The 288,358-nt window shown below is 37.7% G+C and overlaps 17 protein-coding genes across 29 annotated transcripts; 14 read left to right on the plus strand and 3 right to left on the minus strand.

Annotated features, from left to right (window-relative positions):
• Positions 1-5,934: 5,934 nt before the first annotated feature.
• rprd2a (regulation of nuclear pre-mRNA domain containing 2a) lies at positions 5,935-27,148 on the minus strand. 2 transcript variants are annotated; one of them, XM_039678311.2, is made up of 10 exons: positions 26,920-27,148; positions 17,592-17,721; positions 15,582-15,715; positions 14,980-15,044; positions 14,724-14,850; positions 14,446-14,621; positions 11,689-12,043; positions 11,000-11,248; positions 10,573-10,776; positions 5,935-8,532 (listed from the first exon to the last, which is right to left on the minus strand). In XM_039678311.2, exons 1-10 carry the CDS (start codon positions 27,110-27,112, stop codon positions 6,851-6,853), a joined length of 3,315 nt encoding a protein of 1,104 aa, XP_039534245.2. In that variant the 5' UTR covers positions 27,113-27,148; the 3' UTR covers positions 5,935-6,850. The 2 variants fall into 2 exon arrangements, with proteins under 2 accessions (XP_039534245.2, XP_039534246.2); XM_039678312.2 differs by having other exon boundaries at positions 6,499-8,532; positions 10,588-10,776.
• Positions 27,149-29,323: 2,175 nt separating this feature from the next.
• Positions 29,324-35,627, minus strand: ciarta (circadian associated repressor of transcription a). The gene is made up of 6 exons (XM_039678934.2): positions 35,413-35,627; positions 32,861-33,204; positions 32,091-32,166; positions 31,523-31,601; positions 31,262-31,421; positions 29,324-30,005 (listed from the first exon to the last, which is right to left on the minus strand). Exons 2-6 carry the CDS (start codon positions 33,200-33,202, stop codon positions 29,532-29,534), a joined length of 1,131 nt encoding a protein of 376 aa, XP_039534868.2. The 5' UTR covers positions 33,203-33,204; positions 35,413-35,627; the 3' UTR covers positions 29,324-29,531.
• Positions 35,628-44,099: 8,472 nt separating this feature from the next.
• Positions 44,100-45,543, minus strand: mrps21 (mitochondrial ribosomal protein S21). The gene is made up of 2 exons (XM_039678346.2): positions 45,385-45,543; positions 44,100-44,498 (listed from the first exon to the last, which is right to left on the minus strand). The coding sequence occupies exons 1-2, from the start codon at positions 45,465-45,467 to the stop codon at positions 44,318-44,320; spliced, it is 264 nt and encodes an 87-aa protein (XP_039534280.2). The 5' UTR covers positions 45,468-45,543; the 3' UTR covers positions 44,100-44,317.
• A 2,977-nt stretch (positions 45,544-48,520) lies between these two features.
• crabp2b (cellular retinoic acid binding protein 2, b) lies at positions 48,521-51,356 on the plus strand. Its single transcript, XM_039678347.2, has 4 exons — positions 48,521-48,888; positions 50,009-50,187; positions 50,546-50,662; positions 50,988-51,356. The coding sequence occupies exons 1-4, from the start codon at positions 48,795-48,797 to the stop codon at positions 51,036-51,038; spliced, it is 441 nt and encodes a 146-aa protein (XP_039534281.1). The 5' UTR covers positions 48,521-48,794; the 3' UTR covers positions 51,039-51,356.
• A 5,474-nt stretch (positions 51,357-56,830) lies between these two features.
• On the plus strand, positions 56,831-69,690 carry scamp3 (secretory carrier membrane protein 3). The gene is made up of 9 exons (XM_039678873.2): positions 56,831-57,290; positions 58,360-58,443; positions 58,680-58,787; positions 60,201-60,327; positions 61,285-61,413; positions 65,786-65,954; positions 66,044-66,145; positions 66,286-66,418; positions 68,126-69,690. Exons 1-9 carry the CDS (start codon positions 57,237-57,239, stop codon positions 68,273-68,275), a joined length of 1,056 nt encoding a protein of 351 aa, XP_039534807.1. The 5' UTR covers positions 56,831-57,236; the 3' UTR covers positions 68,276-69,690.
• Positions 69,691-69,897: 207 nt separating this feature from the next.
• On the plus strand, positions 69,898-79,519 carry rnf115b (ring finger protein 115b). Its single transcript, XM_039678507.2, has 9 exons — positions 69,898-70,002; positions 72,753-72,811; positions 72,954-73,020; positions 73,198-73,430; positions 74,419-74,487; positions 74,748-74,820; positions 75,023-75,116; positions 76,419-76,534; positions 77,236-79,519. Exons 1-9 carry the CDS (start codon positions 69,925-69,927, stop codon positions 77,365-77,367), a joined length of 921 nt encoding a protein of 306 aa, XP_039534441.2. The 5' UTR covers positions 69,898-69,924; the 3' UTR covers positions 77,368-79,519.
• A 1,226-nt stretch (positions 79,520-80,745) lies between these two features.
• Positions 80,746-118,728, plus strand: ash1l (ASH1 like histone lysine methyltransferase). The gene is made up of 27 exons (XM_089122924.1): positions 80,746-80,912; positions 81,775-81,871; positions 86,531-87,320; positions 88,027-92,431; positions 95,382-96,108; positions 98,476-98,649; positions 98,741-98,835; positions 99,157-99,230; positions 99,573-99,618; positions 99,782-99,890; positions 100,011-100,217; positions 102,214-102,360; positions 103,249-103,357; positions 105,182-105,343; positions 105,438-105,508; positions 105,661-105,833; positions 105,954-106,106; positions 106,557-106,611; positions 107,763-107,895; positions 108,774-109,043; positions 109,204-109,290; positions 109,492-109,582; positions 110,052-110,190; positions 112,207-112,379; positions 112,516-112,682; positions 114,606-115,086; positions 116,337-118,728. Exons 3-27 carry the CDS (start codon positions 86,742-86,744, stop codon positions 116,426-116,428), a joined length of 8,919 nt encoding a protein of 2,972 aa, XP_088979050.1. The 5' UTR covers positions 80,746-80,912; positions 81,775-81,871; positions 86,531-86,741; the 3' UTR covers positions 116,429-118,728.
• Positions 118,729-119,805: 1,077 nt separating this feature from the next.
• lrrc71 (leucine rich repeat containing 71) lies at positions 119,806-126,627 on the plus strand. Its single transcript, XM_039678544.2, has 14 exons — positions 119,806-120,144; positions 120,275-120,385; positions 120,496-120,609; positions 120,699-120,774; positions 120,881-120,955; positions 122,216-122,284; positions 122,515-122,674; positions 122,788-122,871; positions 122,956-123,147; positions 123,382-123,457; positions 123,559-123,632; positions 125,209-125,320; positions 125,413-125,501; positions 126,098-126,627. Exons 1-14 carry the CDS (start codon positions 120,060-120,062, stop codon positions 126,233-126,235), a joined length of 1,455 nt encoding a protein of 484 aa, XP_039534478.2. The 5' UTR covers positions 119,806-120,059; the 3' UTR covers positions 126,236-126,627.
• A 372-nt stretch (positions 126,628-126,999) lies between these two features.
• Positions 127,000-140,488, plus strand: setdb1a (SET domain bifurcated histone lysine methyltransferase 1a). 2 transcript variants are annotated; one of them, XM_039678836.2, is made up of 21 exons: positions 127,000-127,174; positions 127,681-127,878; positions 127,950-128,149; positions 128,234-128,259; positions 128,412-129,750; positions 130,469-130,678; positions 130,824-131,028; positions 131,145-131,218; positions 131,322-131,512; positions 131,751-131,907; positions 132,379-132,706; positions 132,785-133,019; positions 134,616-134,980; positions 135,051-135,167; positions 136,281-136,450; positions 136,533-136,760; positions 136,859-136,906; positions 137,570-137,668; positions 137,773-137,975; positions 138,090-138,178; positions 140,285-140,488. In XM_039678836.2, the coding sequence occupies exons 2-21, from the start codon at positions 127,688-127,690 to the stop codon at positions 140,400-140,402; spliced, it is 4,593 nt and encodes a 1,530-aa protein (XP_039534770.2). In that variant the 5' UTR covers positions 127,000-127,174; positions 127,681-127,687; the 3' UTR covers positions 140,403-140,488. The 2 variants fall into 2 exon arrangements, with proteins under 2 accessions (XP_039534770.2, XP_039534771.2); XM_039678837.2 differs by having other exon boundaries at positions 132,382-132,706.
• Positions 140,489-141,092: 604 nt separating this feature from the next.
• Positions 141,093-153,793, plus strand: clk2a (CDC like kinase 2a). Of its 2 annotated transcripts, XM_039678923.2 has the most exons (13): positions 141,093-141,229; positions 142,263-142,456; positions 143,705-143,972; positions 144,828-144,918; positions 145,758-145,824; positions 148,298-148,414; positions 148,569-148,735; positions 148,868-148,962; positions 149,068-149,197; positions 150,691-150,773; positions 152,486-152,565; positions 152,668-152,758; positions 152,888-153,793. In XM_039678923.2, exons 2-13 carry the CDS (start codon positions 142,263-142,265, stop codon positions 153,077-153,079), a joined length of 1,575 nt encoding a protein of 524 aa, XP_039534857.2. In that variant the 5' UTR covers positions 141,093-141,229; the 3' UTR covers positions 153,080-153,793. The 2 variants fall into 2 exon arrangements, with proteins under 2 accessions (XP_039534857.2, XP_039534859.2); XM_039678925.2 differs by lacking the exon at positions 144,828-144,918 and having other exon boundaries at positions 141,136-141,229.
• A 519-nt stretch (positions 153,794-154,312) lies between these two features.
• LOC120483732 (uncharacterized) lies at positions 154,313-158,216 on the plus strand. Its single transcript, XM_039678928.2, has 4 exons — positions 154,313-155,272; positions 155,963-156,326; positions 156,422-156,509; positions 156,594-158,216. Exons 2-4 carry the CDS (start codon positions 156,136-156,138, stop codon positions 156,732-156,734), a joined length of 420 nt encoding a protein of 139 aa, XP_039534862.1. The 5' UTR covers positions 154,313-155,272; positions 155,963-156,135; the 3' UTR covers positions 156,735-158,216.
• A 605-nt stretch (positions 158,217-158,821) lies between these two features.
• hcn3 (hyperpolarization activated cyclic nucleotide-gated potassium channel 3) lies at positions 158,822-173,517 on the plus strand. 2 transcript variants are annotated; one of them, XM_039678921.2, is made up of 8 exons: positions 158,822-159,221; positions 159,424-160,050; positions 167,114-167,546; positions 168,160-168,321; positions 169,670-169,888; positions 169,977-170,123; positions 170,727-170,967; positions 172,484-173,517. In XM_039678921.2, exons 2-8 carry the CDS (start codon positions 159,542-159,544, stop codon positions 172,696-172,698), a joined length of 1,926 nt encoding a protein of 641 aa, XP_039534855.2. In that variant the 5' UTR covers positions 158,822-159,221; positions 159,424-159,541; the 3' UTR covers positions 172,699-173,517. The 2 variants fall into 2 exon arrangements, with proteins under 2 accessions (XP_039534855.2, XP_039534856.2); XM_039678922.2 differs by having other exon boundaries at positions 158,829-159,221; positions 159,506-160,050.
• Positions 173,518-174,722: 1,205 nt separating this feature from the next.
• Positions 174,723-184,036, plus strand: ndufv1 (NADH:ubiquinone oxidoreductase core subunit V1). 2 transcript variants are annotated; one of them, XM_039678838.2, is made up of 11 exons: positions 174,723-174,813; positions 175,754-175,945; positions 176,028-176,110; positions 176,891-177,061; positions 177,191-177,374; positions 178,353-178,542; positions 181,020-181,232; positions 181,327-181,493; positions 183,130-183,211; positions 183,323-183,468; positions 183,548-184,036. In XM_039678838.2, the coding sequence occupies exons 2-11, from the start codon at positions 175,760-175,762 to the stop codon at positions 183,623-183,625; spliced, it is 1,500 nt and encodes a 499-aa protein (XP_039534772.2). In that variant the 5' UTR covers positions 174,723-174,813; positions 175,754-175,759; the 3' UTR covers positions 183,626-184,036. The 2 variants fall into 2 exon arrangements, with proteins under 2 accessions (XP_039534772.2, XP_039534773.2); XM_039678839.2 differs by lacking the exon at positions 174,723-174,813 and adding an exon at positions 174,839-174,864.
• Positions 184,037-185,472: 1,436 nt separating this feature from the next.
• On the plus strand, positions 185,473-220,000 carry kmt2ba (lysine (K)-specific methyltransferase 2Ba). Of its 3 annotated transcripts, none has more exons than XM_089122773.1 (37): positions 185,473-185,830; positions 189,725-189,791; positions 190,908-192,365; positions 192,629-192,816; positions 193,689-193,799; positions 193,880-194,036; positions 195,024-195,234; positions 195,367-195,419; positions 195,741-195,989; positions 199,423-199,520; positions 200,692-201,063; positions 204,230-204,343; positions 204,464-204,610; positions 204,774-204,866; positions 204,993-205,110; positions 205,422-205,535; positions 205,617-205,804; positions 205,930-206,028; positions 206,289-206,399; positions 206,508-206,584; positions 208,825-208,925; positions 209,012-209,094; positions 209,173-209,307; positions 209,386-209,544; positions 209,632-209,749; positions 209,833-209,911; positions 210,202-210,362; positions 210,515-210,658; positions 212,375-214,820; positions 215,111-215,224; positions 215,305-215,423; positions 215,516-215,644; positions 215,749-216,001; positions 216,118-216,225; positions 216,642-216,725; positions 217,995-218,124; positions 218,237-220,000. In XM_089122773.1, the coding sequence occupies exons 1-37, from the start codon at positions 185,540-185,542 to the stop codon at positions 218,510-218,512; spliced, it is 8,955 nt and encodes a 2,984-aa protein (XP_088978899.1). In that variant the 5' UTR covers positions 185,473-185,539; the 3' UTR covers positions 218,513-220,000. The 3 variants fall into 3 exon arrangements, with proteins under 3 accessions (XP_088978899.1, XP_039534273.2, XP_039534274.2); XM_039678339.2 differs by having other exon boundaries at positions 185,474-185,830; positions 200,953-201,063; XM_039678340.2 differs by having other exon boundaries at positions 185,474-185,830; positions 192,632-192,816; positions 200,953-201,063.
• A 1,042-nt stretch (positions 220,001-221,042) lies between these two features.
• Positions 221,043-233,659, plus strand: LOC120483796 (uncharacterized). Of its 3 annotated transcripts, none has more exons than XM_039679026.2 (18): positions 221,043-221,152; positions 221,270-221,332; positions 221,414-221,558; positions 221,658-221,762; positions 223,420-223,494; positions 223,601-223,657; positions 223,795-223,878; positions 227,095-227,187; positions 227,382-227,477; positions 227,556-227,648; positions 227,733-227,819; positions 228,583-228,687; positions 228,947-229,099; positions 229,207-229,314; positions 231,178-231,291; positions 232,335-232,421; positions 232,600-232,695; positions 232,797-233,659. In XM_039679026.2, the coding sequence occupies exons 2-18, from the start codon at positions 221,284-221,286 to the stop codon at positions 232,864-232,866; spliced, it is 1,617 nt and encodes a 538-aa protein (XP_039534960.2). In that variant the 5' UTR covers positions 221,043-221,152; positions 221,270-221,283; the 3' UTR covers positions 232,867-233,659. The 3 variants fall into 3 exon arrangements, with proteins under 3 accessions (XP_039534960.2, XP_039534961.2, XP_039534962.2); XM_039679027.2 differs by having other exon boundaries at positions 221,417-221,558; XM_039679028.2 differs by lacking the exons at positions 221,414-221,558; positions 221,658-221,762 and having other exon boundaries at positions 221,061-221,152.
• Positions 233,660-234,695: 1,036 nt separating this feature from the next.
• LOC120483683 (uncharacterized) lies at positions 234,696-244,487 on the plus strand. Of its 2 annotated transcripts, XM_039678846.2 has the most exons (17): positions 234,696-235,737; positions 235,910-236,057; positions 236,815-236,916; positions 237,092-237,163; positions 237,252-237,308; positions 237,492-237,575; positions 238,937-239,017; positions 239,792-239,887; positions 240,198-240,290; positions 240,416-240,499; positions 240,717-240,821; positions 241,053-241,205; positions 241,464-241,580; positions 243,123-243,215; positions 243,330-243,416; positions 243,535-243,621; positions 243,750-244,487. In XM_039678846.2, the coding sequence occupies exons 1-17, from the start codon at positions 235,689-235,691 to the stop codon at positions 243,832-243,834; spliced, it is 1,593 nt and encodes a 530-aa protein (XP_039534780.2). In that variant the 5' UTR covers positions 234,696-235,688; the 3' UTR covers positions 243,835-244,487. The 2 variants fall into 2 exon arrangements, with proteins under 2 accessions (XP_039534780.2, XP_039534781.2); XM_039678847.2 differs by lacking the exon at positions 234,696-235,737 and having other exon boundaries at positions 235,910-236,038.
• Positions 244,488-249,942: 5,455 nt separating this feature from the next.
• On the plus strand, positions 249,943-282,507 carry LOC120483494 (uncharacterized). Of its 3 annotated transcripts, XR_016147373.1 has the most exons (7): positions 249,943-250,739; positions 266,170-266,258; positions 268,981-269,049; positions 272,353-272,391; positions 279,650-279,738; positions 280,400-280,500; positions 280,670-282,507. XR_016147373.1 is itself a non-coding variant. In XM_089122925.1 (6 exons), exons 3-6 carry the CDS (start codon positions 269,006-269,008, stop codon positions 280,813-280,815), a joined length of 318 nt encoding a protein of 105 aa, XP_088979051.1. In that variant the 5' UTR covers positions 249,943-250,739; positions 266,170-266,258; positions 268,981-269,005; the 3' UTR covers positions 280,816-282,507. The 3 variants fall into 3 exon arrangements, 1 of the variants encoding a protein (XP_088979051.1); XR_016147372.1 differs by having other exon boundaries at positions 280,400-282,507; XM_089122925.1 differs by lacking the exon at positions 280,400-280,500.
• The last annotated feature ends 5,851 nt before the right edge of the window (positions 282,508-288,358 follow it).

The following is a 288,358-nucleotide window of genomic DNA, read 5'->3' on the forward strand; positions in this document are numbered from 1 at the left end:
AACTGTTTGGTTATCAACATTCTTCAAAATATCTTCTTTTTAGTTCAACTGACGAAAGTGTTACACGTTTGAAACAACATAAGGGTGAGTAAATGGGTGTAATGTCCCTTTAAGCCTGTAGTCCCAGACTAAACAGCATGCTTTGAGCGATTTCAACTGAAAGCAACATGCACTGAGGTATTTTAAAAGGTCAGTGCCCTTGTTTTGTCTCAAGATGCACACCAGTAATATTTAGATTTTTACGAAGGCATGTTTATAAAATCTACTTATGTCGTAATTTAAGGCCTATTCTAAGGCCTGTGAAACCAGCCCGATATTTCTTAAATTTATTTGAAAAAAACATGATGCCAAATCATAACAAATTAATATGTTTTGACTGTATTTTTGGAAAGAATTTATGATCTTAAAGAACAGTTCAAGAATTTAGGTTATCGTTTACTGACAAAACTTTCAAAACTCAGAGGAGATCAGCCGGCGAAAAGACAGTCCGGAAACCTCTGGTGTGAAACTATAAAGAATTTTCTTGCCATGAGTGTGTTTTTTTGTTTTTTTTTTTGGCTCTGGTGGCATGTTCATGTGCTAGTTTTGATGAGGATCTTGTTGTAGGGTACAAAATACAACGAGTATATACCAGGACTGATTGGGCTCCCCTCGGCACAGGGCCCAGGACAACATTCAGGGTTGTCTCCCCCTGCTGGTGACCATGTGGAAAGATACTAGTGGTTACACCATATTTCTACATCTGTTCTTTTTGGAATGTAGAAGGACATTAAATATTAAGTCAATTTGTGAACTGTTGTGAATTTAATGCTTATTTTTTATGATTTTAAACACTTTATTATTATAAGCAATGACTTAAGGGGTAAGTTCACCCAAAAACTTAATTCTGTCATTAATTGTTCACATTAATGTTGTTCCAACCCTGTAAATCTTTCGTTCATCTTCGGAACAGAAATTAAGAATTTTTTTTATGAAATCTGAAAGGTGTCTGTACCTTCATTAAATACCAAAAAAGACAAAGCGATTGTAAAACTATTGCATAAATCGAGCAGTTTAGTCAAAATTTTCTGAAGAGACGTGATTTAATTTAGGCTTTTATTCATATTCACATATCAACATTCATCAATTCACACATTAGTTGAATTGAAACTGAAGCTCAAGCATGTTCGCTTGACGTGCGAGAACCAGTGAGGTTCATTCTCGAGTTACACAGCCCGTTTGAGATTCCGCAAGAACCAATGAGGTTCATTCTCGTGTTACGCAGCGAGTTTGAGCTTCCACAAGAACCAATGAGGTTCATTCTCGTGTTACGCAGCGAGTTTGAGCTTCCACAAGAACCAATGAGGTTCATTCTCGTGTTACGCAGCGAGTTTGAGCTTCCACAAGAACCAATGAGGTTCATTCTCGTGTTACGCAGCGAGTTTGAGCTTCCACAAGAACCAATGAGGTTCATTCTCATGTTACACAGCCCGTTTGAGCCTCCGCAAGAACCAATGAGGTTCATTCTCGTGTTACACAGCCCGTTTGAGCTTCCACAAGAACCAATGAGGTTCATTCTCGTGTTACGCAGCGAGTTTGAGCTTCCACAAGAACCAATGAGGTTCATTCTCATGTTACACAGCCCGTTTGAGCTTCCACAAGAACCAATGAGGTTCATTCTCGTGTTGCGCAGCGAGTTTGAGCTTCCACAAGAACCAATGAGGTTCATTCTCATGTTACACAGCCCGTTTGAGCTTCCGCAAGAACCAATGAGGTTCATTCTCGTGTTACGCAGCCCGTTTGAGCTTCCACAAGAACCAATGAGGTTCATTCTCGTGTTACGCAGCGAGTTTGAGCTTCCACAAGAACCAATGAGGTTCATTCTCATGTTACACAGCCCGTTTGAGCCTCCGCAAGAACCAATGAGGTTCATTCTCGTGTTACACAGCCCGTTTGAGCTTCCACAAGAACCAATGAGGTTCATTCTCGTGTTACGCAGCGAGTTTGAGCTTCCACAAGAACCAATGAGGTTCATTCTCATGTTACACAGCCCGTTTGAGCTTCCACAAGAACCAATGAGGTTCATTCTCGTGTTGCGCAGCGAGTTTGAGCTTCCACAAGAACCAATGAGGTTCATTCTCATGTTACACAGCCCGTTTGAGCTTCCGCAAGAACCAATGAGGTTCATTCTCGTGTTACGCAGCCCGTTTGAGCTTCCACAAGAACCAATGAGGTTCATTCTCATGTTACACAGCCTGTTTGAGCTTCCGCAAGAACCAATGAGGTTCATTCTCGTGTTACGCAGCGAGTTTGAGCTTCCACAAGAACCAATGAGGTTCATTCTCGTGTTACGCAGCGCGTTTGAGCTTTCACAAGAACCAATGAGGTTCATTCTCATGTTACACAGCCCGTTTGAGCTTCCACAAGAACCAATGAGGTTCATTCTCGTGTTACGCAGCGAGTTTGAGCTTTCACAAGAACCAATGAGGTTCATTCTCATGTTACACAGCCCGTTTGAGATTCCGCAAGAACCAATGAGGTTCATTCTCGTGTTACACAGCCCGTTTGAGATTCCGCAAGAACCAATGAGGTTCATTCTCGTGTTACACAGCGTGTTTGAGCTTCCGCAAGAACCAATGAGGTTCATTCTCGTGTTACACAGCGCGTTTGAGCTTCCACAAGAACCAATGAGGTTCATTCTCATGTTACACAGCCCGTTTGAGCTTCCACAAGAACCAATGAGGTTCATTCTCGTGTTACGCAGCACGTTTGAGCTTTCACAAGAACCAATGAGGTTCATTCTCATGTTACACAGCCCGTTTGAGATTCCGCAAGAACCAATGAGGTTCATTCTCGTGTTACACAGCCCGTTTGAGATTCCGCAAGAACCAATGAGGATCATTCTCGTGTTACACAGCGTGTTTGAGCTTCCGCAAGAACCAATGAGGTTCATTCTCGTGTTACACAGCGCGTTTGAGCTTCCACAAGAACCAATGAGGTTCATTCTCATGTTACACAGCCCGTTTGAGCTTCCACAAGAACCAATGAGGTTCATTCTCGTGTTACGCAGCACGTTTGAGCTTTCACAAGAACCAATGAGGTTCATTCTCATGTTACACAGCCCGTTTGAGCTTCCACAAGAACCAATGAGGTTCATTCTCGTGTTACGCAGCGAGTTTGAGCTTTCACAAGAACCAATGAGGTTCATTCTCATGTTACACAGCCCGTTTGAGCTTCCACAAGAACCAATGAGGTTCATTCTCGTGTTACGCAGCACGTTTGAGCTTTCACAAGAACCAATGAGGTTCATTCTCATGTTACACAGCCCGTTTGAGCTTCCACAAGAACCAATGAGGTTCATTCTCGTGTTACGCAGCGAGTTTGAGCTTTCACAAGAACCAATGAGGTTCATTCTCATGTTACACAGCCCGTTTGAGATTCCACAAGAACCAATGAGGTTCATTCTCGTGTTACGCAGCACGTTTGAGATTCCGCAAGAACCAATGAGGTTCATTCTCGTGTTACACAGCCCGTTTGAGATTCCGCAAGAACCAATGAGGTTCATTCTCGTGTTACGCAGCACGTTTGAGATTCCGCAAGAACCAATGAGGTTCATTCTCGTGTTACGCAGCACGTTTGAGATTCCGCAAGAACCAATGACGTTCATTCTCGTGTTACGCAGCACATTTGAGCTTCCACAAGAACCAATGAGGTTCATTCTCGTGTTACGCAGCGCGTTTGAGCTTCCACAAGAACCAATGAGGTTCATTCTCGTGTTACGCAGCACGTTTGAGCTTCCACAAGAACCAATGAGGTTCATTCTCGTGTTATGCAGCGAGTTTGAGCTTCAAAAGAACCAATGAGGTTCATTCTCGTGTTACGCAGCACGTTTGAGCTTCCACAAGAACCAATGAGGTTCATTCTCATGTTACACAGCACGTTTGAGCTTCCACAAGAACCAATGAGGTTCATTCTCGTGTTACACAGCCCGTTTGAGCTTCCACAAGAACCAATGAGTTTCATTCTTGTGTTACGCAGCACGTTTGAGCTTCCACAAGAACCAATGAGGTTCATTCTCATGTTACACAGCCCGTTTGAGCCTCCGCAAGAACCAATGAGGTTCATTCTCATGTTACACAGCCCGTTTGAGCTTCCACAAGAACCAATGAGGTTCATTCTCGTGTTACACAGCCCGTTTGAGCTTCCACAAGAACCAATGAGGTTCATTCTCGTGTTACGCAGCACGTTTGAGCTTCAACAAGAACCAATGAGGTTCATTCTCGTGTTACACAGCCCGTTTGAGCTTCCACAAGAACCAATGAGGTTCATTCTCGTGTTACACAGCCCGTTTGAGCTTCCACAAGAACCAATGAGGTTCATTCTCGTGTTACACAGCCCGTTTGAGCTTCCACAAGAACCAATGAGGTTCATTCTCGTGTTACGCAGCACGTTTGAGCTTCCACAAGAACCAATGAGGTTCATTCTCGTGTTACACAGCCCGTTTGAGCTTCCACAAGAACCAATGAGGTTCATTCTCGTGTAACGCAGCACGTTTGAGCTTCCACAAGAAGCAATGAGGTTCATTCTCGTGTCACGCAGCGCATTCAAGCTTCTGTTTATATGTTATATGCTAATGTTTATATGTGAATAAAAGCCTAAATTCAATCTGTTCACCAGATAAAGCGATCATGTCTTTTCAGAAAATTTTGACTAAATTGCTCAATTCATTTGGATTAGTTTTACGATCTCTTTATAAACGTTTTAGTTGCGGTGGTAGTTGCGTAGCTGTCAATAGAGGGTCAACAGAAGTTTAATTTTTGGGTGAAATAATCCTTTAATTATTCCAACTGCACCACTTTAGTTATTTAGCCATTTCCTAACTATTTAACATTTCACAATAAATAAAATCCAATTATTTTGCTTATTTTTCTTTTTGATAAAAGTAAGTTGAAAAATGAAAAACGTGACATATTTAGGCACAGAGAAAAGCCCGTCTTAAAATGTACTGGAATGTTTCACTTTTGTGATGTTTTAAATTTCTGAAACAACGTCGGAATCAACGGAATTAGACGAAATGGCTTTGATCATTGCCCAAACCCTGAAGAACTAGACAAATAACTTTATTACTTTACGCTTTTTTGCGGTTGTATTAACCAAGGGGGAAACAACACAGGAAGTTGTTTCCCTGATTTGATTCACGGAGCTGACTCCATAAACATTCATGTACATGCAATCAGTCACATCTGATCCTCGAGAATAAGTGATATTAAATGTGGAACTATGATGCTTAAGACAAGACTCATTTTAGAGGAAGGAGTTCTTGCGTAAATTGTTTGTCTTATATGCTACATTTATTTCAGAGAAAAACACACTAAAGTGTGACCAGAGTTATCTCTTGATAAAGTCCTTATATCTTTAACTGTGTCTACATATAATTTGACAACTTCAACAGTTAAAAAGTGCAAATATAAGCCTAACCTGAGGTAAAAATTTAAGAAATTAAGAGTTAAATACTCTGCAAACCAGACTAGAGTTTGTGATAGGAGCGTTTTGGATAACTAAGTTGGAAGCAGCCAGGAAACCCAAAGTGGAACTGAAACGAATCGATTATAGAACGCTTTGAGTGAGGTGAATAATTTAGCTTGAAATTAGCTTTTGAATAAAATTTAGCTAAAATGCTATGATAAAAATGAAAAACTCATTTAAACACCAAGTAATTAGGAAATTTACTTTAAATGGGATTAAATGCCTTCGATGTTGGTTCTAGAATTAAATATGGTATAGGACTTGTCACTTCTAGTCAACATGAGTAGCAGCCATTTAGCTACAATATTTTTCTGCATATGTGTTGCTCATTTTATTGATAATTGTTCGCGAAAATGTGAAGAGCAAAGAAATCAGTCACTGAAGCAACTGAGATGAAAAGACTCAAAGAAATCATGGTTGAGACTGCACTTCCCCACAGTGTTTTGTTTTGTTTTGAAACACATCTTTATTTAAATCAGTACAGTAAAAGCCTCTGGGAACTGAGGGAGGCAATGATGATTCTGCCCGACAACTTCTTTTCTTCGGTGTCTTCTGCCACTGTTGGCAAAAACGGCTCGTCTCTGTACACCTCAAGACCTTGCCTCAAAATTGTAAAGATTACCTTTTCTCTACACTGCTGTTTCTCCATGACAGACGATAATGAAGCTTAACTACCTGTTAGGGCTACATTTAATTACAAGTACAAAATAAGATGTGGTGAATCAAAACTACCAGCTTTGCATAACAATATAGCTTGATCATCAGTAGAACCTAACTTCAGAAGTAAAAAAATATTACATATCAATCTTAATTAAATGTTGCTCCAAAAAAAAAAAAAAACGTTGAGGTCTTTCCCAAGGATATTCGCAAGACATTTTTACTAAGGGAAAGGACATTTTGAACTAACTTTTACATTAGATTTTTTTTTTTTGAAGAACTATACAGAAAAACTATCAATATTAAAGAATTAATGAAATTAAATAGAATAACCACCTCTTGTTTTGTCTGCCTTCAGATTCCATCTCATTCCACGCCAGATATTCTTTCCATTTCTCTGCTCCAGTGCTCCTTGACATCTTGCCGCACAACTGCTCACGGTTTACATGTCTTGATCATGGAACAGAACAGATCTTGCTCAAGAGTTTTTGGTGATCTGGTTGCATCCCCCTGGTAACTTGAATAAATTTGCACTTCTCTGTGATCTCGTGAGGGAGTTCAACACCATCCCCTTCGCGTCATTGTCCACAGCAATCTTTGACTTGCTGATAACCCAACAGCACTTGGATTTTACTTGCTCACTGTGACATGCACTACACACTTGAGCATAAGAATCACAATAGACACTTCAGTAATGTGGAGGCAAGTAAGGTCTTTTGGGGGGAAAAAATGGGCCCCTGACTCTCGGAGGTCCGCCAAAGGGTGGGCCGGGTCGCTTGCCTCTTGGAAAGGGCGGCTCATGGTGGACCGGTGGTGGCCGACGAAGGGGCCTTGGAGGTGGATAGTGCCCAGGGTGAGGTGGACGAACGTGGTGTGGCGGTAGAGGCCTGTGCTCCAGGTGGGGACGAACCCTGTGCTCTGGATAGTGAGGTGGCATTTCTTCAGGATAATAATCGGGTGCTGAAATCGGGTGCATGTCGTAACGAGGAGGAGATGGGCTATGTGGCGGATGGTCGTAGTATGGGTCAAAGTACGGATCATCGGGCAAAGCTCGGGAAGGACTTGGGGCTTCATGGTAACCCCTTCCTGGAGGAGGAGAACCAATGCGGTGATGGGGTATGCTTGGAGGATTCTGCAGTGGTACTCTTGGTGGATGTTGATGGTTGTAGTCCAATGGACCATTCAGTGGGATATTAGGAGCATGGTGTGGTGCATGAGCAGAGTGAGAAGCCCCATTCCCATGTGGATAGAAAGGCTCCTTGTTTGGAACCTCATGAGACAAGCGTTCATAATCGAAGTTTCCTGGGGCACACAAGCCATCAACACCACCTCGTTCTGCTTCACCGAAAGGTTCCTGCAAATCCCTGGTAGCACGAGGACCACTTGCCCTCAAAGAAGATGTGGGAGGCATGAAGTCTTGAGGAGGAGGAGGAGGTAGATTTGGGATAGGTGGGAGAGGTGTGGTAAAGAAATTAGGTGCAGCGAGATCCTGTCTTGGTTCTTTGGCAAGGTATGTTTCTGCATTGTATGCGTCAGAGCTGGCCAACACTTGCTTCTCTTGATTATCTCGATATGCGTAGCCGCCTTCCACCAGTTTAGGATTTGGTCCCACATCATGGATTACAGGGTTTTGTCTCAGATTTTGATGCATCACACCGGATCTCTCGGTGGCCTCTACACTGTCTCTCAAAGGTTGTTGGTTGCTGGACATTGAAGTAGAACGGATAGCTTCAACGAGTTGATGTCGCTTTGCTTCTGCCTCGGCAAGAGAGGGCACAGAGGCTCGAAAGTCTTTGTTTGGTTCAAACTTCTGGTGAATTTCCATATGAGCTTGTGGATCAGTGTGAGCATTTTGTACCTGCCAAGGTATTGATTTAGCATCTAAAGCCGTGGACGTAGACGCTGTTTGCCCCTGCTGATATGGGAATGGCTCTGTTTGGGGACCATCCATAATTTCGTCTTGCGTTGGTGTAGCACCAGCTTCATCCCTTACAGGGGTTCCTCCAAGGTTCTCTGCACTTGCCGAAGGGCTCTCAACAGTTACTTTAGGCCATGGCAGAACAGATGGAAAACCTAAATTAAAGCCTTTCAGTCCTGTGTTCCCTTGGAGTAAGTTATCAATCTTGCAGTCCAGGGAAGAGTTGAGAGAAGAGCAAGGATCTACTTTTTCATTCGAAATATTGGACTGGAAAGAAGTAGGCTCCACACATCCTTGAGAGGTAGGATCCCTGGCCAATGGGACACTAGATAGAGTAGGGAACACTTTAGGAGTTGTATGAGTCTCTGCTGTTAGAGGAGGAGGAGATTGCTTGTCAGAAATTGAAGTTGTGGTGGTCTTTGCAGCCGGGTTATTTAGCAAAGATGACAGACCTGGGAGGAAAAATTAAAAAGAAAAATAGGGATAGGAACGCAACGGTCAGCAGATTCATTTAAAAACACATCACATTTTTCTAAAGAACCTGTACAGCGTCTTTTCTAGTATCATTTGCTGTTTCTACCACAACTAGGCAAAAGGTCTATAAAGTTTTAAATGACACAACATTCTCAAAACATTTAACTTCTGTATTGTCAAATTTCTATGTATATTCAACAGAAGAAAGAGTAGGGTGGGAATGCATCCATTAATAATTGTGGGCAAAAGTATCAGAATAAGGATTTAACTGAATGGGAGTTCGCATTCGACACTACTTTGCTCCTGAAACACAACCAGTCTGGCACCAGTTTTTGGCACATAGAGGCTTAAGGTCAAGCTCACCCTTGAAAGCGTCACAATGTATCAGAATGTCATTGCCTATACATGATATTCCAATGCTTTATTTTTCCCCAGACCCATTGTTATTTGCCATAACCTTAACAATAAACTCAGCAAAAAAGAAACATCCCTTTTACAGAATTCTGTATCTTGGGTTTAAAAAAAGCTAGGTCAATAAACCATAAATAATTAATGCACATAAACCTGTGGAACAGGCCTTAAGACACTAACAGTTTACAGGCAGTAGACAATTAAGGTTACAGTTCCAATAACTTATCACATTAAAGAAACCTTTCAACTGACTCTGAAAACACCATTAGAAATTCCCTTCCCAATCGCTTGGCATAAATCTGTATTTGTTGATTGCAAACCATGAGCCTGTGGAACGAGCAGCAGCACCGTGTCATTTATTTTAAAACATGCAGAGAGGGCGCATATTTAAATGAATCATAGCTAAAGGCCAGGGATGCGCCGATCCGATACTTGGTATCAGTTCCGATACTGCCATTCTTGGCCGGATCGGGTATCAGTCAGACGATGCCGATCCAAATCCGATATTCTGCGTATACTATTCTGTGTTATTGTTAAGCCCCACAAAAGGCACAAAAACATTATAAAGCACCATAAAGTTTTCGTGCACTATATTATAAGTGTTCTGAAGCCATTCTATAGTATAATGTGAGATAGAAATATTTAAGTCATTAAATTCAAGATCACGTAAACTTTTCGTTTGGTTATGACAGTCAACATGACGAATCTCTCCAAGATGATTCAATGTTACTATTATACTTGGCAATATGGTCTACGGTTTTGCATAAAATGCTTTATCTTTCAGGACTTTATTGCTGTACCTTAATCACTTTCTACCAGGTGTCTGTTAGATCACAATACAGGAGTAGGGAGCACTATAATTGTTCTTCACAAGCACAGTAACTTAAAAACTGTTAAAATAGATAGATACTGTATAATACACTATAATACACTACGCATCAATATGTCTGAAATTTTCAATGCATCAGTCTATACACCGGGTTGCGCAGAAGGGCTTTGTGCCACACTGTATTGGGAGTCTTTCATATCATAATACTTTTGCGTAATGAAAGATTATTAATAGCCTTTCTTGTTCTGTCCTATCTTATCAATAGTTGCTGCCTCAAACAGCTGTGCTATACATAAAATAATTCATAAAATCTTTTTGATTTATTGTCAGAGTTATAGAAATTTTACTTGATTTAAAAAAAGGTCAATACTCAGAATTTTTGGTATCGGATCGGAAAAAAATGGTATTGGTGCGTCCCTAATCATAGACCTTTGAAGTTTAACAATCAATCACAATAAACCATATTATGATTCCCGTCATGAAGTTTCTTTTTTTTTTTTTGCTGAGTTTAGTAATGTTAACCTGCATTTCATAACCACAACATTATCGAAAAGACATTACCAGCTTAAAATGTCATTTAGCTTTTTGGCTTTTGATTACTGGCATTACATGATAACTGGATAAAAAGTTATTACATTTTTATAAGATTAAAAAGTAAAAACATGTTTTCTTCTGAATAGCATCTGCTGATGAAGTCACACTACGTTAGTCTGTAAACGTGTATTAGAAAACTAAAGTTAATTTTGATTTTAGGTTGACTCTTTGGATATCATCTTACTTTTCCAGCTCTCACCCTGAAAACCCCCTTGGGTTTGTGTTTTGGATAGAGCGCTGAGCAGAGTGTTGGTGTTGATGTCCACCCTAGAAAGGATGCTGGCCAGCGGATTGGCTGGAGGGGCAGCAGCAGGGAGAGTCTTCTGAGTTGAGCTTGGAGTGGAAGGTACACTTGGGAAAGACCGAGATACAGGACTTGCTCCTACAGCTGTGCAAAGGAAAAAGTAATGATTGAATGCATGATGTTACATAAAAATGTACATTCATGTAAATTATTTTACTTTCTGGCTTTTTTGACACTTTTTACTGACATGTAGAAGAGTGGATACAGAGTGAGACACCACAGCTTACCACTGACCAGTATGCACTTTTGAAAGGCTTTTTCAACCTGTGAATAACATGCTGTACAAAATCAAACTACAACATCTCACCTGAGTTCTTCATAACGTTTGTGATTGTGCTGAGGATGGAGCTGATCTTGCCTAGATCAACGCCTGCAAGGTTGACTGGCAGTGACTGTGTGGTTGGTGTGGTTATGGTTGCTGTTGTTGTTGTTGTTACTGTTGAGGGAACCGCCACTGCTGTGGTCATGACCTGCTTTACTTGTGTGCCTTCATTTGTTTGTAAAGATTCTGTGACATTTGGAGTGACAGAGGTCTGTTTGGACACAAGTTCCTCTACTGGAAGGAGGAAACAAAATTAAGATGCATTTAATAAAACCCTGCACCATAACAGCTTAAAGGGATACTCCACTTTTTTTGGAAATAGGCTCATTTTACAACTCCCCCAGAGTTAAACAGTTGAATTTTACCGTTTTTGAATGCATTCAGACGATTTTATGATATTTAGAAGAATATCACTAACCAGACAGTTTCTGGTCTCATTGACTTCCATAGTATATTTTCTTCCCTTCTATGGAAGTCAATGAGACCAGAAACGGTCTGGTTACTGATATTCTTCTAAATATCAGAAAATCGGCTTAATGCATTTGAAAATGGTGAAACTCAACTGTTTAACTCTGGGGGAGTTGTAAAATGAACCTATTTCCAAAAAAAGTGGAGTATCATGCTGGAGAAACATGCTGAATGCCAAATGTAAAATAGTAAAGGTGCTATAGTACCTATGATGGCAGGAGTTTCTGTTTCCTCTACATCTGAAAGCTCCATGTCCTCTATGTCACGATTGTCTTTTTCTCCCACAGAGACACTCGGTGGTGGGGAACCCCCAGTCGATGAGAGGGGGCTGGGAGCATCAGCCAAAGCAATAAGGTCCTCCTCCATCGCTTGCCCATCCAGCTCTGGGTCGGGGGTACCAATCCTTTCCAAAGCGTCGAAGGGTGACTCGGAGCCCGTTGGTGAAGGGGCATCTTCAATGGGAGAGGGGACGGGGGAGTCATCTGGATCAGGCAACATGGCCTTCAGTGCATCGAGTTTGCGCTTAAGGTGCGACACCCGGTTCGCAAACGTCTCGTAGGCCTGGAAATGTATGATTTGAAGAGATGTTCCACTATTTGTTTCAGCAGTACAAACATACATTACTGTTCAAAAGTTTGGGTTGATCATATACATCTCCACAAATATAATTCTCATCGACCAGGCCTAATTATATCATATACTACCACTATCAAAAACATGTTAAACCTTGCAAAACTAATAACCACAAATTAAATTCTCCCAGAAAATGTGGAATTTTCAACCATTATTTGTAAAAGGATTAAAACTACACACATATTTTTTATGAAATGGTCAATGGTGGCTGTCACAGATAGGCTAAATAAAACAACATTGCTACATAATGGTCAGGATGTCTTTGTTTTTGAACAAATTCAATTGCGGCACAATGCAGCTGAAACCACTAAAAGCATTAAATGAGCATTTGGTCATTAGTTCTGAAAGGGCTATTTGCTGCTTTCAAATATAGTTTTATTTTTTTTATATGTGCACTGAAATGATGAGTCTGCTGGAAGACCTGAGGCTGCTGTGAGTGAGGAGATGAAGAGCTCTTGTTGAAGCAAACGGAAATAATTCGATTTCATAAAGTGCTTTTTGGAAATATAAATAAAACAACGTTTTACTTATTTCCAACGCAGCCATTTCATTTTTAAAATGACCTGATGGGTCTCTACATTTATTCCAGTCTACCAGTGTGGAGAATTCATACATCTAGTAATATTAGACAGTAAATTGCAGTGCAAGTTATTTTGTACAGGAGTGTGGCTAATGTATGTCGTTTACTAAGAATATCATTTCAAATTGCACCCAAAAAAAGAATTAAATTCCCCCTGTGGTGAAAATCAAGCTTTTAATGTTGTTTATATGCCTATGTGGTGTTTTCAATATGCTTTAAGACAAACCATGAGCAAATTCATAAGTCAACATATTTATTTTCTCCTTAAAGGGATACTCCACTTTTTTTGGAAATAGGCTCATTTTACAACTCCCCCAGAGTTAAACAGTTGAGTTTTACCGTTTTTGAATCCATTCAGCCGATTTTCTGATATTTAGAAGAATATCAGTAACCAGACAGTTTCTGGACTCATTGACTTCCAAAGTAGGAAAAAAAATACACTATGGAAGTCAATGAGACCAGAAACTGTCTGGTTACTGATATTCTTTTAAATATCAGAAAATCGACTGAATGGATTTGAAAACGGTGAAACTCAACTGTTTAACTCTGGGGGAGTTGTAAAATGAGCCTATTTCCAAAAAAAGTGGAGTATCCCTTTAAACTACAGTGAACCAAAGACAGTCTCAAAAATGCAATTTGAAATCGCTGGTGTTTCTGTTTCTGTCACAAACTACCTTGCAACCAATCACATCAACGTGTGATCGCAAATGAGTGGATCTCTGAGCTGGTGTGAATGAGTGGAGGCGGGGCTCATTTGCATATTCATAGAACCACCTCTAAAATGAGGCATGGGTGTAGGGTTACATTCAAGCTATTTTAAAGGAGTAGTTCACTTTTCAAAAAACTTTTGCTGATAATTTACTCACCCCCATGTCATCCAAGATGTCCATGTCATTCTTTCTTTAGTCGAAAAGAAATTAAGGTTTTTGATGAAAACATTCCAGCATTTTTCTCCATATAATGAACTTCAGTGGGAACCAAACGGTTCATGGTCCAAAAGACACTTTCAGTACAAACTGCAAACTGTTCAAAGGTGTTTAAACAATTCCAGACGATGAATAAGGGTCTCATCAAGCGAAACGATCGCTCATTCAACAAATAAATAACAAAGTTTAAGTTTTATAAGCTCAAATGATCACCTTGCTCTGTTCTGTGATGCACGTTCGTGTGTCTCCTGTTCAAACTCGTTTATCAAAATGAACGAATCTTTTTCCGAGTCAATTCGTTCGTTTCGTTCATTGAATGAACCAAATGACTCGGAAAAAGATTCATTCATTTTGATGAACGAGTTCGAACAGGAGACACACGAACGTGCATCACAGAACAGAGCAAGGTGATCATTTGAGCTTATAAAACTTAAACTTTGCTATTTATTTATTAAATGAGCGATTGTTTCGGTTGATAAGACTTATTCATCGTCTGGAATCGTTTAAAGCACTTTAAAGCTGCACTGAAACTGTCTTTTGGACCTTGAACCATTTGGTTCCCACTGAAGTGCATTATAGGGAGAAAAATGCTGGAATGTTCATCAAAAACCTTAATTTCTTTTCGACTGAAGAAAGAAAGACATGGACATCTTGGATGACATGGGGGTGAGTAAATTATCAGCAAAAGTTTTTCAGCAAAAGTGAACTACTCCTTTAAGGCATATAGAAATTTTTTATCAAAGAAAAAAACATTTAAATATGCAATTTTGGTGATCAAATATGAGTTTTAAGAGGCAAAATTTAAACTAATCTGCAATACTCACTTTAGCCACAATCTTGACCTCTTTATATTGCATCTCGTAGAAAATGTCTGCATTCTCCAGAGCTTCCATCAAAGGAGGGCCTTTTTTCACCTCTCCATCCAGAAAAGAAACAAACTCCTGTAGCTTTGTGCTCCCATCTTCAAAGTCTTTAGAAAACCTTTTACCTCCTGCCTTGTCTAAAGTGTGAGATTTAGAAAAAACAAAAGCACAAACATATATAATTCATGCAGATCCATTTATTACAAATTCAGAATATTAAAAAGATACCGTTTCCCAACCTTTCAGTTTCTTCAGGGCCTCTGTGCTGCACACATCCACTCTCATTGCCGCTAACTGTTTCTCTTTGAGCTCAATCTCATCCATTGAATTCCTGTACGTGGACAGATGCTCGATAAACGCTGTGGGCTGACAAGTCAAAATAAAAACAAGTAGGTTAGAAGTTAAATTGAAAACTTTTTCCCATCCAATTAAATGTGCCCAACCAAGGGGCCAACATTGTCATTCAAGTCTATTGTGTGAATATTGAATATTTACCACAAACTCAGCGACAATCTTGGATTTCAAGGCTGATCTGGTGTTGACTGGAGCTGGAGCTGCAACTAAAATCATAACTTCATTATAAAACTGTCTATAATGTAAAATTCACTGTAAAATATATATTAAAATGCTAAAGACTTATGAAAGGCACATGAAATACTCTCAAGAGCAACATTAACACATCCTTAAAGAGGTCATATGATGCCATTTTAAAAAGTTTATTATTTTTAGGGTGAAACAGAATTGGTTAACATGCTTTAATGGTTAAAAACATTATCTGCACATTATTGTACCACCTCTATTCCCAGTCTCTCTAAAATACACTGATTTCTACAAAGCCCATCCTTCTGAAAAGCTCAGAGTACTCTGATTGGCCAGCTGACTGTGTGTTGTAATTGGTCAACCACCTCAACTGTGTGTCGGAAATGTAACGCTCCTTACCACTATTCAAGGCTTCTAAAGCATTTGTAAACATTGTGTAACTGTGCAGATTGTATACATCCACAAACAGATTCAGGAATGTATTCACACTATAGGAAAAAAAAATTAAATTAAAAAGCATCATATGACCCCTTTAAATCTTAAAGTGCAATCCAGACCTTTCACTGGTTCTTCTTTCCGAACCAAATTGTTCCTCAGCTGACTGATGAACTCCTCTGAATAGACATTTCTCTCTTCCCAAATGGACAGTATCCTCACCACTGACTTGTTCACCTTAGAATCCTTTGTGGCACTGAAGGGAAATCACATACATTTATAAAGATTCATAAGGTTCACACAATGCAACATGATAGATTTTGGAAAATATTTATCATGCAATGAGTCACAATTAATAAAGCAGCCACATCTGCAATGCACATTTACAGTACTTAGTTAAAAGCACCCGTTACTATTGGATTGATTATATAACCCATATACAACCAGATTTAGGTTAATTGAATAAAATAAAGACAGTTGCGATTTAGTGACCTTGGGCAGACACTAATAGATTTATTTATTTATTGTTTTACTCATATAGGTATTGTATTATATGTTCTATTCTTCAAATGTATAAGAATGTATCCTTTGGGTTCAAGTGATTCAATACTTTATTGTAACAAAGACTAACCTTTTTGTGACAATCTGTATACCACACTTATAATGTCTCTGTTTGTCTATACTGAGTAATTTATTTATTTATTTATATTTTTGTTATTTGTTCCTTTTTTGTTGTTGTTTTCTTGTTTTTGGAAAAAAAAACAAGAAAAAAAAAAGCACCCGTTACTTATCAGACAAAACTGATGTCATTGTAGAAACAAAGGTATTTTTTTTTTTTTTTGATGTATATACACATAGGTATATGTATGTTGTTTTTGGTGTTTAGAGACAAATAGATCAAAATATTCGGTCAACCGGTTAATTAGTTATAATTAGTTGAAGATGGGGTAGGATTGAATAAGCTTATGCTTCTTCCTACTCCTTTTCGGACATGTATAAGTTAAAAAAAAAAAAAGTTGTTTTTTTTTCTTTTTTCTTTTTTTTATGTATTGTTTGTTTTTGTTTTTGTTTTTTTGTTTTCTACATGTTCGAAATAAAAACTTTTCAAAAAAAAAAAAAAAAAACTTTTCATTCAAACACATTTTATATTTCACATTTACAGTCAACCATGATTTATTCTATGAATATGATTCCTAAAAATATAAGTAAATAATTTACCATTCAGATGTATTGACTGATATTTGATTGTCTGTCATTATTCTAGACTGAACTGTAAAAACTATTTTTTTTACATAGAACATTTGACTTTTGAAAAAGAGAGAAAAAAAAAAGAAAAAATATGAAAAGTGAAAAGAAAAGAAAAACAGAATCAAAACATTGTTTTGTGGAGATGGTTGGTTTGGTTCGTGACTCTTTATTGGTTAACTGTGTGGAATTTCGAAAATGAATCGGGGAAAAATACTTCCAGAACTAGGAAAGTTGAGAAAGTGTGTGGCCATGCAGTAGATATTTAGGGGGGTTTGCTTCCCGTACAACTATGTAGCTCGCTGATCAACGACCACAGTACAATGCATCATTTGAGAAACTACCTTACTAGCCATGACTGTTTGCTGACACCGTAGTACCATCATCGCACCTCCGTTGTTTGAACCACATTTGTTCAACAATATTGGACGTCACGTGCAGGTAGAGGAGCAATAACCTCTGACAAAACTGATTAATCTATTCGAGATCTCCACAATGGGGTATTTCCATCAGCTCCATGTCATTTTGCTTTATTTGATGTTCGATTCATCACGGGTTCCCTCATGCATCATGAGTTCCCAAACACTTTTCAAAAAAGTTAAATGCTAAAATATTTATATTGAAATGTTTATATTCTACAGCTTCAAAATGAACTAATGATATAGAATGCACTGCATGTTAGCTTGCTTATTAATAAGCCCATGATCTATTTAAGTCCACTTCTTTTAACAAGAAATGCTTCTAAACACAGCTCGAGAGCTGTAGTTCCAACCATGTAAATGAGCACATTCACTGGATTTGTTGGGCCAAATGTTTTAACTATGTTTGCAATGACGAAATTTGTGACCATAGTTGGCTAACGATGATCTTGGGAAACGCAGACTCACCTGATGAGGTTCATAGCTTCTGGTAGCATATCAGTGAAAGTGGTGCGGTAGACTATGGCATTTTTCCTTTTACAGTTCTGAATGACATCATTCGCCAGATAGAAGAGATTGAGCCTGTGTGCTGCATCCGCTGGGAAAAGAACAAGGAAAAGTTTAACTTCATAAAAAGAAATGGTCCACTTAAAATGGCAAGACCTTTGTCTAATAATTCATCCCAAAAAAAGTATCACAAACTTTAAAAGTCTCTTTAAAAATCTATTATAAGCAACAATTATCAAAATATATCTACTTGCATCAGACCAACAAGACATGGGTGTTTCTTTCTTCAACTACTTTTATGGCCAATGGGTAGTAGAGCCAGACTGATATATCGGCAGGCCGATATTAGGCATTTTCTAAAATATTGGTGTCGGCAGTTATAATGGCTGATAAATAAATATTTCAAAAATAAAATAAAAATGGACGAATCACGCTTCAACCATGTCATGAGTGTTGTCAAAAAATGCAGGTAAAGGGATAAGCAAGCTGACATTGTAATTATAAGGTAGCTTATAACTATAAGGCAATGTAGGGACTAATTATTATTTTATTTATCAGAACTTTAACATATTTGGATGTTCCTCTGTTCTGTTGAGACAATAGCAACAAGTTTCTTTTTAAAATGCATTATCATATTATTTTAGTTAAAACTCATAAATAACTACAAATAACTAATGTCAGGGAAATCTGTTAATATTTTGTTGTGCATTTCTGAAATAAGAATAAGAATATCGGCTGATATATCGGAATATCGGATTTTAAAACCAACAAATATTTGTATCGGTATCTATCGGCCTTCAAAATCCTTTATCGGTCTGGCTCTAATGGGTAGTATTTTATACGGCTGTGCAACGATTAATCGCATCCAAAATTTGTGTTTACATAATATATGTGTGTGTACTGTGTATAATTATTTTGTATATAAAGATTCACGCAAATGAATGTATATATTTAAGATTAATATAATATGTAAAAAATATATAAAATATTAATATATATTTACTGTAAATTATGTATACATATATATACAGTATATACAAGCAAATCTTTTTTAAATATATACATGCATGTGTGTGTATTTATATATACAAAATAAATATATCCACTACACATACATATTTTATGTAAACACAAAATGTTATTTTGGATATGATTAATCACGATTAATCGTAATATATATATATATATATATATATATAAAACATTTTTGAACCTTTTTTGCTGCGGATGCGAAAAAATTTTGTTCCAAAACGGCCAAAAAAATCAAACGAAACTAAACCCCACTACTAGTCACTTGAGCTGCATATTTGTAGCTAGATTAATAACATAGCTGCAAGTTCTACTGGGAAGCATTTGGCTCATAATTCTGTTATAAACCACACACATCAGATCAAATAGCACTGACATTGAAACCAGGAGAAACACAGGGTCATGAACGAACAAAGTTATGGAAGGCGTTTCAGTCCACAAATGATCAACATTCACCATGGATTTAAAACTATTCTAGATTTTAAGATTCTTTTCTTTGTGAAATTAACTACATTTATAAAAAAAAGTCAATGATATCTTTAAAGCACCATCATTCCCACTACAGAAGGTAATAAAAAAGCAATACATATTAGAAACTTCATCTGTTATAAGGTTAAAAAAATACTTAAAAAAACACACCTCACGGCCATGATCATCATCATTCTATCTATCCATCACCATTTCAGTCATATTCTACAGCCATTCACAAAAGACTATGAATTTTTTTTTGGCAATGCCAATGATTGTTTTCAGGGGTTGGTTGCCAGGTCTTTCCCACCCTCCCCAATACATGGCTTTGGGACTCACATACGCATACACACAGACCAACGCTCCTTTTGCATCATCGTAGGGTAACAGCCCCTTTTGGGGGGAAACAAACGGATTCCCCTGAGAACAGAACTCGCTCTAGATCTGCAGTTTCTTGATAGCAAAAATGGCACAAACTTAAAGAAGCTACTGGACAAGGGGTTACAGAGGTGCTTTGAAATGGTTGAAAACTGGATTAATGATCCCACGCAGTGGACAAATATGGACTATTCAGACATCTCGTAATCACCAAGTAAATAGCCTATTTTGTTTTAGGTTTTTTTGTCTTTAACACACACACATGACAAACGAGACGATGAAGCCATGTCACTTGCATCATATTTAACTTGATTTAAGCTATTGACAGTTTTGTTGTCGACTAGCTATACTAGTTAGCAGCTAACGTTACATGATTAGCTCTCACTAAGCACGCTACCTTGGCTGTTAACTAATTTTACTGTTGAAATAGTGGCAGGCTAGGACTAAAGTGGACATGGCTGGTTTCTGCTTGTGTCTAGAAAGTGCTTTAGGCCTATATGACTTTGACGACCACTGCTCTGGGCTACATGTAACAACATGAACGGCAGTAGATCAAGCCTTCTAGGCTAGATAGGATAGCATAATGTCACATCCAATTTGACAGTCCCAAACATACATACATAGGTCCTATACATATTTTGTCGTACACTGTACATCTTTTTACAACTTTCAAAGTCCTAGCACTTTCTAGACACAAGCAGAAACCAGCCAAGTCCACTTTAGTCCTCCCCTGCCACTATTTCAACAGTATTGTATAGCTAGTAGTAGGGCTGCACGATTATAACAAAAATCATAATTGTCGATTATTGCCTTGAAATTATAATTGCGATTATCAATATCACAATTTACATTGAATGATGTTTTGAACAGCTTTATGCCATTGTTCGAAGTGACAGCATGCAAATTGTTATATCAAAATAAAACGGCTGAAAACTCGTGAAAAATTTTCAATGCTTTTCTATGGTTTAAAGTAACACCAAGTAACTTTTCCTCTTCGGTCGCCCCACTGGTTGGAAACGAAATTGTCCATTGCCGCTGTCGTAAATAATTTAGCCTGCCGTCACACGCACGCTCGCTGTTTATCCAGCACCGGCTTTAGAATGAACAATATTCACAGACAAGTTAGGTAAGTTACATGATTTCATGAAAGGATGATGTATTGCGACATCAGAAACGAAGAAAAACAAAATAATGACTATTGTAGTGCTTGATGTAAAGCAGTCGAATTTTGTAGTTCTTTTTGTGGTCGGGTTCCTACCCGAACCCCGAAGTTACATAGTGCCAGTAAAAGTGATACAGACCCCGTCAGGCCGTCTGCCGTTCACCCTGTTACGACTTGATGAACCACTGATAAGATTTTGGAAACATTATTTTAAGTAAACAATGTTAGATAGTGTTGCTTTAATGCTAATTATAATAATAATGTTACACTAACTAAAACTAAAACAATGGGGAAAAAACCCTTAAGATAAGCTGTAGAAAAAAACATTTTAAGTACACGGAATAATGTAAGTGGACTTTTTATAATTGTGCCTTTGAACGATTACATAATTGTGGCATCCATAATTGTAATCGCGATTACAAATTCGATTAATTGTGCAGCCCTAGCTAGTAGACAACAAAACTCTGTCAATAGCTTAAATCAAGTTAAAGGGATACTCCACCGTTTTTTCATATTAAACTATGTTATTCCGTTAACTAAGACGAGTTGATAGATACCTGTGTTGTCAATCGCTCTGGCGTGCGAGACACTTTGATCGCACTTAATTAGCACAGTTCATTCAATATGGGCCAAGCAGAGAAGCGACCAAACACCTCCATGTTTTTCCCTATACATGTGCAATGATCTTCAATTTGTGTATTCTGGTCAGTGACAAATAAAAATTTCGAAATAAATAATAATAAAAATTTTATTAAATTTTCCCCCAAATGTATGTATATTTTGGAGTCAAGAACAATGCGTTTAAACAAGTTTCAATTGTCAAACAAATTATTTTGGACTTTTTCAGGTGGTACAGCCAAATATTTCTATTCCAAATTTTATTGAGAAATCTAATCTTGTTTTGTGGTTAATTTATATTATACGGACAGCAATTTAATTCCCACATGACTTTGGTGTTTGTCAAAAGGTATATTGAAATAGAAAACGATTATTTTAAATTGTAATATTTTACAATATTACAGTTCTTTCTGAATTTTGGATCAAATAAATGCAGCCTTGATGAGCATAAGAGACGTTTTTCAAAAACATTATTTATACGCACACACAATACACGTCAAAAGTGATTTTTTCCATCAGTCATTACTACAGTCTTCAGCATCACATGATTCTTGAAAAATCATTTTCATTTTATTGCTGTCTGAATCCAGAATGCAAGTGTTTTTCTCCCACCACCCATGTAAAAATCCCTAGCCGAATTACCTACTGTTTCTTAACAAACACCAAGTTCGTGTGGTCATTTAATTGCCGTCCAAATCACTGAGTTTACAAAAAGAGATCACCACAAATTCTTTGACCACTGTGGAAAACCAATAACCTAATATACAGAAATGCTGGAAAGTATTTAAAAGAACAATCCTTCATCACCAATCCAGCTCAGTGAGAACAAAAAGGAGAAAGAAAAAAGGACAAACAACATTTGAAATGCTGTTATTGTGGCGCCAATTATATACATTGGAAATATAATCCAAGCAACATTATTTTGACCTCATCCTCATGTAAATAAGAGGCTGCATTAACTTATTTCCACTAATTTAGAGCGTTTTACTAAGAATTAATAAAAGTCAAAGAAACAAGTTGTACAAATAGGTCTGCAACAAGTAATCACTTAATTGTTAATAATTAATATGTGCTATTTACAGAAAGTGGTAGTTTCTCACACAAACCGCTCGTTTTGTGTCTTAGGCCATCAATGTGTACTTACATTTACGAGTCATTAAATCATGTTTAATTTGGACTTCTCTGTGAATGCTCTTTGAGGTGAACCGAGGGACCCCATAAACCTCCATTATATGACTGACAGACAAGAACGGTTTGACCTAATAAAAATATCAAAATTGAAAATACTGTGGAAATAAAGACACGTACGTCTTGGATGCCCTTGAGGTAAGCTAAAACATATAAAATAAAATAAATATTTCAAAGTGAACTATCCCTTTAAACACAATAACAAGTAAAAAAAACTACTTGTTGAGAGCGCAACCATTTTAACCATCTTCTTTATTGTTAAAAATCACATTTGGGTTTTGAAACGACCATAGTTGAAAACTTGAAATCCTATTTCCAATGGTATATTATTCTACAAGCAATGGTATATTCAAACAAACAGTAACTTTAATGAAAGTTTACAGAATATAACAGTATGATGAAAGCATCTCATTCTCAACAGCAACTAATGGGACATACACATGACCGCAACATGGCAACATGAAACTTCATGACCTTATTGAAGAATTTAATATAGTGTTAATGCTTTGCACAACATTTAGTTCACATTTATTCCTCTGAAGCTTGCTCTGTGGCCAGGTTTTTACCCATAAAAGTGTGTAGCACAACACCACTGATGAAGCCAAGGTGCTCCATGCAAAGCACAAAGACCGTATACGATTGCATTTTAATAACTATTTTCGTCATTGATTAGTTGTTCCAGCACTAAAAAAAATATAAGCACATTCTCAGAAAAATAAGCCGCTTTTATCTGGTTCAATAATTCCACACAAAAAAAGAACACACCATTAACAATGCCATCTAAAGAGATCGAAAAACTTAATTTATCTTGATGCCTCTACAATAACATTCCCGGCATCCGTCACTAATAACGCTTACACATTTACAGAATTTTGATTTAGCAGAGGAGGTCACTGACCCCTCATCCCACTTCTCAAATAAGCAATCTGACATAATCTAAACCACAGCAATATATTGTTTCCAACATATTTTAGTAGTTATTCTTACGGTTTAAATGCCATTTATATTTAACTATATTGTCCTAAACACAAGACTGACCAGACTCAGTAAGTGACTCAACTGTTCAACTCACAATAAGGTTTGATGGATTCATACAATGTATTTCCCATCTAGATATATACTAATACTTATTAATAAAAATATAAAGAGGAACATTTTACACATTAACGGCTAGTGCTACCCTGTTATATTTATGCAGATCGTCTGCCAACATATTCAAGAACATTACTTTATAAATGCTAAATTTCACCCAATTCAACACAGACCATTTTCCAGTATTGTGGTACAAACACTGACCACAACATGCAATGTTATTTCATTTTACAGTGCAGTCATAAAAGCTCAAAATAACTTTAAACTCTGGATTAGTATTATCTGGGGACCTCGTGTGATTTAGAAATTATTACCCATATCTGAATTTCGTGTGGCGCATTCGTACGGGATAAGCGAAGCCTGCGATTTTATATGAATTTACTGACTTATCTCTCATATATGAGGTCAATAGCCTATTTCTTGGAAATATCTAGCCTAGTCGTTATAGGTCTAGCTGTATGATATATCATAAACAGAAGAATGTTCTTTACCACATGCTCCTATACATCTCATCAATCTCCATCTTAATCATTCTTTTTAGCTTTTCCTCTTCTGATGGTTTTCATCTTTCTCTTTCTGCAAATTGTATGTATGGTGTATCGCGATATGACCCAGCACTCAAAATACTATCAAAACGCTCCAACGCAGCCTCTACTCTTCACGAAAGATGGAGAAAAAGGCGCGCCGCACAGGAAAGAAAAACCTTGGAAAAATTATACGTGACCCCACCAAATCATACAGTTGCCAGGGACTAATATTGTCACAGCAGGACCTCGTGTTAAATATGAAATATGGGTAGGTCATTTGCTGGGGATTTTTACTTTACAGATTGCAGACATGGCCGATTCGCACGGGATTAAGATTGCAACCTCCACAATTATTACAAATGACTAGAAGTCACCAGGTAATACTAATGCAGGGCAAATAGGCCAGCTAAAAAGCACAAAGCTTCAACTAACAACTACCAATAATTGTGTTGTATACTACCGTTTGAGTCAGCAAGATTTTTTCTTTAAGAAATTAACGCGTTTATTCAAAAGTGCATTAAATTAATCAAAAGTGAAAGTAAATTCATCATGATATAAAAGTAATAAAATAAAATTGCTGTTCTAACTTCCCATTTTTTAAAGAATCGTGAAATAAATGTATCACTGCTTCCACAAAAATATTAAGCAGCACAACTGTTTTCAACATTAATGAAAATAAGAATTTTTTCATGAGCAGCAAATCAGAATATTAGAATGATTTCTGGGGAGAAAGGATCATGTGACACTGACGACTGGAATAATGATGATGAAAATCTATTAATATATAAAGCAGTTATTTGAAACTCTTAGAATATTTCACAGTATTACTGTTTTTACTATATTTTTGATCAAAGAAATGCAGCCTTTAGACACTTTCAAAAACACTTAAATCTTACCAAGCTCAAACCTTTGAACAGTATGTATTCTCTCGCATTTCATTAAAGAATCATAACTCATTCCAGGGCAACACACTCATACATTATTTTAAACAAGCTAGAAACAAAGTATTTTATGACCAGTATTATTTTATGTCGGGGTGTGTCTACAATAAATTGGCCTAGTCAAAATAAAGTCTTGTTTTTCTCTTTACGGAAGCAGTAAAGATTGGGACTACTTTAGCCAAAAATGCACAGGTCCTGACTTATTTAGTGTATAACACCTCAGCCTCATGCACATAATGTCTCAAGTATTTAAAAAAAAAATGAAGATAAGATTTAAATTTATTTAAATTTATATTCTTGGTAATCAATCTTATCTCAAACAATCTTAAAGGTACACTATGTAACTCTTTTGTTCAAAATGTCAATACATAAATCCTTATGCCAAAACTTTTTCTTGTCTTATCCTGATTCACTAAGTCTATTTCTATTTAGAGCGGACAGGAAGATTTTTGCAGAAATATACATTGTCAAAATAATCAACCGATTAAAACAAGCATTAGTGACAGCTCTAATTGCAATATTTTGTTTTTCAGCAGTATATAAAAAAAAGGCAAAATTTGTCTTTAGCCTGTTGATTTTTATTCATGGTATTCAGCTACAATGAAATGTTTAGCAATATTGCCAGAATTGCGAACAATATCCGCTGTTTTTTTTTTTTTTTTACCTTATTGGAATTGAAATTAGGATTCGATAAGAAATGGAATTGATATGCAGAATCGAAATCAAATTGCAGAATCGGAATCGCTAAAATTCAAACAATACCCAACTATAGGTTAACCATATTCATCTGCACAGTCAGCACAACCAAAACAATGTTCTTCCAAAAAAAGCCACAACACAATGGAAACAAGCCACAACACAATTTTACTAATTTCTCGGCCACTGAATATAAGGGTACGAATACTTGGGCTATGCAATGTACTTATTTCAGTTTTTCCTTTTTAATAAATTTGCAAATTTATCACAAATCTGTCCTTAGCTTTGACATTATGGTGTGTAGAGTGTAGATTAATGTGAGAAATAAGTAATTTAGCATAAGGCAGAGACATAAAATGTGGAAAAAAATGAAAGGGTACGAATACCTTCGCTGGGCACTGTATATATAATGGGGTCGGTTGGGGAAAGACCTGACTACCCCGAAAATATCATTGCAAAGAAAATTCATTCAGTCTTGCCCAAAAATGCTGCTGATTGAAAATCCCTTTATTTTCCAAAAATGCAAATGACAACAAATCACTTTTTAACCCAAAAATTTCTGCTGTTCCAAAACACCTCTTTAAACCTTAAAAAACATTGCTCATTCAAAACATGCACACTCAAAATCTAACTTAGCTGTGTCAAAACGCCACATTCTGCCAAAAAATGCCCCCAACACCCCTTTATTTCACTAAAATATTACAGTTTCACTAAAATATTACAGTTACAGTTTCAAAACAACCCTGACACCCAAAATGTAGCTGACCCCAAAAACCCCAGAATGCTGCTGACCCCAAACACCCCTTTATTGCCCAAAAAGAAGCTGGGTCGAATCGTGCTATGACATCCAAAATGCAGCTGACCCAGAAGTCCGGTATTCTAAAAGATGATGGTGCTTAAAAGACCTGCTGCCTCAGAAAGCGGTCTACGAATGCACCTCACCAGTTTTTGAAATACGACCTGTCCCGACCTGATGGGGGACAGATTAGCAGTTTGCTAATAAGCCACAACAGTTGTCAAGTGGGCTGAAGAAGAGAAACTAGCCAGTCACAATAACTTCTGTGATACTTATTCGCACAAATACCACGCACGTCCACTTTGGAACCCCAGGTTAAGCAAATATGGGTCCGTAAACAGGTGTTGTTTTACAGCTAGGCTCAGATTAGCCGGCTAGCGTGCTAAATACTCACATTTGCGCAGCCACTTTATCCAGTGTCGCACGATCACGCTGTGATATTTCTTGTTCTCGATGCACCAGGCTGATAGTCCCTGAATGGATTCCATGGTGTTGGTTACAGTCTGAAAACGACGGTCCAAAGTGGACTCAAAGCGGGGCGATGAGCCACTCTTGTGGCCGCTAGCGCCTGCACTTCCAGCCGCCATTTTCCAGATCTTCTGGTCGCTGACTCGCGGTGCTGCCGCTTACAGGTTCATGTGTAGATACTGCATGGACTCCATTCTCACCAATATATTACAACAATATTGATAATACACACACAGTTTGATACACAGTTTTTCTCATTCTTTCTTTCTTTCTTTCTTTCTTTCTTTCTTTCTTTCTTTCTTTCTTTCTTTCTTTCTTTCTTATAAAACCTTTCCCTCCTTGCTCACAGTCTTTGGTCTGAAATCACAATAACAAGGAGAATGTATTTATACATCACAGGGTGTAGACAAAGAAACTTTAGCCTCGTGAAATCACGTTGAAACATAAATATGAATATTTTATATTGCTCTGTTATAAAACAACCATACATCCAGCAGGGGTCAGTCATGTTCAGATAGAACACTCGAGAAATATGTGGTTGTTATACAACTGGCAACAGTCACGTTAATCATATTAATAGCTATCAAGAACACTTTTATGAAGTTAAATACAGACAATATATATATATTTATCCTGGTCATATGTATACCAATATATGCTAAATATATTTTGGACTATATAAATATTTAATATACAAAACAAAGTGACAGTAAAGACCTAACATTGTTACAAAAACTATTTGAAATAAATACTTGAACTTTCAATTAATCAAAATTTCAATTAATTTTTTTTAAGTTTCTACAAAAATATTAAGCAGCACAACTGTTTTCAACATTGCTAAAAAAAAATAATATTAAGCACCAAAAAAGCATATTAATACGATTTTTGAAGGATCATGTGACACTGAAGACTGGAGTAATAATGCTGAAATTTCAGCTTTGCCATCACAAGAATAAATTATAGTTTGAAATATATTAAAATGTCACAATATTACTTTTTAACTGTAAATAAAATGTTAAATAAAAAAATGCAGCTTTCAAAAAACATTTTAAAAAATGGTTCTGACCCCAAAGTTTTGAATGCTATCGTAATGTATATTTAAAATATATTTCCATTTATATTTTTTGCTCTATATAGGCTATGCCATAACTGATGTCTAAAAAGAAAGACAATAAAAAAGAAAGAGACTGCAAATAACAATATAAGAAACTTTGAAACATTTAATGATATCAAAAAGTGGAACGTTGAAAAACATTTCAGCAACCTTGACGGAAAAACTTTGATATATTAACAGTAAAAGAAAATGGGTTCAAAACAATCAACAGAAAATAAGAACAGTGCTACAATGCCTGACTTTTTTAATTTTGAGGAAGATTTTTTTATTTATTTAAAAAATATATTTTCCTCAAAATTGTACCTTCACAATTACATGAAGCTGTTAAGTGCATTTTAATGTTAATCAATATATCTTCATATGCACTTTTCCCTTAGTACAATAGTACAATCTCCATTATGATGGCAACAACTCATTTAATTTCACAATACTCGTACAGCTGTGACTACATGCGTGAAGCTAAATAATGTATCTCTAATTTCTACAAAAAGGTAAATAAAAGTCTTATCTTCCTCATTGTGATCTTTACAGTGTGGGACACTCCACATACTCGAATTAACTTGAACATTATATTTTAGAGAATGGTTAATAATTACAATGCTGATTTTCAAAACTAATTTTAAATGGAAAAGGACTTTTTTTAGGCGAGTAGAAGGGAACAGCTGTGCAATTGTCTAAAACAAAAACCTAGATTTCTGTGACAAAACTATTACAATATGGAAGCAGAACAACATAAATGTGCAAACTGTGTGTTTGGCAAGAAAATTTTCAATAAATGACCATTTGCTTCCCAGATTATAGAATAACACTTCATGATGCATCCCATCAGTTGTTTGGCTCTCTGTAACTTAATAAAAATACAACATTGAGCAATTAAAATGGCCCACATGTTCGGACTCTCAAGGGTCATTTTAAGGCTGCTTATAAGATCACAGAATGTTCAAGTAAAGAAGTAATAAATAAAACTGCCTCGAAAATATCCTCCCATACCACAAATCTATTCCATTCATTGCTCAAAGTGGTTCTCAATTCAAGTCAAAAGGACATTATTAAGGTATATTGTCTGGATGTTTTATCAGACTATTCTTCTAGCTTCATAAATATTGTCGGAAGCTTGTGTTATCATGAAAGGCAGTGCAGTAGAGTGATATCTGTGCATGTTTCACCGGTTGACCATATGGCTCAAGCACGTATTTTAAGACACATCTCTGACCTCTTAGGATTTAAGAAATGTAGAATCTATAATCTTATAAAAACAAATCTTATGCCATACTGTACATATGATAACTTCTGTGTTGTGGCAGAAGGTAAAGTCCGAGTAACTGAACAACACTTTTCACTTTGTGAAAAACAATGATTTTCCAATATCAACAGGCTGGAAAAAAAAAACGGCCATTCCTTTAAATGCGAGAAACTTCAAAACATTATGTGTTTAACATCTCTGTGCAATGACGTTTACAATTAACCTGTTTTTCTGGCCCCTCTCCTTTTACGGATTCGCCCAAATCTTTCCCACTTATAATCAAGTCTGCTGGTGGGTCAGAAGTAGGAGTCGTGGAGGACACCGACCAATCCTGCATAAACAAAATGCTGCCATCTGTGGCTGATGGTGGTATTACAAGCGGAGGCGGTCTTCCTTTCGCAGTCACAGGGGTTTCGTTTAAGGAGTTTGTCTTTTGCTGAACTTGAAGATGGCTGTTTTTGATGTGTTTGGATTCAGGTGTCATTTTACTTTGATTAGTACAGATTGCACTGTCTTCGAGTTCGCTAAATGTGGTTTCAGAGTTGCTGAGCCATGAGCTAGTATCGCTGGGGCTTGGTCCTCGATCGTCCTGTAGAATACGTTTGCTGCTTGAGGAACTTTGCGAGTCAGAGTCTGACCAACTTAATCTGCGTTTCTGTAAGAAAAAGGGTTTTGATGAGGAATTAAACCATTCAAGATTGTTGTAGATTGTAAAGGCCCTGATATCACAATGCTTCATTTAGGCTTTTATTCTAGGGCTGTCAACTTTAGCCGTTTAGTCGACTAATCGTTTAGTCGACATTTTTATTGATTTACTCCTTGATATTTATTCCTTTATAAGCAGTTATTTATTACTGTATTCTAAATATAATGATCCTATGTTTTATCCCCAACTTTAAATGCTTTGATAATTTAAGATATTTTTGTAACAGCGCCACAGTTTTAGCGCACCACATGGAACACTCGGGAACTGCACCTGTGGCTGGCTGCGCTGGTGCTTCTCGCTCATTAAGTAATATAGGTAGATTTGCTGTATTCATTCAGTTAGAACGCTACTTGTTTTGGCTTTAGTCGACAAAATGTCCAAGAAATCTAAATATTTTGTCTGGCTGCGTTTTACAAAAAAAAAAGACGACAAGACTGTGGAGTGCAAGCTATGCGACCTAAAGCTAACTTACCATAGCTCGACGACCAATATGGCATTCTGGAAAAGTTCAGATGTTTTTATCTCGATGCTGCGTGGACGCACTTTAAAAAAAAAATATAATAAAATAAAAAACATTTGAAATCGAATTTGAGCGCGCAAAAGACGTGAGCAGGCCCTTTAACGGCTTTATCATGCTGACTCAATAGATTGTGTTTTCTTAATGTTTTTTGTTTTTATTTGTACACTAATAATGTAACAAAACGAATATAAGCCTATATGCCTTCCAACTATACAGCCTATTATTATGATTGTTTTTTAGGCTATTTGGGTTTTTAGTCGACTAATCGTTGCGCAGGACCAGACTTTGGTCGACTAAAGATTTCTTTGGTTGACTACAGCCCTATTTTATTCACATATAAACATTGATCAGCGAACATAAACAGAAGCTCAATCGAAACGTGAGAATCAACCTCATTGGTTCTTGCATGTCACGCGAACATGCTTGAGCTTCCGTTTACCACAACTGATGTGTGAATTGATGAATGTTTATATGAAATTAAAAGCCTAAATTCAATCTGAAAGCTCTCAGATTTCATCTTCATTCCGAAGATGAACGGAAGTCTTACAAGTTTGGAGCAACATAAGAGAGTAAATAATGATACAAGTTTAATTTTGGGGTGAATTATCCCTTTAAGTGGAAAAACTTTTTGAACCGAGAAAAAACTTGTTGTTTGTTTTGTTTCAAAGCACTTCTTTCCGCTTACCTTTACAGGAATATGTAACTGGTCCTGATTCCAGCGTGGAGGCAGACTAGTCATAAAGTTTTGGAATGAAGGGGTGCCATCGCGATGCTGAGGCCTCACCTGAGGGAACCAAGCCTTTAACATCATCTCCAACTGCAGAATAGTGCCCATATACTTCTCCCTATGGAGGTATAGAAGACAAATAAGATTTAATAAAAGGCATTATATGCATTTTAATATGATGCAGAGAAATGGATTGTTGAACAGAATAAAATAAAATACCCAAGGTCAGGTTTTTGTAGAACACCCACAATCCTTCGCAATCTATCCATGGCAACACTCTGCTGAAATGTGCTCAAACCTGCCAAAAAAGAAACAAATTAATAAATAAAATGGATAAAAAAAATTACATAAGGTGTGGACATACACTACCATTCACATGTTTGGAATTTTTTTTAAACATTTTTTGAAAGAATTATCTTATGATCATCAAGTCTGTGTTTATTTGAAATCAAAACTTTAATCAAATAATATAATACTAAAAAGTATATATTTATACTACAAATAATATAAATATAAATATATACTACAAATAATACTAAAAATGTTATTTTGTTAATATTTAAAAATATAATTTATTCCTTTGATGATCAAGCTGAATTTTCTTTGATGAATGGAAAATGTAAAAAAAACGGCATTTATTTGAAATAGAAATCTTTTGTAACATTATAAATGTTTACTGTCATTTTGTATCAATTCAATGCAATCTTAAAGAATAAAAGTTGTTTTTTTTATCTTATTGGCCCCATTTTTGAAAGGTAGTGTATATAGATTTTTTTTAATGCATTACCTTTTTCATATCGACCTGTTTTCAACCCATTCAACAGCCCCAACAGAGGCCTGATGTACCCGTGCAGGTCTGAACACTGTAAAAGAAATTAGATTAAAACATTAAAAACACACAACATTTAAAAACTGTGTCATTTTAAAGGAATGGACTGCCTTAAGACTTCAAGAGAGGAAGAAGAACACTAACAGATCAAGTTAGTGCCTACGCACCTTCAGTGCTTCGCCCCTAAACATGACTCATTCTGAATTTCCAAAGCTTTGTATTATTAAAAAGTTGCACACAGACCAATGTATCAACATGACCACCCAGAACTGTAAGTAAATGATACCACTAGGTGATCAGATCTGATTTGTTCATAACATTTTCAACACATATTGGTTTGTGTTTCTCTGTCACAATGGGATGCAAAGAGGCTTATATAGAAGGATGGCCCATTTACCAAACTATTTCACATGACAGCCACTCACAAGCTGATGTGTGAGAGAATGTGCTTAGTAATGGTGTGCATTTCACATTTGAAAGGGGCGCTTAAAGGTACAGCGGCCTAAAATGTACGGTTTGCATGTAAGGCTCATTAAAAACTACTCGACTGAAATAAGTGGATCTTATCTGAAATAAGTGGATCACACATCACAATATTCCTTATTTAAATACTTCTTGCTCAAGGCATACTCAAAAAAAGTCATTAATCGTAGGCTGACACTAATGCAAAATACAAGAGAAGCAGAACGCACGAACAAATCACAGGGTAAAGAGATTTTCAGACTTACTTTGCGTGCAAACCTCAGGTCTCCCTCTGTGGGAATCCTTTCATATGGCGCTGGGTTCTCACTGTTGTAAGCTGGAGATGCCGAGAAACATCCAGTTTGACCAATTTCAACTCTATCACTCTTCTGGTTCACAAAGGTGAGAGTCGATTTGGAATTTTGAGAGCTCCCGTTGGCCAAGGAGAATAGCTTTGGATCAGGCGCAACTCCTGCGGCTTTACTCTCAGAGGTGAAGACCTCAGATTCGTCCTCCGTCTGGTCACTCTCACTGTACTGGAGAGAACTGGGGGTCGAGGAGAGGGAATATTGCATTTGCCATTTGGAAGGACTCCCCGGTGACAGCATCACTGAAATGTGAGAAAACAGATATGTGTGAGGTGGCAGATTGTTCAAAGCTGAAGAGCGATGGGCTGAAATGAGCTGAACTGATGCGAGCAAATGATTTCTCTCAAGGGAACAAGGCAGCAGAAAATTATGAGGAAATACAGAAGAGAGAATGTTAACAAAAAGCACAACAGGGGAAAGGGCCGGTTGACTGGAATGTTTTGGACACTAGGGTTGCAAATCCTTGTTAAAACTGCTAGAATGACTTAGAGCATAGGTCTTCGACTCTGCTCCTGGAGGTCCACTGTCCTGCAGAGATATATTCCAACCTGAATCAAACACACCTGAACCAGCTAGTCAAGCTCTTCAGGATCACTTGAATAATCACAGACTGAAGCAGGTTTGATATAAACTCTCCAGGAGTAGGGTTGAGGCTCTACAATAGTTTAAAAATGACTAAATTACCATCTAACTACTTTGCAAAAGTGTGTTGTAGGCTAATTAAGAGTTGAAAGTGTCTTATTGCAAAAATATTTCTTATTTTTATTAATGTTGAAAATAGCGGAAACCTTTTATATCCTTTTACAAGGATCCTTTTCCTTATGCTGATACAATTTTTCAGGATTCTTTGATGAATAAAAAATTTCAAAGAAAATAATTTATGAGAGAGTGAGTGGGTGGAGTGAATGGAATGTGTGTGTGTATGTGAGAGAGAGAGAGAGAGAGAGAGAGAGAGAGAGAGAGAGAGAGAGAGAGAGAGAGAGAGAGAGAGAGAGAGAGAGAGAGGGAGTTAGTGAGTGGAATGTGTGTGTGTGCGGCCTGGTAAACCCTACATTATGGTTTTACCCTACAAACCCCACAAAGATGGCAATATCCGAAATGCGTGTCAGGACATTTTTGGTCCCCATGAGGGAAACAGCTTATAAATCATACGAAGATGTTTTTTGAAAATGTAAAAACGCAGGGTAGGGTTTTATGAGTAGGGTTAATGTAGGGGGGGGATAGAATATAGTTTGTTCAGTATAAAAATCATTATGTCCCCATAAAACATGAAAACACAATGTGTGTCTACAGTACAGTATAGTACATGCAAACGTGTATATGTTGGCTTAACTGGACTAAAATAACCCTTATTATTGAGGTGACAGACTAAAATGTTGTAAGTCAAGAAACAAGAGAGGTGCTAGCACCAAACAAACAATTGGGAACAGACAGTGTGGACAAAAAAAAAAGAATACAGGAACACGGGATACAGTCCAAAGTAGAAAGCAAGATCGTGGAGATTCCACAATTATCCTGTTTAAAAAAATAACTCTATCCATGAAGAACAGCACGCCATGTTCCTTTCACTAGGTCAAAGGCCGCAATACCACATATGGTCTGTATTTTAAGAAGAAAAAAACATAGGAGTTTTGAAAAGCACATGAATATGCTATGTGCATGCCTATAATGACTATACCTTACAATGTTGTTTAGACGGACAGCTATAAATACAGTGTAGGGTTTCAGAATTGACGAAAACACTCTGAGGGCATGTGGCTCATAAAAAATAAACAGCTAGGCGGTGCCATTAAGACAAATTAACTTTCACCAGATGGACTGCTTGGTGATATAAAAAATATCGGTATAGAGGAAGAAAGACATATTGGATAAAAGCTTTTGCAACATGAATACATGTAACACGTAAATATTAAACATTTAAAGAACATTATTATTTATGCGGAGTTGACTAAGCTCTTGGAACGTAACGTTATGTGGGGTGTGACGCATAACAATCCATAAAAACGTTAGCTTTTAAGCCAATACATAGAAATATTATTGAAACGGGATTTTTTTTCCCTATATATTGAAAAAATTAAATTTTCTTCACATAAACATGAAAATCATTTTAAAAGTAATAATAAAACATCAACCACATGTGGGGGGGAACAACGGAAAATATCACCGTAAGAGAACTTGATCAAATGTATATGCTCACCAGTCTCAGGTTGTAATGGATATGTAAGCTAATTTCCTAATTTTCAAATTATTTCAAATTGCAATTATGCCATGATGACAGACATAAACTGGCAAAACAAAGGGATAATGCAGCTCAACGTGGTGTAAACACACATCAAGCGAGATGCCAAACACGTGTAGCAGCTAGCATTTCTGGAATATAACGGAGATATTTATTAACATTCTTTTAGATGTAAAAAAATATTACTATTAATAATTAATAATTCCCTTACCTTAATACTCGGTCGTTTCTGGGTCGGTACCACAACAACCTAGCTCCACTGACACAATCTGACCTGTTGTGCGTACGCCTAAAAGTAGTTTCATACAATCTAATGCTTAATAAGATTGTGTGTCGACGTCTTCGTCGTTCGCAGTATTGTCCTGTCCTGAGAGATTGTTCTATCCTCTTCCTTTCTCTACTCACGTGACGTCACGTCAGTCTACAGCGAGGGACAACATGTGAATCGCATTCGCTACACGTGCTGGATAAAAGCCAAGGCAGGCTGCGCTCCCATTGGCAGAAAGATCAAAGTCGAGTAGCTGATTGGACAGAAAGTAGAACCAATCCATAAGTATCTGAGTCGGGATTGGTCGGCCTCACATGTTTGCACACCCCGCTCTTCGCACGTGGCATTCGAGTGGAAAGGCAGATACTACAGATTGAATCACGTTATACAGACGGTGCTCGTTATTCCACATTAGCAAGAGTTGGTACCCGTGACAGTTTGTTTGGAACATAACAAAATTTACCGAAAACGTTCTATTTTAGATGACCCTCAAATTATTTTAGAAGTAACCACAGCAACATGATACTTCTAATTACATTATTTATTACCTATTAATGACATATTTACGTTGCAAAAAAAAAAAAATTAAAAATGTGTTTTGTCGAAAAATCTAGACTAGAATTGATATCTAGAATAAATATGTATTGCTTCAACCAAAATAAATGGTAAATAAACTGAAACTGAATGTAGCTACTAAAATAACTACACTCAAAGAAAAAATAATAATATAGGCATTTATATTTTTTTATTAATATAATTTTAATATATTTTAATATATAAAATGGAACATTTCAAAATAAAAAACTAATTAAAAAAAAACATAATTGTATCTCATTAATACTAAAATAACACTGGTGTCACATGAAAATGCATTTTGCAAGATGAAGTATTGTGTCCCAAAAATTTCACAAGAGACCCCTTTAAAAAAAAGTCATTGCATAATCCACTCACCTTTGACTTCTTAATATTTTAGACTTTCAAATGTGGATCATTGTCAAAGTGTGTGTTGGTGAACTTTCCTTTAGCAGACTATTGTTAGTCTGACACACAAAAAAAGACAAATGCAGCTCAAAACAACAACTGTTAGTGGCTCCGTTTCATTCAAACCAAATGAGCTCATGAGTCTGCTCCCTGTGGTCAGTGAAATTACCAGGCAATATTATATACATTGCATTGTATTCTGGACTTTGGCTTGTTTCATGGTTACTCAGGGAGGTTGTGCACTTTACATAATATATTTATATATAGTTTAATAATTGTGTTTTTTTCTGTTAAGGTCTATGTAATTGTGTCTCAACTTAACAGTACAAAATCCTAATGTGTTGTCTAAACACAAAACATTTATGTTAAGTAAAAAAAATATGTACATCCAGAGGGTGGCAGTATAGTGCGAGCCGACTGCCATTTTGCCCGAACTTAATTTTATTGTGTTCAATCTGCTTAAATCTACGAACAATTTAGGTTTACTTAATCCGTTTGTGTTGGATTACATGATTGATTTGTGTTGCCTTAACTGAAACTGGGCAGTGCTTTTAGTTCCCAGCATGCTTTGCATATGGTTGAATTAAGAGAGAATAAATGTTAAAATTAAGTGTTATTTTATGTTTTTTTGAGAAATTTAGAAAAGGGGAAGCCTTGATAGTGTGTAATAAAGTTTAATGTTAAATTACATAGGAATTATTAAACCATTTAAATTACAGTGGCTTACCATTGTGGAGAAGAGTGGAGCATTTTGTTTGGCTGTCGACTGATTTCATTATTTTCAATTGAATTGCGTGAAGGAGTATGTAAATCTTAGCATTCAAGATTCTGTGCTTCTGCTAACAAATAGCTAGCTAAAGTCGATCAATTTAATTAAAAGTCACAGAATCAAATGAAATATAAATGAATGAATGAATATAATAAAATGCCTTTGAATCATATCAGGAAGCCTTTAAAAATTCACGTTGAAACTACTTAAATTGGGGAATTTAAAATTACATAATTCTATTATGTTGAAGTAACATGAACAAATTATGTTTTTTTTAACGTAATCCAGTTATGTGGAACCTGTTGACAAATTAAAATGAATTAAAGCCAACACTTTTTTGCACTTTCAAGAGTAATTGTGAGTCTTTCAGGGCATATGAATTCACTTTGAGCCAGCACTGAAGACTTACTGTGTGACATAAAGATTTGGTACATATTTTTATTGTATTCTGAATCCAAAATCAGATTATAGTTAGATAACTATGGACATTACAGAATTACTGTGAATAGAACCTTTCATTTTACATTTTTATTCTGTCTGCATCACACATGAATGCATTGAAAGCGTATTCACTTTTTCAATCTGTAAACCATTGAAGGTGACCGATTCAGCTTTCTGCAGCTCTGTTGTTGTTGCCCACCTGTAGGTCAGCAGCCAACGCACACAACAGAATATAGGTCACATGTTAACCATGCTCTACATTCTTAAAATCAATACCCTCAGTCACAATGATAATCACGACTCTATTGGAAGCTGGGCACGTTAAGGCTCATCTGTAGATGACTAAAACTTGCACTTGATTAAGTCAAAAATATATGGGTTTTTAGCTGACATCAGTGTTATTTTAATATCACTGAAATACTATAGTTTTTATTTTGTACATGTATATTTTTTTAGTTTATAACTATTTCAGTTTTAGTTATTTTACAGTTATTTTTAAATATGCTTATATAGGTTTTTACAAATTTGTATTTTAGTTTTATATATGTATTAATATACAGTATATGCCTAATGAATATAAGATTTGTAATGTTTTTAAAATAAGTGTCTTATGCTCTCAGAGGCATTTATTAGATTAAAAATATAACAAAAAAAGGAGTAACATTGTGAAATATTATTAAAAAAATAATAATAATAATTTGAAAATGTAGTTTATTCCTAGGGCTGTCAAACGATTAATCGCAATTAATCGCATCCAAAATAAAAGTTTGTGTTTAATATAGGCCTATGTGGGTGCATGGTGTATAATTATTTTGTATATATATAAATACACACATGCATGTATATTTAAGAAAAAAAATTATTTATATATATAAAATATTTATATATATATAATATAAATTATATACAAATCAATATACATGAAAATATTTCTTAAATATACATATACAGTGCACTCATATATTATGTAAACACAAACTTTTATTTTGGATGTGACTGTTACGAACTGCTCTGAGGCTTGTAGATGAAGATCCAAATGCAGCTTTATTTAAGATTAGTCGTACAGGCAGGGTCAAGAATTAGCAGACAGGACAATGGAGGAAACACAGTGGGAATCCGGGAAACAGGCAGAGGTCAGGGCAGGCAGCAATAATCAAAATCCAAAAAACAATCCAAAGTCATAAACCAGAAACCAAACACGGAAAACCGCTCAGAAATGCAGTGTAACACTTAAACAAGACTTCGCAAACACTGAACGTGAACACAAGGTATATATAGACACACTAACAGGATGAGACACAGGTGAATGGAATCAGTGAATGAGGTACAGGTGAATGTGATCAGTGATGATGAGTCCGGGCAGTGAGTTCTGGGAAATGTAGTTTGTGTGAAACATAGTCTTATCTGGTGTGGAGTGCCCTCTAGTGACTCTCAAGGGCACTCCACCTGGTGACCGTTACAGTGACTAATCACGATTAATCGTTTGACAGCCCTATTTATTCCTGATGCAAAGCTGAATTTTCAGCATCCAGTCTTCAGTTTCAAATGATCCTTCATAAATCGTTCTAATATGCTGTTTTGATGCTCAAAAAAATATTAATTATTATTGTCAACCCGAAACATTTTTTTAAATAGAATTTTTTTAAAATTATAACTTTTGATCAATTGAATCCTTGCTGAATAAAATTATTGATTTCCTTGAAGTATTGACCCCCCCCCCCAAATAAACATATCAGTTACAATTATTAGAGTTAATATTAAGATTATTTTCTTAAAAACTAAATAAATAATGAATGTTTTCTTAAAAAAACATGAAATCAAAAAATTAAATAATAATAGTAAACTAAAAAATCATAAACTGAAATTAAATAAATATATAAAAGGGATATCCTCTTTACTGCATACGTTAAACTCCTCCTTGTTTTTCACTTACTGGTTCATTGTGGATTTCACAGTGTAGCATGAAGGAGAGGCTCCATCCATATGAACCGCTATGAACTCACTAAACCAGCAGCCCATCCCCCTGGTTTACAAACAAGAATATCTGAACCCTGGGGCAGAATGCTTTCACACAGCTTAGGATATTTTTCAGCCAGCGCACACTTCAACATGCACAACTATACCAATCAAACAGAGCTTTTGGATACAATAAAAACAGGAAATCGTTTAAACGTTGACTGCACTCTCAGAAAAAAAGGTACAAAAGCTGTCACTGTGGCACCTCCCCAGTGACAGCTTTTGTACCTTTTTTTCTAAGAGTGTGTAAATACACAACTCTGTAGTGAAAAAAAAAAAAAAGGATATTGTGAATGACATTGTTTAGCCCCAAAAAAACTGAAGCAACAGGAGAGGCACATCTTACATTTTTTCTGTAGTAGGCTTAAATGCAAACATGACCGCATGGAAAACACAACACTTCCCCCATCCAGCTATACGTTGGGTTGAACTTAATGACCAGACCCATCCCCCATATATCACAGAGACCTTGAACTCTTACTATAAGTCCCATCCAGTTCAATGCAGTTCAGCTTTTTCTTAGTCTGGTCACTGAGCATGCCCAAATTTCAGACTGAAGAATTGTTTGTCACAAATCACGGGTTGCTTTGATATAAATACAATAATGTTGTTTAGATATTAGTTTCTTTTTTAACAATTTATTAATGGTTAGTTTCTTCTGGTAATGAAAGTATTTTAAGTGATAGATGACATGAGAATAGGCAGTTTACCCATTAACTTAACCTTAAACAATAAGGTTATCAAATACAAACTTGCTGTGGTATTTAACAACCCCCTAGTTAGTAGTTCACTTTTAAAAAAAAAAAATGCTTTTGCTGATAATTTACTCACCCCCGTGTCATCCAAGTTGTCCATGTCATTCTGTCTTCAGTCGGAAAGAAATTAAAGTTTTTGAGGAAAACATTCCAGGATTTTCTCCATATAACGGACTTCAATGGGGTCCAAATGAGAGTTTCCGTGCAGCTTCAAAGGGCTTTAAACAACACCAGATGATGAATAAGGGTCTTATCAAGCGAAACGATCGGTCATTTTAAAAATAAATAACAAAGTTTAAGTTTTATAAGCTCAAATGCTCGCCTTGCTCTGTTCTGTGGTGCGCGTTCGTGACTCTCCTGTTTGAACTCGTTCATCACAATAAACAAATCTTTTTCCGAGTCGTTTGGTTAATTCAACGAACGAAATGAACGAATTGACTCGAAAAAAGATTCGTTCATTTTGATGAATGAGTTCGAACAGGAGAGTCACAAACTCGCATCACAGAACAGAGCGAGCATTAGAGCTTAAAAAAATTAAACTTTGTTATTTATTTTTGAAATGAGTGATCGTTTCGCAAGATAAGACCCTTATTCAACGTCTGGAATCGTTTAAAGCCCTTTGAACAGTTTGCAGTTTGCACTGAAACTGTCTTTTGGACCTTGAACCGTTTGGTTCCCATTGAAGTCCATTATATGGAGAAAAATCCTGGAATGTTTTCATCAAAAACCTTAATTTCTTTTCGACTGAAGAAAGAAAGACATGGGCATCTTGGATGACATGGGGGTGAGTAAATTATCACCAAAAGTTTTTGTTAAAAGTGAACTACTTCTTTAAAGCATTTGTCAAAAGCTGGAATTGAAACTTTATAATAATGCTATTTAACAATCTTGCTACATTTAACATTACACTTTTTTAAATATGTACCTTTAAACATCCTTATACCATGCTCAGTCTGAATACGTGATTCTGACTGGCTGGAAAATGTGCATTTAAACCATAAATTCCAGTCAGTTTAAGCACCATATTAATGCACTGTTTTCATTGGCTACTCTCAGAGTTTTGAAACCGGTGGAGAAGACAGCCTGGAAAAAAGCCAATCGTTTACAAAAATAATCGGATTTGGACTGACAGAGTGAATGTAGCCATTGAAGCACGTGATCATCAACACTGCCCTGCCATTTTACTTAATAAAATATCTTCGCCAGTGTATTGCTACATTATATTTCTCAGCAATGCTTCGTGTCGGGTGGCAACTTTGCCTTCACGTCGAGCGTGAAATGATGTCAATCGCCAGTTAACAGTTGGTAACATTTTTGTGAATTCTGCAATTAAAAAGTGTGAACAAATATGAACAACGCTTGGGACAGTCGACAGTGCTGCATCGTCAGCCTTGCCAATTTAAATATTAAAGCTCAAGAAGACGCGAAAGGGAATGAGTTACTTGAGGAAAACAGCGCACCAATACTGAATTGAGCTCTCTTTCACATCTTCTTGCGCTTAGACAGTATAAGAAGTGGACAGAGCCATCTCATTGGAACTCAAACATTGAGCCATACATTTCACTGATCTTTGCTCAAGGACTTGTCATTCATGTGTCACATTGGGGATTAACAGTCAAAGACCCAGAACCAGATATGATGAATGAAGACCTGGAGACAGAATTATAATAAATTGAAGAAAAGTTTTACTGAAGATAGTTTGCAGTTTCATCAGCAGAAGTCAGCTTCAAGTCTCACATGGAGTTCGTAGGTTGCCCCGCTTACAGTTGCACCCTTCACCAAGGTCTAAGCTATGCCCTTGCTTCAGGTTGAGTGATTCTTATTGGCTATGAATAAGATAAACAGTAATTTTCCACACATATCAGATTGACTGAAGAGTATCTCCAGCGATTATGCGGCGGACACTCTGACCCTGAAGTTAGTCATGTCGTGACTCGTGACCTTCAAGGTCGCAGATTTGGGTTGCTGGGTGCCAACATGTCCCGAACAACAACTCAGTCAATCTCCAATAATGCAGTGGTTCCTTAACCTGTACCTAAAAAGACTAACACACACCGACACACAGCTTTTCCAAGGATGGATTTGGCCAGGCTCTAACTATTAACAGGAGAGTCCTCTCAAAACATCAAGATAATACGTTCTTTCCCTCAAGGAGAGCTACACTTTAATCTAACTGGAAAGTAGGGCTTTAATTGAGAAATGGTCCCTTAAACTATAGACTTCAATGACCTCTGTGACTGACCATAGTTGTCAGAGTACCCTAGAAAACATATGTATTGACATGTTAAAGACCTTTCTCAAACACAGAACGTGTCCATATTTCATTTCTGGAAGCCGGGCTAAATGACCAAACTGTTACTGCATTTATATCAAATACAGACCTTAGAGAATACATGAAAAAAACATTTCAGTAATCACACTGGTAACTTCAATAACTTCAATAAGTAAAATCTCACAAGCCTATGTGATATTTAGAAGGAAAAAGATTGATTAATACCTTGATCATTCATTACACATACAGTCTGGTTTAGTCTCTTTTTTTTAAAGTCCCTGGTTATTCCACTTTACCAGACAATAGAGTTTAACAATACTTCCCCAATATTTAACCAGTCATTTAAAAATGTAGACAGACTACATAAACAAAACTTGTAGGTATAAAAGAATCACTGATAGGTCTCAGGTTTTAGCAGACCTTCTGCATTTTCAAATTGTTAGCATGGAGAAAAGATAAGATTAATGAGTGACTACACTGTTCCCACTTCGTTTAGGATTTGTTTAAATTGGTTTGCTATTGCTACTTTAAACATTGCACAATGTGGACATTTTAAAGGGATAGTTCACTTTGAAATAATTTTTTGGTATGTTTTAACTTACCTCAAGGGTATCCAAGATGTAGGTGTCTTTGTTTCCACTTTGATATTTTTAGGTCAAACTGTTCTTGTCTGTCAGTCATATAATGGAGGCCTATGGTCACCACCTCAAAGAGCATGCACAGAGAAGTCCAAATTAAACATGATTTAATGACTCGTAAATGTAAATACACATTGATGGCCTAAGACACGAAACGAGCGGTTTGTGTGAGAAAACGAACAGTATTTATATTGTTTTTACCTCTTGTAACCACAGCCATGTCCAAGTGATCTGAGGGCGTGGGCGCTTTGGTCTGATCAAGTGCCGGAAGTGATCTAAATATGGTTGTGAAAAAAATTAAAATTTGTCTGTCGATATATCAAAATCATCTTCCATTGTGATTTCACGTATATCTAAATATGTTTAGATCTTCAGTGAAAGATAACACTTCCGAAATCTGTGTAAATAACTGATTTAAAAGCGCGAGAGATCACTTCCGACGCTTGCGCAGACCGAAGTGCCCGTGCCCCCTTAGATCCCTTGGACGTGGCTGTGGTTACAAGAGGTAAAAACGATATAAATACTGTTCGTTTTATCACACAAATGCCTCGTTTTGTGTCTTGGGCCATCAATGTGTACTTACATTTACGAGCGCACTACATTTCTGATGCCCTTGAGGTAAGCTAAAATGCTAAAAGTGAACTATCCCTTTAATTGCTAGCACTGAAAATAATATGTCTTACATGCAATAAAACACAATTCATATTTATGTACAATGCATTTATTGTTAGTGATGTTTAATAAAAATGACAAATTCCTATGATTTAAAGCTTTTTATAATTAATAAAAACATACAATGGTTTATAGCCTACAATATCAGAACACAAGATAGAAATAAGGTGATGATAGAACAGTCCTGCAAAGACCTTTTTGACACGTGGATCTTCATCTTTGTAAAACACCAAAGATGCTTCTGAGGCAGATCACAATGCATGACTCATCTGGTGCTCAACATGAACAGTCAGTTTATGTCATCTTAACATCCAAGCCATGGATCTTGTCTTTGTGACCTTGCTACGAATGATAACTTGCGGGCCATCTCAGCGTTGTAGATTCTCTTACAGTTGTCGTAACTCTTTCTCTGTCGCTCACGACAGGGTTTCTCATAGTCTCTTTTACGTTTCACAGATTCAATTATTCCGTCTGAGGACAGCACTCTGCAGAGAAAAAGAGCACATAATTACAATACCTGTACACATGAAATAGCCTACTGAATAATTTGGTTAAATGGCTGAAAACAAGGCAACCTTTCAAAGCAAATCCAAGCTTAAGCATTGCGAAAGTATGATTATAAAACCGATCCGAGGTAAGAGTTTTGATATAATCAGTGTTTTGATCATATGTCCATGCCCCAGATTGCATGACTACAACTCAACTGCACCCCCTAACACACTTCTTGCAATGATGCATCTAACTCGAATAATTTTTGATTGACTTTATTTCATTTAATCTACTATGCAAATATAAAGCAAAGTTGAAGGAAAGAAATAAGTTTAAGTTGAAGTGTGAATATTAATAACTGGAAATAATTAACTGTAAAATTATATATATATATATATATATATATATATATATATATATATATATATATATATATATATATATATATATAATAAAAGATCAATTACAATATTAATAAACTACAATAGCGTATAGAAAATACTACAATAACACTAATACACTAAAAACACTAATTTACACCTCTAACTCCTGTCATTCACTATTTAACATACTAATGTTCTTTAATCATGTTATTATGCGTTAACAGGAACATCTCCTACTTCTATTTTTTTTTTTTTTTATTTACTGGTTCGTTCAAAGTCTTGAGTGAGGGCTCTCTGCAACTAACGTTAAATTTCAGCAGTGCATTCACCGTTGCATAAACTAAATGACCTAGCGTACTGAGAACAGATCAGTAACGGTAGGTTTACATCACTTGACATGTGTGTCGTGTAATTATGATAGGGTTACACCAGTTTCTAGATTTATAACGACACTTCTTAAATATATAGATCTCAAAATCACTCGACATCCGATAAATACCTGCTCAGAGCGCCGTATGCAGCATCGACATTGCCGTTCTGGACCATGACAGTCCGAGCAACGAAGCGAAGATGATTCGCCATGTTTCCTCCGTGTTACCATCAATTGTGCTCGTGTGGAAATGCGATCGTTTGAGCAGACAGTTCCTGTACGTGATCTCGCGAACTCTAGATGGCGCCAAATGGATTAAAAAACAGTTGCGAACTAGAAGTGGCTCAGTCACACAAAAGAGAAATTAATTCAGGCAAATTTATTAATTTGATAGATTTTTACAACATCTTTTAGCTTCATTTACAAAACAGGACTAACAGGATGGAAATAAAGAGCTAAAGTTAACCATTCCTCAGTGAGAGATTACATGGGGAACAAACTTGATGTTAATTTTGATATTTTTCAGCATATTTTTTTTAAGTTTTATAACACTTTATGTAAAATTTCACCTGCAGGATGACTAACAAGATGAACATTTAAATTAAGGACACAGCAAAAACCTATTAAATGGTTACTTTTACAACAATATTCTCTGGAATGCATTTTTGTTGATTAGATGATAAATTAAGATAGCTACACCTGTAGTATTAATAATAATTAAATGCTGTTTTCCCCCCTTTATTTTAGAAGTTGGTCGTTAAAGAATTGTAACTAAGCCTGCCCTACCATATTCATTAGGCCCATTGAGCTCCTATTATGTTTTGTGAAACGAAAGGCTCTTCACATGGCATACGGACTTAGGTCATCAGTGATTGTTATCACAAACGGCTCACTTAGTCTCCCAATAATTGACTTTTTATGTCAAAAAATTCCCCCTCCTTTGCTGTCTTTCTCTTTCATACATGAATTCCTCACCGTCTCCCGAATAATGGGGTCAGTAGTAGGTGAGTGTGGAATCAGGATTGTTTTCTCATTCAAATTCAAGTAGCTTTATTGACTCGACCACTTCAAAGAAAGACTTGCTGATGCGCTTTTAGGGGAAGCATTCAAAGGGAGAGCCAGAAAACAGCTTGAACTTTTGCCACTGTCTCCATTCTGGCTGAAAATATACAGTTTCCTTCTTTCTCTCTCACTCGTTTTCCCCCTCCGCTTTTCCTCTGTTCCATTACCAGGGATATCATTTCTTATCCAGACTTGTTGAAATGTTCTTGGTGGTGGGGGGGATCAGGGGGCAAAAGGGAGAGAAAAGAGACGGGTGGGGAGAAGCTAAGGAATCGACTGGTAATTACCTCCGAGCATTTGGAGAAGAGGATGTGGTTTCAGTTTACATGGCCTCATTCTTTCTCTCCTCCCTGGTTCCCTTTTGGCCACTCAAACACTCCATTTGCTTCTCGTCTCCTCGCTGCTTCTTTCACGGCATTTGTATGAGGAATGTGGAGACGTGCACAAAAGGAACAGAACGAAATGAAGTGAAGCAGATTAGAGCAAAGTGAGAGAAAGAGAGAGTCAATGGAACTGATTAAAGAAAACTAATGATGATACTTCATCATTTACTAAGGTCATGGGCCGTTGGCAAAATTCATTTGGATATTGATAACATGAATAATAATAATAAAGCTCAGAAATCAGGGTCTGTAACATGGCCTTAGACTGATTAAAACACTATTTTGTCTTCAAAGCATTTTAAGATGAAGCTTTTTTACTTCCAGATTACCACAGCCTTGGTTTCACAGACAGGGCTTGGATTAATCTAGGATTAGGCCTGGTTAAATTAGGCTATTTAAAGGGATAGTTCACTTTGAAATTAATTTTTGATATGTTTTAGCTTACCTCAAGGGCATCCAAGATTTAGGTGTCTTTGTTTCCACAGTATTTTCAATTTTGATATTTTTAGGTCAAACCTTTCTTGTCTGTCAGTCATATAATGGAGGTCTATGGTCACCACCTTAAAGAGCATACACAGAGAAGTCCAAATTAAACATGATTTAATGACTCGTAAATGTAAGTACACATTGATGGCCTAAGACACAAAACGAGTATTTATATCGTATTTATATCGTTTTTACCTCTAGTAATCACAGTCACGTCCAAGTAGGCCTACTCTGAGGGCGCGGGTGCTTCTGTGGAACCAGGCAATAGTCAAGAAATGTATAACATTCATTCAGTTGCCTGTCACAGTATCTCATCCTTTCTTATAGGCAAATTTGCCTCAAAGGGTTAATGTAATCAAACAGAAAAGTTACTTTATAATTAATATACTATTATTTGAATGAATATTGTTATAGTCTCAAGTAGTGGTTTAAGTGCAAATTCAAAGCCAGAGTCTTGTTAGGCCACAGACACAGAGGAGTCTACAGAAGCACCCAGCAAGAGACAGAACAGAAAAGAGCCCAGATTTGAAGCTGTGATATGATTGACTGACAATGGCTGACTGTTGTGGTTTGAATACTAACAAAGCTCAGCATGAGATGTCTTTGTTGGCATGTTTATATGAGGGAAAGGGATCTGAATATGGGGGTTTCCATGTATTTTACAGCATTTCCATTTTTTTTTTTTGACAAAAACTCCTAAACATAATGGAATGCCTTCTAATTCAGCAAATCATAACTAAATGTTACTAAATTTTAATTAAAGGGAATTTAGCCCTCAAGGGCATCCGGATGTAGGTGTCTTTGTTTTCGTTTGTTCAATTTTGATATTTTTAGGTCAAACCATTCATGTCTATCAGTCATATAATGCAGGCCTATGGTCACCACCTCAAAGAATCTGAGTGATCTGAGGGTGTGGGCGCTTTGAAGCTGTGGTAACAAGAGGTAAAAACAACATAAATACTGTTCGTTTTCTCACACAAACCGCTCGTTTCGTGTCTTAGGCCATCAATGTGTACTTACATTTACAAGTTATTAAATCATGTTTAATTTGGACTTGTCTGTGCATGCTCTTGAGGTGGTGACCATAGACCTCCATTATATGGCTGACAGACAGACAAGAACGATTTGACCAAAAATATCAAAATTGAAACTTCTGTGGAAACAAAGACACTTACATCAACTAAAACATACCAAAAATTGAAAAGTGAACTATCCCTTTAAATGTAATGTATTATTTAAAAGAATTTACTGCAGAACATAATAATCCATTTTGATCAGACTTACAAGGAAGATGTTTTGTAAGTGTGCTGCAAGTTGCAAGTTGATGTAATTGAGGTAATTAGCAGAATGACCCGATATCTCAAGGGAAATGGTGGGGCAAATAGGGGCTAGTTGGATCTTTACTGGAAGCACGCTGTGCGCGAGGAGGGGCCGCCCAATGAAACGCCGCACGGGCGCAATTCGCGCAAACGCTCCGGATTGGTCGAGAACTCAGCGCACATTTACAGGCTGATCTGAGAGAGAGAAAGACTGCTGAACGCCGGCAGATGAGAGGAGGAGAGCCATCCAAAACAACTGTTTGAAAGAAAAGAAAAGTTAAGAAGAAACATGGAATCAAACGTGGAGCGAACGTTTGCTGACTTTTCTGGATCCTGGAAAATGAAAAGTTCAGAAAACTTCGAGGAGCTATTGAAAGCACTCGGTGAGTTTTTAAAGATTATTAATTAGGCTATAAAAAGAATGTTTGAGATTATTAAAAGGAGAAATCATTAAAAAATTTTAAGTTTAAAACACATTTGATCTTTGTATTCGTTCATTTTATTTGATATAGCCTACGTTGTGATGGTTGAAAGCAAAATCTGTTGTTACTTTGCCTTGTAAAAAAGGAAAGAAAAAAAGTCTAATTAAAAGTCAGAAAAGTGCTTGGATAAGTAGTAGGCCTATATATTTGTTATTATTACTTTGGCCTACTTAAATATTTTGTATTAAGTTTTAATAAAAAATATATTAAATTAGCCATTTTGTTATAATCGTGTTGTTTGCTATAAATCGAACCAAAAAAGATATTTCGATGGTCCAGTTTAGAAATTCATAGAAGTATAGAAGAAGTTCTAGAAGTTTCTCATTCTATAAGTAATGTCAACTAACCCTCATTGGTGTATTAGTAGACTGTAGAGTGTTAGCGTTCAGATTAGTTGAATAAGCAGACATGTACTGTAGGCCTACTTGCAAAGCCTATAGTCAGTAAAATGTCTGTTGGAGAGACCATCAAAATATAGTGTTATCAGATAAGTTGCAAAGTTATAGATGTAGAATGTTTAAAGTGGACCATAAAAATAAAGTGTTACCAAAAAAAAATAAAAAAATAAAATTAAAAAAGCGACTCAGTTTGACCATAAGCTCAATAAATGGAAAGCTGCATGGAGCAATGTTATGCTTGACTTCCTCATGGGATTGTGATTAGCCTCACAAACCCTGACACAGGGCCCCTCGGCCAGCCGTTTGGCTCTGCAGACACACCGTCCCTCGACCCCAATTATTCACGCCAGAGGGAGTTCAAGCACACTGAGTATGCTGTTGCCCCTAAAGTAAATATAATGAATTCAGTCTGACTCAATATTTAAAAAAAATTCCTTGGTGTAAACATTAAGACTGGGGCACCAAATTTTAATTGCATAAATATGCAACCGCTGTTTAAATTTGTAAAACATTCCCGTGGAAATTGGACATGCTCATTAAACACAGGAAATTGGCCGTAAGGAAAAATGGCTTTGATAAATGGCCTTTTAATTTCTTAGCACATTTGTGGGTGTGTTCTACAGGCGTAAATGTCTTTCTGAGGAAGATTGCAGTTGCGGCAGCCTCCAAACCAGCTGTTGAGATTTCACAGCAAGGGGAAAGCCTCTCCATTCAGACTTCCACTAGCGTGCGGACCACTCATGTGTCCTTCACGGTGGGCGAGTCCTTCAACGAGGCTACGGTGGATGGACGCCCGTGCACAGTAATACCACCCACCCATCAATCCATCATTCCCTACATCTCAACACATCATATTCTTCTCTCTGTAAATTGCTAGACACATAATACAGAAATGTATTATAATATTTACTATCATATATAAAGTTTACTCTTGGAAAAAAATATAAATACATATTATAAACTATATTGTTATTTATATTTTCTAATACTAAACTCACTAAATGACACTAACACTAAATATGCTAACTTTATTTGATGGTGAAAGTTCACTTTTCCATCCATGTTTTCAGCAAGCAATCCTTTAATGTGACTATAAATACATTAATAAATTAATATCCAAGCTCTTTGTTGTTTTCTAACTATTTCAATTTCCCCTCTAGAGTTTTCCCAAATGGGAAACAGACAGTAAAATCACTTGTGAGCAGACACTGCAGAAGGGGGAGGGGCCTGAAACATCATGGACACGTGAACTGACCAATGATGGCCAGATGATTCTCGTAAGTACACATTCAAGCTCTTTGAATACGTGCAACTGAATTATGCCAGTAGCATTTACTATAGACTACAACCAGCATCTTAAAATGCTCAACACCTTACAGTGATATATGTTGTTCATTCGTTCTCATTAGATTGATGATGTGTAGATGTTCACATTATTAGAAGTCACACATCTCCCATTAAGGCCACTTACACTAAACAGGCCCCTCAATGCTTTGAATTTAGAGAACAAGATCTAATTCGATATGTGAATATTTAACATGTGAAGTTTAAGCCCATCGGATATGAATCTTAGATGGCGGTTTCTGATGTTTATTTTTCCAGACCATGAGAGCCGGAGATGTTGTCTGCACCCGTGTGTATGAACGAGACTGAAGGATACTTAGACCTCAGTTCATTCCATCTCAACTATGTCCACAGTAGTTTATCATTGTACAAATAGCCTGTTCCTTCCACTTTTTATATGTTTGACATGTGCTAAGTTTGTCTGTCAGAGAAGGAGAGATGTTTGAAGGGTGAGAGGCGGTACTTGTATAGTCGTGAGTTTGCATTGTTCTTTTTGATGCATTATCTGAAAAGTGTATTTATTGTTGTAATTTGTCCATTTTATGTATATGCCACAATGTGGCTTATCAATCAAAACTGTTTTTGCCAATAAACCTTTATACAAATAAACCCCCAAAAATTCCATGACTACTTCACTGTCATCCTCTGGATATATAAATCTCTTTGACACTGACCTTGGTTGCACTTTCCCCCTTATTTTCTGCCTCATTCCTTCTCTTCAAAGTGCCCTTTGTGTCCGTTCTCACTTTCTGTCTCCTGATCCAACCACTCGCTGGTTTGAACAACACTATAAATTTGTATTTCTCAAGTCTACATCAATTGTTGAATTATTTCCTGGCAAAGAGTAAAGGGGGAATGAGGGAGAGGTACGGAAAGAGTGAGTAAACGTTAGAAAAGAAAAATGATTTCATATTTTGAAGGTTATATTCCCTCTGCTCTTTCTCGCATCTGCAGCTAGTTACTGCATGAGGTCAGTGAGAATGGCTCTCATTCCTCCCTTTTTTTGTCTTTCTGCATCCAAATCCATGATCCAAACTGTTGCTTTATTCTAAATCTGGGGCATCTGAAAGTTTAATAAAAAGAATATGTCTGAATAAATGATGCAAAAAGTTGCTGATGTACTTCATTCTGCCACAGACGCACATTTATTCAGCAGTTCAAAGACTGCTGTGTTTTTCCAGTCGGACGCCAATGATGAATTTTCCAGGTTCCCAGACAACAGAGCTCACAGTGGACTTATTCAAGATTGCACATAATTTCAGTATGCTGTGTTGAGTATGTGTGTTCTACGATTCTCAGTGGTGCCGTTAAGAGTTTTAAGCTCATATAACCCACTAAGTTTATGTACGCTGCAGTGTGCAGAGTTTGCCATTAATTTACACTTTCTGTAAGAGGTTGAGAAAGTTCATAAGCTCTTCTTTAAAAAGATCAGATGCAGTGATTATATTTTTGTGGAGTTTCCTAGGTTGTACGAATGAAAACTAATAGTGAATCTTAGGTTTTATATTTACCACATAGCAACCACCTATAACTCTCTAGAACCAATCCAAAACACCCTAACAACTACCAAAGGGGCTAGCATCCACCTAGAACTCCAGCAACCACCTAACAACCATCTAGAAACCACCAAGAACGTCCTAATAACCATCTAAGAATTGCCTACAGTAGCAATCCCAACAACCACCTAGGTGTTGCAACAATCTAGAACCCCCTAACAGCTCTATAACAAAGGCTCAGCAACCATCTAACAATACACTAGCAACCACCCAGCAACCACCTAACAACCATATAGCAACCACCTTTCTATATGGCTGTTAGGTGGTTGGTGGGTTGTTGGTATTGTTAGGTGGTTTGAGGGTTGGTGCTGTATGTTTAAGTGGTTGCATGGGCCATTTCGATATGGTTGTTATAACAGGGTTAACAGTTATAACATCCATATAGAAATGGCCTTGCAACCACTTAAATATACACCAACAACCCTGCAACCACCTAACAATACCAAAAACACAGCAACCACCTTGCAATACACTAGCAACAACCCAGCAACCACCTAATAATACACTAGCAAAAACAACCAAACAACCACCTAACAACACACTAGCAACAACCACCTAACAACACACTAGCAACAACCCAGCAACCACCCAACAATACACTAACAACAACCCAGCAACCACCTTATAATACACTAGCAACAACCCAGCAACCATCTAATAAAACACTAGCAACAACCCAACAACCACCTAACAATACACTAGCAACAACCCAGCAACCACCTAACAACACACTAGCAACAACCCAGCAACCACCTAACAATACACTAGCAACAACCCAGCAACCACCTAATAATACACTAGCAACAACCACCTAACAACACACTAGCAACAACCCAGCAACCACCCAACAATACACTAACAACAACCCAGCAACCACCTTATAATACACTAGCAACAACCCAGCAACCATCTAATAAAACACTAGCAACAACCCAACAACCACCTAACAATACACTAGCAACAACCCAACAACCACCTAACAACACACTAGCAACAACCCAACAACCACCTAACAATACACTAGCAACAACCCAACAGCAACCACCAACCAACCAGCAACCACTGATTACCCAGCAACCACCAATAACCCCCTACTGACCAGCAAGCGATGAAACACATTGAACCCCTAACTACCACCCAAAACATCATAATAACATAGCAATGACCTAGCAACTAATGCTGTAGTAATCACCCAAAACATCCTAACAACCACCTAGAAATTCCCTAGCGACCGACCACGCAGAACTCTCAGATGCCACCTAGCAATGCCATAGCAACCTTTCAGAAACTCCAAAATAATACCCTTAGCAACCACCCAGAACTCCTAGTAACCACCTAACAATGCCTAACTACCAGAATGTCATAACAACCAAATTGCAATGCCACATCAACCACCAATAACCCTTAACGACCAGCAAGCAATGAAACACATTGAACCCCTAACTACCACCCAAAACCTCATAATAACCATCTAGCAATGACCTAGCAACTAGTAATGCTGTAGCAACCACCCAGAACATCCTAACAACCACCTAACAATTCCCTAGCGACCACCCAGAACTCCCAGTAGCCACCTAGCAATGCCATAGCAACCTTTCAGAAACTCCAAAATAAAACCCTTAGCAACCACACAGAACTCCCAGTAACCACCTAACAATGCCTAACTACCAGAATGTCATGACATAACAACCAGACTGCAATGCCACAGCAACCACCAATAACCCCCTAACGACCAGCAAGCAAGGAAACACATTGAACCCCTAACTACCACCCAAAACCTCATAATAACCATCTAGCAATGACCTAGCAACTAGTAATGCTGTAGCAACCACCCAGAATGTCCTAACAACCACCTAGCAATTCCCTAGTGACCACCCAGAACTCTCAGTAGCCACCTAGCAATGCCATAGCAGAAACTCCAAAATAATACCCTTAGCAACCACCCAGAAATCCTAGTAACCACCTAACAATGCCTAACTACCGTGGTTGTTGGGTTGTTGCTAGTGTATTATAAGGTGGTTGCTGGGTTGTTGCTAGTGTATTGTTGGGTGGTTGCTGGGTTGTTGCTAGTGTGTTGTTAGGTAGTTGTTGGGTTGTTGCTAGTGTATTATTATTATTATTGGTTGTTGGGTTGTTGCTAGTGTATTGCTGGGTTGTTGCTAGTGTATTGTTAGGTGGTTGCTGGGTTGTTGCTAGTGTGTTGTTAGGTGGTTGTTGGGTTGTTGCTAGTGTATTATTAGGTGGTTGCTGGGTTGTTGCTAGTGTATTGTTAGGTGGTTGCTGGGTTGTTGCTAGTGTGTTGTTAGGTGGTTGTTGGGTTGTTGCTAGTGTATTATTAGGTGGTTGCTGGGTTGTTGCTAGTGTATTGCTAGGTGGTTGCTGGGTTTGTGGTATTGAGGTGGTTGCAGGGTTGTTGTTGTATGTTTAAGTGGTTGCAAGGCCACCCACAGCACCCTGTCATTGTGGCAGCAAGTTTTGCACAAGCGATGCTAACATTTTCTTCTGAATTCAGCATTTACTTCTATTGGTTCCATCTGTCTGCCTGGAGTTCTTGACTCAGTTTAAAATTTCAAGAGAATGCCAAAATGCTTTCAGACACGGACCCACATCCGCTGCAACTCCTGGCATGTCCACTGCGCACCTCGTTAACCAGATTCATTTTACAAGCGCTCTAGAACAAGGTCGTCAAGTCTTCGCCGTGGATTTAACTCTGGCCTTGTGCGGTTTAAGCCCATTGTGGTGGTATATGCACTAAATTAGTCCCAGATCATGATTTCTACCCTTCTTTAATTGACACCATACTGTTGGAAATCAGTGGCAAAATCCACAAGCCCACACAGGTCCACTGAAGCTCCAACCATCCCTGCTGGTTGCCTTGGCAACTTACCAGTACAGGCTTCATGTCAGCTCATTCCACAGGCGGTGATGTCATGGGGCCATGCATCGCTTGATTGGCTGAGGAATGTTGCGGTTTCAAAGGAAAGCAAAAGGAAGCATGGACACACCCATTTAGGTTGTTAAAGAAAGATGGTTTGGGGGAATTAATAGTGACAAATCGTTGTCACTTTAGTAAAACCTTCCTCTGAACTCGAAGATAAAAAGCATATGGTTTCTCCATGAATGGTTAACATTCCTGTTTACCATTGCTCTGTCAACCTCATTAATGTATTGCATTGGAACTTCACTGGAAACTTGCAAACTAGGATCAGAGCAATGAGAGCATACAAATAATGTGATCCAGGAGCCATGCGGTTTCAAAGCCAATTGGTGGAGTGTTTGGTTTTCATTCAATATATGTGAATTTCAATGCTTCATCTGGTCAAAGTGCTGCCTTGTTTTGTAGTAAGGTCAAAATGTAAAAAAAATATATGTATATTACATATATAATAATATGTGACTGTGTGTATGTGTGTGTGCTTGTTTTTCTGAACCTGAATACACACTGACTCATGGGGATTCGTGTCACTGGTCCTCGAAACGAGCTTATAAATACTGTAATATAGAATTATTATTATTTTTTAAGTGTAAAAATGCATAAAGTTTTCTGTGATGGCAGGTAGGTTTAGGGTTAGAGTAAGGAGATAGAATATACAGTATGTACAGTATAAAAACCATTACATCTATGGAGAGTTCCCATAAAGATAGCAAACCAAATGTTTGTGTGTGTATGCTTCGCATGCACAGTGTTTGATGTTGTTTGTGTTTAAGGAATCATATGACTGACTTTCCGCCCTCCTGTCACACATGTGAACTCACATGACTTGAAAATAGCAAGCCATCAGCAATCTTCCCCATGTGACAACTTGCCCCGGTGCCCACCTATATTTTACAGAGGGAAAATTAGGTTGGTGACTCAATTTTCGAAGCAACAGTGACGCCCAGTGGTTGAAATGGGAGCAGGAAACAGATGATAGATAGATAGATAGATAGATAGATAGATAGATAGATAGATAGATAGATAGATAGATAGATAGATAGATAGACAGACAGACAGACAGACAGACAGACAGACAGACAGATAGATAGATAGATAGATAGATAGATAGATAGATAGATAGATAGATAGATAGATAGATAGATAGATAGATAGATAGATAGATAGATAGATAGATAGCATTTTAGTTTGTTACACTCCACATGCATTTTTTCCCAAAAGATTCTCCCTCATCATGTGACATATTTACATTTTATTTTTTACAGTCTATGCTTTTTTCATTGGCTTTTAGCCGTCATGTCACACAGATATTTCCTCGATTCGCTTCTGTCGTGGTTGCCATGTCCGCTTAATATAAGCGACTTTTGCTGCTGCTGCGTATTTATTTTTATATAAAAAGGGACATAACGACCGGTTTATTTCCAGAATTTATGTGAAATATTTTTTATGAATTTTCTGTTGTTGTAAATTTAAGTGGTTTTCAAAAATACATTATTTAGTTTGTTTAATCCCCGGAACGGAAAAGGGTCGCTTATTGCTTTGTTTTTCCAAATTGGCAGTCTTATTTCTCTTGTGCAACCTGGCAACATCCATGTCATGTGATAAACACATTTCCTGTACACTTGCGCTAATAACGTTACAGCCAGCAGTGATGCCAGAGTGAAATTGAAACAAATAGCGTCGCTCGTAAAATCCAACAATAAATAAGTAAATAAATAAAAATACCAAAGAAGAAGACCATAAACCACTTCAAAGAAGAACAAGATATGTTATTGATTTGAAACGGACACCTTGTAATGTCTGTTGGTTACCTTAGCTGGTTGGTTGGTTAGTGAATCGTGATTTGTTTTGGTTAAATTGCGTTATAATAATAATAAGCTGTTTATTAAACTATATTAACTTCTTCCTGTAACTATCCGTTACACCACACTGTTCTGTTTTGTACTTGGTCATCACGGTTAAGTTTATCGTCTTTTTACATCTTGGCAAGATTAAATTAGCCAAATCAGCACCAGGATGTCAAAATACACCACATTTCCTAATTCAGCCGATGATCATAATCCATTTCAGGTAAGATATTGTTTACGTTTTTGGAACTGTACATTGGAAAACTGATGGTGTTTTTGTTCTCATTCGGGGCCTTTATTTGTGTGGTACTGTACGTCTTGTGATGCTGTCGTAAGACTCAACGGTCATCAGACCGATCATATTAAATTACATGATAATGTTATTGTATAACGTTAGTTGATCCCAATGTTCCATGATTTGTGTCGTTGCATTCTGGTCTTAATTTATTTGACCTGCTAGTTGTAGGGAACTTGTTGCTATAAATAAAACTTGTTGGATAAATTAAGGGTACATTTACACGACAATGATGACTAAAACGCTATATTATCGTAATGCTGGCAGACCAGAAGCTAGGGATGTCCCTTGGTAAATAAACACTGCAACCCTATAACTCTTTTTTTTATTAGACATGAAAGACATTACATAAAATATTTACAGCTATGACAAGACATCCAAAAAGATAACAACTGAAAAGATTTAATTTACAATACAAGAGAAAATAGAAAAGAGGAAGAGAAAAATACTTATAAGTAGTTTTTAAGGAAAGATGGATGCATATAAAGTAAAATTTCCAAGTTACTTCAACTCTTTAGCAAATAAAATAGTATCTTTAAATTTTTTGTTGTCAATACATTTGGAGAGACTAATTGCAAATTAAAATCATCCATAAAGATCTTAAAACGTTTATGGACATGAAATTGTCCACATGGAAATATAGATAATAATTTTTTAGTCTGTGAATAAGTACAGTTTATATTTGTAAGGTCAACAGGTTTTTAGATCAAGAGAAACCAATTCAACCATTTGTGTCATAATTATTTAACGGCAGTCTTAAGTTATTGCTTATTGGTTACTTGCATTTTATCAGAAGGATTTCATGTCTTTTTGTGTTTTGAAGGTCAGTTCCCTAGCATATGAAGTGATATAAGTGCAAGATCGTGAGCTTACAGTGCCAGTTCCTAGGCCACCTCAAGCTTGTTTTAAAAATGCATTTTTGTGGTATCTGCCCACCATCTAGTATCTACCACTTTCACTAAATGAATTGAAAAGTTAGTTTTTTCTGTGTTTGCAGGATCCATCAGTGACGCAGCACAGCAGTAACACTGGCTATGCCACACTGGACCTCTACAACCCATTTGACAACAACACAACAGCGGTAAATATGTCCGTCGTCACAGGTGGTGAGCAGCCTGCGCTACATAGCAAACATAGCCTTTAATTATTAATACAGCACATGATGGGAGTACAATGGTGAAAAAAAACAGCGTTTCATTTCAACTTCGGTTACCTGCAAGAGAACTTTTTGCCTGCATTATCATGATAGCTTATTTTAGTTGGATTTATTTTCAGCTGATATTAATTGTTTTGAATTTTTTGTTTTGGGTAATGAAGCCTCCACCTCCCTATGAAGCCACATCTCCTGCAGCACCTCCTGTCCAAACGCCTCCCAGCAGGACCACACCCACTGAGCCCAGGAATTATGGATCCAATGGAACACAGGTGAAGATTCAGTCTGTTACTTGTCACTCAACAGATTCTGTGTCCCAAATCACCTCCTATTCCCCATTACTCTACTGATTTAGTCCACTGAAGGAGTTAATGAAAGCAAGAGAGTGAATTCAAACAATGAGTGTGCCAGAAGGGCTGCAGCTTTTGCATGGTTTTTGCTGTTTAATAACCATTTGAAATGTAGCAACGAAAAGATTTATTTTGAACTCTGTATTGGAAACTAGCATACATAAACCGTAATTAAACAATCTAATGATCAATTAAAATGCAATTTATACCAGTATGATATTACGCTGTAGCCACATTGGACCAGTGGTTTGGAAAATGGATGGATAGATGATTGAGCTGCGGGTGCAGTCTTATGGTCAGATGCGGGAATTCTTTTGTGCATTATGGGTATTCTCAAGCCAATGGGCATACATCAGTTGTACACTTGTTATAGGGCTGCATTGTGGGATTGAATGAGTGCACTCAGTTTCAGACACCACTACAAATGGCTGTCCCCTTGAATAGTTCACTATTTAAGGATATGGGGTGATTTCGGACTCAGCCAGAATTTCAACTAAATTAGTCATATTTGTTGACAAAGGTGCATAAACTGGATTTACTATGATTGCTTGAAATGTGACGGTATACATTTTTATATCATGATAATAGAGTGACGTCAAAACCCGTAAGACTAATTCGCCACTTTATAAGTGGCGTTGTTTTTTTTTAATTGCGAGTAAAATAAGGTCTGCTGTATACATGACCTGATGATACTTGAACATTTTGCTCTACAACGTAAATTACACACACTTATATCCAAAATGTGAATTTTTAAGGTGTTTTTTTTAAAACATATCTTTCTTATAAGTACACTGTATATGGTTTTTACCAGTTGATTGAAAATGATTCTTAAAATGCAATCTCAAAATTGAAATAATTTGTAATAAGGAATTATTCATGGTATTTTGAAAGTGTATTATCAACGTTGTGATAGATCTTATTATCACATATCGGCACATTTACTAGTAAATACATTTACTGCATGTACTGCATAACTTACATTTAAAAATATATTAAAATACAAAAGTTATGTTTAAATTGTAAACATATTTAATGACATTACTGTATTTTTGTAAATACAGCTTTAGTTACCCTGAACTTTTGAATTACAGTGTGCATTTTACTGATTATTAACTAACTAAAAGTTCATACTGTTGTGGAATAGTAAGTATAATTTGCATATGACCAAATTTCATATTAATTTCAGATGTTTCCTGTTAAATAAAACAGATGACCATATATAAATGAACATCTTTACTGTGCATATTTACCATAATACTGTGCTAAAATGCTTATTAATGCGGTAGTGACAGAAAACACTAATGCATTGCATAACTTAATCTCTCTCTCTCTCAGTCTCAGTCTGCAGTAAATGCCACCACAGCAGATCTGTTGAGGAAGCAGGAGGAACTAGAAAGAAAAGCAAAGGAACTGGAGAGAAGAGAGAGAGAGCTGGATGCCCATGCACTTGGGTCTGGAGCGTGTGAGTGAAGGATGAAGGGAAAAATATTTTCGTTTATGCTTTTGCGAGGGGAATTCAATTTAAATGAAACATGCTCCCTCCCCCTTGACTCTTGCTTGCAATTCTTTCTGCTGGCATCACACGTATTGGTGGCAGTTTGTGATTAGTTTTGCCATTCATAACCTGTTGAATAAAATAGGAATCATAACACCTAAGCAATCACATAGGAATGACCTGACAACCATCCACAACATCCTAGCATAGTGGTTTTACTTGTGCAACCACCAGTTTCTGGTCAAAGAAATTAAAAATCAAAGTTTCTTGATTTTGTCAAAGTTTAATAGACAGAAGATCGCGTAGGTTTTTGAATCGAGATCAGTATTTTAAAGATGAATTGTACAGGTCTATTGTCTATCTCTCTCTCAGCATATGACTATGAGTAGCGCGAGGGCTTTTCAGTGCTTTCGGTCTCACGTCTCTTCCACGCGTCCACTTGGGATATTATTACGTCACTCAACACTCACAGATAACACATTTTATCCTCTGTTGGAACTAAAGTGACTTCTGTAGTAACGTCTGTCAACCTCATCTATAAGCAAGGACAAAAATAAAGCAGTTTAATTTGAATTAATTGCGATTCTGTAATACATTTTTTTTAAATCGATTTTAAAATTGCCCTAATCGATGGGCATAAAACCAGGAGTGTATTTTAAGAATAAGAACTGAAGTGATTATTTAGATGGACTTCTGAAATTGTTAGTGAGGGTTATGGAGGTGCAGAGATGGATGAGACCTGAATGAGGGACAATTAATGAGGATGGGACAAGAAACGAAACGGTTAAAAGGTGGCATTTTTCAAAGGAGTGAGATTTAGACCTTGGCAGTAATGAACAGGACATGCATGCTGGAGTGATGCTAGCTAGCGGATGTGATTGATGAATGGGGAAATGAATCTCTTTCTGTGTTCTTCTCCATCAGCTCGTCTGAATAATTGGCCTCCATTGCCCTCCTTCTGTCCAGTGAAACCTTGTTTCTATCAGGACATTAATCTGGACATCAGCCAAAGGTTTCAGCGCACTGTCACCACCTTGTACTACTACTGGATGTGTAAGTTTGCTCAGTTTAGTATGTCTTGTCTTTTAAAGTGTGCGGATGGTTCAGGTTTGTATTATTATCCTTAGTAAATAATTCAGTTATGAATTAAAGGAGTAGTTCATTTTAAAAATGAACTCACCCCCATTGTCACGGTGCGGGTTCAGGCAGAAGGACAGGCTGAGTCCAAAACTCGATAAACTGACATTTAATTCCAAAAATACAGGCAGGAAGACAGGGTACAGAGCGTAACATTCAACATTGACCGACAAGGACAGAATGAAACAGAGGAAACTAAATACACAGAGGAATCAGGGTTGATTGGGGTGAACACAGGTGAAAATGATCATGACAGGACGAGGAACAGGTGGCTGATTGGGGAAGTGAGTCCGGGAGAGGAACAAAAGGATCCGGGGAAGTGTGGTGCAGATGACGGGACCAAACAGGTGAGGACGACAGACTGTGACATTACTCCCCCCTCCCGGAAGGCGTGGCCTCACGCCATAACATCAATGGGGAGGGGGGGGTGGGCACCCTGGAGGCTGTGAGGGCGTCGTCAGGAGGAGACAGCCCCCCAGGGCGGAGCAGGATGAGGGCAAGGCCAGGGCGGAGCAGGCTGAGGGCGTGGCCAGGGCGGAGCAGACTGAGGGCGTGGCCAGGGCGGAGCAGGCTGAGGGCGTCCCCAGGGCAAAGCAGGCTGAGGGCGTGGCCAGGGCGGAGCAGGCTGAGGGCGAGACCAGGGCGGAGCAGGCTGAGGGTGAGACCAGGGCGGAGCAGGCTGAGGGCGAGACCAGGGCGGAGTCGATGGAGGGCGAGACCAGGGCGGAGCAGATGGAGGGAGGACCCCTGGTGGAGCCGATGGTAGTGGGGCTGACAACACCAGGGGGCCGACTGATAGGGGCGGAGCGGATGGGAGAGGAGACCAGGGTGCAGCAGAGGGACAGATGACATATGGTGCTGAGGAGGGACCGAGGGACCATGGTGACACCGCAGGCTCAGGTGACGGAAGTGACGACAGGGGCACAGAGGGACACGGTGAGGTCAGAGGGAGTGAGGGCTGACGGGTGACTGGAGGGAGTGAGGAGTCCGACAGAACTGGGGGGGTGACATGACGGGGCGGAGCCAGAGGAAGGAAGTCCCAAGGTGAAGGGAGGATGACGAGGAAGCGTAGGGAATCTGGAGGGACGAGGGAGCCTGGCCGAGCTGGTGGACTGTGGGACCATGGAGGAGCTGAGGGAGGTAGGAGCCACGGGGGAGCCAATGGGACCGGGGGCCGAGGAAGTGTCCAAATGGAGGAGGTGTGAGGCGAAGACCGGGGATCCAAGGACCAGGCTGGGTCAGGGGAGCTGGAGGGCAGGAGAGCAGAGGGAGGACAGATGAGAGGAGGCGGGAGAGGGAGGCTGGGTGGGATCCTGGTCTCGGGCTCTGGCTGGACGGTCTCGGGCTCTGGCTCTGGCTGGACGGTCTCGGGCTCTGGCTCTGGCTGGACGGTCTCGGGCTCTGGCTCTGGCTGGACGGTCTCGGGCTCTGGCTCTGGCTGGACGGTCTCGGGCTCTGGCTCTGGCTGGACGGTCTCGGGCTCTGGCTCTGGCTGGACGGTCTCGGGCTCTGGCTCTGGCTGGACGGTCTCGGGCTCTGGCTCTGGCTGGACGGTCTCGGGCTCTGGCTCTGGCTGGACGGTCTCGGGCTCTGGCTCTGGCTGGACGGTCTCGGGCTCTGGCTCTGGCTGGACGGTCTCGGGCTCTGGCTCTGGCTGGACGGTCTCGGGCTCTGGCTCTGGCTGGACGGTCTCGGGCTCTGGCTCTGGCTGGACGGTCTCGGGCTCTGGCTCTGGCTGGACGGTCTCGGGCTCTGGCTCTGGCTGGACGGTCTCGGGCTCTGGCTCTGGCTGGACGGTCTCGGGCTCTGGCTCTGGCTGGACGGTCTCGGGCTCTGGCTCTGGCTGGACGGTCTCGGGCTCTGGCTCTGGCTGGACGGTCTCGGGCTCTGGCTGGACGGTCTCGGGCTCTGGCTGGACGGTCTCGGGCTCTGGCTGGACGGTCTCGGGCTCTGGCTGGACGGTCTCGGGCTCTGGCTGGACGGTCTCGGGCTCTGGCTGGACGGTCTCGGGCTCTGGCTGGACGGTCTCGGGCTCTGGCTGGACGGTCTCGGGCTCTGGCTGGACGGTCTCGGGCTCTGGCTGGACGGTCTCGGGCGCAGGCTGGACGGTCTCGGGCGCAGGCTGGACGGTCTCGGGCGCAGGCTGGACGGTCTCGGGCGCAGGCTGGACGGTCTCGGGCGCAGGCTGGACGGTCTCGGGCGCAGGCTGGACGGTCTCCGGCGCTGGCTGGACGGTCTCCGGCGCTGGCTGGACGGTCTCTGGGGCTGGCTGGACGGTCTCTTGGGCTGGCTGGACGGTCTCTGGGGCTGGCTGGACGGGGCTGGACGGAACCAGCGAAGAGCTCTCGGGCTCGGCGAGGCTGGGCGGAACCAGCGGAGAGGAGAGCTCGAGCTTTGGAGGGGTGCTGGTGACTTCCTCCACCGTGAATGGAGACTCACAGCACACCAGCACCCACTCCACACAGGCGGCGAAATCATCTGGACCGTTCCCTGGGAGGCGTGCCCGGGACCGCTCGCTGAGGCTGGCGATGTAGAACTCACTCAGCGAGCGGTCAGAATAGTGAGTGAGGCACGCCAACTCCAGAAAATCCCTAGTATGGGATTCCAGGGAACGGTCTTCTTGATCAAGGCAGAGAAGAGCCACGGCGGGAATGTCCATTTTTTCTTCTTCTTTTTTCTTTTGGGTCGGTCAATCTGTCACGGTGCGGGTTCAGGCAGAAGGACAGGCTGAGTCCAAAACTCGATAAACTGACATTTAATTCCAAAAATACAGGCAGGAAGACAGGGTACAGAGCGTAACATTCAACATTGACCGACAAGGACAGAATGAAACAGAGGAAACTAAATACACAGAGGAATCAGGGTTGATTGGGGTGAACACAGGTGAAAATGATCATGACAGGACGAGGAACAGGTGGCTGATTGGGGAAGTGAGTCCGGGAGAGGAACAAAAGGATCCGGGGAAGTGTGGTGCAGATGACGGGACCAAACAGGTGAGGACGACAGACTGTGACACCCATGTCATCCAAGATGTCCACGTCTTAGAAATTAGGTTTTTGGTGAAAACATTCCAGGATTTTTGTCCATATAATGGACTTCACTGGGTACCAAACGGTTCAAGGTCCAAATAAGAGTTTCAGTGCAGCTTCAAAGGGCTTTAAACGACACCAGACGAGGAATAAGGGTCTTTTCTAGCGAAATGATCGCTCATTTCAAAAATAAATAAAAAAGTTTAAGGTTTATAAGCACAAATGCTCGCCTTGCTCTGTTCTGTGATGCTTATTCGTGACTCTCCTGTTCAAACTCGTTCATCTAAATGAACAAATATTTTTTTCGAGTCATTTGGTTGGTTCATTTAACGAACGAAATGACTCAAAAAGATTTGTTCATTTTGATGAACGAGTTCGAACAGGAGACCTTGACCTTGAACCGTTTGGTACCCAGTGAAGTCCATCCTGGAATGTTTTCATCAAAAACCTTAAATTCTTTTCGACTGAAGAAAGAAAGACGTGGACATCTTGGATGACATGGGGGTGAGTAAATTATCAGCAAAAGTTTTTTTAAAAGTGAACTACTCCTTTAAGTGGTAGTGATTGACCGATATATTAGGCAGGCTGATAATTCGACCGGTATTTGGCCATTTTCTGTTTTAAAATACGTTTTAGTAAATATTGGGTAAAATAAATGTTTATTTAAAGGGATAGTTCACCCAAAATGCATTATATTAACTCAAAACTCATAATAAAGGGCGACTTCAACATGTAAAGAGTCACGAGTATGTGATACTTTTTGTAATGTTTCTAGGCTACAGTTTCATTTATTCATTTCATTCATAAATTGTCCCCTGGGAAAATGTTTACAGAATTATTGTTGTGATGTAAGGTTTAATTGCATATTGTGTTATTGTATCATTATTACGTTTCCCATGAATATAGCATTTAATGCTATATTCATCACTGCAAAAAAAGGTTTTAAAGGTGCTATGTGTAAATAAAGTTTATTACTAATATTAATATAATGCTGATATGGCAAACAAACAAATAAATACATGCATACATATCCTGTTCCAGATCTCTATGATTTCTGAAGTCATATGGCAGATAAAATTTTCAAATTTGGTTGAATTATGCCTGTAGTTACTTATAAATTTGTAACTATTCATTAAATAGTGTTATGTATCACATACCAGCAGTTGCTCTTTAGTCATCCCTATTATAGGAATATTGGTCAACTACTATTCCAGTGTGTTACTTTACTTACTTTGTACTTCTCTTTCTCTTTTTTTTAGTCACAGCATGCACTTTATTCTTTAACCTCATCTCCTGTTTGGCTATGTTCTGTGGCCAACCCAGTAATGTTTCGGCACCGGTTGGCTTCGGTTTTGCCATCCTTTGGTTTCTCCTCTTCACCCCCTGCTCCTTCGTCTGTTGGTACAGGCCTGTGTACAAAGCCTTCAGGTATAAACACAAACTCAGCGTTTGGAATTGATGTCTCATCCAAACATCATGGATCAGTCATTGTGCACTTCTCTCCTCTTTCTCAACAGGAGTGACAGTTCCTTCAACTTCTTCGCCTTTTTCTTTGTCTTCTTCGCCCAACTGGTGCTTTATGTTATCATGGCTATCGGTATCCCTGGCTGGGGCTTCAGGTGAGCGTGATGAAAGATTTTTTGCTAACCTACTTATTGACTTTTCAGTTAGCGGTAATTGTGTTATTCCATTCATAAATTTGGCCAATGGCTTGTTACACTTTAAACTTCTCTCTTTCTCTCCCGTTTGTTTGTTTTAGTGGGTGGATCGTGAGTTTAGCCGCTCTTAGTGACAACACCAACAAAAATGGCAAGGCAGTGGGTGCGATCATGCTGATCAGTTCTGTGCTCTTAACCGCTCAGGCGACCATGGGAGTCATTTTGCTCAAGAGGGTAAATCACATCTCCACTAACAGCAACAAATGGACCTTTACACATCCATTAACAGTCAAATTAGGGATATAATCCTAAATATAAAATGAAAACCATACTAAATATTCAAATTCATCCTATGGTGAAGCTGTCTATTCCTCTACGGCAGCTTGTCCACAGTTATTTCAGGGTTTAATGACAAAAATAGTGTTTAATGAATTCTGAAGGATCATGTGACACTGAAGACTGGAGTAATGATGCTGAAAATTCAGCTTGCCTTCCAGTGTAAGTAACGCGTTACAGTAACGTAACTACTTTTTCGGGAAAAAAGTAGTGTAACGCGCTACTACTGAAAATTTGGTAACGAAACGTAGTTCCCTTTCCAATTCGGCGAAACGTTACTTTTTCCTGGGACAGATTTGCCAGCAATCTCCGTCATTTGACAGATTTGATGGCGATCACCATCTCCATAGTGAACGCCTACAGAGAGAAACGCACATTTTCTGCGTTTTTCGCATCTGTAGCAAGCAGTTTAAATGGTGTTTTGAAAATTCAGAGCCACCGAATCACGAATACGAAACGCATACGAAAATTTCGGGCTCAGTGTGCAATGGCCTTTACTCATGCTGTTCACTTTTCATAATCTCAACATAGATGTAAAAAAATAATATTTTAACAAATGTGCTTATTTAATGACTACAAGAAGGCCTAGACTCTCTATTGGTACAAATTGCTGCACATTCAATTTAATTCTGAATCTTGCACAAATAAGTTGAAAGGCATTTGTTTATGTAGTAAAACATATCTGCAACATTTATCAAGTTCACGAATAATTGTGCGTGCATTTATTAATCATTTTGATACTAAAATCATAAAAAGTCGGCTATACGATGTACATAAAAAATCAGATGAGCCCAGAATATGAACGCAACATGTTTAATTACACGTTAAGCATTGTAATTCCTCCCATTTCTATTCCTCCCATAGAAAACCATTATAAGAATGCTTAATTTGGCTAAATGCAAATTAGAATATACCCTTATTATGTCAAAATAACAAGATAAGTTTTCATTTACTTCACCATGCGGTTCAGGACTTCCATAGATTACAGCCTTAATATAATTGCTTCCAGAAATTATTTTTGGGGGTGCTAACGGGGAGCTTTGGTCTTTCTTGGGGGCTTTCATTCTAGCCCCTCCCTAGCGTAGCCCATGCATATTCCAATCCAATAAAGGGCATTTCTTCATAAATATTCAAAATTTTGTTAAATGCATTATACATTTATGGCATTATTTATGGCATTATGTATAGTAGAACTTTATGTAAGCCTACTCATTTAGGAACAGATATTGGGTTCTGCCTAAAGTCAAGCACCATAAAAGTAACAAACAACGTAAAAAGTTACTTTCCATATGGGGTAACTAAGTAAAGTGACGGATTACTTTTTTTTAAGAAGTAACAAGTAACGAGTTGCACTACTTTTTAAAAGTAACTTCCCCAACACTGTTGCCTTCACATGAATAAATTACATTTTGAATTATATTTAAAAAAGGAAAAAAACATATCTTGCAGAATTACTGTTTTTCCTGTCATTTTGATTAAAATAAATGCAGCCTTTGTGAGCATAAGAGACCAATGCAAAATTTTGAACAGAGGTGTATGTAGAATTTTAATTCATAATACATATTGATCTGTTTAAAGATGATTTCTTGCATATTCTTCCATCAGGTTCATTCTATGTACAGGCAGACTGAAGCGAGCTTTGAGAAGGCCCAGGCCGAGTTTGCCACCGGTGTGCTTTCCAATCAGGCAGTGCGCCAGGCAGCCACCAACGCCACCGTTTCTGCTGCACAGGGCGCCTTCACTGCACCTCGGTAGAGACCTGGATGAAAAAAGAGATAAGGTTGATGAACCTGATTGGTTACGCTGCCATGAGACAAAGTGACTTATTCTAGCACCCATAGGCATTGCTGAATTGCAAACCAACACAGTTACCCTAGACCCCTCTTGCATGCATGTCATAATGATAGTAATGCTACGTTGGATTTCTTTTTCTCTTTGTCGGTCTTGCTGAGCATCAGGCCGTTAGTTCAGACATGCAAAAAGGATCTAGGTGTTGATGTGAAATTATAGTTTATATGAATGCTCTCTATGAGGATCTACAGTATGATCAACTAATACTTTAATTTGTCTTATTTCAATTTATTATGCTAGAAAAGTCACTATAATATTTTGTTGAGACCATAACAATACCCAAGACCTCACGTTTTGGCTTACAATTCTCGCATATTTGCTAGGGCTGCATCCAAAATAGTCCAAATCGCATCCAAAATAATTTTACATAATATATGTGAGTGCACTGTGTATAATTATTTTGTATACATATAAATACTCACACAATATTTATATTTATATATAATATAAATTATATATAAATCTATATACAGTATATACACGAAAATCTCTTAAAAATATACAAGCATGTGTGTGTATTTATATATATATATAATAATTATACATACACAGTGCACCCACATATATTTTGTAAACACAAACTATTATTTTGGATGCAATTAATCGCGATTAATCGTTTGACAGCCCTAATATTTACAGCACATCTCTAAAGCTTGCCAAGTGTAAGGTTCAGCAGCCTTGCAGATTCACGAAAGATGTGCCACATTCTGCCTTTGCTTTTTCTTTGACATCTTCCTTTCTGTGTAAATAGCTGTACATGTTAAGGAAAGGGATCATTTCATTGCTCTAGAATTGAGGTTACTTATAAACCTGTGACGTTTACCTTGCCAAAAGTTTTTTTTTTTTTTTTTTTACCGAATCAGAGGATTCTCAAATCTTATTTTAGAGATGTATTATTTACTTTATTAGTCTATTGGTGGATGGAACCTTATTTAAGAAAAAGCATGTTTTGATGCAGCTTACATCAAAAGTATGTAACTCTTTGCATTGATACACGACTAATGCTTTATTGTCATGGGTTAAGGCAGGCGATTTGTGCTTTGGAATACAGAATCGAACTAGAGACCTTGACATAAAACTTAAATGTTCATATCAGAATGTGGTAGCAGAGATTGGTGTGGTTATCTGTGGCCAAAATTGTTGTGTTGCTTTTGTGATTTGTAACTTCCTCTTTTTGTAATTTCAACCTAATGTTTTGTCTAACACAACTGTATATGCCTAAATGAAAGTATTGGTTTTTACTGTTATTGTGTTGCTGCTGCTGTATGTCACTGTGTTATGTTTTATTAAAGTTCATGAATATGCATCTTATACTTGGATTTTACGGTCTGGTTGCCATCATTCTTTAAAATATCCTCTTTTGTGTGAAGAGAGAAACTCATACAGGCTTGGAATAAAATGTGGGTGAGTAAGTAATGACAAAATTTTCATTTTTGGGTGAACTATTATAAGGCACTCGTTTCATTGATTGGTCCGACGCGTCACCTTGACAACCGACGCTCCTTTGTAAATGTGTCGCGTAACGTCATAGTTCTAAGCTATATTGAGTAAAGATGGCGGAGGCTTCTGCTGCCCCACGACACCGGTTCTTCTGTCATTTCTGTAAAGCTGAAATCGATCCCAGACTACCGGTGAGTACACAGCAACAGTTCATTAACTAGGATTTATCTGCGTTTGGTGGTTTGCTCACTCCGTATTAGCCTCAACGCAATCGAAGTTTTCATTCTTACATTTATAGCTTATAAGTTGTAACATACAGTATCGCTACTTTATATTTATTATATATTCTTATATAGTTCACGCGCATTAGTATATAACTGGGGATGTCTTTCATGTTAACTGGGGACTAAACGTTATAAGGAATTTGTGATGAGTGCCATGGTTGCAAGGGATTCGGTATCCTAGTTTGGGAGTTACTCTGATGCCAAATTTAGCACAGACTCGATCCTCTGCAATCACGCAGAAACATGCAGTGCATTTATTGGCATGAGATGGATGTAACATATCTTTTTGGTAAACAAGTTGAGACGCTATTAAATTACCCTGGCATACATTCATACAAGGGTCAACTATATAAGTTTAATGAAGGTAATAAAAGTGAAAAGAACTACTCTCAGGACAAATATATATTTTTCATAAATATTAGTTTGGGGCAAGTTGTCACATTTATACAGTAGGGTTATCACACGTCTTTTAAAACAATACAGTATTTGTTGACCACAACACGTGTTTGGTATTTCAGCACTGATTTATTTAAGGTTTTTGTTCTGTTTTAATTTAGATTAAAGCCTTTTTAATGGGAAATTTCATTACGACAACTTGCCTGGTAGTCATTATTGTTAGCTATTGGGGTATGTTACACAAAAGGTTAATGTGTGTTCAATTAGCTGTATTTTTCCATGGTCAATAACAATGGAAATGTTCAATAGCCATTTGAAGTCAAGACCATGGTAGGCTACAATAAATAAATCCACTCTGAGAATTATTATTCACTACAGTAAAAAGTGAGACAACTATTTTATTTTTACATTTTATTTTACACTAAATGTTAGATCGGGACAAGCTGTCCAGTGTTTTAATAGGCTACAATACGGCATTTGCTGACAGCAACACTTGTAACTCCTGTAACAGGCTGTTTAATTCAAGTTCCATTGAAGCAACTTGTCTAATAAAGTACTGTCAACTATTGGGGTATGTTGTCAATGTCACAAAAGGTAAATGTGTGTTCAATGAATCAATTTATTTTTTATGGGCAACAACAATGGGAATGTTCAATAGCTTTTTGAGGTCAAAACTACAGTAAAATAAACTAAAAAGTTAAGTTTGTCAAGACAAACATTAATGTTTGCTTGACAAAGCCTTGTTTGATATTTTTGAAAGTTTGATTGATTCGTGTTGCTCGAAAGTTTTATCACGTTGCATGTCTTGGTATGTGTCTACTGCCTAGCATGTTTTAGGTCATCGTTAACATTTTTTATTTAGTTGCTAACATGATATTGCATTTTGCTCACGCTTCTAGAATGTTTTTGTGTTTTTTTTAACATGATTTAAATTGTTGCCAGCATGTTTTAACATTATTTTACAATTTACAAGTATTTTCCTATTCCTAACATGTTTTAACCCCACTGCAACCTTTCAGTTTCTCTCTTGAATCTAACATGGAAGTAACTTAAACTGCAATTCATCGACTGGCCACCAGAGAAAGGCTCCAAAAGAGAGTCATTACCAAAGACCCCCCCATGGGTCCAAACTTTACAGCAAAGTGCCCAACTTTACAGCAGAAAAAAAAAATGTACACCCTGGTTCAAAAAGTGGTTTTTGGTCTCTATTCTGTTGCTAATTTTCCCCTTCATGATACCTAAGGGGGGTGAATTTTTTTACAACTCATCTGTTTCTGTGTAATTAAGGGCATGGCCACTTAGGTGGATTGCCACTGCTATCACTAGCTGTTTGTCTGCTGTCCGTTAGCCCACCCAAACCTACGGGTGATGCCATGGACACTACGTCCCTATTTATTTTTTACAGTCTATGGCATTAGCGCATTGCTAGAATGATTTAGTACGTTGCTAGCTTGATCCTAGCATGTTTTTGGATTTTTCTAACATGATTTGACATAATTTTACATTATGCTAGTATGATCTTCTAAGCATATTTAACCATTGCTAGGATGATTTAGCATGTTGCTTACATGAGCCTAGCATTGTTAGCATTTTAATAACAAGTTTAGCACATTGCTAGCATGTTGTAGTACGTTTCTAGCATGTTTAACATGTTGCTAGCATGTTTTAGCATGTTGCTAACATTAGTGTTTTACATGTATTATTACACTTTGTATGCAAACCTCTATGAGCCACATTTACTAACAGTTTGCACCAGAGCAAATACTCTTTTGACGTTTAAAAACTACTGTCAGGATTTCCTAAAGACGTGCAGTGAAAACTTTGCACTGAAAAGGTGTGGACAGTTATTTCAGCTGACCTTATATTGCATATGCTTTTGTAGGAGTTTCCTTGACGGACGCAAAATTTATGGGAGGAGAATGTTTAAATAAATCACGCAACACAATTTACTAAGGATTGCGCTAGTCAGTTTACTGCTATCTGCACTATTATTTAACACTGCCCAAAAAGCATGTCTTAAACCAGAGACTAATTCACGCTGCTCTTGGTAGATTGCATTGGGCATTATGGAAATGATCCGGCTGTGTTTGTGTTCTTTAATGTGGTCTTTGTCAGTAAATCACCCGCAGAACTTTCCCCTTCCATTTGCGCTTTTATGGGATTGCACTTTCATGCTAATTTGCCCTGTTTAGTAACCTAAAAGTCAACATCTGAATTCAGAAGTCATTTGTTTGGAACTGATGTAAATTACATTTGAACAGGAATATGTTTGTCCCAGATGTGAATCTGGCTTCATTGAAGAGGTGTCCGAGACCTCCAGGTGAGTTTCGCATTTATGCCACTGTGTAATTGCATGTATCTCAGTTTATTATACGTAAAATATCCTGTTTATGTCTAATAGGAATCATTTGTCTTTTAATTATGATGTTTGTCATTTTCAATGAGTAAAACATGCTTATCAGTCTTCTTCAGAGTCGTGATGGCAGTGATGGGGCTGGTAGTGATGACATGGCTTCACAGTTTGCTGAGGTAAACTATAAAATTATATATATATATATATATATATATATATATATATATATATATATACACAGTATACCCTCCTTTGACTCAGAATGACTTTGCTGGTGCAGAGGAAATAATTCTTTAATGGGGTCAGTCATAGTTTTGTTTCTCTATGAGTCTTTTGTCTTTTCCTTTGATTAGCTGTGGCAGCTGCTCTTCATGGAACGTTCTGCGCTCCTATCCGACCCCACGGTCACAGACGCGTCCCGCAGCCGCTCTGGGGTCGAGGCAGCAGTTGGTGATCCTGCCTCTGGGACTGCGGGACCTGTAGCTTTAGAGGAGTCTTTGTCAGACTGCACAGAGCCTGCGCTCCACCCTCAACAAAACAGCCAGGAGCGAAACTCTAGACTGGATCAGGGACAGGCTGTGGAGGGGTGTGTAGTGACACTTGTTACAGCTGCTGTCTTCTAGGAGTTGAGTTCTACAAGACGGAATATATAATAATCTGTTCTTGGTCAAGTTTAGCATTCAGTTTGAACATGCAAATGTTTTATACATAAATATATTCGCTTTTTTTTTTCTTTTGCACAGAGAGGATTTGTTGATTTGCACAGTTGCAACATTTATAATATATTTACTATATCCATGTTTCTTTTACTTGGCTCTGGGATTTGACTTGACTAATCTGGAGTATTGTTTACTAATTAAATCCATCATGTTTTAACCTATATACACAAAAACACTATTTTAAATCAATCTAGTTTCAAGTACCATGGCTATTTTTAACACCTATTTGATGCAAAATTAATCTAAAATATTCCATTATTATTATTTAATAATTCACCATAGATCATGGTTTCGACATTAACAATTGGAAATTATTATAGTCGATTATGAGAAGACACAAGAGGAACTAAAAAATACAGGCTAGTTATGAACAGAATACAAACAGATGTGATTGGTAATGAATGTCCATGGTAACATTGTGGCGGGAAAATAGAACAAAGGGAAACATGTGACTGAAGAGAAACAAACTAAAAGTCCTTGAAAACGAAATTAAACTAAACTAAATTGATAATAGTTAAGAAACATTTCTTAAGCACCAAATCAGTATATTAGAATGATTTCTGAAGATGAACATTCACCCTTGACATCACAGGAATAAATGACAATTTAAAATAAATCAAAATAGAAAACAGTTTAATCTGATTAATAAGAATTTATTAATGTGTCTAGAACTCTAAAGACTGGAATTTTTTTTGTAAAGATTTTTTTTTTAAATAGACACCCATGTCTCCATTCAATTTCTGCTTTTGTGGATTTTTCTTCTTTTTTTTTACTATTTTAAAGACTGATATTCTGAGATTATAAACTTTAACTCTTTCTTTTTAAATGCAACAAAACTGTCTTTGTTTCTTTAAGGATTGTCCAGCAGTTCTTGGCTGGTTTGTTTTCCAGTTCTGACAGTGCAGGTTCCCAACCCTCCTCATGGTATGTGTATGTGCTTTACTACATGTGATTGTTAAGTGGAATATGTTCCTGAAATAACATTCCTGTAAACCAATCAATTCATCAGATTTCAGGTTTGGCTGGGCTTAAACAATATTCGTATCAACCATTCACCTTTGTTTGTGTGACAGCACTGTTGTTCCAGGACCAACAAAACATATTCATGTTCCCCTTTGTCCTACAAATGCATTTATTACTATATGTGAAGACGATATCTACAGATCTATCCAATGTTTTCTCAGGTCTAGCATGCTACACTCTAACCCTGAAGATTATGCTTGGGGACAAGGAGGTTTAGATGTGATCATCACACAGGTTAGTCACACTGTCATGGGTGACATCATCTAATGATATGACTCATCATGTCCTCAACCTTTTTGCACTCAGTCACATTAGTCTTCGCAGTATTTTGCCTGTTGCCACTTAAATTTGTCCCCAAGCTAGAGTCAAGAAGATTTTATTTGACCAAAATTAAAGAAGCATTAGAAATATTCTGTTTTTTTCTGTTCTCTTCCAGTTGCTTGGTCAGTCTGAAAATACCGGCCCCCCTCCTGCCGAGAAGGAGATGATCTCATCTCTCCCCACTGTTAGCATCTCCTCCGAACAGGCTGGTAAGTTCCCATAATCCTCTGAGTCACCATGCACACACTTCACTTTAAGTGCTGTAAAGCAAAACAAGGCTGTTCACACACTTCTGGTCACCTCCAGGAAGTGTTTTTCTTGCTTTTCCTGGCAGTCTATTGTATTGAGTATGATAAATTTAAGAGGGTGAATTGGAAAGTGTTAAAATAAGAGGAATCTCTATGATTCTGACAGCGGTGCATTGTGTATTTGCCATTCATGTCAAATGTTTCCAGAGACTCACATTTCCCCCCCTCAAATTATTGATTGCTGAGCTACAAATTTGTTCATTCAGTGACACATTTTTAAAACATCCCAGATGACAGGTAACGTTCTGGCTAGGTTCTCTCAAAAATATAAACAAACGCTCTTCCAGTAACATTTATAGAATGTTTGTTCAAAGTCATCTAGTCTTTAATAACGTTCTCGAAATTTTAGCACATAAATGTTATTTAAAAGCCGTTCATCAAACTTTTTTCTGAAATGTTTTACTTTGTCTAACTTGTCTGTTGCTACTGTTCAGAGAACATTCAGAAATAATATTTTCATAACTTAATGGGAACATACGGTAAGTAACGGTTCTCATAATGTTTACATAATTATAAAATGGAATGTTCCCTTTACATACGTTTGAATAACCAAGAAAAAACATTGAACATTCAGAAAAAATGTTTTCATAACTTAAAGTGTCCCTATTATGCTATTTTAAAGTTTCCTAATTTTGTTTTGGAAGTTTACAATAGAAAACGTACAAATAAACAAATCTACAATAGGTTTACTTCTATCCAAGGTAAAAAAAAACTAGGGCTGTGCAAAAGTTAATTGTGATGAATCGCATCCAAAATAAAAGTCTGTGTTTACATAATATATTTGTGTGTGCTGTATATAATTATTTTGTATATATAAATACCTATGCATGCATGGGATCATGCTGAAAATGGTTTATTTGAAGATTGAGTCTCTCTAAACCTCTTCTTTCCACAAGCCTGATTGGTCAGACGGCCCAGTCTCTTGTTATTGGTCTACTGCCTGACGACTCATTTCGGCAGTTCAGAATTTATTCTTTATTTTAGGAGTGAACTTTGAGTTTTGAAACTTTGCAGACATTTTACATTTACAAACAGCTATATTTCACTCCGCATGAAAGGTTATATTAGAAAAATTATAATAGTGGCTCTTTAATGGGAACATACTGTACATATTTTGTAAACTGGGATGCAGCACTTCACAATTGCTTTTTCCGTTTTTCTTTTATGTTCATCCATGTATATTTTTCTCTGTCTCTCTCACAGCATGCCGGCTGGAATGCCCCGTGTGTAGAGAGGAATACTCTGTTGGGGAATCTGTCCGACAGCTGCCCTGTCTGCACTACTTTCACAGCAACTGTATTGTGCCCTGGCTTCAACTGGTATGAGTCTCATAAAACAACCTTAGCGCTGGGTCTTCTGTCATCAGACTCAAGTTTATGAAACCAAAACATAATCTTAATTTAGTTCTGCCTGCTTGTCGTAAATAGTGGTGGCCATGTGTAATTGTTGGTTATACAAGCAAAAATGTTTGGAAGGACCTCTAGTGGTGGACTTGGAAAAACAGCCTTACTCTAATTGACTAATAATCAAAGTTTGTAGAGGTGGTCAGTCATGACGTCAATTTGTAGACCAACCCGGAGTCTAATTCACCCTCGGGAATTTCCACTTGGTTTTTTTTAAATGTCAGTTTTCAAATTTATGAGCACAATAAACATTGTGGTTAACATTACTTGAAGAGACTCACATTTTTTCTCTACAACATTACATCCAGTCATACCACAAACATGAATTTTTGAGGTGACAGGTTTGAAATGTGCTCAGACGTTAATGATATTTGAAAACTAGGTCATGGAATGCTAAATTATGTGGTAAAATAACATATGCTACCGTTTAAAAAGTCTCTAATGCTCATCAAGGCTGCTTTTATTTGATCAAAAATTCAGTAAAGCAGTACTATTGTGAAATATTATTACAATTTAGTGATAGTGACCACAATCTTTTGAACGGTAGCGTATGAGAAAAATTAAACGGAAAAGAAATGACTCTTCTGTCCTAATTTTGTGCTGTTTTGTGTTAATAGCATGACACCTGCCCTGTTTGCCGGAAAAGTCTGGATGGTGAAGACTGGGGTTCCCAGCCACAGACAGGACCTCCTGGGCCAATCCCCTCACCGGCGAATGTAGAGGAACGTAGCACCTTTGAGACTGTTTAACCTCCTTTTCCTTCCTTGATTAGTTTGATCAATCCAGGACAAGGAGAAGCACCATAGCCATGTGCATCAGTGCTTCTTGGAGACTCTAAAAAGACCTTCCAGTCAAGTGCCTTCTATTTCGAGAGACATTTTTAATTCAGACAACCCTGTTTAAAACAATATATGTTTGATAAGCATCTATATCTGTTCATTTTGTTTTTATAAGGTTTGTGAACTAAAATCCCATGAGCAACCTGAGCAAACGCATTTCAACTTTGACTTCAGTTTTGATAATTCCAGGTTGGGATAAACAGTCTCTTCGGTGGGCCCGCAGGACTGGAGCTCACAACCGCTGAGATAGATGATACAGATGCCTCAGGGGATATGGTTCAAGTTGCATAATGCATATTTAATGGCATGGCACACGTTTACCCTATAGCTTCTTCAGAGCTCTCGTTTCAATAATCACAAAGAAGTCGGCGCACAGTTCACTTTCCCTTACCTGTCAATGGATGACATCTGTTTCACACATGCTTTCTCTCTCATAGAGGCATCATAAACACGAAGATTTAAGATACCTGCTGAAGTTTTGCGCTGTCAAACGTTTAGTCTGCTCTACGTGTTTTGGATTGATAGTTTACGCTTCTGTTTTGTGTTGTTGTTGATTTACATTAGTTTTTTTGTGTAGGTTTTGGGCTTTTTGAAGATAGATTTGAAAAAAAAAGTACTTAGTGTATATCTTGAAGCTGTTCCTTTGGGTGCTTTTGTCCTCATTCTCAGGGTTCCTTGACTTTCTGCTCCATATTTTGATATTGAGGTACAGTCCCATATATAAGAATGTTCACTTCACAATATGGCCTTTGAACATTTTGAATGTCATTCGATCTCAAACGTGAACGTTAAATGTTTACAAGAAAAATAATGCATGAACTCGAAAAAAAAGGCATATCACTTTTATAAGCCAACCTATTACATGTTGCACTCTCAAAGCAAATAAATAAAATAATTTATTACAAGTTTTGTGTGTTTAAGACTACATAGGGTTTTCATGGTTAATAGCTTGAGTTCAGGGTGGCTGATGATATATTATAAATAATTCAACCTAATGATGGGAAAAACAATGTTAATATTTATTTTACATAATATTTAGTAATCTCAAATATTTAAGCCTAGTATTGGATTGAAGACTCATTGTAGAATTGTGATTAATAATCATATTATGATATACCAAATACCACCAATAATAATTCCATAAATTAATCATAATTGTGAGTTGTGTTTAGTTTTACATACACCTTTCTAAGGTTTGGGGTCTGTGATTTTTTTAATTACTTTTTTTCTAGCAAGGATGCATTAAATTGATTGAAAGTGACAGTAAAAACATTTATAATGTTATAAAAAAATATATATTTCAATTAAATGCTGTTCTTTTGATCATTTTATGAATCACAATAATATAAAATAAAGAGTTTCAACATTTATGATAATAAGAAATGTTTCTTGAGCAGCAAATCAGCATATTAGAATAGATTATTGACTGGATTAATGATGCTGAAAGTTCAGCTTTGCCAACACGGGAAATAAATGATAATTTAGAAATAGAAAACATTTTTAAATTGTAATAGTATTTCACAAGATTACTGTTTTTACTGTATTTTTTTTTTATCAAATAAAAGGCATTCTCAGCCTTGGTGAGCATATAAGAGACTTCTTTCAAAAACACAAAAAATCCTACCGACCTCATGGTGTGTTTGCATCCTTTGAGAGGCAGATATGCTTTTCAAAATTGATCTGTCATTTAGATTTTGTATGAGGAGAAAGCTTCTGAACATAGCTTCCTAATTAATTTATGTTATTAATATTTGACACGTCCTCATGCCATGCAGTCAGTCAGATTAATTATCTCATTTGCAGCTTGAAAAATCCCACATCAAATTAGTTACAAAACAGGAACAGTTTCACTTGAACTATGAATTTTGATTTCCATTTGTTTTACCAAGGCCATTTCTGTATGATTGGTAGAGATAAATGAGACACATGACTTCATATTTCTTCATGGACCAGTCCCCACAATGATAATCCTTTGACATTATAATAAGACACTCGGCACTTGTGTAAATGCAGTCACTCAGATCAATGTAAAAAAACATTTGCACAACTGAATATTTCACCATCCCACCTCCTCCAAGCTTGATTCAAAAGTTCAAAGGGAGTTTGTGTCAAATAAATGAAATAAAGGTCAAATAAAAATGCAGATTTCAGTGGTCATTGTTTCTTAATTGCGAATTATGCCCACTTGTGCTGTTACACAACTCCACAGCTAATATCCACTGACATGACATGACACAACAGGATCCAGAAATGGCTATAATTGATGCCCTTTTCGCAATAGTTGTTGGGATTTTGATTAAACTCAGTGGCTGCATCTGAAATCGCATATTTCCCTATAAAGGTGAAAAACAGAATGCGACGAAAGAAACATGTCCGAATTCACAGTAGGCCTACTCATAAAAGAGCAGGCAAAAAGCCACCCGATGACCTACTACTTCCGGCTAGATTCTGAAGTGTGCATACGATGGACACTTTTCAATCCCATGAGGCCACAGGAGAGGATTTATGAATGGCAGTGAAGCAACATAACTGGTCACAATGACATGGTGTAGCTACATCCAGATTACACTCATACTACACATATTCATACTATATAGAACTTATTACTAAGTTATTACTTATTCACAATGTGTACCTACTCAAGAAAGTATGCGATTGGACGCAGCCCTGAATTTCTTCAACTAAAAAGATTTAATTTCAGTAGCCCTTTCTGTAGTGTGTTTTGTGAGTCATTGAATAATTTACTGAACTGACCTGTTAAAAAAAGTCATTTAACTGAAAGTCATAATTATTATTAATTAATTTGTCTTTAAATATCACTTGAATCACTTTCAGGTGATAGCCTAAACAATCTAACAATGACAGCCCTCTTGAAACTTTATGTCCTTGTTCCACTTAAAAGATTCCTTCAAAACAAGCAACTATTAGTTGCTGGTCTCCTAATGATGGATTCTGCTCACTTATACTATTACACAACCCGCCTCACGGCTACGATTCCCAGGGGTGTCTCGATATTTCACTGTGGGTAAACACTGCCACGAGCGTACAACACACGACCCTCTTGCTCAGGAGTCAATCTTTTAGTGATTCATCAAACGTGTAACGTTAACGTTACTGCTCTATATGTCCATCTGAGGGAAACAATTATAGCCCGTATGTTGTTCAAATGTCTGTAATTGAATATGCCCCGTACAATTTAGCAGGGAGAAAGTGTCGAACAACCTAGTTCTTCGACAACTGCCCTCGACTCCCCTCCCTTCTACCCGTCCCCCTCCTTTCCTCACCTCGCCTCCCGCCCGCTCTGACTGTGAGAATGCCCGTGGTGTACTGACAGAAACGATACGGGCTTAGCAGACATGGAGGCCCGATTAACGAGAGAGGCCCATTCCGACGTGTCTGAGCTCGACTAACGCTGACCCGGAGAGGGATTCGGGCGACACATCGGATTATCACGGGTAACAAGCGCCGCACACAAGACGGGGGAGAGGGTGAAGAATTTGAGGGAGAGATCCATTTCGGGTCCTCTGTTGATTCAACGCAGCAGCCGCCATTTTGTTGACAGTTCGTGTTTTTAATAACCCGTGCAAGGCTCATCCCGAAGAGGGTTAGATTTTTGTATTCTGCTTCTTTTGGTCCTCCCGAGGATGTTTGTACGCCACTGTTGGATCTTTTTTGACGACCGGGGCGATAAGGGAACACTTTACTAATCTGAAACACACCAACAGTGGCTGCTTCGTTACATTACTGGTCGTGTGGACGGATCGCGGGGGTTTAGCTAGCCATACCCAGTAAATGTGCCTGACAGGACAGATCAGCCGTTTCATTAGAGTTCGGGTTTAGTGGTACCAATTACCTGGTGTGAATTCACTCGTTTGAGAGGTAGTAAACAACACAGAGACGTGAATTAAATGACCGTTGACGTTGTGTACGTGGGGTTGTAGCCGCGATGAACTTACATTGCTCTGACATGTGTCTTAAAAAAAATTGCAATGGCAGCAATATATTTTGACATCCCGTTGTAGTAAGAGTCACAGTCTAATAACTTGCTAATATTGTTTCATGCAGTCTAAATTTTGACATATACAGTAATGTAAGGTTTAGCTCAAGATATGATGCTTTGCTAACTAGCTATGCTAGCTATAGGATCATAAACCGTGACCAGTGCGCCTCACGTATATAAATATCGTAATTTTTGCGGGGTGACTAGTTCAAACGTGACGGACTTGACGAATATTTCGTTATGCCATGCATTGGTTAGAATGTTCTCTCGAAAAATGTGACCGTTTTCCCTTTTGCTTTTTTTTTTGGCCATATCAGCAATTTCAAGATAAATATCCAAGCGACCATGCTGTTGCGCACGAAGGGAGGATTTTGATCGCAAATTATGTGAACGCAGTTCTGGACCGCTATCAAGGTGAGTGGCTTGTTAATTCTTTCTGTATTTAAACTGCAAATACTCAATAAATTATTTAATCCAGGTGGTTTGTTTATTAGGGCATCAGCTGTCAAAACAAGTGAGGAAAATGCAGTATTTTGATGCGTAACTCGCGAGCTTTGTTTGTTGTTGCCAGAACGTATGGTGTTTACTAGGTGCTGGGGTATTCATGAATGAGTTCTGGTGTTACGTGTTCATAAAAATGACAAGTTTCATTGAAATGAACCTCCAGAAGCACCTGCGAGTAGATCATCCTCAGTTAACCTCACTCCTAATAGGGTTCAGTGCACATGCAAATTGCGCGCGCCTTTGCTTGGTTATATTTTTTCCCATTGGAGCAGATGTCTTGAGGAGCGTAGGAAAGTGTAGAAAGTGGTGTCTGGAGCCTCTGAACCACCTTTGACCTCTGACTCCGCTGTCAAGGAAACCAGAACTAAGCTTCCCGCTGCCTGAGTGCTGTTTGAGTGGATAGCCATGATTGCAGGCATTAGTTTGTGATCGGAAAAGATTGTGCTAAGACGCATTGTGTTTAAATATGAGTGCAGATCCCAATGCTTAGCCTGTGTTAGAGAAGTTTACTATTGCATCTGATGCTAAGTGGCGAGTTAGTAGATAAACAGTTGCTCCAAAATAATAGACACTTAAAATGGAATGAATATCATTTTATTAGATGAGGAGTAAAAAAAGTAGTTGCATTTAAAAAAAACAAAACAGATAGCACATGCACAAGTCTACTTTTTATATACGGTTCAAATGAAGATTAAAATTATGTAGGGACTTTCTTGTTGTTAAACGTTAACATTCATAGTTGATGTGCTAAACTTCACTAAAAAAAATCACTTTTGAGACCCGTTGGTTAAAAAAAATAATTGCAAAGATGTCTAAATAAGTAAAATTAACTTTAGACAGAAAAGTATAGACATTATTTGTTTGCCGATGCCACTTGGCTGGATATTGATTTCTAATGCAATGACATTCAAGTGTGGAAAGTTCACCCTAAAATGAAAATTCTGTCATTATTTACCCTCTAGTTGTCCCAATCTTGTATCTGTCTTCTGTTGAACACAAAATATGATATTTTGAAGAATGTTGGTAACCAGAATGTCAGAATTTTCATTTTTAGGTGAACTATTCCTTTGAATGTCTAAATACATTACATTTTGGGTCGGCATGAAACAAAATTCACCCTATTTTTCTAAATGCATGTTTTTGATCTTATTGTGGCTGGTTCATCTATGCATGTAAGCTTGTAATTTTTAATCAATGTCAACTAGATTTTCCAGTGAAATGACAGATGTCTTTTTGGTGACATGCTAGACTTCTATAATCATGGCATTCACTTAAACCCCGCCCCTTTTATACAATCTGCAAGCTTGCATCCAATCAACTCCATCCAATTTGTATCTGATGAATAGAACTCAGTCCCCTACCTTTTTTATTTTTTGATAATGTTTACTTCAGATACGTCTCACAATATTAAAAAAATGAGTTGCTACTCTGGTTGCATAGCAACTCCACTATGGAAATAGTAGCTTAAAAGACAGTTTTGAATCAAACAAGACATAACTGCATGTAAAGGGATAAGTGGAAAATGAGAAGAGATGCTAATTGTTTACTGTCATATACACCATATTTTTACTAGCTTTTAGATGCAATTTGTCGATTGGAAAAGAGTTTTTTCTCCTTGCCTTCTATTCACCATAATCCTCACTAAGGGTGCTTTCACATCTGTAGTTCGGTTCATTTGATCCGGACCAAGGGCGAAAAATTAAACTTTGTAGCATTTTTCAGAGGTTTTGGTTTGTTTTCACACCACACTGATTGCTCTGTTCCGAATCAGTTGATGAATTGATGAAATGAACCAAAATATAGTCATGTGAGTCGACGTGACAACACCCACATTACTCGTTGGCCAGATATGTCTTGAACATATTTCCATAAGTGCACTTAGATTGGTCAGAACGTGCGTGAAAATTCCAACAGAACTCCTGGAAGTAAACAAAGACGAACGAGGAAAATCTGGCTGACATGCGGAGAATTCACTCGCAATGTATGTTCAGAATCAGCACAGCCTTTCGCAAATCCCATCTTAAACAACAAAGTATAGACGCGATATAAATAAGAGATTCACTGTGCAGTGCGGACAACTTCAGTGTTTATTATGAGTGTTTTAGTGAAAGTGCAGAACGCGGCAAGTCAGTCATGGCTTAAAGAGAGCGCTATTGGCTATAAAAATAAAAATAATCATTTTGTTTACTACTGCAGCTGGTTTAGTCCAAAAATGCACAGTTATTTGGCAGTTGGGTCTGTTCGAAGTCGGATCACGTTCTCACCACAAACAAACCGCTCCAGAGTTCGTTTGAAAGCGTACAGAGACCTCCTCGTACGCTTGGTCCGCTTTTGGTGCGCACCTGAGTGCGATTGCTGCCTTCACACCTGCCCAAACGAACCGCACCAAGAGGGAAAGCGAACTCTAATGCGATTCAACCGAACTAAATGAGACAGATGTGAAAGCACCCTAAAAATCTCTCAAACTTCAACTGCTCCACTGTCTCCCAATTTGTCCTGCAGTGTTTTTTGGCTGACTGGAGGTTGTGGCTTTTAGTACTCATATAATAAACGAGGGCACCTAATTTCATAGTTGAAGAAGAGGCTGTCTAAACACACTGAGTTAGTATATTATATCTCTATGCTGCCAAAACAAGCACAGATTATACAGTCATGAATGACAGGTGCTGAAAGAGCGTGGATAGAGGAATCGACTTCAGAGTACAGTTTTTGTCTGTTGATAAATTCACTTTGTTACACTGAGACAAATAGCTTTATCTTGTCACACTTTCTTTTAGTGTTCATATTTCCACGTACTTCCATAAATAACTGAAAAGAAGCTGTAATTAACTATATACTTGGTGTGTCATATTTGGGCAACACTTTATTTTACAGTGTCATTGTTACATGAAGTTACTATAACTACAAAATACTACTATAACCTGAAATTATGCATAATTACATAATTACAGTGTAACAAAGACGCCTTAAAATAAAGTTTAACCCATTTTTATTAGTGCAATTATATATAGTTCACATTTTTATAAGTAGTAATTAACTAGTAATGTGTAATATTTGTAACACAACTAGTGTAAAATAGTGTTTTAGTTGGTTTGTTTAAATTATTTTGTTCTGGTAGCTCAACTTATAGAGTATGATGCTTGCAACGGCAAGAGCATGTGATTCCTATAGCATCAGATACATAAATTTAAACGTCTTGGATTATTAGCAAGCGATAGCTTGCTGCAATTCTGTCCAGATTTCCCTCAAGACTTTTCCCGCAGCCATTTTGCAATACAAGGTAGCATTTATTTTTGGCATCTTCTCCGCAAAGAGAGGAGGGACAAGAGAGCGAATAACACAGTAACGAGAAGCGGAGTATGACCCAGAGCGCTGAGGAAATAGGGGAATGATTGTCACTAAGGGAGGGACGGACCAGGGAAAAAAAGATGGAGGGAGGGAGTGCTAGGGAAATGTGTTTTCGATTAGCAGAAGCACAACCGCTCTAGTTTGACCGCTGTACTGTTAGATTTCCAAGTGAGTGTTAGAGGGAGACTGAATGAGTGAGAGGACGAAGAGGGTGACAGAATGGGGTGAAAGGGTAGGTCGGACACAGAACAAGCGAGGTGTGATTTTTGGAGGACCATGTGTGAAACGAGAAGCAGCGAATGGAAGAGTGTTTAAGTGAAATGGGGTGAGTAATCATAGTAAACATAGAGAAGTCAGAGTAGAGAAAGGGAAGGCATGATTCCAAGTTCTGTAGCCAGATTGTAGTTGTGGTGATTTCACAGAAAACAACTCTCTCAATATAAAAGACCACCACTAATGAAATAAGAGCCCGTAAAACGGCTCTCTGAGCTTTTTCTCGTGCCGAGCTCTAAACGTCCGTAACCATACATGTAACGCTCCAATGCCCTAAGCGTTCTTAATAGACTTGTGTAATATTTAAACCATCACTCTCAGTGGGGCATAAAGAAACTGTCCACTTCCCTCTCTTTTTCCTTTTCTTTCCCGGGCCTTTCATTCACTCTCTGTGCTTTTCTGACTAGAAGTCATAAAAAGGCTCGGAAAGGTGACTGGATCCTCTGTCTCCCAGAGGACCTTTTATGTTGAGGTCACCGCTCGGTCTCGCCTCCCAATGACTTGACCCGCAGAAAGCACCTGTGGCTGGTGCAGTACTAAATTACTTGGTGGCCTTTTGTTTTGGAGGTGTGCTAGCGGCAAAAGCCCCCAGTACTTTTTTTGTGCAGTTATTAGAATATGAAGCTATGAAGCAATGCAGTTGTAAAAAAAGTTTTCTTCAAAAGCCTCAATGATTCATAAAAATATTACTGAAATGTGTTTAGTTTATAAAGTAAATTTGTGTCAGCTTTATGTCTGGCAGCAGATTTCTGGATATTAGTGAATTGCAGCTGTCTAGCCTTTCTATGTCCTAAGTTTGTATCATCCAAAGTCGTATTTGTGGTGGTAGTAGTGATCCATGTTTGCAAACCATTCTGTGTTAATAATTACATTAAAGGTTAACGCTGTCTTAGAATTGTGGCTTATTTGTCTTTTGGTCTTAACAACCTTCTGTTTTTATCTCCACAGTTTGAAGGTGAGAGAGCTGGGCACTTGGCAAGGGACGACATTGCTTCAACCCAACAAGGATTTATTTCCGACCTCTGCTACACCCCCCTTCCCCTTCCCCTCCATTCAACTTACTTCCTCCTACCTGACATCTGGAAAGTCCTCCTGTACCTATACCTGCAAGTAAGAACATCCTGTCACCCTCAAGCCCCCCTTGTTCCCCAAATCACCAATGGATCAGAGGACACAGGGGGGGCCCTCTACGCCACCTCCACTCCCTGCCAATGCCCCCCCAACAGAACGTGAGAAGGAAGGAGTAGGAGGGAAGAAGGACGATGAAGAGGAGAAGAAGAAGCGAGAGAAACCGAGAGATGGAGCACAGAGTGAATCTTGTGGTGCTGAAAGTGGGACTAGTGACCAACAACAGCAACCCACACAGTTCTCAGTCAAAGAAACCAGTTACTCTGAGGGTAACGTCAAACTCAAAATAGGCCTGCAGGCCAAACGCATGAAGAAGCCACCTAAGATCCTTGAGAACTATGTCTGTCGGCCAGCCTTCCGAGCCACTGTAAGACATAGTGGAGGCAGAGGCGGGGGGCGTGGTAATCGTGGGGCTGGAGCCATTGATGGGAGCAGCCACACTTCTAGCCCAAGTCATGCAAAAGAAGGAGAGAAAAGCCCCTCTGTCAACCGAGGAGCACCTCTATCATCTACTGCTCCTGCTGCTGCATCTCCCTCGCCTTCTCTTCCTCCACCGCCGGTTTCAACCAGTCAAGTCACTCCTGTGAATGGAAGTGCTCCAGCAAAAAGGGTAAGGTTGTTTAAACTTGTCATGCAGCATTTCTTAGATGTCTAAGAAATTTTAAACAATGAAAAAGACTAGCTAAAATTACATAACAAGCATCCAGTACAACAAACCAACAGGGATAAGGGATAGACAAACTTCAAATATCCCTCTCACTACACTTTCCTTTTGCTAAACTGTGGTTTCATTCAGATAAATAAGCTTTGCTCACTCTTCTCACTTTTCTCTTTTTCAGTAACCCAAACACTTTCCTTTTCCTCATTTCTCCATTAACTAGGCCTATGCTTTTCTGTTTGACCCAGAGCACTTTGTTGTTCACTTTTAGATTTTGTTTCTCCAACTTTGTCTCAACTCTGTCCTAATGTCTCTTAACCCGGTTTCTATTTCTCTATTTTGAACACATACTCATTCTCCCGTCTCTCTCTCTCTCTCTCTCTCTCTCTCTCTCTCTCTCTCTGCTGTATTATTGATTTGAAAGAAGAAAATAAACAAGTAAAATGGTCCAATATTAAAATAATGAACAGGAATTTTAGTGGCATAAAACATTAAAAAAGACATACAATTAGGTATTTTTTTCTAAAAGCTTGGAGAAATCCAGCACAGTTAATAATGCATCCTTTTTTTGTGTTTCATGATTTTCCATATTCCATTAAATTAAATGTATGTAACGGTGTTTCTGTGACTCAGTATTTTCTTCTTTATATACATATAGGGTCCTCCAAAACTTGCCTGTAAGTCCGAAGGAAAAGCTGATGTCAAATCTGTTGCTTCTTCAGAGAGACCCCTTAACCTTCATCGCCCCATGACAGAAAGCAAATCACACTCCTCTGGAAAGAAAAACCATGTTCCACAAACCAACTCCCCCGCCCCATCGCCACCAACAATGCCCCCAGCTGTCACATCACAACAGGAACCCAAAACAGATGGGATCTTAAAATCTTCTCAGTACAATTTTTCTGAGGGGCAAAAGGAACAAGAAAGAGGAATTTCTGCCTGGGGTGCCCCTACTGTGACCGAGAAGCTTGCACAGCTCATTGCTACATGCCCACCTTCAAAGTGCCCAAAGCCGAAAGCCCGGAAGGTGTCTCCAGCTCCAGCACACAGTAGCTCACCTCCCTTAATTTCTAATCTGCAGCGTCCTGAACGGGCTATGGCAAATAGGAACACTTATTCCAGGGCAGTGCACCATGCCCCAGCTCCACCTGTTTCACGGCCCCCAGGTCGCCCATATGGTTCCAAAAACAAAGACAGTATACTGGAAAAATTTTCTGGCACCTCTAGAAAAGAGGAATCAGATGGACTTTCAAAAGGTGTCACGAATAGCAACAGCAGCACAACCACCACTAGTACTGTTCTGTCTCAAAACAATAGTCGTTTGACAACGGCATCCACAAATGAAAGCACTGACAACAGTACCACCAATGGATTAAAATCTCGTCTTGGGCATTGCCCATCTCATTCTTCCTCCACGGCTTCTCTTTCTTCACCAATATTTTCCTCTTCGTCATCCTCCTCCTCAGAGAGAATTGGAAGTACAGGATCTCACATAGGTTTGCCAGGCTCCGTAGCCTCATGCCCTAGAGCAAGCCCCTCCCGAATAGAGGAGTTTACTGAGAAAGACAAAGAGCGTGACCGAGACAAAGACATGGACAGTCCCAGAGATTTAAGTAAGGGCTCCACTCCAGCCATGGCAGGGAAGCAAGATGCTAAAGAAAGGTGTCCTTTGTCAGCTCCTCGAAGTGAGAGGGGTAAACACAGTGAGAGCTCAAGCCCAGTCAAACGTAGTCCCAATCAGGAAAGCCGTGTTAGTGGGGTACCAAGTCCTGCTGAGTCCACCAAATGCACTATTTCTCCTTCATACCCTTCTGGTGCCAGCAGGAGCCCAACACCACTATGCGATGACATTGGGGCTGCATCTCCTGCATCACCAACTGAGCAGGATTCAAAGCCTCTTAAGAAGCGGCGGGGACGGCGACCTCGCTGGACGAAGGCGGTGAATCGAACCCACAAGTCTTTACTTGAGGCTGCTACTAACCATCAGAAACTCACCACACCAATGCCCTTAGGGCTTTCATCCCTATCCCCTGTTCGGCGTCCTGTGGGACGGCCTCCAAATTCTAATCTCATGCCCCCCAATTCTAATCTCATGCCCACTGTTGTTTCAGAACTTTTTGAATCTTCACCCAAGAAGAGGGGACGGCCCAAGAACAAAATGCCTCGGTTAGATGCACCAGCACGTGGCCGCACCCCAAACAAACTGGCACCCTCAAAAGTCTACTCCAGTCTGCTCAAATCTAAAGAAGAGCAGGACCCCCCTGTTTTGCACCCTGAAGTGGACTTTAATCCACCTAAACCCATGGCAAGAAAGCGAGGGCGCCCCAAGCGCTTACCTCCAACCCTTCCACAAGAAACCCAGCCCCCAACACTTGCTCCTGAGTCAGGGGATGCTTCAGTTGGTGAAAAACCTTTTCGTAATAAGGGCAATGGGCAGCTCATCATGAAGACGATTATAGGCAAAATCAATAAAATGAAGACAGTGAAACGAAAGAGGCTCCTCAGCCAAATTCTGCTTGGGCCGAAACCAGGGACTGAGCAGGAAGGCCCCAGAAACAGTGGGCCACCGGGAGCACCGGCTGCTACAAAACCACAGTCTCTTTCGTCACTGGCTGCTACATTTGGGGGCAAACTAGGGCCGCAGATCAATGTTAGCAAAAAGGGGACAATATATATGGGTAAAAGGAGGGGTCGTAAGCCAAAATCATCAGCTAATCTCTCCCCAGGTGCCCCCACACCCCCTCCAGAACCGTTCTTGTCGCCAAACACTTCTTCCCCACTCCATCATCACCAGTCGCAGACCTTGCAAAACCAGCAACACCAGTTGCCTCCATCTGAGGTGTTCCCTTCCCCATCACTCTCACAGTCAAGTGGAGGTCAAAGTCCCATTAGCGATGCTAGCTTTGTTGAGCCTGGCTCAGTGCATTTCTCATCCCACCCACACTGCAGCCACTCCCATCAGGGCCACCACTCGTTCTCCTTTCCCCCACCTACTTTTTCAGCCCCATCTGCTCGCACTATAGGGAGCTCCACATCATCATCCACAACACACCCATCTCAAAAGAAGTCTTCTTGCCGGGGTTACCACCATCACCACCACCACTACCGGCAACACTACCATTATCGGAAGTTTTCTCCCCCAAGGCCGCTATTGCCCACGTCTCCTGCTCCACTGAGTGAGCTGAAGGAGGCCACACCTTCCCCAGTCAGTGAATCGCACAGCGAAGAGACGGTACCCAGTGACAGTGGCATTGGAACAGACAACAACAGCACCTCTGACCGTGGGGAAAAGGCTGGTTGTGCAAGTGGCTTAGCTAATGTAGGGGTCTCACAGGGTATGGCAAGTGGTCTCTTAATGCCTGGTGTCATAGGTCCAGCCATGGGAGCGGGAATGGGACTTTCTTCCAGAGGAAGGCGGCGGCACTCATCTTCAGTTCTCTTGGAACGTCCGTCACCTACACCCTCTCCACTTGGAGCGAGGGCATCACCTGACCCAAGAAGACCGCACCCAGCTGCCCCATCATCTGCTTTGGTTGGACATAAAGAGAAGCACAAGCATAAGTGCAAGCGTCGTGCACATGGCTGCCCTAGCTATGACAAAATAAAAAGGCAAAAGCGCAAACGCAAGAAGAAGTACCTTCAGCTGCGGACACGCCGACAGGACCCAGACTTTTTGGCTGATTTGGATGAGATCTGTGTTCAGCTCAGTGATATACGAATTGCTCATCGCACACCTACACTTCGTTTGGGTAGCAGCTTGGGTCTGGGTGCTGGGGCAGCAGGACCGGCCCGTGGGTCTAGCTTGGGAAGTGCCAGAGCCAGCAGCAGCCTTGGAGGTGGAACCAACCCACCACCCCATCACTATCTACATAGAGACCTCTTGCCCACCATCTTCAGGATAAATTTTAGTGGATATTATTCGCCCCACCCAGCCTACCCATGTGATTCACTTCATTATGTCCGTAAGCCAGATCTTAAAAAGAAAAGAGGACGGCCACCTAAGCTCAGAGAATCTATATCAGAAGTACCGTTTGTACCTGGGTTAGGCTTTCCCCTGTCTAGCGGTGGTTTTTATCACCCTTCTTATGGTGTCCCATACTCTTCTGCCCCACTGGGACTTGGCTACTATCGAGGTTATACCCCAGCAAGTGCCCTGTACCCCCACCCCCATCACCAGACTCCCCACTCTGGCCCATCCCACCATGTTCATTCCCCCTCTTTTCCTCCACCTCCGCCCCCTTCTTATGTCCATCATCATCACCCATCCCACCTGCTTCTTAACCCCTCTAAATTTCACAAGAAGAAACATAAGCTGCTTAGGCAGGAATATCTAGGTGGTGGTCGTTCGTCAGTACTCTATCCTGCCATGTCGTCTGAGCTGTCATTTGGCTGGCACCACAAACACAAGCATAGACACAAGCACCGTGATCGCTGTGGAGAAGAGGAGGGTGATGATGGTGGTGGAGTTGTAGGTAGCATAGGTGGCAGAAGTGGAGGAGGTGAGGGGATGGGAGTTGGAAGAGGGGAGCGAGGGAGTGTAGAGTCCCTTCAGCGCTGCCGGTTTGGGCGAGATGGCTCTGCTGACTCCAGTGCTAACAAACAGGCAGCCTCTGCCAACTCTCCTTCCTCTTCCTCCTCATCTTCTGCAGAACGGTACAAGCGTAAAGAAGCCTCTTTGTCTTGTCTTGGGCCTTCACGACTGTCTTTGGGCAGCACAAGCCGGGGACATCATCCGGTTGACTCCTGGTTTAGAATGGGAAGTTCTGATACTGATTACTCCAAACTCTGTAGAAATCAGTCCCTTTCTGGGTCTGGTGCATTCTCTGAAGGACATGCGCAAAATACAGTGGAGTGCTCAGAGAGTGACGAGGAAGATGCTGCTTCCCCCGTTGAGGAGGCAGAAACCAGCCACCACACCAACTTGTTTGCATCTGCACTATCTCGAACTTCGCTCAAGGGGAGTCGGAGCAAAAAAGGTGGAACGTCAGAGAGCCCCAGCCTTTCACGTTTGGACCGGACAGTGAGAAGGGATCGTTCCACGTCTGCAGAGAGGAGAGAGATGGGTAAGTGAAAAATCTTATGAACTAATGCTGATATTGATAAGCCTATTAAACCTATAAACCATAATTACAGCGCAAAAGTATTACATTACATCCATTTTCAGTTCAGTAGTGTCCTTTTTTTACATGTTGTTTTCAACCGACTGAATGCAAATATGAGCCTCCTGATGTGACCCTAATTTAGTTTGACATTGTCAAGGTTGTAGAATTAATGCAGTGAAATGTTGTCACTCTCTAAATATAGCTTTACCTCGGCGTCCTCCATAATTCTGTGCTAAAATTTTATTGGACTCACTTGCTTCAGTGCATGCTGCAAATTTATGATTAGTCTTCAGTACTTCCTGTCAGTGGTCTGTATTGATTTCAAGGCCTGGTCATCACATTAAAAGCATTTTGCATGACCTGTTTAAAGCAGTTAATACAAGAATAGTCAAAGCTGCAGCTTGTAGTTAAAAGTCCTACAATACAAACTATCGAGTATATACGCAGAATGGCTTGTTGCAAAATAATTTCTTCTGCCCTCTAATAGCAGTGGGATTCCAAATAGGCTACTTACATATATAGACCTGGAGCTACATTTTTTTCACATTCACATATAAACACTAGGGCTGGGCAAAAAAATCGATTTTTCGATTAATCGTTTTTAAAAATGTGGTCGATTCAAAATCGATTCTCAATGGCCACAAATCGATTTTTTACATATTCAGGGCTTGTGGTGCCGCGTCTTCTCTCTCTGCACAAGGTAAGCGACAAGCACTGCAGCAGGCGTCGATACACACTCATGTTTAGGAGTCGGGACATGACCGAATATTCACTTGCAAAATCGGGCCAGCATTGCATCGTGATTGTAACTAACATTTATCATTTTCACTTCTTTTTAAGTTTTACCAGTTTAAACATTCACGCAAACTCGCGCCCTCTCAGAGATGTTTTTCACTGCGTGCACGTACAGTCAAGCCTAAATCCGCCTCGCAAACAGCTCGCTTTTCCGTGATTATATTGCTTTTCCGTGGATTATTTATTTTCCGTGGATTATATTGTTCTTTTCCGTGGATTATATTGCTTTGACAGTGACACGCAAAACTATCTCAAGACTCTGGTCTTGGTGATGATAACCTCGTAAAGACAGTCTGTTATGTTTTAAATAAGCATAAATCGCGTGTGACAGACAGTAATGAAAGTAATGGATCCATGCATTAGTTCTTAAAGTGAACGCAGCCATATGTGTCTGTCATAAATTTTGTCGTCAAAACAACATAATATAGCATTTTAACTGTAAGAAATCAGAATTAATAGCCTATATATTTAATTCAATCAGTACTAAAAGACTATCCAGTGTTATTTTGGATTACTTTATTCAGTTTCTGTGCTATTTCTGACCTACCCCAAAAACTTTTTCCTTTTTATGTTTCTTTTTTTTGTGTCTTTTTTCTGTTGTATTTATTTGTACTACTTTTTTCAATTTAATTCAAAGATTGAAATCAAGCTTCCATGTGTTGCATAAACTCTTAACAAAAATTGACCCCATTGTAAAAACAAACATTTAGGTGCGATCAATGTAATAAAATATTGTCTAATTATTTATATATTTATTTATCTATATCTATCTTAAACATAAAATAACCTGATCCTGTTTGATCAAGGTGTGCGACTGTTCTGACTTGTCCAATTTTTAGCATTAATTTTGCATCTTGCATCAAAATCCTGTCTATTCATTGTATGCATTTAGTGTATAGTGTACCTAAAATAAAAATAGTTTTATATACAGGTTTGTGGCTCTTAATTTCTTTGTATTAATTAACCACTCGTAAACTTATGTGCACTGTTCTTTTTTTTTTTTACATGTATATTCATTATAGTCGAATTGAGAATCGAAATCGAATCGAATTGAGAGCTTGCGAATCGAAATTGAACATCTGAATCGATACCCAGCCCTAATAAACACCTGCTCAAATGTTACAGTACTGAACCAGGTAAAACAGAGCAGTTTTCATAACAATGCAGCTTCTCAGTCATGCTGGGATGGATGGGTAGTGTGTTTGTGTATACGTGTTAATGCATAGAGGGTCGCTAGTGAGACAGCAAAGTGTAGTATGTAATCCAGAATTAGAGCTCAGGACATGAGGTCATCCACTGGTCATTCACTGCACCATTAATTCATGGTAGCAGACAGTGAGAGCAAGAAACTGATGAGAAAGAGTAAAATAGGAGGATTAAAGGCTAGAGGAAAATAGGGCTGATGAAAAAAAGTCTAAGAAGTGATTGGAAGGAAGAGTTAGTTGATGATTTGGTGCCCATATATAGTTAGTAGTGCTTGCTCAGACAGTCATTAATATGTGATTTGAGCAAAGAGCTAAGCAGCTAACCATAAGTATTAAACTGACTTGTAACTCGTCTCGCACAGGAATTGTGGAAAAAACACATTGTCTGATGGAACGACAAGATGAATAGAACATAATAGACTAGACTGTGTTGAAAGTGAGTTAGACTGAGATTAAGTTAATTAAAGGGATAATGGAGGATAGAGGAAACACAGTTAATGAGGCCCTGCACACATGAATAGATGATGCTGCTTTTTTTGCTGAATCTGTGAGATGATTCTTTTCTTCTACATCAGAATTTGGCCATTGGGAGATAAATTGGATTACAGATGGTGTAGAAAAGATTATCAAGTCCCCATTTTGTTATTTGCCTGTTAATAAAGTTGTTAAAAATAAAGATAATAATCTAATCACGAATTTCAGAGTTTAGGCTAATCAGTGGCAGGATGCTGTTTTCTGTATTGAGTTTGGCTCAACGTTTAAAGGATACAACATTAGCCAGTCAGTAACAGTCATGTGGTATATATGTTTGTGCTTTTTTTTTTTTTAAATTTCATTTATTTTATCCTTGGTTATTATAATTGTCTGTTGACTTTCAGCCACTCAACTCTCCTTTTGGTTTAATCTCACAGGGAATGTGTCTGGCATGAACCGAGGTGGTCAATCCAGTGTTCCTGAGGTGTCCGAGGGTCCTCATCATCGGCACCACCACCCTCCTCTATCCCTCTCGCACTCTTCCTCTTGCCTTTCTCATTGCACTCTTGACCAGCCTGGAAGTGCCGCAGCTCTCCGGCCCACCAGTCGCCAGGCTAGTCCCTCCACATGCTCCTCCCAGCCTGCATGCGGCCTTGACTCCCCCCCTTCGCATCACTCCCATCGGCCCCCTCCCAAAAACAACCTGCTCCATGTCAACAAAATCCTCCGTGCAAAGAAGCTCCAGAGGCAAGCGCGGACAGGAAACAACGTAGTGAAAAAACGGGGTCCGGGCCGTCCCCGTAAGTACCCTCTGCCCTCGCCTCCCCCATCACCACAGGCATCTGAACAAGAGAACCACCCTTTACCTGAAAGGCACAGAGGAAGTGTGCTCTGGGAGGGAGACACCGTGGTTGATGTCATTGAGTCTGTAGTGCAGAGCCAGCGCAGAAAGGGACGCAAGCGGAAACGCTGGGTGAGGGAGACCGAAGGAGGCGATGAGTTAGAAGAGGAACCAGAGGAGGAAAGAGAGGCGGAAGAAGAAGAAGACGACGAAGAAGAAGAAGAACAACGGTCTGCTGCTAGAGAGGAGGATGTGATGCCGAGAGTTAGAACAGAAGGAGGGAGGGAATGGTTGACACAGGAAGAAATGCATTGTTTTCGCAGGTATGCATTACAAAAATTAATACTTTTTTTAGCAAGGATGCATTAAATTGATCAAAAGTGACAGTAAATGCATTAATGTTACTAAGACATTAATGTTACTTTCTATTCATCAAAGAATCTTGAAAAAAGTGCATCACAGTTTCAACAAAAATATTAAAGGGGTCATGAACTGGCTTTTTAAATTTTATTATATTGTTGTCTGAGGTCAACTTATGATGTTCGCTTGGTTTTTGCATTCAAAAACATCAAAATGAATAGATAATAGGCTATTTTCTACTCTAGTTTTGAGCTTAGCTGAAAAACGGTCGGTTTTTATGGGCATCTCGCACTGAAGACTTGGAAGTAAACACCCACTGCTGTGAGTGGATAACAATTTTGCATATTATAATGAGTTTCAACTCACCCGTCGGTGCACGTGGGGGAAATTGTTTTGAAAACGTCCAATGTTGTAAAATGGCAACCAGAATGATTCGCCCATACATGTTCGACCCAGAGTCCGTGTGTTGCACAATTCCTGTCAGATCCAATATAGACGGCACAGCACCGTTCTTTACTCTTAATCGGTCTGCAAATCCAGTCTTGTTTACAAAACAATCAGTCCCTCCAGGATTTCACGATTTTTTTTATGTGATTTTTGCGATCAAAATGACTGATTTTGTGGTGGTAATTTCCAAAAATTTGTGAAAAAATGTGCGATTTATATATAACATTTACCATAATAGTATTCAGTCCTTCCAGGAAAACGCACAGTTTTTTTGTGATTGTTGCGGGCAAAAATGTATTGATTACTCGGCCCGTTTTCTTTATGCAATTTTATGCGATGAAATTGCAGGAATTTGCAAAAATTGAGGGAACTCTTAAAAATTGCGGTTTGATGAAAAAGAGAAAAAAAAGTGATTCCCCCAACATCCTGTTCTCACTAGGCTAATGTAAGAGTCATTTCTTATTACTTCCTTTGATAAGCAAGCATACTACATCATAGAAAGTGCTGGGAATATTTAATTTCTCATCTTGTTTTATTTCAGACTGTAACTAGTGTAAATAAGGTGTGGCCCCTTTAAGAGCTGCGCGCTCCCTGTTGAACTCTCTGCCGTGTATACAGTATGTGCGCCTCGAACACCCCATGTGTGCGGGTAATTTCTGTTTTATGCAACTTCTTTTATCTTAGTAACGATGTGACGGTTGAACGTGTGACAGACAGTTATACGAGTGCGATTTGTGAGATGTCAATCGCATTCGCCTCCGTGAGTCTGTCTGGCGTCGCGTAATTGCGTCACTTCATAACGTTCCCATGGAAACAGGGGGAAATGGCTGCTCTTGTGTGAAGCAAACGCAACATTTTTCAACTTTCTGCTAAGATACATGTGACTTTTTTTGCAACGAAAATGCGAGGATTATGAAATTATGCAAACCCCGCATATTTTGCACCGAAATCGGCAATTTATGCGGCGAAAGTGCGGCGTATTTGAAAAAATGCGGCCCCCGCATAAATATGCGGACTTTGGCTGATTTTGCATTGAATTCAGCGATCGCATAATCGCGTTTTTCTGGAGGGACTGAACAATCCTCAGTGAAATGAAGCAAACAGACGGATAATGTTTTACCTCATCAGCTGGAACGTCATTAAAAATAATGTTGATCCATGCAGTCCTATTGGAATCCAGAGGACCCATATGCAGCGACTGTCTTCTTCCACAACCAGGTGCTGCACAATATTTTCTATTGCTCGGTAGCTCGATCCGATTTGTCATTTCGAGGCAGGCCTATGTTATTTAGCCATGCGTGTAATGCGCGAATGGGTGGGCTGGGCTAAACCAGCCATGTTGAAGTAGGCGTTGATCTTCTTCTGCGGGGGTGGTGTTTTATCCTTTTTGTCGTCATAGTTCCCCACGTTGAAAAACGAGTCGTTTGCTGAGGCTGGTGTCAATAAACGCTTTTATTGGACTAACAAGGACGTTTTCAGTTCTGAAACTTACAGGATATTCTTATAATATGATGACCTCTTAGATGTCAACTGATTTCTCAGTTCATCACCCCTTTAAGTAGAACAATTGTTTTTAATATTGATAAGCACATCACCTCTTTTCTCACAGTGTCTGAAATGGCTCCATAAAGTATTTAGTTTTGCTAAATCCCTCCTTTCCAAGAGCTTCTGATCGGTCAGATGGCCCAGTCTGTTGTTGTTGGCCTACCGCTTGCAGCGTGGATCTGAAGTTTAGTTTAAAATCAACATGGAATATAGAAATAAATTGGCCAATCTACGTTCTGGCTCCATGTCATGGTCAAAAAGCCCTCTAAAAATGCAGATGATATTTTTCATGATTGTTTCTTAATCTCATTATAAATAATTGTTTTTTTTATTTGCAGTGCAATGGAGGGAAAACCTGATAGCCAGTCCTCCCCAGAGTGCACAGGCGCTACTACCGTGGAACAAGCCCCAACCCCATCAGTGACCACTCAACGGGAGAAGAGAGTTGCTAGACCACCCAAAAAGAAATTTCAAAAGGCGGGGCTTTACTCTGACGTGTACAAGACTGATGAGTAAGGGTGAACATGTTCAGCAAGCCCTTTTTATCATCTAACATTCATGTCCCAGGTAAATAAAGGCTTTCTTTCTGCGTTTCCCCATCAGTCCTCGCAGTCAGCTGCTACAGCTAAAGAAGGAGAAGTTAGAATACACTCCAGGTGAACATGAGTATGGCCTTCTACCTGCTCCCATTCATGTTGGTGAGTCCTAACTTACAGTTGTAGCCTTTTAGTCTACAGATTTTGACATGTTTGTCGAATTGCTGTTTAGGATTTTCGCCATAACATTTTAAAAGAACTATTATTTAAACAAATAAGCTTGTGGACTTGTATTGGTATACAGCTGTCAGTGTCATTCCTAACCAGTTTATTATGGATGGCCTCGTGGGCAATCAGGCTGATTAGTTATGGTTTATGAGTTATGAGGTGATTTGTTGATTCAATATTGGAGTGAGGCAGCCTCAATTTAAAGGACAAAGCAACTGAACTAATAACTGCTATTTGTCTTTGGTGTTTGTCCAGGGAAATACTTGAGACAGAAACGCATTGATTTCCAGCTGCCTTATGACATCCTGTGGCTTTGGAAACATGATCAGGTAGCTCCTTAAAACCACATCTTGAGTTGACAGCTGCATTTGTCATTTATGTTTTTTGCTGCAAAAATCATTTTATTCATCAGTATTTAGTTCTTGTTTTCTAATAAAACATCCTTAAAACTAGATACATTGACTTGTTTTCAGAGAATATATCATACAAGCATAAATCTAACAATAATTAGTGAGGTTTATGACAATATAATTAGCCAAAAAGGGTTATAAAAATAAACTTAATTCGGGATATATTTAATAAAGACAAGTTTTAACATTTAAAAAGATTTTTAGCAGTTTAATCTCTGAATGCTTGCAAAAATCTTTCTAATAAAAGATTAATCTTTTTAGCTTCACAAGAGACCTGATGTGCCTCTCTACAAGAAGATCAGATCCAGTAAGCAAATTTGAATTGTTTTAATTGCTGCCCAGAACTTGCATCTGTTTCCAAAAATATACTGGAAGTTGTTGATTTTCAGGACTGCTCTCATTTTTGTATTGTGTTTTGTGTGCATGCTTGCTGATGATTAAGAATAACACATTAATCTTTTTTCAATTAGATGTCTATGTGGATGTGAAGCCTCTTTCTGGCTATGAAGCCACTACTTGCAACTGCAGGGCGCCTGAAGACCACAACGAGAAGGGCTGTCAGGACGACTGTCTAAACAGGTAACTGAACAGGGCAATTAAATACTTATTGAGGCCTACATCATCTTCTATGCACACTCATTAGTGCAGTTGTAGTTCATAATGTGGATCCCATTGGTTTCTCATCTCTCTCTGTCTTAGGATGATCTTTGCTGAGTGTTCTCCAAGTACATGTCCGAGTGGTGATCAGTGTGATAACCAGCATATCCAGAAGCATGAGGGGGTGCAGTGCCTTGAACGTTTCCGAGCTGAGGGGAAGGGCTGGGGGATCCGCACCAAGCAGCCCCTACGTTCCGGACAATTCATCATTGAGTACTTGGGAGAGGTGGTCAGCGAACATGAGTTCAGGTTAGCCACATTTTGGCTGTAAACAGCAACTAGTTTGAACATTTTACAATTTGGTATTGTCCAACCTATATTTAAACCACTATAATTTCCTTTTGTAGCCTATACAGCATCAATTTTTCTTGGGAATGAAAGGCCTACACAGTGGCCAGGTGGATTTTGGGCCATTTTATTGTGTGTAATGGTGCATTATCGTGGCATGGCACACCCTTCAGGGTGCAATGTGTGAACATTAGGTGCAAATGGTCCTCCCGAATGGTTTGGTAGTCCTTGTCCTAGGGAATGCAGTCATATTGCAGCCCAAACCATCACTGATCCACCGCATCAACAGTCCGGATATTAAGCCTCTTTGGGGCTTCTCCACACCGTAACTCCCACGGATGTGGTGAAGACTGTGAAGGTGGACTCATTAGAGAACAATAGATGTTTCACATTGTCCACAGCCCAAGATTTACACTGTTGGCACCAATGAAACCAACATTTGGCATTGGCACAAGTGACCAAAGGTTTGGCTATAGCAGCCCGACCAAGCTTCCTACTAACAGTTTTGGTGGAAACAGGAGTTTTTATTCTGTAGAGTGTTGGGCAGCTGTGGTTTTATGATTTTTGGAGACAATCCAGGTTAGTAACTGGACATCCCTTTCAGACAGCTTCCTCTTGCATCGACGGTTACTCCTGTTAGATGTGGTTTGTCCTATGTGGTGGTATACACAATAAAGACTTTGTGTCCTGGTCACAGATGAGCCAGCGAGACATGCACCAACAATTTGTCCTCTTTTGAACTCTGATATTTCTCCCATCATGTTTTGTGGATTGCAATATTTTATGTACATTGGATTGTACATTGGATATTTTATGTACATGTGGATTGAATTTTTAATATAAATTATTTATAAAACAGGTTTTTACATTCATTCATTTATATTTTTTTTATAATACATTGTTTTTTATAATTAATATAAATACCTTAACCTTTATCAGTCCCTCCAGAAAAACGCGATTATGCGATCGCTGAATTCCATGCAAAATCAGCCAAAGTCCGCATATTTATGCGGGGGCCGCATTTTTTCAAATACGCCGCACTTTCGCCGCATAAATTGCCGATTTCCGTGCAAAATATGCGGGGTTTGCATAATTTCATAATCCTCACATTTTCGTTGCAAAAAAAGTCACATGTATTATAGCAAAAAGTTGAAAAATGAAATGCAGCCATTTCCCCCTGTTTCCATGGGAACGTTATGAAGTGACGCAATTACGCGACGCCAGACAGACTCACGGAGGCGATTGACATCTCACAAATCGAACTTGTATAACTGTCTGTCACACGTTCTACCGTCACATCGTTACTTAATAAACAACATAAGATAAAAGAAGTAGCATCAAACAGAAATTACCCGCACACATGGGGTGTTCGAGGCGCACATATAACACTGCAGAGAGTTCAACAGGGAGCGCGCAGCTCTTAAAGGGGCCACACGTTATTTACACTCGTTACAGTCTGAAATAAAACAAGATGAGAAATTAAATATTCCCAGCACTTTCTATGATATAGTATGCTTGCTTATCAAAGGAAGTAATAAGAAATGACTCTTACATTAGCCTAGTGAGAACAGGATGTTGGGGGAATCACTTTTTTTCTCTTTTTCATCAAACTGCAATTTTTGCAAGTTTCCCTCAATTTTTGCAAATTCCTGCAATTTCATTGCATAAATATCCCACATATTCCATCGCATTTTTAAAGAAAACAGGCCGCATAATCAATTTTTGCACGCAACAATCACAAAATAACTCAGTGTTTTTCTGGAAGGACTGAATACTATAATGGTAAATGTTATATATAAATCGCAATTTTTTTCACAAATTTTTGGAAATTACCACCACAAAATCAGTCATTTTGATCGCAAAAATCACACAAAAAAAATCGTGAAATCCTGGAGGGACTGCTTTATGAAATGGTGTGTATTATTTGAATTATATTATTTATTATTATTACGTTTAGGAGTCGCATGATGGAGCAGTACTTCTCCCACAGCGGCAACTACTGTCTGAACCTGGACAGCGGCATGGTCATCGACAGCTACCGCATGGGCAACGAGGCTCGCTTTGTCAACCACAGCTGCGAGCCCAACTGTGAGATGCAGAAATGGTGAGTGAAACGAGACCGCTGATGAGTCACTGTTGAAGTATGGCATTAAAATCCCATCAGCTTCTGATGAATTCAGAAACAGAAAGGTCATTTTTAACGGTGAGTCAGTGGGGACGTGGACAACCACGAGTACTGAGTAAGCAATGACTTTATCCTCTAGAAATTGCAGTATTATGAACAAGCCATGGTTATGTTGAAAAATTTAATAAGAGGAAGGTCACATTTTTGTCTTTTACACATGGTGTTGAAACTTGTTTCATAATAAATTAGTGTAATTAGTCGAAACAGAAAGATTATATATTAGCAACAGGATTGTGAACTCAAGATCCAGGTCAGTAGCCAACATCTGCTTGGCACCGTTACAGACACGTCGGGTCTACAGTCTACAGAAAAATTGTATCTTCTGTTCCACCTTTTGCTCTGTCTACGTTTTTTTCTCTTTCACACAAATACATATTAAAAACTGTACTTGTTGGCTGAATGGTGGCAGATCATCCATCTTTTCACACAAGAGCGATTATCTGAAGCTTGTGTTTTAGGGTGGGGGACACAGCTGTGCTGCCCAGTGTTTAGCTGTTAGAGTGCACACACACCCACATCTGTGCCAAAATGGCCGCATTCTACCTTAATGCATATTGTACAACTCAGCCTAGAAGTCCACAATGCTTGATGTTGCTTAACATTCTGATGGCTTAAGTTAATTTGATTTTAAAAAGATCGACATTCAGACTTTTTGAACCGTAAAGGATATGTAAAAATATTATTATTAATCTCATTCTCAGGAGAAAGTCTCGTTGAACATCGCTTGTCTGATCAGATTATTAGAGCTGTAACAATTTGCTTCATAAGTGCTGTAGAATCCCCACTGAGGTTGAATGTTTCTCTCAGGTCGGTGAATGGCGTGTACCGTATTGGTCTGTTTGCTCTGAAAGACATCAACAGCGGAATAGAACTGACATATGACTACAACTTCCACTCCTTCAACATGGAAGAACAGGTATGTTAAAAAGAGTTGCAGTCACCCGTGTCCCGCATGTCAGGAACATACCTGTCTTAAGCATGTACATACACATGAATATGCAGCTGTGTTTTGTTGCGGATGCTTGTACTTATTCGTCCAGATCGCTGGTGTTGATTCAGTCACTCATAGCCTCTGGATTCTTCCAGCCACAGAGTCTAGAAGGGTTGGGACTCCAAATAACATTATATACAGGGCTTATACAACTATATACAACTTTTTTTGCTCACCAGCCACTGTGGCTAGTGGTTTTCCAAAGTTACCAGCTGCAGCATTTCAACTGGTCACAATTTTGACATAGATACCATGGGGAAAAACTGCCTAATAGATATGTTTAATATTTGGCAGCAGGTATATTAGGCAGCTGTCACTTTAAGACCTGACACAGATCCATTATACTGTTACACATGTGTTTTCTTTCTCAATTGTTGTGTTTACGTTCACTTAAAACATAACTGTGTTCACGTGAAAACTCTCCAAGAGTGACAATAATTCAACACCAATAATATTCATCCAAAGTAGAGCCCGACCGATAAAGGATTTTGAAGGCCGATACCGATACAAATATTTTGGGGTTTTAAAATCCGATATATCGGCCGATATTTTATTTATTTATTTATTTATTTTTTAACTGGACATGATAGTCACACATTTTGTCATGCTTATTTGAGTTAAGAGAACTGATGGAGATGTTCTTTTAATTGTTATTCAAGCAATGTATGTCTCGTGACCAACTCAACGAGTGTTGCCAACAGGAACGGTGTAGAGTGCCCTCTGGTGGACAAACTATACAACTCCAACACTCATGACATGTTTCAAGCGTGTTTCGTCCGTTTTTATTTTATTTTTGAAATATTCATTTATCTGCCATTATAACTGCCGATACAGATAGTTTGGAAAATGCCTAATATCGGCCGATAATATCGGTCTGCCGATATATCGGTCTGGATCTAATCCAAAGCAAATAAATGAGTGAGGCGAAGTGAGTTTGTGTGCCAATTCGTTGTCGGAGAGGTGAGCGCGAGAAAGTGCAGGTGGTATAGCGAATCTGTGAAAAATGAGTATTGGAATCGTTTCAGATATTTCAGGATTGATATGTATAGAAAAATCTGTATTTTTGACAGCACTAAATATTACTTAGTTTATTATTTCAGATGCCTTTTTAAAAGACTACAATGGAAAAATTTATATATTATAATATATTAACCTGCCAGAGTGACTGCGTTACACACCACTGAAATCCTCCTGCATTTGGCAGGTTGCCGGGTGCGAATGTCAAGCCCTGATTATATATGATTTTTTTATTTTGTTAACAGTTTACTTAAAGCCTTTAAATGTAATGCATTGCGAAGGTATTCATATTGTACGTTATAATGCATTATAGCTTTTCATATATAATTGTAACCAAAGTCAACGTGCATTATAATATTTGAAGATTTCTTGTTGCATCTGAATTGGTCATTTGTCATGAGTTTTAATGCATTATACTTTCTAAGGGCGAAAAAAATATTATCATATGTTATAACTATAGTTACAATTATTCACAACAAGACCATAAAATTGGCATTACAAGGCATAATTAATGTAAAAAAAATACTTTTATAATCTATTATATACAAATCCTCTAATTTTTGTAAGCTTCTATCATTTGTATTAATTTATGTATTTCACATTAATAAGGTTGTGGACATGTCAGTTTACATTTATTTACTTTTTAGTGAAATCTTACTTTTATCTCACATTTTTGATATGTGTATTTGTGACCACAAATGATGATGTTTCTCTGCTCTTGTTGCTATGCAGCAAGTCTGCAAGTGCGGCTCAGAGGGTTGCCGTGGCATCATTGGCGGGAAGAGCCAGCGAATCAATGGGCTGCCTGGGAAAGGGGGCGGATCAGGGGGCGGAGCCCGAAGGCTTGGGAGACTGAAAGAGAAACGCAAGTCCAAACACTCACTGAAGAAGCGGGTATGAGACAGTTAATTCAATAATGGTACAGTACCATTGGCTACTAGTACAGCATAGTCCTAAGGCAAAACTCTTTTCTTCTGTTTGACCTAAGGAGGAAGAGTCCAGTGACAGCAGCAAGTTTTACCAACACCTTTTAATGAAGCCCATGTCAAACAGAGAGAGGTAGGATCCCATCACAGTCTAATGAATTTGCGTTTTGTACCAACAAAAGTCATTTTTAATTTATTTTCAACGTTCAAATTACATGTTATAAATGCCTAATCTCTCATAGTAAAGGCCCAGGCATCCTCCACTGATTTTTTTGTTTAATTCAGGAACTTTGTGCTGAAACATCGAGTGTTCCTGCTGCGGAATTGGGAGAAGATGCGGGAGAAACAGGAACTTCTGAAGCGAGAGGGAGAGAGAGAGCGAGAGAGGGAGAACAGCAGCCTGTCTCTTTACACACGCTGGGGAGGAGTCATCCGCGATGACGGGAACATCAAGTCAGGTGTGTGAACAATATGCATCCCAGCTGATTAATATGATGCATGCAAGTTTGTCATTTATTGCTTTGATTATTCAGACAGTTAGTAAATCATGATTAGCATTGTTTGTTTCTTTTTTCCAGATGTATTTCTGACTCAGTTCTCGGCGCTGCAGACGTCACGCTCTGTTCGCACACGCAGACTTGCGGCGGCCGAGGAGAACACGGAAGTTACACGCACTGCACGCCTGGCACACATCTTCAAAGAGATCTGTGACATGATCACAAGCTACAAGGGTAAACAGACGCTAATTCATTCAGACACACCATCACACTTAAACCCATAAAAACCTGCAGTTTATGCTATTGTTGGCTGTCGCTTTAATTGCTGCATAATCATTTTCATTATGCAAAGCAAGAACCAAAGTCGTAATCGTGGCATAATGGAGTTACACTGAGTTTGACATGCTTTTCACATCTGTAGTTTCTCAGTTTGGTTGACTGGACTGTAATCAGTTGTGAACTTATTACTAAACGCTGACACTCGTTAGTCATTTGTTCTAATGGAAATATGATAAAATGATTTAGCTATGCAAAATTCAATTAGTGAGGTATGCGATTCTGCAAAATTCTTTTACTTTTGATTTCATCTAGAATGTTGAATCTAATTTTTGTTTTATTGCTTCAGTGTCAGACTTGTTTGGACTTACACACTCACATAATCAATTGCTTTCTTGTACTTTGAAGATTCATCTGGTCAGACTCTTGCTGCTCCGCTGCTTAACCTCCCTTCTAGGAAGAGGTGAGAACAATATTATGTTCTTAATACAGATTATTTACAACATGAATATGTACTTTGTAGTTATTTGGTGCTATTTATTTGGTATTAAATGGTCTGCAGACTGGCTTAAAGGGGTAGTTCACTTTTTAAAAAAAACTTGCTGATAATTTACTCACCCCCATGTCATCCAAGATGTCCATGTCTTACTTCCTTCAGTTGAAAAGAAATTAAGGTTTTTGATGAAAACATTACAGGATTTTTCTCCATATAATGGACTTCAATGGGAACCAAACGGTTCAAGGTCCAAAAGACAGTTTCAGTGCAAACTGCAAACTGTTCAAAGGGCTTTAAACGATTCCAGACGACGAATAAGGGTCTTATCAAGCAAAACGATCGCTCATTTAAAAGAAAATAACAAAGTTTAAGTTTTATAAGCTCAAATGGTCGCCTTGCTCTGTTCTGTGATACGCGTTCGTGACTCCTGTTCGAACTTGTTTATCAAAATGAACGAATCTTTTTTTGTGTCATTTGGTTCATTCAACATACGAAATTGAATCGAAATTGAAGATTCGTTCATTTTGGATGATATCTTGGATGACATGGGGGGTGAGTAAATTATCAGCAAAAGTTTTTTTAAAAGTGAACTACTTTAAGGCCCTGATATACTTCAGGCGAAGTTAAAGAACGAACTGGTGTGACGTCTTTTCAAAACAAAATCAGACCAAAACAAAGTTAGTTTGGAGTTCATTTTGGGAGTTTGAAACTGCTTTCCGAAGTGAACTTTCCATATAAGTATATGATCGGCTGTTAAACACCTTGGTACTACCATTGGTCCGTGGCGATGATGTAATAGCCTTATTTGATGTGGAACTTTTCTCCGGTTCATTTTCTTCTGTTCATTTTGTCGAGGTCAGATGTCACGCAAAAGAGCTGGAGAGCTGCCTTATAGTACAAATTGACTGTTTTCTTCCTGTTATTATGCATGTTTGTGTTGTTGAAACTGAAAGTTAAGCGAGTAAGCAGTCTGAACATTGACTTAGTTGTCAGAGACCTGCAGATAGGGTTCTTATGAAAGTCTGGGGATTTATAACTGCAGTGAGAACAGTCTTGTGGTCACTATAATGTCATCATCCTTCATGGCAATAGTTTTCCATGTTTATGTGTGTCTACAGAAATACACAGTACTATGAGAAGGTCACCGATCCACTAGATCTCAGTACCATAGAGAAGCAGATCCTCACTGGACACTACAAAACCGTCGAGGCATTTGATGCGGACATGCTCAAAGTGTTCCGCAATGCTGAGGTTAGTTACACTTCTCAGGCTCTTTACTTACTCACAAATATGATTACTGTAGTCTATAATGTAAATCATTATGATATAATTCTAATGAATACAAATCATTGTAATTATTATAAGTACTCAAGTATAATGAATAAATAAGTTATTTGGACAAAAGTATGGAAGCTTGTTTCCACCATAGAATGAAAAATATACAAGGTAATTGCGACTTTTTATCTCACGATTCTGACTTTTTTTCTCACAATTGCGAGTTTACTTCTCACAATTCTGACTTTTTAGACCTTATTAATGTGATTCTAATTCTGACCTTATTAATGTGATTCTCAGAATTGCGAGATGGAAAGTCAGAATTGCGAGATATAAATTAAGAATTACTTGATATAAAGTCGCAATTGCGAGATGTATACAGTTGCAATTGCGAGATATAAATTCGCTATTCCGAGATATAAAGTCGCAATTGCAAGATATAAAGTCAGAATTGCGAGATATAAAGTCAGAATTGTGTGATATAAAGTCGCAATTGCGTGATATAAAGTCGCAATTGCGAGAATTAAAGTCAGAATTTAGAGATATAAAGTCAGAATTGCGTGATAAAGTCAGAATTGAATGATAAAGTCAGAATTGCTAGATATAAAGTCAGAATTGGGTGATATAAAGTCGCAATTGTGAGAAAAAAAGTCAGAATTGTGAGATAAAAAGTCACAATTATTTATTTTATTTTTTTGTTCAGTGGCGCAAACAAGCTTCCATACAAAAGAGTTTTAAGATGCACTGTAATTTTATCCTCATTAGAAAAACGTAAAAACAAAAGAAAAGTTGTAGAAAACTCTTCTCTGGCTTATTCTGCAGCACTTTCCTAAATCCCTTCTTCTTCTCAACAGAAATATTATGGCCGCAAGTCTGCTGTGGGTCGTGACGTGTGCCGGCTGCGGAAGGCGTACTATGGCGCGCGTCATGAGGCTGCTGTGCAGATTGATGAGATCGTGGGCGAGACGGCCAGTGAGGCCGACAGCTCTGATTCGCTGGAGAGAGACCACGCCCACAATCACCATGACGGAGGGGGCAGCCACGACAAAGACGATGATGTGATCCGCTGCATCTGTGGCATGTACAAGGACGAAGGACTCATGATCCAGTGTGAGAAGTGCATGGTATGTGCTCATAACAAAACCTTTTTTTTAATTTGATTGTATTACCAAAAAATACTTTGAGTTGTTTTAGTTACCAATAACAACTGTAAGCTATTTAACTATTCATTATTCATATTGTGAATAGTCTCTAATATGTATGTTCTGTGTTTCTGTCTGTCAGGTGTGGCAGCATTGTGATTGCATGCGTTTGGAGGCAGAAGTGGAGCATTATCTCTGTGAGCTGTGTGACCCTCGTCCAGTGGACAGGGTATGTGACCTTTCAGTCTGTGTAACCTTACAATTCATTCTTCCTCCGTGACTGTGTTTAGAACAGCCATATGCTCTCTTATCACAACATTTTAAAGGTCACTTTAAGATTAAGATCTTCTCTGTCATTCGGGAAGTTCTGAACTTTTGAAAGGATTTTTCATTTTGTCTTTTATGCATTTTCCTTTCATTGCTGCAACAGGAAGTCCCAATGGTGCCCCAACCCAGCTATGCCCAATCAGGATCCATCTATTATATATGCCTGCTGCGTGATGACTTACTATTGCATCAGGGTATGTGCATGTGTGTGTTTGTGAAAAAAAAAGAAATGAATACTTTTATTCAGCAAGGACACATCAACTTGATCGAAAGTGACAGTAAAAGACAGTGTTGCAAAAGATTTCTATTTCTACTTAATGCTGTTCATTTTCAACTTTCTATTCATCAGAGAATCCAAAAAAATGTATCTGGGTTTCCACGTGGAACATGAAAGTTTAGCTTTGCCGTCACAGGAATAAACAACATTTCTTTTAAATTGTAATAATATTTCAAAGTATTTCTGTTTTTACTGTATTTTTGATCAAATAAATGTAGCCTTGGTGAGCATAAGAGACTTTATTTCAATCTTAAAGACTTAAATCTTACTGTTTTTTAACTGTATTTTTGTTCAAATGTGTTGAAATGGTATTTTTGTTCAAATGTGTTGAAATGATGTTTTGTTTGAATCTTATATTTATTTATGTTTGCGTGTGGCCATCGTAGGTGACTGTGTGTACCTCATGCGGGACAGCAGACGCACACAAGAAGGCCAGCCGGTGCGTCAATCATACCGTCTCCTGTCTCATATCAACAGAGACAAACTGGACATCTTCCGTATCGAGAAACTCTGGAAAAATGAAAAGTGAGATTTCCCACACTCACACTATTTAAAACATTCTGATTCAGTTGTTTATTTGGACACCTTAAACACACAAATGAAGTTATTTTAAAAATGAAATCTGAGAGATTTCTCTTTCCATTAACCATCTATGCAACTACCACTTTGACGCTTCAAAAAGTTCAGAAAGAGATTGTAAAACTAATTCATATGAATTCATATAAACTTTTGATCAGTGAACATTAAACAGAAGCTCAACCGAACCTGCTTGACACATGTTAAAATGCGTTGCGTAACACGTGAGAATGAACCTCATTGGTTCTTGCACCTCAAATGAACATGCTTGAGCTTCCGTCTACCACAAAAAATGTGCGAGTTGATGAATGTTTATGTGCACTGTAAAAAATAAACCGCAAATTTTACGGTAAAAAAACGGCAGCTGTGGTTGCCAGAACTTTACCGTTAAAAATACGGCAGGAACGTTAATGGTTTTACAGACTTAACTTAAAATTTACAGTAATAAACCGTATTTTATCTTCTGATAAAATGTTGATTTACCAACTTATTGACGTATTGATATCTGTTTTAGACCATTGTAATACACTGACAACCATATTGTAATACACTGACAACCATCAATCATCACAGCAGTGATGAGAGTTACTTGAGCAATCACAGCTCATCATAAGTGATTACTTATTTAAGATTACTTACTTTATTACTTATATAAAGAAGCTGCACAGTGTCATTCACACAAACACTAAACACCATCATGGTAACACACATGAAATTAAAAAATGCAATAAACATTAATTTAACAACATTAAATGTAACACAAAACAACTGATTGTTTAAAAAAAAAAAAAACTATGAGGAACTATAGTTATTTCAACAAAAATACATCAAATGTGAAGTGTCACACAGGGAATTGTGGGAATGTCAATGTACGTTTTTTCACTGTAAATTATACAACGATTTGTTCTTTTTCACTTTCAAAAACTGTAAATTTAACGGTATTTTACTGTAAAATTATATCACAGTTATTTACCGTATAAAGTACGGAAACTTTCTGTTAACCAATTAACAGTTTTGCACTGTAGCATTTTTACAGTCTTTTACTGTTAAAATCACAGATATTTTTTACAGTGTGAATAAAAGCCTAAATTCAATCTTTTCAGCATAAAAACTGATCGAGCCTCTTGGATTAAACCTCGTGATTGATATGGATTAGTTTTACGATCTCTTTATAAACTTTCGAAGCGTCAAAGTAGTTGCTTAGTTGTCAATAGAGGGTAGAGCCCGACCGACAAAGGATTTTGAAGGCCGATACCGATACAAATATTTTTGGGTTTTAAAATCGGATATTCCGATATATCGGCCGATAGTTTTTTTTTTTATTAAATATTGTTGGATTTCACACATGTGTAAAAGAAAAGCTAACTTTTCTGCACGAGATACGTTTGATACGTCTGATGTCTAAATGTTCACTCCTCGCAAGTATAACTTACATTTTACAATGCAGGGACTGTAACTAGAGATATGCTAGTTATAAATACAGTAATCATTACTTTATTTAGGCAGAAAAAGTTCATTGTTGTTTCCAAGCTCATTAATGTTAACGTTAGCGGTCTTCCACTGATGATAGTGGCATTAGCTTGCTTTGTGGTTAGCTAGTCTATGATGAGCCATAATTTAGCAATAGATAACATCATACTGCAAATTGTAAAACATACATTTTCAATATAACAGGCCAAGGAGAGATGATTGAAGTGTGTTTCGTTTGTTTTTATTTTATTTTTTAAATATTCATTTAACGGCCATTATAACTGCCGATACCGATATTTTGGAAAATGCCTAATATCGGCCGGCCGATATATCGGTCTGGCTCTAATAGAGGGACAGAAAGCTCTCCGATTTCATCAAAAAGATCTTCATTTGTGTTCCGAAGACGAACCAGTCTCATGGGTTTGGAATGAATTTTCATTTTTTGGGGAACTAATATTTTTAAATGTGATCTGGACTGTCTTTCTCTTTCTGTAGAGGTGAAAGGTTTGCCTTTGGTCATCACTATTTCCGCCCCCATGAAACACACCACTCTCCTTCCCGCCGCTTCTATCATAACGAGTTATTCCGAGTGCCTCTCTATGAGATCATACCACTGGAGGCGGTGGTGGGGATGTGCTGTGTGTTGGACCTGTACACTTACTGCAAGGGTGAGACGTTCACACGTACAACCGTTTTAAATAAATCAACCGTAAGATTCAAGAGATGCACTGAACCAGATGTTTCATGCTGAAAACACCACACTCTTTGCATGCTAATGACCGCTTCTCTTGCTAATGGATTCAGGTCGTCCGAAAGGGGTAAAGGAACAGGATGTTTACATTTGCGACTACCGGCTGGATAAATCGGCACACCTGTTCTACAAGATCCACCGCAACCGATACCCGGTGTGCACCAAGCCCTACGCTTTCAACCACTTCCCCAAAAGATTGGCGCCGAAGAGAGACTTCTCTGTGAGTAGCGGAGGGGGAAGAAATGTTTAAGAAAAAAATAAAGAGGGATGTTTTAGGACCGTTAAAGATTATTATACTGTTTCGATTATTACCTTTCACGCAGTTTGTAAAATAACTGTTTGTTAATGTAAAAGGTCTGCACGACAAATAAAGTTATTGTCTTCTAAAAGAAAAAATCGATTCTGAACTTCGAAACGAGTAGTCAGGAATTCCAGTCTCACTTTCGTAACATACCTATGTAGGTTTGTAACAAATTTGCATAATCCCAGCCTATGGGTTTAGTAACTTTGTCCTGCCCTCAAACACTGTGGTTGTAGCTGAGAAGTAACGTAGCAATGTGTTATGTTGTCGACATGTCAAGAAGACATTGTTTTCTGTGCTGTGAATCCGCTTTGCATGTAGCACTGGAATTGATACGGTAAAACCGACGCCAGCGTAACTGTTCGTATCACTGTGTATCAAGTGCTAAGGAAGCTTCCGGAGCTGAAGTTCAGATATTGTAATGGAAGTTTTGTTTCCGATACGTGCTGTAAGCAGTAGACCAATCAAAACAGAATGGGCCGTCTGACCAATCAGAGTTGAGGAAGCTCTTGCAAAGGAGGGATTTAGAGAGACCGGGGCACCTTAAAATTTAATGCATGACAACATTAATTATTATAATGTGTAACATTAGACATTTATTAATATAAATATATCACATTATGTCACACAATATATTTCTTATCTTTTTTAATTAATATGTTTGTGTGGGGTGAAATTTGATATTGATTAATTACCCATAAATGGTGTTACTTATATGTCACTAGCTTATTTTATTTATATTTTTTTTTTACAGTTTTAGATGGGGAAAAGAATGTATGTAAGAATTATGTAAAGATATTAATAACATCTATTACTTTTTTGTTTTAATTATATTTCAAAATGTTTTCTCCATCTTTCTTTTTTTCAATTTCTTTCAGATATTCACCTATAAATAACTTTTATATAAAATGTTTATTTTATTTTATACAGTTTGACAGTAGATGGGAAGTAAGAAGTGTTGAGAAGTGTTTTAGGGTGGTGAAATGTGACCTGGACAATTCTGTGAGATTCTTCCATAAATGTAATTTTGGCCAATAATAATAGTTTTAAATGGGAAATTATATTATTAATAAACATTATGAATAATAATAGTTATGTTTTGAGCTTTAATATGTAATATAATTGTTACATTATATTAAAAAAAAATATTTTTTTATTTTAGGTTGCAATTTGAGCTTGACATTTTTTTCTAAATTTAACCCGTGTTTTATTGTAGTTTAATATCATAGTTAACTAGTGCTGTCAATCAATTAAAAAAAAAAAACTCGATTATTCACACATATTTTTCTGTTATTAATCTGGCTTGGCTGCTGTCCCTTTAAAACCAGTTGCTTCTGCACATGACACACTATCTCACACACGTCTCATTTTCTCACTATTCTTTACGTTTAACTTATATAAGACTACTCTTAAGTCATGAGGGTACTCGACAAAATGGAGATTTTGGCATATTTGTTTGTGTTATTGTTCATTCAAGCAGTATTCTGGCGTGCTTCATTTTGCGTGTTCTCTTTTGTCTTGTCTCGCTTGAATGGTTTAAAAGCATTTGCATGAATAAGAGCGGGATCATCTAATGTAAAGCTAGCCAAAGGATGACATGCTGCGTTAATTGCGTTAAATATTTTAACACGTTAAACTGGACAAAAATTAAGCGCGTGCGTTAATGTTGACAGCCCTATTGTAAATATATATATTATTTTCATATTTTTGCTGTTTTCGATCAGAAGTGGTGTTATGGAGTCGATTTGATTACATTATATCTGTATTTTTTTTAATCTAAACTAGTTTTGGTTGGCGGGGTGCTTCCATTACATTTTGATGAATTTATCTCTCTTTCTACAGCCTCACTATGTGCCGGATAACTACAAGAGGAACGGCGGGCGTTCTGCCTGGAAGAGTGAGCGGCCCAAAGGTGCAACAAACTGCGATGAAGACCCCTCCCCCAGCGCATCATGTGACCAACTATCCACTGGCTACTCGAGAGATGGGGACGAGGGCGGAGGTAGAGGAGCGGAGGGAGACGTGGAGACCTCTCAAGAGGACTCCAGCACCCCTGTTCCCCAGCAATCCACATCACAGGAAAGGACGACTGGTGGAGAGGAGGAAGACGTTGAGGAAGAAGAGGAGGGTGAGGAGAGAAGAGACATGGACGAGGGCGTTCGGGAAAGGGGAGGAGGAGGGCGGGACGTGTTGGACGCCCCATGCTCAGCCTCGCTCTCCTCTTCACCTCTTCATCCATCAATCCTGGGAAGGAGGGAAGCGCAGAGAGAGCGATTGAACAAGATTCTGCTCGATCTGCTGCATCGGGCGCCCAGCAAGAATGGTAAGACTAAAGGCCCGTACACACCGGGACGAATATCAGTTTGCGTTGTTCGTCAGCATTTTTCAACACGTTTTTTGTGGTCACACCCAAGCGATTTTCGCTGACGATGAGCTGAGTGAACATGCAAATTCATTCCCTGACATTAGATGGCGCCAATTTGCTCTGCAATACCACTCCATAACAGTCTCTTTTATCAAGATGTTTGTAGTCGTTGTCGCGTTTGTCATATAGTTCTTTATGTTCTAGCACCAACGAGACCAGCAGCTCTTTATTCATCTTGCCTCGCATCTTCCTCGTCTTATTTCCTCCTGGCTGTGTAGACGGCGACGCTACTTGGCGTAGATTATCTTCTCCGTTCCGTATGTGTGCTCGGCAAAACCGTTTTGTGTTTGAGCACCCCCAAGTTTTGTTTTACTGTAACTTCAGAAGCTCCAAACACGTGAGTAAAAGCACCAATCTCATTGGTTGGATAGTTTTTGACGCGGCGCGTCAAACTAAAAAAAAAAAACGAACCCGAGGCGTTTTTTTTTTTAAATGATGCTTTTACGTGTCAGTGTGCACACTCACATTGGCGCCCTTTGTTTAGTCACGAGGCGTTAAACGTCGGTGAATATCGCACGCGAAATTCGTCCCGGTGTGAACAGGCCTTGAGAATATTAGGCTTTAGTTACATCACATCAGTATCTTGCAACCTAATTCCATTCTTTCTTTTACAAATCTGTTTATTCTTTTTGATTATGTTTATTTTATTGATGACTCCAATTTTGTCATTCAGTACCATAAATTACATTTCTTCTGAAGGGAAAGAGAGAATTCTTTGACAAGGACTTTTTATTCAGGGGTGAAATTGGACCAGGTTTTTTTTAAAACGTGTATTCATAAGCTGCTCTTTTAAAGGGATACTCCACCCAAAAATGAAAATTCTGTCCTCATTTGCTCATCCTCAAGTTGTTGCAAACCTGTATGAGTTTCTTTCTTCTGCTGAACACAAAGGAAGATATTTTGAAGAATGATTGGAACTTTGGCACCTTTGACTTCCATACTATACTTTTTTTTTTCAACTATGGAAGGTGCCAAACAACTGTTTGGTTCCAATCATTCTTCAAAATATCTTCCTTTGTGTACAACTTGAGGGTGACTAAATAAATGACAGAATTTTTATTTTTGGGTGGAGTTTCCCTTTAACCCCGCACTGAAACTGATGTAATGCAAGTCTGATGAAAACAAATTTCTTCATGTCTCCCTTACAGCGATAGATGTGACGTATCTCCTCGAGGAAGGCTCTGGTCGCCGCCTCCGCAGACGGACGCTTGGACTGAGCGAATTTATTTGCAGGAAGTAACGCTGAGAGCACTCTCTGCTGAGCACGCTTGCAGAGCAGCAAGAGAATAATGGATATCGAGGAGCAGAGGTGGACTACACCTGAAAAAAAAGAGGGAAAATGGAGGTGGGAGGATATTTATATCTTGCAGTTTCTTTCTAAAGGAACTACAAGAGAGACCAGGCCGAGGTTCGTGCACTGAGGACACGCAATTTGCTGCGTGTCGTCAACCTTGACGCGTTTCAAAAGTGCAAGTGTCACACATAGGAAAGTTGAAACTGAAGAAAAGCGCCTTGAAATTCGAACCCAGTTGTCATGGATGAACTATGACTTTACTGGTCAAACGTGTCCAATGACTAAGTTGTTAAGGAAGCGTGTGGTACTAAATTTGGCCTTCGATTCGGCTGCAAATAGAAAAACTGAGAGACCGGTGCCACCTTGTGGTCTACAGTGGCAATGACTTGAAAACGACCAAGAAAGAGCAGAACGAGGCAAAAAAAAACTGAAATAGGAGCGACATAGGAGGTGCAGTGTAGCGCGCACACACACTGCCCGTAGACTGAGAAGAGAGAGAGGACGAAAGGAGAGAGCTGAGAAAGAACGTTGGCTAACTGCACTTTTAACAACACGGACATCATTCGCTCCCCGGAGATGTACGGATAAGACACACTAACATTCACACAGTATTGATGAATGCTGTATGATAAAGCAAAACAAATAAGTATATTACCTTCTTTTTTTTGTTTTTTGTTTGTTATACTGCAATTACATTAGGAATGGAGCACGACGGGGGTATCCATATTTGTGAGTTCGGGACTTCGGGACTGGGCTGGAATGTTTCGCTTCTGTTATCGTGGGCATTGCGATTGGTTAGAGTGGGTGCCAGCTCCGCCCCCTTTAAAAAAAAAAAAAGTATTTAATTCACCAGCTTAAAAAAACAACAAAACAAAATCTAGCAGTGGAGGCGCTGGCTTTAAATATATATAACGCCTTAGAATGCCATGATGTTGAGCGTTTTTTTGTTTATGGTAGTGTCTACTAGTGTGTGAGATTCTTTACGGTGTAAGAATGTGTGTGTGTGTGTGTGTGAGCCCATTCTGATAATATAAATACGAAAGAGGAAACAACTAAGGGCTTGACAGCAGTTAATAAACCGTTAAATTCATGAATTCACAAGAACTTATTAAATCATGTGATGTCATATTTTTTGTGGTTTGTAGGGCGGGTGGGGTGGGATGGGGTTGGGTCGCGGTTTTAGTATTGTCATTTTCTTTTAATTTTTTTAATGGCCTTTCAGGTTGCCATGGAGAATGTTTATATACAAAATCATGATGAGATTTGTTTCGCCCTTAAAGCTTCAGCTATGACAGAAAAGTATTTCAACCCCCTTAGAAAAAAAAACAACGATGAAAACTGACAAACAAAAGGAAAGTTGTATAGTGCCAAGCTATGTATATATACAGACAGGAAAATGTGAGAAATGTCTCCAAAAGCAATATCTTGATAATGGATTTTGTGTATTGTATTGTACAGGATTCAGCCCTATATGTATTATTATTATTATTATTGTTATTATTATTAGCATTCTTAAACGATTTGTATTGACAGAACTGTCACATGTAACTTTTTCGAGAAGTGGAGGAGAAAGTGGCAGACGTTATGATTAATAATCGCTACAAATTTCCATAAACGACAAACCGTCTGAAACCTTGTTACCCAAAAACATGAATTTAGCGCATTTCGAGGGGGAGGATTGTCTGATGAACTTTGTCGACCTGGCACCCGTCACTGTAATAATTAATATGAATTATTATTATTATTATTATTACTTTTTGAGGAGAAAAAGATATAATGTTCCTCGTTTTTCTTTTGCTGCAAAGTGTTGAACACTAAAAAAACAAACCAACATAAAAATGTAAAATGATATTTTGGCAGGAAAAGAAGCTGTCAACCCGATATCATGTTCTTAATCTCCTTTTTAATTTTTTGTTCTTCAAATGAGAAAAGATTGTTCTGTTTTCTTTGTGATAGCGGTCATAAATATAATGCTTGTATTTCTTGTATTTGTGTGTTTTTGTGTGATTTGTTTAGTTCTTTTTAGACAATCACAAAATAAGATGCAAGCATTGTATATGGACAGACTGGCAGGCATTTTGTGATGTTGTGTACAGTTTGTCGAAACTTCTTCCACTCTGGTTCAAAGTTTGTAATTATAAAGTCATGAAGATGCTGTTGGTTTTTACTTTTTTTGTTTTGTTTTATATTCTATTTGTTTCGTTTGTTTGTTTGTTTTTTAATAAAAAGCACTACATTATTGTGAATATACTTGCCTGTTGCTCATACATTTAGCAGAGAATCTGTGATGCAGTTCTTTTACTAGGTCATAACCATTATTACTCCAGGTATACAGACAAATCGTATTTTAATTGTATGGACAGTCAATACATCTTCAAATAAAGTGAATTTTAACTATTGCGTAGCACATTGACATTGTGTACCATCATTTGAACTGCCAAATACATTTGCAAAGAAAACACTAACTTAATAAATACCTCGTATTTAATTAATGCCAGACATAAGTGATGTTTTCACGTGATGTAGTTACTGATGCTTAATTCTTTATATCATCACTATAATGTTCTTAACACATGTGTGCCTTGTCTTTATTTGATCAAATCTTTGGACTCTTAAAAAGATTGCAACAGTCATTACATTTAGGGAAATATTATAACTATGTCCTGACGGAAGACAAATATTCATTTGAAAAATAAACCTTTTTGTAAGGCTTCATAGCTGTGACATATTTATAAAAAGATTTGTTATATTCAATTTAGTCTGTAGGTCATATTTTCCTAACACCTCCAGAAAAAAATATACATTATATACAGTATATTACATGTGATATACAATTCGCAAAATATATTTTTGATTTAATTCAAAGCAAGATGGGGCCGAAATGATAACGTTTTTTTTTTTAAACCATCATGCAATCTCTTTTAAATGAATGTGTTAATATTTATAGTAATTACATGACACATTCGACCGCTCCAGACATGTCGCCGCGTTCGCCATCTTGGAACGGTCAGCATGTTGTCACTCACGGTAAGAATCAATGATGCGCAGCTTTTGGTTGCTTTAAGAAGATTTCACCGAGATTTAAATTTCCGAAGAGATTGGATAACCTTTCACAGGTGAGAATGTGTTGGTTTGGGTTCTTATATGTATTAATTCAACATTTTGCAGGGTTTTAAACTATGGTACAGTGTCATGTTATCTAAAGGCTGAAGCCTTTAAATCATCTGCTAAAGTGTGCTTCAGATATAAATATACTGATTCATACTTGTGTCTAAGTCTTTTTTCGGTCATTTTTTTTTTTTTACACTCTGAGTACAGTCAACTTTGACCGTTCCAATATGGCGGACAAGAGCTTAGACAGTAAAGGAGCTTAGGCTTGCCGCCATCCACTAGGTGGCTTCAAAAGTAACTGTTGAATTTCATGGGTTGGCACGGCAACGAAATACAACCTGAGCCCGCTACAACGCTAGTGCTGAATGAGCAAAGTTTACTAGCCTATATATAATTTTATCATTTAAATTCATTATCTTGTTTTGTTTTGGGTTTTAATAAATTGAAACAGGTTCCCACTGAAAAGATGAGAAAACGAGTTGAGAAACCCTCCAAAGAGAAAGTGGACAAGGTGGATTCTGGGATTGAGGAGGAAACATCTAAAACCTCAGGTATCCGACTAAAATAGTCAGACTGGATTTTGATAATGTGGTATTTATTATAACCAAAATATATGCCATGTCCCATGATGGCAATTAAAGTCAACTGATTGTCATTGTGTTGTGGTATCATTCACACTAGATGATTACCAGTGTTCAGGAAATCTGGAGTTGGACTTCACAGAACTCTGTAAACTCATGGGTGTGAAAAAGATCCCTTCTGTCAAGCTGAAGCAGTCAAAATCTGTGATGGGTAAATGTTGTATAAGACAATTGTGTTCTGCTCCCCTATTAAAGTAAAGATGTTTTTTAACACCACACAACTCTTCATTTTCCTAATAAAAACCCCAACCTGGAATGAAGAACACAATCAATCTCAGATATCCTTAGAAAGTCAAATGACAACATGGTCCTCTGAGCCCTGCCTTGAGATTGAGCTGGAGAATGAAGACCAGCCTAAGACGGTCAAGATATCTGGTAAGGCCATTGCTTTATTAGATGCAGTTGTTCAAACTCCAAAGAAATTTTTCAGATCAAAATGTCTTTTATTATTTTTTTTTCTATAGGATGGAAGGTGGATGATATGATGCTTCAGGTGCTGAGCAGGACATTGCCGTCCCTCAGTAATTTCCAGTGCTTACAGTGAGCGTTTGTGTGTGTGATCACTGATATGTATGTTTATGGGTGTTAGTGTTGCAAAATAAACAGTATGTTATGTCCATTTCCCAATAACGGTGATGCTTTGCAGCATGTGGCGTGTAGGCCTGACGGATTGCACTTTCGCCTCCTTGAGAAACACAGTGTCTCTGTGCTCAAATCTCAGGTGAGTCAAAACTGTTTTTAAGGGCTATAATGTCTAAAATTCCCATCATTAATCCCTTTTTTGTGCCATTAAGACCCACATTCTTTTAATTGTTATTCAAGCAATGTATGTCTCATGACCAACTCAACGAGTGTTGCCAACAGGAACGGTGTAGAGTATCCTCTGGTGGACAAACTAAACTCGACAAAATAGTCATTCATTATAACTGCCGATGCCGATAGTTTGGAAAATGCCTAATATCGGCCGATAATATCGCCCTGCCGATATATTGGTCTGGCTCTAGTATCTTATCGTGTCCAACACGCACTGTAAGCAGTAGACCAATCACAACAGACTGGGCCATTTGACCAAACAGAGGAGAGGAGAGTAGGCTCTTGGAAAGGAGGGGTCCCAGACACCAACATAGTTTAGGCCCAGATCCGGCCCCACATCTAATGGTACGGGTGGAATCCACATGTACCAGATGTGGCCCGGATCTGAGCCGACACTATGTTGCTGTCTGGGATTTAGAGAGACTGAATCCTTTATTGAACTGTTTTAGACACAGAGGAGATGCTTCGGTGTTTTTTTGACCTTGGATGAATGTAAACCTATTGTAGAAGACCTCCAAACCAAAACTAGCATAATAGGAACACCAAAAAACATTAATTAGATCTCAGAATGTTATGTAAACCATATTTCCAAGTCTTAAATTATCCTTTTTCATGAAATTATGCTATAGGTCTACTTTTTGCTGCACCACAGACAAAAGGCAAGATTGACTAAACAGTGCAATTTAGCGTGAGAGCACAATTCCAAAAAAATTCTGGTGGATGTGGAAAGTGCAAATTAAAAAACACAGAAGCAGCCGGATCATTTCCAGAATGACCAATGCAAACTACCAGGAGCGTCTGGTTTAAGGCGTGCTTTTTGGGCAGTAAATAATGGCGTTAACCTTAGTTAATTACTTTGAAACTTTATTCACTTAAATTGTCTACTCCCATAAATTTTGTGTCTGAAAGGGAAACTCCTACAAATGCATTCGCAATTATTATAAGGTCATCTGCAAAAATAACTGTCCACACCTTTTCAGTACAAAATATTTCACTGTGTCTTTAGTAAATCCTAAGAGTAGTGTTTTAACTCCAAAAGAGGGTTTGCACTGCCGCAAACTGTTGGTAAATCTTACCCAAATGATCTTTTCGGAAAATAAATTATGATAGAGTGATAATAGATACTGGAAAATCTGATGGCATCATCTAATGACTTATATCTTGTTAGGAAATTGGTTTTGGATGGCAATCCACTCCCTGAGCAGAGCTACCACTTACTTATAGGGGAGGACAGCATGTGAGTTATTTTTAAACACACACATGCACACACATTTAAATGTGTTTATAATGTTACCAAAAATGTCTATTTCAAATAAATGCTGTTTTGAACTTTTTATTAAATATGGTTAAGTCGGTACACATGTACATTTGCTGCTTTCAATATAGAACTTAAATGTATTATAATGTTATCGAAATGCATTATTTGTAGTTTTTACACTCAGCTCTTTTAAAATAATGTCTATGCAGGCTGACAGACTTATCACTACGCAACAGTCACATAGGAGAGGAAGGAGCTCGTCTGATTGGCTCTTCTCTGTCCACTGTGCACACTGCCAACAAAAACCTCCTGTCACTCAACCTGGCCTTTAATAGCATTGGTGATGCAGGTGCAAAACACATTGCTCAGGTGTGTAGAATTATAGGCTGTCCGTCTGAAGGTGTTCGGACTATTTCGAATGATGTCAAGACTGCATACCCTTAAAATTGAGTTTTTATTATCCCCCATCCCTCTTTCTAAAGGGTCTGCGTTTCAACCGTTCCTTGCTATGTCTGTCCTTATCCCACAATCAAATAGGAGATGAAGGAGCAGCTCGTTTGGCTGAGGTACGCATAAGTTTGCCTTAGTTGAGACATTAGACTGTGAAACGTGCATATTTCTATGAAACTCTTTCTCATTTCTTTGTTTAGGTGCTTGGCCCATTTGCTCTGACACATGAGGAGATAGTTGAGAGGAGGAAGCTGTTAATTAAAGTTCAACAATCAGTGATCCAGCCGTCCCTGGTTAGTCTTGCAGACTCACTGGAACAGCCTCTTTCCGTCCGCAGCAGCTCTTCGCTGGATCGCCTCAACAAGATTGCAAAGAACACCACCAAAAAGAAGGTAAAGCATTTTCGGAAAGGCTCATGGCTTTGATAACATCCTCCTGCGGCTAAACGAACGTTGCCGGGAATCCAACCAACATACATGAACTATGCTAGCCATTGTATTTATGTATCCTATTGACACCTGCATTGTTGCTTGCGACAGAAGCATGCCAAACACACACACATTAAAAGAGTGTCTCTTATGATTTCGATTTTATGATTACAGTTGTTTATGAATGTTTATGTGTAGGACAACTCTAAAAAAGAGGAGAAACCAGCGCCAGCTCATGTAGCCAAGAAAGAGGAGCCAAAAGTGGCCAAGAAAGGTCATTAAACTAATTTGACTTTTATTTGAGATTCAGAAGTGCACTTTATATTTGATGGTTTACATGTAAGGTGAATATTTCACTTCTTGTTTTTCACTTAGATGATAAAGTTCCCCGTAGTCAGGCTGGAAAGATAGGACCCAAAGACAAGATTCTGAGAGTTTCTGAACAAGAGGTAAGAATTAATTTAACAACTCATCCCATTGTAAAAATATACATGGGTGAATAAATATTTAAGATACTTATTTCATGAAATTGTTATTGACCAATCATTATATGATCTTACATATAATATTGTAATTAATAATATGATAATACAATAAAAAAGCACCTAAAAATAATACAATAATATAATCTGTCAAACATTTTGAACACATTTTAGCTAGAGAATACAGTGCTTTCATAATTATTAGGCAAGTTTATATTCTGATCATATTTTTTCCAAGCACATTTGACCATTTCCAAACCACATCAATCTTAAAAACTACTATTAATTTTGTTTATAATAATTTATAAGCGATATATAATTATTAACGATGGCTGGAAGTGAAAAACGCCTTGTATTGATGTGCATAATTGTTAAGCATGTTTTCTGTTACTTGTAAAATGGGCCAAATAAGATATGATACAGTTTTTTTTCTCGCTTTGGTACTATTTTCACAAGTAAGGTGCAGAACTCTCAGTGCTAATATCACAGCAGATCATAAGTCCCAATAAAACATGAAACAACATTTGTGAACATAAAGCATCTTCTCTTGACTTGACCATCCTTTTGACATAGCCATATTTCTAAAATGCAGTCAAACGTGACACTCAACTAACTCAGGCCACATTTACACAAAGCCGGGTATTTAGCAAAACGAATATTTTCCCCCTCTCCGTTTTCAAAAATAACATCGTTCACACACGCCGTCGAGTGCCATCATAACTATGCCAAACCTATTGGCGGCAGTGTAGGGGTTAAGGATAAAGCCATGCAAGCCAATCAGAATCCTCAGAATCGACAAGCGAGAACCTAAAACGGTGTTTCTCCCAGTTTACACGGCAACACATAACCAGCGTTTTCAGAAATCTCCACTGTGGCCGGCGTTTTTAGAAATAATCGTTTTCTGTGATAAAAATGCCGTTTTCGTGTAAATGAGAGGGCAAAACGCAGAGAAATATCTGCGTTTTCCCATCGTGTAAACGGGGCCTAAGCCAGATTAGATATTTCATGTGTTCTAGCTCAAGCACAGCTGGTGCAACTAATGAAGCCCTTGATGGCTTGAGGCAACACCTGTTTTGCTGGCTTGTGCTGTTGCTATTCAGGGGGTTGAGTAATTTTGAGATTGCGAAAGGCATTAAAAGTTGCAATTTCACTCAGTTGAATTTAGGGAAACAACTTGAAACATTTGTTGTGTTGAGCTATTTCAATTACATTTGTTTGTTTTGTTTATCGCAAACAGCTGAAAGTCTGTAAATTTTGCCAATAAACCTGATTTGCAATGGGGGTTGAATTATTTTGATCACAACTATATCACGTATATATGGTTATACACAAGTTTAATGTGGTTTGGAATTGGTATGTGCTTGAAAAAAATTGGTTCAGAATATCGACTATCCATCCCATCTTAGTCCAAGATAAGATAATGGCATGGACTAAGAAGTAAGAGAAAATAACTTCCTAAATGTTTAGGAAACATCTTTGCTATAATAAGAGCTTTGAAAATTAAACATCCTTCACATTAAGCATAGGAACATTTGTATGTCAGACAGTGGAGGTGGTTGAGACGGTGATTCCTCTGTTGGATCCTGGAATTGTGCACACTGGAGGGAAAGTCATTCATTCAGGAAACACATGCCTCACTTCTCTGAATCTGTCGGGTGATTTCATTTCAGACTTGGTTTTATTTTAGTATTAGAGTAAAACGTACTAGAATGTTATGCCTGTAACATTTTCTTTTCTGATAATTCAGGAAATAAGCTGACTGAGCAGTCACTCAAACTGTTCCTCTCATCTTTGGAGGGCCAGGCTGAAGGTGGACTTCTGCGTCTTTCTCTCAATGTGAGTCTCATCACTCTTTTCCTAAACCTTTTTCAAAACCCTCTATGATTTGCCGTCATTATGAATGACGCAGAGCAAATTGCATTTAACATTCAACCAAAAAAAAAAAATTACTTTTTAGTATTATCATATGACATCCCATTCAGCCAATAAAATCAAAAGCCATGTTTGATCACATGCAGTCAAGGCTCCACTGTGAGTTCATTTTAGACCAGGAAATACATATAAATTTGTATTCATTTATATATCATTGTACATCCAATGATGTCATTTTTAATGCACATTTTGTAAAAATCAATAACTCAAAATTGTTTTATGAAACACTAAGATTTTTTCAGTAGTTTTCAAATGGATTTGAATGTGTGAAGTTTCGGACAATATGCCCCAAATAATTTACCCTAATAGGACCAATTCCTTTATAAAGCATGGCAGCCTAAAAAAGCCCAAGGTCAGATGTAGAGAACTAATTTAGGAAAATTATTTCAGACTTAAAAATATATGTAAAATATAAAGTCATATATTTGTTCTAGCTGTGATTTCATAATAAGTCCCATACAGGGATTAAGAGCTTTTTTAATTTCAGCTTTGTTTTTCAGAGAAATCGGTTTCCATCCGATTGTGACATCTTCCTGAAGATACAGGAAATGATGGCTCTCAAGGAACCTCTAAACAAAAACAACACTGGTCAGGTGAAGGATGAACATGGTGAACTAAAGACCACGAGTGCAGCTTAGCAATGTAGCCTAAATGACAAGAAAAAAGAATAACAGGATGTCAATATCTCATGGTTCCATAATGTTAGACTTCTCAGTCTAATGAAATCTTTGTCAAATTGTAATTTTCACACACTGACACATACCGTAAAGAGCTCTAGACAAAGTGCTAAATATTAGTTTGTTTAACATTTTTGTTCACTAAATGTTATTTCTTTGTTTTGATAACATTTCTAGCATTCTAAAAATGTGGAAAATATTAAAAGGCTTACAGAAAACTAGTTTTGTACATTTTGCTCTGTATTTCTTTTCTGCTACTTTATATTTCAGCACATTTGAGCTGAATAATTATGTATCATTGTGTCATATGCTACATGTTTATGAAAATAAAGCAAGTTTACATAATAACTATGTTTCTTTATTTTTCATTCACCCTGGAGAACTGCACACTTTTCCGATTACATACGAAAACACATTCACAAAACCACTGTGATTGGTCCCAGCGCTGAGATGGCACGTGACAATGCGGCGCCCATAAGTGAACTTGAAGAACATACGATAATCTATAAAAGGCAAGCGACGCCATTTGATAGAAAGCACACGATGCAGCTTTAAACAACAATAATTATCATTTAGACCAACCACACTCAACAAATTACGTCCAACTACCTCCGTTAAATATATTGTGTTCCTCGCCGGTTCCTCGTTGTGTGTTTGAAGAGATTTACGGGTTGTGGGCGTGGCTAATACTCCCGCGTCAACGTGCATAGGTCCAATCAGAATGTCTCTTGTAGATTCTACATCCGCTACCACACAGGCGCACGACAGATTGGATATATTGTTACTTTCCATGTTTTTTTAGTTCTTTTATTGCGCACTTTTTATAGTTTCATGTAATTTCGGAGGCTGTAGGATATCCAGACTCGTCCTTGCAGCAGTAGTAGACTTTGTGCATTAACGGTAAGCGGAATAGTTTACGCCATAAAATCAAGTGTGCTCAGGATTCTAAAATAACGTTACCTCAGCAGCAAGTTGGGAAAACTACACAGTAACGTTATGTATGTCACCTTAGCTATGAAATTACCTTGCTTTATGTAATTGCCATAGCGAAAATAGCAACATTTGGTTTTATTAGGCCTTACATTTGTTGAATGAAAATGAAGTAACGGTTACGTCATTGAAGTTTGTGTTATATCCTCTCTTTGTAGTTCTTGATCTGTCAGTCATGCTGTTTAAAATAAACTGTCAAGAGTGCTGGACATTTGCATCCTCTAACTTAATTCTCATTATTAGTCTTTACAAGAGTTTCTGATGACTCCTGGAAGCTATTTATAATTATGTCCATATATTGTACATGCTTTATGGTCAAATTGATCAAAATAATAATACCACATGCAGCACTAATGTCATACGTTAAACAAAAAAGTTCAAAATGTTTGACCTTTTTCATCATACTGCTCCAACAGCAAAGCCATGAGTAGCGGGAGAGATGATAACCTCCTGAGGATGACGAAGGACGACCTGCAGCGCTGGATCCAAGAAGAGGTGGACCGAAACCCTCATCTTATGCAGAGACGTGAACAGCTTGCACAGGTGGAGGAGTGGGTGAAGCTGAGGGAGAGAGACTCAACCTACACCCGCCTTCTGTACAGCAATGCCTGCGAGTAAGTTGTGTTTTTCAGTGACTAATGCCAATATCTTGAAGTCTTGGTGACCCTTTAACTGTTTATATCAGGTCAGTCCTTGAGTGTGAGTCGGTGATGAAGGGTCTTTATGGAATGCTGGGATTGGACTACAAAGACGAGGACTCGGAAGAGGAAGGAGGAGGAGAACCGCGACAACAGGACGTCATTCATATACAACATGATGAGGATAGACATGAGATTAGTGTTTGTAATGGAGATGATGATGATCTTGTTGTCATTGATCTGGGAGGTAAGTGACAAACATTATAATAAAAAATATTTGTACATTATGGCATACCATTTTGGGCTCATGATTTTGGTTATTCTTTTGCAGCTACGAAAGAAACCTTGGAACCAATGGTGAGGATGTTAACTTAAAAAAAAAATGGTGTTACACATGCTGATATTATTTTGCGCTTATCATTTTTCATTGTCTTTTTTTCTGTTAATTTAGCTCTTTTCATTGTTTTTATTAATTTTTCAGTGATCATTCCATTTTATCTTTCTTTCAGGTTGAAAAGGTGACCATGGCCATTCAGAAGTCATCCAGACTTGTTCAGGGCTTAGTCCAGATGGTGAACAAAACCTCAAGCGCTGCACCACCATCATCATCCAACAGACCCTCATCGAGCTCGACCCCCGACAACAGCTGTTCTGAATCGGTCACAAATTCTAGACCAATCAAGACTGAACCTGAACTGACAGCAATAACAGCTAATGAAATGAACATTTCAAAACAACACGAAACCGCTCCTAGTCAAAACTACACATCCATAAAATTAATCAAGACAGAACCTCAATTAATAGCAGTGTCTCCTTCGGAAATGTCTTCGATTCCAAGCAAACAACCAGAAACTATTATCAGTGCTAACTCTGGATCCATTGCAAAAATAAAATCTGAGCCTCAGTCGACAGTAGTAAAGTCAGAAATGTCTTCGCCTCCTAGCAATTCCAAACTATTCAAAATCCGGTCCAGTCATAATTCAGAATCCATTGCAGAAATGAAGTCTGAACCTCAGCTGACAGCATTAACTCCTGAAATACATTTGTTCGAAAGCGATTCAGAACAGTCCGAGAGTTTCAATTCAGATCGCAGTGCAACAATTAAAACTGAATTTAAATTATCAGCTATGACTTCTCCTGAAATCCCTTCACTTTCAGGTGATTCACAACAATTGAAAGCAAGTTCCGGTCATAATTCAGCATCCATAGCATCAAATGAATCTGATCCTCAAGCGACACCATTGACCTCTTCAGAAGTGTCTTCGCTATTAAGCACTACAGAACAAATGGACACTTTTGCCAGTGAAGATACAGCATTAATTGAAACAAACCAGACTGAGCCTGAATCAACCTCAGCACCTTCTCCTGAAGGGTCACCGTTGCCGAGGATTTCAGAAGAACCTGAAACCACTCCAAGTGATGATACAGCTTTCATTGAAACCAACCAGACTGAGCCTGAGTCGACCACAGAGAATTCTCCTGAAGTGTCACCGTTGCCGAGGAATTCAGAAGAACCTGAGAATGATTCGGAATCCACGGACAAGACGGAAAAGCCAACAACGAGGAGCAAATCTGGTAAACTAGGTCCATCAATCAATCTGAGATCAAAAATCTCTACATCCGTCACCAGCACTTCCAGGCTGCAAGAACAAACAAGTGAACCACCATCACCTGCAGATAGTTTTGAGGAACCGTCTGACTCAGAGGACCCAGAGTACCTGCCGCCTAATAGTCCTATACCCAGTGATGATGATCCCCCTGAACCCCCCCCCTCCAAGGCATCGACCAATAAACCTGATAATACCTCCCGCAACGATACTTCTGTGGAACCTTCCAAAGCTGCAAAAAGTAAGCTTTATTTTTTTATTTATACAGTATATTAAAGGGATACTCCACTTTTTTTGGAAATAGGCTCATTTTACCACTCCACCAGAGTTAAACAGTTGGGTTTATACCGTTTTCAAATGTATTCAGACAATTTTTTTATATTTATAAGAATATCAGTAACCAGACAGTTTCTAGTCTCATTGATTCCATAGTATATTTTTTTCCTACAACAGAAGTCAATGAGACCAGAAACTGTCTGGTTACTGATATTATTCTAAATATCAGAAAATCGGCTGAATGGATTTGAAAACGGTAAAACTCAACTTTTTAACTCTGGGGGAGTGGTAAAATGAGCCTTTTTCCAAAAAAATGGAGTATCCCTTTAACTTAAGCATTGTATATTGTGTTACAGATGTACCTTGTCTGTTATGAATAATCTTACATTTTGATTTCTATCATGCGTTGTAGTTAAAATAAATATTTCCCTTGAAAATATTTGAGGTCAATGAGTTTTATTTATTCTATATTCAGCAAAGATTCAATCAGAAAAGATGAAAAAAATATTATAACTTGGTTAATATGTTTAGAGCTTTGTGGGGTTGATTGTCCAGTAAAAGTGTTAATAAGTTATAAATTAGTGTCTATAAAATAACATGCTTTTCGTCACCGCTCCCATCCATCCATCCATCCATCCATCTAGTCAGTAACAGTATGTTTCCTCTGTTACTGTTCTTCTTAGGTTCCAAGCCTTCAATAAACGATTCCTCTGGGTCTTCTAAAGCACATAAAGCTCCAGAGCTAAAGCTCAAAACTCCAGAGATAAAGCTCAAAACTCCAGAGGTAAAGCTCAAAACTGAGGAGATAAAGCTCACTGTTAGCACGGAAGTTTTGGGGAAAAGGAAACCCAATTTGTGGTCTCGAGGAACAGTACAAGAAGTTCAAACGATGGGTAAGAATGGTCTATTCTGTATCTTTCCAATTAAAAGGAAAGGTTTTGGTTGTGTTTTTTTTTACTAAGCAAGCATTTCTTATTCATTGTGGTATTCATTGGTTGTAAATGATATCATCTGACCTGTCTCATCTTCTCATTTTAGAGAAGGGCAACAAATATGTGGTGGAGTTTAAGCATGGGAAACAGATTCTGCTGTCTGCTAATCAAGTGGCCCCTGTAAAGCGTCCTGTGCTCACCGATTTGTTTGTTGGCTGTCGTGTTGTGGCAAGCTACAAAAATGATGCAGGAAAGACCTTGTTTAATTCTGGTGTGTTGGTTGAGCTTCCTGAGCGCAAGAATCGCATGAGGTGAATTTTTGAGCGCAGTATATATGTAGAAAGTATTTGATTCTCAAAAAACATTCTGTATGTGAACATTTTCTTTAGAGATATATCTCTAAAGTTTTACTAAATGTTTCTGTCAGGTTCTTAGTGTTTTATGATGGTGGCTTGGCAGCGTATCTGGCACTGCCGGACTTTCATGTTGTCTGCAAACAATGTAAGAGATTCTCTTTCATACTCCATTTCAGTCTTAGTTTAATAAATCCCCTAAAAACGCTTGACTTCTGAAAGTGAACTTTTTTTAACGCTTTTCTTTGCAGTTAAAAAGGTGTGGAGGGATATTGAGGATGAGACATGTCGGGCGCAGGTGAAGGAATATATGCGTGTCTTTCCCAACCCCATTGCTGTGGTGCTTCGCATGGGGCAAGACACGAAGGCGGTGCGAAATGGCAAGTTTGAGGCCTGCACGGTGCTTCAGTTGGATGGCAGCCTGATCCAGATCTGCTATAAGGTGAAACTGAGTCCATTGTGGTCTGCTAGTTTTATTATGTGAACCTGATTCTAACCTTTCAACTGAATCATTTAGTGCCTTTTATACAAACGCCCATGAAAGTCAGTGGGTACTTCATGAGCATATGTCATATTTAAACTCACTTGACAAGCCCCACTGACAGATATGAGGAGATTCTGATCTTGAATGCTGGATTCTGATGCTGATAAATGTGGTGTTGTTGTTGTTATTTTTTCAGAAAGACAAGCACAAGGAGTGGGTTTATAAAGGCTCGGACAAGTTGGAACACATTATAAATATCAAGAAACGTCTTTCTAAAGACAGTCCAGAACAAACCTCTCCAAAGAGAACACAACAATCGCCTCAACAGAAAACTCAACAACCGGATAAAACCGGTATTCATTCACTTTTCCTGTATGCGCATTTAAAACTAGACCTTTGTCCGTATTCTTTAATATTGTATATTGCAATAATTATCGTGTATGGTATTGTTAACTTGGGCACTTCAAAAAGCAGTGACTAATTGTGCATACATTATAATCTGAATTTGGTTTTCTTTTCCAACAACCGGTTTAATTTTACAATACAGTATGGCGTATAAACAGCCATCAAACAGCCATTCAGATTTTTGTGTTCAATATGGTGTGAATCAAATGGCATCAAATAATACATAAATACTTGAGACCTAATATTTATTGTCAAACATTTGTTTACACATACATTTTAACATGCCAGCCCAGAAAATATATATATTGTTCTGATTCTTTATAGTTGTATTCTTTTGCGAAATTGGTTTACTGTATACGTTTTTATTGTGTATTATTTTATTGTATTAGTATTTATCTCCGATTCTGTTTCTTGTTTAGCAGGAAATGCCGTGCCTCAGCACATCAAAACTTCCTCCTCGACAAAAGTGGACTCACCGACAGTTACATCAACGACTGTTACCTCATCAACGACTGTTACCTCATCAACGACTGTTACCTCAGCAACTGACATTCCTGTACGCATGACCCGACAATCTGATACCACAGTCGCCAAAAAACCATCTATCTCCCCTCAAACTATCATGTCGGCAGCTTTCCAGCCGAAGGTCATCCTCCAGAAGTTGGCCGTCTTACCAGCTTTCGGTGTGTCGAAGGGTAGAACGCGAACAGCAAAATCTGCTATGGCAATCAGTACTTCACATTTAAGGTGAGTAATGGGTGTGTACTAGTTAAATATGGGATGGTATGGAATACTAACCACCAACCACCGGACACTATATTCCAGAAGTGAAAAACGACCCGCCCCTGATGAGGAAGAAGAATGTGTTTCTGAGGAAGAGAGGCAAGTCTCAGAGCAAGACCAGCACAAGTCCATATACTTGTATCACCGCTGTTGTCCAGCATGTCTGGATGGGGTAAGACCATCTCAGGTCGACATGCATCGTGGTGAAAATCCGCTTCTTATCCCATTGCTTTTTAAGTTTCGGCGAATGACTGCTCGGAGGCGCATTGATGGAAAGGTGGGTGGTGTTTGTGGAAGTTAATCCATTAGGGATTCTATGAAATCATTATAGAACTATATTGAATGTACGCTACCATTCAAAAGTTTGGGCTAGTAAGATTTTTTTTAATGCTCTTGAAAGAAGTGTCTAACTGTACGTTCACACCGCCACCGACTTGAGCGGCAAAATAGCTTGAAGCTTGTTGACACTTTGGACGCTCTGGTGTCACAACATGAAATGTAATAAACAGAAAAAACTAGCAATACGTTGAGTAAACCTTTTATAATGACAGTATTTTTATAACTGTTTTGGTCACATTTGGTCAGGAAAAAAAAAGAATAATTAGCTATTATTATTATTTGCATCAGTCAGTGCAATTTGTCAAATCAGTGTCACTGAGCAAATGAATTGCATTTCCGCTTAAAACGAGCGTTCGTAAATATTTCAAATAAAAGTTGCGCTCATTCTTAATTTGTGCACTGTTCATTGATGTGCAATTATTTCCCTCCTAGTTAAAAATATTATAATCATCAGCACGCACTTCATCAACTCACTGGAGACACCAAAACTTTCCCAGCTATTTTATCCCATGTTCTTTTGTAACTGGTCCCTCCCTATAATCGAACAACGTCATGTCATACATGATAGGAAACCGATTATTAGCTTCTCCTCCATTTTCTCAGAACTAATGTTTTGGTAGGAGCAAAAGTTCACATCGTATGTTTCTCCAGACTTAGCCAGCACGATAGTCATTACCATAAAGTTGAGCTTCTTTCAACTTTATTGACGCTCAAAACACAACGCTGATGGATTTGACGCTTCCATTGAAAATGATTGAAAGTCGGTGGCAGTGTAAATGCAGCCTTGCTCAGCATACAAAAATGTATATATATATATATATATATATACAAATATTGGGAAATACTATTACAACTCAAAATAACCATTTTCTAATAGTAAAATATTTTAAAATGTAATTTTAAAATACAATACTTTTCAGCAGTCATTACTCCAGTCTTCAGTGTCACATGATCCTTCAGAAATCATTCTAATTTGCTGATTTGCTGCTCAAGAAACATTTTCGTGAAAAATTTCATTTCATTTATTTTCTATTCTCTCTTTTCATGGTAATGCAACACGAAATACCACAAGAACAATTTAACAAATCAAACGAACACAAAGTACATTCCATGACAAAAAAAGAACAGGAGTAGGATGAAGAAAAAAAATCTTATAAACTCCTACCCCATTCCTATAAACAAGATTCACAAATTAGATGACCTCACCAACATAAAATGACAAACAACAGAAAACTTAAAGAAAAAAAAAATATATATATATATATACATATATATCATAATAATCAATGTTAATTGATTACATTATTATGTTAATAATAATCAATGTTGAAAAAAGTTCTTTGTGAAAACCATGATACTTTTTTCCAAAATTCTTTGAGTAGAAAGAGCAAAAGAGCAGCGTTTATTTGAAATAGAAATGTTTTGCTTCAGTTAAATGTTTAACCGACCCCAAACTTTTGAAAGGAGTTGTTTCTCTGTATGGCAGCTGCACATTAATTTTATTATCGTAATGTCTCCTCTTTGCACTCTTTAGGTGTTTTTCCACATTTTCTATCGTTCTCCATGTGGGCGGAGCCTATGTGATATGCAGGAAGTGCAAGAATACTTGATTGAAACGCGTTGTGACTTCCTCTTCCTGGAAATGTTCTGTATGGACCCGTTTGTGCTTGTGAATCGTGCCCGACCCCCTTCCACATCAACCAGCCAGCCTCACCTCTTCCTGCCGGACATCTCTGTGGGTAGGGAGGTGTTGCCTGTGCCCTGTATTAATGAAGTGGACAATACTCCTGCTCCTAATGTCACTTACACAAAAGACAGAATTCCAGCTCCAGGTGTTTCCGTCAATACAAACTTGGACTTCTTGATCGGCTGTGACTGCACGGATGGCTGTCGGGACAGGTACTTGACTAAGATTTACTTACATTTTTAATTATGGATGACATTATTAAACACATTTGACATGTGACAGGTCAAAATGTGCATGCCACCAGCTGACCATTGGGGCCACGTCCTTATGCAGTGGCGGTCCAGTAGATGTTAGTGCTGGATACACACATAAGAGGCTACCAACAAGCTTGCCAACAGGGTAAGAAACGACCTCTGTCTGATTTTTGTTTGATTACAATGGAATTGCCTCACCAAAATCAGATGTATTGCATCATTGTTACAGTGTTCATTTTAAAACATAGCCATGATCTGCTCCAGATCAGTGCATAACTAGATACACTATCATTCAAAAGTTTGAGATCAGTAAGATTTCATTGAAATGTTTTTGAATGTAGCTATAAATTCAGTAAAACAGCACTATTGTGCAGTATTATTACAATTTAAAGTAACGGTTTTCTATTTTAATAATATTATATCATAAAATTATAAATAATAGTAAAATCCAACATTGGTTAAAATGACCAATGTTGGAAAAACTTGCTTTTAAAAGTAATGCATTATAAAATTGCATTGCTCCCTAAAAAAAGTCAGTTACCTTTAATGGAAAGTTACGTTATTTTTGTGTTACTTTTTCTTGACTTGCCGGTATGGATTTTAATAATAAATAAACAAAATCTCTAATCTTTCACAACAAACGTGAAATGAATAAGCCTTCTGGATTGCCGAAAAATAGGTCGCAGTAGAAGTAAGTTCAACACTCTTATTTTAGCAATAAAAACAAAGAAATTAAACAAATATGATGTTTATCTGAAGTCTTTTTTTTTTCTTATTATTAGTATGGTTTAATTCATCAAAGGTCACCAGCAAAGACATTGGATAATAGTACATTAAATATATTAGTGTTAACACATTAAATTATTGTAGGTTTGCATAATATTCTGAGTTTGCATTTCACTGTTTTTATTCATTTTGAGGAATACTGAATCTGTTTTTGTACGAGTTCTGTATGAGTAAATGCCTGCTTATATTTAGTCTAAAAACTACAATAACCATCATATTCACACTGCACACAAAACCTCTGCATTTATTCCCGATTTCTCTCAACATGGGAACCGAGGTGTCAGTCAAAACAACGTAACATGCTTTGCTTATTTGAAAAGGTAAATGTTAAAAGCCAGGTAATGGGCTACTACTCATTACTTGAAAGTTGTCTGATTACGTAACTCCTGTTATATATGTAATGCATGACAATCCAGCACTGAAAATGACATTACACCCTCGCTCTTCTCTCACTCTCTTTCCATCTCTGTAGGGTGTACGAGTGTAACCCTCTGTGCCGTTGTGACCCGAGAATGTGCAGCAACAGGCTGGTTCAGCACGGTCTACAGCTGCGGCTGGAGCTATTCATGACACAGCACAAGGGATGGGGCATCCGCTGCAGAGATGATGTGGCCAAGGGCACGTTCGTCTGTGTTTTCACTGGTAAGCAATCATGCATTTGAACTGAAAACCTTTTAGACCCAAACATTTACTTCCTTACCCACCTCCTTCTATCACCTCATAGGTAAAATAGTGAACGAAGACAAAGTGAATGAAGATGAGACGGTGTCCGGCAATGACTATTTGGCCAACCTTGACTTCATTGAGGGGGTGGAGAAATTGAAAGAGGGTTATGAGAGCGAGGCGTACTGCTCGGACACAGAGGTCGAAAGCAACAAGAAGACTATAACCATGAAAACAGGGCCGTTGCGGAAAAATACTCTCTACCAAGAAGACACTAGCAGTGGCGAAGGTGTGTTGTGTGCGTAAATATTCACAATATAACCAAGAGAATATGTGTTGGTTTACTTGTATTTGTAACTGATTTTTTTTTCTTCTACATTTTCATAGAAAGAGAAGAACCTATGGAGCTGGTCAAAGAACAAGAGGAAATGGAAGGTAGGATGCAGTGTGATGTGTTATCTATTAATATTTTAAGTTAGCCTTAACATTTAAATTTTTAGCATTTTTTCCACGATTTAGGTTTGATTTTTATAATTTAAGTATTTTAGTTTAGTAATTTTCGTTTAGATTAAGGTTTTCATCTAATATGTTTCGTTTCATTTCAGCTTTATTTCAATATATTGGTTTAATATGGAGACTAAATCGGGACTTTTTATCATCCCATTTTGTATAGTTTGCTGGTGATGGGGAAAGTACATAATACTAACTAATAAGAGAGTATGAAAGTTTATTGCATACTATGGATGTACATCTTAAAATCTTTGTCATAAACTTTATGTAAAAGTGACAAACTATTAAGACTCGCCCGATTTGTTGTGAGTGTTGATATGACCTCCATATTATTTTAATTTATGCATTCGACAGAGACTTTTCTCCAATTCAAATTGCATTCACACTTTCCACAGTGTCCACATTGCATTGTGTAGCTTTAGCTTTATCTTTGATATAAAACAGACTAATCCTAAATCCAGTTCTGGATGCAATTTGCTAAACTGCTAAATGCTAAATTGTATAGGTTGAAATCTAGCAACCATCATTCATGCTGCTCTATTATGTAGCAAACTATGCCTGATGTTTTTCTTGTCCTGTCCTGTCCAGTCTGTGATGAGTCCTTAGGCGCGAGAATACTATCCCATAAGCCACATGAAGCATCTAAAGATGCTCTGAAGAAAGTGACCAAACAAATAAGAGAGGACGGTCAGTTTTTATTCTCTTAAAGAATCATTCAATCAAAGATTTTTTTAAAATCATTTTATGTTTTTAGCGTTTCATTGAATTGAGTCTATAATTTGTGATTCTAGGTAAAGAGACCTCTGGTCCAAAGCGTTGCTTTGCCATAAAGTCCTGCAGGAGAAGAGTGAAACCATTAGAAACCACTGACACACAAATTGAGAAAACTAGGACAGCTCTGTCTGCCAACAACACCCGCAGACTGTTCAATGGCGAGGAGACCTGTTACATTATTGACGCGAGACAAGAGGGCAACCTCGGCCGCTACATCAATGTAAGCTAAACCTAAGCCTTTTGTGATTGTAAATGTGCCAACAATAATACGAATTTGTAAAAATTATGCACTTTTAGATTTGTGTTTTACCATTAATCCTGCCTCTCTCAACAGCATAGCTGCAGTCCAAATTTGTTTGTCCAGAACGTCTTTGTGGACACTCATGACCTCCGGTTCCCATGGGTGGCGTTCTTTGCCAGCAAGTCAGTTCCTTGATTCATAACAGTTTGTTTACCAATTAAATTGTGTTGATATACTTCAAAATGAGTGATGTTTACCCACGTTTTGATTGGGAAATCTATGGATTTCATAAGTGTTTCCTAATTCAAGATCATAAATTAACTAAATTCTTAGGGGCCATTCACACAGAGTGTGTTTTCTATTCAACTGCACAAATTTTCCAAAAATTGAATTTGAAATCGTTGCTTTTCTGTGTAACCCTAGTTAAAAACGTGAGACGCAGGTCAGTGGAATGAAAAAGTTAAACTTGTGCCGCAACAGTCAAACACATCCGTCTAGTACGTGCTTGCATGGAAAAGTAGTGGAATTAACCCTTATGTGCTGTTGTGGCTTTTTTCAGCCACTAAGGGGTATTTTTTTAGTCTTAATTTGGCCATAACTTTTTCCTTGTTTCAGCAAATGGAATGATTTTTGGTGACAAATCTTATTTTGACACATATTTTGGGAAAATGCTTTGAAATTTTTCAGTAACTCAACAGTACACTCTGGGCAAATTCACTACCCTTTCGTTATGTCCGTGGCTAAAAAAAAGCCACTACTTTAAACTGCTGTAAAAATGTATCAGATAAATATTTTTTTTTTTCAAATTTTTTTGCATAAATCTATTAACCGACCTCAGTCCTGATCAAAACTACTAAATGTTTAAAAAAAAAATCAGGATTTTAACTCTTTAATTGCCAAATTCATAAATGATGTCACTGATTTGGGGAAAAAAAAACACACAAAATGACTTATTTTCAATATAAAATATGATTGTGGACTGGATTTTTTTTTTTTACCTTTTATCACAGTCTTGGACATGTCAAAGATTAGAAACAACATTGGTTTTGATGCATTGTTAGTTTTTGTGCAGCATCAGATTTTAACTTTTTCTCCCTCATTTACTGTTCGTGGCTGTTTTTGCCCCATTGACTTCCATTATAACCACATTTTTTGATTGTAAAGCCATGACACCATAAAATCATGCATTTTTGATTGTTGATGGTTTTCCCTGTTGTAAAAGTTGTCATTTTTACTGTTCATAACCAAGTGGAACCATTAACCCTTTAGACAGGCCTGTGCAAAAAAAAAAAAAAGCTTAGTTTCTGGCTTTTACATGGAGTTATATGGAGTATAATAGCATATTTGCTGCATTCAGTACAGCGTTTGCATGATTGACAGCTTCAGTCATTAAGAGTTCTTTTCGCAATTTGAATAAAAGTGTTATCTTTCAGTTTCAGGAGAAACAACCGCATTTAAATGCAGAGTGAATCCAAAATATTGCGATAATAAATGACAGTAATAGCTCATATTTGGCAATATGTTCTTTTAATTTATGGAGACCTCTAAGCGTCTATATAGCCTATGGTGGGATTTATGCACATTATTTTGTTGAAAATAGCCTGTATGGGCAGATTGTTCACATTATGTAGGCATAAGTTTTTTTTTTCTTTTTTTTTTTTTCTTTTTTTTTTACATGATTGATACACATTTTAATCTTTTTCTTTTATCACCATGTTGGGCTGCGTGTCTTTTTTCATAAATGCATGAACTTAGAATGGATAATATTGGTTCTTCTCACAATGTATTAGATTTAATGCAGGTTCGGGTCACAGTCTTTATTTAATATGGGTCAGGTACAGAATTAAATTAGTGCTGCTGTCGGATAATGACTCAGCTGTTCTGTTAAGTACTTCGGGTTTACCAAACAGGACCTGTGAAGGACTCCATTCATACGGAGTACATTTTTGGAGTTAAAAACACCAGATGTATGGAAGTGGAACATAAAAACACTGAGAACTTTAGAACACTGTCGAGTTGCAAAATGTTTACATAAAAAAAAAATGGAATAGGTTTCCATTGTTTTTCATGTAAACATTTAGCAACGTGACAGCACAGTGGAGTGGAAAAATGTATTCTGTGCAAAAGACACAAGACACGTGCGCAACGCATTAGTAAACTAGGAAAAAGTAAAGCAGTGGAATGGGAAAACACTTTCTGTGTGAACAGCCCCTTAGCCATATTTTAATTGCCTGACAAGATTCTTAATGTGTTTGTGTGTGGTTTTTCCTTTCTTTTGTCGTTATCAGGCGCATCAAGGCAGGTACGGAGATGACGTGGGATTATAACTATGAGGTGGGCAGTGTGGAGGGGAAGGTTCTGCTCTGCTGCTGTGGCTCATTGCGGTGCACTGGAAGACTGCTCTGATCTGCCCCTTGCAACATAAAACACTGAAGCTTTCAACATGTCAGAAATGTTTGTCACTGTTCTGGAAGAGCATTCCATAAATGTGACCCATTGAATATGAAAAGTATAATACAATATATTAAAGTGTGTTTTTTATTGTTTTTAACCTCTACAAAAAAAAAAATGTGAATAGTCATGTATCTGTGTGTAAATAAAATTTGCAAGTATCAAAAACGACTTAATTGTAAGATTTGTTTTCTATGTTTTTATTTTTTTGTTTTTCAGTCAAATATGCAAGTATGTTTGGAAAATAAAGCTGCATATGAACAATACCAATAAAAGAAGCAATTCTAATGTAAATGTATTTGGTAAACTTGCTATTTATAAAAAAAAAAAGTTGACTACTGTGTTACTCCACACAGATTCCTTCCGTGTGTGTGTGTGTGTTTTTTTGAAGACACTAGTGGCTATTATAGTAACTATGCTTAGCATAGTATAATCCAAAATTACTACTGTAAAAATCATAAACTCCTTCAAATACAATAAACTTCTTAACTTTTTATATATTGTTTTCTTTTTGTGAAGACACTTGTGGCTATAGTAAATGTTTGGGTAAATAAACTTTGGGTAACATTTTTTGAGGGTTATCATTATAGAATAAATAGCGCACTGTTCACATTGAATGTACAAATGTCCCGCGCGCGTGATATAAACAACAAGCTATTAGAGGAGGGACCGGAAGTAGTGTTTTTTCTACACTGTTTATTTGGTCTTGAGTGAGAAAATTTAGCCAAAGCGTCAACACGGATTTTCTTTGGGATAAACGCACAGGGCTGGCTGCTAAAACGGTGAGTACAAAACATAATTTTACTGTCTGCCACTATTTGCCCCTATCTCAGCCGAAAAGAACAAGAACGAGCATTTGAGAAATGGCCAGTTGAAGATTAGAAGATCTCAAAATGGCCGTCGACGCGTAAAGAAGCTAGTCAGCTAAATATATAGTTATCTTCCGTTTTCAAAAGTTACGACACCATGTCATGTATCGTCCTTACATCAAGAATTTAGTTTAACATTAGAGACGATTAATAATTGAGTTCCTTTCCGTTATGCTACAAAATTAAATGGTAATTAAAATTACTTTAGCTAACGTTAGTTGGTTAACGTTAGCTGATCCAGCGTTATACGTTGCTGCATATATGTTGTTTTTTCTTTTAATAATGCATTGTAAACATCTGATCACATCGAGTATTTTCCTTATATGTGGTTTCTTATAGCTTGGTCTGCCGTTTCTTTGCTAAATATAGAAATTGGCTCGAATAACTGGCTCTTGATATAGTTTTGGGGCAAAATTTCTCTAAGAATGTAACTTTAAAGTATTTTAAACGTCAGTTTACTTTTTTCCAGATTTGAAATGCTTTCGAAGAAATTTAGGCTAATTTAATATTTATTTCTTTGCTAAATTAATTTTCTAAAGCCTGATATGATTTTTTCCTTAATATGTTTTATGCAATATATACCAGGATACATATAAAAAACGTCCAGGCCTATATGTTATCCTTGATGTATAATATTTAAATGTATATTTTTGTGTTTTCCATGCTGATCTTATTGGTAGTAGTGTTCATACTGTATGACAGTAACAAACATGTGTGTCATCAACCATACAAAAGAGAATAAAGTGGCAATGTTTTATCAATTAAATTAAAATCAGCCTTCTTCTTGTTTAAATATTTTTTTGTCTGTTCTGACACCTATTCTGGACCTGCCTCTCCTGCCTACATATGGACAGTCATTTGACTCCCAAAAGCCACAAGATTAGTGAAGCACTTTCATTTTATTTTCTTGTTTATCTTAATAAATTTTATGTTATATCTCGAGCAGATGCCGCACTCCAGACGGTACCCGTCCTCGGAAAGGGCCAGCCACAGCAGCTACCAAGATCGTTATCGGGACAGAGACCGAGAGCGAGGGAGAAAACCTCGGCATCGGCGCTCACCGACATTCTCCTCCAGCAGTGAACGTGAGAGGAGAGGGAGAGGACACAGGCAGGAGGCCGGCTATGCCAGATCCAGGAGGTATGATCGTTGTGTAGTGAAAGCACTGGCCAAAATTACAACAACAAAAAAATTCAGTCAAATAATTTAATTGTAATATTTCCTTTTATAAATATGTCTGAAATGGCACCCTAAACACTTGCGGTCTTCATATGAGTCTGCACTTTCATGACCAGTCTGTTGATTGTGGTTTACTTTTTATTGTCAGAACATGACAAACATTTAACGTTTTTTTAATTCTTTACACATTTCCAGTCTTTTTTCCTCAACAAAATACATTTCTTAATAGAAACATTTATTTCGGCACGTTTTAATGGGTGATATTGTTTCAAATCATGAAACCCGGTTTGTGTTGCCTGACTTGGATCTGTGTTGCACATATCTTCAGCACAGTTTGCAGTGCAGGCTGCAATATTAATATTACATGTTTTGTCTCTGAGAAATGCATATTTGACTGTAGCTTGAGTTGGCACGAGAAATAGCTTGAGTTGTTGAACAAATGCAAATTTGTTCATTAACAAAAACAGTAACTTCTGTTGAAATTGGAACAACCTAAATTTTATAAGATTTTGAGTTTTATTAAAAATAACCATTGGTATTCCATAGTATCATTCATTAAGATCATGATGGACAGTTAAAACCATGCATATAGCACCTCAATATCATGGTAAAATTTCTTTGGTATTTACCACTAATTTTAGTTAAACAATAGAGAAGATTAATAATTGAATACCTTGCCATTACACTACAAAAGAAATGTGAATTAAAAAAAATAAATAATATATATATATATATATATATATATATATATATATATATATATATATTAAAAAAATAAATTATACTTATTTTTTAGTTATATAAATCTATATTTATTTTTTAAAATAATATATATATATATATATTAACATATATATATATATATATATATATATATATATATATATATATTATATATATATATATATATATTAAAATAATATATATATATATATTATTTTTTCTTGTTATAAAGCATGATAAACATCTGCATAAATGTGTGACGTTGGTATGTAACAGGAAGTAAGACCTGCAGATCTTTTACCTTCACAAACAGCTATATTACACACTGCATAAAGGTAATAAAAAAGCATATCAGGGGCATATATTATTATTAATAATATTTCAATGAATATCAATTCAATACCAGGAAGTAAGCAATGGTAACTTGAAAGAATCATTATTTCTGTTAGTGATTGTATGGTATGAACGCGCTCATCTTCTTCCCAGCTACGACAACCGATCTTCAGACCGCAGGCCATACGACAGACACTACGGCGAGAGCCATCGGCGCCTGGACCACAGCCGGGAACGGGACAGGGATCGCGACAGGGAACACGGGACGCCGAGCAACTACTTCTCCCGCGACGCCTCGCCCAGCTACGACTACCGACGGGGCCGTGATCGGGACCGCGAGGACTCTTACCGGAGGAAAGGCAGCAGGCGTAAGCACAAACGAAGGCGGCGTAGAACCAGGTCCTATAGCCCATCCTCCTCGGTGAGTACTTCAATACCCGAGCCTGCTCTTTCCCACCCCCAAATCCCTTCTTCTCTCTCTCTCTCTCAACCTCTACACGCTCCTGTCTCTCTTTCTCCATAACGCTTTTCTTCTCCACAGCCCCAGGATTTGGTAAGTATGAACTCTTTTTGTTTTATGTTCTTTTTGTTGACATTTTGTCTTTTTAATAGTGATAGCCTAAGTCTTGGCTTTCAGTGTTTATAATCGAATTGGCACAACTGTTACATTATAGTGAGACTCATACAATAGTCATTAATGTAAACATTAAGTAGTAAATGTGTTTGTTGGGAAAGCCTCTGTAATATGCCATAACTCTCATCCATTCTTTATCTTGCTCTATCTACACGCCTATATGACTCTTTCACTGTTTTTTATGAAAGCATGTAAATTGCTCCATAACTTCAGCTCTTTTTAATTTTATTTCCAGTCTCCCAGTCGAGCAACCTGTTTCTTTTGTCATGTTGTGAATTAGCAATGCCTTCACTCATGTGCTCTTCTATGAGTAAATGTTTGATGCAGGTTGCTTTTTGTGACTTTTTGTCAGGGTTGCTAGGCAGAGGGATGAGGGGGAGTTTGAAAGCAAGCAAGAAGGGAGGGGTAAAATGTTATCTTTGACTTGATCCCTTGCACTATATCCCTATCGTTATATATATCTCCTCACGTGGTGTCATACGATTCGCCCCATGACCACCAAACCTACCTACAACACTGCTCATCTTCGTCGCCGTGGCTACGGCTGCCCCCCTCCACTCTCCCCGCTCCGCCCACCTCCCCTCCTCCCTCTGCGGCCGTGGCGTGATCTCTGACCTGTGACCCTGGCCGGGGCCGAAGCAGCGGAGTGACAGCGGGACACGGGCACTGTGTGTGAGGGACGACGAGGAGGGTCACCTGATCTGTCGGAGTGGCGACGTCCTGCAAGAGAGATGTACACACTGCCACTACTACTACTCCTCTACTCCTATATCGTAACCTTTCTCCCTATCAGTACCAGCACACACACAGGGGAGGGCAGGAGGTCATGATCATGATCATGACTGGTGGTGATGATGATGATGCTGTCATAGAATGTTCTCCCCTTTTGCCGGAACAGGCAAGGGGGAAGGCATGTCGAACATAGATCCTTTTTATTATTCTTTTCCGTGGGGATGGGGTGTTTGTATTGCTGTGTAGAAGTATTATGATCCTTTTTAATTCTTGACTGACAGGTTCCCAGATTTAGCTTTTTTCCTAGTCCCATATTATTCTGGTCTTATTGAAGCATTTGGCTACATCAAGATTCACACTTACATCGTATGCTGTCAATCATTTCGATTTAAAGATTTGATTGCTGTGACATGCACAATACTTCCATAGGTACTAGCATGCATGTTATTTTTTTTTATAGTAAATACAGTCATTTTACTTTTCGAATTAGCTTAAGGCAGTCCCGTTGTTTTAAAATCCCTCAGTTAAATTTATCTATTTATCAGGAGTCCTTCTGCGTCAGACCTACGCAAGGTCTGTTTCTTTGCATTTATTTTTAAACAAATGCAGACTATTTTTTTTTTTGTTGAAAAAATATGATTTATTCTTTTCATCGAGAGTGTGCGTAGTGATGAGTGTCGTATTTTTTTTAGGTTAACCTGAATAGTCATAGTTAAGATTAAAAATGTGATTCTAGGAAACTTGTTTAGGATTTTCTCTTTAAATGCGCTGTCTAATTAAGCTCTTTACATCTCCCCCTCCCCTTTTCTCTACGTCTTTTTCCCTCTGTTTGTCTCTTAGATGAGATTGTCAGCACTTTGGGCGAGGGCACCTTCGGGAGGGTGATGCAATGTATTGATCATCGCAGGTGAGCGTCGTCGCTTAGCGACCAGTCAGATTCTATATTACAAAACCAACATGGTGTGAACTCCAAACAAAATGTGTTTCTTTGTCTGTCTAGTTGTTGGGTTAAAAAAATCTGCTCTGGTAGGTAAAAATGCAGTGTTGTGATTATTCCAGACAGTACGAAAAGCCAAGGGCTTATAGATTTATGCGTCATGTAAGAAAATATATGGGTTCCTCCTATTTGCCGTTTTGGAAAAGTAAAGTATGGATAAATATTGGCATTTCCAGACATTTGCCCCTAGTTAGTTTTCCATGAAAGAAAGTTAAGAATTATTTAATGAAATTATATTTATCATGGCAGCTGTTTAGTGGTTGTCAAACACGACTAAATAAATTCAATTTTGAGTTTGTTCTCAACTAATTATTAGCACCGTATTACAGAGGCTCTAAAAATACCTTTTGCAAAAAGAATAAAATAAACAGACTTTTGTGCGCACACAAGAAACCATTAAACTTTGCATATAGGACAAAACACACTGAGCCACCTATTGTGCTATTGTTGTGGCAAATTCACAATCTTTGGTTCAGGTCTCAGAAGAATTAACTTTATTGACAAGCAACTAAGTGAGATACCAGCTGGCCATATGATCTTTCATGGGCCAGTGCTCTAGTCTTGTCGTTGGTGTCCAATTAGCGTTTGTATTATTATCTTTTTACACAATGGGCATCTGTATTGCTATCCTTTTCTTGGGGGCACATCGTTACATTGTATATAATGTGTTTCTCTTCCAGTGCTTCCCAACACCTGCATCTCTACTACAAGTTTTTTGGGTACTTTTCCACTCTCTTGTCCCTGTCCTCATGTGCCCCATCCTCACATGCCCTGTGACCTAGTTTTCCTGCTTGGCATTACAGCATTCAGACTCATGTATAAGACAGATGAAATATGAAATTCTCCAACACTATCAGCCCATTTCGCTGTTTGGTTTCTTAGCCGCCACAGAGTGTGCGTTAAAGCAGACCTAAGGTCTTGAAATATGGCGAACTGTTCTAACGAAAGCCGTTAGACCACTCTATTATAAAGACCCGTGAACTTGGCAAATAGGACAGCACACACAGTTATATTGTGCCATCAGCCCCAGCCCCGCCACTGGACATTAGGGCTTGATTATTAAGAGTTACTACCCTAAGGAAAGTCCAATTTTGAGCAAATAGATCTATTAATTCATGTGCATCCATTTTTTTCGTAGTAAGATGGCAGTGACACAGGAAAGAAATAGCTTATTGTATATATAAAACTAGAAATTCTATAGTGTAAGCACACACATTTTCAGGTTTCTTGTGTGCGTGCAAAAGTCTGTATTTATTTTTGAGAAAATCAATGAAAAAAAAAAAACCCTGAGAAAGTTAAAATATTTACAGATGACTACTATATACCCAAATATAAAGCTGAAAATAATACAGTATGAACCATTTATGGTAAATATTGTGTGAAAAATACAGAGGTTTGGAAATTGAGTCTGGAAAGTGGAAATTGGAAAAAGTGAAAGAACCATGAAATATTCGGTGAAATAAGGACCATCCCAGCTCTCACCAGTGGTCTATGGATTTTATTAAGGATGCGCCGATTTGGCCGATACCGATAATTCTTTATATTTGTAAGCCGATAACCGATATATTGGCCGATAAATCTAAATCCAAATTTTTAGCCAATTTTTGAGAGCCTGATTATAAAAAGTCTCCTCATTAAAAGCCAAGATACAAACACAATTATGATGTTCAACTTCTTATATTAATGTTGTGTAGCCGATATGAAAGACCTGCGCTGGATATTTTGCACTTTAACTGGATTTTCCTTTTTTAAAGTGATTTCAATCGTATTTCAAGCAATTTAAAAGCATTATGTTGAACAGTGCGCATTTAAAGTGTCTCAGCTGAAGAAAATAATACGTTATTTATCGGCTTTTAGATATCGGCTAAATGTTCTTGTTGGGCCGATAACATAAATTATCATATATCGGCCGATACCGATAATGTGGCCGATATATTGCGCATCCCTAGCTTTTATTGATCAATAATCAGCGTTTTTGCAATTCATCAGTTTTACTGGTTTTCTCCCTAAAACAGACAAGAAATGTAAATGCTATCCATCTTATTTTTCAAAGCAGAAGTAAGCCATTTCTTGTGACTTCAGATTAGGAATAACAAAGGGGAGTAAATGGTAAAACTATTTGCTCTACAAACCAGTGTTTGATTTTGATCAGTTAAAATAACATGAATACCAGTTTGCAGTATCAAGCAGCACAAAGGACTGTTTTCGTGCGGCTGACACCGGAAGCCTTGCACATTCAAGGTTATAATGGCTGTGCTCACTAACCCATAACTATAGTTCATTCCTTTGTTTGCAGGTTTAAAAATGTAGGTAGAGAGCAATCTGACAGATAAGATATGAGAACATTGCAATGTTTAAACTAATGCTCTTCTGCTTGGTTAAGGGGTGGAGCACATGTTGCTCTGAAAATCATCAAAAATGTGGAAAAATACAAAGAGGCTGCCCGGCTGGAGATCAACGTCCTGGAAAGAATCAATGAAAAGGATCCTGAGAATAAGAAGTGAGTTGGCAGGAGAATCTTTAATTGTGTATGATGAAGTGCTTAAGCACCTAGTTGCAAATTTACTTTAAAACACCAAAGACGACTTGGATGACTTGCTTACAAAATTGCACTTTTTAACCCGTCTACTTTTCTCTCTTTCTCAATTCTTTAGTTTGTGTGTGCAGATGTTTGACTGGTTCGACTATCATGGCCATATGTGTATCAGTTTTGAGCTCTTGGCTCTCAGTACTTTTGATTTCCTCAAAGAAAACAATTACCTGCCCTACTCCATCAGCCAAGTGCGTCATATGGCATACCAGCTTTGCCTGGCTGTCAAATGTAAGTAGATATTCAAGTAAGATCAGTGTTTGTTTTTTTTTTTTCCCACAAATTATGGTTGGACTCCATTTGCCTTGTATTAAAAGGCCAGTTCTGCAATTCATAGTATCATGGTCTATTTCTCCTCTGCAGATTTGCATGAAAACAAACTGACCCACACAGATCTGAAACCAGAAAACATTCTCTTTGTCAACTCGGACTTCACAATCACATACAATGTGGAGAAGGTAATGAAAGCGTTTGTTATTAGCTTTAACTAAACCAATATTTTTTGTGTGTATTGTTAACATATCAGCATCAGCTATTGAAAACCCCCCTTCTCTCTGAGCTAGAAGCGAGACGAGCGTACGGTGAAGAGCACAGCAGTGAGGGTGGTGGATTTCGGCAGCGCTACATTTGACCAGGAGCACCACAGCACCATCGTTTCTACTAGGCATTACAGAGCACCTGAAGTTATTCTAGGTAAGGACAATCACACCTCATTCATGACTGACCAAAAAGCATGTATTTTAGCAGTACACATGATCCTGAATTTGAACTCGAATAATTTTGTTGTTGGCATGAAGCGAGACCAGTTAAGGCACAGGGACTAGAATGGGTTAATCGCTGCAGCAACAGCACATTAGCTTCTTTTCCACCACAAGGAATTTAATTAGAGTCAGTGACTTCATTCAGGGAATCGTCCAACGTAAGATTGGTTGCCATGAAAGCTGATACCCAACCTTAATCTGTTATGAAATATCCTGCATGTCGCTTTACTGTTAATATAAGAGTAAACGGGTACTGTTATTTATATGTGCAGTACTGATCAAATGTTTGGGGTTGGTAAGATTTTTAAATGTATTAGTCTCAAAATACAGTGAAAACATAAATGGGGGTGCGCAAAAGTCTGAAGTAATGAGTTTAGGTATCGGGATGCAGAGCCAGTGGTCGTTCTGTTGGCAAACATTAGTGCTTTTTATTTGATTTGAGTGGCAATTGGCTTATTTTAAATAATTTTAAGTCATCTTGAGGCCCCCTAGTTGAGATCCACTGACTTAAACAATTTGCACACGTGCTTCTGACTGATACTATACATTGCCCTGCAAGGTTATGATGCAGTAACATGATGTCACCACTAGATTAAAAACACTAAGTTTTTTTTTTTTTTTTTTAAGTATTTGTCATTATTTCTGAACAATTTTAGGCAGTAGACATAATATTAGTTGAAAATTTAGTTGAAAACATCAAACAATATGTGGAAACAAAAAATATAAAGAACAAAATCATAAGCTCAAGCACCGCGAACGAAAAAAAAAAAACGCTAATAAAGCAGACTGCGCAGATTATCAAACGTACATGGCATGCATTATCAGGTTTATATTGTTTCACATTCATGTTGTTGAGGAAAAACAATAAAATCCACATGCTCGAGTGAGAAAACGCGCTGCGCTGACGGACATTGCAGCGACACAGTGTGCAAAGTGAAGTTACTAACGGCACTTTGCATTTTCTGTTCTTAAAGCCGTCTTAAACGAAACTTGAAGGAAGCTTTTGTCTCGAATCATTTTGCTACCAGAAGATATCATCTAGGATCACGATTTCCTCGGGGGTACAGCTGCGTTTAGTCAGTAATGCAGTGGTGGACACAGCTGCTTCCTCAGTCGACTGGTGTTTAGATTTCATGCGATTTCTCATTGTGGTCGTGATATTAGAATAACCCAGTTTCATTAATAATTGATTAGTTTAGAAGTAATTCCATTTTTTAATTAAGTAATTCCAAACTTTGTGAGGCAGACAACAACATTACGTGATCGAATACAATCCACTTTTTAAATGTGCTCCATAGCGCCACCCAGTGGAAAAAAAGACAAGTAAAATTGGAATAGTATTTGATTTTTCGATTACTAATTATAGATCGAATATTCGTGCACACCCCTACTCAAAATAGTGAACCAAATTGTTTTGCCTTGCAGAATTGGGCTGGAGTCAGCCGTGTGACGTGTGGAGTATAGGCTGCATCCTCTTCGAGTACTACCTCGGCTTTACTCTCTTCCAGGTACTAAGTCTAGCTCTGCTACTTCTTTTTTTAGTACCACTTGTCTGAGTCATGACAGCAGGTCGACACAGCCACTCTTTGTTTATGTATGTGTTCTTTAAGCAGCTTAAGATCAGGTAGAATCTGACCAAAGGGTCACAGGTGTTCATGCACGCACACTATATCCAAACACCTGTTGTTTGCCCTTTGACCTCAGATGTCCTCGCTAATGCTCTCTCTCTCTCATGCACACACAGTTGACTGTATAGGAACATATGTTGCTAAAGAGGCTGTTTATCATTAGGGTTGCCACCTTCAGTGAGGCAAAATAAGGGACAGATAAATAAAGAAGATATTATAGATAAATAAATAATTAAATTAATTTTAAAAAATGTGTCAAGGGTATGGAACTGGTTATTTCAACATGACAACTTGACAGCTCAACAATAAACCAAGAGAAAACATGTGAGCTTGCAACAGAAAACATTTTATATTATTATTTTACTTATTTACTATATATATATATATATATATATATATATATATGAACCAGTAATCATGTTTTTGACAATTCTGCATGGATGGGATATTTTTATTGTTTTTATTTACTCACATTGATTTTGAATTTCATTTTGAAATTGTTATGTAATTGTTTGTCTATTTTTTATTTAAATAATGTAGCACTTTTAAAACTTTCTTTTAATTGCCATAAAGTGTGTATTACAGATATGACCATAATTTAGTATGCATATATGATTAATATTTAATAATACCAATTATAATGTATTTATTAATCTGTTTAATAACATTAACAAATATAATAGTTGTCTACCAAGCTTTGACAAATGTATGGAATACTATTAATGTTATATATTTATTTTTCAAAGAAAAAAACAACAACAAAAAACAATAGGCCTATACCGCATGTTCTCTAGACTCGTCACCATGGAAAAAAAGACACTAAAATGCATTCATGCGCAAATTAACTACTCTACCTTTTCTTGTGAAATTGATTTTATTATAATTACTATTAGTAGCCTATTATCTATAGGCTACTATAAAATCCTTATTTGTTTATTCAACTATGTGTGGGTCTATGTAAAATTATGTCCGTTGATATGACTTTGTATTATTGGTAAGAAAATCTATTTATGTATTTATTTATGTATTCAGACATATTATTAATTCTATAGTAGCCTATTAAAGGATGACATTCTCTAGGTTTTTAATTTCTCCACAACATGCACATTTTTATTATTAAATATGTATTAAATATATATCTCTCTTATTTCTAATGATAACTTATTTAGGCTACTAATTGCCACTGACACTTTCCAGCCAAGTATTTGTTTCCTCTCTCGTCGGTACTTTTGCACACACTTCGTTTCAGAGGTGGACGCATCAAGACCCGCCCTCTTCTGACTCTGATTGGCCCTGAACCTGATGGTATTTTAAACAAACCAATCAAACCAACAATGACAGCGAGTATTACCCAATCAAGGGTAGAATAGGACGAGTCTTCACAGAATGCGGGTGGCATGATTTGCATGGGATCATGCGTGAAATACGGGACAAACCGCGTCCCGTATTGATTCAAAACGGGACGCGCTGTTTACTTCACAAATACGGGACGATTCCGTATTTTAAGGGACGGGTGGCAACCCTATTTATCATCAACTAAGTAATGTTCATCAATCCTAATTGTATTCTTTTTTTTATATCTGACTCTTAAGACTCATGATAATCGGGAGCATTTAGCCATGATGGAGAGAATTTTGGGCCCTGTTCCTTCCCGTATGATTCGTAAGACTAGGTACGTTTTTAACGCTCTTAACTGGGATTTTCTTAAGTCTTTGAATAGTTTCCATGCCGCTCATGCTTGTTCAACTGAAATGATCATTTCTTCACCGCACAGGAAACAGAAATACTTTTATCGTGGACGCCTGGACTGGGACGAGAACTCTTCAGCAGGAAGATACGTTAGAGAAAACTGCAAACCTTTACGGGTAAGTAACTGTTTTATAGGCTTCAAATTTTGTGCCTGCAAAATTAATATAGTGGGTATATGTTTATGTAAATATGGGTGGTCTTATCTTAATGTACTTCCAATCATCTTCATCATCTCTCTCTCTCAGAGATATGTTCTATCCGAAGCTGAAGAGCATCACCAGCTGTTCGATCTGATCGAGGCCATGCTGGAGTATGAGCCAGCGAAGCGTCTTACTCTCGCTGCAGCCCTGAGGCATCCTTTCTTTCAGAGCACCGTCAGCAGCGCTGACCAAAATGCCGGAAAGAGCTGGGAGGGAAACCGCGACATCAGTCGGTGACAGTATTCATCTTCAATCAACGTCACGGTCTTATGCCAAAAAAACAACCTCAAGGACTCTCATGCCAAGAGAGTTAACATGGAGTTGAACTGACATTGATTTAAGTTTTATAGTGCAAGAGGAATGAAGCCTTTGCACATCATATGATTTCTCCAATCAACTTCCCATAATGTGAGACCAGCTCAATGTGCAGCAGGAGAATGTGATGAACTTGGTGCATCTAGAAGCTCCCAGTCAACTGACATGCTTGTACATGTTGGACTTTCAGAGAGTTGAGTGAATCTACCCTCCTAAGTTCAGTTCTTCCAGCCAATTGTGGCTTATGACAGTCATAAGCGGAGGGCAAGTGGTTTGATGGGGGGAAAAGCATTAATGTAACACTCCATTTCAGAAAATAACTGACAAAACAAGCATCACTGTTACAATCTAATTATTTATCGGGCGAATACATTTTGTGCATTTTAGCCCTTGGCTGAAAATCGCACATGCGTCGCGACACCGTTTGTATTCAGTTCGATTCAAACCAATTAACAGCAACACGTTTACAGTATTTATTTAGTTAACCGGATGTCTCCTTTTGTGTGTTTGTATGGATTTGACCGTATAAATGTGTAAATACAAATAAACATGTTGTGAGTACAGAATAAAGAGCCTGTATGTTTGCTTGCTGTGAAGGTTTTCACAGTGAGGTCTCCAGGCAAAATGTTTTTACAATTAAGAAGTTCTTTTCAAGTCATTTTCTATATCGATTGTATGTGCATATGATAATCTAATGCTGATATGAATTAAACGTTTGCCACTAAGTTGGGCATTAGTGCAGTGCTTTAACATGAGTTTAGTGCTATAAAACACTGTCTTCTGCCATAATAATCATTTGGTTTTTAATAATCACATCCCTCAGAAATGTTTAAAGCTCAGAGTTAAGTCTTTTTAATGATGGATATGAGGCATACATTTAATTCTTTTAACTTGTAAGACTAACATATATATATTCCAGAATGCCTTGTATTTTTGATTATAATATTTGGAATATGTAATATTTTACAAACACATATTAAAACACATATTTTAATTAGTTGAACAAAGAAGAAAAGGTTATAAAAAGAACCTTCACCCAAGTGATTCATATACAGAATTTCAATTTTATGAATTAAACGGTTTGTGAACAATTGAAATAACATTTCATTTAGGACATTTCTCTTAATTTTAAAGAACCTTTTTTGAGATAACTCCCATTGAAAACCAGGTTTATTGGCAACATTTACAGATTGTCAGCTATTGCAATAAGTTAAACAAGAGTAACTGAAATGGCTCAACACAAATGTTTCAAGTGATTTCCTGAAAATGCAACGTTTGCAAAAAATGCAGACCCTTATTCATTGTCTGGAATCGTTTGAAGCCCTTTGAACAGTTTGCACTGAAACTGTCTTTTGGACCTTGAATCGTTTGGTTCCCATTGAAGTCCATTATATGGAGAAAAATCCTGGAATGTTTTCATCAAAAACCTTAATTTCTTTTAAATAAAATTTAAAAGTGAACTACTCCTTTAACATTTAGGAACATTTAGCGTCTTCTCTATCTTTTTGTATCATGTTCCTTGTTTGTGAAGGGTGATGATATCTTCTCTCAACTTTCTGGGCCATTCTTTTGCATTTTTAGTTGAATTTGGGCAAACCCGATTGAAACATTTGTTTTGTTGAGCCATTTCATTTACTTTTGTTTGATTTGTCCATTGCAAACAGCTCTGTAAATTTAGCCATTCTTTCAACACTGACTTCATTCACATGTTCGTTGTCTTTAAACCTCCTCAATCTGTTTTCCCATCTGTTGAAAGGAAGGATCTTACCCTTAATCTGTTAAGATCAGTGGTCATACAACAGGTATCTTTTTCTCTAAGTTTAAATAAAACAATAGCTGGTCAGCTTCACTATATTGATCCTTACACATATGAGTTGAACTGATATTAGCAGCAAAATATTAGTGGTTTCTTCTCTCTTAGTGGCTGGGATACCTCCACCATCACTAATGTGATTACAAACAATTACGTCATTTGAGAATTAGCTGGGGAGAAATGCAGGGAGGGAGCTGGGTTTAAGAACATGTAGCTCAACAAGAAAAGCTAAGCAGATGAGTTTGGTCGTCAGGTTCCTTACATCAAATAACGTGCATCTGAAGAGTTTCACCAGACGTCAGGTATGTTGGACCTTCATGCTAAACGTTTTTTCTGTCATTATGTTCTACATAAGGAATTTAAGAGTTTATTGTAGTATTTTTAGGCTTTTATTTATACTTTATTCGTTTACAAATTCTGTGCATTTGACCGAAGGAACGATTTTGATTAAAATGCATATTTCTGTGTTGTAAATATAGTAGAATTTTTGATTATTACATGTATACACTGTAAAAAAAAATATTGTTGGTTTAACTTAAAAAAGTAAGTAACCTGGTTGCCTTCAAATTTGAAGTTCATTGAAATGGAAAAAGTGAGTTAATACAATGAAGGAAAATGATTTAATCATCAGAAACTCAAAAAATATTTATGATATCAACTAAATAAATTATTTAAGTTGATTTGACAAAAGAAAAAATGTTGTGATTATTAATCATGAAAATATTTTTTTACAGTGTTGTATATGTTTTGCTCACCAAAAGTTTATTTAAAAAAAAGTCATTTGAGAAAATATTTTGAATGTTAAATTCTTGTTTTCTAGCCTATATAAATTCATTTTAACATGTATTAATCTCTACATAAATAAAGGCAATAATACAAAAAATCAAACACTTCATAAATATGTCTAGTGTCATAATGTTTGTTGCTGTTGTTGTAATTTTCCAATGTTGTTTTCTATAAAACTGACTCGTCTATGTGATTTTTTTTCCTAGGTGTTAATCCAGCCTGTACTTACATTTATTCATTAGATGGGTCATATGAAACTGGAATATCTGGAATACACTTCCTTACTGAAATATCCCTAATTTTAACTATTGGACTTCAGTATCACCGCGTTTGAAAGAGACTCAAAGGTATTCACGTTCATTACCACGTTTAAGAAGAGATGGACGCCGTGGTGAAGAAGTCTCTGGGTGCTCCTCTCCGACAGCTGACCAGCTGCTTTACGGGGAACCAGGATGGATTCAGCCGGAAAAGCAAGAGCGTGCGTCGGAAGAGCGCCCCCTGCTGCTACGGTCAGACAGCACATGACTCGTCCTGGTTAAGGACTTACCAGGCAGAACTGCACAGGGAAAGGTACACAAATAAGCGTATACAATTATTAAACACTTAAATTATCTATATAAACCCAATAGCTTAAAAAAATAATTGTTTATATTCTGTTTAAACAGGAAATTAAGGCAAATCAAGTGTGCGCAGAAGAACGCAGAAAGAGCCGCAATGAGGATTCATCACAGAAGTCCACACCAATTCACAAAGGTACGAGTGTTCTGTCTGCCGCCACTTTAAACACATATTTGGCGGAATATAGTGGCTTACATTTAATATATGTATATTTTTCAGGCACCAGTTCAGAGGGCAAACCTAAAAAGCAAGAACGCCACCAAAAATGACAACTCTCTTTTTGGTGCCTTCCAAGGGCTCAGCCTCAACATGAACGGAGCACAAACATCATCGACGGCAGATCCATGTAAAGTCATGTGAAAACAGAGAAGAACAACATTTCAAATGACTCTGATGGTGTTACATCTTACTATCCTTATCCAGTTTATTGGTTACCAAGAAGAAATTTCTGAATAATGCTGGGAATAATAATAAATAGGCCTATCTCGATTCAAATAATCAATTTGAGGTTAATTTATGACCTGCATATGCTGCATTCCAGGAATATAATCTGATTATGATATTTCATGATTATTATATGTCATCCGACCTCATTGAAAATCCACTAAATGATAAAAAAATAGGCTATAACATAAAAATCTAAATATATATTGGCCTAATGAAAACGTTAATCTTGTTTTGTTTTTAAAGAAAGAAAAAATATAAATAGAAATATATTTTAAACAAGCTTAACTCTTACTAAAATTTGAAAATAAATCTGAAGATTTTCACTGGTGGTCCCCAACTCACGTGTGGTGCACTCATATTTTATCCATGTTTCTAGTCCTTCTGAATGCTTAATTTAAGTCATGTACAGTTATTTCAAACTGTAAAATGTACTCATTTTGTTTCTCAAAAACTAAACAACTAAACCAGTTTATGACAGATTATTTTTCTTTACTTACATTTGATCCACATTTGATCATTTTGCAGATCATTTTCTAAATTTACCTGGATTTTGCTACATTTTCAGTTCACGTGTGTGAACACAAGGAACAAAATGGTCTTGTATTTACGTAAGGAAATGTAATTAGTGGCTACAGCACAGTACGCACAGAGCTTTGAAGGACAGTATCCAGCACATTTGGCACATGTTCCCCACCTGTTTGTTGAAAGACTGTGTACATCAAAGGCAATGTCTTTAATTATTTTCATCGTCCTCCTCTTGCTCGGCAAAGGTAAAGCATTTCACTTAAGCTTGGGCTCAGGAACACGATACTCAGCACTTTACAGGATTGACAGTAGTCGAAACATGAAACCATACACTGAATTTACTGAAGACCTGATGTGAGCAATGATAAGCCACTGCATGACATTGTGCAAGAACCTGGATGAACAATGCTGGGGTTAGTTGTCACACTTTATCTAGTGATTTTTTAAGTTTACTTTGAGTCAGTTTCAGTTACTAAACACATATTTTTCCATTGTTTTTCACCCTGGAGGCATAATACAATTCAACAATATGCTGTCACACTGTATCACACTGGAACACAAGTTGTCACATGGGAACCTGCAGTTCACACTGATTTGAAATATGAAATAATATTTTAAATATAAATGCCATTTGGTTTTCAACCAAATTTAAACAGGAGCCTAAAACAATCAATGAAACTTCAGCAAAACTTAAACGGTAAATAAAATCAATGAAACTTCAAGAATGGGATCGGTGACATGCAAAAATATCCAACCATTGTTTGGGCTAAAAATACCAATTAAGTAATTTAGAAAGTTACAACATGACAACTTATCCCTATAAAATGCATATATTCATGGTAAAACACTCACTGTAAAAAATATTTTCAAGATTTGTTATCACAACATATTTTCTTTTGTCAAATCAACTTTATAATAATTTATTTAGTTGAGATAACTTATTATTTTGAGTTTCTGATGGTTAAATTAATCTCCTTCATTGTATTAACTCAATTTTTCCAGTTCAATCAACTTAAAATTTTAAGGCAACCCATGTTACTTACTTTTTTAAGTTAAACTAACAATATTTTTTACAGTGTAGTAATCACAACATTTTCATCATAGAAGAGAAGAAATTGTTGAATAAAGTTTTCATCATAGAAGAGAAGAAATTGTTGAATAAAGTTTTTTCTTTTGTGCACAAAAAGTATTCTCGTCGCTTCATAACATTAAGGTTGAACCACTGTAGTCACATGGAGAATCACAAAGCTCTTGGATTTCATCAAAAATGACATGAGGATAGATAATTAATGGCAAAAATGTCATTTTTGGGGGGTTAAAACCCTTTAAAATAGTGTTTGCCTTAAATATACAATAGTACATTTATGCACACACGTAGAAGATATTTCTGAAGCTCCCATCAGCCTCAGGTAAATACATCTGTGAGCCTCCAGCGTATTCATGTCCTCTAGCTGTAGGTTGGCCCCGCCTATTTCCTTCCCAGCTGGGCCGCTGAGTAGTGACGCTCTGTCCCCTACCTGTTCACCCAGACAGCTTGTTGAACAGATAACACGCAGGTGTCAGCAGAGAGGGAGATAAAGACAGCGGCTGCTATCAAGAAGCCGATTATATACTCAAACATCTGCGGGTTTCATCCCGTTCTTTATGTAATAACTTGCGCGTGGTTTGATGACAAGACAACCCGCGCGCTCATTCTGAGGAGGTTTCGCCAGCGCGCGAGATGTTATATGTATGGAAAGTTGATACAGGGGAATAATATTGACAATAATTGCACTTATACCCAGAGGAGCTCTCCAAGGGCGGATGCATTACGCAGTGAGGAACGTCAGGATTCTCCTGGAAGTTTTTGGATCACGCGAGAGTCCGATTGTACTGGTAAACTTATAGAAACTTGCAGTGAATATACATGTTTGAAATGGCTATGGAGACTGGTTTGTCTCAACGTATATTAATTGAGAAAAAACTGAAACTTATTTAATTTAAAAAAAGTTGAGAATTAAGAAGTGTTAAAATCACATTTTGACCTTTTCATATTGAAAACTTGAGGTTTTGTAAGTAAACATTGCATGCTTTACAGGTACAAAATGATTCTGTGTTTGGGAAAGTGTGATGTCTTCAATCTGTTCTTGAGATTCTGCTCAATTTATCTGCCAAATTAGTCATCAACCTGAACCTGCATTAACATCAGATCTGACATGGATGGTGATTACAGACAGTCTCCGGCTTCAAATGGTGACTCGAAGCTCCGCTCCAGAGGTGCCTTCTCCTTAACCAACTGGCGTTCCTCTTCAAGGACTTTATTGCAAGGAGGAGAGGATGTGAGCAAAAGGCTGCTGTCTATTGCGAACCACCAACAGGAACGGACAGACTCGGGGGACAGTCCCACCTCAAAGTCCCTTGAGGTGACCGCAGGGTTAGATGGCACAACAGCAACTACCACTGTGACCCCCTCCACTCCACCTCGCCCCAACAAAGCCATGGCCGAGTCAGCGGGGCCTTCAGAAGCCCCTCTGCCATCCGAATCAGAGGAAAGGGTCTTTGATGACCAATCCACATTCCTCCAGAGACAGTTCGGAGCCATGCTGCTGCCAGGGGTCAACAAGTTCTCTCTGCGGATGTTTGGGAGTGCAAAGGGTGTCGCTGCCGAGCAAGCAAGGATCAAAACATTTGGGGTGTGGATTATACATCCATATAGTGACTTCAGGTGAGTGACGCAGGGGAAAGGGAAAATATGACTTGGCAGAACGTCAAACAGGGTAAGTGTTGTTGTTACTGTAAAAACAATTCTAAGATCAAGTAAATGACCAAGTAAAGATGTTGGTTTGACTTTAAAACAACAGTCATTGCAAAATAGTTTATTTTTTCCCAGTCCAAATATGCTTACACTTAAAAATTGCCTTGTGGTTCTGACCTGTTTGTTCTCTCCCCAGCATGCACTGGGGTGTGAATAATTAAGCTAGTTTTATTTTACAGCTTACAGTTGATTTTGCTGTTATTTTTTGTTGCTTGTTATCTTGTGATGTCAGTATGAGTTTGTTCCTAAAATGATCGGTTGATTTGGCTACTCATGTCAAGTTTCATGTAGAACTGTTGAGGTTTGTGGTATTTAAGGCATTTCATGAGTGTTTTTTCATTCTGAGTACTACTGATATAGTCAGTTTTGTTCTTCAAGTGTTATCTTAGTATCATTAATATAATATCATAGTATTGATTTATATTTTGAACCATTTTTTAATATACTTTGTTTTCCTTTTTATTTTTCGTAAAAAATATTGTATTGTGTTTTTTATTTGTGTTTTATTTGTTTAAAAAATATTTATATTTAGTTTTTAGTCATTTTTATTTCATTTTGTTGTAATTTAAGTACAATTTAAACCAACTGAAAAATAGAAATCCTTTCTTGGCTACTAGCCAAAATAAAATATATTTTTATGGATTTTTTTTTTGTTTTGTTTTCAGCAATACTGCTCCATGGACCATGTACATTTCTCATAGAAAACTAGATGAACCATATGATTGTGATGATATCTAGGCCTATAACGATAACAATAAAGATATAGTTCTTAAAATTGTTCTAAATATTAAAGAATTGCGGAGTCCACACCACAATTATATAATGATACAGAGAAATTATATAGTTGGAATCACTTTCAGAACATTTTTTTTTTCCAGCTGATGATGGAATAATTTCCATCCAATCAGAATCCATTCTGCTTTAAAGAACTTGAGCATTTAAAGCGACAAATGACAAAACTGCAGCACGCTCAGAATAAACAGGCTGCGTTATCCAAAAGCATCGTAAGCCTAAGTAGATCGAACCATTGCCACCAATGGTCTCTTCACTTCACGATACTTTTAAGAAGCGCAGTCCAGAACGATATCGCCTGCTGGGGTGGATGCTAATATTGTATCGTTCTTGGTGTGAACAGGCCTTAAGAATAAAGGAAGATTTGCACTGAACTTTTTTCAGTGCAAAATCTTTAGTTAATATAAACTGGTATAAACCAGTTATTACTGGTTACTGGTACAGTTGAGGGTGGACTAGTTATTGTTACTGGTACAGTTGAGTTAAGGGTGGACTTGTTATTGTTACTGGTACAGTTGAGGTTGGACTAGTTATTGTTACTGGTACAGTTGAGGGTGGACTAGTTATTGTTACTGGTACAGTTGAGTTAAGGGTGGACTTGTTATTGTTACTGGTACAGTTGAGGTTGGACTAGTTATTGTTACTGGTACAGTTAAGGGTGGACGAGGTATTTTTACTGGTACAGTTGAGTTAAGGGTGGACTAGTTATTGTTACTGGTACAATAGAGGGTGGAATAGTTATTGTTACTGGTACAGTTGAGTTAAGGGTGGACTAGTTATTGTTACTGGCACAGTTGAGGGTTGACTAGTTATTGTTACTGGTACAGTCGAGGTTGGACTAGTTATTGTTACTGGTACAGTTGAGGTTGGACTAGTTATCGTTACTGGTACAGTTGAGGGTGGACTAGTTATTGTTACTGGTACAGTTAAGGGTGGACTAGTTATTGTTACTGGTACAGTTAAGGGTGGACTAGTTATTGTTACTGGTACAGTTGAGGTTGGACTAGTTATTGTTACTGGTACAGTTAAGGGTGGACTAGTTATTGTTACTGGTACAGTTGAGGTTGGACTAGTTATTGTTACTGGTACAGTTGAGGGTGGACTAGTTATTGTTACTGGTACAGTTGAGGTTGGACTAGTTATTGTTACTGGTACAGTTGAGGTTGGACTAGTTATTGTTACTGGTACAGTTGAGGTTGGACTAGTTATTGTTACTGGTACAGTTGAGGTTGGACTAGTTATTGTTACTGGTACAGTTGAGGGTGGACTAGTTATTTTTACTGGTACAGTTGAGTTAAGGGTGGACTATTTATTGTTACTGGTACAGTTGAGGTTGGACTAGTTACTGGTACAGTTGAGGGTGGTCTAGTTATTTTTACTGGTACAATTGAGTTAAGGGTGGACTATTTATTGTTACTGGTACAGTTGAGGTTGGACTAGTTATTGCTACTGGTACAGTTGAGGGCGGACTAGTTATTGTTACTGGCACAGTTAATGGTGGACCAGTTATTGTTACTGGTACAGTTGAGGGTGGACTATTTTGACTTGGTCAACAACTCAGAACAGAGTACACACCTTCATGAAAATGGTGTTCCCTGATGGAAGTGGCCTCTTTCAGCAGGAGAATGAACCCAGCCACACATTGTTCAGGAATGGTTTGAGGAATAGTATGAAGAGTTCAAGGTGTTGTCCTGGCCTCCAAATTCCCCTGATCTCCATAGGCCTATGTCACGAAAAAACTGAAGACCGGAAGTTAGTCGTAGTAGGGTATACGGCTCTTCCGGTTAGCTTTTTACAATGGTGGAGTCCGACAGATACCGCTGGACCAAATCTCTCCGCAGCCTGCCTGAAGTCACATGACGATGTGGGTCAGATGGTATAAATGAAAACTCTCAAGTGGGAAAGCTTAGGTATGATACAGAGGAAGCCAGTACACTACAACAGCTGTAGGTAGCTCTAGCCGTTCGCCAGTAAGGTAAACGTTTCTATGGTAACAGTGAGTTGGACCAATCAGCAGACGTTGCTCCCAGGCTTAGAATTGTGGGTAGTGTAGTTTTTCATAAGATCACGGATAAAACTTGTTTTTCTTAAAACATGGTTGATTTCATTCGCACTTCTTTTCACAACCTCATAGCTCGTGGTCAGTCTACCTCGGATGGTTTAGACATTAGGGCTGATAATCTAAATCCTAATAGTTGACCGGGAAGTTCTGTATCCCTACTCCGTGTTCCGGAAGCAGGAAGTGTGATATATGCTTATCAAACTGAGCAGCTGTGGGATGTGCTGGACCAACAAGTTCGTTCCACCTGGCAACTTACAGGACTTGAAGGATCTGCTGCTGCAGATCCTCTTGTAGAGTCTATGCCTCAATGGGTCGACGCTGGTTTGGCAGCACGAGGAGGACCAACAGTGCATTAGGCAGGTGGTCATATTTTTTGGGGCTCATTGGCCTATAACAATAGGGAATGGCTGTGAGGTGAGAAAACACCTAACAAATTAACTTAACTTTCATTGCTAATTTGCTATCAATAATCATACAGTGTCAACAAGCACTTATGCCACAAATCAGGTCCTAAAAGAACATACATTTCAATCATCACATTAAAGGACAATGCTACACAGGTCAGTTACAGAGCTTTCCCTTATAGAGTTACCATTAGCCAGAAATGCTGTCATCGTTAAAGGACGGGTTGGATGGAAGGTCCCACTCGGTTACAGAGTGTCAGGTTAATGCTGATCTGAAACGCGTATGCAGAGAAAGCAGCAAGATGTCAAAGGATAAACGGATTATGTTTTCTAAAAGCAAGACATTATCGGTTATAGGAACTCGATCACCACACCTGCTTCATACCCAGTCCAAAGCGAAACATATGGGTGTGCAATTAGGAGATAAAACCAACATTTTACATTTATACAATTTAATGATACACTAGAATCACCAGTTACATTACTGTTTTTTTTTTTTATTTGTTTAATGTGCCAAAATATTCCTTATAGCTACAGTAAAACAAACCCTTGAGCCTCTTGAATTACTCCAGTTTTATCAACAGATCAAATGCATTTTTAATGCATCCTGGCCCAGTTACTGTTAACATTGTAGTTAATTACTTCAACTCCATACATACTGATAACATTCAACATTAATTTTGAAACTGGGACAATTAAACACGGGAACATTTTAAAATATGATAAAGGTTAAAAGGTCATGATAAGTATCACACTTGAATCAACTACAAGAACAACATTTTCTTTTTCTTTCAGGTTGATCGCAGTACTGATATTTTGAGTGATATAATACAATTTAATTGTAAATAGGATGACTAAATGATACTCATTCAATGAATTTTTTTCAGTGTTATTTCAGATTTAGCAGATTTGTCATGTTTTTATTTTCCCTTTCTCATTTTACACAAGACATATTGGTAACACTTTACAATAAGGTTACATTATGTAACTACTTTAGTTCAAATTAATTAAGATTAAGAATGAACAATAATTCTACAGCATTAATCTAAATTAATGTTAAATTCAACATTTACTAATACATTATTAAAATTAGAAGTTGTATTTGTTAACTGTGAACTAACTTGAACAATGAACAGCTCTATTGTTTAAACTAACATTAACAAAAATGAATAAATACTGTAACAAATGTGTTGTTGTTAATTATTAAATGTTGTGTTAATGAAATCTTATTGTATAGTGTTATAGAAATGTCACATACTAGATGCTTTTTTTTTATCAAATCTGCCGTTCCTTGCTATGTTAAGTGCTATGTTTTTAAGTGCAAACCTCCAAATCATTGGAGTTGTCTAATATTGATAAAACAACCTCAAATTTGTTAACTATCGCTTTCATTCTCACACGAGTCAAATGGCAACCATAAGATAAAAAAATATATATTTTAACTTATATATATTTAAACTGTTTTCAAGTACCCACTCATTCCACTGACGCTGCTTTGGAAAATATGACCACATGTGGAAACTTCAAACCACCGAGCACATGTCCCGTGCGCAAACGACTGCATATCCAGTTTAAACAGTCCCATACTGTACAGTATGTTCATGATTCTCCATTACCTCTTTAGAGGAATGCTTTGCAACACGTGTAATTGACGTAATCTGCTTGTTAGCTCAAGATTGTGTACATTCTTAGAAGAAAAGGTTCTAAAAAAAACAGAACGGTTCTCTGTGCCATTTATAGAACTATTTAGGGGTTCCCATCATGGGATCATTGTGAGTAAACATTAAAAAAGTAAACATACTTTATCACTAGAATAATTTAATAACCTGTTAAACCTTTCATTTCTCCTTATATATAATCTTTTTGGCATGAATCAGTGAGTTATGCCAAATTCAGTCAAGTGTGTAGATACGTATTTGAATGAATGGCTCGTTTTGTACTTTTTTGTCCATAATAGATTACCAGGTGTGCTTTACAGAACAACATTTGTTTCTTAGAAAATAATCTTTTATTTAACTCTAAATGTCTGGGGCTGGTTGAATTTTTTTCCACGAAACATGGGACGTCGCTATAGGACGGTGTATTAAGTTACAGAGACAGTCACTGTATAGCACCCTGAAGGACCGCTCTTGTAAGCTTCAGGTTTCCAGTCTAGACCTTTAAACCATATAGGTCTTTAATAAATAAATAAATAAATAAAATATTTAATATCATTCAGACTACCGCTATCTATCTATATATATATATATATATATATATATAGTCTGACTGATATTAAATATTTAATAGAAAAGTTAATCTCTAAAATCTCTAATCATTTAGTGACACTGATTTTAGTTTTTAGTTTTTCATTTTTCAATTTATTTATATAAAATATTGCAGATTTTTAATATTGGCTATGTATCAGTTATTGAAAAAATTGTCAACTTATCTTTGTTTTCTTAGTGCATCCTTTAATTGGAATTACATTTGGTTGTGTTGTAAACTTATTTTTCTTCTAAGGCCATGTCCACACTAATATGTTTTCATTTGAAAACGTTTATTTTTCTCTTTGTTTTGGCCTTCCGTCCACACTGAGACGCCGTTTTAAGTCAACAAAAACGTATCGTTTCGAAAACGCTCTCCAAAGTGGCTAAATTTGAAAACACCGTTTTCGTGTTGTAGTGTGGACAGTGAAACCGGAGGTATTTCAAAACGATGACGTAAGTTTGGTCATGTGATCCATGTAGTACCAATAGATATTCATGTTTATTGGTATTGTGCCTGTTATGTGTTATTCATTTTTACACTATTGCTAAAATATGTTACTTTCTATGTTACTTAATATGTGCTATTCTTCATAGCACTACAAAGATGACAGATAATGTATACATTTGCTGTCCTGCGGCAAAACAGGAGAGCAGTTGCGTTTTAGACCAAACATAGGGTGACTGAATGCGACCTGGACGCATCAGTGATGGTGAGATAATTTGCTAAATAAAATGATCCTGTTTTTGTGCGATAACATTATTATCTCAGTGAGCTTTTGTGAAGTTTCACGCATGCGCAGTAAAGTGAATTTAGAATTTTCTCATCCACACCGAAACGTCGGAAAACGGCTGAGAACGCTAGTGTGGACGGAGAGCGTTTTTAAGCGAAAACCCCGTTTTCAAATGTATCTGGATGAATGTGGACGTAGCCACATTCGTGTTTGAAAGCTCAGATGCAAAGACCAGGAGACTCGGGTGTATCTTTTTAAGCGGGGTTCTTTATTTCTGTTTCATTGCTGTAGTATTCCCAAGTCTGCTTCGTCCAAAAATCGTAGCCAAGTCTGACCTAAACCAAAATACCTTGTGTTCATATAGGCCTACCTTTCAAGGGGGAGGGGTTACATAGAGGTGGAGACACTCTGAAACAAAGCATGTTGATTCAGCTGGTTACCTGATTTCATCAGGTAACAGTGTAACTCAGAGCCTTGAGATGCTAATTCTATCAGCCTGATAAGACGAATAAAAGGCGTAGCTGACCTTTGAGAAGTGACGAGGTTACGACACCCTGATTGCCTCAAAATGGAAAACAGTGTGCCAAACTTTTTTCAGTTAAAATACTATTGTATTGGAGCCTAAATTAAACATTTTAATAAATTTGTAACCCTACACTTGTAGTTATGCATTTTAATATACATACTCCAGGCAGAATCCATCCTTTGTTCCTTACGTCATGCGTCTTCACACAGGTTCTATTGGGACTTGGTTATGCTTTGCCTGATGATGGGCAACCTCATCATTCTTCCATGGGGTATCACCTTCTTTGAGGATCAGAACACGCTGCCGTGGATCACCTTCAACGTGGCCTCTGACACCCTCTTCCTGGCCGACCTCGTCTTCAACTTTCGTACCGGCATAATGGAAGAAGAAAACTCCCAAATCATCCTGGACCCGCAAGTGATCAGTCGGCGTTACCTGCGAGGCTGGTTTACGATAGACTTCATCTCCTCTATTCCGGTGGACTACATCTTCCTGGTGGTGGATCTAGAGTCCCGGCTTGAGTCGGCAGAGGTGTACCGCACCGCCAGGGCACTGCGTATCGTCCGCTTCACCAAGATCCTCAGCCTGCTTAGATTGTTGCGCTTGTCCAGATTAATACGTTACATTCATCAGTGGGAAGAGGTGAGTGAAGGAGCTGGGAGAGAAACAGATAAGGCAAGGATAGAAAGGAAAGAAATCTAGTGGGAGGAAATTTGACAATTCTGATTTTTTAAGTATTTAAACGCACTGTGCTGCTGATATTTTTAGAATGACCGTTAGCTTATTTTTTTCTTACAAGTTTTGGCCCGATCATCTTTTATGTTATAACTCGCTGCATCTCAGAAATGGCTTTTCATTTTGGTTCCTCCAGCTATTTGTTCCTCCAACCATTTCCAAACTTCCATAATCAGTCTCAGTCTCTTTTTAAGCATTTTTACATTACCTTTGCTAAAGTTAATTCATAGTAGATAGCCTTTAGAAACAATAATTTAATAACTGTTAAATGTATTATCTCAAGATAAATATAATTTTTTTAACTGTATATCATAATGTTGTAATAATTTTGCTTAAGTTTCCAGTGAGTTTTTACTTGTCGCAAAATGATTGATTTTTGTCTTTAGTGCATTATTATTTATTTTTAATAGTCAAGCGAAGTTTGAAGCACTTTTTTTAAACCAAACAGCTTTTTTAGGCTAATTTGTATGACCAACTTGAACTCACTTGTACTATCCCTCACTTTTTTTTTTTAATACAGATCTTCCATATGACCTATGACCTAGCAAGCGCAGTGGTTCGCATAGTGAATCTGATTGGAATGATGCTGCTGCTGTGTCACTGGGATGGCTGCATGCAGTTCTTGGTGCCCATGTTGCAAGACTTCCCAGATAACTGCTGGGTCTCCAAAAACAACATGGTGGTATGAGTTTTTTTTTAGGTTTTAGGCTTCGGTATGTTTGAGGTTGCTGGGGAATGTCTCAAAAATGTGCTAGTTTGTTAGGAAATGCAAAAATATACTCCCTAAAGTCCTAAAGCGTTAAGGGTGTGTTCACTTCAGTTCTTTTGGTCCGAACCAAAAAAGAAAATTCTGCATTTAGTTCTGGTTCGCTAAGCATTCATAATGTCATTTTTAACACCGAACCTAAAGACACAAAACAAAAACAGCTTTAATGCCACGTATATTTTGTGACGGAACTTACCGAAGATCCAAAACAATGCTGTGTGCCGGGCTAAATTAACTCTCTGTATGTGCGTACATACAATAGTGGCCAAAAGTGATGTCCAGCATTGACATTACTCTTTATTCAAGTATTATTTTTATTATAATTTTATTTATTTTTTTCAAATTAAAAAAAAAAATTTGTTAAAGATTTTATAATCATATTATGTAGTAGTTCTAGGAATCAGTATTTTTTGTTGTTGTGATAATAATGCAATGAAACGTGTCGTATTGTACCAAAATAATTTTTGGCCAAGCTGTCAAAGAAATTATGAACACAAGCAAAAACAACATAAAATCAATGAAATATTAATAATCGATTATGATGTAGTTAATACATTTTCATATATATATATATATATATATATATGATTAAATAAAACCTGAGACTGTAGTTTTTACCTTTTTTTTGCCAAATAATATTGTCAGAATTTTTTAGTTTATATCTCACAATTCTGACTTTATAAATCACAATTGCGAGTTTTTATATCATGCAATTCTGACTTTATAACTAGTTAACTATTAATAATTAGTTTCCTAGTTCTATAGTTTTGTTCTCCCCCCATTAATATATATATATATATATATATAAATATATATATATATTTTTTTTCCTCATATTTTTATGGTGTAATTCAACATGTAGGGTCATTAAAAACAAAGATCTTTTCTGAACATCACTTTTGGCCACTGTATTCAGAGCGGTGCCAACAATTCCTCCATTGCTCACACACAAATGTATATCTGCCGCAAGTACCGAACTGAAAAAGCAACGTAGCTCCTATGACGAGAAGAGCCAGCTATGCTTGAGCACTCTGCCCTTTTAGGGTTGCACCTTGTGGCATCAAATCCTGTTTTTAGGTTATTTTAGATGTCTCTGGTCCGTGATGCGTTTATATTTCAGTCAAAAGAGTTTTGACCCAGCATTCACACACTTCGTCAAATGAACCGCACTAACAGAGTTTGTTGTAATCGAACCAAAACTGTATGAAGACATCCTAAATTTTGCTTCAAATTTACGTACTATCAATACATATTTCTCTGTCAGAATTCCACTTGGGACGTCCAATACTCCTATGCGCTTTTTATGTCCATGAGCCACATGCTGTGTATTGGGTATGGTGCTCAGGCTCCTGATGGACCAACTGATGTCTGGCTCACGATGATCAGCATGATTATTGGTGCTACCTGCTACGCCATGTTCTTGGGCAATGCCACCAACCTGGTCCAGTCCTTGGACGCTTCCCATCGTCAGTATCAAGAGAAGGTACTAGTTGCTCAGTAATTATTTAAAAACCTTTTTAAAACTAACTTTTTTTCTTTTTTGAACAATTTGGTTGTCTGGTTTGTTACAGTATAAGCAGGTGGAACAGTACATGTCCTTCCACAAGCTGCCAGCGGACATGAGGCAGAGGATCCATGATTATTACGAGCACCGCTTCCAGGGCAAGATGTTTGATGAGGAAAATATCCTTGGAGAACTCAGTGATCCACTAAAAGAGGTTTTTCTTATGCTTTTTCTTTCCTTGCTTTTGCAACCATGCTTCTCCAAGGCTGTGTGGGCTAATGTTAACTGATAGCCAATATAACTATTTAGACATTGCGTCTCATTCATTAACAGTGTTTACGTGCTTATTTATGGATAAAACCTGTGTCTGCTTGCAAACATTTTCATACGCAAATCATTATTTGTCACTAAGACTAAGATTTTAAAAATATGTAGAACCAACTGCAACTAGACACAAAAACTACACACAATGGCATTAGAAAATTATTATTCAAGTCAGTTTTCAAAATTATGTATTATTTGGGGGAAAAAAAGAATATATATATATATATATATATATATATATATATATATATTCTTTTTTCCCCCCAAATAATCTTACCAAAAGTTTAATAGTAAATCATGGTGTTGCGAGCTGAATTCACTGTCAACTGTCACATTATCTCCCATTTTGTTTCTCAAACATAATCCCTTTTATTATCTCTTAGCATGTGTCAATTAAATAGGACAGATCCATGTAATACTTATGTGCTGATGTGTGTTAATTGGTATGGATTATATGGCTAATCCATCTTGTTTTTGTGTGTTTTCCCTGCAGGAGATAGTGAACTTTAACTGCCGTGGGCTGGTAGCTAACATGCCACTGTTCTCAAATGCAGATCCTCATTTTGTCACTGTGCTCCTCACAAAGTTACGCTTCGAGGTCTTTCAGCCGGGCGATATGGTCATCCGTGAAGGAACGCTCGGTCGTAAAATGTACTTCATCCAGCATGGCTGTGTCAGTGTAATCACTCAAGATAATAAAGAGAAGAGACTGAATGATGGCTGCTACTTTGGTGGTGAGTTTCATTTTTCCTTGTATTAACATGTGTTTAGCGCTTTTCACAAAGTTAAGCGCTTTTTACAGTGTTTCAAAGCAGCTTTACAGAGAATCATGATGTTAATGTTTACAATATCTCAATATCTTCATGTCTTATTGTGACATTAAACAAGATTAGCATGGAAGCATGTTTTCCACCATGAAAATATAAATAAATAAGGTAATTTATTATTAGTAATTCAGACTTAATAACTTACATTTTTGAGTTTATTACTCACAATTCTGACTTCCATAGATTAGAGATGGGCAATAATATAGTTTACGCTTTGTAACAATGCAAGAATTCAAGCAGTTGAAATTTGATATATAATATATTTCGCTTTTACGCGAGTATACACAGATAAAGCTGGACACTGGACATACTTATAAATTCTATATACAGTATATTATAACTTTATATGTGGTGCTGTACGATAATATAGTTACATTTTGAGACAAAAGTAAAAACAATCAGGCAGTTCAGATTTGCTATATAGAATATATTAGTATGTATTGCATGTATGCTTGTTGAGTTTTATATAATATATAGCTGTACAATTATACATTTTACATTTTGCGACGATATAAATGATCCCACAGCTGAGATTTTCTATATGGTATAAATTGCTTTACTGGAATAAACTCTATGTAAGCAGGTAAAGTATCATATATATATATATATATTTATATTGCGTGTATATAAATATCTATGTGTAAGGGATAAACCACGGCTAGCTGTGTATTAAGCTATTGCCTCCATGAAGTGCATTCAAATCGTTTAATGCACAGCTAGCCGTGGATTATCCCGCTTATACCATGGTCATTTGCCAACACTGACAACTTAAAGCTGTTATTGATGTTTACCGGAAGCCGAGGGTAAAACTGATGATTATTTTCGTCAGTTAAGGCGCATTAGATTTAGCACTCTGCCCACTTTGAATCATACAAAAGAGATAAAGTAGTGATTATATGTATTTGAATTAATGAATTATAGCATTATATGAATTAATAAATGAGAGAGAGAGAAAGCGAGTGAGCGAGATAGATGCCTACAGTACCATAACCATACATATGCATGCCTCTGTTCAGCACCTCTCTCTCTCCATTAACAACAAAGCTATGACTTGAATTACGACAATTTTATAATTTTTTATTTTATTACTAAAGATCCCCGGGCAGCGTTGATAAGTTTCCGTACTCCTGAATGTTTCTGTATGCGTGTTCAGCGTGATCTTCGCTGTCTGTGTGTGAGTGATGTATATGCGTGCATGTGTGCTCTTCAGTGAAAACAGCGCATTAATAGAATGGTGATTCAACTGACTTGGAACTGAGTTTTGGTTTTATTGCACACCTTCCAGCCAATCAGAATCGAGTATTCAGACAGCTCATGGTATATATATGTTCTTTAGTCAGATAATTGTGTAATATGCATTAGGCTTTGAAATAAATCATATTTGAGCTAAATCTAAATTTGTTCTGTTCCTCTTCTTTTTTAGAGATATGTCTACTGACCCGTGGCCGTCGTACAGCCAGTGTCAGAGCCGAAACATACTGCAGACTTTACTCGCTCAGTGTGGACAGCTTTAATGAGGTTTTAGAGGAGAACCCATTAATGAGGAGGGCGTTTGAGAGCGTGGCGGTGGACCGGCTGGACCGTGAGGGAAACCGCATTGTGCATTCACAAAAGAGCATGGAGAATGATGGGGAGTGACGGAATCTTTGCGTGAACTCTCTCTTGGTGAATTTTGTCCGAAATCTCACTGAAGATGGATGAATGTAGAACAAAACATAAAGCAAAGTGTTACAGTGTCCACATAATTGACATTAATGACAATGTACAGTTGCAGTATGGTGTGATTTATCTACTTAAAATAGTTATATCCTTTTCTTTCTTTGACAATGCAATGTAAGAATGATCAATATCAGTCCTGTAGTTCTGATCATGTTTAGCTGACTATTGATATACTGGATCTATGTAATTCATTTTCAGTCAGAACCCATTAGTTTAGCAGGGACCTTGATCAATGTGATGACAAATCAATATGCAACAATATATTATAATACAGTTTAATTAACAATACAATGAAATGAGCATAGCATAAAACATAATCTAACATTACAACTGTTTATTTACTTATTTTTTACACTCCAGGAACATGTCTGTCTTGGCAAAATCACACTGACCCCATGTATCAAGTTCAACCAATTAAAAAAAGTTGAAAATAATATTTTCGATTAGATGTTCAACAATACAATAATAACACTGTATCTGCTTTCCGGATCAACATTGAGCACTTAAGAATCATGCACTGTAACAAAATATGTCATCTGAAAGACTTGGCTATAAGCTGGGACATCCTGTCCACTGTCTTCTTAGCGTCATATTAAAGTATTAAACAATATTAGTCACATAATCGCTGATTAAACTCATTTCCGTTTGGCGTGCTGAGTCCTTGAGATGTGCTTTTGAGGAAACTATTTACTCAGGAGCAAATATTAATTTTAAATAAAATTTTGTTTGTAACATTTCTACTATTCTCTGTGGTCGTAAAAATAAATATATTTTGTCGCACGTAATGTGTGATATTATAGTGATGAATTATGAGTATTATTGAAAAACAATTGTGATTCTTCTGAGTATAAAAGTTAATTTGATGTTTCCATGACGATATAGAGATTGTTTCTGGGAACAATTGTGGGAATTTATTTTGATTGCAACAATACACTAGTGAGATGCAGTGAAGATTGTTACTATAAAGATGTTTACAGCACTTTTTTACTAAAATTCACTTGAAAGGACATCATAATATAAGCTGTAAACTACAGTCTGCAAACAGTTTAGTAGTCATGTTATCTGCCTGGTTTAATATTTACAGATTCCCTCATTTAATTGCTTTCATATACTAAATAAAACTACACTTCATGTTTGTGCAATTTATAACTGGGGGTGAAATGACACAACAAAGGTGGTCTACTAATGTGATTACAAACAGTATTTGGCACAGTTTTGATTTTTTAAATTGTAAAATTTATTTTCATTGTATAGATAATGTCAAACCATGTGTCATCAGTTTCCCTCAAGTTTACACAGATGGAATGAAATATGTAGATCATCACCTTTAAAATACAAGACACTGGTTTGATATTTTGTCATCTATTTTTTGTTACTATCTTATTTTTTTCATGCAAAAACTTTTATACACTATCATTCAAAAGTTTAGAGTCAGTAATATTTGTTTAATGTCTTAAAGGCTACTTAAAATTCACTTAAAAATGAAAATACTGTCATCATTTACTCACCCTCAAGTTGTTTCAAACCTGTATGAATTTTTTTTGTGTGCTGAACACAGACGATTTTGAACATTGACTTCCATAGTGTTTTAGTTAACGACATCTTTCAAAACATCGTCCCTTGTGTTAAGCTGAAGAAAGAAATCTTTTTATGTATTTTTATTTTTTATGAAATACCTAAATTCATTAACTTTTTTAAGATAGTAAATTGACCCAAAAGGTGGAACCAAGCATTTTTAGAGTGTAGGCTATGCAACAAAATGAGAACATACTATTTTTTAAGAATGGAATTAGATTAGACGTATTTTTCTCTCACGATTATCTGAATTATTATACCTCGATACTTCGTATAATGATATCTATTTTGATCTTAATGTCTCTAAAACATTGTGTTGTGTAACACAGATATGTAATATATATACGTAACAGCGCCCCCACACAAAACAGGTCGAAGCCGTTATTACATCCGGTTCGGTCGCTGTATTCCTTCCGCTCTGTCTAAATTTCATAACGCTGATCCAGGGAGATCACGAAGGTAAGCAGCGGTTCGGCTCTTTCGCTTGATTCATCTGTTTACAGATCAAGGGTTAGACATTTTCTTCCTAAAAATTGATGTTAATAAATCCCGACCCATATACTTTCTTTAACGTAAATAAATCGGAACGTAAATGTTGTGCACTGCCGTAGTCCCTCAAATGTCATGAGCGTAACGTTAAATGTGGAGGTCATTGCGGGACGAGTAAATTTCCAATAAGTTAACTTAATGTACCGTGTCTAAATGAGTATGACTTGTGTGTTTATGCAATAATGTATCATTTTGGAGGTTGTCTTTTATCTACGTTAATGTGTGTTTGTGGCCGCTGCTGAAATTGTCTTCTTGAGTAACTGTTCCTTAACGTTAATTGTCTGACATTTTGAGGTTATTTTATAGTGTTGAACTTCTAAAGTTTGTGTTATGAATTACTTTTATATATGCTATTATTATTTTGGGATGTTTAGTGCTTGTTGTCGTTAAATATTTTTGTAAACATGTAATGCAACACCTTATGCAAGCATAACAATACTTTTATTGACAATATAAGTAACTATTACATATATAAATAATGTATGTAATAATTTGGCATTCATGGATATATATTTAATTTTTGGTGCCTTTAGGACATTTCCAGATTGCAGTGTTATATTGATATACTCTTTTTAGTATTTATATACTCTTTTTAGTATTTATTAATATTTAATATTAATTAATAGCTTTAAATTAAATTAGCTTTTATTTTTATATTTTCGGTTTTTATTTTATTTTTAGTATCTGCTTTTGTTATTGTTATTTTTTTTTTATTCATATTTCTTTTCATCTTTATTTTTAGTTAATTGTAGTACTTCAAATCATACACGTCATGTTCGTTTTAATAATACGTTTTTCATCTAATATTTATATTTTTATTTAATACTAGCTTTTCATTAATCTCTTTCAGAAAAGGATGTTGTCCTGTCTCGGCTGTCCCGTTCTTAGCCGGGTGCTGACCACTGGGGCTTCGCGTGCCCCGGCTGTGGTTGCAGCTGCTGGTGCATCTCGCACTTCTGTAGCCGCCGCCACCACCACCACTACCTCTCCACCAACCCCAAACTCCATGACACTGGTGCGGTACAACAGCACAGCTCAACAGGTGACTATCTTCATCCAGCAAATCTACTTTGTGTATAACTTATGATCAATGCAAATGAGCTAAATCACTGTGTGTCACCCAGGAAACACCAAAGAAGACCAAATTTGGACCTCTAGCTGACCAGGACAGAATATTCACTAACCTGTATGGACGACATGACTGGAGGTAAAAACTTTTTAAAAATTGTATTATGAATACTGTATATATATATATATATATATATATATATATATATATATATATGTATATATTTATGTATGTATATATAATGTTTTTTTTTTTTCATTTTTAGTATTCATTATAGCCCTTATTTTAGTTTTGCTGTGACAGCTATTAGTATCAAGAGTACCATTTTTTAGCACGTTTTTATTGCAATATAACCAATTATAACAATCATTTCAGAACTTAAAAAAACAGTACACATTCAAACAGACAAACAGTTTAAAGGGATTCCACATCCTCTCAATATATGTGAAAACTAAGTACTATAAGTTGGGCTTATGTCTTGTTACTTGTACAGTTTTTTTTTTAGTCTAGTTTCACTTAGTTAAGTCACTTCTGCTCAACAATGATACATTTATATAAAAATAATAATATAAGTAATATTGCGAAATGTTATTACAATTTAAAATAAAATTCCATGACCCTTCAGAAATCATTCTGATATGCTGATTTGGTGCTCAATTGTTGCTCAATTAATAATAAGGTTTCTCGTTTTGCCATCACAGGAATGTATAAAAATATATTAAATTAATGTAATAATAATACAGTTTTTACTGTATTTTTTATTAAAAAATGGCATTGATTTGACATTTTTTTTATTTAATTAAAAAAACATTGTAAAAATCGTTTGACTGGTATTGTGTGTATATACATTTAAAGTACAGTGCACATATAAAGTATTATTATTATATTGTCAGTGCATGTGCTTCCCATGTTCCTCAGGCTGAAAGGTGCCCTGAAGAGAGGTGACTGGTATAAGACCAAGGAGATTCTGGATAAAGGAGTGGACTGGATCCTGAATGAGATTAAGGTCTCAGGGCTGCGAGGCCGAGGGGGTGCTGGCTTCCCAACTGGGATGAAGTGGAGCTTCATGAACAAGCCCAGTGATGGCAGGTGGGTTTATGTCTCAACTACTAAGATCGCATCAGAGGTTGCTGCAGATGGATCGACATTACTGTAGCATCACAGTACTGTAGCTTTTATTATTTGGATCAAATCAGGTCATTCTCTTTTTCCACTCAGGCCTAAATATCTGGTGGTGAATGCTGATGAAGGAGAGCCCGGTACCTGTAAGGACAGAGAGATCATGCGTAATGATCCCCATAAGCTGATCGAGGGCTGTCTGGTCGCTGGCCGAGCCATGGGAGCACGTGCTGCTTACATCTACATCCGGGGAGAGTTCTACAATGAGTCGTCCAACCTGCAGGTGAAAAACAAATATTGGTTTATTCACGTGGATATATCTTTGTAATATCGCTCATTTTTTAAAAAGAGAAAGGGGGAAAAAAACTGTTCATTGCTAAGCTCAGTTCTCAAAAATGAGCTCCTTAAGCAGGCCGCATTTTAAGGCATCATAGTCAGCCTTTCATAAATTTAAAGAAACACTTTTATTCAGGAAGGATGTATTAAACTGGTCAAAAGTGACAGTAAAGAGATTAATAATTTTACAAAAGATTTATATTTCAAACAAGTGCTGTTTAAAAAAAATCAACATTCTATTCATCAAAGAATCCTGAAAAAAAATCAATTCATAAGAAATATTTATTGAGCAGCAAATCAGCATTTTCGAATGGTTTTGAAAGATCATGTGACACTGAAGACTGGAGTAATGATGCTGAAAATTCATCTTTTGATCACAGGATTAAATTACTTTTTAAAATATATTCAAATAGATTTATTAAAACAATAATTTAAGATAAAGTAGTTGTAAAATAATATTTTAGTGTATTTCTTTTAATGTAAGTGTTTCTGTTTTTACTGTATTTTGATCATATAAATGCAGCATAAGAGGTTTCTTTTAAAACGAAAAGGATCAGAAAAAAATATAAAACAAATCTTACCTGCCCCAAACTTTTGAAAGGGAGTGTATATGAATAATATTACGCTTTATATTTTGATTTCATATATTAGTTTATAAATATAACATTAATATTAAATCTACTTAAAGTTCAGTTAAGAATAGTGTTGATAAACAAAATGGTGTATCTAAAAATGTAGATTTAGTCCTTAATATCTTTATGTGCTATGTTTTTTTTGCTTATTATTGTTGTAAGCGTTGTCAAGCGTTATCAAAATAAATTTTAAGGCAAATCTCCCGTGCAAAGGGGTTGTAAATGTGATAAAATGCGCTACATAGTAGTTGAGGGAAGTGATGTATTGACCTTGTGTATTTGGTTTCACTCAGGTGGCCATTAATGAGGCTTATGCTGCAGGGCTGATTGGCAGGAACTCGTGCGGCTCAGGTTATGACTTTGACGTGTTTGTGATGCGCGGTGCGGGAGCGTACATCTGCGGAGAGGAGACGGCTCTGATTGAGTCCATTGAGGGAAAACAGGGAAAACCTCGTCTGAAACCCCCTTTCCCTGCTGATGTGGGTAAGTCGAAAAATGTTATAGATTTTATATATATATATATATATATATATATATATATATATATAAACACATACATGACCTGAGGGAAATGTCATGCTGTATGACCAGTTAGTGCTGGGCGGTTTGACCAAAAATTGATATCACGTTTTTTTTTTTTTTTTTTTTTTTTTTTCAGAATTAAGCCGGTTTATGATGGTTTTTTTTTTTCATGCGTAATCAGGTGTTCAAAGCATTTTCTACTGATTGAGAGAAGAATTACTGCAATAAATTGACTTAAGATGGTCCATTTTATTGTCATTAGTTAATATTGTAGAATAGACTAGCACCCAGTATAACCTAAAATTGTTATTTCTTAACATTCTAATAACATTCTTATAACCAAGCAAGAACTTTAATTCAACGTCTAAAACAACTGGACATTTTGAATGTTCCTAGAACACTCAGAAATAATGTTTTCATAACTTAATGGGAATGTTATGAAAACGTTCTTATAACCTAAGATTGACTGGGGAAGAGGAGAGATTCGCGATTGCGCTGAACAAGTTTTCAGTGCAGGAGAAAATAGACCTAGGCTGCGTCCGAAATCGAATACTTCCCTACTATATAGTATGCGAAAAACAGTAAGCGAAAAGTACCCGGATGGATGACCTACTACTTCCGGTGAGATTCTGAAGTGCGCATACGATGGACACTTTACTATCCCATGAGGCAAAGGGAGAGGAGTTGTTGTTGTTATATTTGAAAATGGCGGAAACCTGAGACGCGGCTGTAACGGTAACTATGGGCTGTAGAGGTAAACACAGACACACATAAGTATCTCTATTGCTTCATTCATGTTTATTTATCGATGGTAATATCACAAGCAAATAAATGGATTTTCCTTGCCAAAAATCAACATCTATCATTGTTGATAGGGGTTGTGTGTGTGCGTTTTATGAGGTAACATTTATTAGGTAAATAAATGTTATTTGAGAAACTCCACAAAAGGCATGATCTGCGAGCAGCTGACCGACGCCTCCTCTTGATTGTCGGCTCGGACGACGTAAAAACGCAGATGAAAACAGAAAGCAGAACTAAAAACGGCACGAAGTTGGTGCAGTCAGTGGAATGGGCTCTTTCGCACTGTTATGACAGCGTATGTCACGCGACAACAACATGGCGCATGTAGTACGTCTGGACTCATTCATACTACCCGTAAAACAGTGTGCAGCACTATGTCTGACGTCCATATTAGCGTGTTGTGTTCTTCTCTTCTTCGCTGGGTATTGGCGCACTTGCTGTTTCGCGTCATTTCTGGTTAGTTTTATTGCGTGATTTTTCGTGACAAAACGTGGTTTGTAGACAAGTTAGAATTATCCGAACGTTGTGTGATTAAATACATCAGTATGGCGGTATATTAAAAATGAACATCGTAATAAAAATATAGACCGGTTTTCGGTATGAACCGGTATACCGCCCAGCACTATGACCAGTGTTGGGAGTAACGCATTACAAAAGTAATACATTACAGTAACATATTACTTTTTGCTGTAACGCAGTAGTGTAAGGCATTACTAATCAATTTTCAGTAATATTTTACTCGTTACATGTTCAGTGAGGCTTGTATTACAGTTGTATTACAGTGTATTGTCTGCTTTTACTTCTTAAAGGCCACAGACTATGTGAAAGTTTTAAAGCAGTCTTTTAGTGCCAGTTCAGAGCGGTCGTGTCTATAACATTGTTTTTTCCTCATAAATGCGAACACGAAAACTAAAATAAAATGAATATTTTAAGTTCTATGGAGACTGGAGAGCCAACCCTTCCTCATTCGATTTACGCAGTGTAATTAACAGAATTACAAAAAATCGATTTTGCCTCCTATTTTTTTGTCACGCATGAAAGTGTGTCTTTTCCCTAATATTAAAAATAAATATAGACTGATATTTGTCTAATGTCTGGAGTCCTTTAAGGAAGTAGCCTATATACGTTTCAATACATGTATTTTCTGAGAATTTTTACTTCAAGTTTTGACTGCAAATGTCCATAATGCTGGACTTCCCCAATTTTAAATAATTTATCCTCAACTAGTTTTGTGGTGTAGGTCTACGTATTTTATAATGTTAACTTCAAATAATACTAATAGCCTAATTTAAAGATAAGGCAGCATTGGATATGGACGGTAAGGAGAATAACGCTGGGAGTTGGAAGAGGTGTGTCGCGATTCTGTAGGTTCGTGGATGTGGCGAATCGCGATTTCGGTTTCATATTGCATATCGTTAGAGCCCAAAAGTTAAGTTCTACTTAGTTATTTTGGTGAAAGTAACTCAAATTAATACATGAGTAATGTAACGCATTACAATTCTGAGACAGTAATATTGTAAGGTAATGAATTACTTTTAAATAACAGTAACAAGTAATACCTAATGTATTACAGTTTGGAAGTAACTTGCACAACACTGACTATGACCAGTTATAAATGTCACATGTTCTTGTTCCAGGCGTGTTTGGCTGTCCAACAACCGTTGCCAATGTCGAGACCGTAGCTGTGGCACCAACCATCTGCCGTCGTGGCGGCACGTGGTTTGTGAGTTTCGGCCGAGAGAGAAACTCTGGCACGAAGCTCTTTAACATTTCGGGCCATGTCAACAACCCCTGCACGGTGGAAGAAGAGATGTCAATTCCCCTGAAAGAGCTCATTGAAAGGCATGCAGGTAAACCGCATACTATCTGTACATACACATTTTTGTTGTCGAATCATGTCCGCTCCTGAGGATTATTGATCTATAATTCATACGATCCCTGCAGGTGGCGTCCGAGGTGGTTGGGATAATCTCCTGTGCGTTATTCCTGGTGGTTCTTCCACGCCACTAATCCCACGTAATGTGTGCGACACCGTTCTCATGGATTTTGATGCCCTCGTGCAGGCTCAGACCGGTCTCGGCACAGCGGCACTTATCGTCATGGATAAATCAGTGAGTCCTTTTGTTAAATAACACGCATGGTTTTGTTTCTGTGGACACGGACAACTTCTAAACTTTATTTTCTCCTCTTTTCTTCACTGCAAATTCCCATTAGCATTTTTACGATGGGAATATAGCCACAATAGGCTAGATGCTTTATTTTTGAATGATCTGTCATTCTATACAGTTGCTTAAAGGGTAACTAAACCCCTGGTCAGAGCCTGACTCCACCCACTGGCAATATTTGAAAATGCTGAAAAAGTGGGCAGACCCCAGCGGAGATCAGTGTTGTGCAAGTTACTTCCAAACTGTAATACATTAGGTATTACTTGTTACTGTTATTTAAAAGTAATTCATTACCTTACAATATTACTGTCTCAGAATTGTAATGCGTTACATTACTCATGTATTACTTTTGAGTTACTTTCACCAAAATAACAAAGTAGAACTTAACTTTTGGGCTCTAATGATATGCAATATGAAACCGAAATCTCGATTCGCCACATCCACGAACCTACAGAATCGCGACACACCTCTTCCAACTCCCAGCGTTATTCTCCTTACCGTCCATATCCAATGCTGCCTTATCTTTAAATTAGGCTATTAGTATTATTTGAAGTTAACATTATAAAATACGTAGACCTACACCACAAAACTAGTTGAGGATAAATTATTTAAAATTGGGGAAGTCCAGCATTATGGACATGACATTTGCAGTCAAAACTTGAAATAAAAATTCTCAGAAAATACATGTATTGAAACGTATATAGGCTACTTCCTTAAAGGACTCCAGACATTAGACAAATATCAGTCTATGTTTTATTTTTAATATTAGGGAAAAGACACACTTTCATGCGTGACAAAAAAATAGGAGGCAAAATCGATTTTTTGTAATTCTGTTAATTACACTGCGTAAATCGAATGAGGAAGGGTTGGCTCTCCAGTCTCCATAGAACTTAAAATATTCATTTTATTTTAGTTTTCGTGTTCGCATTTATGAGGAAAAAACAATGTTATAGACACGACCGCTCTGAACTGGCACTAAAAGACTGCTTTAAAACTTTCACATAGTCTGTGGGCTTTAAGAAGTAAAAGCAGACAACACACTGTAATACAACTGTAATACAAGCCTCACTGAACATGTAACGAGTAAAATATTACTGAAAATTGATTAGTAATGCCTTACACTACTGCGTTACAGCAAAAAGTAATATGTTACTGTAATGTATTACTTTTGTAATGCGTTACTCCCAACACTGGCGGAGATAGAGGGGACGAAATAGATGCTAAAACACTCTATCCTGATCGTTTTCAATACTCACAATTCCAATTCCTGACTCCCTACAGTAGCCACCGTTCAACCTGAAGAGGGCAGCACTAAGACGCTTTTACACCACGTATTGTAGAAATAGAACACTATATAAACAAATGTCAAAAAAAGTTACTCGAATCAATGACTGGTATTAATAAAGATCCATTCTTACAGATCAGTAACTAAAAAAAGTTGGTTAAGTGTTTAGTTACTCTTTAAGCATTCAGCAGTGTAAGAAAATTTAAATCATATGGATGTCATTTCCATATTGGTGGTGGAATTTAGTATTGGTACATCTCTACTTTTTAGAATTAAAAAAGTTTTGCCTCTTCACAGACTGATGTTATTCGAGCTATTGCCCGCTTGATTGAATTCTACAAGCATGAGAGCTGTGGGCAGTGCACTCCTTGCAGAGAGGGTATGATCATTTATGTGAATACACATTTTTCATTTTTTATTATTCACTGTAAGAAAACAATATGTTTTATTACAGTGTTATTTACTAGTCTTTCTTTTCTGTGCCTCTCAGGAGTGGACTGGATGAATAAGATGATGTGGCGCTTTGTGAAAGGCGATGCAAAGTCAGCAGAGATTGACATGATCTGGGAGATCAGCAAGCAGATTGAGGGCCACACCATCTGTGCCCTGGGAGATGGAGCCGCATGGCCAGTCCAGGTAAAGGCTGTATTCTTTTTTTATGTAAATAGATAAATTATTTAAAAATATATCTTAATCTATATTTTGTTGTTCTTAGGGTCTGATCCGTCACTTCCGCCCTTTAATGGAGAACAGAATCGCAGACTTCAAACAGAAACAGCAGGCACGCGCTTGAAGTCTCCATATCTGTGTCCGTTCTCACTCATCCTATCACTTATTTAAGCAAAACCTTTTCTCTCGCTCACTGATGTGTGAACTGCTGGCATCCATGTTTTGTTTCTATTACATATATCAGTGGGATTGAATGAAAATCTAGAAATAGTTTTAGCAGACTATCCTATTATGGTGATGGACTCAACAGCATACTTGTGATTTTGGATGACTTATGACATATTATAGATTGGAAACTGTTTGAGCAGATATAACATCACGCATGTACAATAACATGTAGTGAGTAAATGGTTATGGTTGATGAAACTATGTTAAATCCTATTATGATGTTAAGGCTGTTTTCTTGAAAATAGAAAATAAAATCTCGCACTGTATAAACACTTATTTGTGGAAGTAAAGAGCCTAAAACTTAAAACAGTGTTTTTTTTTTGTTTGTATTTTGGATTGTCATGAATAGAGATAGAATTAGGATGAATGTAACTGAAGTCTTCTTGGTTTTCAGAAAAAAATAAATTGGGAAAGGAACATAAAGATCAGTTTTTTCAGTATGTTCCCATCGTGATGATAATGTAATTATTCTTTATATAGAATTTTTTATTCTTTATATTCTTTTATATATTCTTTATTCTTTATATTATTCTCTACATTGTTTTCACACCTTTTTTTAAACAATACATTTAGTATGATTTTCCAGTTCAGAATTACTACAGTTTGTTTTTAATTAGAATGAAAAAATATGTTTTCGTTGAAATTCTTGAAATTAATAGAATTTCTAAAAATTCTCATTTAATGGACAATTTTTGAGTCTCAATACAGATCATATTCAGAAAAAAATATACATAAACTGAACCCCCCCCCATCAATTTAAAAATAAATAAAATTTCCTTGCGTTTCGTGGAGTGGAGCTCACTGAGGTTTTTGGATTTTCCCCTTGATTTTCAATGTGATTTTCTAGTCGAATACCACAAATAGATATTATGAACAAAAAAAAACTGAAGACTTCTAAAATTATACCAAGAATCAGCCAATCAGCGGCGCCGTTTGTTCTTGAGGCAGCCCGCTTGATCTTACACTTCAGTTTTGATTTTTTTTTTACTGCATTGAGGTGCTACTAGAAAATATAAACCTCCCACCATACATATGCTTAAACCTACCCATCTCCACCTCCTGATCCCTAACCCCACCCCTAATCCTACCCATCTCCACACCTTAGATCTGGATCCATCCAACTCCGCCCCTGGATCTCGTGTGCTGCAATAAAGTGCTCTTGGAGATAACTGCGGATGTTTACGCTGTGGCGACCTCTAATAAACGACCTGTTTTTGTTGACCTGATTATTCTGTGGCGACCTCTATAACGGGAGCAGGCGAGGGGGAGAGTTGCCTTCATTTTTTATTGGTGTTGAACTCTATTTGTGTGTATTTTCATTAAATATTGTTAATATTTTACGTTCCCTTACCCAAAAAAGTTCTGCTAGAGCAATGACAACATTTCCTTAAGCTTTAAATTGTTTACATTCACAAATATTTATAATCATAAATAACAGGAACTGCACCAAATTATATATTGAATTTGAGCTTCATATTCTCATTATACAATAGCCTACTGTATGTGCCACGATAGTCTGATGCATCAACAAATATATATAAAACATAAAACATGCAAATTTTTATTTAGGCATCGACTTTTAGAATATTTTTGTCTAATATCTATATTTATGAAGGTTCAATAAACTGTTTTACATGATTAAACTGTTGAATATATATTATTTATAAAATGTTTACAGAGTCAAACGGCAAAAAAAGAGAGAAAAACTTCATCTCCCACAATGCTGTTCGTTTCCTCTGCTATCTCGCGCCTTTCCATCTTGTTCCTCTCGAGAGCTCAAGCGCCGTAGTTGTTGTTGTGGTATGTAATAATGGCGGCAGCAGGAGGCGGATTACCAGCCTCGGCTGTAGTAGCAACCATAAACACCTCCGCCACCGTTCGCTGCCGTTTCCCAGCTCGACCATGGACGTCTCGGAGCCTGTTGAGGACGGAGAAACGCTCTCATATCGGTCGGGTGAGGGATGAAGACAGAAAAGGGCCGAGGCCCATCGACGTTGGAGCTACGCTGAGAGAGGATCCGTCACTGTCGTGTTTGCTCGGGCTGGCGGAGAAACACAGGCTCCAGCGCGAGGCGGGATTCTGCACGAGCGGGAGCGATGAGGTGAGCGATTTAGCTAGTAATACCGTGCTAATAATTCACAGCAAGTGCATCATAAGCATGTCGCTGAGTGGCTGATGTCAGTTCCTGCAGAGATGCATCCACCTGATTGCAGTTGCACGGTCGTGAGCTTTACAGATTACAGAGATGAAAAGTATTAAAGGGACGCTCGTCATATGGTGGGCTTTTGCCGGGCTGTGGCGTTCACATTTCGGGTGGTTGACGGTGTTGCCGTGGCTACGGGGATTGTGTGTGGGACAGCGAATGTGTGGTGTTAATTAGTTATGAGGGAGTTTGTGTACAGTCAGTTAATGTTAGTGTTGCTGACGGGCCTGTTCGTCTAATTTTTAATGTTTAAGTAGGTGTGCATCAGGAATAAGTTTCAGTAACTAATTATAGATTCTGTCTGGAATCGCCATTGGATTAGTAAATATAGTGCATGTTTGTAAAAAAAAAAAGGATCTCAGATCCATTTGTACAAGAACGTAAGTTAGCATTGTTTACAAGTTAGTTGTTTCGTTAACTCTTTACAATAAGGTTAATTGGTTAACATGAACTATGAATTAACAATATCTTCAGCATTTGTTAATCTTAGTTAATTTTATTACTTATACACTATTAAAATCAAAGATTGTATTTGTTAAAGGTGCCATATAACATCATAAATCAAATCCTACTCCATATTCCATAACAGATGGGGGCAGTATACCTCCAAAAAATGACTTGTGCTCCTACCATCGCGCATGTTATTCAAATCATTTGACATGATAGTAAAAGGTTGGAAGACCGCAGTTTCACGTGGAACATTTGGAGATTTTTAGAGATCAGAGACTCAATGAACTAAACACTAGAGTGAACTAAATTAAACACTATGAATCTCAACACTAAATGATGAAGACCGCCTCATAGATCTCAAAAACAAGCTGGTGCATTTCGACGGTATGGGAAAATAAAAGCTTGGGCAATTATTTGAAGTTTATGGTATTCGTTTTGTTCATAATATTACACTTTTATTGTTAGTGAATTAATTTGACAGACAGCATTCGCTGATGTTGATCAAGCTAGCGCCGTGAATTCACCGTGAGACACACGCAATTGACACTTAGCAAGCAGGTTAGTTAAGCTCTCAGATTCTGTCAATTGTATTACGCAATTCAAAGAATAAATACCGTTTTGGCGCTTGTACATGTAACACTACAGATCCCTAGCGCACGTGAACCGATCGTCTCTACTAGCTTGAAAAAGAACATGAACACTGTTGAAAGATACAGTATGCTACAACTTACCAAAATGTATTCCTCATGCATAATGTCGACCAATCATTTTTTGAACTCTTCCCTGAACTGAAATGTAGTAATTGGCTGTATTTCCACACGACTGACATCAGGTTCAAGTACACACAAGCCGGCCGGCGCGAGCGCGACTCACTCGTCTATTGCAGTTTGGCTGGTGCTAACGTTGCCCGTCCGCATACCGCCTCCCATGGCCGGAACTGGTATTACGATACCTGCCGGGCCGGGGCTAGTAATTTAGCATGCTATTTCAGGTTAATATCTCGGCAGCACTGTAACTTGTCAGTTTTTTAATGACATCTTTGCACTTATTTCTTCTCATTCTTTTGATGCGTGTAGCTCATTTTTCGTATATTGTTACCTCAATTATTACATATGCCACCTTTAACAATAGTTAATGCACTGTGAACTAGCATGGACAAAGATTAATAAATACCGAAACAAATATATTGCTTATTGTTAGTTAATACATGAACTTTTGTTAACTAAATGGAACTTAATGTAAGCTGTCACCATTGCTTCATATCAGCAGTTGTGTTAATCAGACACTACGTGTTGGAAGTGCAGTGCAAGTTCACTTTCATTCTTTAAAATATCCTCAGTAAAATTATTGAAGTTTTGAGTTTTCTATATCCAATTTTTTTTTTTTTGGCAAATGTCAAGTTTGTGATTAATCCTGCAAAGCCAGGCACATCAAAAAAAAAAATATATATATATATATATTTTTATCAATTTAACCGTTTGAAACTTTAGACAAAATATTTAAAACGTCATCATTTTTTATGGCACATTTAGTATGATCTAGAGATAGAATAGAATATGGATCGTTCATTTAAGGAGAAAAAATAACACTTGTGTTCAGAGGCCCAAACTGAACAAAATAGTTTAATTGGTGCAGGTATTGTAATTAATATACCAAAAGATAATATTCTGATAGCTTGTTATAATGTATTTCAAATGTTATGACAGTATAGCAGACTACTTCAAAAATGCATAAATGTTAGTTGTCATTCTGTATCCCTTAATAATAATATATATTAGTAAGGTAATATTTAAATTAGTTTTATGATCATAGCTCTGCAGTTTATATTACAATGAATGTACAATGGTTGATGATTGAGAGATCTCTAATTTGACTTTAGTTGTTCTTAGGTTATGATCGCTAGATAAATTACCATTCTGATTAGCAAATAATCCGAATATTGAAAAAAACTGCATATTAACGTGAGTGAAGGGCTCTTCTCGTCTCATGTAAACATCAAGACCTTACTTTGATTAAGTAATCACATTATGGTGCACATGTAAACATAGTCAATGTTTCAGTCCCTTATCAACATTTAGTTTACCAGCCTTACTAGGTTTTCCCATAATTATGGTATGGGGACTTTTTCAGAAATTCCCATAATGCAGTCTGATTCAAAGTTGAGTCAATATAGAACTCATGTTGAGTTTTTCTATCACACACTGTAGACTGATGCAATCCGATCCTGTGCTTTGAAATTCTGAGGTATCTGCATGCAATCAGTCGGTTATGCAGCATCATCTTTACATGAGAGGACAGTTGCAGAACTGAACTTGATTTCTTCAGTCTGAATCCTTATGACTCATCATGAGTATAAGTATCATTGAATGGTTTATGTCAAGGGAGGCTTACATGCATTGATGTTTCTCTTTGTAGACATATTCCCCTGATGTATTCTAAAATGTATAATTAGGTTAGATTGACGATCGATGGATTGATAGATTCTATTTTGTGTAATGCAAGTTTAATGATGTAATGAATGAACTTGTTACCACTTATTTGAAGATGATGCTCTGTTATTTGCAGTTGGCGAAATCAATTATTCTGGAAAAAAATAGCTTATTGACATGTTGTGAATAAATAAAAAAGATATAATGCCTATTTCTTGTTTAGATTCCTGACTGAGAATAGCACTCTACAAGTCTTGGTTTTAGAAATAAGATACTGACGTTTATTAGTATCACTGTCCAGGGTCATTTCTGACTGACCAGCATAGTTCATTTCACTGTGAATTGTTTTGTAAACCAATTGTTTTGTCAGCTGGATCAAGAATTACCAATGAACGAAAGGTCTGGATTAAAAATATAAATTTTTCCATTTAAACGATTCTCATTTTGAAGAATCGATGTCGATTCGCTCTATTCAGTTGATGAAGAAAAAAAAACGTTTGTAGCTTGCCTCTCATCCGATAAATCGCAATAAGCGTTGTGCTTTGTTAGTTTTGATATGAAACAAATTCTCAGCTTTCAGACTCTGTCACTTTTATTAACCTAACCTATAACCTAATTCAGTTTTGTGATGCTGTCAGCATTTCTCACTGCTCACTATAGCGAAGGAGCTGGTATCCCATGTTACGCATTGAAAAAATTAGTTTTGTGTTTAAAGCCTGGCCTTAGTTTTCACAGAAACAGTTGCTTGTTGAATATTTGTTGTATAACAATGTTATCAATCCAGTTAGGGATTCATTAGGGCTAAATCGTTTATTCCTAGAGAGAGATAACACATGAATTTGAAGCTAAATGATTAAAAATATAAAACTACATGTAGTTTTGTGGTAATGTTTTATCCATCTTTCTTTTTAAGGAAGGAGACTTCACAGGCTTTAAAGTGGACGGTCAGTCGTCCTTGCGGTCAGGACGTGGTTCATCCAGTGAGTGTTTCAGCTGTTTTTTTATGTCTAAGCAACTTGATGATGTTAACTCTAATATTAGTTTGGGCTTTGTTTTTTACACACGCTAGATTTTTTTATTAAACATGGTCAGACCAAAATTGATCTACTGAAGAAAAGTGTTTTTTTTTTTTTTTTTTTTTTTGCTTTCTTATGTAATTTTTCTGAGCTATGTATTTGGTATTTAAAGGGATACTCCACTTTTTTTTGGAAATAGGCTCATTTTACAACTCCCCCAGAGTTAAACAGTTGAGTTTTACCGTTTTTGAATCCATTCAGCCGGTTTTCTGATTTTTAGAAGAATATCAGTAACCAGACGGTTTCTGGTCTCATTGACTGGAAGTTGTCATGGTATACGGTATAAACTCAACTGTTTAACTCTGGGGGAGTTGTAAAATGAGCCTATTTCACAAAAAAAGTGGAGTATCCCTTTAACGTGGTGTCTCTTTAAGAGAATAGGATGTGAATGTTTAGAGGATGTATTATTTAAACCTAACTTCCTGTGTGATCATATCAAATTTTCATGTTACGATGATTGCTGAAACTTTTATCATGGTATACGGTATTATCACGATATTGAAATAAGTAAAAAAAAAAAAATTGAAAAAACAAGCTTTATCATACTATAACTGGTTTAATAAATGCTTTTGAATGATTTTTAAAATGATTTTATTGTTATTTTATATTAACCAATGAATTAACTAATATAAACTTGTTGTAAAGTGTTACCTGTCAAATAAAGAATCAGCACATTTTAAGTTAATATCTAGGGCATGTTGTAGTCAGTCCACATTACAATGTATTTTATTTCTATTTAAATGCACATTCATTTCTACATATTTTTACATTTGGATTAGCTATGTTCATTTTAAGTACAGTATATCTTTAATTTAAGTTGTTCTTTTCATACGTTCAATAATTTTTCTAGCATTTTATTTTAGTTTGTTTGTCTCAGATATAATTAAATAATAAATAAATATTCAAAATATGTTTTATTAAAAAATGTGTGTAAAATGTTAATGTTGAAATTGTGCCTGTATTTCTAGGTTTTTCTTTTTATGAATGATGAAATGTTTAATTTTTTTTTTCTTGCATTAGAAATAAAATCATCATTATTGGACAAACCTAACTTGAAAGGCAGAAGGTTATCCAGAACTGACCAAAAATCTGTGAGGCCCAAAATGGTTATTAAAATGGCAGCCAAAAAGATGACCAAAAAAGAAACAATACAAGCAAAAAGGCCATCTGTGGATAAAGATGGACGTCTGAAACAGGGCAGCTCAAGTAAGAGAAATGGCAGAGTACTCAGAAACCAGATAGAGGGACCATTGGCCTCCTTGGAGGCTGAAAATGCTGAAAATAAGGTGGATGTGGCGTGTGAAGAGGAGGAGATCACTGGAAGGTCACAAAGACGTGGTTCTAGTGCAGCACAAAGCAGGAGAAGGCAGGACAAATTAGTTTGGACTTTAACACTGGTTAAAGGAAAAGAGCGAGCCTCCAGAGAAAAAGATGCCAAAGGCCAAAGAGCTTCAGCAGAATATGCTAAGACCCACAGGAACAGGACAAAAAACATTGCTGGTAGTGATCAGGCAGGTGCTGTATCCTCAAAACCAATGAGCAAACCGAAAAGGGGCAGATGGACAAAAGCAGACGAGGAACCTCTTAAATCCCCTGGCGGAGGTGCAGGAGCAGCTTTAAGTGACAGTTCATTAACTTCCGAAAAGAAGCCTTTTGTAAGGCGACGAAAGAGTATATTTGGCCGTCGAACTTTACAGCAAAAGGAAGTGCCCCGCAAAATACCTGACAGTCGAGGGCAGACCTCAAGCATGCCTAGAAAGAGACAGCGACTTGTTTGCACAGACACAGGCTCTACACATGTGCTGCAACAGGTGGAGGGACAGGAACAGCCACTTGGAGAGATGGAGAAGTCCAAATCTGGAGTCCAAGCTGAACAACCTAAACCCACCGCCAGACCAATTGTCAGCGCTCGTTCTTCCCGCGTCATCAAGATCCCAAAGAGGTTCATGGATGATGAGCGCATGTCTGCTCTCCCAGAACGAGGTTCCCCAAAGAAACCAGCTCTTTCTGAAATCCCTGTGGATCTCGGCAAACCGAATATAGATCTCCAAACCCTCAATTCCGGAAGCAGGCTGAAGACCGCGCAAGAACCGCTGATCCCAAACAATGATGAAAGAAGTGTTTCAGAAAAGGGGCAATCTCAAGGAGTCAAGCCTCTTTTGAGTTCCTCAAAGCCTTTTGGTGGTCCTCGTGGGAGGGGTGGGAGACCCGGCCAATCCACGGACCATTATAAGATATACTGGAAGTTGAAGAAGCTCACAGCATGTCTGGCTAAACGAAGGATGCAGCGGATTGCCAGTTCGAGCCCCAGGCTAGCAGAGGAAGGTGCTGAGGGAGGAACGCATGATATGCAGGAAAGGAAGTCTGATCTCAAATTGCAGGACATGTATTCTCCAGGGGTGGTGCCAAAAGTAGTTATACGTGTCGGGGAACATTCGGATCAGACACCTTTGGCAGAAGTACCTGCTAAGGAGAACGGTAGGGTTTTTGCTGTATTATGCCACACATAATAAGAATAATAAACCTTATTTCTATACCAAGGTGCTTATAAAAAAACGACATTATAGTTATCAAATAATTTGCTTGAAAACAAGTAATGCCATATTTAATATCAAATATTAAAGATGACACCCACTTTTAATGCTAATAAAATAAGTGTACATAAAATGCATAACAAAAAATGATTGTTTTGTTTCCACCTTTTCCCATTAACCTTGAGGCAAATTCCTTTATTCCTTCAGTAGAGACTTCTAACCTTGTGGGGATCTCTGAAATGACTGCACAAAATACCCAGATGATGTCAGAGCAAGGTGTTAACGCCCACAGAATGAGTCTTTCGGGTGCCAATAAGAGGATGTTCCACCTGCTGAAGAGAGCCAGAGTCCAACTGATTAAAATCGACCAGCAAAAACAGCTCAAATCAGCTCAGGTCAGAATGTTTAACAATTTTATGACGGCAAATAGTGCTGTGTGGCTTTTTTATAAGGCACTGTATCTGACAGGTTCTGACTATTCATAAGCTGGGTAAACACAAACACAAAATGGTCTTGCCAAGCATACATACGTAACGGAGAAGATCTACGCCAAGTAGCGTTGCCGTCTACACAGCTAGGAAGAAATAAGTCAAGGAAGATGCAAGGCAAGATGAATGTAGAGCTGATTGTTCTCATTGGTGCTAGAACATAAAGAACTATATGACAAACGCGACAGGGACTACAAACATCTTAATAAAAGAAAACTGATATGGAGTGGTATTGCAGAGCAAATTGACGACATCTAATGTCAGGGAATGAATTTGCATGTTCACTCGGCTCATCGTCAGCAAAAATTGCTTGGGTGTGAACACAAAAAACGCGTTGAAAAAACGCTGACGAATAACACGTGCTGATATTCATCCCGGTGCATATTACGGGCCTTAATATGCCAAAAATGTGCATAAAAATAAGCAGATCGAAACAGCTGCTGAACGCTTTATAATAACAGGAATAAATAACATTTTAAAATGTATTAAAAGTTAAAAACAGTTATTTTATATTGTAGTATTTCACAACAATGCTGTTTTTACTATATTTTACTGTAAATGAAGCCATGGTGACCAAAAGAGATTTCTTAAAAACAAACATCAAAAAAACTTGGATAGAACGGTAAAAACAGTAGAGTAGTAATATTTTTTGTCATCTTTGGAGGCTTTAGTGTGAACCAATGTTTTTTAAAAGTGGCAAATTGAGAAAACAATAAGTCGGTCTGTAATATATTTTAAATCTGTGTAATTACACAAACAGTGATGTTTATGCTCTGCAGCTTCTGTCTGGCTCTGCAAGAGTAAGAGATGGATCAGCCCCTGGCATGCAGAGAGGAAGAAAGAGGGGCAGAAAGAGAGTAGTCCCAGCTAACCCAGAGGGGGCTCCACAGGTATGTTTCACTGAAAAATATTGCTTTGCAGACATTTCATTGGATTGTGAGTTTAACGCAGTGCTCTTTGAACTCTGTAGGAGCAAGTGATCGGTGGTCCACGGATAAAGCATGTGTGTCGAGCAGCAGCGGTTGCACTGGGACAGCCACGTGCCATGGTTCCCGATGACATTCCCAGGCTCAGCGCCCTTCCTCTGCACGAGAGAGAGGGGATCACTGCTTCACCTGCCGAAGAGGGTACACACCTCTCCTTTGCTCATTCTGTCCACATCCGTTATAAGTGACACTTGCGAATATCATGGAGATAAATGGGCTCTTTTGGCCTGTAAATTGTGTATTATGTCATGTTAGTTGCAGTGTAATTGTAATACAAGTTCAGCTCGTAATTTGTGGGCTTGAATGCATAAAATGTATGATTTCCTTTTAAGGCTTTGTAAGCAAGTTGTATATAATGTAGAATGATTTTAAATATGAATAATATAATAATGAAATGTAAATATAGGTATTCTATGATAAATATTCTAAAAAATAAAAAATATTTATTTTAGATTTAATGTACAATTCCTAAACGTATCTCTCTATTTGGACTACTTTACATTTACGCTATTATTTTTGAAACCCAGCCCACCAGGATATTAGAATGTTTATTATTATTTTTTATTAATTTAATCTAGTATAATTACGTGTAATAATAGTTTAATTTTGCATTAAACTCTTTTTAGCTATGTTTAGCTGAATATTCTCATCCTTTCTGGACATGGGAACATGTAATGGTTAGAAGTTTTGTAATTACGTGAATGTGAAAATAAAATGATCCTAGAGTGTGTTGCATTCATAATGCACAACATATGCAAACTGAGTCGTGGATTGTATTCAAAACACCTCATGAGATGGCCTGAGGTCATTTGAAAAACTCACATAATGCACTACTGCACAAAAAAAAAAAACAAACAAACATAAAAATAGAAACACAAATATTTGCATTATGGTATTTCTTTATTTGTTTGAAGTGCTCGTATTTGAAAGCTAATATATGATATGATTCAAACTTGAAATAATTATAATGCCTACTTGTGGCAGCAGTTCACCATTATATCTAGTTAGTGTTCCCTTCATTTCTTAGCAAACCAAACCTTGACATTTCCGAAATGCCCTTATTCTTATGTTAGATGCTTTCTTTTGCCTCTGTCTCCCTCTTCCACCGGCCCCTTCTGGCACTTCAAGATGTTGCAACTCACTCAGAACCAGAGAGTGAAGAATCTGTTGAGCCAAAGCCAACATTTAGACGCAGGTATGAAAGCACTGCTTTTGGCCTTCGGCTGAAGCGCTGCTTACACTGCAAGGGCTGCAATCGGCTGGAGGACTGCGGGAGGTGTGTGTTCTGTCTGGACAAGCCCAAATTTGGAGGACCCAACAAGAAACGGCAGAGCTGTGTGTAAGTGTCCAAATAGTGTTAACTACAAGGTATTACATGGCAACAAACCTTTCCTGGGGTTTAAAGAAGTCATATCATGCATTTCTTCTTTTGTGATCCTATTTGTGGACTTTTTGTGTATTTTTTCAACAGCTTAAAGAAGTGTTCACTGATTGAGCAGAACAAAACGAGGCGATTTAACAAAGGTACTCTGCTTGCCTCTTTAAAATTGATCCCTTTTTAGTGACCTGGTATTTAGTAAAATATAATGCAAATATAATAAAAAATGAAAAAAATTTTTCAAATATTACAGTTAAAATACTTGTACCCTTCAATTTTAGCAGACAAAGTTGGCATTAAAGCTCTGGGCTGTATTTCCCAAAAGCATTGTGAGCTGGGTTCATCGTAGAGACCATTGGTGGGAATGGTTCTACTATCTACTTGGACTTTTTGGGAAACTCAGCCCTGGCCTGTTGGTTATTCGTACAGAATTGATTATTTTATTTGACCACCTCTCTTTGGCGCAGTCCAGATGAAGCGGCGGCGGCGGCCATCAGCGGCCTCTGGCATGAACAGCAGCGAAGAAGAAAACGAGGAGGAAGGGGGAGATGATGGAGGTCAAGCCCATTTCAGCCCCACCAGGAGGCAGCCCAGACGACAGGTCACTCCTCGGTCCTACAGAAAAATGCTGGGGTACGACAACTCTGACTCAGAGACAGAGAGTGTCAGCTCAGAGAAGACAAAGGCCAGCAGGACCCAAAAGACTCAATCCAGTGGTACGAGTTTCACGTCAACCCTTATGCCAATACACACTGGGACAGCTCTTTGTTTTTTTTAAGAGCAGTAGTGTAGCCATGAGGGGGTCTGATTCTGCTAGATTCACTTGATTCCTGATTGCTTAAAATAAAAATAAAAAAAGAAATTGTTGATTTGTTCCTCTTATTGATAGATTGACCCATGCTGTGCGATAAAATGCAATGGCTGGTTTCAAACGTATTGGTTTGATTAAAGGAGTAGTTCACTTTTCGAAAAACTTTTGCTGATAATTTACTCACCCCCACGTCATCCAAGATGTCCATGTCTTTCTTTCTTCAGTTGAAAAGAAATTAAGGTTTTTCATGAAAACATTCCAGCATTTTTCTCCATGTAATGCACTACAGTGGGAACCAAACGGTTCAAGGTCCAAAAGACACTTTCAGTGCAAACTTCAAACTGTTCAAAGGGCTTTCCAAACGACGAAGAAGGGTCTTATCAATCGAAACGATCGCTCATTTAAAAAAAAAAAAAGAAAAGAAAAACGAAAACCAGTTTTATAAGCTCAAATGCTCGCCTTGCTATTGCACTTTCGTGACTCTCCTGTTTGAACTCGTTCATCAAAATGAACAAATCTTTTTGCGAGTTAATTCATTTGTTTCGTTCATTGAATGAACCAAATGACTTGGGAGAAAGATTAGTTCATTTTGATGAATGACTAATAATGATAATTGGGACTGTCATATTACACAAGATTATAAAGAGAACAATTTTTTGGGATTATTTGGGTTTAGATGCCATGTCGCGTTGCTCCAGGAATAGCGCGTCCACAACATGAGTCATTCTGAAAACCACATAACTTAGATTAAGTTCACTTGTGCATTCAAGTCATTTTGTGCAGGTATAATTTTGTAATATATTTATTTTGTATATATCTGATTAAAATCAAATAGGATGCGTTTCTTTGAGATAAATAAATGCTAACAAAGTGCTCAACAGTTATTCATTCAGCGTGCGTCGCTCAAGCAGAATGCATGTCTAATAATACCAATTGAGGTGTCCATGGTTAACCGATTAACCGTTTAAAATTGCGTAACCGAGTGAAACCTTTTTGCTTGGTTAAGTGGCGTCAATACATATTTGCACAAAACTTTTGCGTTTTCTTAATGTCCATTAAAAAAATAATGTGAAATGACGGCGTTTCCATTAACGATGTTATGCGACTAAAACATCTTTTTTTTTTTCTTTCGCGATAAGTCATTCCAAAAATAATGCCGATTATAATGACTATTACACAGCAACCGCACTAGACATTAGTATTATTTATGGAAGAAGATGTGGTGTGTTATCCAAGCATTAATGGCAGGGAAAGACACAGAGTTCCTGGGTGTTTCTCCCTCATTTCTGTTCCGAGGTCTTGATTGTGGCATTTCTTTGAGGTTTTTTCCAGTAGGCTATTCCTTGTTTGTTTTATGAATTTAAAAAATAACTCTGCCTCATATTATGTCCAAACGCTCAGTGTACTTTTGTTTTAATTCGTTTCCCCTTATTTAATCCGTAGGGATAATTGCAAAAGGAAAAATGAACGGTTGTTGTAGTTTTTAAAACGCGAAGTTGAACACCAAAATCTTCATTTAAATTGTAGGCCTATGCTGCGCAAAAGTATAGGCTGTATATAGACGAATTTTCAGATATTTGTTTGATTCAGCCTACAGAAAGGGGATTTATATGTGATTTTTAGGCTATAATAAATGTGTCTGATAATAAAATAAAATAATATAAAATAACGAGGCATTAATTTTTAAGTAATAAACTATTATTTTCTAAATCAGTTTCGGCTAAAAACATATCTCCATCTCCGGATGCACCTTTGGAGAGAAATACATAATTAGCCACATAATTACATAGTCAGAAGATATTAGGTTTCGATTCGAATTTGTTCGTTGGCTTTAAATTGGACATTTAAAGCTTTAGTCTACAAAATTTACGGTGGCTGTTTCAGTTCTCTCGCTTCAGTTCACGGAGATCATGAAGCACGCCTGATTGTTTAATATATTTTACAAAAGCACAATGTTTTCTTGTTATTGTGAGTTTCTCAAATAAATGTATTTGAGAATAATGTATTATTATTTTCTGTATGACCAGAAATGAAAGAGTATTTTAAGTTGTTTCCACTGAAAGGAAACTGCAAGTGTTTGCATGGGCGTCTCGCAGCCATCAGTGCGCGCTCCACACTCCGCACACACACTGGATATGCGTCAAAATATTGTGTTTATTTGTGCTTTGTTCCTTTTTTGGATAAAGGCGTCTTATACATATGCAGCCTAATAAAATGTTACGATAATGATGATTATTATTATTATTATTTGCGGAACCAAAACACACAAAATGTCGCATTGCAGTTTTGTGAAATATACTTTTTTCAGAGTTTTTGCGAAATGGACGTGTTTCCAATGTGCGTATTTTCAATTGGCAATTTCAGTTTGAAGGGTGATGGAAACGCGCCTATTTTAACTGCTCTGTACTTACCACTGCGTTTTATTTCTATAAATTAATTTAGTTTCAAATGAGAAATCGTCCAACCAGTTATTAAAGGTGTTAAACTCTGTACCTCAGTTTCTCGAGGTTGCGGCACGCACACTATGGTTAACCGAGTATTAACCGCTAAGGGCCTCGGTTAACGGTTAATGAAAAACTTGAAAACGTGCAGCCCTACTACCAATGGTTATTTTGGGACTGTCATGTTGCATAACATAAGAACACTATTTTATTAAATTGTTGTTGTGAATTCATTGGGATTAGTTGCCGTTTTCATTGCGTTGTTCCAGCACATCCACAACAGTCACACATTCTGACAAGCACGCATATTAGGCGGCGTTGGTGACACATTGTATTTGTCGTTATATTTTTATATTAAAGGGATAGTTCATCCAAGATGTAGGTGTCTTTGTTTCCACAGCATTTTCAATTTTGACATTTTTCGGTCAAACCGGTGTTGTCTGTCAGTCATATAATGCAGGTTTAAGGGGTGCACCTCAAAGAGCATGCACAGAGAAGTCCAAATTAAACATGATTTAATGACTTGTAAATGTAAGTACACATTGATGGCCTAAGACACAAAACGAGCAGTTTTTTGTGAGAAAACGAACAGTATTTATATAGTTTTTACCTCTTGTTTACAGCCGTCGAACTGATCTGAATCACATGTCCAACTGAACCGAACTGAACGTCTCCAGACGTTACGCCTGAAGTGATCAATTGCGTGTCTACGTCACGCATTGTTTACATGGAGATTTCGGAAGTTTTACCTTTCACTAAACATATTTAGAGATACGGGAAATCGCAATGGAAGACGATTTCGATGCATATTCCCGATTTTGATTTCCCCATCTAAAAATAAAATTCTGTGAAACCAGTGTCTCTGAGACTTAACCAATACTTTCAACTTCTTTCCAGACATGGCTACCTCTGTAACTGCTCCAGAAGAAGCAACAACAAAGCAGAAAAGGCAAGGGCTTTACAGAGCATTTTGGGCCCGACGCAGAATTGATAAGGTATAGTAACTCATTTTCATTTTGATGATCCCAAAATGGATAATCTGACGATTAATCGACCTGGGCTTAGTTTCCCAAAAGCATCGTAAGCCTTAGTAGATCGTAAAACCACTGCCCCCAATGGTCTCTAAAATAAACGTAGCTCCCAATGCTTTTGAGAAACTCAGCCCTGGAAGATATATTTTGGTCTAGGGCTACACAATTTTATGGGAAAGCTTTTTTTTTTTTTTTTTTTACACTGTGAACAAGCTCCAAGCTTGCTGTGGCTGTTTGCAGGGCTGCACAATTTGGCCAAAAATTGCTAATATTATTATTTTTTCTTCTAAATGGAAATATTAACTACTATTGCTATATTTCATTGTAAAATTTTTAAAAAATGGAGTCATTTTAAGTTAATTTCTTCATTTTCAAATGGTAAATTATCTAGCTTTAAAAAAAAAACGTTTTGGTGCATCTAGATGTTGTAAGAGACCCAAACTCAGATGCGGAGATGTTGGTGTGGACCAAAATTTACTGAACCACGCATATATTTAATTGAATCACAGCCTTTGCCATTTTCATAAGCACACGTAGCCATATTGCCATTTTGTTTAGATTAATTGTGTAGCTTTATTTTGGTCTATAACTTATAGCTCAATCCAATTCCTGAATCACCTCTGAAATAAAATGTTATTTAATGCATTTGGAAATCATCTTTCTTTCTTTAAAATAAAATTGCTCTTCCCCTTTCTTTGGATGCAGTTCTTCCCGTTTCTCCACAACTACAGCATAACAACGTGTCCTAACCAGGTGTTGCATGACAAAATTCTCCTATCAAGTCATTTGATAAATTAAGACCCAAACTTGTGACAAAATGTCTTGTTGCATCATGTTGCTTTTTGTGGTTGCCTCAAGTCAACATAAGAATTATAACCATTTATAATGTTCTGCCTGGTTAGGACACTGTTGGTCTAGTACACTCTTGCCTTTGTTCTAAATATCTGCATCTGACGGTGATGGGAATGGGTATTTTCCTCTTTTCTCTCATGCTACTCATTTCCTCTCACGCTCTGTTTGGTGACAGTCCTCCTCCCGCCCAGTTTTTATCCATTCTGTTTCCTGCTTTTATCCACTATAACACTGGTCCCCTCGTATTCCCCCAATTCTCTTGGTGTTTTTGACATTTGCACAGGAGCCCCTTGAACCATCTTCATCATCATCATCATGGGACCCTTCAGCACCACCCCACCATCCCTTCACCCCCACAGAAAGTCCCTCCCTCAAGCCTGAGCGCAAGCTGCTGCTGCGGCTGGAAAGGCTACCGGCCAGTGTTGTGCAAGCAGCCTTGTTGGGCGTAGCAATCCCGAACACCACAAAGTCACAGAAAGTGATGTGCGAGGTGGTTGAAGAGGAGCAAGCTTTTTTTCATTGCTCCTCTCTTACTCATTCTCAGAGTTCGGTGGAGCACACGCCTTCTAGTGTCCTGACTCCTCTGGCCAATGGCTGCACCCAGAGAGGCAAGTTGTCACAGAGGACGGTGAACAAGATTCGCGTGGACTTCAAGGTCAGAGCTGAGATTTCTATGAGTTTTCTATGAAACCAAAAGCTCTGTTTTTTGGGGGTGTTTTAGATGAATATTGATTACTTGAAAGCATTACCAGAACTAGGGCTGAACGATTTTGGAAAATAATCTAATTGCGATTTTTTTAGCCAATATTGCGATTGCGATTTAATATGCGATTTAAAAAAAAAGTTATTTACCTTCTGTATTAGTCGACAAAGACAAGCAATAAATAATTGTATAGTATGGATGGGAATCTTTAGATAGCTCATGATTCGATCTACCTTTTTTCTTATTAATTAATCTTAATAACTCTTAAAATATGCATTTAATTGCATGTGTAAAAACACATACTTTAAAAAATAAATATAAAAAAACATTTAATTAAAGCAATTACATGTTAAGAATTTTAAATAGGCTATATAAAATAATATAGCTTCAAAATATAAAAGCTAGTAAATAAAGAGAAACAAAAAAAAAACATTACAAGCAATAAAGAAAGAGTGGTCTCTGTATTTAAAAGTAGGCTGTCTGAATGTTTTTCATTCAAGAGCTGGAGTGATTTCCCCTCAGTTTAGATACGATAAGCTGCATTCACACTAATGCATATATCTCTTTTGAAATTGTAAATGTGGTTTGTCCTGTTGGTTTAAGATATAACTGACCGTGTTTACATTAATTTCGCGTCATAAAAGCATTTTGACATGCAAGTACATTTACCAATGAGTCGCTCACGGCCGCATGCACGAGCGCTCTTCACAAAGCACGCGTTAGTATTTTAAAATGAAAGCAGCCTTCTCAGTGATTTTCATGGTTTTAATATATAAGCCAACTGCATTCCAAAAGACATAAATAATGCCTCTGTGAACTGAAGCATTTGTAAAGAAAATACCCGCGGGAGAGAACGCGCACTGCAAGAGTAACGTTATAACATCAAGCAAAGCGGCAAAAACTGTTCAATGAAGCCCGCGAATGTCCTTGTAATTCGGTTCAATCCCGAACTTTATGAAATAACGTTACTATGTTTTGGAAGGTTCGAGCGGTGTCATGTGTGTGAGTGAGGAAGAGAGAGAGCGAGAAAATAGAAGCAAGCAGATTCAGAACACGGTTCGTTTCTAAAGCACGCGCAGCGTCATCACGCATCTGTGTTTAAAAACTAATCTCATACTCGATTCCGAAATTCTCTGAATCGATCCAGGATTGTTGAGGAGAGGAGAGAATAAATAACACAATAAACTGTTCTTTTCTGAACGCCAGACCGCGTAGCGTGGCAAGTTGATGCTTTATCTTGCAGACTGCTTTTCTCTCGCGTGTCACGTGACCAGTATAATCGCAGCTCTTGCGATTACAAAATCGCGTTTCATCATATCGCGATTTTATCGCAAATGCAATTAATCGTTCAGCCCTACCGAGAACCGTGAATTTTTACTGGTATTGGTACCGAATACTGAAATTTTGGTACCGTGACAACACTAGTTACTACAGTAAATCCATGGTTAATGTTGCTGATCTGTGGACACTGGATAGTTCATTCATGCCACAATGTTTCTCCCTGGTTTCCACGTCAGCATGGTTTAATCCGTTAATAATGGAGAAATGTGAATGTTTCTCACTAAATCTTGCAGCGATGTTATTACTTCAGTGGCGAATTCAAATGCTTTCTTTACTGGATTTGGCTGTGTAGTAAAAGTGCTACTTGATTTAGATCAGCTCACGCTGCATTAAGGGCTGCACGATTATGACAAAAATCGTAATTGTCAATTATTACCTTGAAATTATAATTGCGTTTATTAATTACGATTATCACAATTTTACATTGAATGATGTTTTGAAAAGCTGCATGCAAATTGTTATCAAAATAAAACGGCTGAAAACTCCTGAAAAACTTTCAATGCTTTGTTTAAAGTAACACCAAGTAACTTTTCCTCTTCGGTCGCCCTACTGGTTGGAAACGAAATTGTCCATTGCCGCTGTCGTAAATAATTTAGCCTACCGTCGCACGCACGCTCACTGTTTATCCAGCAGCGGCTTTAGAATGAACAATGTCCACAGACAAGGTAGAGTATGTGGCACGATTTCATGAAAGGATGATGTATTGCGACATCAGAAATGAAGAAAAACGAAATAATGACTATTGTAGTGCTTGATGTAAAGCAGTCGAATTTTGTAGTTCTTTTTGTGGTCGGGTTCCTACCCGAACCCCAAAGTTACATAGTGCCAGTAAAAGTGATACAGACCCCATCAGGCGACGGCAGAAGTGCCTTTCACCCTCTTACGACTTGATGAACCACTGATAAGATTTTGGAAACATTATTTTAAGTAAACGATAGTGTTGCTTTAGTGCTAATAGCATAGTTACACTCACTAAAATTAAAAACCCTTAAGATAAGCTGTAAATAAAAAACACATTGTGCCTTTGAATGATTACATAATTGTGGCATCCATAATTGTAAACGCGATTACAAATTCGATTAATTGTGCAGCCCTAGCTGCATTGGTCCAAACTCATAGACTGTCCGTCAACCACACAATAACGAGTAGCTCAGCTTCGTTCCGCTTACTTTACATTTGCCATTTGATGTTGGGCAATGTTGTAGTCACGCCAGCTTCTCTTACATTATAAGAGAACATCATCGCACCTACGCACCTACATTTGAAATAACAAAATTTTGGTCTGAAGGAAAAATGGTCCAACAAACCGTTCGGTTCAAAAATGCGTAACGAAAACCGAGCCGTAAGCCTCGTACCGAACGGTTCAATATGAATACGTGTATCGTTACACCCCTTGTACACACACACACACACATATATATATATTTTGTTTTATGTACCTTTTAAATTATCGCAACAACAAAAAAAATCCTAATGGTAAGTTATTTAAAATATTTGTAAATTATGTAAAATTTAAATGGTTAAATTTGTAGTTTTGGGGTGATATTTAAAGTCATCATCAAATCAAAATTGACCCGATCTGCTTTTATTAGCGCACATTTACTAGTCGTGTGGTGGACAATTTATTCGTGAAAGATAATAGACACACAAAAAAGTTTTTAAAAAGGTGTTAAAAGGTCTGTTTTTAAGGCTGTTTTTAATTCCCAAAAGTGGATCTCAAACGTTTTTATTTTGCTGCCTCTTTAATTTAACAACATTTTATTGTTAATTTATGCAGGAAGACTGTAACATCCAGAATGTGTGGTTGATGGGGGGATTGAGTATTCTCACTTCAGTTCCCATCATGCCCCAGTCTGTGTGTCTGCTCTGTGCCAGCAAAGGCCAACATGATGTAAGATCCAGCTCTCAATACATCACTAAATATCAAAGAATCATCATCAAAATTTCATTATTTGCAGAATAAAAGTTGGCCCTTATCTAATTTTCAGTTTGGTTGATCTTTTTTTACCAGATGATCTACTGTCAGATGTGCTGTGAGCCTTTTCATCGTTTCTGCCTGTCACCAGACGACTGCCCAAAGGAGGAGAACAAGGAGAACTGGTGCTGCAGACGCTGCAAGTTCTGCCATGTTTGTGGCCGCAAGAGCAAGCAAGCAAAGGTGCATTACGCTTTTAATTTAGTACTAATAAAGAATAGTCATGGAAGTGTGTTCTTGTTACTGTTCTAATTAATCAGCCATACAGTTTTCATGTTGCAGAAGAGAAAAATATTGTAAACGTACATTGAAATCAACAAATCAAATTTTGTTCTTCCTCATTTAGCCAGTTTTGCAGTGCAAGAGATGCATGTACTGCTACCATCCATCCTGTTTAGGACCCACATATCCCAAATCTGTAAAAATGAACACCTCATGGGTGAGTTGCTATAGGGTAATGTCCTAAAATCATCATTCTAATTTTCGCCTAGTTTGTCAGACATTGCATTTTAATTATTCAAACAGTGATAAGTCCGTCAATAAAGTTTGCTTTGTTTCTTTGCAGATTTGTATGCTGTGTATCAGGTGTAAGAGCTGCGGTGTGACTCCTGGGAAGTCCTCGGACTTGTCCTGGAACAGTGAGCTGGACCTCTGCCCCGACTGTAGCAAACTCCATAGCAAAGGTTTGACAATGCAAACGTCTAGTCAGATTCTAGTTCAGTCTGAAGATTCAGACTATATAGGAATGAATGTTTGATCTAATCCATCTGTCCCTGCATATTTTTTTTGGCCAAGTCATCCTTTCAGCAAACTCATAATTAATTAATGTGATTTCTATTGGTTATTTTCATTTTATTTTTTAAATTCAGTTAATGTAGTAATAATAATAACATTAATATTATTATTGCAAATTGTTTATATTAAAATGTATTTTGGTTTTATGTGATTTGTCTAAGAATTTTGCATTGTTGTAATTTGTTGAGTGTTTTCTCAGGGAACTTCTGCACTGTGTGTCTGAAGTGCTTTGAGGAACATGAGTTTGACAGCAGCATGATGCAGTGTGCCCGATGTGCACACTGGGTCCATCCCAAATGTGAGGGGCTCACAGGTGAGATCCATTTTCAATGCCTTGCTGATCCCACACACAGAACTCTGTCCTGTATTTCCTTCCTGTGTTTTTCATCTTCAGATGATCTGTACGAGATCCTTTGTCGTCTGCGGGGGAAGAGCCTGGTGTTTTCCTGTGCTCCCTGCAGTAAGAAATTCCGCAGCGGCTGGCAGGACGTCGTGCAGGTGGTTTTGAGGAACGGTCTAGAGAAGATCATGGATGGATTGAGGAACTCTCCGAACATGAGTCACCTCCTTGTATGTGCGCAGGTGAGGTTTTCAGCAGTCTGTGTGCGGAGAATATGTCCCCTTTAAGATTTAGTTTGAATGATTTATCTGTTCACCCTCCTGTAGTGTCTTGGAGAATCAAATGTGTTTTGTGTGTATCTGAACAGTGTGAGGCCTGTCCAGATTTTGAGGTTGTAAAGAAACAGTCAGGCTGCTGTTTACATCCTATAGAGAAGAAGCTGGAGAATGACCTGTACACTTCACTGGTGAGATCTTTTATATATGTGAAACAAGTTGACACATAAATTGGTTTTTCAAGAATAATTGTGTGGAAACGAACTTTCTATATCCTTAATAATCCAATACTATGTATAATTTACATTCAGTCTAAATCTTTCCTATGCATTTGCAGAAGAACCATTGAATTAGTCTACCAAAATATTTAAGTTGAAAATCACTGTTAAGAGATTTGGAATCAGTTAAATAGGTATAAAACTGTAACTAGCTGTTTACTCTGTCCTTTCAGAAAGCATTTCATGAGGATGTGGTGATGGTGTTGGTGGAAAGGCTCAGAAAAGAAGAATATCTTCCAGTGCAGCAAAGGCCTACAAGCCAAGCCAAGTTGTATTACATAAAGGTAATGTTTTCTTTTTTCAGGTCTACAATAGCTGCTGGTGTTCAGTTCAGCTGTTACTGTTATTATTATGAGTGCTATTTGCAGACTGTCTTTGTTCTGTCTTTGCAGCTAGTAGAACAAGTATTTAGCTGGTTCAACAGTCAGGACCCCAAAACATGGAACTCTCATATGCAAGAATTTCCACGGTATGAACATAGTTCTTCTTATTTTTAAAACATTAAAGTATTTCGGGTTACACAAATTGTTGCTTTGTAGATTGTCTATTACCAGCGAAAATAACTTGAGTCATCATTCAGATTGTAACCAACAAAAATGTGTTTACCACTTAGTATTAGTTTATTAGACAGTAGGGGTTTCACAACTACTGATTTTTGCTAGTCGACTAGTTTTGCATAACAGTCGACGACTAGTCGACTAGTCGTTAAATGGTTTATTCTAGGGGTGTGCGACAACACGAATAGTAAATGTCTCCACGATCTGCTTTTGAAGAAATATGGTAGTAGTATCGTGTTACAGTGCATTCTATCAGTTCTGGCGCCTCTCAACTGTACAACGCGACGTAGCCTACACATCACACGTTAAGGAATAGGTACGGGACACTGCAATTCACAAAAGTTCATTGTTTGCATAAGTCTTGCCGGTTAAACATTTAATTCACGCGCTGTTCTAACGTGCGCTTTCCTGAGCGCGCGGCATATCCCCGACGCTCATAGGCATTAGAAGCCTGTCAAACAGCGCCTGAATACTGGACTAAGTTATCTTTCAAGTCTTATTATGCTAATACTGTTAAATACACACAATGTTTACATAAACAGAATTGGCTATGTCTAAAGTGCAGCCTCCCCATATAGAAAGTGAAAGCAAACATTTGAGAGAAAATCTGGTGAAGGCTAATATGCGTCTATATTAAACACGTCGCGTGCTGGTCTAAAAGCGAGAGCAGTACTCGTATTTTCCGCACTACAAAGCGCACTTAAAAGCCTTTAAATTTCTCAATCCGGCCTTTTCTCAAGCTTTATAATCCGGAGCGCATTATATATGGATCATCAATTGCTCGCGCTCGTGTCCATCTTATGCCCGCTTTGTCACACGGCCAGTTCAACCTCGTATAAAATATCTCCCGCTCACGAGCGCTCTCTCTAACACACACACGAACAGACACTGCTGTCAGCAGGCTGCGAATGTAAGTTACGTGCCCGCCCCAGCGCGCTCACGCTTACTAAATAAACGCCTCACCTCCGACGCCGCGCACTCGCTGCTTTCCCTTTTGCACATCTAGTGGATGCATAACGCAAACCCAGTCAAACGTTTGAAAAATGTTCTAAAATAGGCCATTGAAGGTGCGCCTTATAGTGCTTATAGTATATAGTACTGCCGCTTGTATTTAAAGGGATAGTTAACAAAAAAAATATATCTATATATATACGTCATCATTTTGTTTCCGACTAGTCGACTAAGGCCAACAGCGCCAACTAGTGGTTGTGACAGTCGACTAGTCGACTAGTTGATGAAACCCCTATTAGACAGTTGTTCTGTTGGGTTTCCTAACTGAAATATTAAGCATGAATTTTTGCTACAGCACTTATATTTATGATTCATATTCCTTTAAGTAAATTTTTTCCCCGAAAATGATGTACATTTGTGTTATGGACATTTTTGTACCTAGTTCTTAAATAATAATTAAAGTACAATGAAGTCATAAGTATACATGTTAATTTCTTGCAAGAAAGGCAGTTCCCACACAGACAGGGTCTGATATGAGAAGGGCAAACAGCTTCCCATTTTAAGGAGTTTATATACAAAAGATCACCCTCCAAATTGACCTGGCCTGTCTGTCCTATTTGCAATTTCCCTGACACAGTCACAGTTTTTTACAGTTTTTTACTGAAAAGTCACATCTATTGTATAAATCCTCTCTGTCTAAAACAAGAAAACATCTATGTTTATAAAACACACAAGCATATGTTCAAAAAGAAAAGATACATAAAAAATAAGATAAAATGAAAGATAATATGATTGGTTCTTCATTTACTGCCTCTTCTGTTACTAGGTAGAGGAGACTTTCTTTAAATGATTACTTCATAGACGTCATGTTCGAATTTAGTCATCTGTCTGGTTCCATTTCTCATATTTGTTATTTATACACACAATCAGGTGTTTGACACACATACATTCATCTGAAGTACAGAATGTCTTGGTGCATTGTCTCAGATTTAGCAGATAAATGAGGTCAACTAATAAACCATGGTTAGATTAATATTCAGTTTAAAATTTCCCTTACAATTTGTTATAAACATAACCAAATAATAAGAAGAGTTTTTTTTTTTAATTTTCTTATTTTAATGTCTCATTTTGTTTTGTCTTATTTTACGTTGTCTTGAGGTCCCCTTGAGTGGAGGTTCATTTTGCCCCTTTTGTTTCATAGTGGTATGCTTCATGAAGCTGTAATTCCTCCCAGCAATGAACACAGTTATGCACAATGGCTCAAAGAGCAGAACCCAGAAAACTCTCACTCAAAATCTCAAGGTAAGCGCATTGTGTTTTTATATTAATGGCTCATGCTTTCATCTTGTTTGTATCTTGTTTTGTTAATTTTTGTCCATGGACCACAGATCTACAGAATGTGAACTCTCAGTCTTTCATGGATGAAAGACAGTGCTCCCTCTGTCAGCAACATGGAGATGCCAAACCGAATGTAGGTGAAACCTTGAGCAGTTCTGTGTTCTGGGATGAGTATTTTGTTGGACTCAGTTGAGTTGTATTGTATGTGTAGGATGCTGGTAGGCTGCTGAATATTGGACAGAATGAATGGGCTCATGTGAACTGCTGCATGTGGTCGGCGGAAGTGCAGGACGTCAAAGGAGCTTTACTGCATGTTCACAGTGCCGTCGCCAGGGGCCGCTTCATGGTAAGTATCGACTGATAAAGAATAGTGTATATGTAGAATAAAATGTAGAAATATTATTAAATATACCTTTTTTTTCAGCGCTGTGAAAGTTGTGGCCAAACAGGGGCGACTGTGGGTTGTTGTCTCACCTCGTGTCAGAGTAACTACCACTTCATGTGTGCTCGTGCCAGCAACTGTGTCTTCCAGTGTGATAAGAAGGTTTACTGTTACAAACACCGTGATCTCATAGACAACAAGGTTTGTATGTTTAGCAAAACTGATAATGTTTTACAGTTACTGTATAATTGAAGTCAGAAGAATGTAAACAAGCTTTTCTTTTTGTAGATTGAACAAGGCAATGGGTTTGAAGTTCTCAGAAGGGTCTATGTTGATTTTGATGGAATCAGTCTGCGTAGGAAGTTTCTTACAGGCTTGGAGCCAGAGTCTGTAAATGTGATGATTGGTGAGTAAGCCGGTCATTTTTTTTGTGTGTGTGTGTTTAAAAATAAGAGAGAATTCAACATTTTTCATTATGTACCCATGCAGGGTCTCTACACATTCAAAAACTTGGTGTTCTGACGGAGCTGTCTTCAAATTCTGGAAAATTGTATCCAGTTGGTTACCAGTAAGTAATAGTTTAAAATCACTCAGCTTTCATTTGATAATTCTTTTAATTTGATACTGGTGATGATCTAAGCATTAGTCACGTAATTCCTTTTGTAGTATAATTATTGTCTAAAAAATTATTAAAAAACCATTAAGGAGTTTAGCAGACCTTTGATTGTTAATAGTAAACTAGTATCAGCTTCAGCACATTCACCCTCCATGAATGTTTATTTTAAGAAGCAATAGCTGTTCCCAGTTGGATGATCTTTTTCCATAGTAATCTGTACTCATAGTTTGATCTGGTCTCAGATGTTCTAGATGGTATTGGAGCACTGTTGACCCTCGCAGGCGATGCCGGTACACTTGTAAAGTGACAGAGGTGCGACCTTCAACGCGGTGCAAAACCCCTTGTTTCTTGGTGGACCAGGGAGAAAATCACACAATTGTACACAGCCCAAAAGTTCACAATGGTGTGTGTTTAAGTATATCTATCTACATGCTTATTTTAATTTTAACATTGAAGCATTTAATTTAGAGCCCGTACAGGTTTTTGGTGGCAAGCATGGTGTAAAATCTTTTGTACTTTGTGTTAATTTTTTAAAATCACATTTCTGTCTCGTAGATAAGGATGACACAGACAGCGAGTCTTTTTCACCTGAGCTTCCTCCCAATACCCCCTCCAAGTCTAAACAGGACTCAGGGGTCGCAAGTAAGACACACAACAGGAGACCAGCAGGAGGAATGTCCAGACCATTACCTTCCCCAGGTACGATTCTTCTATCATTTTCAAGTTCTCTATTCATTTATTAAACAAATAAATCAAATTACATAAAATTCCAATCTGATGAAAAAACATGAAAAATCTGTCATTTACTCACCCCTTAGCCATCACAAATCCACGTGAATCGAATGAATATATTTAAGAGATGAGAAAGTATGAACTGACAGTGATTTATTGGCAAGCGACATGTGCAACATTCCATTCCCTCTCTTAGAGGTGTTTAGGAACACCTTAAGGCCTGTTCACACCGGGACGAATTTCGCGCGCGTTATTCGTCGACGTTTAACGCCTCGTGACTAAACAATGGGCGCCAATGTGAGTGTTCACACCGACGCGAAAAACGCCACGCGTAAAAGCGTCATTTTTAAAAAAACGCCTCGGGTTCGTTTTTTTGGTTTGACGCGCCGCGTCAAAACCTATCCGACCAACGAGATCGGCGGGTTTGCTCACGTGTCTGGTACTTCTGAAGTTACAGTAAAACACAACTTGAGGGCGCTCAAACACAAAACGGTCTTGCCGAGCACACATACGGCGAAGAAGAGACAAGATTCCTACTGTATGGGCAAGATGAATGTTGAGCTGCTGGTCTCGGAGCACAAAGAGCTATAAGATAATATTTATATTAGTATTTCTGTAATAATAGTATAGTATAGGGTGACCAACAGTCCTGTTTTCCCGGGACATATGTAAAACGGTCACTTTGTGCTTTATAGAAATCTGAGTTGAGATGAGAACTGCGCATAGTGTGCATAATGTCAGTTAGATTTTGACAAGTGAGGAGAGGAGATAACCGCTGTGCCGACTCTTTGTATTCTTTCTTTTATTTTATTTTTCTATTGTGACCAGATGCTTGTTTGTTTGTTTTCTTTCGCTCGATCCCCGTGTATGAGGAGGACGAGTGCGACGTTTGAGTGGTTTTATTAAACGCGGGGAAATACGACAACTCTCGTCTCTCGTGCATCTGTTCATCTGACAACTGCTATGTTTTTATCTCTGGGCAACATCTCAACTTTGCGTTACACATGTCCTGTTTCCACGTCCTGTCCTGACTGTTTTTAAGTGATGAAAATGTCCTGGTTTTCAAACAAAAACTGCTGGGAAAGATCAGTTCTACAGGAAAATATAGATGGGCAAACAAGGTGGATGAGGAAGAAAAGCAAGATAAAGAAAATGAAAACTAAAGATATAAATAGATTTTGTTAGTTCGTTTTTGTAAGTTTGTGAGAGCTATTTTTTGTTACATTTGGAGGCATTTTTTAGTTATTTATTATTTATATATTTATTTTTCTATATTTATTATTTGTCTTACAGAAGACATTATTTCTATCATTATTTCATTCGTTTTTTTTCTATCTCTCAAAATAAAACATTGAGACATGAATATGATCACCCTAGTATAGTATTCTATTATTATTTCTGTTTTACATTAAGCGCCATCTAATGTCAGGGAATGAATTTGCATGTTCACTCGGCTCATCGTCAGCGAAAAACGCTTGGGTGTGAACACAAAAAACGCGTTGAAAAACGCTGACGAATAACGCGCGCTGATATTCGTCCCGGTGTGTACGGGCCTTTAGAGCTTAATAAATAATAGAGAGAAAAAAAAGTAACAAAGTCTTTATCAACAGAAAGTAATCAAATGTAAAACAACACTCTGTATAATTTTTTTCTGTATCTTTTCTTGTTTTATTAACATCTCAGGAAATGCTGTTTCCACATCCCATCACATTTTGACCATCAGTGACCTTGATGAGACACGGCGTGCAACCAGGAGACTTTCCACACGTAGCCGAAACGCCTCTCCTCCCCCTGTAGTACTTTCGGGCCCGATAGCTCTGCGATCAGGGAGCTTGATTCATCCTAGGTCACTTTCATTTAGCCCCCCTGTCTCACCACTTGGTGCAACCGAGAACCTCATGAGCACCACTTCACCTCGACGAAGAGGGAGGCCTTCTTCATTATCTCCATCTAGCGTCACCTCAGGACCCTCTCCACCACAAGCAGCTCTCCGTAGTCCCTCTTCGACCGCACCTTCATCTGTCCGCCACTCCTCGCGACTTCAACAGCCTTTCACAACCACAACACATAAAACTGACGAGGTGGATCAGGAGTTCTTTGCCTTGTCAGAGCCAGAGGAGGCTGCAGGTGCGCCAAGCCACAGAATTCCCACCACATCTGACAAGTCGGATCATGAGCTGCTTTCTGCGCACTTTGATCCAGACACAGATGTGGCTTTGGCCTCAGTATTGAACGCAAAGCTTGAATTTGATGAGGCTTTGCTCAATGAAAATGTGGCTCTGGATTGTGACCCTCAAGGTAGTGAGGCAGATGCGGAAGAAGGAGCCTGCAAATACATCACGGGCAGGAACGATCTGTCAGCTCCTGTGACTTCAGAGATGCAGATGGAAACAGATGATGATGTTGCTGACCATTATCTGAATTTCTCTCGCACCGTTGTGGTCCGTGAGCCTGCCAAAGACTCTACACAGGCAGGTCTTGCTGTCCTTTCTAACTCAGGGTCCATCTCGCAGCTGGATGGAGCTGACAATGACTCAGAGAGCGATACAGGTGAAGCCAACACAGATGATGATACTCAGGAAATAGGGAGTCGTTTTTGTAGTCAGGATACTGAGCCATTAAAACGCACTAGTCCAAACAAGGACAGAACGCTTGGCGAAGAGCAGCTAGTTTGCACACAAACATCGATTGCAAATCCACATACAGCAGATTCTGTTGATCAGAATGCTCAGTCGGAGACTCAAAACATGGACCAGGTTTGTGAAGAACAGGAAGTAAGTACTTTACAAGAGAGCGGATTGGTTGTTGACGTTGGCGCTGACATATCCAATCAAGAGGAAGGATCCTTCACAGAAGGATTGAAAGAAACAACCCCCATCATTTACAAAGGCGGTGATCTTGTGACGAGCCAAGAAGTAGTCTTGATGGAGAATGAATCAACAGAAAGCTCGCAAGAGGTGTTCTTGGACGACGCCAGTGGTAATTTTATATCTGCCGTTGACGGCAGAGTTTTGGACTTGACAGAAAATGCTGCTGGTCCTGAGGCGACAAGCGATTCCTCACCTATAAACAAGGATGACTCCGTTTTAAGGAGAGGTTTGTTGCCTGTTGAGAATCTACCAGCAGCCATGCCAATGAGTGGTACTAGAACAATTGTTGCACCAGCTATGCACACAAAAAGACGTTATGTGACTATTCAACCTGGATCCCAACCCAAAACTTTCCAGATGGCCCTACCTACTGCCACCTCTCTGGCACTCTCCATGCCCGTCAGTGTTGTCTCATCTTCTCCCACCTTCTCCATTGCGCAGCAAGGAACTCTTCTTGCTCCTGCCCCGGCTGTGATAAATGGTTTCGGAGCTCTGCCGAAGGAAGCCACAAAGGGTCGTGCGATCGCCATACGCATTACCACCCCAAAACAAGTGACAGGACAGTCTCTGCTCCAGTGTTTGCCCGGTACACCATCTACACCTCAGGTTCTTCTGGTCAACCGTGCTGGACAGATTCTAGTGAAAAACCCACAGACTAATACCTACCAAGTACCTAGTGCTAATTCCCCCTCGTATACCCAAATCAGCCAGATTGCAAAGCTAATCCACAGTAGGAACGTTCTCCAACGGCCCGTGCCTAAGGTTACGGTGATACCGGTGCCGCAGCTTCAGACTAGTCTCGCCAAAACCACACCAACGCGCATCATCTCTTACAGCAGCAGCAATGGAGCAGCACCGTCAACCCAGGTGCTTATCAGGAGGATTCCTCAGAGTAATCCTGGAAGCCAATTGCACACTATTAGTCCGCCGAAAGAAAAAGCTGACTTGACTTCTGAAGGTGGGCGGAAGGAAATGGTGGCCCAGGCCATTATCGACAAAGCAATGGCAAGTCACCGCGAAGTTGCAAATCCCAACAGCACAAAACCTTCTCGGGCCCACCTTGATAAGCAGCTTTCTCCTGAATCGAAGGAATCATCTACTGTGTGTCGTCTTCGAACTCAACCCAACATCTTGTCCCACTCCAGACCTCCAGTCAAGATCAAGAGAGTGTCTTCATTAACTGATCGAATTGGTGTGAAAAGATGCAGGACAGACTTCTTGGATCAAATTGATCCTTGTTCCCAGGATGACCACAGCAGGTAGGGATGAATATTTGATGATCTAATCGTTGGTCTAGGTTTAGAGACCTAGCATGGGAGGGGAATTTCCTGTTTGTTAGCATGAACACGGTACATCAGACGTATCATTTTGTGCCATAAAAAGGATATAGTAAATGCTGTGAAAGTTAGATTTTCTGTTTTTTCTGCATTACATTGAATTACATCTATGAAGGGTGGACCTGATCATAAACCCAATCTGATATTGAACATCTGTTCATTTATTTTTATTTTCCCCATGCAATATTAATCGTTATTTTTCACATTTTTAGATCAAATCGGGTTAGAATAAAGGCCCCTAGTGTAAAGGATGTGCTCGACTTGGACGAACCTGAATCTCTTGACCAGAAGAAGATTGATGAATCCAAGGTTGCTGAACTAGAGAGGTCAGTAATGAGAATTAAATATCACATTTAGTCATATTTTATCCCAGAAAATCGCTATATTTTCTTTTTCTTCTTTTTAGAATTACTCCAAATAATTTGGAGCCCACTGCGGCGCAGGAAAATGAGACACGAGACGGTGGTAAATCTCAATGTATGAGCTCAAAACACGGTGATTCCTCTGACTGGGCCCCGTATGCAGGTTAATATGAAATATGGATTTATGTTTTAGTTGCTCACACTAATTTGATGAATAGCTCCATGAAAAGTTCACTGCATGTGTAATTGTTTCAGGATGGAGTTCAGATGAGGACTCCCCATCACCTGGCAAGCAGGATAAATATGCCAGTCTGTATCAGCCCCACCTGCGTTTCCAAATTACCAGTGAGGATGGTTTCAGCATAGAAGCCGACAGCATGGATGGTCAGTTTTGAGAAATCTTGTACTGGTACTATGAAAAAAGCAATTGGGTTTCTTTCTTTAACACTTTGGCACAAAATAATACGTTTCCTCCGCTGTTTCTTCAGTGGCGTGGAAGGCAGTAATGGATGGTGTCCAGGAGGCACGGATAGGCTGTCGGTTGGAGCAATTTCCCATCAGCAGGGTCAGCGGTGCCAGGGTGCTGGGTGTCCTCCACGATGCTGTGCTCTTCCTGCTGGAGCAGTTGCAGGGTGCTTCCCTTTGCCAGAAACACCGTTTCCGTTTCCACCAGCATGAAGTACCAGAAGAGGTGCTCCCGATCAACCCCAGTGGCTGTGCCCGCGCAGAGGTCTATGAACGGTAAGTATCAGTAAAGACTATCTGAACTCGGGTAGCCTTTGTCGCATATTGACTTACTTCATTTGTTCATTTTCATGTTTTGAAAACAAAAATGACCTTTTTTTTTCACTCTCCAGAAAATCTACCTTTGATATGTTTAATTTCCTGGCGTCGCAACATCGGCAGCTTCCTGAGTCTAGGCCATGTGATGATGAAGAGGATGATGTTATGCTCAAATCCAGCCGGTTAGACACTATAGCAACATAATACACTTCCGCTTTTTTTGAAGGCTGCATTTATTTGGTTATTATAAACGAAACTATTCTGAAATATTATTCAAATTTAAACTAATTGTTTTACATAATTTGTCCAGACTTCAGTGTCACTTTATCCTTTAGAAATCATTCTAATAGGCTGATTTTCAGCTCAATTAGTATAATTTTTTTTTTTCTGGATTCTTTCTTAATTAAAAGTTCAAAAGAATAGAATGTATTTGAAATAAAAATCTTTTGTAACATAAATCTCTTTACTTCATAAGAGACTTCTTTCAGAGACATTAACAAAAATCGTACTGACCCAAACTTTTGAACGGCAGTGTGTGTATGAATGTATAAATCTCAAGAGTATTTATATTCATTCTTGCATTTCAACTTCCCTTTAGAAGAGCCACAAGTACGGAGTTGCCAGTGGCTATGAGGTTCAGACACTTGGAAAGAACCTCCAAAGAAGCTGTGGGAGTTTACAGGTAATTCCATCCACAGTGATACAGCACGAAAGCTAGCCGTGTAAAATTTCTAATTACCAATCATAAGCCAATAAGCTGTTTTTTATTTAGTCTTAGTCCTGTGTCAAATGTACTTTTTTAGTTTTTATCATATTAAGTCAACCTTGTCCTGTTTTTTTTTTTTTTGTCAAGTTTTAGTCAATGAAAACTGTCACAATTTTGTCATTAAATTGATAATCCTGGTTATTTTGCTCAAAATTATAATCACAATGATTGTGGTCATGTGAGAAATTAGTTTTTTCATTTAATTTAAGCACAATATCTTAATGAAGATCGACTTTATTCTCAGTGTAGAAAGTCTACCGTGCGCTTGGTTGCCAGATTGAGAGGATTAAGTAAAACACCGGGCAGAAAATGTACCTTTTAAAGGGATACTCCACTTTTTTTGGAAATAGGCTCATTTTACAACTCCCCCAGAGTTAAACAGTTGAGTTTCTGATATTTAGAAGAATAAACTGTCTGGTTACTGATATTCTTCTAAATATCAGTAAATCGGCTGAATGGATTTGAAAACAGTAGCAACTCAACTGTTTAACTCTGGGGTAGTTGTAAAATGAGCCTATTTCCAAAAATAGTGGAGTATACCTTTAAAGTCGGCATGAAATGGAAGTTGAGATTGTAATTTTTTCCTTGTCGTGACGTATATCTGAGTGAAACGGCTTCTGAAATTAGAAAATGTAGGGCATGGCTTGATTTCGTCCTTCGGGAATTGATTGGATTCTTGGATGTTGGGCGTTGCAAACAAAATGGAGGCAGATTTGAATGTGAATCTCTGAGAGGCGGTGCACCAATAGCCTCATCGGATCTGGCCGCACCCTTTCGCCATTCCACCTGACTGAAATAGAAGAGGCTGTTTCGACGGGGGAGGGATTTGTATTTGATTAAATATTATAAGGGTACATGAATTTAAAAAAAAATAATGAAGTGCACAGATAAATCGTTTACAATGAACACTACAATATTACATCTAAAAAGAAGATTTGTCTAATTCAATTTCTTGCCGACTTTAAGAGAAAGGCTCTAATTGGGGGATTTAAGATGATATCTGGCAAGCCAAGACACTTGATAAAAAGAGTCTGTAATATTTTGTATTTCTTTCGACAAAACAAAAAGAGATTTAGTCACTTCAGTCATGGAAAAAAGGACGTCGGCGAACATTTTTCCATCATAGATTTTGTTGACGAAATCAACACTAGATGAAAAGTAACCACGTTTTCCTCTCCATGATAGATCTGCTATACATGGTCGTGGTCTTTTCTGCAAGAGGAACATTGAGGCTGGGGAGATGGTGATCGAGTATGCTGGAAATGTCATCCGCTCAGTTCTCACAGACAAAAGGGAGAAATACTATGACGGCAAGGTAAATGTGATTTAAAAATATCCGTTTATTCGTTGTCACCAGGCTTATCTCATGTAAATGTTTCTTTCCTAACTCTCTAACTGTCTTATTTCCTCCCTCTGTCTCCTCAAAGGGCATCGGCTGCTACATGTTTCGCATTGACGACTTCGATGTGGTGGATGCCACCATGCATGGAAACGCGGCCCGGTTTATCAACCACTCCTGCGACCCTAACTGTTACTCGAGAGTCATCAACGTGGAGAGCCAGAAGCACATCGTTATTTTCGCCCTGCGGAAGATTTACCGTGGAGAGGAGCTCACCTACGACTACAAGTTCCCCATTGAAGATGCAAACAACAAATTGCACTGTAATTGTGGGGCCCGGCGCTGCCGACGCTTCCTGAACTAAAGTCACCGTGGTTTTCTCTGGCACATGGGTGAAAATAGGAGGTTTGTGAGGGGATATTTTGGTATGGGTGGCTATTTTTGAAGGAACAGGTGCTTGAGGGTATGGAGCTGGAAGATACACCATAGTGATATTGATTGGCCAGTTGTGTAGCGTTTTAGACCACCACTCATGTCTTTATTGGTTACCTCGTATGAGCTATATTTCCTACCCCAACATTCGACAACCTGGAAAGTCCTGATTGCTTTGATTTAACAATTAAAATTTGTGACCTCAAACGAATACCCTTTACTTAACGACTTCACCTCTCCTTATGCTACTTTTCCCCGGCATGCCTTTCTTGCCACTGGTAATACAGTAGATCTTTTCTGGAAGAATCCTTTAGCTGTCAGAACTAATGTACAGAGGTTTTCATTGTGGAAGATACCCTGAAGTTACAAAGGGTGTGATTATTTTTGCTACTGAATCAGAGGAGTTCCTGTGATGGGTCGTCCTCAATAGCACCTTAATAATCTTTGCTTCTCCCCCACCCCAGAAATGTTGGCACTGTACATATTTTCCTGGACAGATGTACATTTTGGTGAACTATGATCAATCCTGCTACACAACATCGTTTGTAAACAGGAGCATTTACATTTGTATATTTCAGTGTTTTTTTTTTTACATGGGTGCAAATGAATGCATCACTTAGAACATGCTTTTTCCCTTTCGCAAATTCCCTCGTCTGCCACATTAATTTAAGATAGAGTACCTTTTCTCTGAATGCATGTACAGACAGTTTCGCAGCATTCTGGGTCATGTACAGATTACTTTTCTTCATGAGACTTCACCTAAAGCCCAAATTTTTGACACACTGATTTTAAGAACCCACTGTTTTTATGTGCTTTTATATCTTAAGGTTCTCTCTTTGTTTATGTAATATTAGGATTACTTGTGCAGTGTTAAATGTTCAAAAAATACTCCCATCCTGATCAAAACATGCACAAGTATTGACAGAAATATACATACTCATGAATGGCGGGTTTAGCTTGAAACGGCCGACTTGCTTCTAATAGCCATGTGTTTGTTCCTTTCCTCACGCAGCACGTTTAGGCCGACTCTCACGTCCATTTTGTTTGACTACCTCAGTAGCTCAGTAAACCAGTGACGGCTAGTGAAGTTACAGTGCAAACAATAGTAAAAATAATGCTGGGGTCATCCCGAAATAGCTTTGATTTTATGCAACTTGACTGTAGGGGTTGTTTGTTTTCTTTTGTTTGTTTTTCCAGAGAATTTCCAGATCCCTCTTTCCTCGTGCTTTTGTACAGAATTGAAGTGTGCTTATTAAAAATGAAGACTGAGGCTTGATTCCATCACTGAACGTGATCCGACTCAAAAGTGAAACTTTGTGTATAGTTGTATACAAGAATTTCTAAATCTGTTAAATTTTTCTACGCACTTTTTTTTTATTTATGATGTTCTGTACGTAATAAAGATGCAAAGATATTTGAACTAAGTACGTTCTTGAATTTTTTTTTTTTTTTGGCATGAAAACATAATTGATCCCGATTACTGCATTACAGCTCGCTATACTAAATAAAAAATGGCTTTCGTTCTGCCTTTATTGAACTTTAACTTAAATTTACCCGTTAAAAATGTTGCAAATAGTTAATTTGGATTTTTATTTATTTTGACTTTCATCAGAACATTTATAACATTTATTATTTCGTAATGGTGGATTTGTGGGCAAGGTCATTTTAAATTTGGAGGGGGAGAGTCAAAAACTATTACATTTATTATAAAGTTATTATAATAATAATTGAATAGTTATTTAATTTATTAATAGTAATTTAATTAAATTTACATTTCAATTATTTTTGCTTATTTATCCTTTCTACATAAACCTGTATGATAATTGGTCTGATTTTATATTTCCATTTTGAAATGCCATTTTTTTTTTTTTTTTTTACATTTTCCTGTGGTACAGTTTATCTCTCTTAATAATATAACAGGTGGCACAGCCAGATTCATTATTAACTATAACTAAAAACATAAACTAAAAAAAATAACTAAAATAATCTATAACTAAAAAAAAAAAAAATTAATAAAAATCGGCTGGTTGCCAAGACAATTCTTATTTTTGTTTAGTTGAAGTACTACAATAATTTAAAAAATGAACAAATAAACTAAAAAATTTTTAAAATAAAACTACAGACATTATTTTTTTTATTTTACTAATAATCCAATCAACATGCTCAAAGCGGCTCATCACGCTCTCCCAGCTAATTAGGTAGACCTATAAATCAATCCAAATATGCAAAAAAGGTCTGCACTCTAAAATAAACTTTATTGTAAACAGGAGATAAAGATAAATGTTTCGGCTCTTTGCCTTCGAATTAAATATTAGTATGTCAGTGATTCTAAAATACCACTGAATAAAACTACTTTGTCCCTGCTAAACAAATAGTCCTTTTTTTCCAGTTTTGAAATGGAACCTGGGGACAAAACACTCAAATATTAACAGATAAATGTTTGTTTAGATCCATCTACCCTTTTGCCCTGCTCGGTGTTGACAAGTAGCCTACACACATTTGTTCTGACCAATATAAGCCAAGATTCAGACAGTAAAGGATATTTAATGTGCACAGACTCACAGATCAAAACGTAAGTGTTTGTCTCTCATGTCGTCATTAATATTCAGTACAAAGTACACATCCATTGGTTTTCGTTCCTTTCTGGCATGTATAGTAGCCTCCTTAGATCTTTTTTTCTCTCCTTCAGCGCAAGACGGAAACATGAAGGTTTTGGCTGTTGTAAGTTTAACTGCATTTCTCTGCTGCTACGGTATGTTGTTTTCCTTCTTATTGTGGTTGAGCAATTAATATCAACGAATGATTAAAATTGAATGATTCTGTCTTTGTTTAGAAGGTGTGCAGAGTGCTAAACTATCATATCGTGACTTGAGAGATCAAATCCGCTACTCTGGGACTGTAGTCTTTATAGACTTCCTGGACAAAGTCAGAAACGTTACAGAGAAAATAGTGAGAGATGATCAGTTCAGGAAATCTAGGTAAGACGGGCGGTGGATAATGTAGGCTACCTTAAAGTGTCTGCTACTGATATGCAGGTTCAACAGCTTCCTGATCATAACCTTTTTATATTTTTACAGGATCACTGTCCAAAGATTGGTGAAATCATTAAGAGAGTTTGCAAAACCAGTGAAAAATACAGAGAATGCTAGCGGGAGCCAGAATAAGTCAGATTTATTTATAAAGTAAGTCTGTTCAACGGTCTTAAATGCAATGATAGTAATGTTATGTTTATTCTAAGCACAAGTCATGAATATAAATCTCAAATGAACCAGTTGAAAAGTTAGCATGATTCTTAATAGTGTGTCGTTACCTGGATGTTTTATGATAGAGTTCTTTGTCCTGAGCAGTGAAACTGTTCTACAGAAAAGGTCCTGCACCTTCTTGAACCCCATCCAACACTAACTGTATGATTTAGGGATCCATCTTTTCACACTGAGGACCCTTAAGGAAATACTTAATTACAAAAGGCGCAAGCGTTCATTGATGTTCAAAAAGGCAAAACGAGTGTGTAAACTTTGGTGTGAATTGTTTGTTTTGTTTTGTTTAGTACAGCCCTTAAGAAGCTTCAGAAAATATTTAATTGTCTCCTTTATTATACATTTATTTAAAGGAGTAGTTCACTTTTAAAAAACTTTTGCTGATAATTTACTCACCTCCATGTTATCCAAGATGTCCACGTCATTCTTTCTTCAGTCGAAAAGAAATTAAGGTTTTTGATGAAAACATCCCAGGATTTTTCTCCATATAATGCACTTTACTGGTAACCAAACAGTTCAATGTCCAAAAGACAGTTTCAGTGCAATATTTCAGTTTTTCATGTCGTTTGGTGCATTCAACGAACGAAATGAACGAATTGACTTGGAAAAAGATTCGTTCATTTTGATGAACGAGTTTGAAGAGGGGAGTCATCACAGAACAGAGCAAGGCGAGCATTTGACCATTTATAAAACTTAAACTTTGTTATTATTTTTTTTTTAAATGAGTGATCGTTTCGCTTGATAAGACCCTCTGGAATCGTTTAAAGCCCTTTGAACAGCTTGCAGTTTGCACTAAAACTTTCTTTTGGACTTTGAATCGTTTGGTTCCCATTGAAGTCCATTATATGGAGAAAAATCCTGGAATGTTTTCATCAAAAACCTTAATTTCTTTTCGACTGAAGAAAGAAAGACGTTGACATCTTGGATGACGTGGGGGTGAGTAAATTATCAGCAAAAGTTTTTTAAAAGTGAACTACTCCTTTATTTAAGTCACATTTATTTATATACAGCACTCTAAAGATCATCTCAAAGCAACTTTATTTTTAATAAACAGGAAAATAGGAGCGCTAACGTAAAGATAATCAATTATTAAACCCAATTAAATTTCAGCTGTAAAGCAGATCTTCAGAAATTAGTGTCACTGTTCTCCTCAAGTCAATTCAATAACAGTGTCAATGTTGCAACGTTCATCAGATATTAAACCATTTAAATTCAGCTATAATCATCTCTATGGAAGACAATGGTTTCATTATTTAGCTCAATTAGTGTCATTATCCAGCTCAATTCAGTTCAGTTCAAATTTTGTTCTCCACTGATAGTGTCAGTCCAGTTAAATCGATAATGTCACTGAATATTAATTGTTTAAAATAAGAAAAATTTAGACCAATATCTTTCCTCTGCTTCCGCTATTGTTACAGTTGTGGTGTAGACTCACTCTGCTATTCACTTAGAACAATTAGAATGACTTTTAGAATCTCATGGTTATAGTTAGAAATGGTCCCAATTAGTAGATAAAGAACAAATTTGTCTTGTTTTATTTATGTAGGATTTTTAGTGATTATATTTTGTTCTTTATTTACAGGACACGTTTTCCGTTCATGGCTGCTGGTACATTTGCGTCATCGTTCAAGGAGATTTTTGACAAAATGTTCTTTCCGTAAGAGCTTTACCATATTTACACATTCTTAAAACACTAAAGGATCTTGTTTACTTCTGACAAGTTCTCTAAATCCCAATATAATACCTATGAATGTGCTCTACAGGTATTTAAACATCTACCGTCAGAGCTTTAAAAACGAGACGATGGTGGAGATCTGGAAGTAAGCATGAGTTCATTGAGAGTGGAGAACACTTGTCCAATATGTGATTGTGCACTGTCCTTACAAATCCACCATCCACACCATGTAACTTTTGTTTTGCTCTTCATTGATTTATTCATCTGACTTGTTTATTACAGAGAATTGGAGTCATGCTATTTTCCAGGAGCCCCTCCAATCTACAGTAAACCCATGGAGTTCTTCAGTTACCTTCTGGCCAAGGCGTAGGACCTCTCTATAATTTAATTTCAACTTGTTTAATGTTGTATTTAAAATATTATCAGCAATGAGCTATGCACAGATTCTACGGAGCGCCTAAAGAGACATGGTGAAGGAAAACTTATGAGATAGGAGGAAAAATAATGTCAAATCTTTTGGGTTCTCTTCCAGAGGTTTTGTGAGCGAAAGCAACGTGACTTGAAGGAACAAAACGTTTCTTGGGGAAACTCAAATCTTTTACGAGGGAATGCAACAATTTTGCGAGCGAAAGCAAAGTTTCTTGGGGGAACGCAAAACTTTTGTGAGGGAACGCAAAGGTTTTGCGAGCGAAAGCAAAGTTTCTTGGGGTAATGCAAAAGTTTTGCCATGGAATGCAAAGGTTCTGTTAGCGAATAATGAGTTTCTCAGGGGAACGCAAAACTTTTGAGGGAACGCGAAGGATTTGCGAGCTAATACTGAGTTTCTCGGGGGGGAGCGCAACGTTTTTTTGGGGAACGCAAAAGTTTTCCAAGGGAATTTGGTGTTTTTTTTCCCAGAGAAAACAAAGTTTCTTTGGGAAACTCAAAATTTTTGCGAGTGTAAGAAAAATTTCTAATGGGAGAACGCAAAAGTTTCTCGAGGGAACGCAAATGTTTTGCGAGGGAAGTCAACAGTTTTGCGAGCGAAAGCAAAGTTTCTTGGGGGAACGCAAAAGTTTTGCGATGCAATGCAAAGGTACTGCGAGCGAAAGCAAAGTTTCTCAGGGGAACGCAACATTTTTTGAGGTAACGCAAAGGTTTTGCGAGCTAATACTGAGTTTCTCGGGGGGAGCACAAAGTATTTTTGGGGAACGCAAAAGTTTTGCGAGGGAATTTGGTGGTTTTGCCAGCGAAAGCAAAGTTTCTTTTGGGAAACTCAGAAGGTTTGCAAGTTTCTCGGGAAATGCAAAAGTTTCTCGAGGGAACCCAAAGGTTTTACGAGTGAACGCAAAGTTTCTCAGGGAACGCAAAACTTTTGCGAGGGAACACTAAGGTTTTGTGAGCGAACTTTAAGTTTCTCAGGGGAACCAAAACTTTTGCCAGTGAATGCTAAAGCATTAGCCGCGTTTCCACTGCCGGGCCAGGGCCGGGCCGTGCTAGTGCGTGCCAGGGCCAGTCGCGTTTCCACTGTCACTTCCGGGGCTTGATCGGGGCTTCCTCAGGGCCAACGGCCAGGATTTCTGGCCCGTCGAATACCTTGGGCCAGAGGGGGCCAGCTCGGGCTAGAGGCGTGCTCAAGGTAAAAGGCGGAGTTTATCGGTGTTATGGAACGTTATGATCTGAAGCAAGCTGCACATAGGGGTGTCCATGTTTAACCGATTGACCGTTTAAAATTGCATAACATTTTAATTTGAACTGTATGCCTACAATATATAGGCTATATATAGCTACATATCGACGAATTTTCAGATATTTGTTTGATTTTTTTGCCCCTTAAACATTTAAAATATTTGACAAATTAATATGAAAAAAATATATATTTTACTGGTTTTCTGAGGCCAAATTAGAACCTGGAAATGATATTTTCCCTGCAGTGATTTATAGGCTATAATAAATGTGTCTGATAATAAAATAATATAAAATAACGAGGCATTAATTGTTTATTAATAAACTATTGTTTTCTAAATGATTTTCGGCTAAAAACATATCTCCATCTCCGGATGCACACTTAGAGAGAAATTAAGCTACATAAACATAGATATTGGCTTTCGATTCGAATTTGTTCGTTTTAAATTGGACATTTAAAGCTTTAAATGTCCAATATAAAACGAACAAATTTGAATGCGGTGGCTGTTTCAGGTCTCGCGCTTCAGTTCACGGAGATCATGAAGCGCGCCTTGATTAATTGTTAAAGCACAACGTTTTCTTGTTATAAATAAATTTATTTGCGAATAATGTATTATTATTTTCTGTATGACCAGAAATTAAAGAGTATTTTAAGTTGTTTCCACTGAAAGAAATGCAATGAAACTGTTCACATGGGCGTCTCGCAGCCATCAGTGCATGCTCCACACACACTGGATATGCGCTGATATTTGTCAAAAATATTGTGTTTATTTGTGCTCTGTTCCTTTTTTGGATAAAGGCGTCTTCTACATATGCAGCCTAATAAAATGTTACAATAATGATGATGATGGTTATTATTATTATTATTATTTGCAGACACGGAGTTTTTGTGAAATGGACGTTTTGCTTATTTTCAATTGGCAATTTCAGTTTGAAGGGATGGAAATGTGGCTTTAACTGCTCCGTACTTGCCGCGTTTTATTTCTATAAATAAATTTCGTTTCAAATGGGGTCCAATCAGTTAAAGGTGTTAAAAATTTTTACTCTGTATCTCGAGGTTGCGGCGCGCACACTATGCACCGAGTATTAACCGATGGGCCTCGGTTAACGATTAATGAATAACTTGAAAACGTGCCCGCAGCCCTAGGCTACTTGTTATATCGCGCAAAAAATCGCTGCTTGAAATGGAGAATCGCCTGTACTGGTCTCGGGACACTATTGCAGCCACTACGGCAGTTGAGTTAATATACATGCTATCTTCCTAATTTAAAAAATAAATTAATTCATAATACCCGCTGAAATGGGTTGGGTTTTATGACGTTTGATCCAGAAAGGCGTGTTAGGGGTGGGGTCTGGGGCAGCGCTGTGGGGCTACTGGCCCGGCAGTGGAAACGCAAGCCCGGTGCTTGAGGCCCGAGGCCACTAGCTCGGCCCGGCTCGCTGTTAGCTCTGGCCCAGCCCTAGCCCGGCAGTGGAAACGCGGCTATTGACATATATTTTTTCCTCCAATCTCAAATTTTATCCCATGACCATGAGATTCTGTGACGATTACACCGTGTCAACACCGGACGCAACCGTTGACGTGTTGCATCTCGAAAAAGTTACCATTACAAATGCATTTATCATTCCTATTAGAAATATCGTGGGTGTATGAAGTATGTCGTAAATTGAACGAGGCATCAGTTTACTGTTGGGAACTTGTTGTGTCGCGCTATGCTGCGCCACGCCACATCCAGTGTAGACAGTATCTCTGATTTTAATGGTTTCTATTTTCTTTTGGCGCTTCGCGTTGCGCCGTTCACATCCAGTGTTGACACGGTGGTAGTAAAACATGCATTGTACTACAAAGTAATTTTACTTATAGTTTTTAAGTATAGCATATTAAAAGGTGACATTCTGTATTTTGACATTTAAAAGGGTGGTGAGATCCCGGCTGGTGAACATGCTTGAAGCTGGGGTGGATATTGTTTTGGACATCGGAAAAATAGATTTGAACCAAATTCATGAGGAGTAAGAGCTGTTTTAAAGCATTGCTGTTAAACCAAATAACAACTATGGATTAATGATGCAGTAAAATGGATCCATTTTATATTATTGTCCTCCAAACAGTGTTAAGTTAAGCTAAAATGCACACATAAGCCCATGACAAAAAATAATTACATTTCATAAAGTGTCATTTTAACCACTTGTTATCTCCCCCGAAGAGTGCAGATTGTTTTGGATCAGATTAGAAACAAAGCCTTTGAAATTTCAGTTTTGGAAAGGCAAAAAGAGAAGAATGATTTCCTTATATCATTAAGGTAAGAACCTTTGTTAATATTAATTTCAAACTTCAATATTTTCTAAAAATTCTCTAAATTCTCTTATGCGTTTTCTAGAACCGCATCTGGACTGATTGTTTTTTACTGGGATGAAGTTTTGAAACACACTGAAAGTCCGTCGTTCCATGCGAAATACTTGGATTCTATGAAGTAAGACTATGCTGCTGATTGACAGGTTGATAAATATAAAGGAATATGACCATTAAAAAAATGCCTGAATTTTGTGTGTTACAGGCAGTGGGCAGAGCTGATTGAGTTGAGAAACGCAAGTGAAAAGTATCATGTGCTTTTAGACCCGGATACAAGACATGGGTTTTTGAAGTAAGGAAGACATGCTCAAAATGTTGAATATTACAAATGTCAGTTAAACCACTACATAATTAATAGTTATACCTTGGCATTTCTCATCCTTTCGGGCAACTACAGCTATTTCATAATTATCATTAAAATCACTTGAACGATTATGATCCTTCTATTGTGTTCCCCCGAGAATTGTTTTTTTTCTTCTTTTCCATCACAAAGGTTTTTCGAGTGAACGCAAAGTTTCTCTGGGGGATGCTAAAGTTTTGCGAGTGAAAGTCGAGTTTTTTTTGAGGAATACAATACTGTTGAGAGAGAAGCAATTTTTTGCAAGTGAACACAAAAGGATTATATATATATATATATATGTATATGTATATGTATTTTTTAAACCAATTTTTTTATATATTTTTTTAATTTATATTTTTTAAATACTCCATGTCCATTTATCCCTCCTGGAGTGCCACGGTCCTTTGTATTTAATTAAGGTTTTGCTCCAACCTTAATTAAGCACACCTATAGTCACAGCCCTGCTTTTATTCCCTTTAAAAATCTAAATCATACTGTGGTTTACAGTTCTTAATTCATTGTAAAGTACATCTTCTCAGGACTTATTGATTTTATTATTAATTTTATTTAAATATTAAGTAATGAGGTCACGTGTATACTCGTAGAGTAATGTACATCGAGCGTGGCTCCAACAATCAAAATCAAGGGCTGGAATATTTATTTTTACTTTTTACTGTAACTGTATAATAATAGTAATTCCAATTTTCGTTTCTAGTTGGACTAAACTTCATTTGGATAAATTCTTTGACGCCTTGCAACTGGAATATTACAGTCGTGGAAATGAAGCTCTTGGTTTGGACCGATTCAATCAGTCTAACTGGCAAGTGGACATCTATACTTCATAAAATGAATTGATTATGATTAATGAATGTGTAACCATGTATCTTATACTTTTGATTTGATTTGATTTGTGAGTAGCTTAAGAAAATTACAGTTTGTGATTCAAAAGTTGTTAATCTGTTGTTTCAGATTTTAATGACACGAAACATGTAGATATACTTCATAAACATCTGTGTGAATTGATTTGATAATAATGACTAATCAAAGGTAAAACAAAGATGATCCCTCCATCTTTTCAGGGCTATTGGCAAAAGCGCTGTTGTTTACACTCTTCCTGTTTATGAAAAACTTTCTGAAGTTGGCTTTGGTATTACTGAGATCAACAGGTTTCTGAACAGAGTAAATCACATAATTCTTGTTCTTGAAGGGGGTGATAGATCACCCACTTACAGGTAAGTAACATTAACCATGGCTCATGTTCAATTATATCATATTGAAGTAATATGTTAATCTTAAAATAGTAAGACATTGTTTTGATTTGTTTCTCTCTGTCTTGCAGACAGACGTATTTGGAGAGCGGCATTAGGGTCTTTTTGGATGTACCTAGATTCTTAATTATGTTGGAGGAAACCAATTACAAAGATAATCCACTATTACTGCCTTTGTGGTAAGAGAAAGTAAAAAAAAAACCCAACAACAATCAAACAGTGAATAAATTATCTTGATCACCTTTCAATAAAGACAAGTTGTATGTTCTTGATATATATTTATAATGCTTTTTGCTCTGTATGTAATGCATATATTTAGTAATACTTTACTTGAAGGGGTGTGCATAAGACTGACATGACACCTTCATAACCATGATTTGACATATACTACCGGTCAAAAGTTTTAGATCGGTAAGATTTTTTTATGTTTTTAAAACAAGTCTCTTCTGCTCACCAAGACTGCAATTATTTGATTTAAAAAAACAGTACTGTGAAATATTATTAAAATTTAAAACCGCGGTTTTCTATGTGAATATATAGTGAAGTGTAATTTATTCCTGGGATCAAAGCTGAATTTACAGCATTACTTCAGTCTTCAGTGTCACATGATCCTACAGAAATTATTATAATATGATGCTCAAGAAACATTTATGATTAATATCCATGTTGAAAACAGTTTTTTTTACATTTTTATTTCAGGATTATTTGATGAATAGAAAGTTCAAAAGAACAGAATTGACCTGAAATGGAAAGCTTTTGTAACATTAATCACTGCCATTCAAAAGTTTGGGGTCAGTAAGAATTGATTTTTGATTTTTGGGGGAAAGAAATTAGAAAATACTTTTATTCATCAAGGATGAGTTAAATTGATCAAAAGTTACAGTAAAGACATTATAATGTTAGAAAATATTATATGCTGTTCTTTTGAACTTTCTATTCATCATTGAATTTTGGGGGAAAAAATTCACGACTGATGGTTCAAAATGGTACACGACTGTTTTCAACATTGAAAATAATAATTTATGTTTTTTGAGCATAAAATCAGCATATTAGAATGATTTCTGAAGGATCACGTGACACTGAAAACTGATGTGTAATCAGCAACAGTAATGATGTTGAAAATTCAGCTTTCAAATTACATTTTAAAATATATTAAAATAGAAAACAGTCATTTTAAATTGTCATAATATTTCACAATATTACTGTTTGTCTTTTTTTTCATCAAATAAAGCAGCCTTGGTGAGCAGAAGAGACTTAATTTAAAAACATTAAAAAATCTTACTGATCTAAAACTTTTGACCGGTAGTGTATGTCTTGAATATGAAGTAGGGTTTATGAAGTAAGTGTCTTTCGCTCAATAATGACATTTTGAATGCAAATATGAAATTGTTTAAGATGTCTTTGTTATGACTTCTTGACATAAAGCATAACATCATAACCTGTCAGTGTCTTTGTCATGACAACTTGAATTAATTTAAAATTAAAAACATTTATGTTAAAAACATACAATTAAGTTAAACTGTCATGTGATTGGCTTTGACACTGGCTGTCATGAGGCTGTTATAACTGTCACTGTGTCATGAATATTTTTTGTGACCTCAACTACAGTGGTACTAATTGAATTTGTCATTAAAATGTTATAATGGCTTCATGACAGCCAATGTCAAAACCAACCACAGGACAGTTTAATGTAATGTTAACCAATAAAGCTAGGTGGTTTCTTAAGTTTGATAATTAATCTGCTATGTCATGTTTATGACAGGTTGTGTTGTCTTAGTTATGTCAAGTTGTCATGACAAAAACACTGAAAGGTTATGATGTATTGGTTTATGTCAAGGTGTACATTACAAAAACATCTCAAACAATGTCATATTTACATTAAAAATGTCACAACTGAGCGAATGACACTTAATGACAGTTGTCACAAACATGCATAAAACATGTGTCATGTCATGATTATGAAGGTGTTAGTCTTATGTACACCCCTTCAAATAAAGTGTTACCATATATTCCTCTTCATAACCTTCATTTGTTTGCTATAGCGTAATTAGGAGAGCATTCCTCGAAGTTTGGCCTTCATTTCTCTTGATGAATATCAGAAATGAACGATGTCCACACAGACGTTATGATGAAACTGAACTCCAGCAATCAGTGAAGTAAGTGAATGCTACTTTTATCCACTTTATTCTTCATATGTCCAGTTTTGAGAGTGAGGAGTCACGTGCCGATTTTGGCGGGGTCTGAGCCGGTCAGCCATGATGGTAGGAGACGCTATCGGTTGCTAGGGGGCAATACCTTCAGAACGTCACAGAGGCACAACTAAACTTAAAAAAAAAAAAAAACGTGAAAAAAAACCTGACGATACTATTTAAAATGAACATAACTTAATATTACTCGTCGTCCGTTTGTTGAATTGTTGTATACAATCAATGTCACGTTTGCCATCGTGTGGATATTCGGGAAAAACTGAGCAACCTCTATGTCTTGTAGTGGCTGTGCTGAGTGAAATCTGAATAATTCCCTTCCGAATATCACAGAGACGGAGTGAGTATTAGCTGTCCATGAGCTAGCAGCAGGATCAACTTTGACTCTCTATGGGATTCTCCCTTGACTTTATTGGACTTTAGCGGCGAACACACACTCAGCAGAGTAAAAGGATATAAACGCCGAAAAGCATAGCAGGAACGGCGGCTAAAGGTGGCGAGATGAAGACTAGCGTCTTCAGGTGCAAAGGCTCGTACCGCAGAAAGCTTTTCTCAGACGGTGCGGCTTCTTCAATCCAGATCCAGCGATGAAAAATCAGATTATATCAGCCCATCGAGCTATATTTATAGGCCTAGGCCACGCCGGCTTTGGCGGGAGGTGACAGTGGTCACGAAGTGCCCCCATTGGATCTGACGTCACCAAGGGCCTCTCTCCATAGGCTGCTGCAGTTGCCGCAGGACAACCAATAGGCACGCAAGCCACCTTGCCTATGTCTACATGCTGCCGCAATGTGTTTTACATTAGATCATTTTTGGCTTCAATATCTCATAGAAAAGAGGTTTTCCCATAGCGTACGAGAGAATCACTCGTAAGAGAACTGGTTAAAACGCTGCCTAAATCTGAGACACTTTGTTGGCTGAAATTTAGCATGTTCTTGTGTATGATTTTTGCATTCAAATAAACAATCAGAAATGGTATAACTTATATTTTACAGTGAATGGAATCAAGAGAAGAGCGTCATCATTAATGAGCTGTTGAAAAGTAAAGCATTTACCCGAAAGCAGCTTGAAGAAGCTCCAAAGTAAGAGGAACAAGAAAGATCAAGTGTTATTTTAGGAATTTTTTGTTTATGAAGACATGTTGAGACATGTAGTCTCTTCACTCCCCTTTTTGATTGAATGATTTCAGCTTTGTTTGATCTTTTTGAAATAAGTTTATATTTGACAAGTTATTTTTTGTTTGTTTTTTGAATCATGAAGGAACTTTGTTCAAGCCAGTCATCAAATCGTAAAGAGACTACAGCAGTATACTTTTCTGGTTGATGACTTTGAGAAAATGATTGATCCAACTGCTATGTAAGATTCATAATTTTCATACCATATTTGCATTTGAACAGAAGCCATATAGATAAATATACATTTTTATTCCATCTTCACAATTTTTATTTTTCCCACAGAGCCTTCGAGAGGTCAATGCATTGCACAAACATGTGGATTCATGATGTCTGGGATTTACTAGTGGAGTAAACTCTCCTAAATGTCAGGATTGTATTGGGGCTTGTTTCCACCACTAAAAAATGATTATTAATTAAATTGCGAAAGTCGGTAATTGCGACTTTTAATTTAAAATTTTTGACTTTTTTTCCCCAGAATTGCAAGTCCGAATTGTGATGCATAGCCTAAACTCACAATTGTGAGTTATAAAATCAGAATTAGCAAGATATTAACTAATAATTCTAATAAATAAAGTCAGAATTGTGAGATATGAACTTTCTATTGTGAGTTATAAAGTCCCAAGAATAAAAGTCAGCTCACTATTCTGACATTTTCCTCCAATTGCATGTATATGTCCCACAATTCTGAAAATATCTTGCAATTGAAAAAAGAAAAGTCAGAATTGTGAGATGAAATTCCCTTTTTATTTTTGATTTCATTTAATTGCAGCTGCTGTTAATAGGATTATACCAACAATGTATTATTAACAGTACGTAACTTGCTGTTATTGAAATGAAAAAAAAAAAATAATACCATCATTACATTAGTAAATACTGAGTAAAAAAACACATCTGAACACATTAATCAACCTTTGGATCTATATTTTCATGTGTTAATTTGCACTTAAGTGTAACTCTCCCACTTAATAGTAAGTGTCTTTAACTACTATGTACTAACATTTAAATTAATACTTTGATACAGTGCACTTATCATACTAGCTGGTCTCCGATAGACAAGTGCAAATTAAATAAAAAATACTAATCAAAAGTGTGTCCCTGCAGTATGAAATAGTGATAATAAAACTAAAATTGATTTTATACTGGCATATATTGGTGAATACTTTGTTACACTGACCTTATCAAAATAACTTTTATGTGACATCAATTTATGTAAATTTAAGACAAATTGATCTAAAAAAAAAAAGGTCTATTTTTCGAGTGTAAGCCCGTCTGGATCGGCCCAATGGAGGCATCCGATAGAACAGGTGTAAGTCTGCACGTTACTGTCTTTCAGCATAAAATCAATTTTTTACAGTGTAGGCACTCCGCATCATGTATTTTATGCATAGACTGTAAAAAATAGAGTGTATAAAATAGGCTAATTTGAGTTACAGATCTCCCTAAATACTCAGCATCTCCCTAAATACTCAGACCAAGGCAGAAACTTATTTTCAAATATAAACATGAGTTAACAGTGCGAATTTCCATTAATTACCGTCCCAGGCTTACTGACAGAAGTTGATTTACATGTACCCACACACTCTCAGAAAAAAAGGTACAAAATCTGTCACTGGGGCTGTACCTTTTCAAAAGGTACACTTTTGTATCCAAAGGCTACATATTGGTACCTTAGTGGTACATATTAGCACCTAAATGTACATATTAGCACCTGAAATGTACGTATTAGCTCATGAAATGGACATATTAGCACCTAAATGTACATATTAGCACCTGAAATGTACATATTAGCTCATGAAATGGACACATTAGCACCTAAAATGTACATATTAGCACCTAAAATGTACATATTAACACCTAAAATTGACATATTACCACCTAAAATGGACATGTTAGCTCATGAAATGGACATGTTAGCTCATGAAATGGACATATTAGCACCTAAAATGTAAATATTAGCACCTCAAATGTACATATTAACACCTAAAATTGACACATTACCACCTAAAATGTACATATTAGCACCTAAAATGTACATATTAGCACCTCAAATGTAAATATTAGCACCTAAAATGAACAAAAGTGTACCTTTTGAAAAGGTACAGGCCCAGTGACAGCTTTTGTACCTTTTTTCTGAGAGTGCAACAAGATAAATCTCCACACCTTATTACCTTTTTGGTTTACTTCTATGGGAATGAGACCTTTTTACCCATCACACTGAGACATTTCAAATGATACCAAACATGTATAATACTGTATGATAATTGTTCATATTAAACCATAGATTTTTGGGTGAATTCAGGTAGGGATGGGTGAAGGGAATGATGTGTAAATTGGGAGGTGATCAACTCAAGTGGGGTCGTGTCTCGAATGGGGGTGGTAATATAGCAAGAGAATTCAAATATTTATTGTAGCCCTCTGTTCCACTTTTTCCAGTTTCTTCAGTCTTGCGTCAGTGTTTAAAAATAAACAATATTAACACTAGTGGAAAAGAGAAGAAGCATCCTGATTGACTGCCTTTTACTGACCCTAAAAACTGATGTTGACTGAAGAAATTTAGTGCACTGACCTCATGGCCTACATTCAGTTTAATATTGAAAGATTGCATTTATTGCGTAAAAAAAATGCATAAGCTTGTTTGTATTAAAATGCGGTTTTCTCCTTAAGTGATTCTGCTTGTTAACATCAGGTATCTTCAATGTTGGCAATATAAAATAATTCTTCTTTGACGTCTGTCTGTTATTCAGATATTTTTGTTTTTTGGTGTAAACATTACTCATTTTAAATGGTTAAATTTTAAGGAATTTTTTGATTAAGTATCACTCAATTCTAATTTGTTCAATTTAATTAATAATATTGCTTGTAATCTGTTGCCACAATTTTATTGATTAGATAAAGCATTTTCATTTTGACAGTGTGGAGTATCGAAATAAAGTTACCAAAATATCAACCTGACCCAAACCTGATGTTAAACTTTCAAAGAGGCAAGTAAACAGACTGTTACCTTAAGAAGAGTTTACATGGAACTGATTGCAATGAAGTTGGTGTTTGCACAGATGAAAGTTCATATCAATGGAGATAAAGTTCATTCTAGGTTTTGACTCTTGACGCTAACGGACAGTCCACAGTGGACGTGATCATTTTCTTCGTTTTTTGTTCTGGGAAAGAAACAGCAATATGAATATGTCACTGGCCATCTTAATCGTAACTGTTCTTCTCTCTAAAGGTAAGTGTTTCTTTTCTTATATTATTAAATTATTCCGGTGGTATTTGATCTCTTATTTGACACAACAGCTCTCTTAAATGTTTTTTTTTAAACATATGCTGTGGTCGTATTCAGTCATTGAATGCTATTGCTTATTATAATTTAGTTGATTCTGATTTGATTTCTTATGTAGGTGTGGAGAGTGTGAGCCTAACAGATGAAGACTATGCAATGGCAGACAAACTCTTCACAATGGGAGCTGAAGGATTTTTGAAATACTTGGACAATTTAAAGGCTGCAGGATTGGTGGTTTTGGAAAGAAGTAAGATCAACAAAAGAGGGTAAATACCAGAAATGTATGCAGGGTTATTATTGTCGTTAGCTTAGAAGAAAACTATTAAAACATTTCTGTTATTCGAAATAAAATAGTATATAAATCTGACAAAAATCTTGAAATGTTGCAATGTTTGAAAAGTTAAAGCACTAAAATGATTAACTAGAAATAAATAAAAACTAAAATGAATTAAAAAAATAAGCTAAATAGAGATATTTAAATGATACACAAAAAACAAAATCTTAGTATAAATAGCATTTAACATTTATTGCTATTAGTACTAATTAAAGAAAATGCTTTTTGTTGCTATACTTATAGTGTAATTATCATCTATCGCTAATTCCACTAATTTGCACTTTATTTGTCGCTGCTCTAAAATAGTTAACTAGATAAAAACTAAAAAGAGATTAAAAAAAATTAAGCCTACATTTTTTTTAAATAAACTAATAAAATGACAAAAGCAAATCTTAAAATTACTAAAATATTTGAAATATGAATACAACTGAATTAAAAACTAGAATAATGGGATGATATACCGTTAATACGCACTGTAAGAATAAAAAAAATAGTTTACAGATGTTTTCTTCAACACAATGTTGTAATTTAAAACACGAGAAAACCGCTTGTGAAAAATGTTATACAGAATATTTCTTCACAGTAACAGTTTATACTGTAATTGGGCCATGTTTTTACATATTTTTCTCTGAGCCTGAAGTGTAAATTCAGTCCCTCCTAACACAACCCTTGTTTCCCGTGTTGTACAGCACTGATATGCAAGACTTGTGGATTTCTGTGAAACAGCTGATCGAGAGGATCAGTGCTGAGGGAAGAGTTAAAGGACATGATGATTTCATTGTGGCGCTGCGGTAAGTAGAACTTTTCCACCTGATACAAAAAGCTTTGCACTTGTCTTTATAATTATACAGCGATCTTGAACATTGAATACTGCTAAGGCTGAAAGTGATATATTTAAGGAACTCTTATATTTTCTACTTCTGAACTGTCAAATGATAACTTTATTTGCTTATGTGTGTTTTACAGCATTTTTCAAAGACTGGGTTGTCTTTATGGAGACGTTATGTTTCACCTGTGGACAGCTCATGAGAATAGTGGGTATGAAGGCCATTCAGATTATTCATTTATTGAAAAGTATTTGACTGGTCTCATGTCATAAAACACTGATGACTCTGTTTTTCTACAGAAAATTTGCCATGTTTAAAGGGATCATCAAAAACGAGACGATGGTGGACCTCTGGAAGTAAGCATGTTTTTTTTTATTGCCTGCAAGATGATTGAAAATATTTGATTTGAAATCAAGCAAGTATAAAAATGCATCCATTGAACATTTCAAATCCATCACCTCTAACATGCAGACCAACCATCTCAAGATTTATTTTCAGTCATTGATAATACAATCGCTCATCAGTTTTGTTTCATGCAGACATGTGGAGTCACGCTACCTTCCAGGAGCTCCGCCGATCTACAGCGATCCCGTGGGGTTCCTCGGTCACCTTCTGTCCAAGAAGTATGACAGAATCTTTCCCATTGTAAAACAATACAATAATATACAGTGTATATGACCTAAATATCTTGCTGTGAGATGTAATTATAAATTATATTTGTGTTAAGATGTTTGTCTAAAATTGAAAAAACATTCTATACTGAAATGTCTTCACCTGAACTTTAAAGGGGTGATGAGGACATCAAAGAGGTCATCATATTGTAAGAATATCCTGTAGATTTCAGAACTGAAAACGTCCTTGTTAGTCCAATAAAAGCTTTTATTGACACCAGTGGGGAACTATGACGTCAAAGAGGATAAAACACCAACCCCCCCCCAGAAGAAGATCAACGCCTACTTGAACGTGGCCGGTTTAGCCCCGCCCACCGATTCGCGCATTACACGCATAGCTAAATAACATAGGCCTACCTCGTGATGACAAACCGGGTCAAGAGTGAAACTCATTATAATATGCAAAACTGTTATCAACTCACAGCAGTGGGCGTTTACTTCCAAGTCTTCAATGCGAGACACCCATAAAATCCGAGCGTTTTTGAGCTGGGCTCAAAACTAGGGTAAAAAATAGCCTATTACTTATTCATTTTGATGTTTTTTTAATGTAAAAACCAAGAGAACGTCATAAGTTGACCTCAGAAAACAATATAAAAAATTAAAAAAGCCAGTTCATGACCCCTTTAAATGTATACATTTTGACTAACGTAGAACATTTGCTATATTATTCATTTCAAAAGTTGTATCTGTTATTATAAAACGGTTAGTTCGAATCCTTGATTCTGATTGGTCAAGAGCTGTGTTTTATTCACGATAAAACACGGCTATGACCGCTTCACCCAACGGTTCTATTGATCGCTGCGCAACACTGCAGATCTATGTTGTTTTTATTTGAGCTTTCATGCATTTTACACATTGGAACGTTGTTGCTGTTCACGTTCAGGGACTATTTTTTCTAGCGGAAGGAAGGCTTTTAGTCATTTTACTTCAAGAAAGTTGCACTAATACATTGTTTTTTACTTTAATATTGTGTGGCAACCGGTTTAAAAAAGCAATAAGGTACTCGAGGCAAGTGCTGTATCGTGAATAAGTAACGGCTGAAGGGGTTGCAGGCACTCCTGCAACTCCGCTTTGCGTCGTGCCTAACAACGCCCTTTAGCCGTTACTTATTCACGATACAGCACAGCCTCTCGTTACTTATTGCTTACATATTTAATGTACACGTACTAACAATGAACAATTGTGTTTTTAACTGATGTTGACAGATTAAAAAATACTGTAACAAAGGTATTGCAGACCTTATTATAAAGCGTTACCAACAGGTTATTGTTCATGTTGACACTGAAAGGATATTGTTTTCTTTGTTTTAACAGGATGGCACAGCCTCATGTGGTTGAAATCCTAAAAGTTGCTTTGGAAGTTGTGAAGATAGACTTCAATTCTCTTTTTGATGAGTAAGACCTGTTTTGTCATGCATTGCTCGGTCAAAGTATACAAAATCAGTCAGTGATATGTCTGGGATTTAAAGGGATAGTTCACTTTGAAATTAATTTATGGTATGTTTTAGCTTACCTCAAGGGCATCCAAGACGTAGGTGTCTTTGTTTCCACAGTATTTTAAATTTTGATATTTTTAGGTCAAACCGTTCTTGTCTGTCAGTCATATAATGGAGGTCTATGGTCACCACCTCAAAGAGCATGCACAGAGAAGTCCAAATTAAACATGATTTAATGACTCGTAAATGTAAGTACACATTGATGGCCCAAGACACGAAACAAGCAGTTTGTGTAAGAAAACAAACAGTATTTATATAGTTTTTTACCTCTTGTAACCACAGCCACAAAGCGTCCGTGCCCTCAGATCACTTGGACATGGCTGTGGTTACAAGAGATGAAAAACTATGTAAAACTGTTCGTTTTCTCACACAAACCACTCGTTTCGTGTCTTAGGCCATCAATGTGTACATTTGAGTCATTAAATAAATGAACGGTTTGACCTAAAATTAAAATACCGAAGTTGAAACTACTGCGGAAACAAAAATACCTAATTTACATCTTGGATGCTCTTAAGGTAAGCTAAAACACACCAAAAATGAATTTTAAAGTGAACTATCCCTTTAAGTTGTTTCTTTCATGCAGGTCTATAGAGTAACACATGCAATAAATACACTCAGGTGACAAATATAGATTTTTGTAGGTCATCATTTAATTCTCAGAAATACTTTTTAGAGCACAAATGGCCATACATCTGGTCAAAGAGAAAGCCATGGAAATATCCACCTTAGAGAAGCAGACAGAGAAGGATGAGTTTCTGATAACATTGAGGTAAGAACATTCAGCAAGACTGTGTGTGTGTTTTATTTGTTTACGGTTTCTGTTTACGGTTGGGATGTGTAGGGTTGGAGGATAAATGTACAGTTTGTACAGTATGAAACTCATTATGTCACGACAACTCTCTGGAAAGTCCACATAAAACATGGAAACCCAAGTTTTGTGTGTGTGTTTTATTTAGATAGAAAATCTATTATTTACATCTCTCATGTTCTCATATTAATTGTTGAAAATGTTGAGCTGTTAAGCTATACGTTTTTTTAATAATAGTTATTCTGTAACTTACAGACTGTGTGTTTCACAGAACTGCCTCTGGAGTTCTTGCATTTTACTGGGATAAACTTTTGGAATACACTGAGAGCCAGCCATTCCACAACAAGTATTTAGCTGCTGTACGGTAAGACTATCATCATATTAGTATATTTGATCCGGGTGGTTGTCTTAGATAAAGCAAAATGTGAAACGATAAATAGACAAAGGAAATTCTATAATAAACTGAGTTTTGAGTCGTTTGTGTTGCAGGAAATGGAAGGAGTTAAACGTTTTGAAAGACACTGAAAAATATAACATGATTTCTAAACCAGAGACAGGACTACAAGCATGGACGTAAGCAAATATCACATGCGTAATTTTTGTCATTTCAATTCACTTGCTGTCTGCTAAGGAAAAACATGTGAAAGGTCTTAAGATTTCAGGAAGTTGTGTGTGGGTTAATAGCATTTCTCTGTGTAAATAGCATGACAGTTGAAATGAGAACTGTATCAGAGCAATGGCTTTGTTTTTGTCTTGTAATACCTATACCTAACTCCTCCTCTTTATCCAGCTGGGCAGATGAGCGTTTTGGTGATCTTTTTGACAATGCTGCCCTTGAATATGATCGATTTGGTGATGGGATTTTTGGAGATGACAGATTCAATCAATCCAATTGGTGAGTACGTTTCATTCAATGCACACTGTACATAATAAATGACTGTGAATTAATGACTTATAACTGACTGAGACCACAGACGGCATGATTCAACTAAATATGCGTGGACAAAAATCCATAAATCATTCATTATGTGTGGTTATGAATGTGTTACATTCGTTTATTAGTCTGTTTGAACATCCTTTGAATATATAAATGAATGCGCATTGAGTCTGCTCTTTTATTACACAGGGCCATTATGAAGATGGCGACAGTATATCCCCTTCCGCTTTATGAAAGATTGTCTGAAAGTGGCCTTGGAATGTCTGAAGTCAATGATTTTTTTATAGGCACTGATGACACACTCACTGAATTATTAGGCGAGGACATCTTGTACAATTTAAAGTAAGAACGCACTTTTCTGAACTGTTCAAGATAAATTTCTATCATAGAGGCACAACTACAAAACACATTTGAGCAATTTTAGATAAACTAAACTTATGAATATACCCAGACAGCAACATATTGTTGGCCCACATTTGGTGCACATGGATTCCACACGGCCGGATCTGGAGCGACACACTACAGTATGTTGCTGTCTGGGTTCATCTAATGATTCATCATTATCATTTGATCATAATTTCCCCTTCTGTTGTGTTCCAGGGGTGTGCTTAATGAATTATGGGATATTATTAGTAATGACATTTTGCATATCTCCATAAACAAGAAAAACCAAGTGACATCAGATGTGGAAAGTGAGGAACCAGTGCGACATTTACGGTAATATACACAAAGTCCTGATATGTGTAACTGTAGTGTATAGATGGTTTCTGTGAGATGCCAAAACAATTTATGAAGAATTTGTTTGATAACACATTTTGATGGTCCACTTTAGACATTCTATTAACCCTTAAATGCACCAACATTATTATTTGGGTCTTTAGAGATCCGGATCTATATCTAACACTGATGGATCTCTACCTGTCGCGATAATATAAACTCTCCTGATATTACAGTAACAGGAATAAAATAAAGCATATTTTGTTACCTTTTGAAGCTTGGAAGGGTTCAATTTGAGCAGATGTTTTCTCATCACTGTCTTCGTCAGAGCTCATTTCCCAATACTTTCAACATCTGGCTCATATTCACGATCTCAAATATGCTCTCAAAACTATCATTTTCAACATCTTCAAAATCAAAATTTTGATCGCTTCACCAGATCCACTGTCAGGTGACAGTGACACTAAAATTTAATTGTTTTTTGCATGCAGTAACTATAAGTGAAACGTCAAATTATCATTGTGTATCAGACATTGCTAGCTTGTGGAATAAAGGTGAATTACACTTATTCAGTAGTCATAGATTAAAGGAGTAGTTCACTTTTAAAAAAAAACTTTTGCTGATAATTTACTTACCCCCATGTCATCCAAGATGTCCACGTCTTTCTTTCTTCAGTCGAAAAGAAATTACGTTTTTGATGAAAACTTTACAGGATTTTTCTCCATATAATGGACTTCAATGGACACCAATGTTTCAAGGTCCAAATGACAGTTTCAAAATGAACAAATCTTTTTTCGAGTTGAATGAACAAAATGACTCGAAAAAGATTTGTTCATTTTGATGAACGAGTTCGAACAGGAGAGGCACGAACGCGCATCACAGAACAGAGCAAGGCGAGCATTTGTGCTTATAAAACTTAAACTTTTTTATTTATGTTTTATTTCGTTTAGCTAGATAAGGCCCTTATTCATCGTCTGGCATCATTTAAAGCGATTTGAAGCTGCACTGAAACTGTTATTTGGACCTTGAACCGTTTTGGGTCCATTGAAGTCCATTATATGGAGAAAAATCCTGTTATGTTTTCATCAAAAACCTTAATTTCTTTTCGTATTAGCACATTATTAGCAAAAAAATGTTAAAAAGTGAACTACTCCTTTAAATTATTGTTTGCAGAATAAATACACTTACACTTTTACACATCCTCGGGTCATTAGTGACCCTATACAATTTGTACAAAAAATGTATGAGAAAACGGTCATTCTTTTATCATTTGTTTTTGTTAAATTGTTTATTATGAATTGATTAAGGAATACTAAAAAGGTTCAACTTTAAAAAATGAATGAGAAGGAGAGGGTATCTCGGATCACTAAAGGCATTAGAGGTATGCGTTCAGGGGTTTACTAACTATTCTACTAACTATAAGTAACTTTGCAACTACATGTCAACTAATTCTGGTCTAAAGTGGACAATCAAAATAAAATGTACACATTTTTTCTAATTAAAACTGATCCCAACAACTTTCTTTCTTTTTGTTCGCAACAGCAAAATGAAAGCAATGTGCTTTGACATCTGGGACAGAGTTCTCATTGTGATCAACAGAAATATTAATAATTATGAACTTGAGCAATCAGCAAGGTAAAGCATAACAGAATTTGTTTTGTGCTCAAACAATTTGAAAGAAAATCCTGACATTTCCAAACAACACATTATGACAGTGCAGCAAGTTATGAATGATTATTTTTTAAATAGGCAATGGGATGAAGCGAAGAGCATTTTCATTAAAGAACTAACTGAAAGTGGAGAATTAACTCAACAGAAGCTTGATGAAGCACAAAAGTAAGAAATATCACATGTCGGCTATATAAAATGTCTAAAAATTGTATTGCATTACTATTACAATCATGCTGTTAATTAACTAAATTACACTTTTTCTGTTTTCTTCACGGTTATAAAGAGTCTTTAATAGTGTCACACAAATTGTCTTCGACAAATATGTAAAAATGGTCGATGGTCTGGAGGAAAGGATCAGTGCTTCCACTGAGTAAGAACTTAAGCTTCATTTGAAAATTTCTGAAATATTTAATTCCAAAATTAGTTACAAAAATATACTAGAAAATACTTTCAAAACTAGAAATTTAAACGACTAACTTTTCCATTTTGCAATTCCAGAACTCTTGGCAAATTGATGCTGAAGGCTTTTTCTGCCACAAATACTGTCCTGGTTAATACTCTGGTTGTTCTGCTGTCTGATTAATCTCTCACAAGCCAAGAAGTAAATGCTTCTGCCATCCAGTGTCCTATGATTATTCCTTGTAACTTCTTCTATTTCTAGTATAATTGCCATTGCTCAATCCCTGAAATTGCTGACTGGAATGCTAATAGCGTAGAACCCTTCAGCTATAGTTCATTTCACCTTCATCTTATTTCGTGTGCCTCCATCAACCAGCAGAGGACGCTGACAGTCTGCTTCCACAACCAGAACCACTTTCTTTTGCCGCCATGATAGAAGCAAATAAAAAAAAAGATACCATCTGACCTTATCTTCTGTAGTTAGAGGATACTATTTATAATAATGTCTTATTTTGATGTCGCTTTTAGATCTGTGTAGTATAATTACAGACTCTTGAAGCTCTTAAGCAGCAGAAGCATTCAATCTGGAGCAGGGTCTTTCTATTGCATCAGCTCACCTTTGTTTGCCGTGCTGTCATTGTGACTGATTTGTTTGGAGACCAAGGGGAAAGTAGAAGTGGCGAGAAAATTAGCATTAAAGCAACAAAAGATAGATGTACAAGCATTTTGAAATGAAAAAATGAAGATTTATCAGCACTTGGAAGATTTATCTGCTGGTGGAGGAACCAAAAATACAGTACTTTTGTGGAATTTATAATATATTGTTATTGTCAATGATAGCTTTGTTGCTATATTATGGTGTGCTGTTTAATACTTCATGAACAAGTAAAAAGGTTACTGGTTTGATCCTCACAAGGACTAAGCCAATGAAAATTCAGTTGCAATTACTATTTATATACAGCTTCATAAAAAACAGGTTGTTTCAAAGCAGCTTTACAGTAATAAATATCAAAATAATGCTTAAGTAATTAATTAAATAATGCTAAAATAATTCAATTCTGCAGTAAAAAGACAATGGTGTCATTGTTCAGCTGAAGTTGATTCAGTTCAGTTTAATAACTAAAGTTTTTAGTTCAATTCAGCTATAAAGCAACTCTGCAGAAACAGTGATGTCATTGTCCATCTCAGTTTAGTTCTCATCCGATAGTGTCTGTGCAGTCAAATCAGTAATATTGCTGAATATTGAGTGTCCCCAGCAACTAAGCAAGTCAAAGGTGACTCAAGGTGCATGTCTATCAACTGGTCTGGATATGGATATGGACCAGATCCGGCTGACTACGGTAACTTTGGGATAACCTTAGTGTGTTGTTGTTGGTTGCCAGGGTGTTACTAAGTGCTTGCTAAGGTGGTTAATAGTGCATTGCTATATATTTTGCATTGCTAGATATATTGTTAGGTGGTTGTTTACTCGCCTGATTCAGAAAAACATTTTAAATATAATAAACAAAAATAGAAATAATTTCTTTGTTTAAAAATGTTCTTATATGAATTGTGGTATTTCAATAGCACAACCAGTGCAGGACTAGTTAAGTGTCAAGGTGTAATATTTACGGTGGGGGGTTTGTTTTTCATCTTAACCATGTAAAACCTGATATATGAAATAATATTTTGTTGGAACAGTTTGTTTCATATTTGAAAAATCAAGCTTTTATGGTTTAAATAGAACAATATAATATAGAGCTCACTCGAGTTTTAACTCCAGTTTTATTCAGAGGTTCAAACTGAGCCAAAAATATGCAATTTGGTGTAATAGAGAGCCAAAAAATATGATGAAATGTGATAGATTGTAATGTAAATCAATTATATCAATCTTAATAACAGTATAGCAGGCATATTGCATAACATATCCTTTACTCTGTCTTTGCAAGATGATATTTAAATCTTACTTTAAGCTCTAGTTTTCATTCAAAACATACAATGCAATCCAGTGATGATTGAGACGTACAAATAAATATCCTCAAAAGCCTGTTGTATCAATATGCAGTAAAAGGTATTCTTACATTTACTTTTACTTTATAAAAAAAGCATTCCAAATTTCACAGCAAAAAGGTGTTTAACAACCTGAAGGTAGATGTTTTATAGAATTATTTTATTTATTCAAAAAGTATAAATTGTGAATTAGATGACAAAAGGCATTTATTGACATTTATCATGTTTGTTGATAATTTAGAGGCCAAAATGCACACACCAAAGAAAGTAAGAGGGGTAAGTATGTTAAATTACAATATTAGCCTTAGAAAGCACCAATAATTAATAGGATTACACATTAATGCTTAGTTTAAACGCAACAGGACATAGCCGGCCCTGTTAAGCGAGATTTATCTATTAGCCTAGAGTACACTAATTGCAGGGACGATTCCCCTGGAGCAGCTTGAGGTTGAGTGTCTTATTGAAGGGCATAGCACAGTGTTGTTAATGCAGGGTTGTTATCTCACTTATAAATTTTCCTGGCTTATCAGATCTTTAAACATTAGGTTGCTCTAGACTTTAATTAGACCCTTTCTTTAACTGTAGGTGGCGACAAATTACTTTTTGTATGAGCGAGACATTGAATCATTTAATAAATCGATTACAAGAGCGGCCTCTAGAGGCGAAATCAAAAATACCACTGACTCCTCGTAGAGTTTGACACGTGAAGGCTGCGCGCGCACGGAGCGGGACAGATGCAGTTTTAAAACAGACGATGATATGGTAACTATAAAGTACTGCTCAGTATTTTTCTTGACATTATAAAGTAAATAATTTGTTGACTAGATGCTGTATTATTGGACAACTCCAGAAACGTTAAATAAAACGCCATCGAGGTAAATTAGAGAGGACGCTTTACCTCAAACGGTTAAAACTAACTTGAAAAATACAGGCAAAATGCCGACCAAAATGTTTAATTTCACGATTTTTTACCATCTGTTTGCATTCGTTTATATCCAGAAGGTCATTTTTATGCATTCGTTTGCAAGCAAAGTTGAAAGCTATGTTGGCTTGAGAAAGCAAATTGATATGTTCATGCAGCTGCTAACAGAAACAAATCAGAATGCATCCGATTCTAGTTCTTTTTTTATCTCGTCACTGTAACATATTTGTTAATTTGATTTGATAATCATTGTGTTAAATAGAAGCAAATAAAGTGTGCGGGCATAAAATACCCAGCAAACACAGAACGTTGGGACGACATATACTCAACGTCAACATGGCCAATAGGGTAAAGGTTGTTAAGGCATTGTCACAATGTTGACATTGAACCACAGTTCAGGGCCATTGCTTGAGGTTGTGCCAAGGTTGTCTGGACAATCACACTGGACGTCATTTGCTTGTCACTACCGTGAAGCGTGAATCAGCCTTTTAAATTTTCAAGCGACCATGTAAGAGATTAATTATTGCTGGGAACTACAATGTTAAAGGGATAGTTCACCCAAAAATGAAAATTCTGTCAGTAATTACTCACTCTCATGATGTCAAAATCCCTGTAAGACTTAAAGGGATACTCTAGTTTTTTGGGAAATAGGCTAATTTTACAACTCCCCCAGAGTTAAACAGTTTTAAAGAGTTTTACTGTTTTCGAATCCATTCAGCCGATTTTCTGATATTTAGAAGAATATCAGTAAACAGATAGTTTCTGGTCTCATTGACTTCCGGAAGTCAATGAGACCAGAAACTGTCTGGTTATTGATATTCTTCTTTAGTGACATTGTTAATTTCACTAAACTATTTTGCGGTTACTTTGCCTCATGTGAAATCACTATTTTCAATCCAAAAACGTAATACCCAACACTTAAACTAGTTGTATTGTTGCAGCACCCAAAATATAACACTATTGATGTCACTGTATTTATTTTAGACTTACCAGATTTTCAACTTACAGATAAAAGATTACTTAATTAGTTGCATAATTATCTTCATAGATTCGACCGCTCCAGACACGTTGGTCCAAACAAGATGGCGGCGCCCGCCATCTTGGAACAGTCAGCGCGTTGTCACTCACAGTAAGAATAAAAGATGCCACCACACATTGCTTTGTCAAACCGCTGAGATTTAGATTCCTGAAGTAATGGGATAACCTTTCACAGGTGAAAATGTGTTGGTTGTTTTTAACCCAATATTGCAGGTTTTTACCATGGTACTTTTTTAATGTTTTTCCATAGAAACAGCTGTTAATGTGGCATCTGTGTATATTATATATGTTTATTCACTTTACTTTATGATGTTTCTTTGTTAACATTTCAAAAATTCTTTGTTTGTGAACCACACATTTTCAGTGTGGTCTCAGATTTTTTAATCACTCTAGTAGATGAAATTTATATTTCCATTTGTTTAAGCTTATATTTTGACAACTATAACAGTTAGCTTTATTCTTCATACACTCACCTAAAGGATTATTAGGAACACCTGTTCAATTTCTTATTAATGCAATTATCTAATCAACCACTCACATGGCAGTTGCTTCAATGCATATCCATGTGGTCCTGGTCAAGACAATCCTGAACTCCAAACTGAATGTCAGAATGGGAAAGAAAGGTGATTTAAGCAATTTTGAGCGTGGCATGGTCGTTGGTGCCAGATGGGCCGTTTTGAGTATTTCACAATCTGCTCAGTTACTGGGAATTTCACGCACAACCATTTCTAGGGTTTACAAAGAATGGTGTGAAAAGGGAAAAACATCCAGTATGCAGCAGTCCTGTGGGTGAAAATGCCTTGTTGATGCTAGAGGTCAGAGGAGAATGGGCCGACTGATTCAAGCTGATAGAAGAGGAACTTTGTCTGATATAACCACTCGTTACAACCGAGGTATGCAGCAAAGTTACGCACAACGTTGAGGCGGATGGGCTACAACAGCAGAAGACCCCACCGGGTTGCACTCATCTCCACTGCAAATAGGAAAAAGAGGCTACAATTTGCAAGAGCTCACCAAAATTGGACAGTTGAAGACTGGAAAAATGTTGCCTGGTCTGATGAGTCTCGATTTCTGTTGAGACATTCAGATGGTAGAGTCCGAATTTGGCGTAAACAGAATGAGAACATGGATCCATTATGCCTTGTTACCACTGTGCAGGCTGGTGGTGGTGGTGTAATGGTGTGGGGGATGTTTTCTTGGCACACTTTAGGCCCCTTAGTGCCAACTGGGCATCGTTTAAATGCCACAGCCCACCTGAGCATTGTTTCTGACCATGTCCATCCCTTTATGGCCACCATGTACCCATCCTCTGATGGCTGGATAATGCACCATGTCACAAAGCTTGAATCATTTCAAATTGGTTTCTTGAACATCACAATGAGTTCACTGTACTAAAATGGCCCCCACAGTCACCAGATCTCAACCCAATAGAGCATCTTTATCCCACAAATCTCCATCAACTGCAAGATGCTATATGGGCCAACATTTCTAAAGAATGCTTTCAACACCTTGTTGAATCAATGCCACGTAGAATTAAGGCAGTTTCTGGCGAATTAAGGCGAAAGGGGGTCAAACACAGTATTAGTATGGTGTTCCTAATAGTCCAGGTGAGTGTATGGATTATTGTAGGTAGAAAAACAGTTGTCTTCAATTCTATGACATAACCACCCATTAACATGTGGTTAACTTAAGTCCAATCAGTTAATTTACTACAGTCAAAACTTTTTTCAACTCTTTTTCAAAACTTGTATGACTTTGTCCTGTGTAATTAGGCTATTATAGCAATCTCATTTCTTCTCCATACAATGAAAGTTTCAGTTTATTTAGAAATTAGAAGTAGTTTAGCACATATGTAAAGAGTTACTAAGTTGTTTTTTTTCAAGTGAGCCATGGCCCCTCAAAGACAATAGATGCCCCTGTTTAAAATTGGTTCCAAGAATTAATGTTTTTTGCAGTTCACTGTAATTTCTGAGAACCAAATCTCTGAACACATGTATGTGCACAGGGTTTCTTCCTCTCCTTTTCTCTCCGTCTGACACACAGACTCACTCTCGGCACAGAGTCTGTTCGTGTAAACCTTCTCCCCTTCCCCCCACGTCTCTCTCCCTTTCTGTCCCCCTCGTCCTCCCCTCGCTCTCATTCTCACTTACAGCCTGCGAGCACTATTTCAAGCCTTCATCAGAAGGAGCAAAGGAGAGCGAGTCACAGAGGTCGGGGGGAGGGGCCGGCAGACAGGATTTGGAGTTCAAGTGCATGTGGAGAAAATGACCTGGAAGACAGTGAGACGGAGAGCGGAACGGGAAAGCACAGACTGGAATATCCGCTTCTTTTCCAGGCACAGATATTTGCCCTGGAACCAAGAAGGTGAGATTGGATTAAAAAAAAAAGAACACACAAGAACAAATGAAAGAAAATCGAACGCCAGGAGATGAGAGCGGAGGACAAGAAAATGTATTCCGGCCCCCTCCCCTGAACTCTCGGCTATGGCTCACTCCTCCTTCTTCCCTCCCTCCCGTGAACCCCTTAGCCTCGCTTTTCTATCTATCGTTCCCTCTCTGTCATTCTCTCCCCTCCCACCTCCTCATGCGGTCGTTTGCGTACACATGCGCCCTTACGATTTCTCTCTTTCTCTCTCTTCCTCTCTCCGGCGACTGCAGTGCTTCTCATCCTCGCAGCCTGGCAGCTTCATCCGTGTTCCTCCCTCCTGGACGGAGAAACACGCGCAGCCCTTCTAATGGTCCCCCCCCCACCCCTCTGCATGCCTCCCTAAAATACCAGGCCCCTTCAACAGCTCATTTTCCTACTTGTCTCGGTGCCTGGTCACTGTCCGCTCTCCTCTGAACTTCACTTACATTCAAATTTTTTTTATTCATGTTTTTTGTTGAATATTTTTCCAGCCCTATCCCACAAAAATCTTGCATTCATAGTTTGAAAGCAGTACCGATTGCTGAATGAACAGTAGGAAATGGGCTGATGGGATGGGTAGTAGGAAAAAACGTGGTTTGGAAGGAAACACTGAGATGAGAGAAGTGACTGCCGCTGGGATAGTGGAGAGGTGGAAAGGACCCGGAGCAACGAGAGAAAGAACCAAACGTGGGATCAACGAAACCGCGGGAAAAGGAGGAGGAACGACCAGACTGGTACTCTCGTCTTTCTGTTTTAACCCTCTAGTTCTCTCTTTTTCATCAGTCACTATCCCATTCTGTCAATCTGTATCTTTCGACTTTACCTCTCTGTTCGTTCTCATTCACTTTTTGAAATCATGTTCAAAAGCGTTATTTTTTTTCTCTATTATTGTTTCCTCAATTCCGTCTTGTTGAATAACGTAACATAACTGTATAGTTTTCTATGGGTTGCATTGTTTTATATTGTGCGGGGCTGATATTGGGGATGTGTAGCGTTCAGGCATCGGCGGAGCAAAGAATCAAAGCATGTGTGATGAGAACGGACTTATCGTTTCTTCATTCCTTCACTTTTCCTTGTCTAATGCTTGTGCTGCAAATATATTGTTAGTTTGCACGGTAGATTTTGTCTGTAAGTGATTCTGCATGTATGTTTGGATGTGTGTGTCGTGAGTGCGTGTGTATTCACCATGCATGCTTGAACATGCAGGAGGGTAAACCGTGCTTGGAATTGTGGGGGTCGTTCTCGTTCCCTGTTTCTGTCTTTTGTGGCGTTCCCAGTATGCCCCTTACTTCCTCTGCCCATCATCCTTTCATCCGGGAACCCCCACAACTGTCCATCCATCCATCCGGTCGACCGCTAGCTCAGGGGAATCATAGACAATGGCCACAGATCTCGGGCCTGTATGTGTGTCATAGTTGACTTGTACAATTAGCTCTTGGCAAAAAGGCACGCTCAGTTTTTGAGTTTGGAAAAGTAACAATCTAAACCGTTTTTGTTGCGAACGTTTGGGAGATATATCGTCGGAACCACTAACGAAGAGCGACCGAGATCGTGGACACATGTGGTGAAGTGCACATCTCATCCAGGGGTTTGCTCGGTGCATCGAGGCATTAAATCAGATACATTGTTGTTGAAATGCACGAAAGCCAAACGCTCCAGCTCTGTCTGTGTTTGTCGTGATGTTCGTACCTCTGTTTCCTCTGAGAAATTTCTCCCTCCTTTCATTCTGGATGAGATTTTTGTGGATTATTGTGGTATTTCTCCACATTTTTGTACAGAGGGAGTGTCTGGTTTTAATCATTTTCTGCTGCTGTCCTTAATGCACCTGGATCTGGTAGGTGTAACATTTGTTCGTGTGTGGGTGTGTGTCTGTAAGCATTTTGTAATGAGAATAAGTGTGTTTGTGGATTTCGTAAGGTTGTGCTCCTCAAGCAAGTTTTCATTTTTGCTCTGCATTTTAAATGGGAAACTATACATAATAAAGGGATTTTCACTTAAACATGACAATTCTGTCTTAAAGTAAACCTGTATGACTTTTTTTCTTCTGTGGAACAACTTTGACTTTTAAGTTGACCATTGACTTCCATTGTATGGGCAAAATTACACAGACATTTCTCAAAAATATTTTCTTTTATGTTCCAGTTTTAGAACAACATGAGGGTGAGTAAATCAGTTTTGGGTGAGCTATCATTTTGATACATATACTGTTGTTTTATGATTTGTATATCTGTATTGTGTTTATGAGCATTATGTGTGCTGTGTAATTTTTATGGACAGACTTTGTTTAAAGGAACTGTTTATTTAACTAACATCAGTAGGGGTGTAACGGTACTCAAAACTGGCGGTTCGGTATGTACCTCAGTTTTGATGTCACATTTCGGTGCAGCAGAGTGGAGAAAATTAAACATTATATATATTTTTTTATTATTAAACAGTGGATTACTGAACAAATTGTCTTTGTCTTTAAATGAATTCAGTTATAATTAAAAGTTTAAGTATACATTGTTTTTAATCTCTGCTATTTAGGGAGCCCTTACTTGTACATTACTATAATATTTAAGGTATTATATAAGCCTAAAATCAGTTTCTATTTATTTTAAGATATAATAATGAACACTCAAATAATAAATTGTATGCAAACATGTAAAATGCACATGAGGCAGTTTTTTCATTAACTTCAAAATTTACTTGTATGTTTTAACTCCAATTTGTTATTGAAATATAATCATGAAGAGATGATTGTGTCTTCTGTTGAACACAAAAGAAGATATTTTCAAGAATGTCAGTAACCAAACAGTTGATGGAGTCCATTGACTTCCATAGTATGGAAAAACAATGGCCCATCAAGTGTTTGGTTTCTGACATTCTTATATATATATATATATGAAGAGTTCAGATGCAAAAGCCTCTAAATGCCATTTGAAATTTTCTTCTTTAATGATGATTTTTATCAAACTTGTATATTTAAGTTCAGTAATTTCACTTAAATAACAATTAATAGGTAATTATCATTGCCATTTAAGTGAAATTACTGAACTTAAATATACAAGTTTGGTAAAAATCATCATTAAAGAGGAAAATTTCAAATGGCATTTAGAGGCTTTTGCATCTGAACTCTTCATATATATATATATATATATATATATATATATATATAAAGAAATAAATTCATACAGGTTTGGAACAACTTGGGGGTGAGTAAATGATGACATAATTTTCATTTTTGTGTGAACTATCCCTTTAATAAATTTTAAATGCATAATCAAAAACTGGATTTCAAAAGATTGACTTGATACTGATTAGTGATACTGACCATTTGAATTATTTTGTATGAATGGTCTGATTTCTTTTGATTCTTGTTTGGTCATGTTTATTTTTCGATTCTTTACACTTGTGGTTGTGGTGGTGTTTTTTTTGTTTGTATTGGTTTGACTTTTGAACCAGTTCCTTAACAAGCAATAATAATTTAATGGGCCCCATTTTAACGATCTGAAACGCAAGTATCAAGCGCAAAGCACAAGTAACTTTGTGGGCGGGTCTTGGGCGCTGTTGCTATTTTACCGGCGGGATAAATGACTTGCACCGGGCGCAAGTTTAAAATGGGTTGGTCTGAAATAGCTTCATTATTCATAGGTGTGGTTTGGGCGTAACGTGAAATAAACCAATCAGAGCATCATCCAACATACCCTTTAAGAGCAGGTGTGCATGTTGCATGGCGGATTGTTATTATGTCAGGTTTACCAGGAGCGTTCACAGCCGAGGAGACTGATGATCTTGTCAGTGATGTTGTATGGGAGAAACCCACCCAAATCAGCGTCGGTTAAACATTATACAGTATGTGTCTTGCCACTACTGGGCAAACAGGTCTGATCCGTCATTACTACAATTAGCCTGAAAGATTTGGGTAAACGTGTAAGCTAGATTTAGGCCTACATTTTTTTTAATCTTCATGGACACCACAATCATTTCCCTCATATGTTAATATTTTTCGTGGTTGTAATGTATGATTTGCAAAAATAAAAACTGCTGCATCTGTGTTGATGAGAGAATCAAAGTGTATGCACGTTGTGCAGTGCACCCGCTACATTATGGCCAAGCATGCGCGCTTAAAATAGCATTATAAACAACGCGCAATGCGCCACTGACTTTAGACTAGGTTTTTTTCTGGTCCGTGGCGGAATAGTTTTCTGGAACTGCAAAATAGCACTAGGGAATTTTTGCGCCGAAACACGCCTCCTTTTTGCGCCGACCTGCCCAGGCAGCGCAAGTTCATTCCTTAGTTTACCAACGTGCGTCTGTGGAGGGAAAAGCCCGCTTTGCGCGGCTGCAAAATAGGAATGATACATGCGTTAGTGTACTATATAAAGTAATTTGCGCCGGGTGCAAGATAGAGCCCAATATTAGTTCATTCTTCATTAACTAATATTACAGACTCATCTCATGAAGTAGCGTGTGTATGACACGCCAATTCGTATTTCCATTTTTGGCGTGCTATCAAGACGCATAATCGCCTTTCAGCATGTTTATGAACGCCATTGACTTATAAAAATTATATAAATATATGACTTACCTCAACCCCATCCCTAAACCTAACCGTCACTGGGGTTAATGGCATTTATGACTGTTCCCTTACCATCCTAGGTAAAAAAAAGATATGACTTACCTCAACCCTATCCCTAAACTTAACCGTCACTGGGGTTAATGGCATTTATGACTGGAGATTTGACTGCGTGTACAGACACGCGGAATGACGCGGAGGTTAATGGCGTAGACATATACGCATACACGCGGATAGCTCAAAATGCGTAGAGATGACACGCCACCTGACTCGAAAGTTCCGTATATGAATATTGAATATTAGTTAAAGAAGTAATCTAGTTAATTCCTTATGCTTTATGTTTCCCATTTTAACAAGTTTATATTTTGCTTTTATTTTTTGGGGGTAAAATGGATGAAAAAAATATATATAAAGAGGATGTGGTCGAATATTTCTGCTCGGCGTTCCCGTTATGCATCTACTGTATATTTTGTAGCTTCCGAATTTATAATGTCTGATCTAACAAAGAGCTTGTTGTTGATTATTAATCTGCAGCAGTATAAAATCCATTGTCTTCAGAAAATCATCTTGATAGTGGTTTTGCAGTTTGGGATCTGTGATTGGTTGCTTGCCATGGCCTGTTGGTGGATGGCGTGCATCTGTGCCATGACCCTAGCCTGACCCTGTTAGCACTCAGGGGGACTGAAGGGAGAGAGAAATCAGGGCGAGCAGAGTCGAGCGTGGGGGATGAATTTGATGACCCTTTGATATCAAAATTTGGATGAGGAAAGTGTCTAGTCTAGTGCTTGACAGACGGAGGCAGATCGAGGGGGAAAAACACAGCCGCCCCGCAACGACACGCTTCGTTTGATACCAAGCCATCAATGGCCGTCAAGGGAACTTTCCGTTAAATAACGCCATTGATTTCAACATCAGAAGAGAGATGAAGTGAGAGAAAAGAGCAAAGGAGAGATGATGCCATGGTGTCAGGGTCTAGTGTTATGAAATATTACTCATACCGCCTGTCTGTTATGTAACGTTACATAACCCAGGCTTCCGTGGTAACACTGTTATTGGAGCTCAACTTGTGATCAGGAGGATATTTGAAACTTATGGATTGGAGCTGAATAAGTCCTTTGATACATAATTCAAGAAGTGTGTGCAATTACAGTCGTGTAACTATGCACTGTGCCGCCTTTTGATTCAACTCAACAGAAACGTCCCAACATGCATTTTTCTCCATAAATAAGTTCCTTTGTGGCTAAAATAACAGCATGATCAACATGCAATTAAACAATCCAGTTGTGAATTTTATTGTTCAAGAATTTTCAATGGAAGCAAGGAAATCTGATCTTTTGCACATGGTCACTTATATTTGATTACATTACACATAGAAATGGTGCCGAATATTCGCTTTACTTTGTAATTTTTCCTTGTTTAACATTTCAATAGCAACTATAACAGTTATCTTTATTATTCAGGTTTTATTTATATTTTACATTTCCAATCTCTGTGTAGCAGACCATGTGGCCTTGTTTCGGGCTCATCACTCTTACAAAGTTGTCATCGTGGAATGTTTCCCATGGTTCTCTGTATCAAAACAGTGTGTAAATTAGCATCAGCCTTGTCCCAATATCAAGGTCAGAAACTTCATCAGTCTTATCCATGTTTGTTCATGTCAGAGCCCCATGGGTATTGCATATCAACTGTCTATAGAAACTTCAATGCTTGTTCAATGACATTCATGTCTCATTCAATTCAATTTAAAAGTCAATTCAGAGTGAACCATGAATAGCCCTTCAGTTTAGTAACTTTTACCAGTACGTATACAGGACTTTTAAAGTACTTTCAAATAATAGCCAAGAAAATAAAGAAGGAGAGACTACTTTAATTTCAGTGAGAGATGCGTAGGAGCTGGAGAGCCGGTGCAATCCTGTTAAGGATGAAAAAAAAATACTTGATATTTTGAATATTGTATATTTTAAAATATTGTCACAATGGGTTTGATATGTAGCACTTTTAATTATTAAATAATTAAAATATTATACTATTTAAAACTAATTTTCTAAATGCATGCATTTTTAATCGATTGATTCATTAAGGGCATGTTCAGACTGCCCGCAATATATACATACGTTTTTATTTTTATTTTTTTGCTTATCCAGATGGGTTTTTGGGTCTGGACAGTAAAAAAAAAAAAAAAACAACACATGAAATTGAATTTCAACCTATCTTTTGCATTATTCTTAATGTGGCACATAACGATAATGTCAAAACTGGTGGCGAAAATATTCAAACGGTTTTTAATTGGTATGTCCAAAGATTTCTGCGTTTTTGGAAAGCAAGACGCTTATTTTGAGAGCAAGATGATGCACGTCCATTTTTTTGCGTCCACTTTGAAAGCCTCGTCACATACGTGGCTATGCCCACGTCATTACTAAAGCAACCCATGCAGATAGATTGGTTATATCTGGACACACAAATCTTATTTGATCACTTGCAATTAAAAGTGCGGACAGTCACTGATCTTGAGTTTATCTTGCAGTCTGAACATAGACCAAGAAAATGAAATGATACACCCCTATTATTTTTAGAATCCATAATTGAAATTGAAAATCTTGATATTAAGATTACAAGAAATTGAGTTGATATTAAGATTAAAAGAAATTGAGACATTAAATTAAATATGTAGTTTAAATCTTGTGTGTAATATTTTCAACATATTGTATTAAAAAAAAACATCTTAATGTTCTGCACAAGTATGTACTCTGTGGTGCTATCCAAACATTACTTGATAGAGAAACATTAACTTAACCAATAAATTGATTAATAGCTTTAAATTGATTTGATACTCAATGTTGTATATCGATACTGACAGTTTTATTAATACAAACAATTTTCAGTATACCATTCTTTCTCTTATCCAGTCACAACTTTCCTTATCTGGAATATTTTCCATGTCCAAATCAGGCTGTAGAACATTTTAGCATTCCATTGTCTGTCAATCTCTCCCACTCCTTTTACTCCCTCCCTCCATTCTCTCCATCTCATGTATTTCTCATTCATAATGGATCAAATTCAACCACATACCATACTGTAATGGATTGCATACACCTCAGGATATCCCCAGTCACCGGATTGTTCTGGATCTTTCCATTTAGAGAGATGGATAAAACACGCAAAAGTGAAATATCTTGTGATTAACTTTCACTTACTTTTGAGCTCTTGACGATACTATTGCATGGGGAAAGCTTTACTTGAGAATGAACCGTGAGCATTTCAGTTCAGCATATTTCAGATACATCATCATTTCTCTAGCTCTCTTGAGTTCACCACAAAACCACTGTTTGGTTTAAACAAAGCATTGGAGCAATTGCACTGTGGCACATTTACTAAATAGAAGATGCAAATAAATAGAAGATTGAAAATAAATGAGAGGTAGTTTGGCAATAGATCCATATTTAGTTGCATCTAATACCTGTATGCTAGTATGTTTAAGTGAATACTATGGCAAATGGATGTTGAATATGTCAGATTTTGCTTTTTAAAATTTTCAGAAACTTGTTGCAATAGTCTCAGTAGTAATTTGTGATGTTAAAGTCATTACATTGTTTTGTGTATTAGTAATAGTTACAATTGCATGGGAAATGCTTGTCTTCTTAGAAAGAATTAATTGTGAACATTTCAATAACAAATGTTCAGCATATTTCAGATATACATCATCTATTTCTCTAGCTGTCTTGACTTCACCACAATAGCACAATATGGTTTAAACAAAGCAGTGGAGCAAAAATTCAATCAGAAACATTTACAAAGTACTTTAGGTGATGCAATTTTGAAAAAAAATTGGCAATTTGACATTATTGATTGCTAGACCTATATATAGTTGCATCTATATGTATATGGCAGCAATTGAATAGGCCAGATCTTGCTTAAAAGACTTGTTACATAACTCTGCGAGGTTCCAGTCATCACATAGTTTTGAGAATTAAGTATTGGCACCAATTAACATAGTTTAACAGCCAGTTTGTGAAAGGAAAAGCAACGGTTGGTAGAATTTTGAAAAACATTTAATGTTGAGAAATAAAATAAGACTTATCAAAATAGTTAATGATGTATTGTCTGGTTTTGGAAGATCTATTAATTTAAAACTATCTTAACATTCTTGAGTGGATGATAATGAGCAGTATTTAGGATAACTGTGCTTCCAGGTTTAAACTTTAATGTTAGCTTAAAGTAAAATACTGAACAGGAGAATCTGTCATGTACCTAAAACTTCCACATTTCCCAGAATCTTGGGCCGATAAGTTGTTTGTTCTATGAAATTTCTCAGAAATAGATAATTTAGGGAAAATGCAGTTTTTGAAATGCAGGGCGCAGCCACAGAGCCAGCAGAAGAGCCTGGTGTCCGTGTCAGAAATTGGTTGATAATTTGACATCTCAATTCTCGTGTAGCCACAGGATACGTTTGGAGCTCAGTAGCAGTCCACCAGCGTGCAGGCGGATGAATTCCTCAAGAAAGATTAAAACAAAACCCTATGGGGAATTGTGTCGGTTAAGGTCTGCTGTGCTTGTCCAAGCTTGAAAGTAACCCATGGAGAACACGGGTGCATGAATGTTATTTGAACTACAAATCTTAAGTCTTATCCATTGGACAAATAATCCAATAAGTGTTACTGCTTTTTAAATTTGGATGGGATAGACTATATTGAAAGGAAAAGACTGTCAGTTTTGTATTGGTTACTATCAGCAGATGGTCATGCGTTTCAGTGCCATTGTGAATGTGATTCATAGTTTGACGGGTTGTAAAATTGCAGTTTGGGTTTGTGGAGAAATTAAGATGTTTTGAGAGCGTTGGCTCTTGTTTTAATACTGGCAAGGATCTCATAATTCATCTTTTAGTCGTGTTCATATCCCCTGCATCTCAGAGCTGTGCTGGGAGACCGCAGCCACACAAAGCTCTTCATTCAGATGTACACACACTCAGTACAAACTCACAGTGGCGTGTGATTCAGCCAGATGTCTCAATTAGCTGAATGATACGATTTCCAGTCAGTAGCATAAAACAATGCATTTGGAAAACATGGGCTGAAAATTAAAGAGGCTGTTTACCAGTTTAAAGTATCAGGTTCATTGTTCCCGCTAATTTGATCGGGAGGCGTTTTTGAAAAACACTGAATATGGATCTTTACCAAAGGGAAAGCACATAGAAATGTATGTTTGTTGTGTAATCCTACCGCCACTTAAAACTAAACCTGCGTGAATGAAGGATCAACTTTGCAAATAGCAAATTGTCAAACACAATAACACAAATGTTGGTCTGATGCATGTAATGCTTATGTCTGTAATGATGGTTTGCTTTAACTTTTTGTACTTAAAGGAGTAGTTCACTTTTAAAAAAAACTTACTTGCTGATATTTTACTCACCCCCATGTCATCCAAGATGTCCATGTCTTTCTTTCTTCAGTCGCGATTCGATGCTAAATTGATTATCGATTATCTGAATCTTGTGTCTGTGTGTGTGTGACTATAAATACTTTGCTTTAAAACTACAAAGTAATGACCCATAAAGAATTAACGCACAATATATTTTATTAACATTGCTAAGAACCAACAGGAAAATAAAAATTGTAGTTTTATTCTTTCCCCCCCACCCCTAATCATTATATTATATTATATTTTATTATATTATATTATATTATATTATATTATATTATATTATATTATATTATATTATTATGCACAAGTATATGACAAAAAAATGCACATTATATATCTTGGCAATCAGTTAAAAGCCGGTGAGCTGCTATACTGGAGAGTGAAGCAGCAAATGTAAGCTAATATGTAAAACAGGCTAAGGGTATTTAATAAAAATAATACTTTGATTTTACATGATCATATAATATAATTTGAAAATGTACAAAAAATAAATTCATTTCAAACAATTTATTGTATATTTTACGTTGCTATAGTTTTAATTAAGAGCAATTTTTGTAATCTCACAGAGGCATTGTATTCCAGAAACATCTGCCAGAGAATTAAAAATATATGCATATATTTACCTTAATGTTAGTGTGGTTTGTATTTGTTATACTGATTGTGATGAAAATAAATAGAATGAACTCAATTTAACAATGCAATGGTGAAATCATGAATCAGATGAAAGTATGCAACTCATTCGGCTTCAAAGTTCATTAGTTGGTCATCGAAAAACCTTGACCTTATTCTGAATGTTGGGGCGATGTGTTGAAGTGGTTATGTGTGAACAGCTTTGGGATATTATTGTCTGAGTTTTAAAGCTATTTGGTATTGTCTGCATGCGAGTTGTCATGACATTGAGAATATCACTGTTAGAGGCAATGACATTTCACTGTGTAGGAAGAATCTGATGATTGGGCCTGATAGTGTGCATAATATACTGCACTTAATATCTAGGGGGGTAGGAGCGGTCTGTCTGAACATATGTTTCTTTGGAGAAGCAGTAATTATGGAAGTACAGTTGTGGTGTAAGGGTTAATAGCTGCAGCTTGCTGGAATGTGTCCACATGTTGTGTGTGTGTGTGTGTGTGTTGGAATGTTTCCAGGTTGATGCAGACATACATTTGCCCCGCCAAAGTCGTATCTTTGACAAGGCGCTCTCTTTTATTAGATACTGTGGTTCCCTATTTTGTTTTTGACTTTCTTTTTGCCTCTTTTGTCCTCATATGTCACTGTCTTCCTGCTCGATTCTCCCCTCCCCCTTTCCTCTCTCCTTTCCTCACCAGCCTACTGCCATACCCCATGTGCTCTCTGTCTCTCTCTCTGTCTCTCTCTCTCTCTCTCTCTCTCTCTCTCTCTATTTATTTCGCACATGAATTTCAAACCCTGAGGTGCTGGGGGGTTGGGTGTGAGGGATAGCGAGACAAGAAGAGAGACTGTATGTGTGTGAACGAGTTGAAGTGTGTGTGTGTGTGTGTGTCAGCGGTATGCATGCATAGATAGTTCAGTATGTTCATCTACATGCAAACGTGTTTGTGTGTGTGTCATGAGAGACAAAGACACAGAGACAGTGTCTGTTATCGGTGCATTAGAGTGCCTGGTACTGTTGGTCGTGTCTGATTTGTAGCTCTCATTCTCAAAGGGCTACAGTCAGTAATTGGGCAGCACATCTGTCTCTAACGATTAGATTGGCCAGTTTCGTATTACAATGCGAAGGGAATCTGGCGTTCAGTTGTGGTCATTTCATTAATACTCTTTGTTACTGTTATACTCAATTGTAATTTGTTAAAGGGATTGTTTAGGCAAACATGAAAATTATTACACCAATGACGTACAAAACTTGTATGCGTTTCTATATTCTGCGGAACACAAAAGAAGACATTTTATAGAACACTGGGTTCCAAAACAACAACACCATCCATCCATCCATCCATCCATCCATCCATCTTCCGCTTATCGGGGGCCAGGTCGCGGGGGAGCAATCTAAGCAGAGATGCCCAGACTTCCCTCTCCCTAGACACTGAGGCATTCCCAGGCCCGGCGGGAGACATAGTCCCTCCAGTGTGTCCTTGCGGCTCAGCTCTTTCTTCAGAAATTATGAACAGAACCGGCAAAAAAAGAACAGCCCAGCCAGAGTCAAATATGCACTTGTAACAAGTCTGACTTACTGCCGATTATGCGAACCAAGCTCCTGCTCCGGTCATGCAGGGACCGGACAGCCCTTACCAAAAGGCACCGGATCCCAAAATCCCAGAGCACCATCCACAGGGCGCCGTGAGGGAAAACCGCACTGTTCCTCCTGAATCCGAGGTTCTACTATCGGCCATATTCTCCTCTCCAGTACCTGGCAAAGACTTTCCCGGGGAGGCTGATAAGTAAAAAGAGGGACCACCACTCCGGTCTGCCAGCCCAAAGGTACTGTCCCCGACCGCCACGTGCTGCTGCAGAGCCGTGTCAGCCAAGACAGCCCCGCAACATCCAGACTTGAGGTACTCAGGTTGCATCTCATTTACCTCCGGTGCCTTGCCACAGAGGAGTTTCTTTACTACCTTGGTGACTTCAGCTTGGGTCCACCTCAGAGCTTTCAGCATCTGCTTCCTCAATGGAAGACGTATCGGTGGGTTTGAAGAGATACTTGAAGTAGTCCTTCCACCATCCGACGACATCCCCAGTTGAGGTCAACAGCTGCCCACCTCCACTGTAAACAGCGTTGGCGGGGCACTGGGAACTAGCACTCCCTCTTCAGTTTGACGGCATCCCTTACTTCCGGTGTCCACCACTGGGTTCGGGGATTGCTGCCTCGAAATGCACTGGAGACCTTGCTGCTGAGTCGACAATGGAGGTGGAGAACATGATCCACTCGGACTCATCTCCAAACTCCCTCGGGATCCGGTCGAAGCTCTGCCAGAGGTGGGAGACGAAGATCTCTCTGACCGGAGACTGTCTGATCTGTCCAGCTTCCTCCCCCACCATCAGATCCAACTCACCACCATGTGGTGATCAGTTGATAGCTCCAGAGGTCGGAATAAACAACCACGAAGTTGATCATCAACCTCCGGCCTAGGGCGTCCTGATGCCAAGTGCACTAATGGACACCCTAGTGCTTGAACATTTTGTTCTTTATGGACAAGCTGTTACTAGCACACAAGTCCAATAACAAAACACCGGTCAGTTTCAGATAGATCAGGGGGGTCCGTTCCTCCCAATCAGGCCCCTCCAGGTGTCACTATCCCTGCCTACGTGGGCATTGAAGTCCCCCAGTAGAACGACAGAGTCTTTCCTGCACCCCTCCCAGAGACCCCCAAGAAGGCCAGGTACTCTGCACTGCCATTTGGCACATACACGGCAGTGAGAGACCTATCCCCGACCCCAAGGCGCAGGGAAATTACCATCTCGTTCACCAGGGTGAACTCCCAACACATGGCGGCTGAGCTGGGGGGCTATAAGTAAGACCCACACCAGCCCGTCCCCTCTCACCATGGGTAACTCCAAAGTGGTAAAGAGTCCATCCTCTCTCAAAGAGTGTGGTTCCAGAGCCCATGTTGTGCGTGCAGGTGATCCCGACTATCTCTACTCAGTACTTCTCAACCTCACGCTCAATCTCATGCTCTACCAGTGAGTTGACGCTCCATGTCCCTAGAGCTAGCTTTTGTCCAGGGATCGGGTTGTCGAGGTCCCCGCCTTCGACTACCGCCCGATCCACTGAGCACCCCGGCCCCTTACGGTTCCTCCTGCAGGTGGTGAGGCCATGGGAAGGCATCCCCTAGTCGCTCTTTCAGGCCCGGCATACGAGCCACAACCCCGGGCCTGGCTCCAGGGTGGGGTCCCAGCTGTGCCATGCCGTGCGACGTCACAATTTTAACTTTATCTTAAAGGGTTTTTGAACCGATCTTAGTCTGACCTGTCACATAGGATCTGTTTTCATTGGGAGACCCTAGCAGGGGCATATAGCCCCGGACAACATAGCTCCTAGGGTCATTCGGGTACCCATGGTGAGGTGGCAGTTCAAAGAGGGCATAGAAAGATATTTTAAAGAACATTGGGTTCCAAAACAACACTTGAGACATTTTTTTCCAAATGTGTTCTTTTGTGTTTTGCAGAAGAAGTCATACAGATTTGGAACAATATGAGGGTAAGTAAATGATGACAGAATTTTCATTTTTGGCTGAACTATCCCTTTTATCAATCTATCTTTTTTCCAACACATTTTTCACACTCATTTTGTGCAAACAGTCTCTGAAGTCGTATTGATCTGAGTGGCAAAACAGACCCTCAAGAGAGCTCTGGACACATAGAAATTCAATTCAAGCATTGGAGACAAGACACAGCTGTTAACCCAAATAACATCCATCCATCCGTCTTCCATATAATTATTTTTACAGTGTGTGCATAGGTTAGTTATTCCTAATGTTTTTGAATTTATATTCAGGATGCTGGATTGTGATGGTACTGATTGAATTTCACTAACTCGTTATTAAATTGAATTTAAATTAAATTGTTCTGAGATTTGTTGCTGAATGTCTTGAATATAGATTTTATAGACCTTGAATTTATACATGAGTCAGATCTTTATATCACAGTTTATTTTCTCTCCTTATTTTCTTTTCAGATCACTGTTTTTTTTTCTTGACTGGAATAAATGGCAGTTACATAAGAACGCAAGTAAAGTTTAAAAGTGCATGGTGTTTTTAATTAATATTTTGTCTATTAATTTGATCTATCTACTCTGTGCACAACTATAGTATTAGTGGCTGTATAATGAGAGATGGTTGTAGTGAATATTGTATGATGTAAACATGTTTATTATATAGTCATGTGTTGTTATGTACTCCATTATCACCTTGATAACACGAGTTAGGTTTCAAGGTCAAGTATACACTGCATTGTAATTGGCTTGCCCACGATAATAAAGAAACGTTAATACCACGTAATTAAACAGTAGGCTACAGCTGTCTTAAAAGGATATTAGGGGTGGATTCTTTAATACAAAAAATCCTGAAAATGCCACCGAAATAAGATGCACAGACCAAGAAATTAATTAAGAGCAAGTATAATTATGTTTCAGGTTCAAGGCTCTATGACGTTTAAAAACGCAGGTTGCTACTGAATCTGTCACTATATACATGCCTTTTTCTCTTCGTCCTACATTGTTCTCTCTTTTTCACCCACTGCTGCATGATTCACTTGTTTAACTGAATGTTGATTGCACTATTCCATAGTTCAATTACTATAGATTTCCATCCCTTCATCCGTTTCTGTCCGCCTCCTTTAATGTCCACTTAAACGCGTACACGCACACACACACACACACACACATATATTTTGCTTTATCACGTAATGCAGCAAGCAAATAATAAATTGTGTTGATATGTGACCAGGCTTATGAAGCGATCCACTCATTCCCTCCATCCAAGTTCATATGAAAATATATTGCATTTAACTGTTTCTGTGAACAATGGACCTCAATGGAATTGTCAAATGAAATCATATTTAAGAGTCTGTGGTGATTTTAAACAGATGAGGTGGTTTTGCTAAGTGATGGGTGTAAAAGAGGAAGTGAGCGAGGGATATATGGATTTGGGCTTTGTGGTTTGAAAAGAGATTAACATTATGTTAAAGTATAGTTAATTTTCAATCTTTTGCGGTTTTGTTTTCTTGGATCCACTACTGTTCAAAAGTTGACGGTAATGGTATTAAAGAAAATGGTATTGAATATCGATATTTTCAAGGTATCGTATCGAAGTCAGAAATTCTAGTATCGTGACAACACTAGTCCATTCACAACTTAATAATTTTAGCGTCTTTGTTTAGGTCTGCTTCGCATGCCCCCCTTTACAGCACTGGCTGGTTAAATAGTAAGTGAAGTGAATGGAAAGATGGCGAGGGCGGCGCCCCCGTGACTGGCTTTGGTTGATTGATAAAGAACACAGCAAGCGGGCATGTTGGAAAATGTAGCTTTGGGTTAGGTTATATTTAGCTTTAAATGAAAAAAATACCCCTTTAATATTGTGTCAGTTTTTTTTCTCTGTGGTATCGAAAATGGTATCGAATATCCATATATTTCAAGGTATTGTATCGAAGTTAGAAATTCTAGTAACGTGACAACACTATTCCATTCACAAATTAATAATTTTTGTTTCTTTGTTTAGGTCTGCTTCGCATGCGCCCTTTACAGCACTGGCTGAAGCCGCGTCGAGCATGGGCGTTTACTAGTGGTCACTTTCACTTCTCTCCAAAGGTGAGTTGACAAACACCACATGTGATGCATTCCTTCCTGTGAACACCCTAAATGCCATAGTATTTGAAAATTGAAAATAGTGAAAATTCAGTACTGTTATATCCAAAATTACCAGGATATTATCATCTGATGATCCCATGGTACTGACACAGTACTTTTTTTTAATGAATATGCTTTACACCACAAATGATTACTGTAGTTACTAGGACATTTTATGAAAAACATGGTTTCCATGGTGAGTTCTTGGGTGAGATATGGAGAAATAAAGAATAACCAGCACAGATCTTGGCATGTCCTTTACCTACCTTTGGAGTATTATAGTATTGCTAAAATAAAAAAATGTAGCTCATCATATATTTCATCATTTATATGAAAATTTTCATATAAATATTAGCCTATCAGCCCATAAATATTAGTAAAGCAAACTTGCAAAGCACCAACTGCCTTAAATATTTAAGTACAATCAATTTGGATGTTTAAGTCATTTCAACTTAAATTACATTCAACTGAATTAGTTGAATCTTGAATAGCTTATAAAAGAAGTTAAAAATAGCTTAACTTATTGTGATGAGTTAAAGCAATGTAAAAACATGTTGTCATAACTTATTGATCATATCATTTTTTGCAGGTACAAGTGCATTAGTTTGTCTTAGAGGCTATCGAAGTGTTTCCCCAAATTCCCCATCTTTTATTTTCTCTTTTCCCTTTGTCAGTCTTTCTCTCCTTCATCCACTTTTATCCATCACTTGACTCGATATTGATCTGAATTCATTTGTTTCTTATTGATTTAGTTATCCGCCCTCTGCCGCATTGTGCAAACACAAGGACACACAGACTGCTCAGACCACTGCCAACACACACTCAGAATCACACGCCATAAACCACTCACTTCTTTAGTGAATGTCACTTGCGCTCAAATACAAAATAAATTACGATTTTTCATCCTTAATCATACTTTTTCACTAAAAAATCTATTTAGAAGTGTAAAGAGTAGAAAGGGTTTGAAAACACACACTTGCACCAGGTCTCTCCATCAGACTGTGTAATGATGTAGACTGGAGGCACAGATGCCATATTGATCTCTGTCCTGAAGAAAAGATTTGAGAAGGACTTGACTGGTGACAATTAAAGGTGCAGTCCCTTGAAAACCTCTGAAGAGCCTCTTTTCAAAGAAAGATGATCAGTGTTATTAAAAGGACTAGAAATAGATTGGATTTTTTGCAGTGCACCTCAGAAAAACAAAATGAGAAAATAATCACACACACAAAATATATAACAATATTTAAAACGAAAAGTGTTACTTAAGGTTTCATCTTTTTTTTATATTTATTTTTATTGTATTATTTTATGCCACAGAAATGTTGAAGTACTTTGACTACCATTTAAATAGGCTAGCATTGTATATGGTATTTAGTACCATGATGTTCATCAAAGTGCCATGGTGCAAATACCTGAGGCTCAAATAATTGAATGGAGAACATGTTCAATCTGTTAAATTAAAAAACTATTAAAGTTTAAAGATTCAGTTATAATAGGTATAATTCATTATATTATCTAGCCTTATTCTATCACATGAAATTCATAAAAAAAATATATATTTTTTTTATATGTAAAAACTGGTCATGACCACCACATCACTTATAGTCCAATAGTGCTTTGAAGAGTTTAGAATATTTTCAAGGTAGAAATAGTATGAAAAACACTTCAAATTCCTCTTCTGTACATTCCCTTTTCTCTACATACATCTGGAACAGCTTAAAGAGTTTATCCTTGTCACTGTCACCTTTGGCTTGCTCACTGTGGCGATTCTTTGTAAAGCTGCTTTGAATGCGTTCTGAATGCGTTGAGAAAGGTACTTTGCAACTAGAATTGAATTGCAGATATTCATTTGGTATTTTTCTGTGAGGCTTAATGAATAAGTCAAGATTTTTTTTATTGGTTATAGTTGTCATCTGCATTCTTTCCTATTATTTCTAGTCTTTATTTGCTTGTATTGTTCAGTGTAAAGACCCATTCACTCCAAGTATTATAACCATAAAGATAACAATAAAAATATGTATAGTTCTAAAAACATTTCTCGATATTACTCAATATCAATATTATCTTTGCCCGATATCTTTGGAATTACTTTCAGAATGATTTTATCCAGCTGATGAACAATAAAACCAGCCAATCCGAATCAATCCTGCTGTAACAAGCTCAACCATTTAAAGCGATAGACTGTGCTTAAAGTAAACCGAATGATATCATCCCCTGGTGTGGATGCTAATATAGTTATCTTTATAGTTATCGTTCTTGGTGTGAATGGGCCTTAAGAATGTATATTAATTATGTGTCATGGACGTTTTTATTCATTCAATATAAGTACGCTCTTAACCTACATACTTTTTCATCAACATGTGGACCTCCATTTCAATTTCTGCTTGCCGATTATGCCTCTCTACATTAGTTGAGGACCACTTATATACAATGGAAAATGTTACCTGACAGTGTTCGCTGATAATACCATCTAATAAGTAAATCCTGCTGCATAACGTCCACAGTTGTCTAACACTTTAGATAGATAGATCCTTTTTCACTTGCATTTTATTGCCTTTTTGGGAGGTTAATCTTGTTGAGGCATGATAAATGTTTTGTGTAAATAAATAAATTGCCATGACCTTATCCTGTAAATCTTTCTATACAGATATTTATCAATATTTAATGTCTTTTCTGATGGCAGGAATGCTTTCGAACTGCAGTTTAGAATGTTTCTCCAAAACTGGAACGACAGAAGGAATTGCAGCATACGGTAATGATGAAAATGACCATCTTTCTCTTTCTTTGCTTTTATGTTTTAATCTCGCTGTCATACATTGTGACTGAAGGGAATCTCAAATGTTTCTTTGATGTTTAGAGCTAATGATTTAAATGTTAGAGAAAAATCTTGTGAAAACATGGACATATTTCATCACAAATCAGAGGGGAAAAAGTTATATTTTGCATAAATAAAATGATGCATATTTTTTTGTTCATATTTTCATTAATTTAAGCCATCCTTCTCCTAAAATCGTTTGATGTTTTACTTTTAGAAATTAAATAAAATTCCCATTTTTCCTGTGATAAATTTTTATTATTCTTAACACTGTGCTGCAATAGAAAAATTTGCATTGCATAAATTATAGACTGTACCACAAATACTAAAATGGTTTATAAATTCTTAACAATTGAAGTAAAAAAAAAAAATCTACATGATGAGAGTGATTTTTTAACATTATTTTTTATGATAATATAATACTTATATTTCTATAAGGGAAAAAAAACCTTTCTTATTTTTTCGGTTGATTGCTATGTCTTAATTATGAACTGAACACTTTTTTGACGTGGTTTTCGTGAGATTCACCGCATGCTGTACAAAGATGTACAGCATTTCCACTTTCGATGTGGTGTGGTGTTCTCGTCTAGTTATGAATTTTACGAATACGTTTTTCTGCATCATTTTTAATCACATAGCCATCGTAAATGCATAGTACATATAATTTATACGTATAGACTAAAACAAAATGAACAAAATATAGATACACATCCAGTCGCACACAGCTGGCATGGCACTTTGCTGCCACTGACAACACTGCCCTGGCAACCGATGGGCACGTCGCCAACCCAGCAAGTTGCCAAGCAGCGAGTTCCCATAGCAACTTGCCATTCCCTGGCATTTTGAATAAGGTATCGGCAGACAAACACACTCAGGCTTTTGGGGAGAAAGAGAGTTTGGATGAGGTTGGACAGAAGATAAAGACTGATTGAAAAAAAAAACCCTCTTTTGAGTAAAAGAGAGAGAGATAGAGGGAATCAGAAAGACTTTTGTGAACTGGCCCTAAATTTAACTTAAATGTATGTGATAAACGTTTAATTTTTTCATGTTGTGCTTTTTTTTTAATACAAATTCAAAAATAATCCTTCTCAATGCCACTTTTTTTTTAAATCAAAAATTCAAACTAAATCTTATATTTTTAAATTCATTTTCATCAAATTAAAACACTTTAAAACTCCTAAAGATTTTCTGCTTCATTGCTTTGTGGTCTGATAATTAAGATCATGATAAGTGTGTTTTGACCTTATGTCCCAGTGATTCGTGCTGGCAAAGACACACACATACAGACACATTCAGGTTGGCAAAAAGCTGGCACTGGCACCACCGTGCCGCATTCGCACGTGATTGGACTGTGAATGTGGCAGTGAGAGAAAGAAAAAGAAAAAGGGAGGAAGATAGGGTGGAGCCGTGCCAGAAAGAGAAGGACAAAAGTCTTAAAGGATATTAAGCCTCATAAGTGACCAACAGCAACATTAGTAGCAGAAGGCACAAATCTATAGGCCAACTAAGTTGACAGGCTATCAACTGTCAAGCTTTTTAGTTTAGTTTGCGTCTAAAAAATTAATGCGTTTGGCTGTGAAAAGGACAGAGAATGAGAAAGGACCTGAATAGACCGCTCAGTTAATGTTTGGACCGCATTCATGTCTCACCCTGGAGATCTCTGTCATTGTCAGAGGAACAGAGCTGTCCAACATATGTGTCTGCAGTTGACTGGGAACAGTGTGACTGTTAACCGTTTCGTCGCAATAAAAAAAAATCGCAATAATCAGATTTTTTTCCCCTGTAGTGAGCTATTAACTGATGCGAAACGTATCATGAGTGATTTGAACTCAAGAACCGCATCAGTTTGATTCCCAAGCAAATCATTCAGTCTTGTTTTGTGAACCAGGTTAACTTTCATTGAGAAGAAACAAAAGAACGTATTGCACATGATACATACGCAACTCAGAATGAAATTCAGAAAGTCTTTTGATAACTTAATTCGGAGACATTTGAAAACTGTGTTTTCTCCTCAACGCACGTTTACCCGAAGTTTCTCATTTACACTGAAATGTTAGAAAATGCTAAATTCACCTTACTGTGCATGCGTAAACCATCATAAAAGGTCACTGAGATGGGACAGATGGAGAGGGCTGGGTAGTAACTGATTACATGTTATCTGGATGACGTAATCCGATAATTAAATACTTGTAATTAGATTACAATTTTAAATATTGTGTTACTTTTCTTTGAATTACATGATTGCATGTTATTCTCACAATGGCAGTCGGTTAGTCATAATTCAGTGATTCTGCTTATTTCTTATATTTAAATTTTCCTTACTAAGGCCCCATCCACACTACTGCGTTTTCGTTTAAAAACGGAGAATTAAAACGAATACGATCTTTGTCCACACCAGCGTTTTATCTGCGTATTAGAATTTATGTCCGTCCACATTAAAACGACTGAAAACGCAGATCACATGACCATTCCAACACTGGGCATGCGCGTGCCGGTGTAAACAGTGGCTGACGAATCAGGGAAGGATACGTTATGACTGATGACACCCAATCATAAAGCTGAGCGTCAGCCTCTGCGTCATTGCTTCTAAACTCCTCCGTTTTGTTCCGTCTACACTAAAACGCCCTCCGGAGATTCAAAACGCAAAACGAAGCTGCAGTGTTTCTAAACTTCTCCGTTTTAGGTCGTTCAGCTCGTTTTTTTCCGTTTTAGTCTGGACAGGAGGTGCAAACGTGGCAAAAGGTCTCCGTTTTTGAATGAAAACGCAGTAGTGTGGACGGGGCCTAAAAAAAGCCTACTGCTTATATACATTTTGAAGCTCTTCCAGGTTTTTGGGATTGCGCACACAGACCATGTGACTAGTCACATGTCTATCACTGAAAACTGTGACCCACTATGGATTTGATCACTGGATTTACAGAAATCATTTAACTTTTAACAATGTTTTCTCAACATTGCAATATTGCATAGCTGATTGAGACACACCCTAATAATAACAGGGAACACTGGCAAACAGGAATTGAATTAAAATGAAACCAAAACGGACCGAGGCCGTTACAACTTGCTACTTCTAGGGGGATTTTAAGATGTTCATTGAAGTGTTGTAAATACACTGTTGTCAACTGGAATATAGTGCACGAGTCATTCATCTATGATTAAGTGGTGCTTTTATTGAATTTTAAATCCTCTTTCATAATAATTGAATGTAAATCAGAACATTTCTCCTTTTGTTTTGCGCAGAATGAATGTCATTCATAAGGGTTTTGGAACCACATGCGGGTGAGTAAACAATGCCTTTTTTTCATTTTTGGTAAACTATAACTTAATTCAAATCTGGTGCCAAGTTTCTGGTAGTTGTTTGCAGATAAACTAGCTTTTTTTGGTTGGAAATGAGAGATTTTTCATTCTAGAGATAAGCAAATATAGACTTATCCACAGGCTGGATTCATTTTCCAGGATTTCAGACAAAAGTTCAAAATGAAACGGATGAGGGGTCTTTATCTTGTTTGAACTGCATATACGAAATTGATTGATTTCACTTCGCTAAGCATGTGCAATTTCCAAGTACTGTACTTCAAACGCCCCAAATCTGACTTTCTTTTCGGTAGTACAATAAGTAAGACTTTGAACAACAGCACTATTGGATGGCTTGATCCATCCTGATTATTTTTTTCTCTACATGAAAAGCTTCATGTCAGTCTCTTGAATTGTGTTTTAAATACCGTTCCTTCTCTTAGAAGGTATTTTATCTGCATAATTTGAATTGCTCTCAGCTTCATTCAAGGATTCATCACACACATAATGAATGTAAGAATTTGAATAGTAAAAACACAATTATGAATAAATTTGTAATAAATAATAGTCAAGAAATCAATCATGTCTTCGACATAATACTCTGTGTTCACAAAAACACTGTAGAATGAAATGCAGGTTTTCCAGATTTTAAGGCTGTAGCCGCTTTGAAAAGAATAAAGATGTGTATGTCTAGGGATAAGAAAAGGATAGATCCCATAGTGCACTCCTTAAAGGGGTAGTCCTGTCATCAACCTATTGACCCTCATGTTGTTCCAAACCTGTAAGACTTTTTCATCTTCAAAACACAAGTGAAGATATTTTTAATGAAACTGAACCATTTTTGTTTCGAAAGACGAATGAAAGTCTTACGAGTTCGGATTTTGGGTTTGGAGCATGATGGTGAGTAAATAAGGACCGAAGTTAGGTAAATTAACCCTATAGGTCAGTCAGACATCCGAAAGAACCTTTTATCCAATATTGATTGCTCATTTATCGATTTACATTTTTATGTAATTATTTTTATAGGAGTATTTATGTTTGATTTTTTTTTTTGTGTGTCAGTGTTTTCTGAATGATCAAAAATCTTTGGGAAGTAGGTCTATTTAACAGTATTATCATTTCAAAAGTGGATGATGTGTTTGCTTTGCATCAGTTGTCCAGTAGGGGAAGACATTTTGCATGAAATATATTGACATCTAACTGTGAGTATATAGAAATCGAACCAGGAGTCAGTGCGCTGCAGGCTGAGGTAGTTGGTTGTATGGTTTTGCATCATAATCAGCCTGGAGTTAACTGTACAACCTTCTAGCTTTCCCTGCGGTGTCACCATTACGTCGAGGTGAGTATGAATGACCATCAGATGCATATAGACAAGCATTTCAGTCGTTTTTGCCTTAAAATTGAGCTGCAACATATGGTGTGAATCCGCACAGCACTTTCTTTGTTGTTGTTTTTGTAGTTTCAGTGTTTGTTGCGCTCATTAACAGGCTGTTAGTCACCCCTACCTCCCATATGGACAGTCTGGGTGAGTGCCCAAATGCCCCCATCCACAAGAGGGCTCCAACAAATCCATGAAGTCTAGTAAATTCCTAATTAAAAACAACACGGTGGAGATAACAGATTGACATGAGAAAATATACAAGAGGTTAAATGTGTTTTGTGTACCTAATAGGGTTGTTCAACCTGTAGCTCAAACAGTAGCCTATTTCACCGCAGCCGTCATTTTGAAATGGCTCCGGTGGAAAGAAAACCGGAAGTGTCGCTTTAAATCACAGGAGAGTCGTGAATGCGATGGCATATTGTTGTGTTTAATGTAGAAATTTGTTATTCTAAAAATGTACATACATTTCTTTCATAGTTTAGACTATATACAGTGAAATATATACATTTTTTCTGAATATATATTCAGAACATAAAAAAAAGCAGGAACAAACTATATACATCTGTACTTCCATGATTGTTCCCACCGGAGTCTCGCTTTTGATTTCAAAATGGTATCTGCATGAAATCTGCGTATAGAGGATGATGTTGCTATCAATGCGAAGCATTGGTTTCAATTCCCAGGGAATGCATGAACTTATAAAATATTGAATGCAATTTAAGTCACTTTGATTAAATCCTCCCCACGCCCCAAAACCAGTCGTCTGTGGATGAGAATTGAAATGAGGACTGATGGGACGTTGTCCTGCTCCATTTTACAAATGCCCAGTGAAAGGAGAATTTTAGAATGACGGGACACTCATATATATGAGACTTTATTCAACAGGAAGAACATTTCAGTTTCGGTTTTCAATCCGATCAAGAGTTTACATCGTCTCTCGATTTTAATGTTTTTATGAAATATCTGTAACGTCTGCATGATCACATCACTGTATTATTTACTGCCATGTGAGCCACAAATTAAAACTTGGCGAGCTGTGCCTCATTCTCACGGCCCTCGGCCTCGTCCTGCTTGACACGCAAACCCTTTAAGTTATATTAAGTGTTTTAATAAAACATTCTAATTAGCCCAGAATTTTTCTATCATTATTTATATTTCTAAAAAAAAAACAGGGAGGATAATATAATATTAAATTATATAGCAATTGATTATAAAACGTTTACTTTCTTATCTTTTCAATCGAGAGAAATATGTGGATAAATGTTGGTAAAGCATCTCGCTTTTTTATTTGATCACAAGCTGTACTGTAGATAAGCACACAATAGCTGACTAAACTGGAAGAGGAGAAAGTATTTTGTCATTGAAAAAATGACTCAATTCGCACAGGTATTTATGGTTTAAAAAAAAAGAGAATTAGCACTGCTGCGGCTCTCATTCTTCTCATTTTTCCTCAATACTGAAAGTATTTTAGACAAAACCAGGCAGCACTTCATTATCCATTTTCCATTACCCATAATCTTCAGATTAGCTCATTTTAGTGTGAATTCAGGTGCAAACTGCTGTTCTTTTCTTCTCAAGCACATACATTATAATAATAGCAGGAAATTAGCATTGGTTTTAAGTTGTGTGGTCAGTGTGTGTTTGCAATTAGCTCCTCAATCATCTCTCTAGCACTCTTCTGAATGAGAACAGTCTCCTCCTCCTCTGTCTGGCCGCTCACACGGTCTGCCAGGATCCGCATTGCGTTGCCCTTCTCCTCTAAGAGATAAAAAGAGCACATATCAGCAATCTGTGCCTGTCGTTGTTCTTTTCCAGACACGTAAACACACACCCAGCTCCACATTACGAGAAACAGAGGAATCACACTCAGGAGAGACTGGGTCGAGACTGACTCGAGAACAAAGAAACGGCCCTGTGTACGGCACAAAATGAAAGCCCAACTTTTATTTGATGGAAGATTCCAGATTTTTCAAATGTTTGATCATATAGTGAGAATTATTTGAGTGGCGCATTTGATGGTATGCTAGAACAGGTGTTTCAAAGGATGTTTTTTTCTAAATAACTCGCATCATAATGCAAGCTAATATTTATCCATTTTTAGAAGCGCATCATGCTTTCTGTCATAATCACCTGATTCTTCCTCACTTTATTTTCCCCAAACACTTCTGTCTCTGGTGTTTTGGCTCGTTATCTTTTGATTAATCCATCTAATGGTTTGTTTCCCTTTTCAATATGGCCATGATTATAACTTCTTTGTTTGTTTGTTTATTCGGCTCCCTCATCAGTGTGTGTTTTGTGAATTCACAATGTGCATCATGAATATGTATTGTACACAGGCTGTTGGTATTCAGATCCTTGGAGATTATATACTTGAAACCAGTGGTGACGAATTGACTGGTTAGCATTACTTAGTTAACCCCTACTGGTAGATGTCGTAACTACACCATCTGGGTACAAACAGTATCTTTCCCTATTGCATTCTTTGCCATTAGATATTTTTTCCATTCAAAGTGGCTAATTTTGCATATGCGGAAAATTGGAATATTGAATAAAACGCTGGCTAATGAAGCAGCGTTTCCATATCATGTAATCGTTACCACATAGGAAAATAGCGCAAAATATCTAATAAAATGGAAGTTGCTGTAATCGGGGAAGCCACTGTTGTTCTTTTTTCGTAAATAATAAATGAGTTACATCTCAAAGTGTGCAGTTGTAACGCAATAAACCCTGTCATGTTATCTTGCGTTCAGATGCTGGTGTTAGGGAACGCAATCATGTGAGATGTATGTTTCTGGGAGGGACTTAAATCAAATCATTCTGATAATGACTGGCTAAACCAGATATCGTAATTTATTGAGTTTGCATGTTCCTAAGATACGTTAATCATTACCTGTCTCTTCAAGGACTGAGTTTTCCTTATATCTTTGTCTTATGGTATTGGTTGTGTTTCTCAGTGTTCTAAATGTTTGTCATTAAAGGGTAACTAAACCCCTGGTCAGAGCCTGACTCCACCCACTGGCAATATTTGAAAAATGCTGAACAAGTGGGCAGACCCCAGCGGAGATAGAGGGGACGAAATAGATGCTAAAACACTCTATCCTGATCGTTTTCAATACTCACAATTGCAACTCCTGACTCACTAGTGGTTTTGACGAAACAAGATGGTTTTTATATTGCCAAGGGCGTAGCTCGCGTGGTGAGCTGAAACCTGCGTACGTCACGAAGTGCGGAACATCCAATAATAAAATTCAACTGCAGTAGCCACCATTCAACCTAAAGAGGGCAGCACTAAGACGTTTTTACACCATATATTGTAGAAGTAAAACACTTTATACACAAATGTCAAAAAAGTTACTCGAATCAATGACTGGTATTAATAAAGATCCATTCTTACAGATCATTAACTAAAAAAAGTTGGTTTAGGGTTTAGTTACTCTTTAAAGACTGATCTTTTGTGTTATCCGTCGGTATGCGTTTTATTACAGCCATCACGTTACAATCTCGTAAAATAATAATACATTTTACACGGAACAATTCATTTTATTTACTCTTAAAAGTATATCATAGATAAACGTAAATAAAAAGTGATTGGATTAAAAAGTGATTAACACGTTATTATTTTTTATTATTTGCCTTTTAATTTGACGTTTTATTGTTGTTGTTTTTTTGTTGTTGTTTTAAATATTAATTTTCCTTAATTTTTTTTCCCTTTTAATTTAAGAATTTTATGGTTTCATTTGAGTATTTTTATCATTTTTACTTTTATTATTATACATAATAAAAAGACAAATATTTTGTGCAGTCAGATGATTGATGTTACAAATACATTTTTTTGCTTAGAATTTTATGGTTTCATTTGAGTATTTTTATCATTTTTTACTTTTATTATTATACATAATAAAAGGACAAATATTTTGTACAGTCAGATGATTGATGTTACAAATACATTTTTTTTGCTTAATGACCTAGAAATACACACAAATGTGTCTTAAATGTGTGTGTGTGTGTGTGTGTGTGTGTGTGTGTGTGTGTGTATATATATATATATATTAAAACTCAATGTAGGTAATAACTTAATTTTTGTTTCATCATCATTATTGTTTTAAAATAATTTTTTTTAAACATTAAACATTTCCTACTTCTTTCCAGATGTAAATCCCATAGTGTGATCTCAGATTGTGATGCCCCTAGTGTATATTATTTAAAACTAAGTAGGCTATAGGATTATGTAACCTACTACTGTAGCTCATATAAATGTACCATATGACATAGTCTGAATTAAAATGTGTAACCTAACATGCGCAGTTTCCTCAAACAGCCTTAAACGAGTTATTCCAACCTGTCATCAGATCAGATCTTTCTGTCAAAGGAAGGAGTTTAGTATAATGTATAGCCTAATGCAGCATGATGGCTGGTGACACTTTTTATTACTGCAGGGTAATCACCTCAGAAGAGCTTTTGTTGTCTGGGAGAGGAATCTCTCTTTCTCTCCATCTCCCAAATGATCTTTAACTCCCAATTTACCAATCTTTCCCATATTGTCTCATCTGTTCAATTTCACACACAAAGACACCCTTCCAAGCCTTGAGATCAATCACAAGGTGTTATGACTGTTCTTGCGTTCGAGTGCCAGACGTTGCTGTGGGGGGGGAGAAAGAGAGAGAGAGAACGGCAGATATTCTATGGACAAAATGCAGGAGAGTAGGAGAAGAAAGGGGGGGTGTTGGTTAGAGGAAGCGGAGCGAGACGCGGAGGCAGGGACAGTGACGACAGGGAGCAGCACTAGGTCTGAACGTCCATGGCACACGCTGGTTGGGTGCGTTAGTGTTTAGGTGACACTGATTTATGATGCTGGGGGGATTAGACATGGATTCTGTCGGGCGGGAGGAAGGAGTAATGAGAGGAAGGGAGGGAGAAACGGAGAGAAAGGGAAGAGAAGAGGGGACGGCATCAGATAATGGTGGGCTGCTCAAAGCGCACCTATCTCATGATCGCCACGAGTGTCACAGCATCAACGCCACGCTAGGAGACAGAAGGAGAGCGCGGGGGGACCGTGGGGAGATAGAAGTCAAACAGGGATGGAGGAAACTAGTTTATCGTACGGCTCTAAGGAAGCGAACGTCGGATTGCGCTCGGGAGACACTATAGCGGATTTCGTGACAACTCTTTAATGTATAACATACGAGGTGCACCGTGCATGTCCGTGAGCGCGTTTAGCAGTAAATTAGGTTGGGACGACCAGGAGGAGCGAGCTGAAGACTTCTGTGTTCGGCTTTTTAAACGTTTGACGTTGCCTTATAACCCTGCAAACTGTTGTTTTTTCCCCTGCATGCCTTTCCAAATCTGCCTTTTTGTCTGCTGGTTCCCCCTCCACTCTTCTTTGGAAAGAGCCTTAAAACTGGGGCACTACGAGACCGAGACAGACAGAGGAAGAGAGAGCAGCGTTTGCAGTTTTCTGGGAATACGTGCTTTCTATACATCTCAGAACCGCAACGCGCCGGCTACGTCGCCTATATACCGCACAAAGGCCAGCCGGTTTATGATATGCCTCACACCTTTATAGATATATATATGTGGCTTGCGTTCACACCGATGCCTCTGTGTTTGAGGCTTGGCAGAAAAGGAGGGCAGCCAGAGAGAGAGGGCAGAGACAGTTTGCTGGCAGTGCATATCTGTCTTTGGGTTCATTCGGTTCAAGCGTCGTGTTCGGTGTCTGCCACCAGGGGGCCGGACGGGACAAACTGCGCACTCTTTTATGGTGCTGCTGAAGCAGAGATGCTAAGCCTTAATTTGGCAGTTGCTGTCAATTCCTGTGGGTTCAAATGAGTTTAATATGTTAAACCTTGTTTCTGTTTGCCACAGGTCTCAGGACATCCAGCGACGTCACTCGATTCGGAGAAGAAACTGTCATTGTGAGATCGATTCATTTACTTTCGGCAAATCTGATGAAGGTACGTAGGACGGTAATGAAGGGTCCTCATCCAAGATCAATCGTTATTATTAATAACGTTCAAAAGTTCGGGGTTGGTAAGATTGAATCACGTTAGTCTCTTAAACTCACCAAGGCTGCGTTTATTTGATCAAAAATTCTGTAAAAAAGCAAGATTGAGAATATTATTACAAGTTTAAATAGCTGTTTTCTATTTTAAAATGTCATTTATGCTGGATTTTCAGCATGATTAGTCCAGTCTTCAGCGTCACATGATCCTTCAGATTGTAATATGCTGATTTGGTGCTCATGAAACATTTATTATTATCAATGTTGAAAACAGTTATGCTTAATAGTTTTGCGGAAACCGCAATACATTTTATACAAAGGATAGATATAACAAACATATATATTTCAGTATATCATAAGGTGAGGTAAATGATACTTTTTTTAATAAAAATAATAAAAAGCTGTGTCATAAATCCGTGGTCTTAATTTTTCTGTATATCTACTTGAATGTACAATGAAATCATGCAATTTGTGGGAAAAACTTTCTTTTAAACTTTAAGTGACGCTGCATTCAAACAAACCCAGAGCGGGAAATTTTCCCCTCACTTTTGAGTTCATCTGAATACTAGTGTATGTCTGTGTCCCTGAGACCCTTAACCTGTGATGTCTTAAAGGTCACAGGTGAGGTCCTTGGGAACACAGCTGTATATGATGTCAACACGACACATGATCCGTCTGCAACATCTGGAGATCTTTGATGGACACATTACCCTAGGTAACTTCTAATGAATTCATAGATTCATCGGGTGACCTTCAGATTCCCCTGAACACGTCTCGTGTCGTGACTGACGTTACCACAAGCACGCCATTAGCACGACTGTTTGACTGTGATTTTAAAGTCGCTATGCCACTTCTACTCCGCATTACCTGAAACTGCTCCACAGATTTCCAGACAGCAGTGACATCAGCTTCAGACCACGTTGACGCAGCTGTCGGGGACGGTACCGATTGGCTGACTTTGTGCCCTGACCACTCGGAGCGACCAATCCAAATCCAGCCTAGGTTCACGACCCCTATACATTTCTCCTGAGGCTTCGATGTGGATCTGTTCCATGAAACCATTTTACGGGCTAGCCTGCCATCTTGTGCTCATTATTGCCAAACGCTTTGGTGATGGATGTTGCCCCGGAGCAGCTCGTACGAGACGTGGTGTTTTACTGCACTGAAGATGATTGTATTTTACAGCGCGAGACAGAGTGAACATAAAGAGAGTGTGTGTGCGTTGTTTTTTTTTTTTTTTTCAATTAGATATAGTACGATACTATCTAGGCTGTATGATTCGAGTGTTGTTGTGTTTCACATGGAGCGTAGTTCTGATTCAGATATTTTTTATGCGTCTTTGATGATCTTTCATTGGTTCTGCACTGTGCAGCCTGCAAATAAACCATTAAATCTGATGTGAAATCAAAGCAAACCTGTATACACAGTATATAAACCGTATTACATAAACTGCGTCACATTTTCTCCCAACCATATGTTCATGTCTTTTGTTCTATCAGTGCCTCAAACCATGAAACCAAACAGTTATGATTAACAGACTCTCTCCAAAAAGTCCCTTTGGATCCGAGTAGGCAAAGAGAAACAGTCCTGCTCCTTTCTGCTTGTGTTTTGAGACATCAGATACGGAACATCAACTTTCACCATCTGGTTTGTAGTGTGTTTGACAGCCACACCAGAAATCTGTTTCACAAGGATGCGAACGAACTGATGAGATTGAGCATTGAGCATCAGCAGGTGGTCTCTTAATGTTACGTTTCAGACAAACACATGCAGGGTACCAAATAACCCTTTTTTTTTTACTATAGCATAGTTTCATTATCATTATGAAAGACCCTCGCCATTATCAAGCATGAACTGTTGTGAGTATTTGTCTATATTTTGAGGAAAGCATTGTTCCTTACCAAATGTCTTGTTTTAATATACGAGGCAGAGAAAATATGCAATTTTGCATAGTGTTTGGGAAGATGGGAACATAAAATGCAGAAGAAATCATTAGAAGTGAGATGAGGGCCATCAATGCTTATGTTCTTCGTTTCCATGAAGGGCCTGAAGGAGGTTTCCCAGCCTTTGATAATGAGGGATCTCACCATGCATAATGGGGAACTTCAGCACCCATCAGAGACTATTTTCACATCTTGACAATCATTTTCTAGTGCTTTTCTACACTGCGAGGAGTCACTCTCTGGAAACATTCACTGTCCTCATCACAGTATTTGATAGAATATCAGCCCCATTCATCACCATACATTTTAATGGATAATGAAGTGCTGTGCAAATCAGTAAATACAATCGAAATTGTCTCTCACTTTGTCTTGAACCCTGATACGCTGTAATATTTGCTTCCTTTAAAAAAATAATGATTTGATCTTCCTGGTATCACATTTAAGACAGTGTCATTAAAAAAGGCACTGACAGCATAGTTCAAATGGAGGTAAATGTTTTTATTAATATTCCATTCATTTATTCTTAGATAGGCCTTTCTTTACAAAAAAAGAAGTTTAATTCAAGTTATCATTAAACGTTTTTGTCACGTAAACTTAAAAGCTCACTTTGTGGTAAGTATTGTGTATGATTTCAATACTTCCTGGCACTAACCTTTTCAGTTTTTGAAAGTATATTTGGCTTATTGGATATTAGTTTATGGATATTTTTATTGAACACACTAAATTCAGTGCATACTTAAAGTGAAATATATATATATACAAAGAATAATATTAAGTTCACTTAAAGAAATCCTGTATCCTTGCAGTAAATGTATTATTAAACTATATTTTACAGAAAGTATTCTTTAAAGTGTGCTTTCATAAACAGAAATGGGTTTGAAGCATATTACTATATTGACTCTGCTTAATTAAGTTTACTTAAAGTCCCTGTGAAATCAAAATTTAACCTATTTACTTTCTTAGCGCATATTACTAGTCTTGTGGTGAACAATTAATCCGTGCAAGTAAATATATATTACAAATTTTTTTTTTTACCTTGGTACAGTGGTTAAAGTGGGATTTGTCAGGTGGGGGAACCCTCAATTTTTGTGAAGGTGCAACAGAGAAAAATGGCTCACCGTGGGACAACATATTGAGTATCGTGGTATAGCAATACTTTTTGGGTGTCGCTGTGACACCAAGTAGCCACTTAGTTACTTGATATTTTAATGGTTTAATTTGGCCCATCTACACTGATTTAATGACAATACTATGTTAAAATTGCTTAACACTGGGACAAAAAGAAAATTTTGATTTCTCTGACCAAATTATGTGCAATTTAAGACTTTTGAAGGCCAAAAAAAAGAGGATAATAAAAGCTTTAAAACCATGTCAGAGGGCATTTGATTATTTTGTCAATAGCCTGCTCTCTTCTCATCTTCATCTTTCTTTTTCTCAGTCTCCTTATCCTGCCCTATTTCTTCCCCTCCTAAACCCCCTGAATTTTGACTGATAGTCATTCACTTTCGTCTGTGTCAGTGAAGTAAATAGGCTTAATTGATAATTATATGTTTTATGAATCATTATCTTAAACAAGTTAATGTACTCAAGGCTACCAGGTCAGTATTGCCACCTTCTACAAGCTTTGGAATTTAAAAAGTAATTTTAAATAATACAAATTATAGGCTACGTTTTACGCAGTTGGTGGAATTGGCAGACGTTCCCTCATGTGCTGTTCTTGAAACTCTTCTTGAAACTCTTCTTGAAACTCTGGATTCTAATAGAGGGCCATGAGACTTAGACCTGAGTGCAAAAATGGAGGCTCTAGCCCCTTCCAGAGCTGAGATATCGAAACTCAAAAATTCGGCCCGAAAAAAAAAACGACAGTGGTACCCCTTACGTTTTTTTTTGGGGCGAAAAATTAAGTTTCTCCAATCTTCCCAAAACTCTGGATTCTGATAGAGGGCCATGAGACTTAGACCTGAGTGCAAAAATGGAGGCTCTAGCCCCTTCCAGAGCTGAGATATCGAAACTCAAAAATTCGGCCTGAAAAAAAAACGACAGTGGTACCCCTTATGTTTTTTTTTTTGGGCGAAAAATTAAGTTTCTCCAATCTTCCCAAAACTCTGGATTCTGATAGAGGGCCATGAGCCTTAGACCTGAGTGCAAAAATGGAGGCTCTAGCCCCTTCCAGAGCTGAGATATCGAAACTCAAAAATTCGGCCCAAAAAAAACCCGACAGTGGTACCCCTTACTTTTTTTTTTTGGGCGAAAAATTAAGTTTCTCCAATGTTCCCAAAACTCTGGATTCTGATAGAGGGCCATGAGACTTAGACCTGAGTGCAAAAATGGAGGCTCTAGCCCCTTCCAGAGCTGAGATATCGAAACTCAAAAATTCGGCCCGAAAAAAAAAACGACAGTGGTACCCCGTACGTTTTTTTTTTTTTGGGCGAAAAATTAAGTTTCTCCAATCTTCCCAAAACTCTGGATTCTGATAGAGGGCCATGAGACTTAGACCTGAGTGCAAAAATGGAGGCTCTAGCCCCTTCCAGAGCTGAGATGTCGAAACTCAAAAATTCGGCCCGAAAAAAAAACGACAGTGGTACCCCTTACGTTTTTTTTTTTGGGCGAAAAATTAAGTTTCTCCAATCTTCCCAAAACTCTGGATTCTGATAGAGGGCCATGAGACTTAGACCTGAGTGCAAAAATGGAGGCTCTAGCCCCTTTCAGAGCTGAGATATCGAAACTCAAAAATTCGGCCCGAAAAAAAAACGACAGTGGTACCCCTTACGTTTTTTTTTTTGGGCGAAAAATTAAGTTTCTCTAATCTTCCCAAAACTCTGGATTCTGATAGAGGGCCATGAGACTTAGACCTGAGTGCAAAAATGGAGGCTCTAGCCCCTTCCAGAGCTGAGATATCGAAACTCAAAAATTCGGCCCGAAAAAAAAACGACAGTGGTACCCCTTACGTTTTTTTTTTTGGGCGAAAAATTAAGTTTCTCCAATCTTCCCAAAACTCTGGATTCTGATAGAGGGCCATGAGCCTTAGACCTGAGTGTAAAAATGGAGGCTCTAGCCCCTTCTAGAGCTGAGATATCGAAACTCAAAAATTCGGCCCGAAAAAAAAAAACGACAGTGGTACCCCTTACGTTTTTTTTTTTGGGGCGAAAAATTAAGTTTCTCCAATCTTCCCAAAACTCTGGATTCTGATAGAGGGCCATGAGACTTAGACCTGAGTGCAAAAATGGAGGCTCTAGCCCCTTCCAGAGCTGAGATGTCGAAACTCAAAAATTCGGCCCGAAAAAAAAACGACAGTGGTACCCCTTAAGTTGTTTTTTTTGGGCGAAAAATTAAGTTTCTCCAATCTTCCCAAAACTCTGGATTCTGATAGAGGGCCATGAGACTTAGACCTGAGTGCAAAAATGGAGGCTCTAGCCCCTTCCAGAGCTGAGATATCGAAACTCAAAAATTCGGTCCGAAAAAAAAACGACAGTGGTACCCCTTACGTTTTTTTTTTTCGGGCGAAAAATTAAGTTTCTCCAATCTTCCCAAAACTCTGGATTCTGATAGAGGGCCATGAGCCTTAGACCTGAGTGCAAAAATGGAGGCTCTAGCCCCTTCCAGAGCTGAGATATCGAAACTCAAAAATTCGGCCCAAAAAAAAAAACGACAGTGGTACCCCTTACGTTTTTTTTTTTTGGGCGAAAAATTAAGTTTCTCCAATCTTCCCAAAACTCTGGATTCTGATAGAGGGCCATGAGACTTAGACCTGAGTGCAAAAATGGAGGCTCTAGCCCCTTCCAGAGCTGAGACATCGAAACTCAAAAATTCGGCCCGAAAAAAAAACGACAGTGGTACCCCTTATGTTTTTTTTTTTGGGCGAAAAATTAAGTTTCTCCAATCTTCCCAAAACTCTGGATTCTGATAGAGGGCCATGAGACTTAGACCTGAGTGCAAAAATGGAGGCTCTAACCCCTTCCAGAGCTGAGATGTCGAAACTCAAAAATTCGGCCTGAAAAAAAAAAAACGACAGTGGTACCCCTTACGTTTTTTTTTTTTTTGGGAGAAAAATTAAGTTTCTCCAATCTTCCCAAAACTCTGGATTCTGATAGAGGGCCATGAGACTTAGACCTGAGTGCAAAAATGGAGGCTCTAGCCCCTTCCAGAGCTGAGATATCGAAACTCAAAAATTTGGCCCGAAAAAAAACGACAGTGGTACCCCTTACGTTTTTTTTTTGGGCGAAAAATTAAGTTTCTCCAATCTTCCCAAAACTCTTGATTCTGATAGAGGGCCATGAGACTTAGACCTGAGTGCAAAAATGGAGGCTCTAGCCCCTTCCAGAGCTGAGATATCGAAACTCAAAAATTCGGCCCGAAAAAAAACCGACAGTGGTACCCCTTATGTTTTTTTTTTTTTGGGCGAAAAATTAAATTTCTCCAATCTTCCCAAAACTCTGGATTCTAAAAGAGGGCCATGAGCCTTAGACCTGAGTGTAAAAATGGAGGCTCTAGCCCCTTCCAGAGCTGAGATATCGAAACTCAAAAATTCGGCCCAAAAAAAAAAACGACAGTGGTACCCCTTACGTTTTTTTTTTTGGGCGAAAAATTAAGTTTCTCCAATCTTCCCAAAACTCTGGATTCTGATAGAGGGCCATGAGACTTAGACCTGAGTGCAAAAATGGAGGCTCTAGCCCCTTCCAGAGCTGAGATATCGAAACTCAAAAATTCGGCCCAAAAAAAAAAACGACAGTGGTACCCCTTACGTTTTTTTTTTTTGGGCGAAAAATTAAGTTTCTCCAATCTTCCCAAAACTCTGGATTCTGATAGAGGGCCATGAGCCTTAGACCTGAGTGTAAAAATGGAGGCTCTAGCCCCTTCCAGAGCTGAGATATCGAAACTCAAAAATTCGGCCCAAAAAAAAAAACGACAGTGGTACCCCTTACGTTTTTTTTTTTGGGCGAAAAATTAAGTTTCTCCAATCTTCCCAAAACTCTGGATTCTGATAGAGGGCCATGAGACTTAGACCTGAGTGCAAAAATGGAGGCTCTAGCCCCTTCCAGAGCTGAGATATCGAAACTCAAAAATTCGGCCCAAAAAAAAAAACGACAGTGGTACCCCTTACGTTTTTTTTTTTTGGGCGAAAAATTAAGTTTCTCCAATCTTCCCAAAACTCTGGATTCTGATAGAGGGCCATGAGACTTAGACCTGAGTGCAAAAATGGAGGCTCTAGCCCCTTCCAGAGCTGAGATATCGAAACTCAAAAATTCGGCCCGAAAAAAAAACGACAGTGGTACCCCTTACGTTTTTTTTTTTGGGCGAAAAATTAAGTTTCTCCAATCTTCCCAAAACTCTGGATTCTGATAGAGGGCCATGAGACTTAGACCTGAGTGCAAAAATGGAGGCTCTGGCCCCTTCCAGAGCTGAGATATCGAAACTCAAAAATTCGGCCCGAAAAAAAAAACGACAGTGGTACCCCTTACGTTTTTTTTGTTGGGCGAAAAATTAAGTTTCTCCAATCTTCCCAAAACTCTGGATTCTGATAGAGGGCCATGAGACTTAGACCTGAGTGCAAAAATGGAGGCTCTAGCCCCTTCCAGAGCTGAGATATCGAAACTCAAAAATTCGGTCCGAAAAAAAAAAACGACAGTGGTACCCCTTACGTTTTTTTTTTTTGGGCGAAAAATTAAGTTTCTCCAATCTTCCCAAAACTCTTGATTCTGATAGAGGGCCATGAGACTTAGACCTGAGTGCAAAAATGGAGGCTCTAGCCCCTTCCAGAGCTGAGATATCGAAACTCAAAAATTCGGCCCGAAAAAAAAAAAACGACAGTGGTACCCCTTACGTTTTTTTTTTTGGGCGAAAAATTAAGTTTCTCCAATCTTCCCAAAACTCTGAATTCTGATAGAGGGCCATGAGACTTAGACCTGAGTGCAAAAATGGAGGCTCTAGCCCCTTCCAGAGCTGAGATATCGAAACTCAAAAATTCGGCCTGAAAAAAAAACGACAGTGGTACCCCTTACGTTTTTTTTTTTGGGCGAAAAATTAAGTTTCTCCAATCTTCCCAAAACTCTGGATTCTGATAGAGGGCCATGAGACTTAGACCTGAGTGCAAAAATGGAGGCTCTAACCCCTTCCAGAGCTGAGATGTCGAAACTCAAAAATTCGGCCCAAAAAAAAAAACGACAGTGGTACCCCTTACGTTTTTTTTTTTTGGCCGAAAAATTAAGTTTCTCCAATCTTCCCAAAACTCTGGATTCTGATAGAGGGCCATGAGACTTAGACCTGAGTGCAAAAATGGAGGCTCTAGCCCCTTCCAGAGCTGAGATATCGAAACTCAAAAATTCGGCCCGAAAAAAAAACGACAGTGGTACCCCTTATGTTTTTTTTATTTGGGCGAAAAATTAAATTTCTCCAATCTTCCCAAAACTCTGGATTCTGATAGAGGGCCATGAGCCTTAGACCTGAGTGTAAAAATGGAGGCTCTAGCCCCTTCCAGAGCTGAGATATCGAAACTCAAAAATTCGGCCCAAAAAAAAAAACGACAGTGGTACCCCTTACGTTTTTTTTTTTGGGCGAAAAATTAAGTTTCTCCAATCTTCCCAAAACTCTGGATTCTGATAGAGGGCCATGAGACTTAGACCTGAGTGCAAA

Source organism: Pimephales promelas, chromosome 18 (assembly GCF_988280905.1).
Source record: "Pimephales promelas chromosome 18, fPimPro1.hap1.1, whole genome shotgun sequence".
Taxonomy (NCBI): Eukaryota; Metazoa; Chordata; class Actinopteri; order Cypriniformes; family Leuciscidae; genus Pimephales; species Pimephales promelas.

Excerpts from the sequence above, each read along its gene's own strand:
- rprd2a (XM_039678311.2), bottom strand. The coding sequence starts at position 27,112 with ATGGCGGCTGGAAGTGCAGGCGCTAGCGGCCACAAGAGTGGCTCATCG. Across the intron at positions 15,045-15,581 it reads GAAAGAAGAACCAGTGAAAG|TTGCAGCTCCAGCTCCAGTC; the intron begins GTCTGGATTGCA and ends TTATGATTTTAG. Across the intron at positions 10,777-10,999 it reads AAACGTTATGAAGAACTCAG|CTGTAGGAGCAAGTCCTGTA; the intron begins GTGAGATGTTGT and ends TCCTTTGCACAG.
- ciarta (XM_039678934.2), bottom strand. The coding sequence starts at position 33,202 with ATGCTGTCACCGGGGAGTCCTTCCAAATGGCAAATGCAATATTCCCTC. Across the intron at positions 31,602-32,090 it reads AACAGGTCGATATGAAAAAG|GTTTGAGCACATTTCAGCAG; the intron begins GTAATGCATTAA and ends CTTTTTTGGCAG. Across the intron at positions 30,006-31,261 it reads AGTTACATATTCCTGTAAAG|AAACGCAGATTAAGTTGGTC; the intron begins GTAAGCGGAAAG and ends TTTTTCTTACAG.
- mrps21 (XM_039678346.2), bottom strand. The coding sequence starts at position 45,467 with ATGGCGAATCATCTTCGCTTCGTTGCTCGGACTGTCATGGTCCAGAAC. Across the intron at positions 44,499-45,384 it reads GCATACGGCGCTCTGAGCAG|AGTGCTGTCCTCAGACGGAA; the intron begins GTATTTATCGGA and ends TTTTCTCTGCAG.
- crabp2b (XM_039678347.2), top strand. The coding sequence starts at position 48,795 with ATGGAATCAAACGTGGAGCGAACGTTTGCTGACTTTTCTGGATCCTGG. Across the intron at positions 48,889-50,008 it reads GGAGCTATTGAAAGCACTCG|GCGTAAATGTCTTTCTGAGG; the intron begins GTGAGTTTTTAA and ends TGTGTTCTACAG. Across the intron at positions 50,663-50,987 it reads ATGATGGCCAGATGATTCTC|ACCATGAGAGCCGGAGATGT; the intron begins GTAAGTACACAT and ends TTATTTTTCCAG.
- scamp3 (XM_039678873.2), top strand. The coding sequence starts at position 57,237 with ATGTCAAAATACACCACATTTCCTAATTCAGCCGATGATCATAATCCA. Across the intron at positions 57,291-58,359 it reads ATGATCATAATCCATTTCAG|GATCCATCAGTGACGCAGCA; the intron begins GTAAGATATTGT and ends CTGTGTTTGCAG. Across the intron at positions 60,328-61,284 it reads TGCACTTGGGTCTGGAGCGT|CTCGTCTGAATAATTGGCCT; the intron begins GTGAGTGAAGGA and ends CTTCTCCATCAG.
- rnf115b (XM_039678507.2), top strand. The coding sequence starts at position 69,925 with ATGGCGGAGGCTTCTGCTGCCCCACGACACCGGTTCTTCTGTCATTTC. Across the intron at positions 74,488-74,747 it reads GGTTCCCAACCCTCCTCATG|GTCTAGCATGCTACACTCTA; the intron begins GTATGTGTATGT and ends ATGTTTTCTCAG. Across the intron at positions 76,535-77,235 it reads TTGTGCCCTGGCTTCAACTG|CATGACACCTGCCCTGTTTG; the intron begins GTATGAGTCTCA and ends TTGTGTTAATAG.
- ash1l (XM_089122924.1), top strand. The coding sequence starts at position 86,742 with ATGGATCAGAGGACACAGGGGGGGCCCTCTACGCCACCTCCACTCCCT. Across the intron at positions 87,321-88,026 it reads GAAGTGCTCCAGCAAAAAGG|GGTCCTCCAAAACTTGCCTG; the intron begins GTAAGGTTGTTT and ends ATATACATATAG. Across the intron at positions 98,650-98,740 it reads GACGTGTACAAGACTGATGA|TCCTCGCAGTCAGCTGCTAC; the intron begins GTAAGGGTGAAC and ends TTTCCCCATCAG.
- lrrc71 (XM_039678544.2), top strand. The coding sequence starts at position 120,060 with ATGAGAAAACGAGTTGAGAAACCCTCCAAAGAGAAAGTGGACAAGGTG. Across the intron at positions 120,610-120,698 it reads TAAGACGGTCAAGATATCTG|GATGGAAGGTGGATGATATG; the intron begins GTAAGGCCATTG and ends TTTTTTCTATAG. Across the intron at positions 122,872-122,955 it reads GAGCAGCTCGTTTGGCTGAG|GTGCTTGGCCCATTTGCTCT; the intron begins GTACGCATAAGT and ends TTCTTTGTTTAG.
- setdb1a (XM_039678836.2), top strand. The coding sequence starts at position 127,688 with ATGAGTAGCGGGAGAGATGATAACCTCCTGAGGATGACGAAGGACGAC. Across the intron at positions 132,707-132,784 it reads ATCAGTACTTCACATTTAAG|AAGTGAAAAACGACCCGCCC; the intron begins GTGAGTAATGGG and ends ACTATATTCCAG. Across the intron at positions 137,976-138,089 it reads ACCTCGGCCGCTACATCAAT|CATAGCTGCAGTCCAAATTT; the intron begins GTAAGCTAAACC and ends CTCTCTCAACAG.
- clk2a (XM_039678923.2), top strand. The coding sequence starts at position 142,263 with ATGCCGCACTCCAGACGGTACCCGTCCTCGGAAAGGGCCAGCCACAGC. Across the intron at positions 150,774-152,485 it reads TCGGCTTTACTCTCTTCCAG|ACTCATGATAATCGGGAGCA; the intron begins GTACTAAGTCTA and ends CTGACTCTTAAG. Across the intron at positions 152,566-152,667 it reads CGTATGATTCGTAAGACTAG|GAAACAGAAATACTTTTATC; the intron begins GTACGTTTTTAA and ends TTCACCGCACAG.
- LOC120483732 (XM_039678928.2), top strand. The coding sequence starts at position 156,136 with ATGGACGCCGTGGTGAAGAAGTCTCTGGGTGCTCCTCTCCGACAGCTG. Across the intron at positions 156,327-156,421 it reads GCAGAACTGCACAGGGAAAG|GAAATTAAGGCAAATCAAGT; the intron begins GTACACAAATAA and ends CTGTTTAAACAG. Across the intron at positions 156,510-156,593 it reads GTCCACACCAATTCACAAAG|GCACCAGTTCAGAGGGCAAA; the intron begins GTACGAGTGTTC and ends TATATTTTTCAG.
- hcn3 (XM_039678921.2), top strand. The coding sequence starts at position 159,542 with ATGGATGGTGATTACAGACAGTCTCCGGCTTCAAATGGTGACTCGAAG. Across the intron at positions 169,889-169,976 it reads ATCGTCAGTATCAAGAGAAG|TATAAGCAGGTGGAACAGTA; the intron begins GTACTAGTTGCT and ends GGTTTGTTACAG. Across the intron at positions 170,968-172,483 it reads TGATGGCTGCTACTTTGGTG|AGATATGTCTACTGACCCGT; the intron begins GTGAGTTTCATT and ends CTTCTTTTTTAG.
- ndufv1 (XM_039678838.2), top strand. The coding sequence starts at position 175,760 with ATGTTGTCCTGTCTCGGCTGTCCCGTTCTTAGCCGGGTGCTGACCACT. Across the intron at positions 177,062-177,190 it reads AACAAGCCCAGTGATGGCAG|GCCTAAATATCTGGTGGTGA; the intron begins GTGGGTTTATGT and ends TTTTCCACTCAG. Across the intron at positions 177,375-178,352 it reads ATGAGTCGTCCAACCTGCAG|GTGGCCATTAATGAGGCTTA; the intron begins GTGAAAAACAAA and ends GGTTTCACTCAG.
- kmt2ba (XM_089122773.1), top strand. The coding sequence starts at position 185,540 with ATGGCGGCAGCAGGAGGCGGATTACCAGCCTCGGCTGTAGTAGCAACC. Across the intron at positions 206,400-206,507 it reads CCAAGTTGTATTACATAAAG|CTAGTAGAACAAGTATTTAG; the intron begins GTAATGTTTTCT and ends CTGTCTTTGCAG. Across the intron at positions 218,125-218,236 it reads AGAAATACTATGACGGCAAG|GGCATCGGCTGCTACATGTT; the intron begins GTAAATGTGATT and ends GTCTCCTCAAAG.
- LOC120483796 (XM_039679026.2), top strand. The coding sequence starts at position 221,284 with ATGAAGGTTTTGGCTGTTGTAAGTTTAACTGCATTTCTCTGCTGCTAC. Across the intron at positions 228,688-228,946 it reads CGATTCAATCAGTCTAACTG|GGCTATTGGCAAAAGCGCTG; the intron begins GCAAGTGGACAT and ends CCATCTTTTCAG. Across the intron at positions 231,292-232,334 it reads GAACTCCAGCAATCAGTGAA|TGAATGGAATCAAGAGAAGA; the intron begins GTAAGTGAATGC and ends TATATTTTACAG.
- LOC120483683 (XM_039678846.2), top strand. The coding sequence starts at position 235,689 with ATGAATATGTCACTGGCCATCTTAATCGTAACTGTTCTTCTCTCTAAA. Across the intron at positions 235,738-235,909 it reads AACTGTTCTTCTCTCTAAAG|GTGTGGAGAGTGTGAGCCTA; the intron begins GTAAGTGTTTCT and ends TTTCTTATGTAG. Across the intron at positions 243,216-243,329 it reads GAACTTGAGCAATCAGCAAG|GCAATGGGATGAAGCGAAGA; the intron begins GTAAAGCATAAC and ends TTTTTTAAATAG.
- LOC120483494 (XM_089122925.1), top strand. The coding sequence starts at position 269,006 with ATGTTTCTCCAAAACTGGAACGACAGAAGGAATTGCAGCATACG. Across the intron at positions 272,392-279,649 it reads GGTTTTGGAACCACATGCGG|GTCTCAGGACATCCAGCGAC; the intron begins GTGAGTAAACAA and ends TGTTTGCCACAG. Across the intron at positions 279,739-280,669 it reads TTTCGGCAAATCTGATGAAG|ATTTCCAGACAGCAGTGACA; the intron begins GTACGTAGGACG and ends ACTGCTCCACAG.